The sequence below is a fragment of the Leptosomus discolor genome, chromosome 5 (assembly GCF_034619465.1).
Source record: "Leptosomus discolor isolate bLepDis1 chromosome 5, bLepDis1.hap2, whole genome shotgun sequence".
NCBI lineage: Eukaryota > Metazoa > Chordata > Aves > Leptosomiformes > Leptosomidae > Leptosomus > Leptosomus discolor.
This window is the reverse complement of record NC_141395.1, coordinates 21,009,872-21,298,229: the sequence shown is the minus strand read 5'-3', so window position 1 is coordinate 21,298,229 and position 288,358 is coordinate 21,009,872. Positions and strand designations below refer to the sequence as shown.

The 288,358-nt window shown below is 37.6% G+C and overlaps 4 protein-coding genes across 5 annotated transcripts; 3 read left to right on the top strand and 1 right to left on the bottom strand.

The window, feature by feature from the left end:
- The first annotated feature begins 45,318 nt into the window (after positions 1 to 45,318).
- Positions 45,319 to 115,766, top strand: LOC104350171 (sodium channel protein type 1 subunit alpha). The gene is made up of 26 exons (XM_086465647.1): positions 45,319 to 45,585; positions 53,640 to 53,758; positions 58,778 to 58,867; positions 59,659 to 59,787; positions 60,497 to 60,588; positions 61,511 to 61,783; positions 66,907 to 66,970; positions 67,577 to 67,718; positions 67,874 to 68,080; positions 68,582 to 68,887; positions 69,640 to 70,020; positions 71,197 to 71,329; positions 72,287 to 72,525; positions 74,853 to 75,026; positions 75,659 to 76,015; positions 76,732 to 77,214; positions 80,608 to 80,725; positions 82,218 to 82,372; positions 85,011 to 85,184; positions 87,731 to 87,853; positions 102,764 to 103,045; positions 111,433 to 111,486; positions 111,829 to 111,966; positions 113,507 to 113,611; positions 113,969 to 114,239; positions 114,598 to 115,766. The coding sequence occupies exons 1-26, from the start codon at positions 45,319 to 45,321 to the stop codon at positions 115,764 to 115,766; spliced, it is 6,045 nt and encodes a 2,014-aa protein (XP_086321773.1).
- Positions 115,767 to 121,034: 5,268 nt separating this feature from the next.
- On the top strand, positions 121,035 to 162,309 carry TTC21B (tetratricopeptide repeat domain 21B). Of its 2 annotated transcripts, none has more exons than XM_086465041.1 (29): positions 121,035 to 121,064; positions 121,269 to 121,398; positions 122,460 to 122,570; positions 123,843 to 124,009; positions 126,233 to 126,355; positions 127,096 to 127,253; positions 127,645 to 127,729; positions 129,247 to 129,345; positions 129,919 to 130,111; positions 131,131 to 131,228; positions 131,726 to 131,926; positions 133,628 to 133,757; positions 134,223 to 134,380; positions 135,752 to 135,976; positions 136,750 to 136,988; positions 137,308 to 137,380; positions 138,402 to 138,512; positions 141,685 to 141,823; positions 143,721 to 143,827; positions 146,316 to 146,504; positions 151,032 to 151,142; positions 151,738 to 151,819; positions 152,339 to 152,489; positions 152,972 to 153,133; positions 153,533 to 153,728; positions 155,517 to 155,741; positions 158,369 to 158,489; positions 160,787 to 160,854; positions 161,818 to 162,309. In XM_086465041.1, the coding sequence occupies exons 1-29, from the start codon at positions 121,044 to 121,046 to the stop codon at positions 161,893 to 161,895; spliced, it is 3,951 nt and encodes a 1,316-aa protein (XP_086321167.1). In that variant the 5' UTR covers positions 121,035 to 121,043; the 3' UTR covers positions 161,896 to 162,309. The 2 variants fall into 2 exon arrangements, with proteins under 2 accessions (XP_086321167.1, XP_086321166.1); XM_086465040.1 differs by having other exon boundaries at positions 121,044 to 121,064; positions 161,783 to 162,309.
- A 4,502-nt stretch (positions 162,310 to 166,811) lies between these two features.
- On the top strand, positions 166,812 to 187,464 carry GALNT3 (polypeptide N-acetylgalactosaminyltransferase 3). The gene is made up of 11 exons (XM_086465960.1): positions 166,812 to 166,827; positions 176,172 to 176,771; positions 178,122 to 178,294; positions 179,503 to 179,652; positions 179,910 to 180,144; positions 180,916 to 181,033; positions 181,466 to 181,666; positions 182,791 to 182,922; positions 183,892 to 183,993; positions 186,688 to 186,840; positions 187,342 to 187,464. Exons 2-11 carry the CDS (start codon positions 176,260 to 176,262, stop codon positions 187,462 to 187,464), a joined length of 1,899 nt encoding a protein of 632 aa, XP_086322086.1. The 5' UTR covers positions 166,812 to 166,827; positions 176,172 to 176,259.
- Positions 187,465 to 202,770: 15,306 nt separating this feature from the next.
- CSRNP3 (cysteine and serine rich nuclear protein 3) lies at positions 202,771 to 287,466 on the bottom strand. The gene is made up of 6 exons (XM_086465726.1): positions 287,391 to 287,466; positions 273,764 to 273,928; positions 227,972 to 228,142; positions 212,893 to 213,152; positions 205,347 to 205,643; positions 202,771 to 203,814 (listed from the first exon to the last, which is right to left on the bottom strand). The coding sequence occupies exons 1-6, from the start codon at positions 287,464 to 287,466 to the stop codon at positions 202,771 to 202,773; spliced, it is 2,013 nt and encodes a 670-aa protein (XP_086321852.1).
- Positions 287,467 to 288,358: the final 892 nt, after the last annotated feature.

Here is a 288,358-nt window from a genome sequence, read left to right as displayed (position 1 = left end):
AGAACTGTCAGAGCATACTTGGCTATGTGCAGTGTGACAGATTTAACTGTTCTGAACAATTGGTCCCAACTGCTCTTATCTCTTATTTGAGATTTCAAACCATTTTTGAAAGCTATCAAATTTCGTGTTAATCTCCTCAGGAGGAGACAGAATGAATCTCTGGATGGGAAGACAAGCCAGAGTTAATGTATACTGAATAGCAGGAGAGGCATATTACTTGGAAAGGCTTCTGACTAGTCTGTGTTACCTTCTCCATAAGGCAGAAAGTTTTATGATTTTGCTGGGGGGTGAGGGAAGGGGGAATTAATAGGTTAAGCAAAGGTGGCATTCTCTTCAGGAAAGAAAATATATACACTACCCTGCATATTATAAATAGAATGTATATGATTTTATTTCTATGTGTTTTCCTCTCAGGTGAGAATTAATACATGACACATTTGGGAATTTTATGTCCACAGTTATACTTGCTTCATCCCATTCATTCCAGAATCCCAAGGATAGTCACCAGTTTTTGGAAGGCTTCATAACTAGTAACAAAGTGCTAAATGTTAAGATGTGGGTGGATAAGGGGGAATTTTGTAACTAAAAAGAAAGTATAAATGGAAAAGAAAAAAAGAAAACGACTAGAGGAAGTGAGTGACCTGAAGCATGCAGAGAAAGAGAGAAATAAAAATATTCTGAAAAAAGTAGAGATAGAAGAAAAAAATGTGATCCAGTCATGACAAATACAAAGCATCTCTGCAACAGTTTCTGAATACTGTGTTTTATTTGTAGCAGACTGGTCTATGAATGATTCGGTTGTTTTAGTTGGATAGCAGATCATAATGGGAAAAAAAAAGGAGGGGTTGGAAGTGATCAGTCTGGAGGCTCCTAACTGGAGGGCAGTTGAGGTACCAGGTCAGAACAAATGAGCTGGAAGACTCCTGGCTTGGCTGCCTACCAGTCCCACCGAAGTTAACTCCATGAGCCAGTGCCTGGAGCTTGTCAGGACTATGGGAGCACTGGCTGCAAATAAGGGGGATTGTCTCCTAAGAGGGGTGGCAGGTGTTTACAGTTGCTCAACTTCCTCCTTTTCAGACTATAGGAACTTAGAGCATCTTGAGATAATAAGTTTTAGCCAAACAGATACTCTGTGTATACTGTTCTAAATCTTTTCCCTGTTGGTACCTTATTCCTTCCGTTAAGTCAGAGCTGCCTAGTCACCATCCACTCATCAAATTCCCAAATGGAAGACCTACGGATGCCAGACTCAGCTGGAATTGGGTGAGCACAATTCAGAAAAATTAAGTCACAGCCACTCAGCTCATTATGATTTCATTTTTCAGTTCAGGATACCAGATACTCCTCATTGACATTACAATCCTTACTGTAACATTCAGAACCTTTTACAGTGAGGTATTTGAGTCTATGTGTCAATAATCTATTCTAAATAATCTAAAAGCATCACAAATATCAACATATGCTTCACAATAAGTGTGGCCCAAAGGGATCTTGACAAATTCATATTTGTTTTAAGGAACAGGCCAGGAGGATTACCAAGCTGATCCAAGTATAGCTTCTTTCAAAATGTTGCTAATGGAAGGTGATCAACTGAAGAAAAAAACAACTGAACTCTGAGAGTGCATTAGAATAGGCCACAGAAGAAAATAAGAGGTCTAGGATCAATATTTCAGACACTTATCAGCAAATTTAAACAAAACTAGCTCAGATACCGAATACTAAAGACAACTTCAATGCAATGACGGAAACATAGATAATTGAAAGTATTCTCCATGTTTGAAGCTCTTGACTGTGTAATCAGTTTTAAAATTAAGTATTCTGGATACCATAAATGGAAAGTGAGTGGAATGAATCTTACCTGAGCTGTAACTATTTAGACAGAGCACTGAAAAGCAATCAACATCTACAGAGTGCTGGAAAAAAAAGAGTTTTGAATTCTTTAAAAGGTGGCAATTTGGAAAATTAGGCCTAAGCTTCATTCCAACACACAAGTATGTTTTTTTTAATTCCACTGATATTTATACATCAAAATAGTTAGAGAAAACTTTGGGCATGATGGTTTATCAACCCGATTACTTTATAGTTGCTGACTGAGATGTTGAAGAACAATAGGCTAAGATCTTCTGAAACTTCCTTTGCTTTGATTTTCAAAGTACTGGACTATATAATGCTTCAATCTTCTTGAAAATAGAAATACAGATAACAGGCACGCTTGAAAGATGAAGAGGTTATTATAGTAAATAACACAGCACGCATACACACTGTCCTCTAGAGACAACCCTATACAGAAGCACACACATATTATGCCTCTATAGCAGCTGCACAAAATTTGTGTTTCTGATTAGTTCTTATTTCTCAAGATCAAAAGAGTTCCCATTCCCAGTGTACCTCCTATGCTGTATTATCTGGATATGGCTTAGACAAGTTTATCTCCAAATCATTTGGGTACAGGCAGGAAAATACCAGGGGATAAGGTCGTAAAAATGCTTTTTCAGTTCTTGTGTTCCTATACTACAGCATCTGCAGGGAAATCAGGCTTTGTAATCCAGAAATGTAACATGCAAGCATAAAGCAACAGAGAAATACCTATGTAGATGTGAGTACCTATCACATGAAAAAAAAAAAAAAAAGCTGTGGGTGAGTGGGTGTGGAAAAGCTTATTATATGATAATGCCTTGTAAAAAAGGAATAATTTGCTCAGTTAGGAATGTCTGCTCCCAAACATAGCAGCCATACTGGTTAAAAAAATTTTAATGTAAGAGACTAAGCATATTTCATTCACTTTCATTACTGAAAATTATTAAGCTCTTTTCTACCAAATTGTAGGAAAAAAAATATTAAAAATCATGCTTGTCATGGTTTCAGATTTCAGCTAGCAAGTGCAATCCAGAAAGCTAAATACAGCAGTAAGAGTAGGCATCTTCACACAGGTGCACACCAGGAATACCTCAAGAAGCAGTTAACACTTCAGTAGCAAAACCTCCAAAACACAGATGAAAACTGAGCCACACCCATACAGAAAAAGTCATATATAGTTTTATGCAGTGGTATTTTTTTAATAATAAAGTCAGGAATTTTAATTTACTAAAAGCAATACAACTCTAAGGTTTAAATGGTGAAAGTTTCTACTATATGATATCTTACATTTTATTAATCTATCCTGTTTTTCAAAAAAACTGATTTATTTGGGGATTTTTTCCCCACTGGTGTTTCAACAGGCCCAATAATGTTTTAGACTAAAGTTTTTATTATCTTTCTAAAGATCATTATTTTGTTTCCTTTCACAAATTTAATAATTTGTTCTGCCCTTTGCTTGCAGGATTTGGGTTGAAAATTATTTAAACCATCTTTTGTAATTATTTTATAGTTATTATTACAAGCTTAAGATCCTTTGGGAGATTGTCACATTATATGTCTATGATTATTTCGACTACAGAAATACTGTTCAATAAAAAATTAAGATCAATAGCTCTTGACACACAATAGCTATGCAGAGCTCCTTGTCTCTGCAGGCAAGAAATCCTAACCTATATAAATGATGAATTCTCAGCACTACGAAAACCTGCATTAAGTTGTCTATTATCCATCTTTCATCTTGAAATTGTGAGAATTGTCTTTCTCTAATAATTATATATTTATATCAGAGAGACTGCAAAGATATTTGGGAATAGGAGGAGGCTATTCCCGGGAGCATGCTGAAGGAATCTTGGAAATGTTCCATATGCTTAATGTATTCTAGTGGCTATTCCTAGCCAAAGAAACCGGTGATTCTAAGACTTCAGGCTCCTGTTGAATATAAAGTATGCAAAGCAAGGTAGATAGGCATTTGAATCAAGGTGAACATTAGTGATGCATTCTAAATTATTAGAGGAACTGTGCCTTGTATTATGATGCCATTTAGGAAAGAAGAACACTTTCTTTACTGCTATGAGTAGTTTTACAACACATTTTTGGGTATTTTTGTAGTACCCTTTGGTTATGTGTGGGACTTGAGGAAATTTTAAAAAAAAAATCTTGCTGATTTTCAGCAACTCCTGGGATGTACCCAAAAAATGCTTCAGTTATAATTCAGTTGTATTGACAAATTTCACCATCTACTGCTTGTGGTGGCAACGTCCAAAACATTTAGTTTTCAAGCATTTGTAATATGGCCAAAACAATACCTTCAGATATTTTTTCTCCAAAGTTAGACAGATCAGAAAAGAACACTTCTGTTCAAAAATTATTTGTAATGAAAATTTTAAAAATTTGAAATTCTGATGAAATAGCAAGACAAATACATCTGGGAGAGTAGAGAATCATTTAACTCCAAATTATCAAGAGTCATGTCTTAGCCATGTTATGACTTGCTGCTCCTTATTTCCCATTTCAAATCTCAGTTAAAATATTGCTAAAAGTACAGAAAATACTTCCCTACTGTTGTCATCTTCAGAAACAGCCACATTTCACTTAAGGCAGTTATACCATTCCTAACGGGGTGGCATGCAGTGAGCACAAGAAGAGATGCGACCCCCAAAAGTTTATCTCTATAAAGATAAGTGCTCATATTGTATTAAAAAAAGAGGTTTGAGAGCCTCGAAGTATTTTGTGAGAATTTTCAGTATGGTCCAAAGGTAAGTGTGGAAATACACGCTCAGTATTCACAGTGCAAACAGTAGTCCTTGTGATGGTTAAGGGTAGATTGCATTTTACTGAAATAGCAGAAGAAAGACAGTTAAGCAACACATTGTCAGGACAAATGAGAAGAAAAGGAGAGAAAAAATACAACACAATATAATTTTATCTTTGATATCCTGAATGCTATCCATTAACATATGAGGCATGGACTCCATTTTATTACTGGGTATCAGAAGTTGAAATAAATGAGATTAATGAGTGAATGTTTGATGAACAATAGTAATATTTCTTATTGCTAGCACAACAGCATGCCTCAGAAAATATGACATTCAGAACACAGGAGAACTGCCAATCTTATGTCAGATTTATAAACACAAGAAATGACATTTTGAAGAACTGTTGCCTAGTTACATGGATGTCAATTCCAACTAAAATAGTGAAGGGTTTTGGACTTGAGCAACAAAAAAAATAGAGGCTAAAGTGGTAATTATGACAATCAGCACAAAGATAAATCTTGTCAAATTATTCCTTTTTTTACAAGATCATAGATCTATTTAAAAAGGCAAATGTAAAAGCATAGCTGGGTGGGTTTTTTAAGGCATTAAATATTATGCATTCGTTGAACGGTTTATTTGGAAGTAATAGAAAATATATTAGATGGTCTACAACCTGAGCTGATCGGTTTTAAAATATTACTAGTGCAGAGATTAACTGAGTGGTATTATTTCTAGGAAGGTGTAATTAGTATTTTTTGTCATTTATGCAAAATTACTGTAAGGATTTTGGCAGTAAAGTTTGCAGATGACATGAAAAAGAACAAGGTTACTATTTCAGGCCAAGCAGAGTAGTCTGGTTTAAAAATTTGAGTTGAAAACACTGTATTTGAAAATAGTCAAGTGCAAAGTACAGCAATTGGAACTTCAGAATATAGGATAAGAAAGTTCATTTTCAAATGAAACAAGAATGAATATTTAAAAGCCAAACCAACCTCAAAGTGAGTGGTTTGGGAAATAAGGCAAATGTGATCCTGTGATGACTGGAATGGGGAGCAGTGAGTAGAAGCAGGGACATGAATGTGGCATGCGTTGGGGCATGTTGCGCTGTTAAGGTTTCTTTAGGATATTCTGCCTTGAAGCTCTACTAATAGATTGTGGGAAAGCCACAAGAGTGTTTTAAGGAACTGGAAATGAGATTTAAACCAGGCTTAAAGAATTTGTCTTATGAACTTGTTGAAGAGAAAATTAAGAAGTACACATGACTGCTGGAGAAGATATTACACTGGGACTCCCCAGCATGTCTGACAATGGAATAATATTGCCTAACAACTAGTAGTTGGCAGTAGATGAGTTTACCTTGTAAAATGCAGTTTATTGTAACTAAGTGCTGGAACAGCTAATACAAAAGGCAGTGGATGTAGAACTGGTCTGTGCCTTTAACTCAGATTCAGACCAAATCAAATTTAAACTGTTCACTTCTATCTTGGATTTTGTTAACTTAGCCATTCCTTAGCAATTTCGCTTCATCTTTAAAGAATATTTTCCTATGACTAATAGGAACAGTTCTGTTTTAAGATTATTATAATTGAATTATGTTCTTTAGAGGTCATGAAACAACTTCTCCCTGATGCATAAATTAGTCAGCTGTATTCTGTTTATTCTTTGTTCTCTGAATTGCTTTAAGGCAGTATAAATTAGCCACTGGGGATTAGGTAGTTTTTGGAATATACCTGTAGTCTGAAGGACTAGTGGGAATGGGCCGACTGTATCTTCCTCATGAACTCAGCTTTAAAGTGGTTGTCGAGCTTGGGACTACAGTTCAGAACAGCAGAGAGATATTTTCAACGGCTCTACCTTTCCTCTCTTTCACAGTGCAGGACATCTTGATAAATTTCACCTAGCAATCATTTGCCTGTAGAGGCATTTGCAGCATTTCTTTCTCTTCATTCTGTGCCCTTTATCGCCCAATTATTTCATTTCATCCTGATTTCAGTCAAAATAAATAAATCACAGTTTCATTAGAGGAGTAATTGAGGTAAATCTAGTGGAAAAGAGCTCAGACTTAGCATTCTAGCTCATGAGACCCAAAGATCTATGAAACAATATTGCTTATATTTTCCAATGGTTTTTTTGCTTAAAACTGCTTCCCTACCTGAAAGTGGCTGCAACTGAGTGAATTCGTCAGGGATTAGCATTCATTTCTATATTGCTATTGAGAATGCTTAAGATTAGCTCTCAGCAATGGCAGATTGTAAGATACTTTTCCAATTCTAGACTGACATGACTACTCTATCGGACTCAGAGTAATAAAAAGAGAGGCAGAGGGTGTAGAAGGAAAATATCAATATAGACCTACAACCAATATCAGAGTAACCCTGCTTAGGCTTATGGTTAGGGGAGCAGCACCTATATAATTAGTGTCCTCACAGAAGTCCTATGTTAAAAAGAAAAAATAAAAAAATTACTTGATCATGCTCTCTTAGCCTTAAAGGAGTAGGTACGGAAAATTTGGTGGAAAACCCACTGTTTCCAGGAAGCCGGTGAATCAAAATAGAAATCCTGGAGGAAGGTTCGAGACTGTGGAGCTGTGGTTATAGGGAGAAAGTCCTATTAATGTTTCTATTTGGGTACCACATGAATCCTCACATGTCTTGTGAGAGAGAGCTCAATCTCTTTCCCAAAATGACCTGGAGCTTTCAGGTGGCTTCAGCCAGTTTTTCTTAGATAAGAGAACAGATAGATTTGCATTGCTTGATTTCCTTTGCAAATCCGCCTTTAGACTCAAGGAGACCAAAATCTGCATTTTGCAAGGCAATGATTCAAAGTTGACATAAATTGAGGTACTGGTTCTGAGAGGAACATGGTCTCTGACAGGACTGTGATAGGCATCCCAATACTGCATTGTAAGTGATTGAAGAAAGAAGAGTAGAGACGTGTCTTTCTCAAGGTCACATTGCCACAGCTTCCAATAAAAATGAAAAACTGTTGAAGAAGTAAATATGCTGAAGTAAAGAATTTTACTTCATTAAAATGCCATAAAGAATAGAATTTGCTGAATTCATCTGAGATGAACTGGAAAAAGTAGGAAAAGTATTTTCCCTCATTGACCTCTAAAAACTTAGTGATTTGAGCATAGCTATAGCTGAATCTTGAAGAATGACCCACTAGGAGTGATTAAGGAAAGGGGAACTTCTGCAGCAGATTTTTGGGAGATCTCGTTGTTTTAAACAGTGGAATAAGTCAAAAAGAGATTAATATAAAGAGCTAATTTCTTTAAAAGACAAGACATTTTATGCACTGCTTTGGTCAGTTTATGGTTAATTTTTTTTTTACTCTGCCTGACAGCAAGCCACAGTGGCTTACAAGGACATTCAGTATACTTTCTTGCATAAGGGAATGAAAAAGACACAGCTGCATCAAAAAGATAAGCAAGCTAAGCAAAAAATTTATCTTTTAGAAAACATCTCTTTGTCCTGTAAGCTTCAAAATACTATTGCTGATTGTACAGTTATTGTGTTAATTGTTTTTAGTTGAGAGTTTACTTAAAAGATCAATTAATAGTGGCCAAATAAATACTTATTTTGACAGGTAAAACAAATGTTTTAAAAAAAGGCACTCCAAGAGTTGCTGAATTTTCTTTAGATGAGAGAGTGTTCAAATCTTTTTTTAAGGCTTATATGTAGCACTTCTAAGCTCAACATTAGACATGGGAGCACTTAAACTGTAAGTGAAAAGTGTATGCAAACCTAAGTATATAGAGAGTGTTGTCAAGGACATATCTTGCTATATAAATACATAACACACCACATATCAGTCAGCCAAGGACTTAACTGGAGAACCTCAGAACCTGGGAGCTGCAGAACTGACAGCACCTTGGATTCTGCTCTGCAAGGGACTACCCTCAAATTACAAAGGTTTGGAAGATCATGGAATCATAGAATCATAGAATAGTCTGGGTTGGAAGGGACCCTTAAAGATCATCTATTTCACTCCACCACCCCACCACCCCACCACCCCCCTGCAGTAAGCAGGGACACCTTTAGCTGGATGAGGTTGCTCAGAGCCCCGTCCCCAGCTGACCTTGAATGTTTCCAGGCACGGGGCATCTACCACCTCTCTGGGCAACCTGTGCCAGTGTTTCACCACCCTCATTGTAAAAAATTTCTTCCTTATATCTAGCCTAAATCTACCCTCTTTCAGTTTAAAACCATTTCTCCTTGTCCTATCACAACCAGCCCTGCTAAAAAGATTGCCCCCATCTTTCTTACAGGCCTGTGGCATGTTGGACCACTGTGTCTCTCAGCACTGAATGCGGGTTCGATATTTAGGTCAAAGGTATTGATCTGAAAGACTTGTCTCATTCTTACTAGTCTGTATCTTTGGGTTGGTGGAGGAGAACTGAAGACAGAAGCATGCTCTGACCTAGACACCTGAGCATCACCCACATTTAACTCTCTGGATAGCATAGAGGCTGTACAGTCTTTTGCCTTTGAGTGGTTGTAGTGTGCAAGTTCAGAGTTTGGATATGGAGTACATAGCCTGAAGAGATTTGATTACTGCTCAGTAAGTCCTCTATGGAAAACAGCTACAGATGCTAGAGACCTGAAAAGTTGCCAGAGACACAGGCCTCTTTTTCAGGCAATTGTGAGCTCTTATATTGTAAGCTATGCCCAAGTGACTAAGAACTTCTTGGGAAGAAAAGCAAGAGACCAAAGAGAATCTGTGTTATTTCCTAGAAGCATTGAAATGATGGAAATAAGAGGAACAGAATCCAGGAGCTAGAACATTTTTCTTTGGCGGGAACAAAATAGATCTTTGAAAGCATTTAACAGGTCACCCACATCTTTGGTACCCTGCAGTTATTAAGTAAATTTCTAAAATTTCTGCCAAAACAGAACAAAAGAACCAAATCTGATTTATTTTTTTTTTCCTAGTGTAGACATTTTGAAGAATTGAAAAGAGATTAAAACCTGATGAAGGCTAAATATACCTTGCTTGACAGGTCCAGGTCTCATGTCAACTGAAGAAAGACAAAAATAAACTACTTGGATTCCGAATGAAATTGAAGTGATGAATTTATGCCTTTTAGATAGAAGGCAGTACTGATAGTATCTTCATGTGTTGCTAGAGGGGATGACCAGTCTTGTGAACTTGTTCATTGCAGTAGGTCTTTCAAGATTTTGTGTTGGACAGTTCTGTTTCTGTTGAATCAATACCAAAAATGATGCATGCTGTGGGTTATTTAGGGAGGTTTTGGGGAAAAAAGGAGGGGGGGGGGGGGGGGGGGGGGCGGGGAAAGGCACCTTATTGCTTTTAGTGCTAATGTACACTTATTATGCTGAAGCATAGATCTGTTTTGCAGATATGTTTTGAAGATATGTTTTGAAACATAGATCTGACATTGTTCTTAGGCATCAGTAACTCATGGCTTGGAGTTTAAGGTACTACCACTACAATATCTAGAAATGTTTTCATGGGTGACTTACAACTTAACTTAGTCTCCAAAACTAAGTGTGTATTTGTTCTTGCTCTTCAGCTTGTAAGAACTAGTTTAGGAAGATATTAAAAAAAAAAATAAATCTAAATTCAACTTCTTTGAATAGTTGACAGAAGAAAATTCAACAAAAGCCTGTCAGTACTGGTTATTTTCAGTTGATAAAGATAATTCATTTACTCAAAATAAATAGGCATACTTATCAAATGCTTAATTAACTGCTTTTTAATTTTAACTTCTTTCTTTCCTCCTATTTTTACCATTCTCCTTTAGCATTAATATGCAAAACAGCAGATGGGTTTTTTATAAGATAAGTACAAAAATAGTTGCTTGGGAAATCAGTTTATAGGCACTCTCAGAGGTATAATAGGCAGCCCTATAAATCTTACAAGATATCTGGGAAAGAAATTAAAAAGACTATCATAGCTAGTTTTATGGAAGAGGAAAAGATGTCAAAGAGCAGTCCATGAATACTAAGATTACTGTGACCTTGATCTACTCAATGTTCATAGTTTAATTGTAGAAAGTTTTTATGCTTATTTGGGTTATAATTTTTTCAGTTATTTTCTAGGGTAATGTATAATGTTAAATATCAGAAACTGCATGTGTGTACAAAATTACAAAGTCAGTGATACCTATCTGAGGAGTTTGCACTAAATTTGAGAATTCAGTGTTCACCTATCACTTCTGGAATACTTGATCGTTTGGAGCAAAGATGTACATATGTAGAATACTAAATATTGTAGAATACTAAGGAAAGGAGACTTGGGAAAATTGACACGTCTTACATCTAAAACGTGATTTAAGATGTTTGAAAATATTACTGCTTATTAAAATGTTCTTTAATGCAGTTGCAAGATTGGTAAGGTATCATCTAAGAATAAAAGAATATTTAGAGTTCTACTTCTGGCTATTTGAATATTGGCATCAGTCAGACACTCCAGGAAGTCTAATCAACTAAAGGACAAAAATCTTCCTCTTTGACTAGTCCTCCAATGATCCTCATTGTGATATGACTAGGTCAAATAAAAAAAAAAAAAAATACATGTAGAGTAAATTTAGGTTTTGAGCTGTTGGATAATACTCAAATAAACAAATCAAAAGATTTTTCTACCTGTTTCAAAAAGGAGATATGAGGTATGCTTTTCTTGGTTTTCCTAACAGAAGTATCACGTACATAGCAATGGCCAAAGTCTTCAGAGAGACAGGTAAAGGACTCGTATGTGGGAAAAAAAAACCACATTTGAAACGTATGTGATATCAGGTCTAAATACAGGATTCCATTTGATATCGAGTTTTATTTTTTTAAGACTTTGCCCACTGTTTACACATTTCAGCATGAATCACTTGTGCAAGTTGTTCAGGAACACAAGGGAGAAATTATTTTGAGAAAAGAAAGCAAGGTCAGAGAAGGATGGAAAAAACCCAAAACCTGCACCTCAAGATATTGTAGACATCTCTCCAGCCAGTGATACTAAAGCATTTTAATGTTTCATCAGATCCAAAATGGAATCTGTCTTGGTAGGAGCAAACCTCAAGTAATGATTTATTTATGTGCAAGGCTTCTTAAGAGCAAGGTGTCTAAAAAAATATCATCCTGTTTACTCAAGGTTGTTGGCAGGATTAATATCTACAAGATACTGCTTCCTTCATTTCAACATAGAATGGAAAGAACCTTGTGGACATAAACTTAGCCAGTAAGGATAATTTAGTGCTAAGCATTGTCAACTTCTACTGCCAAATTTTCTTTAAAAGAAAAATTCCAGAACTTGTTTCACAGGCTTATGGCCTTCTGTAAAACATCGATACCATTATCTTCATAAGACAGATATAGCATAAAAGATTGTTTTGCACTCTTCACCTTAAACACTCAAGCATTCTTATTTTCATCTCTGTCCTTATGTGAGGGGTAGTCTAGCCCATACTTCTTTTCCAAGCAGTAGCTTTGTTCTACAGTCATTTGCAAAAGAATACAATTTTGAAAAGATTTTTTTTTAAACTGCATTTACTTTGTTTACTTTGACATAAACCTTTCTAACTGCTGAGGGATGAGAATAATTAATTTGGTAGTTGAGAGTGATAGAAACTTGACTTATTTTCTTAGGGCTGTCAAGTCAATGTCACTCCCATTATCAGTGCAGCTGTCTCAGAAACAGTCTTTCACCATGTCCTGCATGTCAGCAGTTTCTCTATCAGTTTGTGTTAAGATAGTCTTGACTTACCAGCAGACCAGACCAAGATCATCTAGAGCAAAAATGCTTATAAGAACTATCATGAACCAAAAAGGTTTGTAGCTCAATGGAAGAACAATTTGGATAATTCCTGAGAGAAGTAAACGGTTTTTACACTGCAGACAAATACTATGGCTTGAAGGCATATACTTAATGACAATTACTTAATGTTTACAAATGATTACTTTGTGTTTACTTATGACAAAAGGGTATAATGAGACAGTCATTGTTCTGCAATCAGACATGTAGTTTATAGGCAGTATCATAGAGAAGGCTGGAAAAGCCTTGAAGGAATATCTAGTTAATAATTCTGCCCAAAGGTGGAATCAGCTGTATCAAACTTAGACAAGTTTGCCAGAACTGTAACATCAAGCAAACTGCATATTGCCTTTGAATGCTGACAGTCAAGTTTGCTTTTCTGTTCATTTAAGCAGCATTTTCTACTCGAGTACTGTGTATTGGATTGGTTTACCTATAGTTTAGCTATAAACTCTATTTATTTTTCTCCTTGCAATTGACTTTTGGTTATCTGTAGGCAGATTATCCTAGTGATGTATTTATTACCTGTGCAGGCATCTGAGCTGGCTTTAGACAAGTAGTTTGGCTGCTTTGCTGTTTTAAGTGCTATGATCAACAGAATCGCCAACCTTTTGCACATTAATTAAATTATCATTGTATGCTGCCATAACCTAATATTGGTCATGGTATTTTCAACTCTTGATTAACCAGGGTCCACTATGTAAATAGGTTTCTTGTAAGTACTCTTATTTAACACTTGAAATACCAAAAGTAGAGGTTGGTACATATAAATTATATAAAGTTTTAACAGAGACATCATACAATTGGTGTATTGGTCAACACTAATATGTGAAAGAATAAATGCACCAAGATATTTTTAGTATTATTTGCTGATATGATAGTAAATTGCACTGATAGGATAAAAAGTTACTGATTTCAAATACAGCAATAATTGTTTAAAAAAATGTTTCTCAAACGATATTTCCCTTGCACTTTTTTTTTTGGTTTTCACATTATGCTTTAGACCTACAGCTAGTATATCCTGAGTTATTAGTGATCTACCTTTTCTACCAAATGTTTTTTAGTTTTCTTTCTCAAGAAAGCAAAAAGACAATCATTCAACAACAGACTAGGAAAACATATATTTCAAACACCAGTGACACTCAAGCATGTTTTTTTAAACTTCTCAAGTTTGTAAGAAAAGTCATTGTATGCTTATTTATAAAAGAGAAATAGTAATTTAAATATATTTTGTAAACAAAAATTGGGTGATTTTTAGCCCTTTCATCTTCACATTGATTTTCCCATTTGAGATCAGAGCTCAAATCCTGTTTACTTTGCTAAGGGCATAACTAAGTATAACAGTTACTGTACCTAAGCTGACTTCTGTAGAAGCCAGCCAATGTTCCACATTGACACTAAAACTTTAAGTGAGTTTAGTGACCTGTCTTTTGATGTTGCCACAATGTTGTTGATGCTGAGTTCCTCTTTTCTCTTATATTTAATGCAGCCCAGGATTTTAACTTGGGAAGTTTCAGAGCTGTATTGAAAATTTTGTCCATTATTTCACTCACTCACCCAAACTCATTTAGTTTAAACAAGAAGGACCATCAAATATAGCACTACTTTTGTAAAACAGAGTTTTAAGTATTATTAAATGATACTTTTGATTTATCTCTCAGTTACTATATTCATTATCAAGTGATACTGATCTGTAACATTAGAAGTTTGTGTCCGGTTGCAATTATTCTTGATCTTGCCTAATCGAGCTGTCTCAAATATAACTAGAAAACTTAAGATGCCCCATCTTAGTGAAACTTTTGCCCTCTTTTCTATCACTCAAAATATTAATTTAAGAATAATTTGTATATGCAATGTATTTAAGGCTCTTTACTTATATTCATATTTTATTTTGTTTGAATATATGAAATAGAAGTTATATGCAGTGATTTTAATTAATATAAAGCTGCTGTTTGTTGTGTAGGTTTCTAATTGCTGGCTAAGTCTGAATACTTGTTTCTCTTCTTGTGTCCTCCACAGAGGAAGCGCTATGACCCAAGCAATAATAAACTAAGAAATACCCCAAAGCTTCTCTCCCAAAAAATAGAAAGAAATACCATAAATTACTGTAAATATCTCACAACCAGGAATGTATCTTACCCATCATTTTCTTGAAAATTTCAAAATCTCTGTAATACAAGCACAATACCTCTGTAAAACCAGGTAAAACAGGTAACAAATAGTTCCTTTTTTCCAGAAACTAACTTGCATGCACTAACATTTATTTAAGGGAGTATCACTTCCCTTTGGAAATTAATCCCAGTATTTATCTTATACCATTGCTTTTGTTCTACTCACCACAATGAGTAAGATACAGATAAATGTATGCAGCAGCAGTCTGTGTCTCTCCTTCCTTGCTTCACCTTGCTGTTGCTCTCCTATTAGCTGTAGCTATGCAGTCCTCTAGACGCACTGTGGCAGGAGCTCTGTTACCTTGATAGCAGGTACAGATGCAGCTTTAGCACTTGCTGTCTGCCTCACGTTTGTAACACCCTTGCTCCTTCCGGTCATTCGTTCCAGGGGAGGGATGACACCAGCATTTCTGAGCTGTTCTTGTGTTTTCTCCCAGAACACTCAGGGAAAGCAGACTTCGTGATCTCCATGCTAACTACCAGCCTGCCTGCTGCCAGTTCTCCCTACTTCTGCCAGTGATGACATTCAGCTTGCTCCTCCACACAGGATACAGCACTGATTCCTCATTATGTAAGGCAGTCTAGGTCAAGTGTAGGAGAGACACTGCTGGCCTGAGCAAGCTAGTGGATTGCTCCCTCAGCTTCATGCTTCATGGGGTCTGGAGGCTGGATCCTGATCTTTGCTGCATCTTCTCGGGTAAAGGTTTTTGCATGATTTAAATGGTTACTGTACTGTTTCTCTATGCAGATAGCTGTCAGCCATGCTGTGAATTGCAGAGAGAATTTGCTAGGTGAAACCAGTTCTGCCAGCATGATTGAATTAACAGAGTAGTAGTTCTTCTAGGCATCTCAGCTTTAAGACACTTTACAAATAAATAAATCATAAATTTGGCTTGTTTAATAAGCATCTTTTCTAACCATATGGGGATTATTGTTAATTTGGCTGATTAAGCAGTGAATGAAATCCATTTGCTTGAAGATAGTGTGGGAAAGCATTACTGAATATAGCTGTTAGCTCTGAGAGGTTTACTGCAGTTCCTGGCTGTTGCATTGTTTTATTTAGCCTTGCAAGTTACAAATATGCTTCTTTTATTAAACAAAATGAAAAAAAAAAATTTTATTTCATTTTCCTGCACTCTTTAGTTAATTTTTGAAGTGGCAATTAAATCCAGGATGCTGTTTGCTATTTACTGCATGAATGCATGAATCTGTACGGCTCTGAAATATGTAAGGTGAATACTGCAGATAAAATTACATTTAGTGACTGCTCTGCAGAATGCCAGAACAGTACATTTTAGCTAGATTTATATTAGAGAGTAGCCTTTTTTTCATGCACCATGTGGAATACAAAGATTTTTTTGTATTTACACCCTGATGAAAATCAAGCTATAACAAAACACAGAGCAGGTTTGTCCTTAAACAAATTATACATACTGAGTATTGTTAGGTGCTGGAATGTTTGATTATACTGGAATGCAGCAGAAGAGGCCCTGGAAAGTAACAGCATAACACTGATACTGCAGTATCATGTAGGGAATTTCAACAAGCCTGCTTTGCTTCCTAGGGTCAATTACTATATAATAAATTTGAAAATATTTTTAATGCATTTGAGAAATTAATTCAAAACCTCATATTTATGTAGAGTACTTTGGACAGCAACTCTTTTCATGGTCCTGTAGTGCCTACTTCATGGGAGTTAGCAACTTGTACAAATTAAATAAAACAAATTTCAGATATGTTAATGAATTCCAAAATATAGCAGGATTTATAGTAAAAATACCTGAGAGAAACTTTGGTCAGCGTTGTATCAATGAGTTATATTTCACAGCTTACTACCAAGATCTTATTTAATATATTAACTTTAAAATAGTGATGTTTGTATTGAATTATGTTAATGAGTGTCAAAACAGAAAATTAAAAATGCAAAATTTTTGTCTATTGACCGTATGGAGTTTACAGATTTCCATGTCTGATAGGTAACTGCTCACTCTAACAATAAATATGAACGTCCCTTTCTTAAATCAGAATAAGATTGAATATTAATATAAGATTATGTATTAGTATCAGATTAAAACAAATTTTGATAGGAAGAGTAGAAGTCCTTTAAATGTGTTCCTTCCCCACTAGAAACTAGTGGTTTGTCACACTGTTCTAGAAATAACTGATAGAATTTAATTTCAACACTTATTTGTAAGTGAGGTGAATTGTTTTACCATTTTTTAATCATCTTTAAAAGCTCTCTTTCTCTAGAAAAGACTGCCAAACAGTCAGTTGTCTCTTCATTATGGTTTGTCTTGCCAGTTACTAAATAACTTTTTTTTTTTTTTTTTAAAATCACAGTCATGTAGGTCTATGCTGTGATCTAGTGGAAATACCAGGCTGGTGCCTTCATCAATTACACTCTGAAGGAAGTTACGTTCAAGAAAATGTAACTCATTTTTGGTATCTTGAAAACACCTCTGTTGCAATGCAGTATATTACATTGTATAATATTTTATAGATATTATTTCATACTTCAAAATACTGAAATATATCTTGCAAACAAACTTAAAATAATTGCATAGTATAGGAATGTAGAACAAAACTGCTATGTGTCACGCATTATTGTTATGATGTACTTCAGATTCTTTGTTTCTTGCTTCCTGAAGTGTTCTAAAATAGTTATGCTATTATATGTGAGTACGCTGTGTTCTGTCCCATTTCAAGTGTGGGTGCTTGAGATATTTTCTTACGGACTTAAGGAGTATTAATAACCTATCTGTTCAATTAGAAGAAAAAAAAGAAAAGACTTATTGTCTTTGAATATATGGTGGTTTTCTGGAAGTGTTACTTTTTGCATCATGGTTCATAGCAGGGCATGCACAGTACTTCTCAGCATAGCAAGCTGCAGATGCTTCAGTAGGATACAAAATGTTAGAAAACGGTGTTTCCTATGCATATTTATTTATCCTATATTCTGTTATACCACTCTGGGTCTGAGAAATTGAATCTGAGCTGTAAGGTATGTTTTGAACCGACTATGATGCAGGATACGAATCATTAGTGGTCAGTGCCTCCTCCTGGTGTTTTCCTGTGGTTTACTGGAATTGTCCAATCTATCGCTACATCAGTATCTTCCTTTCAATATTCTGTACATTCCCTCACATCAGAATACGTAGCTCGAATTTCTGGCAATCTTTTCACTTTTCCTCACAGTACTAGAGTTTTCTATCCTGCACAGAGTTTCTGTGCTCTCTTCATAGGCATGGAAATGTCACTAAAACTGAGGAGCATGGAAACAACATGAAAGTGTGTGAATTAAATTATTTTAGAATAATGTGTTTAGCATAAACAATAGTGAGACCAGTTTTTGTAATCCACAACATAAGCAAAGTATAGGACTATATATTGGATTATTAGTTTCTATAAAGATATTTGTATTTCAGATTTTTTCTGCCCATTTTAATTGAGTAGTTGAGATATATATTGTGATTACAATGATATGCTAAGTTAGTGTTAAATTGAAAAAGAGACTACAAACATCTGTGGTTTAGTTTATCTCATGTAACATATAAATGTAAGACTGTAACAATATAATTCACAAACTTTCCAGGTAAGTTTGGGGTCACAGATGCAGATCTTCCAGTGTCCAGAACTGACAACTCTTATTTGCATGTAGTACACAAAAACATTCCAAATGTGACACAAATCTATTGCTGTAGAAATGGGCTGTATCTATTCTGAAGATACCTGTTTAGAAGCTGGCAGATGTGCTCTGTTCCTTCTGCAAAAAGCTACTATTCTTTTTATTCAGAGGTTTTCCTCACTTTTCCTTGAAACTGGTTGGATGCAATCTTCTGTCCGTGTCATTTTTCCATGTCCTAGTTCTCCATGATGATGATTTTTCTTCCTTAGCTGCTTGTATAGCTCTTTTGTGACTTCACTACTATTATCTCACAAGTTTAGAAAGAGAAAAAGCCCCCTGGATTATCATGTTCACCCTCTTGTCCATGGAGGATTTTGGATGGCTCCTTCCTTATGTATTAGATGAATTACTCTATTACCTGTTTTCCACACTGACTGCAATTCACAGAATTCATTCCTAGAAAAAGATACTGAAGAATCAAGGGAGATTTCTTAAAGTTTTGCTAAATAAAATGTACCTCAGACACTGTCATTAAATCTATCTATCTATCTATCTATCTATCTATCTATCTATCTTAACAGTCTATTCATTGTGTATGTAGAACACACTCTTGTGCATTGTTGCTTGCATGGTTTACAGCCATGGCTGAACATCTAAGCTTCTAAGGTTAATTTTAAAGGTTTCTCTAGGCTGTACAGAAGTATAATGTTTACAGCACACATACTGAAACAGGATAGTGACAAAAAGAACTAAATTCTCTTTTTCTTCAGCTGGAGTTCATTGTAGGTCCCTTTCAGAAAGGGAACAACTGTGCTGCAGAGGATCGCCAGAGGAGGACTTCCATATGAATCCTTTCACGTGCTGAAGAAAACCAGAATCTTCCAGTGCCTGGTGTTCACTAAGGGTGGGCAGTTTGTGGCACTTGAGCCAAAAACTTACTGGGCTGTTCTTCACTAGTGCTCTAAACATTTGCACAGTATTTCTGAGGCAGAGCCAAGTGCCAGAATGGTCAAAATTTGTATGACAGCAAGTAAACCACAAATCTCCATTAATGCAGTTACCAGGCCTGCAGAATCTCAAATCTGCAAGACTGCAAGCTCAAGGCTGCAATGTAAGTTTGCCTGGCAACTGTGTCCCTGCTGTGCAGGGCATGGAGGTGCTCTGCTTTGGGCCTCTTGCATGGTTGCTTCAGCCCATGCCCATTAAGATGATTGCACCTCAGGCACTCAGGATGGGAGTAGTTGTCACCATACCTGCAGGAAAAAGTAGTAAAAAATTGCCAAAGTAAATGTAACGAATATCCTAGACTTGCTTGTTTTCGAAAATTATTTTACTAGGTATTAGCAGTGTCCTATTTGTTTAGAGACAGTAAAAAAGGCAAGTTGAATTTTTTGGGGGGAGAGGGAAGGGACACCATGATTTATTTACTAACTTTGCATTTATCTTAGATTTAGAGCATCTGTGATTGAGAAATCTATACCTTTTTTTGTTTTCTGCAACTGTGGTGCAATGTGTAAGTTTAAAACATTAAAAATATAATAATTCGGGAGATTTAGCTCTTTAGCAGTTGGAAAGAAGTTGCTATTATATTGATAAAGTCTGCTCTCTCAAACCCTGTATCAGATGACAGTCTGGTTCAAGGAGCCACCAAAGGAGCTTGTTAAGGTAACCACAAACCCTACCTATTTTTCTGACACTGTAAGCTGGTGGAGCTGAACTTGAGCACCTGGTTATTGGTGTGACCAGTGAAATCTGAGCCATGAGAAATGCTGCTAAAAAAAGCTTTCAGTATTCTGTAATTGAGAAATTTTGGAGATTTCTTAAAGTTAGTGATCGTATTAAGCATCCTATCCTGAACCTCTATTGAGGCTTAAAGAAGGACATTTTTAGGACTATTGAAAACCGTATGCTTTTGTAATACATTAAAATTATGTTTAATATAGGGGGAAATTTTGTGTGTTCAGTGTTATGTTCAGGGCACCTGAGGTATCTCAAAGTTTTGTTTTTTTTTTTTTTTTACCTCCTAGTCTTTATTGTTTAAGCTATCCAGATTTCTAGTTTACTGTTTTCTTTTGTGGTGTTTATTTCATTTCAAAATGCAGCATTTTAAAGTAGCTATGCCTGTAAAATGTCAAACATGCCCAGACTGTAGCAAAGACTGAAGGAACTTACTTCAAGCTGAGTAAATATTCTGCCTTTTAACCTAGTGATAAATCTATATTTATAAACAACAGGTAATTCATCATTTCCAGAAACATCCCCCATGAACAGAAAGATTTCTGGGAATGATGGGTTGGCATCAGCAATAGTCTCTGAACATCTGTTTAGTATTTAAAATTTTAAGGATGATTCTGAGTCAGGGGTGTTACCAGCACTACAAAGTAATTTGTCACCTGCAAATGCTCTTTGTGACCCCGAAGAACTTTGCAAATGTATGAAAAAAAGATACCCCGGCTTTTACAATTAAACCTAAATAAGAATCAAACAGTTGAAATGCATGTTACCAGCTGATAAGAATAAGATAATGGTTTATAGATCTTTCTACCTCAAGGTTATAGAACTGAAGTGCATTTGGGTAGTGGGGACCTGCCTCAGCTATTTAGCAGCCTACCAGTAGTGCCAGCAGAAAAGCTAAATTCAAAACTGGTCATCATGGCAGCAGTGTGACATGAAAGGATGTGAAGTCTTTCTATATCAGTGGTCAGGCACATTCAAAGGAGACAGGTTGCATGGTTGTATCCAGCTTGGTCTTCCCCTTTGTATGTCAGCATTTGAGTATTAGTATTTGGATATATTGTGGTGTGTTTTAACCGAATATTTAGTGTCATAAGGTTGCTTGCTGTGTTCTTGTAATATTTGAAGAGAAAATATTTAAAAGTGTATGAGTTTATATTTCGTTGTTAGAACAGTTATTCATAACATTCTGTATTGATAAATGCTTGAAAATTAGATGTTGTACTGAAAGATTCCAGGTGCTATTTGTGAAAGGCCAAGTATGCAAGGCCACCAATAGGAGGTGGAGAAATTCAGCAAAACTTGAAGCAGTCAAAACCTCATCATGTAAAAATATTTCAAAAAACTATCAGAACAGTACTGGAATTGACCCTAGGGGATCTAATTCATTACAGCAGCCTGGTGTCACTGGATCACAGGTTAACATATTAAATATCTCTTGTATCACAGGTGACAGCCTTATTGCATACAGATACTAATTAGGTTTATTTTCTTCTGTCTTTACATGCCAAAATTGTATTACACAATGAAAGAAATGCCCTTCTGTGCACCTCTCGCCCTCCTAGTCACTGCCCCTTTCCTTTCTTACTGTGCTTCATCACCCCCCGCCCTGCCCCAGCGGTTTTTCAAAAGGGTTTGCTGATGGCCATCCCAGTTCCACTATTTTTTTTCTTTTTTTTTTTTTTCTGTCAAGAAAGCAAAATGAGAAATATATAATGCTGTCTCATTTAGCTCAAACTGAGACTGATCCAATGCAGCTGGAGTTCGTTGTATTAGTAGTTACTGTTACTTAGCAGTCTGAATTTTAAAAAGCAGCATTTTTTGTCTACGTTCCAGATTTGGCTGTGCAGCTGCCATCTGAATACACAGGAATGTATAGATCTGACGTGGCCATCGTGTACCAAGCTGCGTGATCAGCAATGCAGCCATTAATAGATGGACACGTCATATGACTTTGGCACAGGAACCTTTTTTTTTTTTTTTTTTTTTTGAGTTTGGATCCATGACTGAAGGTGTTGAATCTACCACCACACCGCAGTGGGGAGGTCTAAAACGAGACAGAGGACAGGTAGCATTTAGTTGTGGCAAGCCAGAAGCTGGCCTGCAAAGGTTTCTGGTGCTCTCATAACTGACCACCCTTACCCAAAATATTTCCTTTTCAGAGCCAAATAATTAACAGAAAAGAAACGAAAATTAATGAAAACTTGTTCTCATTTAACACTGGATCTGAAATCTACTTCTCAGCACAATCCCTGCCCTTTGTTCCTTGCTGAAGGAAAACGAGGATGTAGATTTTCAGACTCGTTTAAGTCAGAAAATCTTTTAAAAAGCAATCTTTTACAGCCGGTTCACTTCTTGTGCCGGTAGATGGGGCTGTCCTTTAAGGTGATGGCTTCATATCTTCTGCCCCACCCCTCCTTTTTTCTTATTTCACCCTCCTCTCAGTCTCTTTTTTATACTCCTCCCATTCCCCCTCGTTTTTCTTTTTTTTTTCTTCCCCTGCTATTTGCTGATTTGTATTAGGTACCATAGACTGAGCCTCCAAACAGGAAGCAGAGAGTGAAGCAGAGAGAATACTGCAGAGGTCTTTTTTTTTTTTTTTTTTTTTTTTTCCTTCTTCTCAGTGAGAATGCAGCAATTTATAAATATTTGGTAATCTTTTGGAACTGGGAATCTGAACAAGTTTATTAGAGAGCATTTCAAGCATTTCATCATCACTATCGGGGGTTTTTTTTTCCTCATAATGCCTTTGAAATTTGTGTTTATCAGGTAAGCCAGCGGGATGTTAAATCCTACACCTCAGTTCATTTATGTGAGCTGTCTGCATGGGGTCATCTGCCCTTTCTTTTTTTTCTTTTTCTAGCTTTTCTGAATGCCTGCTTTGTAACTATTGTTAAGCATATAAATAAGGAGAAAATCCAATTTAGGTGTTTTTAAAAATGTTTCAAAAGCTGCAGTCAGGTCTTTTTGGCAGCACAGTATTTTGTTAAAAGATGGAGTTCACTAGCCTTATATTTCTGGGTGTTTGCCAGTTTGTTTGGGGGGTGTTGTGTTTAAATTATTAATCAAGATTTTTCCACTGAACTGTTCAGAAGTTAACAGAGGTCATTTCTTTCTTTCACATGGAAAACATATTAAGAGCTAAAGCAAGAAACGGTGTAGTCAAAATCCTAGCATTGCAGGAGTGTACAGTTTTTCTTCCCATAGAGAAGCTCTGCTTTAAGCCTAAACGCTTCACAAAAATGTTTGAGATTTACAGAAGGAAGAAAGGGCTCCCTCATTCTCTCTCTCTCTCTCTCTCTCTCTCTCTGCCCTTAGTCTTTCTGATCAGGTACGCTGCTAGAAGCTCTTACTTTCATTTACATACTGAGCAGGACTGATTGTAATGCTGTAGATCTAACTCGGTTCATAATCTGAACCGTCTTGCTTTTTCAAACAGCACAAGAAATTTGCCAGGTGGACATCAAGTTCTTTCAGCGTCTTTTCTAAAATGGATTTCTCCTCTGCTGCTTGTCTGAGGTATGTGCTTAAAAGACTGTCACTGAACTAATTTACCTGGGATTGGGCTGTCTATTCAACTCACCTACCCTTCACCCCCACTTTGAAAAGTTATTTTTGCTCGTTTGAAAATAGATCGGTATTTTCTGTCACTGTTGAAAACCTGTTCAATTGTACTTCTTCTATAAATGCTTATTTTGTGGTTATAGTGTCAAACTCCTGAGCTATATTGGCTGATGTTAGTGTTGCATTCTTGAAGTGCACCTACTTTTCTATTGTGTTTTTCAGGATTGACTGATGTGTTAATATAAAGTACAAAGGAAAAATGTCTGTGCTAAAAATGGCTCTGAGAATCTAATGTGAAACAGTAACAGGATGAGTGCTGTCAAGACTGACACCCTTGTCAGTTTATTCTGTTGTGCCTGGTTTGTGCGATCTTGAATATTTGCTGAAGTATTTAAACACAAGAAAGCAAGTTAGAGACAGGCAGCCTTAAACTGATTGTCCTCAGGTGGTCACAGAAAGTGTTTGTTATTTTAAAGAAAGTGTCAATGGTGGGGGGCAAAGGGGGAAGTAAGAGCTTTAGCCTGCCTCAAAGGATGCCAAGTTTTTATTGCATAAGGCATAGTATAATCAGTACAATTCTAGGGAAATTCTAGGAAAACATCCATTTGCATAGTATCTTGTACAATAAATAAATAATTTTAATGACTTCCAGGAAAATTATATGGATGAACGTATGTCATGGGATCATATATCCTATCAGCTATTTGAAAGAATACTTTATATCCGGGGCAAGGGTAGTTTATTATTGATCACTGAAATCTACATTGAAATTGTCATAACTTAAAATTCCTTTGAAGTTTCAAAAGTTGTAATTGTCAACAACTGAGATAATTGGGAAGCTAAAATAAATGACATTATTTAATTCTTAAAATGAAGGTGGCCTTGAACTAGAAACCCTTCAGATTGTCTATGAACATGACTCTTCTCTTCAATGCACTATCCCATGCCAAGCGCTTTAAAGGACAGCTGGTCGTTGACTTTTAAAGATGGCATCAAAGCTACTATCCATATTACACTACATTCTTCCAACATATAAATTCCACTGTAAGAGTTTTGTACATTAATGACAGAAGTAGATATATTTAGGGGACAAAACCACAAAGCATTGGATTTTGTCCATTAAATAGTATTTTACTGATCATTTGCTATCATTTTTGGCTAACTTAAATTGAAGAACTGAGATTAAAGAAGTGTGAAGATGTTCCTGCTCTTGGTTATGAGAAATATTCTGTCAGAAATCAGGAGAAGCAGGTACTTCTTTGCAAATTTCTTTTGAAAAGGGGCAGAAAGCTTGCTCTAAGTTTTTTGTGTATGTATTTAGAACTGTGATACTGTTCTGGATGGATGTCTATTATTTCGTTTTATCAATTTTTTAAACTCCAGTACCAACTCACCTCTGGGAAAACATATCGGGTCTTTTGGGCTAAACATCATGAAAAGATTTGTTGATACTTTTCCAATAGCAGGAACATACTCTACATCCATTTTCTCCATTGAAGACAGCTGATCCATATATAGGAGGCAGTGGGATTCCACAAGAGATCTGTATTTGATGAATACAGCAGAAGAGAAACTAAACTAAAAATTGAATACTATATATTTACTCTTGCAAACTGAGAAAACAAATGTTAGCCATCAGTGAGACACAGTAGATAAGGAATACCATTAGGCTTTTTTTATCATAATGTTTTAGAGCACTTAAGAGATCAAATTGCTCAAAGAGAAAAAAATCATAAAGCTGAAATATTCTAAAACTGGAGAAAAGAACATTTGAGTAAATTTTAGCCATTAAAATCTGCAACTGATGTCTATGACTGAACCTAATTTTGAAGGGAGATGGGGTGTACCATGCCAGCTCCCCAAATGTTTCTCCCAAAGCCCAATAGTTCTGGCACATGTTACTTCCATTTTTCTAGTTGTAGGTTTACTCTTTGTAGATTCTTATCCATGAACACATATAAAAGTTATATGGAAACAACTGAAAATTTGGTATGGGTGAAGTAATCAGTTAAATGACAAATGACTTGGAAATCATCACTCTTTCCATAGTGGGGTTAGTCCAATTTCTGTAAAATGTACCGATCTCTTTTTATTTGATATTAGTAATATTTATTTAAAGAATCACTGTGATGTCCACATGGGTGAATTCACATGATGAATACGTGGGTGTTCACTGTTTCCAGGCTTCCTGTCTTTTACTGATTATTGTGTCATCATTTTAGTTTCTTCCATTTCCACCTGTGTGTGTGGTTCCAGGCCCCTTTTCACACTCTTCTAATGTGCTATTTAGCTCTTACAAAAATAATTTATTTTATCTTGCACTTCTTATGAAAATTCTGTGTAGCACCTGCCATTTTAAATACCACTTGAAAAAACGCATTTCTGATTCAGCCACTGTGCTCTTTATTGTTTGCATTTATCAGCCCCAGAAAGTCTCTCTTTCCTTTCTCTTTGTGCTAGGAAGTTCTCATTACGTTGCTTTTTCTGAATGCAAGTTTCCATCACTTCCTGTCTCAGCAGGATCCAGTGCATCTCTGACCATTTTTCCAGTGTTCTGTTTTAAAGTGTTTCCATCCTTTTTATTCATATTCTCTTTTTTCACAAGTCTCTGAGAAAAGAGTCTCTTTCAGTACCTTGCAAACATTCAGATCAATCTTTTTCATCTTTTTTTCTACTCCTTAAACAGATTCTCTAATTTGCTTCCAGCACAGGCTTTTAAAAATTATTTCATAATATGATTCAAAACATCGAAGGTCATCCTCCTGGTAAAACAAAACAATACCAAACAAAACCCTAAATCCTGTCAAGGTCAGAAAGAAAAATTTAGGAATGAATGTAGAGGCTTCTGTGACTCAACATGGTATTGGTCAGGGATGACAAAACTAAGCAGCAACTACAGTACTTTTTAACTGAAGTAACGTATCTGAAGGAAGCTTTCAAATGCTTGGGTATTTAAGTGCATTTTAAACCAGTGACTTGACTGTGTTCCAGATGTGTTTGCCTGCAATGCTTCCATCCTCTCATCCTTCCCTGGACTCCATTTTCTACTTAGTCTTTAATGATATTTCCTTCAGAGTAAGATCTTTCATTTTCTTTAATGATTTAAAGTGTTTAACCATTTTCAATTATTCTTGAATTTATTTGCCAAGAGGAAATCATGACTGAGATATTTCTGAGGTAGATGAGAATTGCTCTTCCTATGCACTTATAGGTGCTAATGTCTTAGCAGGGCTCTCTCAGTAGCTTTACAGGGTTCCTGGAGTAGGTCTAATGATCAAAAAGGAAGGGAAGAGGCTGGATCATTAGAACATTAGAAGCTGAAAGTGAATTCTGTTCTTTATGCCTGTAGCGAGTGGGATAGGAAGAAATGGGCTCATCCAGTTGAGATACGGGGAAGAACTTTCTAATAGAGAGGATAGTGAAGAGCTGCAATAGAGTGTCAGAGGAATCTGTGAACTTCCTACAGGCATGAAGGTCTGTAGGAAGAGGTCAGATGAAACATCTGTTGGGAAATACGTATAGCTATCCTACTCCGGGCAAGGAGATGAACTAGGTGGCCTCTGATCATTGTTTACAACCCAATTTTCCCGTGAGTCTACAAAAAGAAGCAGATATCTGAGGTACAACAAGCTTAAAGAAAATAACATCATAAATTATATAGGGTTCAAAATAGACCACCTAAAATCTATCTTTATTCGGATTTTCTTAAAGTATATAAGCATCCCCTCAAAACATTTATTCTATGGTATATGAACTCTGCCACCCTTCAAGGATCTCTAGAAAGAACACAAAATATGTCCTTAAAAGTTATTTAATTCCTTAGTGTTTCTTTAGATTAAGAGGCTTTAATGGTTAACCGTAGTGAATATGTGAATAAAAGGGGTAGAAAAAGGGTATTGGCAAACCTGATCAACTTTTCCTTACTGACAGGAGAATATATACATTTAATTAAAAAGATTTTAAAATTGATAATTTATCTTCAGTAGAGAGAACTAGGACACTTCAAAAGCTGACTAAATAAACTGAATGTACCAGAGCCATTTCAATGTTTTATGGTTTATGTTAATGCTCAGTATTTTTCACAGCTGAGAACCCCCATCTGATACATTTATTTTCTGAAATAAAAGCCTAAATAATGCCAAATATATCACCTTAAATGTGCAGTGATGGACAGAGAACTGAAAAAGAAGTTGTATTTTTTTCTTAAATATTAACTATGTGATCCAAATGTTATGTAGAAACCTCACATCTGAATATTTTTGCCTTCAGCTCAACTTACTTTCTCTTTACACACTGGGGGAGATAGACCAGAAAGGAAAACCATTTACCATGTTTTCAGGACTTCATACTGTCTCAAAATAAGATGTATTACAAATCTACTACTCTGAATTAATAAAATATTACTTCTGAAACAAAACTTTGTACTCCAAGGAAAATGATCTGTGTATTACAATAACATTTTTTTCTTAGTCATTTTGGTTCCATCTATGCCAAGACTAACTGGCATTGAAATACCCTGTGTCAGCAAAGGGCCTTGTCCTTAAAAACCTCGTGGCTGTATGCAGCCTGTCAACAGGGCATGCCTTCTGATGTGAGCTAACTCTTGAGTCTGGTTGCAAAACTCCTTGGGAAACTACTAAGTAAAACAAGTGAAAATTGTACCAGGGTCAGCTCTTTTTAACAGGAGAGGTGATTGTCCCTGGATCCAGGAGTATTTCTTACCATTGGTTAATGCACTGGTCTCTAATCTACAGAGTAAAAATAGATATTGTTCATATAATTATCTATAATGAAACTTGTATATATTTACCTAGAAAAAGATAATAACATTTTATTGTGCGGATATTTTTTTTTAAGAGTATGGCTTTAGAATAAGCTAAATAAATCACAAACTGGAATAACATGTTAATTGAGTAAATATAAAATACTTTAACTTCTGAATTAACAGTTGCAAAGGAAAGAGCACAATATTGTCTTGATGTCCTTTAGGAGCAGTTTGGTGTTGGAAAAAAATAAATTTGAAAAGTATAGCTTCTTTTTCTTCCATGAAAGTCAATGTTATGGAGGGACGCATCTTCAGATAGATTGTTTAATACTAATTTAAAAACCTAGATTGTAGTATAGAAGATTGTTAGCCAACACTTACAAGAAATGCAAGACCAATTTAAAAAGTATCTAGCTAAACTCGATGCCAAACTGGACTTAATTTGAACAAAAACTTTTTTTATTTCTTTTTTAGTAATTCTGAATACTTGCATGAAAACCAGCGTACATGAATCATTAAACATACATTCCTATTTAATGTCAGCCTAAATTGATATTTTTAATAACAAATGATAGGTAAGACACATAAAGGGTCTGAGAAAAGGAAGGTATATCAAATATACTTAAAATCTGCTGCGAAATATTATACTTTACTCCATAGCACTGTTTTCTGGGGCTGGCAAGCCTTGTAAAACTCTCACACACCTAGATGAGGGAGGCTTGCCAGATGTTATTTCAGGATGTTTCTGTTTGTTTGCTGTGTGCTGTTTGATGGACAAATATAGAACTGTCTGTAGCATACTTTGAGTACCTTTTAAGTATAATTCCAACTGGAGATTACTTTTATTCAAATAATAGTTTTAGGTTTTTATTTTGGAATTATTTTTTTAAAATATTTTTTTTGCAACACCAGTAGCAGTGGTACTGCCATTTTGTTTCACACACAAACTTCAACCCAACCTAGATATACTCATTGTCACCTTCACTTTACTAACAACCACATTTGCTTAGGTTATCACTGCAACGAGTTGAAAGTGAGCAACAGCTTAGGAGGACATACACACATTTTATTGTTTGCTTGTTTTTTTAAATCGATAATTGTTATATGTAATGCTGATCCCAAGGATTCTTACAGTTTATGTGAGTTCTAGAGCTGCAGCCTGGTAAAAGAAATTCTCTTATCTTTTAGACAGTATATCTGGTAGTTTTGACTCCAGGTCAAATGCTGCCTATCTGCTGCACAGGCTGGCTGTGAGTCTGTCACTTGTGGGCATTGACCTCAGACTTGCCCTCTACTTTTCCCTCAAGACAGGTTTCTATATATCTGTGAAGTCTAAATTCAGACTAATCCTGAACCAGGACTAAATAATATTTAATGGCTCTGCTGGGAGAAGCAATAACGCATACTGCTCAAGAGCAGAGAATGACAAATTAGGAGATGTGCTAACAAGAGAAAGCAAACTAGCTGATACAGTACCCCCTCTCTTATGTCTGCTTGCCTAATTCCTAGATAATAGTTAGCCTTGAGTTTCCTGGGGTAAAAGGAAAAATTAAAAAAAAAAAAAAACAAACAACAAACCCAAAACCAAACCAAAACAGTCGTGGAAATATGAATCAATTCATTTTAAAAAATGCAGGGGAGTAATAAACATTCAATTTTGGTTTTAAAAGCTATTTCTCTGTTCTAAAACAGATCTATCTTTAGTACATTAAGTACTATTTGACTGTCTAATAGTAATATCAGTGTTTTACTTAAAATTTTCTCTCTCTTTTTCTTTGACCTCTTTGCACATAATATTTCCATGAGTGTCTCAGCAGTGACATTTGTTTCTCAGGGTTACATGCTTTGTAGGATTCTGAAATGGAGGAAATTCGTTGGTTTTGGCTGTAGCTTTTTTCCTCCTGGGATTAAAGTAAGATTGACTATGATATAAGGCTTAAATTTAATAAGATAGGTCTAAATTTATGTATTTAAGCCTATATTTAGGTACTTAGGCAAAAATTACAATGTCTCAAAACAGCGTGATGGGAATTTCATATTGACTTTTGTGTGAATTCTTGATTGCTTAGCACTTTGGAAAAGGATGGCTTATGCATTTAGCTGTCTGTTCAGATAAATTCCAGATACAAGATATGAGCCATTTGCTCTCTTTCATGTGAGAAGAGATTGTGAAGATGGCTAAATAATGGCTGTGGGTAGTGAAACTGTGATTAGCATTATTCTGAAGTTCACAAAGTAAGCAATTTTCTCTTCCCTTTAGAGGTCTGCAGGTCTGTTTTTCTCACTGTAATGCTTCTAATTCAGGTGGCTTTCCTGAAGCAGTAATTAGTAACTACTTTGGGGAATTAAAACCAGAAAGATTTTTGGGGTTTTTTATTTGTTGGTGTTGTTGTTGTGGTTAGACATTGATGTGTTATCTCAGTTGAATTACAATATTGCAGTATTATAGGGCATATTTTTACTTCTGGAAGTTTCAGGATCTTTGTTCTTAAAAACCTCCTGCTTTCTAGCTCTGTCAGGCACTCATTTTGAATACATTCCTTCATATTACCCCTCTGAAGTACACAGTCTTGAACTTTAACATCTCTTAAATTCCAGATTCTTACCCACAAATTGTTTTATTTCAATTTGTGTCCAACATTACGTGTTGCCTTGCATACATTTGGATATTTTTATATGCCTATAATAACCAGGTGTTCATATATGGAACATGGGACCCCAATCTGTTATGTGCTATTCAAACACAGAGAGAAAGGGAATCAGTGCTCCAACCAGCATAAAATCTAAGTATAAGGAAAAATGCCTAGATGGCACAGAAAGAAGACCTTTAAGGTGAAGGAGTAGGTTTGGTAGCTGAGCAGCCTAACCACTGAAGAGTTTTGGAAGGTATCTTGAAAAAGAAGAAAAAGGAAGATAATGAGGGAGCTTTGCAGATATTTGTGTCTCCTAAATGCAACTGGGAATCTTCTTTGAAAGCGTGATGTTGATGTAAATTGAAAATTTGAACAATGGAGTTAACTTCTAAAAATGGAATTTGAGATAATGAAGAAAGGATGCAAAGATCCTCTGAGAGGAAACCAGTCATCTATTTTCTGAGAATTTATACAACAGGATAACACAGCCTAAGAAACTAGTTAGATAATCACCCTAGATACGGGCAGGTTTTGTTTGATAACTTTCTTGTTTCATTGTAAGCATGATGGAAAACAGACTGTTGGACAGTAATAACCTTGTAGATGGCTAAGAAAGACTGTATCTTAGATACCTCTGGGGAGGGGGGAAAAGTACAGTAAGATTTAGACACAGTCTAGCTCCAAAACTTAGCTGACATTTCCCACATATAAGAGTTGGATTTACCATGACTGCTAGTAGCACATACACCACTAACCTCAGCAGCCCTTAGGCTTGTTTGCTAGCCTTTCATGTGCCAAGCTGCTATGTTAAGCATTCATAGACTGTGTTGAATCACTGCACCTAGAAATTGAAAACACTTACACCCACAATGGCAGTGGAAGGAAGTCTGAAATAATTAAAACTTGGGTCAATTGGACAGCATATATGATTAATACGATGTTTCTGAAGGGACCTTGGAGACCAAAATAACTACAGCCACCCATTCTGCCTGCTTTCAGCAGGGCCCATGTGGTTTGAACAGCTCTGATACTATTCTGAAAATGTAATCTTCAAAGGTGGTAAACCCATTTACCTGCAGTGTGAACAATCTTGGCTGTCTGCTGTCAGGGCACAAGAACAAAAGTAACTCAAGAGAGACATCTTCCTAGAAAAGCTCAGATAACTGCTGCTGTACACTTTTAGACTGGCATGCAACCTGCCTCCCAAATCCAGAAGGACTTCCTATAAAAGGCAACATGGACAGGTTCATATTGCCTCAGGAGCAGCTTGTGACAGAATGCAGTTTTGGTAGCACACTCTCAAATATAGTACAGATGTAGCCTGAGAAAATAGGTAGTAAAATTAAAGAGAATCATAAATTTTCATATGGCGGCTGGTAAATCTCTGTGATCATATTTCAAAATAGGAATCTTAAGATTTGATGCTGTAATATATTGTACATTTTCACTGAGGTCCTTTCTTCTTAGGGGGCAAAGTCACTAAAAGGAAAGGCTGTGTAAGGTACCTATTCACTGTCTTATCTTTGGCCATCTGTTATGTATCAGATCATTGAGTTCGCAGTGAAAAAACGCCTCTTGCTCTACACTCTCATGTGGCTTTAACTGTCTTTGACAGTGCTAACAGTTTTGATCTTGACCATTTTTGGGTTTGGAATATGTTGGATACATTACCCCTCCCTGCTTGCTGGCTTGCTCCAAGCTTCTGCAGTCAACCTGTAGTTTACCCAAGAACTCCCTCATCACCAAGGCCAGCAGAAAGCCTAACTTCACAACCCAGCCCCGATCCTATAGGGCCCAAAACGCTCACCATGTAGCACTCGTCTTCCAGCAAGCCCAGCTGCCTGGAAGGCTGGAGCAGACATGGAAGAAGGAAGCACACTTGCATCTCGCTCCGTAGGACCTGTTTACCTATGGACAATCTTAAGTTCAATTCCCCCATGGGCTTGCCAGAAAAGTGAAAAGATTTCCTGCAGGAAAAAGAGAGCAAGAAAAGTAAGGAGAGAGGAAGGAAGAGCAAAAATTTTTCATACCTTTTTTAAATTAATGAATGAAGTCAATAGCATGTTTTGAGAACAGCTTCAACTGGATCGCGTTCATCTGTAACATTACAAACATCCTGAAGCAATTTTAAATCATAGAGAAAACCAAGATTTTTAAGAGTTATAAATACAGAAAACTGGAGAAATAGGCATAGCAAACCAATTCCTATTCCAAATTGCTAAGTCCTGAAAATTCTTGTGTATCTATACTTTTCATAGGCTTTTTCCTCAAAGATAAGTTAAGATCTGTTTGATGTCATTTCCACTAAACAATATTAAGTTGCCAATTTGTCCTTGCCTCATAATCAATGTAGTACAATCATTTCTAGGCTTCTGAATTATGCCCATTTCCCTCAGACTTAAATGTCCTTTGATTCCTCAGAGCCATGTCTTACACATCATTGATCTCTTCGCTGAAAATGTTCATTGTTCACATACTAAAGACTTGCTTTTCATATATTCTTGTCTTTATGTAGTACACTTATTTCCATTGCTGTGCCCTCTCTCAAGTGCATTGACAAATGGTTTAAAAAAAAATTACGTTTCCTACTTTGGATTCTCCCTGTAAGCTTCTTTATAAAATGCATCTTGTTTGTATGTATGACGCCTGCAGAAACATTATTCGGCTCTCAGAGTCTGGTAGGAAATGGTGTCCTGTCTTCAGATGCATTGATCAGACAAGAAGAGTGACATGCTGAGGAATGCCTCTCTACATAGTTTCTTAGCTTGGTGTAGTGTAAATTGATACCCGAGTCTGGGAGTTAGAGTGGCTGAAGCTTTCTCTCATCTAGTAGGGATAGAACTGGCTTTTACATTGGGTCTGCTATCAGTGGAGTAAAGATTTATGGGACAACAATGACTAATCTTAAAATTTATATTCAAACTATTTAAGATATTGCCCTGGACACCCAATGCCAAAATACCAGAAGACACTAATAACTCACTATTATAAACTAAAAATTGCTATTTAGAAAATGCATTCCAAAAGACTTTAACCTCTATTACAACATTACAAATGACAATTTAGAACAGCAATAAGCAGTTCCAATGAGAAACGCAAGAACACTTTTAGTCATTAAAAAAGACAAATGTGTGTTTTTGAATGAGAAGAATAGCTGAAATTATTTTAACCACCAATCACAAATCCTTTAAAATGGGTAAATTTTTATTTCCCCCTCAGAAAAGCTGAGGTTGAAAGAGATGTGGTTTGTTGTTACCCAGATCTGCCGTTATTTACTGTGTTCGTCACTATATCATGCTGCTTCTCCTTTTTGAGTTCTCATCTTACAGGTGCATCCACATGAAGAGATTCACATGATACAGACCTTGTAATCTATCAGTTTCCATTCAAGATAGAAACTTTTAAAATTATTAAATATTGTATTACCTTATTAGCTTCACTAGTATAGTTGAACAGCATGTTTGATTTGCATTGGATGATATTTATAGGAACCGTAGATCTCAAGCCTCTTTCCCACTATATTTCTGTACCTGTATTTGAGAATGGTTTCTTTGCAAAATAATCACTAAATATGCACTATAATTATATTTTTAACCACATAGCCCAGTACTATATATGATAATGTAAATGTCACTTGCTTTTTAGTACATGATCTAATCTTTAGAAAAGTACCAGAACTGGCTTAGAATTTGAATGACTGTGTTGCTGCAATACTTATCATTTATGCTATTTTTAAGTATACAGCTATATTTCAGAAATTTCTCATTAAAGATTTTCAGTTTTTAAATATCACATGGTATTGAGTGATGTTCCCTTAGTTCTGCCATTTTTTAACTTTTGTTGTCACCTACACTATACATTTTGTCTGTTTTCTCAGTACATGTTCTGGGCTGCTAAACATTTAAAGTCTCTGCTCATAATATAACCTTATTTATTTATTTTAAAGAAGCACATTTCTCTAATTTTTCTTCTTGACCAACTATAGGGTTAAAAAATCCAGAAAACTCCCAAATCCTAATAGCACTAGATTTCAGTCTATAATTTAATCACATCTAGCTTTTGATTGGATTATTTATTACATCTTTACATTCCTATATTTTCAAAAATCCAATTAACATCCTGAGCATTTATTGTAGGGTTAGAATATAAAATATTAAGTGACTGGAAACTCACGAGCACCGCAAAAGAAAAAAAAAAAAAAAGGTGAAATCTTGGCTTTTAAATAAAGGTCAGTGTGGCTAACGGTCTTCATTCAGTGGCTTTCAAACCACTGCTTCTGCAGAAATGTTACTTCCGGGCTCTGCATTTCTTTGCCAGTCTGAAGCTTTTTACAGTAAGGCATTGCTCAAAGGGTGTGGCAGAGGCAGCACATTCCCTTCCTGCTGCTTGTAGTTAACCATTTAATAGCAAAAACTATAGGAATTTTCAAGATATTTTTCCCCTTTATGCAACTGAAAATCCCATGAGTATCACATAGGACCTTTTAAATCTCAAACCAAGCTAAATACTGGAGGAAATAAATGACAATTAAAAATCCACTGAAATAAATCTTGAGAAATGAGTGGGGAATCTTAAATACACAAAGCCCAGTTCAGCTAGGTCTCTTAAATCCAGCTGTGATCATTTGAAATTATGCATGACAGTTTATGAGATACTTCCTTCTTTCTATGCCTAAACCCTTATAATTACCAGTATTATGTTTTAATTCATGCTTTCCAGGCTAAGATGCTCCATGTCTACATAAAATGCTCTGACTAGTTATGAAGTATCTATGTGAAACTCTAGGTGGATGCTAGTGTTCAACAAGATTATTGATCTGAATTCAGACTTCTTGCAAATCCCTAGATATCTTCTGGCAGTGAACGTAGGATCTTACGTCCCAACATCAGCTCTGTGAAATATCGCAAGGACAGATATGGATGGATGGATGGGGTGGATAAATATGCCTGTGACCCATCCACACAGGAAGTAAACATACCTTTTAATGTCATCTAGATTTAACTCATTTTTAGCAATTCTTTCTGTGGACTTACCAGCTGGGTCTCCCCACAGCCAGCTTCCAGGCTGCTCCACAGGGTGAGAATGCAAGCAGAAAGCAAATCTGACTTTTAGCCTTGGTCTTAGCATTGCTTCAGTGAAACAATTGAGATGCAATCACAGGATTACAGTTGGCATGTTTGTAAATGGGAGCTGACTGAGAAAACTGATTCTGGTAAGTGGGGTGATAACTAAAGAGCAAATTAGTGGATGGATTTTGATGAGCTGATGGGATGACCTGGTGGTTTCCTGATACAGGAGTTGGGAGTAGTAAAAGCAAGAGGTTCTCTTTGAACAGTTTGAGAAAAGCCTTGTGTGAGAGACAGCTTAAATGGCTCAGACCAAACCCCAAAGATTAAACACTTGATTCACCTGTAGCCCATATATTTGTTGCATCTCATAAAACCTAAGACAGGCTGATGGCTGCAAAGGGGGATGGTGAACATAGGAGCTATACAGAAGTCATGCAGTGGCAGTAGCGCTTCCTAGGCTGCAGAGCTGGTTTGTGGTTTGAGCATCTCCCATTCCTTGAGCACTCCCTCCTTTCAAAGATAATTTGTGAGATGGATCCCTCACTTTGGGTGCTGCATTGCATTGGCTTAGTATTTAAGACCCTGCTTCTAAAACAAAGCAGTGGGGCTGTTACTGCCTCCTCTCTGCACCATGCACAAGCATGTGCTCAAACATGCCTTGAGTGCACAGCGAGTGAAAGCATAGGGACAAAGTACCAACACTTGTTTCTATTATTTAATTGGAGAAAGATGAAAGTCAGCTCTTCTATATTTCATATGGTGTCTGGATTTCCTGTGCAGTACAAAAAGTATTTACAAGTTTCTACAGTTTGGGGGTTTTTATCACTTCATAGCAGTCCCATCATTTTGCTTGTAAAACAGCAATTGTTTTGGTTTCCTTAATTACAGTTTATTTCTTCTGATTATCTTGTGTGTTAAATATGTTCCTCTTGTCTCTACACCTACTTCCTTGACTCAAGGAAGCCTCAAGAGTGAAATCAATGCTTGCCATTCTGTTTGCAAGAAAAATACACACATCAATAAAACTGCTAGAAAGTTTTGAAAATGTAAATACTTTTGTCATTGTGTCTTTAAGGCTTCTGGTCCTTTTACTGACTGCATGAGATAGCAAGTATCAGAATGCTGTTAACAGAGTTAAGCAACCCATGAAGGTCATAATTTAGTAACTTTTTGAGTATGGAGATGTCTTTTGGTTAGTTAGCTCTGCAAATTTGACATCATTCCAGGGTATGGAGCAATCTGTTTTCCATCAGCTTTTATTTCTTTTTTTCCCAAGTGTGGTAATATGCCAAAATCAGAACTGAAATCTTGTCTTAAATTCAATTTTATCTTAATGTAAAATGAATCAGTAGCATTATGTAATTTATACTGCATAGCCTACATTGCTTTGTTTATTTTTTTAACCAAAGAAACATGCTATTATGTTTGCTAAGGTAAAGGGAAATAGATCTTTCAGACATTGCTTAAGAAAATTAATCTTGAATTAGTAATGTAGATTGCCAGTAGAAGGCGTCCCTGTTCTGATAAATGAGAGAAAGCAGAAAGATTGCTTTCTGTACTGCAGTCATTTGCTGCACAAGATACACTGCATGAACACAGTAAGCATGGAATTCATTCAGCTTGGTAGCAGTCCAGTAGTTCTAACCTATTAAATGTGTTTGCTCAGATGGAGTAGTAATACAGATGCATTGTGACTTGTTCCATTAAAATACTGTTTTCTTTCTATGGAACTGAATAAATAATTTGGGGTTTTTTTCAGCTTTCTAAAATAGAAATTACTTGATTGTGTTTAATGGAATTAAAGTAGCAAAGCAATAAGCAGAAGTGAGCTATTTATTTTTAATCTAAAGCAAAGCGTAGTAGCTATATTTTGGTTTAGTAATACATTAGTTAAATTTTAAAATGTCATGAGAATAGCAATCTCAACTATGCATACATATATATGTATAATAATATGCTGTGTCCACATCATAAGCTTTTCTGATTTCCTCTAATCAAGAAACAAGGATAGGACTGAGAACCTAGGTATTAGAGGGGAAAAAATGCTGCAGTTACACAGAATTCTGCTTTGACTGCAGTGGACAACAGTTCCTAGTACAGATAGCTCACAGGGAGCATTCTTGTTTTCCCAACATGAGGGGTTTACTTGCTTAGTTGTTTTCTTCTGGGAAGGCTGGCTTGCTTGTTTTATTTTGTTTTATTTTTCAAAACTGAGGCTTGTATTTTCTTCCTGAATTGAAGAAACTAATTGGGAGTGAAAAACTAGAACTAAACCCCCTTTTCCCATAGGTGTTCCTTAATTTTTTCTTCTCAGCTATGAATACACCTCTGGCAATTTTCAACTGACTCTTCTCAAGTGAATTTATTAGATATAATAAATAAATAGCTCTAAGAGCAGGGATCAGAAGCCATGATTGCCTTCCCAAATGAAAGCTTACCATTAAGATGCCAAGTTCATGTTTTCTTAAGATGCCAAGTTCATGTTTTCTTATGGACTTTCTTTCTATCCCGTTAATTTTTATTTCATTCCTGCATCGTGGTGGTAGAGTACTGCAAAGAGAGATCAGATGGTCTGCTGCCCGTGGTAGAGTAAGAGTTTTGCTTATTGACGGAAAACGTGGCTTTGAATCCCCTGAAGCTGATGAGGGACTTTAGCACAGATAGTCATGTAATGAGGTGTAAGCTAAGCAATTATACAAGAGTGTGGCTATCATAGACATTAGCTGTATTTCCTGTCTCTGTCTGTTCTGCTTTCTGACTGCTGGGCAGCCCAGATTGGGCACTGAACTGCCTTCCTAAATCACATAGCTACCCATGGCTGTCTGCAACTCTGGTAAACTAAACAAGCATCTTCTTCCCTCATCACTCCTGCTCTGTGACTCTTTCCCTGTGCCAATAACCTTGCTGTGTGCCAGGTTAGGTAAAAGAAATATCTGTCTGCAAAGCATAGACTTTCACTTGAGCTAGTATATATTTGATCACTTCCAATATTTCAGATAATTCATTTATAGATCAATGCATATGTATGTACCCCATTCTGATGTCTGCAGTATTAATGCACCTACCCTTTACTTAAAATTAATATGATAATATAGTTAGCCAAGTTCAAGTAATCTAATGCAAGCAAGTCCTTGTGCCCAGATCTGCATTTTCCGTGCTGAGAGGGAACATCAAGAAGATGGTGAAAAAAGATATGGGAGAATCCTATTATCAGTCTGGTAATATGCATGTTTCTCTTATAAAGCTGTCCATGAGAATTAAATTTAATTTTATGTCAGAGCAACAGGGAGTCATAAAAAGTTGCATAGTCCCAATATTCTAATCTCATTTCTGTCCTTTTGCCAAGCCTGTTGCTTTGGATATCCTACCTATCTTGCTACCTGTAGTAGCCCTAAAATAAACAGGCCAGATACAGGCTTAGTTCTGTGAAGAAAGGAACAGGGGTTTCTCCTTAGCTAAGGCCTCACATAGAAAACTACTGTAGCTGGCCATACTTTCCTCCTTCTCCTCTCACAAATCCACACTGCAAGGAAAGTAATTTAGATTTATTCTGTGTTCTGAAGACAGGAAGCATAATGAGTAGTTGATAAATCAAAAATCATGAGAAACTGTGCCAATAAATGCTGAGAAGAAATAGAACACAGAGATTTGGGCTCTCTGAGTTTACATGTAGACTCACTGATTTATCTTTATTTTGCAGTAGCTGTGGTCTTTTAGTTGTGCTGGTTGCTTACCTAGCAGAATTCTCTTGCCTGAGTTTTCCCTTAGCAATCAGTTTCACAGTGCTGGAAAGTGCAAGGAAACAGCAGCCTGCACAGGGTGCCTTCCTGAAATGCAAAAGGAGATCAACCAGGCAGTAAAAACAGTCCAGTTTCATTTGCTAATTTCTTAATATTTGACTTGATTCAGTGTAATTTTTATTTTCTATTAGTGGTGAGAGTGACTTATTTCTTACATCACCAAGTGTCACAAATCATATTTTGTGATGTATATAATGGACAGTCCTGCGAGACATTAATTCTGCAAGTAGCAGCGCAAAAGAATGTGCAATATATTTGTGGGAAGATTCATGTGCATTCCCTTTTGCACTCATCTTTCCACTTCATCTTGATGTACATTCATGTCCAGCAAACCAGAACTGCACAGGTTACACCATGTAGCAGTGTACAAATCTAGTCTCAATGGCACTCACCAAATTGAGAGATTGGAGAATATTAAAAAAAAAAAAAAAAAAAGTGAGGCAGGGGATTTTTAATTCACCACCACTTCCAATGGATGCAAAGTTTTATCTACAAAAGCAGAGGACTTAAATTATTCTCTAGTTATTCTCTAAAGCATATTCTCTAGTTTGTTCCTGTCACATGTTTATCTATATGTGACATGACTAGGCCAATAGAACAACAAAAACACCATTCTGGTCTATTCACTATGTCTGTACATTAGAAACGTGTTCACATCACTCAGCACCTGCAGTGTTAACCATAAAAGAAACTGAAATCTATGTAGTATGTTCTAGAAAACATAGCACATGGCACATTCCTATATGGTAAATCTGAGAAGCTATAGCTTTTTAAAATTAATCACATTGCTGTACTAATTGAGTAAAATTAAATACTGGCTGATATTAAAAGTTATATTACTGTGAATCTTGGCACCTGAGGATGGAGGGAGGCGCAGGAAAAAAATAGATTTTAGAGATCAGATTTGATTTCAGCATTCAAATATATAGGTGATCATGGAAAGCTTTATATAGGTGTTTATGTAGGTGAAAGTGTAAAGCCCAACCAGTCCTGTTGTACTACAAGTATTGTTGGAACTGGTCTGTTACAATCAAGTTACCACATTTCTAGCACATACGGTCCAATGAAACTTCAACATCTCCACATTCAGTATGTTCTGTGGCAAATCAAAGCTAAATTTTAATGCATGGATGTTGTCACAGAAAATCAAACATCGAAGCATGTTACAGTTTTAGATTTAAGTGTATGGATAATACAAATAAATTAGCTTGTTAGGTATTTGCTGTACTGTAGTTCTACATATATGCTAAGGTCCTCCTGACAAACACTCCAGAAACTCTTGTCACTATTTGTAATGAAGGCATGAAGAACATGAAACCTAACAGTAAACCAGATATGTATTAGGTTAGGAAATACTCTTCTTGTTCAAACCTGTCTCTTTTTCAGAGAGATGTATATCATCTAATTGACTTCTTCAAAGGCTAGTGTGCAACTGGTTTGGAATCATTGTAGGACAAGGCACCATCTCTCCATCTATTTGCTGACATGTTCCTTTATTTTGCCTAGAAAATTTTTTTTTGGTGAGATTTGAGGACTCTAGAAATTTGCAGAAACTCTGTGGATATTTGACAGCTTGAGTTATTCTCCAAGTATGTTTAGATCCACAGCTCCACAAGGTGTACAGTAGATCACAGCCAATTAGGGAAGTGCTGAACCAATTGCACGTATATTGCCCAGATGATCAGCGCGTGTGTAGCTAATCCACAGCTATGTCTAGCTGTAGTTCTGGATGCTGCTTGGGACTTAATATGTATGGGCAGATCAACCGTGCATTGTGCAATTACACAGATGCAGCTGAATAACTTCAGACTTATTCTGCATGTGATTTACAGGTGGTCCATGCACACAGAGTATATTGAGTGTGCTCTGGAATTATCTGGCTTACGATGTGTTCTGCAAAGTATATATGTATATTATAAAAACATATTTTGCCTGGAAAATTTCAGAAGAAACATAGTGATTCTATTCTCAAATGGTTCAAGTATATTATTTTCCAGAATTTGAAATGTTTTGCCTACTGATACATTACTTATAAGAAAGTCACTCAAACAGAATTGGAGATGAACAATGAAAAAAAAAACTCATTTGATCCAGAAGGAGAGTAAGAAAGAACTTAGTAAGAAATCTATATTTTGTGTATTCTTATATTCTTTCCTCTGTCAAATTACCAGCGCTATGCTAAAGAAAAAAAAAAAAAAAAAGTCCATTTGGATTTTGTAAGCAATCCGTAGTTATTAATTAATATTTAATAAATCACTTGGTAGAAAGGATATCAGTGGATTAACTGGCCTGGTATCAATTGTTATCCATCCCCTACACAGATAAGTAAGAATAAGTGAATAAATTCATCAACTATAATAAAGGAAATGCAAACCTTTCAGTTAACCACTGTGATATGACAGATGAAAGTGATTTGGGATTAAGACTGTAGTGAAGTCTGTATGTATTTAATATTGATGTTTAAATTTATAGAAGACTTCTATTTGCAATTCTGAAGAATTATAATCATGGAAATGCATGAAGAAAAGGAAAATGTATCTGGAATATCATCCTCTAATCTGCTCAGTAGAGGATAAAAAGTATTTAATCTTCATAAAGTCTCCCAAAACCTTTTAAGTACAGCCTACTTAGATTTAGATACATCTAAAGGTTATGTCTGGCTAGCTCCATTTGTACATTTGACAGACCTGAAATCATTCCCAGATTAATTATAGAAAAATAATGTGAAGTTCCTTTCTACAGAAAAAATACAGGTATTATTATAAAAGCCCACAGCATCTGCTGTTTTTAAACTCAGTAGCTGAATCAAATGTTTTCACAACATAACTGATGGCTTTGAAGTAGCTTACTTCTGTGCACCTGCAGGCAAATCAGGCAGGCTCACCTCCTTGTTCTGCATGCCAGCTGGAGACACTCAGCTGAACTGAAAGGTGATCCTGACAGAGCGTGATAGGGTTACAGAACTCATCTTTGCTGACTGCTTGCTGGCTGTCCATTTCCTTCCTCTTCAAAACACGAGATTGCCCTTGCTACTGTCCAGCACCTCCCTCGCACTGTGCCAGGACTCCTTTGGATTGCTGTGCCCTCACCTCCATGGCAGGGAACACAGAGTGCCATATACAGTGGAGATTTTGGACAATGAAGGAAACTTTCAAAGGAAAAATGGCAAAGGGGAAAACCAACCTTCTGGGTCTCACGAGGAGGAGGAGAGGGAAGCGCAGACATGACTGTGTAGCCTCATTGGCTGGTGCCCATGGGCATTATAGAGAGGAAGAGAGAAGAGGCCTTCATACCTTCCTTTCCAAATAAACTGAGTAGAGAAAAGAGCCTGACTTATCTCTCTTGAGTCTCTGTATCTCCCTGAAGGCCGAAGAGCAAGTACTATCCACCTACAGCTGTAGCGCCCATAATGTTTGAATAGTGGCTTAATATGAGATCTGTTTCCCAAATTATGGTGCCACTTATGGGGACCAGTGAGGTCAATGGTGTGGCTAGTAGGTTTTTCTTCTTCTTCTTTCCCAATACTCACAAGGAGTGATTGAGCATTAAGAAATAATGTCAGAGTGTACAAACTGTGAATTTATAACTGTACAGTAGTTAAGAGACTGAAGAGTCAATTCCCAGAAATAAACAGAACCATGAAATGGAGAGATGGGGGCTGTCTGGAGGATGCTCTCTATGTGGAGGAAAAGATTTTAAATTATTGTTGGTTGAGGTACCTTTTCTTATATCCTTTTTTGCCCTAATGGAGAGAGAACATGATGATTCCTGTTCCTTCTCCCTAGAAAGAAGGGAAAGCTTTAGAAGACTGTTTTCGGCATGAGTCTACACTCTGCATTGGTGAATACTTTGTGTTTTGGGAGAAGATTATCTCCCTTTAGTTTTTTTACAGTGAGAAGTCAGCAACCATGATTTTTTTAGAAGCCATTCATCTGATTGTTGGTGATGAGGCTATACATCGAAGTGAAATATGTTTTTTAAATTTTTATGAGAAATCAAGAAAATTTGGGTTATGGAGCCTATACGACTTTGACACCTCTTTCTTATTTTATCCATTATATTCCACTACTCAATACATATGTGTGATTAAGGTGTTTGTGGTCATGATGGCATTAATGATCTAGAGGATTTGGGGTTTATTACTTAATATATTTTAGTGACCTCCTTTTTCATTTTCCAGCTATGTTTTTCTTTCTTCTCCCTTCATCTCTTATCTAATTTCTTATTCTCATTGTTGACTTTCCTTAATAGAAGGTTTAACCCTATCTATATGTGCATCCCCTCCTGCTCCTTTCCTAGTATTCTATTCTTCCACCTACTTTTTTATTTTTCTTTGTTTTTATCTCTGCATTTTTATACTGCTAATCTTCCAATCTTCTTATTTTTTCCTTTTCACATTTTTTACTTTCTCCCCTAATTCTTTCTACATTCATTTACAATCTCCTCTTGTTTCCATTTTTTGTTCTGTTATTTTCCTCATCTTTTTCAGCTCCTTTCCATATTTCCTGGTTTTGTTTGTCACCTTTTCATCTGTTTTAAAATGTTTTCCCCCAACCATCACTTGTGTTCTTACTTCTCTGTCATTCCATATCTCTTGCTTATTTCAATGAGTACTGAACTGCATTGACCCAAAGTCTCCTGAAAGGCTGACTGATCATTTTGCAAGCACTCCAGCAATGAGTGGAGATCGCAAATATCTCTCTACATTCAGGCATGAGGGATATATGTGCCATTGTGTGCCCAAATATGCATTTCATCTGTATGCCTGATGTCATCAGAAAATTATTCATCAGCATGGAAGATGCCAGATCCATAGTTTTACCAGGACTTCCTTCCCCTTCCCCACCCCCCATCAGGTGTATTTTCTCAGTTGCAGTATATAAATAAATATGTATATTCGAATACTTCCAGAATTACCCAGTTACAGCTATTGAATAAAGAACCAGATATGTAGTTACAGTTAAATCGAAATAAAATAGGCAGATGTTCTTATTATCTAGAATAACTACTTATGCAAAAACTTGCTTGAACCCACTACTTTACTACTTCATAATATGCAGAGTTGATTTTTATTTGTTTAATAGAAATTCTGATTCTACAGCGCTTGTTTTCTGATACTGATACTCTTGCTGAACTGAGTGGAAATTTCTGCGTTAGCTCTGATGCTCTGTGCTATTTATAGTTATCAATATAATCCTGATTGATTCCAGAGTGTGAGGTGATTTTAAGATCATTACACTTATGAGGAAAGAATGTATCTGATTGTTCTTAAGTATTTGGAGTAAAAGACCATTATAGTTCTAGAGTTCAGAAATTGTTGCAGTTTATGTAGCTAGAATAAGAACCACACAAGTGCATCTTACAAAGGTCAAATCAGCAACCAAACTGCCTTTTTTATCTTTCTTTATGTAATTTTCAATATTGTGTATTTGAACATTCCAACATAACATAAACAAAAGCATTTAAAAATACATGGTTTATCTTTCTTTCTTTGTGATTTTAACATGTTTGTTTGAATTTTTTTTTAGTGTTTTCCTATGCAGAAGAATAAATGGTAATTAAAATGTGCAGGATGAAAAGATGGAGCAGTCAGTGCTTGTACCACCAGGACCAGACAGCTTCCAATACTTCACTAGAGAGTCTCTTGCAGCTATTGAACAACGCATTGCTGCAGAAAAAGCTAAGAATTCTAAACAAGATCGTAAAGACAATGACGATGAAAATGGCCCAAAGCCAAACAGTGACTTGGAGGCAGGAAAAACACTTCCATTTATATATGGCGACATACCTCCGGGAATGGTGTCTGAGCCCTTGGAAGACATGGACCCATATTACATCAATAAAAAAGTGAGTCTAATATCAATCCTGTTCATATGCCAGTGTTTGGGGTGCTTTATCATGTTCATTTCATTTTTGTGGAGTGGCTCATATAGGTTGTTACTTCTGTCTGTTAATTTGCAACCATGTAGGAAAATGCCATTCTAATAATGTAGAAACAGTTGAGCATTGCTAAAAGGATGAGGTGTACAACAAGAGCAGAAAACGTTTGATGCCAGCAATAGATATACATTCTGCCTTCCAGAAAGTAAACAAATATTTAATATTTTTTTAGTTATAAAAATTTGATTCAGCTAATGCATGTTTTTAGAACACATTTACCCTCACGTGCCCTTAGGCCCTGGTCCTCCTGCTTTACGTAAGGAGGAATTTTGCACTAATCTTATTTTTAGAATTAAATTAATAAAATTGTCAATAAATGTTACATTATGACTGATTGTATAATAAGGTTGTGCAATAGATGTAGTGAGGTGTAAACAAATAGTGTAAAAATCTAAGCTTCTATACATTGTGCTCTCAATCATTAGCAAAGTGCTCACTGTCCTCTACGGTATAGGTCAGAATCCATCATCCTTAATGGTTACTAACCTTTCATCCTTTTCTTTTAATTTACCTCAAAATATATCCCTTTGATGTAATTGAATTTATATCAAAGGAACATTTATATCAAAACTGAAACATATTATTTTGTATTTGATTATAAGTAATACACAATATGTATACACATGTGCATACATAATAGATGACATACTTTGAAGATTTTAAAAAATTGAATATATATTGAAACTGAGTTCACCAACACGCCACACTTCCTTTAAAACGGACAGCATGAACCAATACATAGCACATTTTGTTCCCAGAAATCTGCTTTGATAGCATATTCTTAGGAAATTTATAGAATCAATACAAAACCAACAGAAAATACCATAAAGAGAGTGTAAAACTGATTTTAATGTTTCTGGTGGAACTAGCCTTGAACAGCCCTGGAATCCTTTTGGATCATTCTGTTGCACAGCCTATATGCAGCAGAAAAGGTTCAGGGTTTATGGTGACAGCTAGCTTGAGTGATACTTTAGTTATTAGATACTGTGATTATGAAAACTCTATAAATATCAAGACAGGAGTTATTTTGATTTTCACAAAGTGCTGTGTTCTAAGTGTCTTAGCTTGCTAAATTTCATGTGATTTATGAGTCCTATTTTGACAAGAGAGAAAATACTATGTGGAAGAACAATATTTTTATCTTTATTATTTGATGCCTCTGAAAGAGCCTTTATCTGCCATTCACAGTGTACAAAGATTTATCTTTGTATCACAGTTCTACTTTTACAAAGATAAAAGATGCGTTTCTATAAAAGCAGGCCTTGTAGAGTTCTGTACTAGTTGTGTCTGTTTATGATACAAAATCACATATAATTATATCCCTACCTGCCCACAGCTGATCCTCGACCTTTATAGTCAAATCAGTCTGTCTTGTGTGTCTTACAGTGAAACCAGATACATGATAGGTATGACCTAAAGGTATGCTTCTAGAGCCTTTAGAAATGAAAGACGCTTTCAGTGCTTTCACAGATAGAGCTGAAAACTTACTACATCAGCCAGGTCTGATGATAGAGTTGCAAGAAATTGAGTGAAACCAGCTGAATACATTCAAACAAGCTTCTGTGCTATTTGAAAGGAAGAATCTTTTTATTTGCACACTAAATAACTTTTATGGGCAAGTCATGTAACTGCTGGCATTCTCTTCTTTGTGCTGGAGTCCACATATCCTCTCTATGCATGTGCTTTAATCTTCTACAGGACAGAAATAGAAACAGTCCTGTCAGTCAAAGACAAAGACAAAAATTTATCACACACTACGATTATCTTCATTTTTTCTTCCTTCAGTAGGATGAAAATAGACTTTCCTAACAACAGGACTGAGTGCACCCACAGCAAGTTTGCCATATCACGTTGTGTGATGTGGTCAACAAGCTGGAGGGAAAGGAGGTCATCCAGAGGGACCTGGACAGGCTGGAGAAGTGGGGCCATGCAAACCTCATGAAGTTCAACAAGGCCAAGTGCAAGGTCCTGCACCTGGGTCAGGGCAATCCCAAGCACAGATACAGGCTGGGCGATGAGTGGATCGAGAGCAGCCCTGCGGAGAAGGACTTGGGGGCGCTGGTGGATGAAAAACTGAGTATGAGCTGGCAACGTGTGCTTGCAGCCCAGAAAGCCAACCTCATCCTGGGCTGCATCAAAAGCGGCGTGGCCAGCAGGTCAAGAGAGGTGATTCTCCCCCTCTGTTCTATTCTGATGAGACACCACCTGCAGTGCTGTGTCCCGCTCTGGGGCCCCCACATAAGAAAGGCATGGATGTGTTGGAGACGGAGCAGAAGAGGGGCCACGAAAATGATCGGGGGGCTGGAGCACCTCCCCTGTGAGGACAGGCTGAGAGTTGGAGTTGTTCAGCCTGGAGAAGAGAAGGTTCTGGGAAGACCTTCTAGCGGCCTTCCAGTACCTAAAGAGGGGCTACAGGAAAGGTGGGGAGGGACTCCTGATCAGCGAGGGTAGTGATAGGACAAGGGGTAACAGTTTCGAACTGAAAGAGGGGAGATTTAGATTGGATACTAGGAAGAAATACTTCACTGTGAGGATGGTGAAGCACTGGAAGAGGTTTCCCAGAGAAGCTGTGGCTGCCCCCTCCCTGGCAGTGTTCAAGGCCAGGCTGGATGGGGCTTTGAGCAACCTGGTCTGGTGGAAGGTGTCCCTGCCCATGGCAGGGGAGTTAGAACTTGGTGATCTTTAAGAACCCTTCCAACCCAAACCTTTCTATGATTCTATCAGAAATCCAACATCTATTTAAATTTTATATCAGCAATTTGATTTTAAAATATCTAGTTCCTAGATTTTCTTATCTAGCTGTATGTGAATTCTGGAAAGTCTTTTATCTCGTTTCAATTGTCTTTTGAGAGTATTGGGAGCAGTTGTTGCTCCTGCAAGTCTCAGAAGGAGAAATAGTTTGAGAAAAGCCTGAAGCAAAAGTGAACACCTCCAGGAAGATGTGAAGACACTTAATGCTAAATGCATTTACCTCTGTACCACTTAACATTTCAGCTTTCTTTTTATTCCTCTCTGAATTACACCTTGTAAAGCCAAGAAGTCAGTCAGCACACCCTCACCTAATGTAACAGTCTAACAACTGCTGCATGATGATTAGAGATTTTATATTTCTGTCTAGGGAAGCATCTTTCTGAAGATCTATTTGCAAGAAAGGATTAGGACAAGTGTATGGATTAGCAGATGTTACTGTTGCTTCAGACCTATGTTAAGATCTCTGCATAAACTGTACCTGATTTATCCACAGAAACTATATCAGTTTGACTTCCAAACTTTCAAGTAGGGAATAGGGATGGTTACCTACAGCACTGACTAAATGATACTAATGAACACAGCCAGTGTTTATTCAGGAAACCTGTACAAGAATTTTAGGAATATCTTTTTTGTTCCAAATTTGGGTCATGAGTGAAATCATCCATCATTTGCCTCATACGCAAGTATTGCATCCCACTTGCTGAAGGTTTTTTCCTATTTTTGTAGCAAGATTGAACAAGTTCATTGTATTTTTCTGTGCATTGAATGCTGAAACATCATCTGGAGTGTTTTATATTTCATCCTTCATCCTTTTTTTCTAAGCAATAGTTTTGTGCATGCCATGATTTGATACAGTTTAATATGGAATAAGACAAGAATAAACAAAAGCATTGAGCTGGTGTGAGAGCCTTAATTTGTGAATAAGGTAGCCCTGAGATGAAAAGTTAAAAATGGGAAAACCTGTTTAGAGAAACAATAACAGATAGGTGTGCCACATTTATGGCTTTATAACTGTGCTTCTATGCAAAAGCTACAACCAAAGATGACATATTCATGCACAATATTAGTCTGAAATTGAAAAAAAAAAAAAGGAGAAAATTGACAACCACTGTTGACAACAGAACAGCCCATTATAGCAAATTTACATACCTGATAGTATTATTGATTTACGCTGTATCACAGATAGCCTGAATGCCTGCAACTGTACCCTTGGAATGTAATTATTATAATATAATACAATACAATACCTGTTCTTATATTCTTACTATTTTATTATAATGAAATCCTGCTGACTCTGGTAGTCAATAACACTAGTCTTTAGAACTGTGAAGTTTAGCATCCTAAATGATTGCAATGCTCTATATTTTTTAATCCAAATTTGAGTGAAAATTAACTTGGACTTTACCCGTTTTTTGTATTCCACTACTGTGTAAGTGCAGATTGGTGTGTTCCCAGTATAATAGTGACTGCCTGATCATGCTTAAGCACCCATCACGAAATATCAAGGAGGTTCACATCACTATTTATAGAGAAAGGATCAGCTGGAACCCCCTAAGATCCTGACTTGCAGGCATGCATCAAAATCTGGTCCACTTGGTTTCATACTTGGCTATTTTCTCTTGAACTCAGGCTGCTACATTAAAGAGGAGGGAAAGAATAGGTGGCACTAAATGGGTCTTAGTTCACTTTGCTCCTGCTATGATATAGATATAGCATTGTTGATTGCCTTGATTGCCACTCCATGCCCTGCCTCTTGCTGGAAGGATGTTGAACAATGTCTATCAGAAAAGGTGCCTCCTTTTGTCCTGGCACTTTGTCATATCGGTCCCTAATCTGACCAAACCAGTAGCTCCTGGGATTCCCAGACTTGTCTTGCATTGCAGAAACAAAAAAAATCTTTAAAATTGCTTTACTTAACTTCATTACATCAGAAAAGTTGAATACACTAGTGATTATAGATATTTTTGATAGTTGTGAAAAAAATTTGAAGTGAAAAGAAAAAATTAAGGTCTGGCTAGAAAACAGTTTCAAAATATGAAATTAAGAAACGCCAACTTCCAATATGCCATAAGTCTCTTGTTCTAGCTGTCCCTGGGGCTTTTCCCAAGAAGCTAAGGACCCAGCTCAACAATATGTCACATCTTGTGATTCAAAAGGTCCTATGATGTTTTAGATGGTGTTTATTTAACCCAAGGAAGTGGAAATGAAATGGAGTAGCAGTTAGCCTGCTAAATGTAGCCTTCCAGAAACTACATTTAAAGCTAACTAGGAGGAAGGAGAGGAGAAATAAGGTTTTGGGAACAATATGTCACAAGAGTTTCTCAGAGACTGTATCTTTGTTTAGTGTGGACTCTTCTTCCTTCTTAGCTCCATCTTCTCAAAATATGTTAGAAGTTACAGAACTGGGGTCCAGGTTACAGAGGCAAAAGTAGCAAACCAGGGACTTCTCCTTAGGGATTTCTTTGAATTTACATTCACACTTGAATACTTTGAGTGTGAGCATGTTGCCTGCCTTTATAAAATTATTAAAGCACTTTATAAAACCTAAGCCCTGAAAAGTATACATAATCCTACATATACGAACACTAATCTTACCATTTGTTTAGAATTTATTTAGCTTTTCTCAGTGTATATCTACTTTGTCCTGACAGCTTTGGGTACAATACTTCATGTTCATCCACACTACCTACACGTTGGCTTGCATTTGGGTTGAGACTGGAGTGAGACACAGCAGGCTTACCAGGGAGGGAAGCTTACAGAGGAGTTGGTTATCAGCTGTTATCAATATTTGTTTTGTGAAATTTCTTCTTCTAAAATAAGATATAATTTTAGTTCATGTTTAAGGCTAGAAGGCAGAGGACCAACAGTCATTCTGAAAGCTCCAGTCACAAAGATGCTTTGAGGGAAAAATTAAAACTGAGGTAGGGAATTTATGTCTTGTTGGTTCTGCTTACGCAGGGCATCAGAAAGTAGAACAGCTAAAATAGCAGCAGCTTCCAACTGTAACTGGAGCTGTGCCAGCATGCTGTTATTTTCCATAAGGCACATTAGAAAAGAGATGTATGTTTAATATGCTTGTGTTCAAAGATTTTTTTAAAAATGTAGGTTGACTAAACGTAGGTGGTGTAGTCTTAGATACAAAGTTAGTAGGGAGTGTGATTTTTAATGTATTTTGTCAACTACCTCATAGCTACAAAAATCAAGAGCGTGAGCTGGAGGCTTCTGAGCTGTGAGTCCTAGGGGCTGGGGACAGACCTGGGAGGGGAAACTCACCTTCCCCCTTTGGGTGTGGGGCTTTAAAACATTGTGCCAAAAATCATTCATCTGCTTGGTTGCTTCAGTATTTAAAATGAAAGCTTCATTTAAGGTCAGGTCATCTGCAGTTACACTTTGAAGGTTTTATTTTCTGTAATCCGTAACTGGAAGAAGTGGAATTTGGAAACATTAGCTCAGGCTTTATCCCACTGTCCTCATTTTCATATGCAGTTTCTCCATTTCTGTGCAGAAGCAGGAAAATCAAACGTATCTTAAACCATTTCTACATATCCTGAGTTTGTACTCAAGATGGTATTAATGTCTCCTTACTCTTAAGGGGTTTGGTCTGTATAGGAAGGTGTGCCATGTGGAGCTATGGTGGAGAGACAGCTCAGGGAAGAAGCTAGCAAGTTAGTTGGGACAGCTTTTCCTCAGGGCTTAATTCTTGCTTCTCCTCTGCCTTCGGTACTTGGTATCTGTCACAGGCTGGTGGAAACCCTCATCTCCATGTGTCTCTCCACCTCCTGGGTGCTCCTAGAGATTTATATCTGTACTTTATGATCCATACATACTAAGCTTCCCAAATGTTTCTTGAATCTCCTTGGCATATTTTCTCTGTCTGCTAGCCTTCTCAGAAATAGCCTTGTAGTTCACTTACTTACAATGTTGAAGCAATGCTCGATGTCACGGACACCAGAAGAAACCAACATATCCTTTCCCACACTTCCACTAGCATTCTAGTTTACAGCTCACTTCGTCAGCAATGTAATGAAAAATAAGGAGGCTTTATCATATTTACAAAATATACAACTGTGACAAAACAGAACAAAAAGCCGTTTTGGACATTTCTCTTGGGCAGATGCTTCAATACCTTTAATTCAGTTTGAATTTAGACTATAATCCCTGCATCATCCCTTCCACTGCATGCAGCTTTCTTATGAGTTACTGAGCCTTCCTCCTGCAGTGTTTTTCATTCTTTTCTGATTGATCTTGCAGTTGATAAGCACCTTAGTGCCACAAAGAAACCTGACAGTCCACATTTCCTGTGCTGTAGTGTCAATGCTGTTACAGCCATGATGGCCTACAGTGGAAACAAAACAATGTTTGTAGGGTTTGCTCTAGTATCATTTATATTTGGCTCATGGACTTATTTGAGAAAAATAGACAAGCTTTCAGCCTACATAGTCTTCTACAATTCTCTGAAGTAAGGCTTGCATGCCTTTAAATTTCTCTAAATCTGATAGGCTCTTTAGCTGTTAAAATTTAAATTTAACATGCAAGTTCTGGGAAAGTTTCACACCTGCAAACCACAATTACGCAGGGATGTCTTCTGGGATGTACATCTTCCTCTCCTCCAGTAAAATGTATTCAGATGCCCACAGTCCTCGGAGATCTACCTAATCATGGCTATGTGTGTTACTACTATTTCCCTCTCTCCTTTCCACAAAGACTGGAACAGGCTAGAATAAAAAATATGAAGAAATGTGGTAGTGTATTAAATCAGTTTCTATAAGGATTTTTCTTCCTAAGGCATCATTAACATCCACAGGTAAGATTTCCCTGCTTATGGTATTTCACACAGGATGACAGAGTATTCTATGAGAAAACATAAATAAAATTATAATTTTTAAAAATTTTAGAAATTTTATTTCTACACCTTTTTTTACAAGAAACACATAAGGTAAATGTATCCTATTACTATACTGAGGTTATTTAATTAAGAAGTATAAAAACATTAATGAATTGAATATTCTATATTTAAAATAATATTTTCATATGTCGGGTATATCAGGTAAGTACTGGAAATGAGTTTCATTTTAAAAATGAGTCATGGTTTTTGTGTATTAGCTGTTCAAAAAGTTACAATTTTGGTGAATGGTCACTAGGAATGGTTTTAAAATGAGCATCTACAGAGAATACACACTTATAAACTGTCTTTTCTTTCTCTTTTTCAGACCTTTATAGTATTGAATAAAGGGAAGGCAATCTTCCGATTCAGTGCCACCTCTGCCCTGTACATTTTAACTCCCTTCAATCCTCTTAGAAAAATAGCTATTAAAATTTTGGTACATTCATATCCTTTTTCTATGGTTGTTCAAAAATTTACACACTGAAATTAAGAAAACTCATAACTCCTTCCATTTCATTGTAAATAAAGGTTTTCATAGGTTGTTAATTTTATTTGTATGTTACAGTGGAAGACTTATGGTAAGGTTTTATAAATGCTAGAAAATACGTATGTATCATATAGATGCATTTTAGCCGTTCTATTGAATTTCAATACATCTGCTGTTCAAATCTGCAGATAGATTTCAGAATCCATCTTGATCAATTTTTCAGAAAAGTTTCTTCAGATTTATTTTAACATTGATTTTTTTTGCATCCCAGAATCTTTTTTGTGCTATGAAGCCTATTCATAAAATAATTACCTCAGAATCTTTTTTGTGCTATGAAGCCTATTCATAAAATAATTACCTCTTTTTCTTTTTTTTTTTTTTTTAAAATGCAATTTTTGCTCATAAGTTCCAGAAGAGCTCTGAGTTTTGCAAGCAATTAGGCAGACATGCAGCTGCTCAGTGATGATTATCTCAGAGGTATGTTTATGCTGCCTTTTAGGGGTCCCTCTGAGGCCATACTCAAGACCAGCTTTATAGTCTCTTGCAGCAGCATGCCTAGAAGCCTGATTCTTGCATGCTGAATCTCATATTCCCAAACCTGCCCAGCTGCACCATAAGCCTCTGCCAAATTTAACACATTGCCAGAAAGCATAGGCAGCAGTCCTGCAGGTGGTTTGCAAAGCATCTGTATGTGCAGATGGCGGACAGATTGGGGGACCACAATTGACGGAATGGTACACAAGATGAAGTTTTAGACCGGCATGTGGGATTTATGCCTGATATTCATAACAGGCTAATGGGAATTTCTAGCAGGTGAGGTTTTGGTGTATTTTCCTTGTAAAACCCCAGGACTGGGAAAAGTAATCACCAAATGAAAACTTCAGTGTGACAGTAAGACTTTTAACATTGAACAGTGAGTCAAAAGCAGAAACCTTGTTATTAGAGATTGCTGGCAGAATCTTCTAGGTCTTTGAAAAAAGGAAGAAACAAGGCTGATTGCTACTGACTCTGAAGACCTTTTCCTCTGAGATCCCTGTAATTTAAAGCAGTGAAAGAAGAGGAGAAATGTGTCCAAAGAGGAGTCAGGCAGCATTTGGGACAGGAGCTAAGGGCCCTGATAGAGACCTACAGACACAGTGGTGGTGATGATGAGAAAACGCAGCCAAACACTGTCAGATTGAAGCCTCTAATGAATGCTTATCCGTTCAAGTTATAGACTGATTTACATTAGCTTCCAACCCTGCATCTGTGCTAGTTGTAGGCAATGTTTTTTACTGGCATACTAATTAGTGAGTTTGGGTTTTTTTTTGTTTTAAGTTCCTCCTAACTGTGTTCAAAGAGTATCCAGCTGGTCTTGATGGCAGTCAGAACAAAAGCAATTCTAATAAATAACATGCAATTCCAATATTTTTCCTTCTATGTATTAACTGATTGTGTGATCATGTAATTGAGCTCTACTATAGGAGGAGATTTTCTTTCACTAAATGGACTGATTTCTTTGCGAACCAGCCAACTATGGGATGGGCTATTTTTATCTTAGATATAGATGTCGGGGTTGTGGGCTTTTTTATCTTAAACATAAGAATAGATGCATAGGTTTTTTGGGTGTGTTTTGTTTGTTGGTTTGTTGGGGTTTTTTTTTTTCATTCAGTATGGTATAAGCACTGCAAATATGAATGTGTTTAAGAACCATGTAATATGTTCCATAATGCAGTTTAGATTTCAGTTGCTTCTACAAGGTTAGACACCTATAAGGAAAAGATTAGTGGGTACTGTTGCTTATTACTTTTAATAATCTTCTGAGTTTTATCAATAAGCTCTACTGCCCACATGTTTTGAGGTGGATGTTTGCCATTTTGGCCTTTGTAACACCTGTGCCTTTCACTTTCAGTGTGAAAGGTGTGCTGAGCTCAATAAATTTGGTACATTGGTTGGAAAACCTTCATCCGTACATCCTCCAAATTCTCTTTATAGGGCGCTCTGATCACATGTGCCCAGCCATGTGGTCAGATGTTGCTCCCCCTGTAAAGAAACATAGTCTGTCTCTTCCCAGTGCCCAGAGACTTCCCTTGCAATTATTCTTCCTCACTGCCAGTACCTATTGTAATACCAGATACAGAAGCTGGTGACACCATGAATTTCTCTCTCATGCTCTGCTGACTCACCTCCTGGGTTTTTTGTTTGGTTTTTGGTTTCCTCCCCTTTTGCCTGCCTGACTTGAGTTAAGGTAGAGTGTGGAACCGAGGGGGCAATACAAGAGTGACAGGAGACAGCCAGACTTTGGCAATTAATAGGAAAGGATGAAAAGGTAAGAATAGGTGGAGGGTCGAGCAGACAAAAAAAGGGAGTGCAGTGGCTGGAGCTGCACAGTGTAAGGAGTGTTAGGAAGAGTGAGATGCTCTAGAGAAAAATGTGGTACTTGCTAAGTACTCCTGTGCTCAGCTTTGGAAGCTTAGATTACAGGGTTACTCAGTGTGGCCTGACTTCCAGCAGGTATCTGTGAAACCAATTGGCAATGTTTGTGTTTTCCAAACTTCATCTTCCACCAAGTCCACACAGGCAATGAGACTTCAGCTGCTCCAGTAATTGATTAGCTTAAGGTTGTAGAGTGCCTCTAACCCTACTGCTTGCCTATATGGGAAGAGCATGAAAAAGACAGTACATTTTCATGAAGAAGTCATCATGTAACAGAATTGTTTACCTATGTGTATAATTGAATTATTATAGAACATAGAGCAGTAAGTTAAAGGAACATTGAGATTGTAAATCAAACACTCAAAATGTGGAAGAAGAAGGAAGAGAGGCACAGACATTGAACGTGTCAGTTATGCTTGAGATTCCCATAAGGGAAAGCATGGCCAGAGTTTGTATTTCAAAGAATGTTAGCCATTATTGAGTGTCTGCTCCCTTGGAGAGTGAGCAGCACTTCAGCCATGCAGCTCACAGATGTGGCAAGTTATGTACAGAATGAGCAATGTGCAAGGATCTTCGTTGCGTTTGTATTGTGGCATTTGTTAAGAATGATACCTAGCTGGAAACACATAATACACTGCATAGGGATAAAACCTCAGCTCTCCTAAGAGGACATTCCTCTTCTTTAACTGTTTCATGAGACTATTGAAGCTGCAGCCAGGCATCTCCAAGTTTATCAACTACAAAAATGGATTCTCTTTATTTAAAAGAGTTTCCCAATTATCTTAAGTCAGACTCTTTAAGGCTGTCTGTGGACTGTGAGGAAAAGCATTGTAAGGCATTCTAATCACTTATTCTAAGCCACTGAACAACGACATTTACTGTACAGAGCTTGTGTGACAGCATGATCTTCAAAACAAATTAAGTCACTTAATGAAAGATACCACAATATCCACTGCTTGGTACAGTATTTAGACAAAGATCACCCACCTGTCTATAGGAATCAGGCAGCTAAATCCTTCCCTGCGATTTGAATGTTTACTTGAAAATATATGCTAAAGTTTGAATTGTTCAGGAGCTATAAGAAATGATCTTAATGTTTGCACCATTTTTCTGCAAAGTTTAGGCTGAGATGTTACTTCTTTTATTCCTCCTTCACTTAGAGTGAAGGATTGGGTTTTGAGGAGGCGTGTTTGTCCATTGCATAAAAATATACCCCAAATATATAAAAATATATATATATAAAAATATATATAAATATATATATATAAATATATAATATAAAAATATACCCCAAACAACAAAGTGCTATCTACTTGATTAAAGGGGGAAAAAAAAAATTAAAAATCCTGGTCTCCTATATACAAGTTTATCTGTAAAGGGTTTTCTTCAGTTTAAGCTAGCTTCTTTGCCAGTATGGTGATGCAACTGTTTTTAACGAACAAATCGTTTAGAGAGATGACTAGAGGAAAAATTTGAGTGAACTATGTGGCATAAAGGTGTAGAGGTTCTTATTTTTTGCTGCCATCATGTGGCCATTTCGGGTCAGATTTTGGTCTAGTTTGATTGCTTCAGTATTTCCAAACGTCTGAATAATCTAATTTACTTTATTGCCACGAAAAGGGAAGCACTGCATTGTTTGTAGAGCCAGTGATCTTGTAAACCAAACACATCGTATTGGGTGTAATGAAGTCTCAGTGAACTGTCCCACCTCCCTACCACAAGCCCCTTTGAGCTATTAGTCTCAGTTTCATAGTCTCAGAATGCCTAAGTGTTCCTTGCTGGAACTCTAAATAAAAATTAATTTTCATTCTAACCTTCACCAGCTTTCCATGCTTTTCAAGGAATTGACCACAAGGTACTATTGAACCTTTTTCAAATTACAGCATTGGTAGAATAAGAGATGTTTCTTTTGCTGCTAACATGTTTTGAGATTGCCCACAAATAATATTGGAAAATTATTCACCTTAATCTGTGAGCTCTCTGTGGACTTCAGTTTCACTGACTGAAGCACATGCCGTCAAGATAGTGGTAGGGAAACATGGAATACCATCACTTCAGCAATTAAAAACAGTATTCAGTGTTTTGTTCTGTTTTTGACAGACTGGCTGTGCTGGGTGCTGGGGTGGTATGTGCTTTCTCTAGAGTTCTCTGATTCATGGTAAATAGGATGAACTTTTTTTACCTTGCATATGCCAGCTGTTGAGTTCAGTACCAAAACTGTAGAAGTGAAAGATGAATGCTTATTCACCCACATCTGGTACTTAGGTAAAATAGTACTTTTCTGCAAGTTATTTTGGTTTTGGCTGTTACTCAGCTCTCAGTACCAGCTGAAAACAAAACATGAGAACATCAACAAATCAACATCAGGACACCAACAAATCAAGACCAATATTAAAGTTTAATGTGCTAAAGTGAAAACTACCTGGTTAAGCAAAATCGATATGCAATGTTTACCAAATTCTGAAAGATTTATGTAAGTGTCAATATTTTACTGTGCTTAAGCTATACGGCTGATGTGATTTTGTATGAATTACTATTGTTTTTTCCTTAACTATATCTACATTATTCAGCATGCTTATCATGTGCACTATTTTGACCAACTGTGTATTTATGACCATGAGTAACCCTCCAGACTGGACAAAGAATGTAGAGTAAGTTGTGTATGTTATTTAAAGATATCTTTGACTGTTCCTCTAGGAGTCAGCATGCCAGTAACTGCAGTCGTGTGTGTTGGCAGGAGGTATCATAAGACACTACTACTATTTCCTCCCTAAGCTATGTAGAAATGTTGAATAATTATTTAAATCTCCTTCTAGTAGAATGATTGGGTAGAAAAAATTAGAGTTGTTTAGAGATAGTGTTCTACCGAGATTCCACTAGTTTTCTCTCATCTTCATGGTTTATCATCTACCCAATGTTTTTACTACTCCTTTACACCACTGTGTTAATAGCAGAACCATGGCTATCTGTTTGTACATGCCAGTTAAAGACAGCATATAAGCAAAAGTATTCCTATCGTGAGAATTCAGTGTGTGCTTGCATTCTTCTCTTTTTAGAGGTAATTCCAGGTGGTTCAGGTGTCAGTGAGTCAGACTGTATCCAGTAACTTATGCTCACAACTTTCTTGTTTAACAGTAATAGATCTAGTGTTGTATACTTTTAAACTGTCATCAGTAATTTTTTAATATATGTAATTTATTTAATGGATTTATTTATTTTGATTTATCTATGAGATCAGGACTGTGACAGCGTGTCACAACTAATGTAGATACACAAGTATGTATGGTTAATATAATGCATTTAAGAAGAAATTGCTTATTTACTGTATTTCTTTTCCAGTTTTGAAATAAAAAACCTCTTTCATTTGATCATCAGGTTTCTATCAGAATACCAATGTAAAATGTTGCTACTTACTTTGATTAAATTCTCCTGTATTTTCCAGGTATACATTCACTGGAATTTATACGTTTGAGTCACTCATAAAAATCATTGCAAGGGGCTTTTGCTTAGAAGATTTTACTTTTCTTCGAGATCCATGGAACTGGCTTGATTTCACTGTCATTACCTTTGCGTAAGTTTTTGGTTTTTTGCTTTTTCTTTGCAAGTGAAGGGCAAAAAGGGCATGAAATTAGTATCAATATATATCAATTTCATTAAAAGGAAATTCTTGTATGGATTTACTTTTGTTTAAAACAGTTTTCACATTCCAATATGTGTATTTTGATGTAAAAATAAATACTGCAGAAGCCATTAGTAGAGCTAGTATTAGAGAGGCTAATTTCATGTCCTGCATTTTTTTTCTCTGAGCAGAAGAGGAGCATCCCTTTGACTTCATTCTCCAAACTTGCCAATCTAGTCTAGATAAATTTTAGGCTTTCAAAGTTAAATCACTGTGATTCACTTCAGAGACATTTAATTTAACTGAAGGCTCTGAAAGCATATTAATGCAAGGCACACTGCAGTGAAGGTAAACCTCTGACTGTTGCTATTTAATTTTTTGCTAAAAACACCGAAGTGGTCTTGATGAAAGACCCAAGTAAGTAGCATAAACTTTGCGTAAATTCTGAATAACTGTGATTTAATCCTACAGGTATGTAACAGAATTTGTAAACCTAGGCAATGTTTCAGCTCTTCGAACTTTCAGAGTATTGAGAGCTTTGAAAACTATTTCTGTAATTCCAGGTAAGAAGTAACTGGTGTAAGGCGTTAGGCCCCTTGTACCTCCCAACTGTTCCTTTTTATCCTGTCATTGTGTTTGTGTGTGAACTCCCCTATTACAGATATGTGACAGAGTTTGTGGACCTGGGCAATGTCTCAGCGTTGAGAACATTCAGAGTTCTCCGAGCTTTGAAAACAATATCAGTCATTCCAGGTGAGAGCTAGGTTAAACACTGAGGCTGACTTTAATTCACTAAAACAGAATTCATATTTTTTAAACATGTCTTATTTCTTTCCACAAAAAAAGCAGGAATCGGAAGATATTAGAATTCACTGAAATCTCTGATTCATTGCTTTTTAACATGAGCTCTTTCCTTTTGAAATCAGCCTTTGAGTTTAACAGATTCTTGCATGAGACATTGCAGTACACAGTGTGTGTGGTTTGCATCGTATGATGTCAAGCTTTCTTCTCCACATTCAACGAATATCAGTAACCCTGAAGTTTTCTTACCCATGTGTATCTTACCTACATGATGTTATGTGGTATTTGTTGTGAATATCTGTGTCTAAAAAACAGAACTGTTTGAAATGTTGACTTAGTAAGAAGATGAAGGAATAAGATAATAAAGTATAGCATGGGCATTGCATGGGGGATTTATTATCTTAAAATGCTATGATTTTTCCAAACCATCTCCAGTTTTATAGCATTAAATTTTAATCCTAGTTATTGTTGAACAGGCTTTTTACTACTGTCTTCTAAATCTAGTATGTTATAAAACTGATAGTAGCAAAGGTTTGGGGCAAGAGGTATTGACAAATAAAAGGAAAGAAGACTTTTATCTGAGATTCACGTACAGCATGAGTAAAAAAAAAAAGAAGTCACTTGTTTTAGCATTAAAACAAGTGTTTTAAAATATACGCAACTCATTCCATTCACGGTTTCAAACAGACATAAATTTCAGCTATTTATTCATTTTCACAAGTGAAAAAGCTCTTCACAAAGATGTTATTCACAGACATTACAATCATTTATTTGGGCTTCTGCATGACATTTATAACTTTACTGGGAGACACTGTCATTTTTATGCTTTAAAAAAGTTTTGAACATCAGAATAAAAATTCCTTTGCATTTGCAGGCTTGAAGACTATTGTGGGAGCCCTAATTCAGTCTGTGAAGAAGCTCTCGGATGTTATGATCCTCACTGTGTTTTGCCTGAGTGTATTTGCACTAATAGGGCTGCAGCTGTTCATGGGCAACTTGAGGAATAAATGCCTGCAGTGGCCTCCAGACAATTTTACTTTGGAAACAAATATTACTTCCCAGCTAAACAGCTCCATAGGTGAAAATGGTACATTGGTTAATTCAACAGTGACTCCATTTGACTGGAAGGGGTACATTGAAGATGAAAGTAAGTAGTGTCAGCAGAATTGTTATTGAAGTGATTTCTGGCTGACCCAGTTCTTAGAAATAAGGAGGGGAAGGGATGATGCACTTATTTAAGAGAGAGCAGAAGTGTTTTCACTCTCTCATAGATCTGCTCCAAAGGCTGGCATAGAAGAGGGAACAAGGAACATGGTCCCTCTGCTTGATACAAGTCCTTTTCTCAGCTCCCTCTGCCAAATCCACATCTCCCCTGAGACAGAAAGAGGTCCAAAGCAGTTCTTAAAACTACTTAATAGTCTTAAAGATTTTCCATTCCAATACTCCAAAGCAAGAGGCTTGCAGAGCAACAAACTGCTATGTCATTTTTGACAGATGTCAGAGACTTCTGACATTCAGGGACATTCAGTATTTTCACTATCTATCCATTCTTGTGCTTCACTACCCTTATTATTAGAAAGGGTGGGGTTTTAACATCTAACAAATTTTTCTGGTGCAATTTAAGCTCATTGTTCTTACCAACTTCACCACATGCATGAAAACCAAATGAGTCCCTATCATTGATCGCTGTCTCTGAAGTATTTAGAGATTATTCTTATGTTGCCATGCCTTGTCCTCTCCTCTTTCAGTCTTCTTTTTGTATGCAAAGCAACCCAGATCATTACCCTTTTTCTTCTACAATTTATTTTCTAGATCTTGATCTCTCATCTGGATCTTTTCTTGTTTGTAAACATCCTTCTTAAAGTGCTGTACCCACATCTAGGTATTTCTCCTCCACGTGAGGCATATTAAGTAGAGAAGAAGGATTATGGGGTAGCATAGTAACTTATACTTCTCTTTTGTATATCCTAGGCTAGGGCTTGCCATTGTTTACAACAGTAACATGGTTAAATCCTGTTCAGTTTGTGGTCTACCTGCTTCTGAATTTTACAGATTTTTACCTCATTGAGTTTACCTCATTTGCACAGTTCATAGCTCTGGACCAAACAGCACCCTATTTTTTCAGACCATCTCTTCAACTGCCCTGGATCTTTTAAATTGTAATTGTTTCCTCGAACTCAGCACCATCCTTACAATTTGCAAATTTTGATAAGCATTCTTCCATCATGCAGATTAGTTAAAACTTTAAATAGCAGCAATCTCAGACAAACCTCTTTAGAAGTTGTTTTGATGCATCTTTCCATTTTGATTAATTTCCCAAAGTATGATTTTCCAACTGCTTTTACTGATACAGAGCAGTCTGGCAAACTGAGAAAAAAGAAATGCATTTCAGTACAGTTAGATGTGAGGTTACAAACCTAAGCTCCCTATCCTAAAAATCAGCACTGCACAATTCATGTTGGAACAGGTTCATGTGCATAAAGGCTGTAGCTGATGGCATACATTCTCATTAACAGTGAAAGTTACATTTGGAGAAAAATAAGAACTAAAAGGAAGAGAGGGGAAAGAAAAGGGAAAGGGAAAACTGACTACAGTGACCATCTGTGAAGAAAAGTGGTGGGGTCCCCAGGTGAGTCTCCTCCCCTGGGTATCCTTTCCAGTGCAGTGGTGATCACTCTGCAATACTTTTCCCATAGCAACCATATGTTTTTCATTAGCATCTCCTCAAACTCCCTATGGGTTGTTCCTGCTTACAGTGCTATTAGCACTAATTGGAACACACTTTGATCAGTCTGGTTGGCTTTTAAGCTCACATATGTGTGTTATTAGGTCACCTAATACAAACTTAAAGCAAGGAGCAGGAAAAAGGGGGAAAAGAGGGATGACCAGAGACAACTGCTTCCCATGAGTACCTGCTGCAATGATAACACGTTTGCAGGAGTAACGTCATGAGAATAAAAGCAACACAAAAACCAGCATGAGAAAAAGGGAAAATAGTGGCAGAGGGTCTCTGGAAAACACTGGCACAGCAGCTTATGTGAAATGTTGCAGAGCTGCAACTGAAAGGTAGGATATAGAAATGCAATGGGAAAGCCCTTTGCAATAGAAAGGCCAAGGCACCTAAGGCTCTGTGGGGCAGCCAGGACTCTGACAAATTAAGGCTAAAACTCTGCAGCCAAAAAGCTAAATAGTATGCTGTTCACGCAAATAAATTATTGACCAGGAAGGCAGTATTACCCCTGTTTGCAGTACTGCAGTTGCTACTGGAATACTGTATAAAGTTCAGTTCAGATAGAATGTTGAAAAATTGGAGGATATTCAGAAAAGAATGATTAAAGTTTTGGAAAACATGCTTTATACCAAGATAGACCAGGAGCTCAAGCTACTTAGCATATCAAAGAGGAGGTTTAAGGGATGATTTGATCACAGTTGAGGAAAACCTCATGGGGAAGAGAAATTTCATCATAGACATATCTTTGATCTAGCACGAAATGATATAACAGGTTCAGTAGCTGCAAGTCAAAGCCAGACAAATTTCGAATAGAAGTAAGACAGCATCTAACTGATCACACAGCTGGTCAATGACTATGATGGATTTCCATCTGTACGTGTTAAATCCAGATACAATTTTTTATGAAGCTCACTTTACTTGAACATGTGATTTCATGGAGATCCCACGCCACAGGCTATAACAAAGTCTAAGCAAAGTCTCCTAATGAAGACCTAGACTTCAAGTCAAACATCATTTCCTGTCTCTTTAACAAAGAATCTATAAACTCCAGCTCTGATTTAATTTGATTTAAAGAAGACCTGAAGCCCCCTAAAAAACAAAGGTGAATTGAATTAGTCACAGAAAGTACTTTATAGAATGACTGCTTGAACCTTTGGTATATTTACACAGGATTTCATATGTATTATGACATTTATAATGAAATTATGAATCTTACGTGAAGTTAATAAGCTTGTCCTTGCTTACCAGCAGTTTTAAAGAGAAAAATTATCTTCTCACAGCTTCCTGCTCTCTTTTTACAGGTGGGCAGACAGGATACAGAAATGAATTCTTGAACCAGCTGTGTCACAGGGCAGTAAGAAGGGACTTAGGTGGAGATCAGAGCAGTGCAATGGCATTGTCTATAGTAGGAATTATAAAAGTTTTTATGCCAGTAGTTGTGTATACTATGCAAAAAAAAACATGTAAGCCCTAGTTTTGCCACTGAGCTCATTTTTGGAAACACTATTTAGAGACTTTATGTAAGCACTCCTGGCATTAGTGAGTCAAGCACTTTTTTTTTTTTTTTCTTTTGTCTTCTTCCAAGATAGCAAATTTGATAAACTTAATACTAGATAAGTCTAAGTTTATCTTGACAAGCTTGCCATAAGCAATTTTTTTGTGGGATATAACATCTCTCAATCTGTTTTGTAAAATAACAATTATTCTCAGTCATTACCCTAGGTTTACTCAAACTGTAAATTCCCTTGAAGTGTAGTGCTCACCTACCAGGGATTTTTTTCCTATTTCCCAATCAAATAAAGGGGAGCCAAACACGTACCTCTGATGTAGTGAGGGACTTTTCATGTTACTTTGGTAAAATACAATTCAGAATTTTGCATCTACTTAGGGACACATGCTTATACCACTCAGCTTGTGATGTTCCTATCGTGACAGTATTTTGAACATTTGTCACGGTTGTATCAGTGCTCTTAGAGAAAGCCTGCATGGCTGTTATTTCCTGTGGAGCTGGCAAGTATAGCATGCTTACAGGGCACATCTTGTCTGAACACATAACTTGAACAGAGACCCTATTTTAGCAGTTCAGCTCAGCTGATGCAGTACTGATCATGACTGACTGCTCCGTGTAAACTATATCAGATCAGGTTTGCGTTCTTCCCAAGCAGCTGTTATGTTCCAGCATGTTTTAATCATGATTAGCTGACATAATGCAGAATAAGATTTGCTTCATGAGGGTCAGCATCACATCAGCTAACTTTACAGCTGTGTTTCAGCACAGTGCAGTTCTGCAATGCATACCAGCCCAGAATGACAGCGGCCACACACAGGGTTGCGCTGTGCACTTTGCACAGTACAGAAGGCTGTGCACTGTAAGACACAAGTGTATCATCAGGCACTGAAACAGAGTCCTTCACAGCATGTCAGAACAAGATCTACACACAGCTTAAAACCAAACTTTTCCAAATGGTGAATTTCGGTCACAGGGTGGAGCAATGCAGCTGGCCAGGGTACCATGTCTCTCCTGCAGCAAATCAATGTGCTGAGCCAGTAGCTTGTGACACCTCCTCAGACTCAGAATTCATTAGCTTCTGCAGTAACCCTGCTTGGGCAGCACAGACACAGTCAAGTTTAAACGCAGCTGTTCCGGTAGCATTTCAAATGAGATCATTTTAAGTGAATCTAACAGGCCAGTTCAATGGAAAAGAAATCCAATGAGGGGTTTAAATCTTCTCGGGGAGCAAAAAAGGTACCACCTTAACCCAAAGCTTCTGTGCTTCAGAAGTACTGGAAGCTGGGGAGGCGCTCAGGGGAGTATCCCCATGTCCCTGCCCTGTCCTTACAGACATCCTGAGGCAATGCTTTGGTCTCCGTCAGAAATGGGATTCTGGGCTACGTGGTCTGGCGCTGCAGAAATTGTATCCTTAAGCCTGTGACCAAATGGGAGATTGTTACTACAGGAAGAAGATCCTCCTGTGGTAATTCTTCCAAAATTTAGGGCTTAGCAACTGTAGGCATCTGCTTTGAGGCAAAAAAGAAAAGCACTTCTCAAGGATATAGTCAAAGTGAGTCTTAATAAGCACAATGTTTTGCGCATCACCTCTTTATTCTTCTAATAATAGACTGGTCAATGTCTTTGTTGTTTAAACTATCTAAAATGTCCTCTAAAAACAGGTTTACTATACAGATTATGGGATGGTTTGCTACAGGGCAATTTCATGGAACTTACTTAATTTTTCTTTCCTAAGGTGATAAATAATTTCATTATATACTTCTAAAATCCTACCTACACAAGTCAGTGACTGTTGTAGTTATTCTGTCCAAGTTGAATTTAGATGTATACCAGGGCTTTCATACTAATACCAGGGTTAATTGCAGTGTGTAGGCACCCATAACATTGCTGAAAAAATAACACTGCTTTTAAAAAAATGCATCTGAGATCATCTTAGCACTTTTAGAACAGGACTATTTATTTCATAGAGCTGTAAGAAAACTTAGATATTCAGCATCTAATAATGTTCTAAAAATTATTTTCTAAACAGGTCACTTCTATTTTCTGGAAGGGCAAAATGATGCTCTACTTTGTGGAAATAGTTCTGATGCTGGGTAAGACCAAATTTCATCCTATTATTGCACTGTGTACAAATTAGATCCATGTTCTTTAGATGGGCAGTTGGAGGGGGTCTGTATTTTGAGTGACCACTTTCTTTCACATAAGAAATACTAGGATCTTACACTGGACTGACATTTTGGGATCCTGGTTAGAGCTCAGTGGGTTGGTTAGATGAGCTTAGTTTTTGCATGAATGTACCAGTAATTCGGTATTAGTGTAGCTCCTGCCTGGATGAGAAGCAACAGACACAGCAGCTGGAAAACATGTTATTTTGCGCTTCCAGCTGCTCATATGAGTACTAACAGGCTTAGACAGTAGAAAACACTGACATTGACATTAACATTACAACAGTAATAATTAAAGAAATTATTTGGAATATTATGTTTTAGAAGCTTAGATTAAACTTTTGATACTAATTTTTGATGCTTCATTTTTCTAGCATACTTTAAAATAATTTTCTTTCAAAAATCACAAGACCTATTTTTTCTAGTCTGATTAACTAAAGAAAAATCCTCTTTCTAATCCAAATCTTCTCCTGGACATTTCGGGTGATAATATTAAAATAACTCTGTAAGGTAACACCCTGTTTCTCTTTGTAGGCAGTGCCCAGAAGGATATACCTGCGTGAAAGCTGGTAGAAACCCCAATTATGGCTACACAAGTTTTGACACCTTCAGCTGGGCTTTTTTGTCACTATTTCGCTTGATGACTCAAGACTTCTGGGAAAACCTTTATCAATTGGTGAGAATTTTTTAATGCAAAATACACTAAATATGTTTGTACGAATATTGCAAGAGGCCTAAAATCAATTTTCTCATATTACCTTAATTTTAACAATATGAAAGACAGAACTTTTGTTAACCTGTTCTTGCTTACAAATATATTCTCATTTCCAGACACTGCGTGCTGCTGGGAAAACATACATGATATTTTTCGTTCTGGTGATTTTTCTGGGTTCTTTCTACCTGATCAACTTGATCCTGGCTGTGGTTGCTATGGCCTACGAAGAACAGAATCAAGCAACCATGGAAGAAGCAGAACAGAAAGAGGCAGAATTTCAACAGATGCTGGAACAACTGAAGAAGCAACAGGAAGCAGCTCAGGTATAATTTATAGTGTAATACTGCAGAAGTGTATGGAAGTAATTTTACTACAGATATTCATCTTCTGCTTTCTGAATTTGGAATTATAAAACACCCTGTTGGGCTTTCAAAAACAGATCTAGCTCAGAGATTTTCTATTCTGCATTAAAGATGTACAGTGAATGACCCAGCCATAATCAAGAAGGAATATTCAAAACTAGGTACATATTATTAATTATGTTTTTCTTAGTCTAATGTAATTAAACAGTCTGTTAAACTTGTACATGTTAGACTTTTACTCATGAAAGATGGAAGAAGGCTATGACCAATACGTATCTTGAGTCGACTGAGTAACAAAAATAGGAGAAAATTAGGGACAGAATATCCTTTGGAAAATGTTAAGATCCAGGGCATTTGGACTAGAAATTCTGTAGAAATAAATTTAAAAAAAAAAAAAAAAAAAAAAGAAAAAAAGATGTAATGGTTTACTCAGTGACACAAATTCATTTTGCAATATGGCAGGCAGCAGCGGTGGCAGCAGCAGCAGTAACAGCATCTGCGGAGTCCAGGGAGCCCAGTGCTGGTGGAGAAGGAGGAGGGGTCTCAGAAAGCTCCTCAGAGGCATCAAAATTGAGCTCAAAAAGTGCAAAGGAGAGGAGAAATAGAAGGAAAAAAAGAAAACAGAAAGAACAGTCTGGAGGAGAGGAAAAAGATGAAGATGAATTTCACAAGTCTGAATCAGAAGACAGCATCAGAAGGAAAGGTTTCAGATTATCTATTGAAGGCAATAGACTGACATATGAAAAGAAATATTCTTCTCCACATCAGGTATTGCATATAGTTATTTTTAGTAGAAGCATACATTTAAAGCATCATAGGCTGTTACAAAACTACTCTAGTCTTCCTGGTAATATGACCCTACTGCCTAAAGAGTGGAAACACTGAGAGTTTCATTAAAGTTTATTATTGTTGCTAGTGCTTGAGAGAAAGTACTGTAGCTCCTAGATTGTCTTGTAAAAAACCACAGAGAATTAAGTGTAACCTTATATCTCTATTTGTGTAATAGGATTGTTTAAAAATCGTATTAAAATATTCTCTGATTGATTATATGGGGTTTTTCTAGAGTGATTATATATTATCTAGACTTATTAAAATGCTACGTATTTTTCCATCGTGATAGCCTCATATTTTCCTCCCACACCAATGTTTGGAGGTTGGTTCAATATGTGCAGGATGCTGCATACATGAAAGAATATGCATGTATAGACTCCCTTTTTTTCATGATGGGCGTTGTGCAATGGTCTTGAAGGACTAGCTGTGCAACTAGTCTACTCAGCAACTCTGACATTAGGAGAAAGGAGTGTTTCTCAAAATTGGTTTTGTCTTAAGAATCCACAAACAGTGGTATTTCTATCTGCAAAATATATACATAATGAAATACACAGAAAAATTTCACAGCAGCATTTAGCTTCTGGGAAAAAATGTTGCTCTCATTTAAGAAGAAAAACCCCTATGCTAGCCTAATAGCAATGCTAAGTTTGAAGGTTTCAGCTAATAATCACAGTTTTATTCGCCTACAGTCTTTGCTGAGCATTCGCGGCTCCCTGTTTTCCCCACGGCGCAACAGCAGAACAAGTCTTTTCAGCTTCAGAGGTCGAGCAAAGGACATAGGATCAGAAAATGACTTTGCTGATGATGAGCACAGCACCTTTGAAGACAATGATAGCAGAAGAGATTCTCTCTTTGTGCCACGCAGACACGGTGAACGGCGCAACAGTAACATTAGTCAGGCCAGTAGGTCATCCAGGATGCTGGCAGTGTTTCCAGTGAATGGGAAGATGCACAGTACTGTGGATTGCAATGGGGTGGTTTCCCTGGTTGGTGGACCATCAGTTCCTACATCGCCTGTTGGACAGCTTCTGCCAGAGGTGATAATAGATAAACCAGCTACTGATGACAATGTAAGAAAGTTTTAAATAGCTTAGGCATCGTGGCCTTTTCTTACTGCACCAGCCAGTGTTTTCTACAGAATGGAACCCTTGGCAATGCTTCCTGGTTGGTGAAGCTGTGAATGCTCCTGCATCTTGTAAAATCTTTAATAAATAAAACAGCTAAGATGGGTTTGCAACCTAAGCATTTATCTACAAATATTCTCATAACTAACAAATGCAATTTGCGGTTTCCAAGTAATAAAATATTAACTTAACATTCATGAAAGCACTATGCTTTACTGTATTTCTGTGCTATACTTTTGCTGATCTAAAGGTCCATCTGGCTATGGTCTGCAAAATCATAGTTACTATACAATTGAAAATAGTATACACAAATGTTATCATATAACTTCAGTAAATATGATGCTGCTATTACCACTCTATCAAAATTAGCATCATTTGTTAATTTTGATAACATTCCTCCTTATCAGCCCTGTAAAAATGTAAGGGCGTTGTGAACTCTTTTTTGACAATTATTTCTCATTCTTACGTGTTTTCCATCCATTGCTAGTGGAGTTCTGTAGTATAGATAACAAATAGTTCATTGGAAGATCACATTTCAATACACACTTCCAAAAATACAAATGTCTGTGTGGACATTTGCACAGCAGATATTGCTGTCATTTTCTAACCATATATAAGGTAAGAGAAGATGTCTCAAAGAAATTTCTTGCTTAGTTCTAAGTTGCCTACTCACATTACTAAAAAATACTAGCATGAGGAAGCATGAGGAAGTCAGACTTTTCTTACTTTCTACAGTTTGCCTAAGGGAAAAAACCTATTATATTACAAAACCTAGACTATTCTGGCAGCAGGAGCAAAGAAAAAAATTACAGTTTGCAAAAATTTTATACAATATTTTTTAACTCAATGCTTTTCCATTTGTTTAAATAATTTTTCATAGCTTGAAGGAAAGAAATGCAAAAGTTAAGTAAACAAACTCTCTCTCAGTCTTGAAGAGTAACTATTGCCTCACCTTTTTTGAATTATTTAAAAGATACTAAAAAGTAATAAAAGGCTGACATGATAAAAACGGAAGTGCACGAAGCACGTATTCAAGCTAAGACATTAATAACAGGGTTCTATATAGTATTTGTTTATCTTATTTCTCCAACATGGTCTCACCTGTTATTGTTCTCTGTATAGGGCACCACTACAGAAACAGAAATGAGGAAGAGAATATCAAGCTCTTTTCACGTTTCTGTGGACTTCTTGGAAGATCCGGCTTTAAGGGAAAGAGCCATGAGTATTGCTAGCATCCTCACAAACACTGTGGAAGGTGTGTGCTATGCATAGCTTAATATTTAATACCTGTTTTTCAATGGACTTCTGAAAATTTGAGTTTAAACTTAAAAACCGATTTAAAATAGCTTCATTAATAGATACCATCTCACATACTGACACATGTTTATCAGTAAACTCAAAGCTCTTTATTCATTAAGGTTATTACATAAGTAAACATTAAAGTTATTACGTAAGTAAGCACTTCTATCTCATTGTTTTGCCACCATCTACCTCATGTGGCCATCAAAACTACAGAGTTATGTTTGATGGACATAATTGAGTGAATGCTTACATATATAATTAAAAATACATTATTGGACACAAAAATGCCACTGAACATTTTTCAAATATATGCAACCATTGTTAAAATAGATACATATTTTGAGAAGTTATATTTATTCAGTTAAAGAAGTACCACTTAAAGAGGTTCTAGGTGCTAAAAAAATTTTTTCCTTGAACAAGGAATGAAAATTGTACTGAAAATTTTTACCTAAACAGCACAAATTTCAAAATAAAAACATTTACATAACGGAACAGTAAGTGGGAGGAACAGGCTGAAGTGTAATCAAGGAACAATTAAATACATAATACAAGTCTGCATAAATCGATACTGATAGGCGTAGTGTTTGGAAAACAAAGACTTTGTGCTTGATAGATAAGCTCTGAACAAAATAATCACATTTGACAGCAATTTTTAAAGACCTTCTTGAAAAGTCCTTGTCAGTGGAGCATGGGACTCTTAATCCCAGGGTCGTGGGTTCATGCCCCACGTCAAGCAAGCAGCTGCTTAGTTGGTGGCAGGGGTTAAACTACAACAGTCCTGTAAAAAATGGCTTATAGGAGGTTAATTGGTACCAGTACAGATTGACAACTTGACTGGTACAATTCATATTGGATTAGGGAATGTTAGAGCAATCACGTAGTTACCTGTATGAACTCTTTTTTCCCACAGAACTTGAAGAATCAAGACAGAAATGCCCACCATGTTGGTATAAATTTGCAAATATTTTCTTGATCTGGGACTGCAGTCCGCATTGGTTAAAAGTAAAACATATTGTCAACTTAGTGGTAATGGACCCATTTGTTGACCTGGCTATTACAATTTGCATTGTTTTAAATACACTCTTTATGGCTATGGAACATTATCCAATGACTGATGAATTCAATAACGTACTGTCAGTTGGAAATCTGGTAAGTCTGTTAGTTTTACATGTTCATGACTTGCAAGGAACTATGTCTGAAATAACTGAAAGGAGTTTTAACAGGTTGTTGTGGGGTTTTTTATTCATTAGAAAGCAGATTTATTGGACATTTATTAGCCTCCAGATATGACTATCAGAACTTTTTTTTTTTCTTTGAAATTTCACTGTCAACCCTGGCTCATGTAACTTAGGATACTGTAAAATCAATATACTGCAGTGTTCTGCAAAGCCAAATTAAAAATTAAAAAAATGGCACCAATGCCATTAAGTAAAGTCCATCTTAAACAGAGGTTGATTTATCTTAACTACTAAACCAGGAAATGCATGACTTCCATGAAAAAGACACTATGCAAATAAACATTGTTACTTTTGCAATCAATACAATGCAAATCTTTAAATTATGAATGTGTTTTTACTTGCTGTGTTTCCTGAGCACAGGTTTACAATAGCTACAACAGCCACTCAAAAGCATTTCTAGAATTTTCTTCTGTAAAAGACTTTTTATGTGGATATGTGGATTGTTTTCTTTATATGTTTTATGTAAAACTATGAAAAATATCCTGCAGTACTTTTTCCTCTTGTAGCTTTTATATTTTTTATCATCAGATTATTAGTAAGATATCTTTTCCTCATATTGTCATCTATATTTTCTCCCTTCTACTTCAAAAAGATAAATTATTAAAAAATTCAGGAGTTAATTTTTTGTAGCTCCAGTGCTTTTGAACTGACAGGTTTGATCACGTAGAAGTATCTGTGGCTGCAGTCCTACTTTGTCTCTTATTTTAAGAATTCATTTTTTATAATTGGATTTTTAAGAATCCTTGTTTTATAATGAGGAAAAAATCTCAGATCATGTAATTAACTACAGGATTTAGAAGGGAGAACTAATAGATAAATGCACAGCTGGTTTTAATATACTTAAAATAAGGGAAACTCTGAATATGTTTCCTAGTAAAATGCAAAACCTTATACTGTAGCATTTTATAGGTTGTTTTCCAACCAAGAAAATGACATGTAAATCTGAGTGTACATCTGACTACAAAGACAGTGTGAAAGAACCTGGCTATAAGCACCACACTCTTCCAGTCTTAGGCTTCCTGACATAAACCCTTCCGCAATATAGAAGCTCTCAGGGTTTGCCTGCTCCAGTAGTCACACTTTAAAACTCCTTGAGAACTGCACCATCCTGATCATTAGGAACCTCAGTCAGCGTTTCAAACTGTATTTATTCATTCCTATCTCTTCCTCAGTGGTTCTAATCCTGTAGCTTAAAAAGCAGTAACTGTTCCCTCTCCTGTGTTTGTATCTGGAACGTATTTAAAGACTCTGATAAAATCTATCTTGAGCATTGGTGTTCCTAGGCAGAGCAAGTCAGACCCTTCTTGTTCATCTCCTGATTATCCTAGTTAGATTATTCTCTTTAGCTGTCCCATTTTCTGTTCAGTTTTCTTGAAAATGGGTTATCAAAAATAAAACAAACAAAAAAAAAACGACACAAAGTGTTTCAGATCAGGGCTCAGGAAGCCTTTAACAGTGGCTTTAGTACATTCCTATCCTACAGGAAATTCTTCTAAGACTTCTCTCAAAGTTACTCAGGGTCACTACCTTGGTGGCTCCTAAATATGATTCCTACCTCTTCCAGCGTAGTATCCCATGATGAGAAACCATCAATTACCAGCAATATCATGTTTAAAATGCATTCCTGACATCAAAGTGATTGAGCCAATCAACTTCACTGAACTTACTGACAAAACAGTTAGAAGATCCTCAGCTTTGGCAAATTGTTGTATCTCAGTTGATCTCCATCTGGTAGAAATAATTGTATCTCTGTTGAACTGAATGGGATTATGGCAGGTTATACCAGCAAAGGAGATGCCCCTCTGGAGTCTTAGATTTGGCCTCATTCATGCTGCTGTATACCATAATTACTATACCAAAAAAGATGTTATACCACGTAATTTCTTGGAAAGCATTCTGGTTTATGTTGAGAAAATCAAAATTAGGGTATTATTTGTACAGTACACGAGAAAGACTATATCCTGATAGAGCTGAAATTCGATTATAAATGTTATTATACAGTAGTTTATGTAATTTGTTTAGTATAAAATTTAATTAATGGAAAAAATTACTTGGTTTGTGCGACACTTGTTAAGCAAAGGTGGGCATAATAAATCACTGCAGTACACTGAACTTGTTTTAAATGTCAGTTTTGGATAAGACATTGCAGATACGTCTCTTGAATTAAAAACCTAGACAGCAGTTAAATCTGTAATATTATATTTCACAATGAAATAACAAACTACATTTTGATTTCAGGTCTTCACTGGAATCTTCACAGCAGAAATGTTTCTCAAGATAATTGCAATGGATCCTTACTATTATTTCCAGGAAGGCTGGAATATTTTTGATGGTTTTATTGTAACTCTTAGCTTGGTTGAGCTTGGTCTCGCAGATGTGGAAGGACTCTCAGTTCTTCGATCATTCAGATTGGTAAATATACATCAACCACACTGATTTTTCAATGGGGCTTCATTAAAATATTTTTTTTTTTTTTACCTTAAAAGTTTGCTTGCTGTTTGCCATGATACTGATCCTGATGTATCTTTCATTAGTACAAATCCTTATTACTTGTGGTATCTTACTGTCTTAAATGGGAATTAATAGAAATCCAGACAAATAGATAGCAATGGGTATTCTGGGCCTATTTCCAATGTATTTGTTGTATATACATATTCAAAACATCCTGCTACGCAGAAACAAAATGACTTACTAGATGTGTTATGCTCCGATTGACATCACAAGAATAGATCTGCTCTACAAATATCAGTAGAAAACTGGCCCAGATACTTTTAACAGATGAACCCTAAATTTTAAATTGCATCTGATGTGACCGGAAGCTTCTTTGGCCTTCAGTGAAAACTATGCTTTGAGGATATCAAGCTCTAACTTAATAAAGTTTCATTGAATGCACCTTCCATCCTCATGCTTTTAGACAAGAAAATACCCTCTGAACAGTCATACTCAAGGCATATCCTGCAGTAGCATCCTTCCAAAAAAAAAAATTAAAATATTTTTGCATCTTTCTTTCTGGTTGTCCTAACAATATTTTTCTTTTCTTCCAGTTACGAGTTTTCAAATTGGCAAAATCTTGGCCAACATTAAATATGCTGATTAAGATTATTGGTAACTCTGTGGGAGCTCTGGGGAATCTGACCCTGGTGCTGGCTATCATTGTGTTTATTTTCGCTGTGGTTGGGATGCAGCTGTTTGGGAAAAACTACAAGGAATGTGTCTGCAAAATCGCAAGTGACTGTGTGCTTCCACGCTGGCACATGCAAGATTTTTTTCACTCTTTTTTGATCGTATTTCGAGTGCTGTGTGGAGAATGGATAGAAACGATGTGGGACTGCATGGAGGTTGCTGGCCAAGCCATGTGCCTTACTGTCTTCATGATGGTCATGGTGATTGGAAACCTAGTGGTATGTAATTAAAGCGTCAGCAAAAAATTATTTGGCAATAGAGTGGGCTCAGTCCTGAAGTGAACTAAAAGTGCTCTGGCTCTACTTCAACAAAGCACTTTCCGCAGGTGGTTTCAAGCAATGATTAAAGTTAAGCTTAAGAGCTTTTTTGGATTGAGAAGAAAGTATTTTGCAACATTAAAAGCCTGAGAATGTTAGAGTGAGCACTTAGCCACATTCTTAATTTGTGTTTTAGCTCTTTGTAAATATTTTGTGCTTCAAATAATTTTAGTTTATGGGCTCTTTATAAACTATTTACTATAGATTTTTTTATTATTTATCCCATATGATTAGTCACTTAAATAATCTAAATTTTGCTCTGTGATGGGATAAATTAAACTTTTTAATGGTGTTGAATAGCAAATCCATTATCTCCATTTTTGGATTATAAGATTTAGCACCAAAATATTTGTATACTGTGGAGATTTAAAGACACATTTACAGATATTAGTCAGTTGCAGGAATATTTTTGAATAGTGAACAGGGCCTAGGCAAAATTTAAAAAGCTCATTTTTTTTTTCATGGACAAGAGAAAAAGTTTTGAGGGTGCTTTTCTTTGGTTATGGTGAATTATTGGGATTTCAGTCTTAGATGTCACTGATATAAAATTTTTTAATAAAATAAAAGTTCTTTGTTGGGATAAAGTCTAGAACATCCTTTTTTTTATCTTTCTGCAGGTACTGAACCTATTTTTGGCCTTGCTCTTGAGCTCATTTAGTGCAGACAACCTTGCTGTGACGGATGATGATAATGAAATGAATAATCTGCAAATTGCTGTAGCAAGAATGCAGAAGGGCATAGATTATGTGAAAAGAAAAGCACGCGAATTCATCCAAAAAGCTTTTGTCAAGAAACAAAAAGCTTTAGATGAAATCAAGCCACTTGAAGATTTGAACAACAAAAATAGCTGTATTTCTAATCATACAACTGTGGAACTAAGCAAGGACCATGACTATATTAAAGATGCAAATGGAACAACTAGTGGGATAGGCACAGGTAGCAGTGTGGAAAAATACATAATTGATGAAAGTGATTATATGTCATTCATAAACAACCCAAGCCTCACTGTGACAGTACCCATTGCTGTGGGTGAATCCGACTTTGAAAATCTAAACACAGAGGAATTTAGTAGTGAATCAGACCTGGAAGAAAGCAAAGAGGTATTTAAATATTTTGTGCATTTCTCTCTGATCTTTTGTGTATTTGTCTTTCTTTTCAGCTTAAAACAGTGTATTCAGTTCTTGATCATTTATTTTGACACTTTGTACATGGGCATAAATGAGTGTGTAAAGGATGGTTTAATTCTTCAGGAAGAAAAGTATGAGAAGGGGTTACAAATTACAGTCTCCAAGAGGAGATAAGAGGCCAGGCAATGGGAGATGAAACTAATCTATAAGAACTGTTTATGGTCCATATGGTAGCCGCAACAACTGGTAGAGCAGGGCAGTGCCCTAGCTTCAGCCTTATTCCACAAGAAACTTTTGTTTGCCTCCTGTAACAAGAGTCCCATGAGGAGTGTCAAACATCTTCTCTCTGCCACTGAAAAAATCCTCTATGTGATTTTTTTGAGAGCAGGTATAAACTAGAAAATATAGAGATAGTTTAGGTATTTCTTTTAGACACTAGAATTCTTTTAGATTTTAAAATTGTCTGCTCTTCTAGACCTAGATTACCATTAAAAGAAGTTTTAAACATTTAACACTTAGTTGTTAAAACTGAAAAATAGCATCAATAGATGAAAATATTTCATGTTGCTAAGGGAATGCCAAAGCAGGCTATAGATATAACTTGTTGAGAACTGTGTTTTTAAAAACTTATTAAGGTTATAATTGTTCCTTTACACGGCTTTTTTGTCTGAGGCTATTTTACAAAACATTTTAAATTGATTTGATAACATAATTTGCAGAACAGCTATACCCTCAGTGACTTAATTTGTTGACATTTTATTAAAATCAGAAAACTATCTTTCCAGACACTTAACAAAATTAATTTTCTGACTTGAGGAACCTCAACCTAAAACTAGCTAGTTTCCGTTCTGGTAGCAATCCAATTTCTTCGTGGGATAGCTGATCTTCCCCCACCACTGTTGTATTGCTAATGGTACTTCAGATACCTAATTTTAGGCTAGCTGAATTCTTTACTGCCATCACTTCAGTGTGCATAAGCCCTCTAGTGTTCTCTACAAAACCCAGTGCTAAGCTAAGCACAATCTTTGGATTTCCCCAAGAAAGGGTACCGGCACAAAAGAGCCTCTCCTCATGGCAACCTGTTTCAGAGACAATGGTGTTCCCATCAGTATCTGAAGCATTAGTATTTTTTTTCCTGTTAAATATTAGCCAAAATGTCTTATAATTTGGCTTTGACTCAAGCTTCTGAACTGCTGCTACAATAGAGGTTATAAAAATGTGTTTGACCACATTATGAACTTGGCCCTGCAGGAAGAATTTCTAAAGAAAACAACATTTAAACAAAGATCCATTGGAAAAAAACAACAACTGGTCAGCTATGCTCCCCACAACTACCTTAATGCTGGCCAGTCTGGTCCAGTCTTCCAACCCATCATAGAGCAGGGCAGTCAAACGGAGTGACACAAGCTGGTTCATGACTGACCAATGGGGAATAGATTCAATTTAGGAAAGCTTTCTGTAAATGTGCTGCTACTTTTAAGACCAGGGTTACCTTTTATCCCACTGAGAATCTACTATGATATTTCTGACTTCCTCCAGAAGCTTATGAAAGAGCAGCTCTGTTATATAGTTTCCTGTGGAAAATCCATCCAGCAGTGCTGTTTTGCATTTGAGTCCAACATCTTATTTTATATTGACTGGTAGTATAATGGGACTGCAGAAAAGAAATTATAAACACCAGAACAGCAGAGCCTTTGAATTAGCTAAGTTTTTGATGAGAACCCACTTAGAAATGACTGTATGGATTCTTTGCCTCTCAGGCCAGAGGGCACTAACAGGTGAGTTCCAGCTGTTTTCAGACTGTATTGAGTTTTTCAACATCATTCCTAGAGTTTTACAGTGCTGGCCAAGATCCTTTTTTGCTGATTGGGTCAGCTCTAAAAGTGGGGGTGTTTGAAGGGGGTGGAGTTATTAATTTGTTTGTTATGCTGTGGTTTGTTCTGTTTTTCAGCTGAGTAATCTTCTCCCTTAGCAAAGTAACAAATTAATCATCTTAAAATCATAAATTACACTATTAATTTCAAAAATCTTAATTTTAGTGTGCAAAAAGTAGCTGACAATGGTATTACAGAAAATTTACTTCTTAGAAGACAACTGAGAAATAAAATGAAAAGGGTTTTTTTCCCAAAAACGAAAAAGCTTGGGAAAAGTTTTGAAAAATACTTTCAGAAGTATTTTGAAAACTGTAAGTAATACTGCAAAAGACGATTTGTGAAAATTGGACTACTAGAAGTATACAATATTTTTTGTAAAAATATCAGAGAGGCAACTCTGTAACATAATTTGGAAAAAACCTGCTATAAATTGGTTCTTGTGACAAATAATGACAGAGCCTGAAACTGGATACATCAACCAGATTCCTGATAAAGTTGAAACATTGTTCTTCCAAACTCTATAGTCACCAGAAGATGAAATTAATAAAAAACTGGCTACAAATTTTTATTAGGTGCCATGCAACTCAATATCAGTGAGTGCTGGAATTGTTACCGAAAAACAGACTAGCTCCTGCTTTAGTAAAAGTTTTGTTGCTAGGGTTTCGGGATATTTTTGTCCTCAGTATCAAAAAGCCTGCTGCAACCTATCATTGATGAACATATATTGCATTTATTCCATTATTTTGTTTACCTCTACATCCTTAAATATGTATCCTTCACAATTTTTACCCAATCTTCAGCCACAATACCAACCAGGTAGATTGCAACCAGGTAGATTGCAACCAGGCCTCAGCTGCATGTTACAACCCTTTTAGAACTTTTAGCATGAGGATTAACTTAAGTGCATTCAGTTTTTTAAAATTTGGTTTCCACCTCCCACTTGTCTCTTTTTATGCTCATCATGTTATTGAATATTTGATTAAGTTATAAAACACAATCTGACTTTTTATGGGCCATCCTCAAGCTACCTCAGCTTTATTGCTGGCCTCGAACGTATGGCCTTCTCTGCTGATCAGTGCTTTTTTCCCTCATTCCTCTGAGCTCCCACCTCATTTATATAGTTATATTTAGGCTCCTACCTGCTTTTCAGTAGACACTACAGATTCCTGCATTATTTCTATGTAGGTCAAGGTATCATTGCCACTTATGGCTAGTTGTGGAAATAAATCTTTGCAGGCTTACTATTGTCATTCAGTTTTCAGTTTAAAGCGTAATTTTTTTAAAGCCTTATCTGTCACTGTTACACCTTCTATTTAATGGATCCATACAAAGCCAAAGATTGTACAAATTTCACGTTTATCAACAATTTTTTAATGTTGAATGCTAGAACATTCAAAAACATGGCAGTAATATTTACTTATTCTGATAACAACTAAAATTTGCCTTAAAAATATTTACTGTTCATTTGTGATGCTTTTTTTTTCCTTTACAGAAGTTAAATTTGTCTAGTTCATCTGAAGGTAGCACAGTTGATATCGGACTTCCTGCAGAAGAGCAACCAGAAGCTGAACCTGAAGAAGCCCAAGAGCCAGAGGCCTGCTTCACAGAAGGTGTTTGGAACAAAAATACTAATAATACTTATTCATGAAATATGGAATATTTATGTATTTAAACTAAGTATTAATATTTATGTATGGAATTACTCTTTTGTTAATGTTTAAACTAAGGTTACTAGTACTTTTAGACTATAATTTACCATATGGATACTGCCACCACAATTATACTATATATCAGATAAACAATTAAGAAAACATCTAATCAGAAATTTATCATTATTATTAAAATAAGAAAAATAGATTACTGAAAGTTTTATTTTAGTATGTACTACTGTATGTTCCGAGTTTAGTTACAGGCTCCCAGATAATAAAGTAACACCCTATTTTTATACCATTCTTTATAGATATTTATCAAAGTGCTTTCTAAAGTGTATGTTACTGGAACAGCTGTTGAGTGGCAAAAAAACCCTCCACCTGGATGGTTTTGTGCAAATGCTTAACAAACAATTCCACAAATTGTCAAAAAGAGAAGGAAGAGCCTTTGTGTGCCATGTGGGGCAAGAGCAGTCTCTGGTGGACTCATTCATCTTTCGTGCTTCCTTCTATTGGCCCTTTTACACAACTCAGTAAAACAAGAATCTGGTCATAGACTTTATTTGCAAAGGCATTTCTTGTGAGAAACCTTATGGATGTGTGCAAGTGAAGGAGGTGGGGAAAGGAATAGATTTAAACCAGCAATGTAAGGATACTAATGGTACTTTTGGTATCTGTAAGCAAAAGTTAGTTTTCGAGTTTGGAAAATAAATGCTATTGTCAGTGCTGGGTTGGGTTATTTCTGGACATGATAACAGATATTTCTTCAGAAATTTACACTAAACTAGTAAGAAGTAGTATTGCAATTGACTTGGATTTGGCAAAGAAAACATTTTTATTGGTTACTAGTATTTTTCTACCTAAATGAAAGAAGAAAAAAAATCAAACCAGCAGCTAAATCATAAAAGCTTAAATAAATTAAGGGCACAAGTTAGAGGAGTTAGCTGGTACTGAAAACCTCAGAACGTAGATAAGAGGCTTAGATTTTTTTCATGCAATAAACGCAACATTGTCTGAATTTACCCAAAGTACAATTTAATACCCCTTGCCCATATCTTATTACGTTAAACCTACTATACACTTGGATGAGTTTGTATATTTTTACTCGTATTTTGTGTTTTGTAATTTGTTTTCAAGTTCCATGGACTTTTATCTTTTTGTGTGCACTGTATTGAGCACTTAGCTCTTGATAAATGAGAAATACGTTCTTCTCGCTTGTTCATTTAATTGTGAATTTCAGTTGTCTCAGTGTTAAATGTTTTTGCTTTAGAGAAAAATAAGGTCACTAGGTGAAAATCTATTGGGTTTTTACTAAATAACCCAGCTTCAGGAAAGGTAGCATTGTATCAGTAACAGAATGCATAACCAAAATTAATGAAATTCAACAAAATCTCTTCCCTCCCCGCTCTCCCCTCCCCCCCCCCCCCCCCCCCATGCATACCCTCTTTTAAAGGCTGTGTACGAAGGTTTAAGTGCTGTCAAGTAAGTATAGAAGAAGGGAGAGGAAAGCAGTGGTGGAACCTTAGAAAAACGTGCTTCAAGATTGTTGAACACAACTGGTTTGAGACTTTCATTGTCTTTATGATTCTCCTCAGTAGTGGAGCTCTGGTAAGTAAAACATGAACAGAGCGTCACAATGTTGTCAGAAAACTTAATGTTGGCTCTTCAAACATTGTTTTAACTTTGTTTTCTCTGCCAGAAAGAACACACAATTTCATATCTTCAAATGACAGGACCAAATTTTAGTCAGGCCTTTCAGAGAATGGTAGAAAAAGTCTCTTCTCAACAATGTGTCAAAAAAAGAACAGACAAATTCATTACAGAGAGCTTAACTCCTTGCTTAAAGTGGTAATGATACGCCTGATCAGGGTGAGGGACAACATGTGAAGAAGAGATATTTATTTGAGTTTGCTCTGTAGTTTTACTTGTGTTTACTGATATAACTCAGGGAAAAGAACTGTCATTGATTAAAAAAGAAGAGTTTGGAAGTAAGTTTGATGGCATAAACAGCTCACAATACCTTGCAAGAGCCAGAGCTGGCTTATACAGCCTTATAAATATTATGTGCTAAAACAGCAAGAAAGATTAAGACTGTGTGTTTGTAATTATTCCCTTCTAAGAATAAGAATTTATTATTTATGCTTCCAATTCAGCTTCTACTGACTCATACTCATGTAGACTAAGCGGATATCTGTAAAAACATGAATTTGCTTTAAGTTTAATAAGTATGTGAGGGCAGAATAAAAAGAAGCTAACCATAATGTATATCTACAACAATAAAAGAAACAGAACATACCGATAATATGTTATTTCACAAATAAAAATAATGACAAAGACTAAAGATACTGGAGATGAACTCTTGAATAAGGGTGAACCTGCATACATACTGTGCTGAAGTTTCTAAGGCAAACTACTTGCTCTGAGATAACGCAGAGTATATCTAGCATCTACCCTGCTAGATGCAATTACCCTTTGTTAAATTACTTAAGTTCCTACATCATAAAAAAAATTGTGTTGTGAAATCGTATTATAAACTCTTTAGATCACTCTCAACCCTTCAAAGAACTGTTAATGGTTAGCAGTTTATCATTATACCTATCATTACTTTCGATTAAATCTTTAAGAATCATTCTGCTTTTGTTTGGTCTAATATTGACACAACCATCAGACAAGCAACTTTTACTCAACACTATGTGACTCCTTCTCCATGATTTAAAAACCTCAAAATAAGACTCACGTTTACGCTATTGAATTTTGATTCATGCTACCAAGTGGAGAAGTGACAAGAATTTAAATGAAAGTACTGGCAATAGATCTGATAAAGGTGAATTTCCATCACTGTATTTAGAGGAAGTTTGAGATGAGATCCCACAGTGTTAGCATCTCACGCTTGTGAACCAAAGGAGTGTGTCATCCACAGAACATTTATTTTGTGAAAACGCTTCAGAGACTGGGGATTAGCCCAAGCCTCTGGAGATGTGAGAACCTGCTCTGCCTTCAGCTTCCTTTGTGTCAGGGAAGAGGTCTCTTTGGACCTGCCAGTACTTTATCCCAATGTTCACACCCCAGGGTCACACTCCAGAGGGGTCTCACTGTCATTACAGCCAGGAAATTTGACAGGCACAGGCACACTACAGGCTGCCTGCAACACCCCACCCAGAGACATTCAGCCAGGGCACAGACACACTTCTAGCTGCCCAGAGCACTGCTAGCATAGCCTTCCACCTATAAGAAGGAAATGACACGTCTTGGCTCTTCACAGTTTTGTGAGATAAAGTTGTTAATGATTACATATGAGCATCAAGTACCATAGTGTCTGATCTAAAATTACTGATGCACAGATGTTAATTTGATGGCTGACAGACAAACAGTAATCATTTGAATTGACAGATCCAAAGTGATTCTAAAGCGGTGTGGGTAAAAATGAATGTTAGTATCAATAAATATCCAAATCTTTGCAAGATAGTAGCTCATTCCAGTTCTTTCAGTCTGATAAAATTTATTGTTCTCCATAAGAAATAACTGCATAATTAAAATCTAAAAGCAATTAAAGGGAAAATTTCTTGGAGGACAGGAAGAATTTCTGAAAAGCAGAAGTTACATGTTTTTTCAAATGTTTAAAAATGAAAACACACAAAAAGTGTAAATAACTGCTACAAGGATCTCAGAAATTTTATATATCTCATAAAATGTGAATATAGAGTAATGGAGTAAAGCAGATATTTGATTTAGATAAATTTTGGTTTTAAGTAAGAACTTTTTTATGATTTATAACTTAAAATTTTCAAAAAGGAACAGAACTTATCAAAACGTCGGTTGTATAGTCATTGTCCTGAAAATTTTAGTTATGTCCCTGGATTTTGAAAATGGATCTACCGACATACAAACCAAACAATCTCAGTAGAGTGCAGTTCAGGCACAGCACTCTGCAGAGCCAATGCTATTTGTGATTACTGAAAATTATCTGAGAACAATAATTCACCATCAGCACTGACCAGTGGAGTGGTTGCTGTGTAATATCTGTTTCTCCCTTTTGCAAGATGGAAAATACAGTTCCATAGGGGAAAACCAGGTATATCCTGCGGTAGCAGAGAAGGAAGCATTAGATAACATTGACACTCCCATGCCTTTTCTTGAAGAAAGACTGTTTATTTTTTTAGCTGCTTTTTTTTTTTGGTTACAACCTGAAGTATGTCCAGTAACAAAAGGGAATAACAAACATCTTTTTGAATGTTTTTAATCACAGGCTTTTGAAGATATATATATTGAACAGCGTAAAACTATCAAGACCATGCTGGAATATGCTGACAAGGTCTTCACTTACATTTTCATTCTGGAAATGCTGTTGAAGTGGGTGGCCTATGGCTATCAAACTTACTTTACTAATGCCTGGTGCTGGCTGGACTTCCTGATTGTCGATGTATGTAGTATATTTCCCAGGTGTTATTTTTATATTTATTTTATTTATTACTTGGTCTACAACCATAATATCTATGTATACTACCCAGTTTATTTTCATTTTAAAAAGGTAGATGGGAAAAATTCCATATTTCTCTGTCTTTCTCTTTATACATACCACACTGCCTTTCTATACCACAGAGTTAAGAAAGACTGGAAGTTCTCCTGCTAACACAAGAACCTCACATGGTAGCCCCACAACCAGTTAAAGGGTTTACCCCAACACTTGAAAAAGATCATGCTGTCCTCCATTCTGCCTTTGGCTGCTCATTCCCACCTTCAGACCCACCTGTTCTCCTGCTGTGATCTAAGTTGCATCCAGCATTTAGACAAGACATCAGACACACGTCTGAATTAAAACTCTTCTGGCAAGAAAATGAACATCATGTCCACAAATTTCAGCATATGGCTGAATTAGGGCTTTACAAGGAATGCAAGATGTATCTGTAGCATTGGTGGTGTGGCTTACCTACTATTAAAGTCCAATAAATATTACTGAACTCGCAGTCTTCACAGCTGTGTTTGAAATCAGGCTCAATAATCTTTCCCATGAGGGTTATCTCATAGTTATAACTCTACTGTGCTATGCTGTGAAATGGGGGAGACCATTTTTGGTGCATTGATACAATTATGCAGAAATTAAGAAATAATGTACTAAGTATACAACCTTGAGAAAACCTCCAAAGTGCAGAAACACATACTGTTTCTGCAGTCTATGAAGTTCTGTGTGTGAAACTAAAATACTATGTTTTACACAGTTATGAAATCACAACCAGTCACTACATTTTTGAGACAGACATTTCTGGTAAAACTAATTGAAAAAAACATACATTAAACAAGCCCAATTTTAAAATTAAGATGCTTTTTGTTCTTGTTTCAGTGACTTAGAAACAGGCACTGAATAGGCAAAGGGTGAACTTCATAATCAGTTATTGACCAAAAGAATTGCTAAAACTCCAACAAGAATGTGTTTCCAGCATACAACGGCTAATCAAAGTAGTTTATTTTCTTGAGCTTTGTTTTGTAATGGGTGCCTACAACTTTTTTGATTGGTGTACATTATGGATTAAATATATCTAGGATTCAACTTCACATATACAGCTACAGATAACAACATTCAAACATGGTAGTCATAGAAAGAAAATACCTTCTCTTTGGAAAACACTTTTGTTCTTTAGTATCTAAATTCTTCTCAAAATGGGTGCCTAAGTGGCACCTGTGACAAAAAATCTTGAAGAAGCATGCAAGCAGAAGCACCTGTTCCTTTTCTAAGCTCATTTTCACTAATATTTGACCTTATTTAAATCATAATATCCCAAACAGCCATCTTGTGAATGTGAAAATTTGACTTCTTTGTGTGAAGGTATAACACATATTCAAGTGTGTGAATAAGCTCATGATTAAATCCTGGATTTACACGCCTGGATATTTTCTTTTAATTTCACTTTAGATTATGGGAGCTTGAAAGCTTGAAAGCTTTCAGTAATATGATGAACATGCTTGAGAAAGAAATTGAGATTTCAGAAGAACCTAGTTTTGTGGGTTGCTAGAGCTCAGAATTGACAAGTGCAGAAAAGCTATTAACTTTCAAAAGCTAAAGATTTCACATGTAATACTTAGTTTTAAACATGGTTCATAAAGAGCACTGTCCTAGAGTTCTCTTTATCTGATTCATTGTTCTTTATAATGAAAGAGTACATGAGACCATCATGCTATTTTTTGCCCAATAAATAGTTAAGGAATTAGAACAGTATAATGAAGGAGCATTTAGGAGAAACAGGAAACAAACAGAAGGTATTATTTTGGCCAGGAGCCATAGTAAATGTAGAGAACAGTGCATTTCTCACTGAGGTATTATAGGGACACAGAATATATAAAGACCTGTAGAGTTCTGCCACCTATGGAACTGTTCTTACAAGGTCTTTAAGAAACAGCATAATCCAGGTTAATGTCAGCCTGTAGAGCACATAAATTCAACAGTCAGGCAAAATAATTAGTTGGTGTAACTGATAGAGAAAAATTAATCCTTTCTACCAAATTCCAGAGGAGCAATGTTGCTCTGTGACCCATCTGTTAATCCAATACGTGCTTCAATCATTTCCCTTTCAGTTGTGGGCAATCAAATGGGCATTTTCAACTACAATTTCTCATCCAAACAGCATTGTAAACCAAAGAAAAAGTGAGAGCAATACCTAAATTTGTAAGGAGGAAAGATTAATTTAATTTGCTTTTTGTGGTTTTAAAAGCCCTCAAATCACTTGCAAAATATGAAATTCAGAAGTATTAATGTTCCCAGATACTGTTACCTTATGACATTTTTGTTTGTTTATTTACCTATCCTACTCTTCTTTCATATTACTTTTTTTTTTTTTTTTATTTAAAAGACTTCCTATTCCTGAAGAAAGTGGTCCAAAATTAGATTCTTCTAAAGAAGTTTATATCTCTCATCTATGGTACGTAAAGTAGTATGTACAATATAATAATTTTTACTTTCCTGTTTTCATATAGGTCTCTTTGGTTAGCTTAACAGCAAATGCATTGGGTTACTCTGAACTTGGTGCCATTAAGTCCCTTAGGACACTAAGAGCTTTGAGACCTCTAAGAGCTTTGTCACGATTTGAAGGCATGAGGGTAAGACAACATGAAAGAATCTGAAACTATGCATGCATAGAAAGAATCCATGCATGCAGAATAAGGAATGACAAGTCCATGCAGAAAGGCTGCACTATCTTTTTATCTATTGCATATCTTTTACTAACAGATAAGCAAAAAGCTTCATCAATTCACCTAAATCCATATGCAGTATCACATAGAAGTTACATTCATTAAGGTTACTTTACTTTCTAGCCAATCTCAGGAGTTTTCCATATGAAGCTTTGAAATTACCAACTGTGAACTCTCTCAACAGACGCAACAATGAATTAAAATGTAACAAGATTTTATTAATTTTCTAGTGATAAACAAATCACAATATTACAGGAATCTAACCTAGCATTAGTTAATAAAGATATTTTGTGTTGACAGTTCAAATCCTTCATTTTTATTTATAATTGATAAACCACCTTTGGACTAAACCCACTGAATTTTACAAGATGGTACTAGAGATATATTCATATCTGATGATGGTTTAAATCTATTTCTGAGTTTGGCTGACTTTAAAAACAAATCAAGTTATTTGATTTCTCCATGAAATTGCTCTTTCTGTAAGGTAAATGCTTTTGTTATTTCAAAAACTCTCTATTCAATATTCAATACAACGTATACAAGGTTATTTCCTTCTTATTCAGAATAGTTTAGAGACCCTGCTTAGTATTCATCTCACTCAAGAAAGCATTTTAACTTATTTTTTCATTTGCTTATACCTTCTGTTCCTTAAAGCCACTGAATACAAACTAACTCTATATGCATGTCACTGAAATATGTTTTAAGAGAATGCTTTTTGCTACTTCATGAAAACATAAGACGAAACGATGTGCTAATTAATTTCAAGACAATTATAAGCCAGTGGAATAGCCTGGAATATACTGTCTGAACAACCTTTAGATACAAATCTAAGCTTAATCAAGTCAAATTGAGGCTTTGAATTCTGTTCCTTAAATTGTTTTCATCAGGCTACATATCTCTACTTCAGAATACATCAGGAAAAAACATTGCTAACCAATGATTACTAGATTAATAAACTTCGGTTTCATATAGCAAATTGACTTCTAACAGTTTTCTCATCATTTGAAATTCATGAATTGATATTTAGCAGGTTAAGAGCTGGTCAAGTACTACAGAACGTACAAATTTTCATTTAAGTTTGGAATGACTATTTGGTTTAGCCATTTTCTCTTTGTCTTTCGTTGTACTTACTGTTCATGAACATTCAGATAAATGTGGTTTTGTGCAGAGAAATGTTGGGAAAATGCTGTCAGCTTTACTTCTTTATTAATGTTCTGATCAGCTGCAGGTTGACTGGGAGACCAGTATAGAAGTTGCACAGGGACAACAAATGCAGCTCTTCAGATGACTTTGGAAAATACAGATAATTTCTAGAAAGATAATGTCAAAATTGATTGCCAAATGTTTTCTTCCATTTTTCTGTATCCTTACATGATTGCCTTAGTAAATTTTCCACTTAAAAGATTTAGGATATTCATGCTCAAAGAAAAGTACCTGTTATTTGAAATCTATTTACTGCTTTCCCTTATTTCTCATTGAATGAATCTATGCCCGAAGTCTAATCATACGACATAATTTCAGACACACAACATGAATAATTCACAAGCAACTTACTGTGTAGGAATCACAGACAAGCCTGGAAAAGCAAAAGAGGTTTCAGCTCTGTCCTCCAATATTGATGATAACCAATGAAGTACCTGATTCCAGTCACTTAGCAAATTTGACCGGCCAACTGTGTAGGCCTTGCCTTTACTATTAGTTACGTGCACGTCTGAAAATGTTTTTTCCAAAGCACTTGGCAAGTATTCACAACAGCTCATTGACAGATAGTAGCATTACTTTATGAATGACTCACGAACAGTAAAAATATTCAAATAATAAATAATTGACCAGCTCATGATAAGACTCTAGTCAAATTACAGTCTTCTCAGAAACTGAGTTCATTTCATAAAAATCCATAACAACAGATTCTTTTGTCTGCCAACAGAAAGTAAAAATAAATCAATCCTCTTTTTGCTTTCTTATATTGCCTATACCCACACTGAGGCTGTGACAAAACAAGCTGAGTTTTTATTCAGCATGTATTTATAATTCCAATGTTTACCTTCATGTTCAAAACTGTGCATATTTTGCCTTGAAAATGTAAGAGATCTTATGTATTCCACAGAAGTCCCTGTATGTAAAAAGCTCTGCATACTTTTGTAAATCTGCGAAATTCTCAACTACTTTACATCAAACTTTTTCTTCAGTAAGTTTACCATTCCGGTGAACTGGAAGAATACAGCATTTTACATAATCAGTAAAATCTGTTATCCCTAAATACAAAGCATACTTCACTTTTTAAGTTATATTCTTACAAGTCTACAGTTATACTCTGGAGTTACCTCATAATTTTGTAATTATGCTGTTTCATAAATGGGATAAATTCTCTTTCCAAAGTGAATATAACATAGATTAATCACTTGCACCAAAATAGGGTACAAGTGGTCCATAGCCTGTGCTTGCCTTGAAGCACAGAAGTGAATTTTGCCATATTAAAGGCATTTAAAATATCTGCTAGTACACTGAATTCTGAGAAATTTTAATACTTACTATAGTGAATCTCAAAACTAACTCCACCCAGATGCTGGAAGGCAAAGTAAAGAATTGCTTTAATTTAATTTAAATTTCTGTCTTAGGGTTTATATTCTCATCTCAGTGTATGTACTAAGCAGAAGTATCTGCAAACTGAGATCTGAATATACCCATGGCTTTTTGTTTAGCTTTTTAGTACTTGCAATATAATGCTTTTGCGCTAGTTCTGACCTGGTATGCTACTTGTAAATGTAGAAGACTGAGTATACATTGCTTTGCTGAGTTAGAGAATTAAGTGACAATAGAGCATGCATTTGTGTCTAATTTCACAAAATAAAGCATGTCATGCCGTGCTTGATTTATTTATTAGAGAAATAGTAGAAGGCAGCAAACAATCTGAAATCCACTTGCACTTTCAGTTTTGCATGCCTTATGCATATTTCTGGCTGATGGCTTTAAACATTTACTGTATTTCAAATTTCCAGTCCAATTTCATAATTTGTAAAATTAAATTCTAGTATTGGATGTCTTAAATATCCACTAAAATTCAATGGCTATTCCTTAGATTCCCTTACCAGGAAAGTGATAATGAGGCATTTTCAAGAGTACTCCAAACTTCATTAGTAAGAAAGAAACATTTCTCATATGATTGAGTTATAAAACATATCAAGTGTCTGTCATTACAGATTCACAACTAATAACAGGCTATATATTTCTCTTTCATATAGGATAACCTTTCTTCAATTTGGATGGGGTGGACCACTGGTTCCTCCCCTTATCTGTATTATGGGTACAGTATTTCCCCCTTTTCTACCCTTAATGGTTGCAGTGTGACTAACCACTACATTGTGTATTTAGGGTTAGGAGAGACAATCTCATTTGAGAACCCCATAGCAGCAAAACTAGATTATATATTCATCCTACACCCCCTTCTTAATTGCTTTAAATCTTTGGAGGTAATCAATTGAAATTTCTGGTGTTAGAGAAATAACATGAAAATTTTTGAGAAAATCAGTACTGTTATTTAGAGTTATCTGAGTTCTTTTTTGCACAAGAAAGTGACCTCAGCTATTTTTAGATGCCTTTTCAACTGAGATTAAAACATGGCTTTATTTAAAAATTTGAATCTGGCTTTTACATTGTTTTGGAAAGTGCTATGCTTTACTCTGCTACTCAATTTATAGCTACATACATTCAAAAACATCCTACAGAAAGTTTTGAAAATTACTTGTACTACTAAGCACAGAGCAAAATACTGTGATCAGAATAGTCACAACTACAGATATTTACATAATTGCAGTTTAAATTTTGCCTAATTTTTAAACCCCTATATGTTACATTAAGTAAATCAGTCTGAGTGTATATAGATAGCATAAGACATTGTATAACATATATAATCCTCTCTTGGAATCTAAATTCAGTCTTCTTTGGCCTGTGTTGGAAACTAGTTTTTCTAATTTTTATAAAATGCCAGTAACAGTATTATTTTTGTAGTATCTTTCTTGGAGTTTAGAAATGTCCTGCAGAAGACATGTTAGTGATATTAAAAAATTTACATTCACTATATCAGATCCTTAGACTGCAACCCTTTCTAGCACCGAGGGTATCATTAGTGCATGGGTTTTTTATAGCTTCAGTGTAAATGGCATATCAACATAAACAGCATTCACTGTACATTTAGCATCTTATTTCACCATTAAGAATTATGTATTCAGTCTCAAGAAAAAGTATTCACTATCTTCTGCAAGTTTCTCTTAAATATAGTAGAATGTATTTTGTTGATCAAAAAATTATGCACTTTGAAGGATTTTTTTAGGACTGTGCTCTTATTCATTACCTGTGAGTTTTAAGGAAAGTCTATTAGAAGTGTTATGTCTCCTGAAAGACAATTAAAAAAATTACAGACTTTCATGTAAGAAGACTCTCTGTATAGTTGTTCATAAATCATACAGGAAATATCTTAATATTCTCAGATTTTTGTTAGACTGTAGTTCTACAATTAGAAGAGAACTTTTAAAGGAGTTTCTTATATAATTGAAACTAATACGATTTTTGTCCGGATTTGTGTTTATTGTATCTTAAAGAAAATCGTTACTTTTAGGAATGAAATTTAATTAAATTTGAATGAGATACATAATATAGTTTACATTTCAATTAAGAATGTTAAAGAACACATAAAGTTCAATAACATTTCATTTATGCAACAGGAAGAGCGTAAAAGTTCTCTTTTTTTTCACCGCATCTGGTGAAATTTGGAGATATTGTTCCCATATCAAATAATTACTCTGTTCTCATGCTCGTGTGTATTTACAATATTTACCAGGTCTTCTCAAACAAATGCAGCCACGTGATTTATTGCTTGGCAGATTGTATTTCATCATACAGTATATTGAATTACGTCTTTTCTTCTATGTTGTCCTCAAAAGTATTTTGTCGTATACTTGATTTCTGGTGAGAAACAGAATCAAAGCTGCTCCAGGAACTCCACTATTTTGTTAAATCCAAGAGTGTAGCTTGCTTTTAACAGACTGTTACATGAATAAGAAATGCTTCTGTTGCTACTTTAATGAAGTTAAATTTTCTTATAAAAGCTAGGATGGAAATGCAGAATCATTGAGGTTAGAAGGGGCCTCCTGAGATCATCTAGCCAAACCTCCCTGCTAACAGTTCTAGCATTCTGAGGTATAAACTCACCACCCAACAGCATGAAATTTTGCCAGCACAAAGTGTTATAAAAATAGTTTGTGCATTAAGTGTTTGGGGAAGTATTTTGCTTTTTTTTTTGAAGATAAATTCCACTATCAGAAGCATTCTTCAGTCAGCTGCACTTGTACAGTAACAATTAAGGAAAAGTAGAAAAGACTGCAATTGGCTTGTTAAGGGAGTGATTTTCTTTTCCTCTGAGACGTTTTATCTCTTGCTTCAACTTTAATTGTTCATTACAGTTAAGATTAAGATTTAGTTGTACCTCCTTGTCAGGTCTGTCTGATTCTTTTCATCTGCCTCTCTTTTCTTTGCATACTCTCAGTTAAATTCAAATTTTTAAAATGCTGCTTTAAATGGTAGTTTTCTAATAATCTTCACCCTGTATTCCAAATACAGTCTTCACTCTACTCAAAAATTGAACACCTTGTCATAAATCTTGTCGTAAATACTCCACTTTTTTCAATTGTTTCACACATGAGGTGCTTCTCATGCCAGTTCTAACACTCTGACAAAATGCATTCATTTCTTTCATGAAACAAGCTTTTGTGCTTTTTTCTTAATTTAAATAATATTCTAGTCTCATTATCATAATTTACTTTTACACACTTTCTATTTGCTACTTTGTATTGATCCTGAATTTAGAATAAACGTTAGTTTGCTAGAATAATATTTGGTTTAGTTTTTCTTTTGCTTCTAAATTTTCTAAACATTTTTCTAAATGTTATTTAATTCTGGGCTTACATAATCATAGGTCATATAGTTAAGAATAAATTATATGTATGTACATGGCATTAAGGCAAACTGTGTAGCAAAGGTGGCAATGTTCTACTTCTTTTACTATGTACTTCTTAAAGGCAAAATTCAAAAGATACCTCTAATTTTGATTGGAGTATAGAGAAAAGACAAAGCCAGACTCTTCTCAGATGTACACAGTGATAACAAGAGGCAACAGACACCAGCTGGGTTATGGGAAATTCTTATTTGATACAAGGGGTTTGGGGGATGTTTGTGTTTTTTCTTTTTGAATTTGGGGGGGGGGGCAGGGGTATTTGATTTTGATTTGCGTTTTTTTGTTTTATTGGTTTGTGTTGGTTTTGGGGTTTTTTTACAGGAACATAATTAGTGGATTATAGATCACACATTCATACAAACATGCTGCACCACCCTGATTTCTGTTTGTGGGACAAAGTTATGAGAGTTTCTCACAAGAAATCCATTAAGATAAAATAGAGAGGAGTAATTAACTGAAAATGAGAATGTTTGAATATCTTGTAGGAAACTACATTTTCGGATTCACCATAATTCCTCCCTAGGATCATTATTTGGATCATGTCAAGTAGGTTGCACCTTCTCTCAGAGAAATATTTCATTATCATCCTCTGTTGTCTCTAAAGCCAGTTCATAGCTGATCACCAAGCATATAGAATCATAGGATCATAGAACAGTATCAGTTGGAAGAGACCTTCAAGATCATCAAGTCCAACCTTTGTCCTAGCTCTATCAACACCACTAAACCATATCCTTCTTCCCAGTGTACCCATTCCAAGCTGCTCAATGAGAAAATGTGTAGTTTTGAGGTGTCTTGTTAAAGTATGTATTAGCAAGTAAAAGAATTATTGCAGTCTCCCTCTCTTCCTCCTCTCTCTTTCTCCCTCCCCAGTTCTGTCCTCATCTGCTAGGCTGTATTGTGAAATTTTATTATCTTTGAATAAAAATTCCCACCTACAGTTCCCTACTGCTGTGGGAATGTACATATACTTTATCCCTTCAACATAAGGAACTTTTAATCCTTATATATCCATACATGACATCCCTTTTCCATCTAACTCCATGGATATACACAGATGAGACAGTGTATCTTGTGTGGGAATATTTTTCCTGCACTGAATCATCTGTTATCTTGCTTCATGGGTGCCTCCAAACCTCACAGTAAGAAACTGCAGCAAAGATCCCAAAGCCTCCACTGAGGATCAGTCTTAATCCTCTGCACTGGGCAGTGCTTGTATTCTGTCTGCTGGCCCGCGTTTCGGGTACTTCTATTGCCTTTGTGTGAACATTTCCAACTGACATAGCTTCTCCCAGTTTAAGCCCATACCCATTTCCTCCAATCCCGCTGACTTTCTGCTGTGCAACTTGCAGAAGTGGCTCCTCTAACTTCAGAGAAAGGCAGTTTCTGTCTGTTTTGTAGTACCAGGGAGAACAGGAAGCCACTATTAAAGCACTTTTGTTATTATTTGGTCAGAACAAAGAGACTGCCCCAAACACTTTTCTCACGCTGAGCCCTCTGCCACCTTACTCTCGCAGGTTGCATGTGGGAAGGGACAACAGGACTGAAGGCACTGCTTTCACACAAAATTGCAGAAACCAAATAGTCCCTGCTTCCCAGCAGGGATTGTAAACATGCAGAATATGTACTACACTACTGGTACAAGATGCTTACACTACATGTATACTATACCTTGAAAAAATCACTGATAAATTCTTCTTTTTTTTAATATTTTTTTTTAGTTTAGGAAAACAAGTTGGTCCCAAGTGTCGTGTTTACTGAGTAAGAAAACAGTACTTTGAATTTTCAGGCTCTGGGGAATCTTAAAACAGTAGAAATTCAGATGAAATCCCTGTTCTGTCATTCAAGTGCCAGTCTCTTCAGGTATACAACATGTTTTAAATTGTTTAGGGTGAAAAGGGATTACACAAGATTTTATTTTTAAATAGTAGATGTTAGATTTAAAAAGGAAAAAAATAATCTTCTTGTGCATGCATGTGTATACTTACATATAAATCATCATATTTGGAGTAAAATATCAGCAGAAATCTTGACTTGATTTTAACAGCTATAATTCAGTGTTTCACAAGTTCAAATCCATCTTCTACCCAGTTAAAAACCTCTACCTAAGAGGAAGAACTAGGCTTATTTTGTTACAGACTCTTTACACTTTACTTGGGGATAGTACATTACTTATCATGATCTCAGTGCTGTCTGTCACAAGATGCTCTCATGATGAGAATGAACTCCAATAGTTATCATCAACTGGGCATCTTCCACCTGAATTATTTTAAGGATTCCACAATTTTAATCTGAATTATTTAAATGTTTAAGCTCACTTTCACCCTTGTTAATCCTTGCACAAACCTGGATAGTAGCAAATTTCATCACTGCGCTGGTGGATAAACTCATAACTGATTAAAATTGTATTTGCTGAGATTTTTTTTTTCTGTTGATTTTGTTTGTTGATTAAGACTTTATCACCACTGATTACCCTGCAGGTCCACACATTTCCTGTTTTTACCTGACAAACCAAATGAGAAAATTGAATGAATTGGACATTTCTTAAGGTATTTCTCTTCCTGAAATCTAGTGCTGTATTTGACGTCACACTACATATCTACAAGGTTCCAGATTACCTTAATCTATACAATTTTTGTAGTGAAATGCCAGAAACTGTCATCTCCTAAATTCAAAGCCACATATTATCCCCAAAGTGTGAAAAGCTTACTAAGTGCAAGAATTTCCCCATTCTTCACAGACACAATTATGAGATTAATTTCATCCCTGGGGATGGAGGAGCCGTTCAAGTATTTTTTTGGGAAGTTACTTTAAAGAATTCTTGGGAACATTTTGTCCTATATTACCAACCTTTGAATTTCTAACTACCTTTCAAAAGAGTTTGTCAATAGGGCAATTGATATTTTGCATTTGGTTTTCCTGTGCAATTAGCAAAATCCAGGGTTTGGGTGGGGTTGGGTTTGGTTTCTTTTTTTATTTTTCTTTGAACTTCTTTGATGTAGGGGTCTTCCTTCCTATCACATGGACATAAAAGAGCAGAATGGGTGCATATCTCTTAAATTTGGTTTGCATAACAAATTTTTTGATTGCATGTCCCCTTATGAGCATCTGTCTACTTTTGTAAGCACTAGTCTTTGGAAAACACCATTATTTGCATACAGAGAAGTTCCTATTATAGATTTCTGACTTGTCTGATAGGAACATGTGCCCATGTTTCATGATGGGTAAACTAGAAAAATGCATACTATACATATGATAGAGAATCCAGTGATAGTGGAAAAGCTATCAGTTAAAAGTACATGAAGGAGAGCTATACATTGAATCCAAGCTGCTGGACAGCTGATCTCACTGTGTTGTTCCAGTGGCATGCTTATGCTGCTACAATACAAATAAATCAGCTGATGCACTGGTTCTCTTACAGCTGTCGATTCATGAATGCAAAGAGCAAAGGATGATAACTTTCAAGATGGAGGTTTGTTCTAATGATTCCTTGCCTTGGGCTATCTAGATACTGCTAATCTTTTTGATTCAGGTATGGGCTTTCTTGACGGTCTCCCTCAGATGCTCTTTTGATCCCCTGACTGGGAAAATTACTGTATTGCTTATGCCTTTTCTTCCCTTGCTTCAACTCCTCCACAGTTTAAGAGAGAATACACCTGTCTGTTACCTGATACCCACCACCTGGTCAAGCCAGTGCAGTTTTAGCACTTTCTAGCCTTCCTTGTGTGATGTCTTCAAAGTCCTTCACTATGACAACGTGCTAAACTCAGTTACATTTGTCACCTGAGCCTCCATTCCTGTCAACCCACAGCATACCTACCTGCTCCTTCCAGCAATCTTACCTCTTTAGCGGACCAACAGTTTAAAACAATGGCTACTTGCGCACTTCTTCATATTTCAGTGCTAATGCTCCCTCTGGCAGCTTTGTCTACATCTGAACTTTGGACAGTTGAGCAAGGGAGATTCATGATCTTATAGCAGATGTTCTCACCTCAAACTTATTCAAGACAAGGCAATACTCACAGCTTACTCTCAAATCCTGCCCACGGCAATGTCAGTGTTTCACTTGAGTCAGGAATGAATTTTCCTGTTTTGCTCTAATGTGACTTATGCTATGTATGTTATTGTCAGACTCCCTCTACATGCTGCTGTCTTTGAAAAACTGGATCTTCAATCTTTGTACTGCTAAGGGAGAGATGGATGGCTTTTTGTAAGCGCCTTCTGAAGTCTATGACTGTGTGACTATGCAGATGGTCACTTAAAGAAATCATTCATTTTTTTTAGACATACGTATTCAAGTCCACAATTTGTTCTTCTTCCTTGAAGTTCCTGAAGGATTTCTCAGGCTTTCCCAGCCATCAAGGAACTGAGTAAAGGAGGAACATGTGTTGTGCTTGTTAGGGCCATATAGCATGCAAAAAAGATAAGGTTTGATTTCATCCATAAAAGGTCCCATTGAAGTAAAAAAATCTTGGCTTTTCTGTGCTTGTGTACATGAATCTTATGTGAGAATGTACGTGCAGGAAAAAATATGAGGTAACAGTCAAATAACCTCTATAGCCTTTGGCGGACTCTTTCAAAGAACTCTGATATGAGATCTGGAACACTAAATCTTTGGGTAACTTTTCCCATTTAAGCCTAATATTATGAAGTTGACAACTTCCAAAGTGAAGGGAAATAAAGTACTTTGTCATGTTAAGTATGAAGAATGTTCCAGACATAATCCTATAACCTTCTTTTCCATCCCAAAGATGGTAACTTCCTCCTCATTTGCACCAGGGACAGAGTTTGGAACTTCTTCATAGAAGTTGCAAAAGTTACTGAAAAAATGGATAAGTACTACTGCAGATTGTTCCTGGTTTGTTTACAGATTTCAGAAGGCCCTGATATATCCATTAGTCGAGTCTAATGTAGGAATTCCTGGAAAGCCTGTGGCTGCTGAAGTGCCAGGATCTAGTAAAGCTATTTTGCTGTAGGAACTATAACACATTTATATCTCACTGTGTGTTTCAGATGTGTCCCACAGCAAGGCTGAAATCTAGTAAAGCTTCCTTATATTCTACTCATATAGCAGGGATAAGCTGGTATTTTGCACTATCCTCATCCTACACATATGCACAGATCTGATAGCAAAACCAATTTTTTTTTCAGTTCCACTTTGCTATCTTCTTTGGACAGTTGTCCAAAAAAAAAAAAAAAGATCCAAAGAGCAACAACAAAAAAACCCTGGGCTACTAATTTGTATGAAAATAATGTCATGTCAGCCTGAAGATAAAACAGACAATTAAGCATTGCAGGAATTCTTTTATCTTACACGTGTATATGATGTCAGAAGAAAATTGTCATGAAAATGTAAACATGAAAAAAATGTGTATATATATGAAATACTGATTTCTTCTAGAGGAGACATGGTTTCCCACAACATTTTTTTTTTTCCTGGGTGAATATCAACTGAGATGTAAAATAGTCTAGAGCCCATTTGTCTTTGTAGGTGTCAAGTGTTGCTTCTCACTTGCACTTACTGCTGTTTCACCCACCTGAAGCTATAGGAAGGTTAACAAGCAGAATCAGCTTGGGCTTTTGCAGCTTGCTCGCTAGAGCCAGCCTGACCAACAACATCCCAGCCTTGAAGAAATGCATAGGTAATTTAAAAACAAACAAACAAACAACTCTGCAAATTTCTTTTTCCAATTTATTTGCATTATTTTCTGTATCAAGGAATAACAGAAAATAGACCCAAAAGAACAGCCTCTTTTAAAATAAAAAAATACATTTAGAATCAGGAACATCTGATCCGGATTTAAAGAATGAGTAAAAATAAGAGCTACAGTTGACAACATTCTTTTAACCTCCTACAGACTCTTTTCAACAAGATGAGATTGACAACTTTTATTTGCTAAATTTTTAACTCATTAAGAAATGCTAATTGATCTTTTTTCTACATTCAGTTTACTCTTCAATTGGTTCTCACTTTTTTCTGTCCATTTGCTGTAACTTATGTGCATAGGTGTTATGTGTGTATGTATGGGTGTTATTTTGGATATATATTATGTAAGCTAATGTCCTGGTTATCCTGATATACCTCATCTAGTCTCAAAGCAAATACCAAAAAAACCTGATAAAGCAATTGCCTCCAACTGTATGTGTTGAAGAAATTAAAGACTTTGTCCTAAGGCAGACTTCACAGTCAGCTGAGAATCTGACCAGCATGTAAAAACACAGTTTTACCTAATAAATATGATAGGGCAGAGGTTCAACACTGGTGGGGAAAAAAAAATCAAACAAAAACAAAATGCAAACAGAAAACAACTTCTAAAAGTTTTAATTTTCTTTTCTTCTTTTCTTAAAAAACCTTCCAGGGGGACTGGATAGCTCAAGGGGTTGGTAATAGGATACAGAACCTTTCATCTCTAGGTCACCAGTTCGCATCCAGGCCAGGTCAGTAGTGACCAAAAATTGTTACCATTTGATGGGTTTTCAGTGACCTATATGAAATAAGTTGTCGGAAACATGGTTGGAACAGTTGCTGGAAGCTGTTCTCTTCTTATTCAAGAAGATGTGGCTGATCTTTTGGCAGTCTCAGTAGCGAGACTGCTTTACCTGTTCATCTAAAGATGTGAGATGCACTGATGGCATTCTGTGGAATTCTTTCTTTCTACGACTATTATCAATTCATAATTGTTGTCACAATTACTGTAGCTGCTAGTGTTCTGCTGCCTGTTCTGGATCTGTGCTGTGGTCCAGTGGATCTCAGGGTTGTTAAAAAGGTAACGGCTACAGGCACTCAATTCATACAAAGCCATTCTTCATGTGAGCACAGGTAACCTTAATTATCTAAGTTGCAGGACTAAATCCCCATCTTCCTTTCTTGACATCATTGTTTTCAGGTTTTTCACCAAGATTAAACAGAGGAATTCAATCAGTATAACACATCCAGAACATTTTTATGGCTTAAGGAAAAAAAAAATAGGAAATGAAAAGATAAGACAAGCACTGGCTTGCCTAGAATTTCAAAGCAGCAATAGCAAAAACCAGTGTCATAGATCAGGTCAGACTTGGAATAAACTCCAGAATCATTGCAGTCCTAATTTTTATGTTGTTCTCAGTTCCACCAAGCTAAGCAGCAACAGCCTTCTTCTCCCCACAGGACAGAAAAAAACCATTTCCCTCGCTCCTTTGAAAATGGTTTCTTATGTTCAGAATACTACTGGGACCTTTTTAGCCTTTTAGCCTTTTTAAAGGGTAACTTACGCATACATCACCTAGATACTTCACATTTTCTATAATACATATCTCCAGAAGCAAGCATGCTTCCTTTAAAGTTATCACCAAAAATAGAAACTGCCAAGAAAAGCTAAATTTAAAAAAATTCATTAAAAAATCAAGCATACTTCAGTTACAGAAAGGTCCCATTTCTACTGTCTGACAATGGAGGAGGCCCTTAAAGTGAGAAGAAAATATGCTGTGAAAATAACATTTCTACCAAAGATCTCTAAACAGGTCCTAATTCCTGGCCATAACATTTGGGAGGACAAGGGTGCTGAGTGACGAATAACACAACCACAATACTCCACTTCCAAAGGCCTTCAAGAGGCTGTGGAATACAGGTAGTAAGATCGAGCAGCTCTCAGCTTGCTCAGAATTATGTTGGTAGTGGGGAAGATCCCTCTATGTTGCAGAAAACAGGGAACAAAGATGGACTAAGACACCTTAATACACCCCAAGTATCCATGCCTATCCTTTCCTGGTTTACTGCAGGAATTGGATTAATGAGAGTCAGAGCCCTACTGTATATTTTATTTTACCTTCCTACAAGGTCCTAAAAGTTTTACAGAAAAAAACAGTAAAATTTAAAAGAAAATTTAACTTGTAAATGAGATCTGGTGTTGGATACTTAAGGAGAAATGATTGCTCAGCTATTAGTCAAACAAATATCACAAAAGTTTTGATAGCTCTGACAGACACACATGATTAATTACTATATATATCAGAAAAATACACCTTTTATCTACATGAGTAATTATTGGCATCTTGCCTGCAAGGAGCTGAGAAGGCAACTGGCCAAAAGTAATTTAAAATGAAAAATCAACCCCCCTAAATATGTCCTTGATATATGTCCTTCTTTAGATAAATGAAGGGTATTACTGACTTAAACTTAATACAAGAAACAATAAGACTGGAGCTTGAAATAAATTATGTTGATCCAAGTAGACATATTGCAAAACTGTCTTGCTTTTCTATACAAAGAAATTAATCTTTGTTATAATCTTGCATGGAACAATAAGGCAATAAAGATATGTATTTAATTCCTGCATAAACCTTTTAATGTAGAGCTTAGTTTCTAGATTCATGGCATTTCTGTTTTCAGCTTAAATTTCAAAGCTATGTTGATGAAATCTAGAGGTTGCCATTTTTCTTTAAACATTTTTAAGCTATAATTTGATGCATTTTTAGAATTTTATTACGTCTGTGTTTATATTTAACATGTTTGTCTTTTTTATATAGACATCAGTGTCTTTTTTTATATACACATCAGTGTCAGCCTTCATCTTACTACCACCAGGTCTTCTCTTTCATTTTTCTTTTAATTACTTTAATTTTCTCACTTATTTTCCTTTCATTACATGTACTGATGTTAAGTATTTAAAATAACAGTGCGATGCTACAGTAATTAATGTACTGCTTCAACATATATAGTACTAGTTTCTGAACAAGCACATATTAAGCATATTGGTAAAACAGTAAACAAAGCTTTATTGCTGTAAATATTCTTACACTCTTTTCTTTTTCCCCCTGTATTTGTGTACTAGGTGGTTGTGAATGCCCTTTTAGGAGCAATTCCATCCATCATGAACGTGCTTCTCGTTTGTCTTATATTCTGGCTAATTTTCAGCATCATGGGAGTAAATCTGTTTGCTGGGAAGTTCTACTACTGTGTTAACACCACAACTGATGAAAGGTTTGAAGTCGACCAAATCAACAATTTTAGTCAGTGCGAGGAACTCATAAAAAACAATCAAAGTGCCCGATGGAAAAACGTGAAAGTAAACTTTGATAATGTAGGATTTGGGTATCTTTCTTTACTTCAAGTAGTAAGTGATCACTCTTTATATACTTCTTACTGTTTATATGTCATAGTGAAAAGCAAGTCTAGCAACAAAGACAGAAAACCTATTTACCTGATGATTTTTATCTGTGACTTAGTAATACCACTGCACTGATAATTGATTATTTTGTCATAGTAAGCAGCAAGTAGAGCCTACTAAGACGAATACAGAATTTTCGGGACATCTGACAGAACAAGTACTATTCTTCCTATTTATAGCTCACTTAGTCCTCCAGCCATTCTAACTTTAAAATTTTCTAGAAGCACCTAGGAATGGTATTCAGCTATCTGAATACTTTAAGTTTTACTGTTGCTGAAAAACTAAATCTGCATAGGGGTGATTAAGTCACAGAGAATTCCAGGTAGGAAATCCCTTCTCAGTGATGTGGCTGCCACCAGTGCAGACTTATGTGATCTAAGAAGCAATTTCTCATTTGAAGAGAAGTAAGGACAGAAAAATACCATTAGATACTATAATCTATGAAATATATTCTCTGCTATTTCTGTGTATAAGCACCTAGTGGAGTTTATTTAGCAAAAACTGTGGGAAGAATAAAGAAGGAAAAAATACGCAGAAAGATACTATAAAGTTATGCCTTCACTATCAAAAATTGTGTCCTCACAATACTATCTTTGAATTTTGGAGGAGCTAAAGACAGAATGGATGGTAATAGAAAGACTTTAAATATTTTTTTTCTCTGTCTTATTTTTGAAATCCACTGGCCTAGAATCCTCCTCAGGGGGGCAGAATGCTTTATTACACATATTCAGGAAAAACAAGACATCAACAAAACTCTTCCCAAATGGTTTGTAACTCTTCTTCCAGTAGTAATCTAGTCTATTCTAGGACAGATATAACATCAGGTACATTTTTTCCTGGCTTTGTGGCCACAATCACCACCTATCAGCTACATGCAGTCATATATATTTCAGTGTCCCAGCTGTGCATAGCTTATTCCATCTTCTCTTCGTTGAAAAGCAACAAATATTTCTTACATAAAGACTTAGATTCTTAAATTATTGGATTGTTCTGGGAGGCAAATCGGGCCAAATTTGCCAATTGTTCCCATTCTTCCAAAGGAAAAATTAATCTAGACATACCACAGAGGGACGAGGAGGAAGTTGGCAAAAACACCAGGAGGCCTGTGTGGGTGAACAAGAAACTCCTGGACAAATGCAAATAAAACCAGGAAGCCTACAGAGGGTGGGAACAAGGACAGGTAGCCTGGGAAGAATCTAGAGAAATTGTCCAAGCAGCCAGGGATCAAGCTGGGAAAGCCAAAGCCCTGATAGAATTATATCTGGCCAGGGACATCAAGGACAACAAGAAAAACTTCTCTAGGTACGTTGGTGTTAAAAAGAAGACTAGAGGAAATGTGGGCCCTCTCCAGAAGGAAATGGCAGACATGGTTACCTGGGATACGGAGAAGGCTCAGGTACTCAGTGATGCTTTTGCCTCAGTCTTCACTGGCATGAGTTCCAGCCACACTGCCCAAGTCACAGAAGGCAAAGGCAGAGATTGAGAGAATGAAGAACTGTCCACTGTACGAGAAGATCAGGTTTGAGACCATCTAAGGAACCTGAAAGCCCACAAGTCCATGGGACCTGGTGAGATGCATCCGCAGGTCCTGAGGGAACTGGCAGATGAAGTGGCTAAGCCAGTATCCATCATATTTGAGAAGTCGTGGCAGTCTGGTGAAGTTCTCACTGACTGGAAAAGAGGAAATATAACCTCCATTTTTAAAAAGGGAAAAAAGGAAGACCCAGGGAACTACAGGCCAGTCAGTCTCACCTCTGTGCCCAGCAAGATCATGGAGTGAATCCTCCTAGGAAATATGTTAGGGCACACAGAAAATAAGGAGGTGATTGGTGGGAGCCAACATGGCTTCACTAAGGGCAAATCATGTCCGACAAATTTGGTGGCCTTCTATGATGGGATTACAGTGTTGATGGTTAAGGGAAGAACAAGTGATTTAATCTACCCGGACTTCTGCAAAGCATTTGACACTCCTGCACGACATCCTTGTCTCTAAATTAGAGAGACATAAATTTGACAGGTGGACCACTTGTGGATTAGGAATTGGCTGGATGGTTGCAGCCAGAGAGTCATAGTCAATGGCTTGATGTCCAAGTGGAAATCAGTGATGAGTAGCATTCCTCAAGGGTCAGTATTTGGACCAGTGTTTTTTAACATCTTTGTCGGCAACATGGACAGTGGGACTGAGTGCACCCTCAGCAAGTTTGCCAACAACACCAAGCTGTGCGGTCTACACGCTGGAGGGAAGGGAGGCCATGCAGAGGGACCTGGACAGGCTGGAGAGGTGGGCCCCTGCAAACTTCATGAAGTTCAACAAGGCCAAGTGCAAGGTCCTCCACCTGGGTCAGGGCAATCCTAAGCACAGATACAGGCTGGGCGATGAGTGGATCAAAAGCAGCCCTGCAGAGAAGGACTTGGGGGTGCTGGTGGATGAAAAGCTGAATATGAGCTGGCAATGTGCGCTTGCAGCCCAGAAAGCAAATTGCATCCTGGGCCGCATCAAAAGAAGCGTGGCCAGCAAGTCAAAGGAGGTGATTCTCCCCTTCTGTTCTGCTCTGCTGAGACCCCACCTGAAGTACTGTGTCCAGCTCCAGGGCCACCAGCATAAGAAATACATGGACCTGCTCGAGCAGGTCCAGAGGAGGGCCACCACAAAGATCATCAGGGGGCTGGAGCACCTCCTCTACGAGGACAGGCTGAGAGAGTTGGGGTTGTTCAGCCTGGAGAAGAGAAGGCTCTGGGGAGACCTTCTAGTGGCCTTCCAGTACTTAAAGGCCTACAGGAAAGGTGGGGAGGGACTCTTGATTGGGGAGGGTAGTGATAGGAAAAGAGGTAACAGTTTCAAACTGAAAGAGGGGAGATTTAGATTAGATAGTAGGAAGAAATACTTTACTGTGAGGGTGGTGAAACACTGGAACAGGTTGCCTGGAGAAGCTGTGGCTGCCCCCTCCCAAAAGAACCCCAAACCCTGGCACTGAGGGCCTTATTATTCTGGGAAAGACATAAATAAGTCCTGTGAACAGTTTTTGTTTCGAATCATTAAAAGCTTTTTCTGGTAGCATATGGGTCTGTTCATACAAAACCCACCTCTTTTTCAAGAGTAATATAGAAAGGAAACATAGATATTTCACATATAAATACTCAAAAGAAGTGGGATAATTTCAGAAAGAAATACTCTAGGCTCAAAAAATAGATTGGAAATGTGTGGCCGTGGCTTTTTAAGCAAAAAGAACTCTCTGACAAGCTCTTCCTTGAGTTTCCTTGGTGGAGATGGCAAATGAGTTTCTGGAATGAGGGAGCTAAGAAAAGAACATAAACTAATTTTTGGGTTCCATATTGTATTTTTTTTCTCTTGAGGGAGGGGTGTGTATGTAAAATCTTCAGTATTGATAGCAATGTTATAATTCTTTCTGACCCAAAATACAGGCTAACAATATGTGACATTGATATAACCAAGTTTTATAAACTTTGTTGATCAGAGACTATTTTCCAAAATTCTTACATAATTTGAAGTATAAATATTCATGCTGTGGGTCATATAGGTACACATTCTCTCTATAAGATTTTTTTTTCTTCTATGATACAGCATAGCTCTTGTTGGTCTATGTGGATCTGCAAACCTTTTTTCATTTCTTGGTCTGAATTCGTTTGAGTATTTCTCTGTCCCTAAAGAAAAGCATCAAAGCAGAGACAGATCTGCTGGAGAAATTCCTTTCACAATTTTCATGCATCAGTGAGTGAAGAGGAAGAGGCTGATGTACACAAAGAGATGTGGCATCATCCCTGATAATTTTACGGCCTTGTGCCTTTTTAACTTGAACCTAGTGTTTGGATTCTTTGGTAAGTAAATCTCCTGGAGGCCTGCTTTTATCCTGCTGCTAAGCGTATATCCTGCTTACCAGGACAAAATGTGGCAAACCAGTGGATCTCAAAGCCCAATGTTAAATTATGCTGCTGTTACTAATATAAAGAAAACACGTCTTGTGAAGTGTAGGGTAAAAAAAATCAGAAGCTGAATTCTAGGGCTATAAGATTACGATGGCTTCAGAGTTCCAGCAGGTTAGTATTTTAAAAGCAAGATGCTATTTTATCTCCAAAAGGGAATGTGAATCTTCCTGGTGGTTAATTCTGGTGAAGAAATGGAGTGGTGAAACTCCAGGATTACTTATAACTTCTTTAGAAATTACTTACCAGGGAAAAAAGTCTATGTACTTTCAATAATAGTAAAGTAGATTGGGGGATATTTGTTTCATTGATTTTTCTAACTACATTTGAATCTACATTTGACTATATGTCTTTCAAATATCCTCGGGGGAAAAAAAATTTGGAACAGATGCTGATTTCGGTTACACTGCTGTAATCTTTGAAATCAATGAATTACTCCTGATTGAGTGTCACTGAGAATATGCAATCTATTTTTATATTTGAATATATAAAAAGTAAACTAAGAACTTGATCTCTTAGTCATCTCTCTCTTATTTTCTATTCAATATGCACAAATGCCCAAATAATACCTTATTTCTGTCAAAGAAAATGCGTTGCAGATAAATTTAAGTCTAACATAAGCAGGGCTAAGCTTCTACTGAATGCAAGAGAAGTAACACTCTTTCACTGAATGTGATGCCTTGACACTGAACTTCCAGTTCCATTATTTGCTATTGTTCAGGTAACATATTTAAAATTTACAAGTTCTCCTGCTGAACTGACGCTTCTACTTTGGGAATTAATACATTTTCTCACAGCTAAGTTCTCAACTAGTGTAAATGGTTTTGCAAAATCATGATTATATTCACTGACTCCTACTGATTTTCAGGAGGGATTTAGAATAAAACAAGTAATATGATAAGGGAGTGTATTTTATTACTAAAATTACTTAATTTTAATTAGGTTTTAGGATTCATTTTTTTCTTCATTTCTTCAATAATGGCAATATCTTATGGTTTTGCAAAATTCATTGCAGAAAATACACATTTTACTTTAGATATTTTCAACTGCAAGATAGAATTATGTTATATTTATATTTTTCCACCCCCAACACTCTGTTCCAGTTGCCTTTTTAATTATAATAATAAGCATACAACAGCTCAGTTCTTCAGCTCTTTTTCTTAGCACTACTAAGGTACTGTCTGTTTATAATGGAGTACTTCACTGATAATGATGAAGCTTAACATTTTAAAGTTAGTCTATTTTTTCCCATGCATTTTACTTAGTCTAGGCTACATCAATAAATTTATAAAAACCCAATAATTCCACTTTGCCTGGAGAGATATGCAAGAATCATAATTTGTCTGAATCTGTGGCAACACCGCACACTTTGCAGAAAAGTCGCTCCATCATTTGCATCATCTTTCTATGTGCTAATTTCAACCTAAGTTATGACATTCCAGAAAACGCAAATAATGTACCAAGACAAAACCAAAAGCAGTGCCTGTCAGGTGTGAAGTAATCATCCTGCCCTATTTAGACCTTGTAAGACATCAGCTGAAATATGCAGTCCAGTTTTGGTTACCATTTCAAGAGATGAACTAGTGGAAGAGAGCTCAGAGGAAAATAATGAGAAAGATCAGAGTTCTAGAAAACAAGATCTACATGGAAAGATCGAAGGAACGGTGATTACAGCCTAAAGAAGAAAGGCAGCAACAATCAGTTTGCAAATAAGTAAAAGGTGCTGCACAAAGGATGACTAGTACACTGTTCTCCAGATAGGTAATGATTATGACAGGTAATAGTCTTAAATGGCCACAGAAGGATTTGGATGTGTAATGGGTCTGCGTGGTAGCGGGGGGGTTACAGGGGTGGCTTCTGTACGAAGTTACTAGAAGTTTCCCCTATGTCAGATATAGCCAATGCCAGCCGGCTTTAAGACGGACCCGCCGCTGGCCAAGGCCGAGCCCATCAGCGACAGCGTTTTTCGCCTCTGTGATCACGTATTTAAGAGAGTGAAAGAGTTGTTGTGCAGCAGGAATTGCAGCGAGTGAGAGGAGTGAGAATATGTGAGAGAAACATCCTGCAGACACCAAGGTCAGTGCAGAAGGAGGGGGAGGAGATGCTCCAGGCGCCGGAGCAGCGATTCCCCTGCGGCCTGTGGTGAAGACCATGGTGAGGCAGGCTGTCCCCCTGCAGCCCATGGGCGGTGGAGCAGATGACTGCCTACACCCCGGGGAGGGCCCCCACACCAGAGTAGGTGGATACCTGAAGGAAGCTGTGACCCCGTGGGAAGCCTGCACCGGAGCAGGCTCCTGGCAGGACCTGTGGCCCGTGGAGAGAGGGAAGCCCGCGCTGGAGCAGGTTTGCTGCCAGAGACCCTGTGAAAGGGCCCCACGCTGGAGCAGTTCATGAAGAACTATAGCCCGTGGGAAGACATGCTGGAGAAGTCATGGAGGACTTTCTCCCGTGAGGGGGACGCCACATTGGAGCAAGGGAATCGTGTGAGGAGTCCTCCCCCTGAGGAGGAAGAGGAGGCAGAAAACAACAGAGTGATGAACTGACCACAACCCCCGTTCCCTGTTTCCCCCCTTGCACTGCTGGGGGGTGGAGGGAGAGAAATCAGGATCAAAGTGAAGCCCGGGAAAGGAGGGAGGGGTGGGGGGAAGGTGTTTTAAGATTTGGTTTTATTTCTTATTACTCCTCTCTCAGTTAATTGGTAATAAATTACATTTTTCTGAAGTTGAGTCTGTTTTGCCCGTGATGGTAAACGCTGAGAGATCTCCCTGTCCTTATCTCAACCCCATAAGCCTGTTGTTGTATTTTTTTTTTCCTCTCCCCTGTCCAGTTGAGGAGGGGGAGTGATAAAGTGGCTTTGGTGGGCACCTGGCATCTGGCCAGGGTCAACCCACTACAAGATATTAGGAAACAAAAAAGATGGGTGCCAGAATAAACATTTTTTATAAGGTTGTAGAATGTCCATCATAAAAAGTCTTTCAGAATAGGTTAAACGTATGTTTGGAATTACATAAAGCTGATCCTACCTCTCCTAATCCCTTGCAGTCCAAATATTCCACAAGGACTTTAAACTCTTCAGCTGACACTTCTACTTGTTACAGATTTATTGCTGATTTATTGATCCTCTGACAGTACACTTTGATTTCACCATTGTACTGTAAGTTGCCTGAACTTTGTATTTTCTATGTTGGCCCCAGGATGTGAAAGTTGTCGCATATGGATTTGCATCTCAGGATAATCATGCTCTTTTTAGTATTCCACTGTTTCAAAAGTGTAAGGGACCTCTTTTCCTTTAAGAAAATAATTCCTTCTAATTTTAAGTTCACTTCAGGATGATGCCAGCTGTTTTGCATGCTGCATAAGCAAAGCCTTTTTGAAACCTCCACTAGAAATGAAACCTCAAGATGATGGAGATACATCAATAACCATGGATGAGGAGTGTTTCATTCTCAAGTTCTTTCTGCGACTGGTCTCTATGGCAAGAAACATGAAGGAACAAATTACATGCAGCCTTATTTAGCAAAATTATAATAGGGATTAAATGGCAGAGAACTATCACACTTTTACTCTGGGCACAACTGGATTAAAAACTAAAAACTCCATCTACTTGGAGATGTTGTCTAGTCAAAAGAGAACTAATTGCTATAGCTGAGAAAAATACTTCTGTTTTGAACACTAAGACGAAGCAATCTATAACTCACTGTCAAATATAAAAATTTACAGATTGTGGGCAGAGGAAATAATTATAAAAGTTCACTAAATGCTGCCACCTATGAGGCATAATAAGTCTTCAATGCACATAAAACACATCTTCTTCTTACTGGTTTATTTCATAACATACCTAAGGGATCTAGCCTCTGTAAAACACTATACAATACATTTAAAGTGGAAATAGAATTACTAAATCAGCTAAAGTCTTTCAAAGTAGAGAAAAAACAAAATTCTGATTGACAGGAAAATACCTTTTCTGAGCTGATCAAATTTTTGGTTCCCTTTGGTTGCCACCTTTCTGACCGATTTGAGAGGAAGGGACTACACATCAGTCTTCATTGGTGGCAATTTAGTTACATAAGGCTATTTCTCAGCAGTACACAGCCTTTGCAGCTGACATGATCTGATGAACATGTAGTCCACTAAAATGATACTGCATTCTATCACTTGTGACAATTAGAAATAAGTTAATTATGCTTACTGCTTAAAATGTTCATATAGAGACAAAATAGGTGGGTACATAGCAGTGTATCTGATGAGCAGCTCTGAAGAAAGCCAAGAGACAAAATTATCTAGAAATCTCATGTAATGCTAATAATTCCTGGTGCTGTACTCAGTTGCTGGAATTAATTATAAGAATTGTCTTCAAGCTCTATGCTTAAACAGGTGTGTACTGTTTACAGGCCACATTTAAAGGCTGGATGGATATTATGTATGCAGCTATTGACTCAAGAGATGTAAGTACTGCAAATATTTTAAATTATTTTTTTCTCGAAGTCTGTTTATCAACAAGTGTATGTTTATATATCTTCCAAAAGCAATTAATATCCATACAATAGAATGAAACAAAATTAAATTAACTAATATGAGATTCTGCTGTAACAAATCATGGAAAACTGAATGCAAACTGACAGATGCTGTCTGTAATAGATGGAATAGACAAAACACATCAATATTAGTGACAGCAGTATTGTCCAAAACCAAAATATTAAGGACATTTTACCCAAGGTTGCCTCTTGTTCAGCTGAAATTTTCACACGAAATCTTAGGAATGACATTTCACTTTTTTTTTTTCTTAGGTATTACAGCAACCCAAGTATGAAGACAACCTGTACATGTATTTGTATTTTGTCATCTTTATAATTTTTGGGTCTTTTTTCACACTGAACCTGTTCATTGGTGTCATTATTGATAACTTCAATCAGCAAAAAAAGAAGATAAGTATTGCTTCATTTCTCTTCTAAAGATATTCTAAAATACTGCATTTTTGCAAGTGCATGATATATCGAATTTACACCCAAGGTTTGTTCAAAACTGAAAAAGCTGAGGTATGTTAGGATATAAAATCTTACCAAGATGTAGTGTGCATTAACAACATATTACACTGTAGTGAATGGGATAGACCCTTCTGCTTTCAATGTCCAGTTTAGTCTTCCTCGACTCATTTCCTTTTCCATGTCTAAAATTCATGAAATCTCCTTACAACAATCCAACCCCTGATTTAGGCCTCTACATTAAATCACTCATAATTTCTTGATTTTTTTTCCTTCTTGATTTTTAGTCATTCTATCAGTACAAAAAAAAAAAAAAAAAAAAAAAAGCTACTTGGTTATGAAAAAGAAAGCATTATTTCATCACAATACTACAGATGCTGTTTTAATGATCCTAAGTATTCATGTTCTATTTTGTGGCATTTGAATGATCTGAAACTATACAGAATATGACTGGTTTGTAACTATCTCAGGGCCTATTTTTTATTGTGTCATAGTGCAGAAGTAGATAAACTCACTGGTATAGACAGTCTGAGTATCAGATGCTCATCTTTAAAATTATGTTCTGTAAATAGAAAAGGTAATGAAAGCCAAAGGACAAAAAGCAACTATGAATTACTAGTTCAATTTTACCTTACTGGACTTCATAATTTTCTCTGGGTTTATGTTACTAATCAGAGATGCTAAATAAGATTTTTGGAAGTTCTACATGTTAGAGGCCTAGAGGCATATGGTTAGGGAGCCTGTCCAGTGTAAGGTGCATGCATTCCCACGTCTTCAATCTTCCCAAACACTCATCCAGAAAAGGGCTGCATCCAGTCCTGTGTGTTCATATACATTCCTGGAATTAGATGTCTGCAAGTATCTTTTATCCAGGAAAAATTTACTTCAAGAAATATGTGGAGTCTAATAGGTTTTTGTTCAAGCTGACTCTACAAAAAAGTTACTGTGGGCAGAGGATTTTGGTTAGGTTGCCATGAAAGACCCATAATTCTCTGTCTTCACTGTCAGACTCCAAAGGCCAGTTCTGGCTTTTGCTGATCAGAACTTCATTGAACATGGAAGCTAATCAAGATAGAAGATGTGAAAGAGAGCATTTTGCTGTTAACAGTATCAAGAGTGTTTCCATCTTCAGCTCAGTTTCTCCAAAGTCTGATAATCCATCTGATAATCAGACACCTTTTGCTGTATCTCTTCCTATAAAAGAGGTAGTGAAAAGGATTTCTTGGAGTTCAAGGAAAATAACTCTAGAAAAATGCTGCATTACTGGTTTTTGTGAGATGAGTACTGGATGTCCAGACAACTTCTGGACTAAATGCTTAGATTGCAGACAGCTGCATTTGATAGCTAAGTGATTTTTCTCAATTCACTCTTCATGATTTTCATGAAAGAAATAAATAAATAAATCACATTTCTGATTAAGAGGGTTTTTTTTCAACATTGCATATAAATGTGATTATAACCAGTTTTGATTTCATGTTTTTACTTTGGAGGTCAAGACATATTTATGACAGAAGAGCAGAAGAAATACTACAATGCAATGAAAAAACTGGGATCCAAAAAACCACAAAAACCTATACCAAGACCAGGGGTAAATTATTTATATACACCAGACCAATAGCTATTTATGAACAGCTCAGTTTTTATTGATATATAAACAGCAGAAATACATCCATGTGAAAATTATCATTAACTCCTGTATCAGTCAGCAAAAATGGGAAATAGAAACACAGTAACCATTGGAATAATTTTATGTATGAATATACAAACAGAGGAGGCTGAACTAATCTGCTGTATCCAGTTTAATTTGACTACTCGAGATCACTAGTTACACTTTTATAGAAGTCTCATACACCTTACTGGATTTATTTTTCTACTTTTCTTCTAACAGGAAAAGAAAAACAATTGCAGTTTGTATTGGATGTTTCTTTTTTCCTTTTCCCCTCAGAACAAATTCCAAGGCATGGTCTTTGATTTTGTGACACAGCAAGTATTTGACATCAGCATCATGATTCTTATTTGTCTTAACATGGTTACCATGATGGTAGAAACTGATGACCAGAGCGAAGAGATGGAAAATATTTTATACTGGATAAATCTGGTGTTCATTGTCCTTTTCACTGGAGAATGTGTCCTGAAATTAATTTCACTTCGCCATTATTACTTCACCATAGGCTGGAACATTTTTGATTTTGTAGTTGTCATTCTCTCAATAGTAGGTAAGTCTTGTTTATTAAACTAAAATGAGAGTAAAATTAATATAAGGTGAACTTTTACTCAAATAGAGCTCTTGGCTTTTGCTGTTGCAAGGTTTACAACGAAATCATGTAACTTTTAATTTTATCTAATACTTTACCTAATTCAACCATCAAAACTGTTATAATCATTAAACATATATTGCACTTGCAAATATTAAGCATAAGTGGCATAACAGAAATTAAGCAAGTGGAATCTACAGAACATTTTTAATTGCTACATAGAATCACATATTTTAAAACTATTTTTCTATATTTCTACTATGAAATAGAGATTAAGTGGTAATGTATCTTCGTTTTTGTTTTTTTTTTTCTGTTTTAGGTATGTTCTTAGCTGAGATGATTGAGAAATATTTTGTATCCCCCACACTGTTCAGAGTCATCCGACTTGCCAGAATCGGTCGAATCCTGCGTCTCATTAAAGGCGCTAAGGGAATCCGCACTCTGCTTTTTGCTTTGATGATGTCCCTTCCTGCTTTGTTCAACATTGGTCTGCTGCTCTTCCTGGTCATGTTCATCTATGCGATATTTGGCATGTCCAACTTTGCCTATGTTAAGAGGGAAGCTGGTATAGATGACATGTTCAACTTTGAAACGTTTGGCAACAGCATGATCTGCCTGTTTCAAATTACCACATCGGCTGGCTGGGATGGTTTGCTAGCCCCAATTCTCAACAGTGGGGAGCCAGACTGTGACCCTAACAAAGCTCATCCAGGGAGCTCCGTGAAAGGCGACTGCGGCAACCCTTCCGTTGGGATTTTCTTCTTTGTCAGCTACATTATCATATCATTTCTGGTGGTGGTGAACATGTACATTGCTGTGATTTTGGAGAACTTTGGTGTTGCCACTGAAGAAAGCGCTGAACCCTTGAGTGAGGATGACTTTGAGATGTTCTATGAAGTCTGGGAGAAGTTTGATCCTGATGCAACGCAATTCATGGAATTTGAGAAATTGTCTGATTTTGCAGCAGCACTTGAGCCTCCTCTTCATCTACCCAAACCAAACAAAGTCCAGCTTATTGCAATGGATCTGCCCATGGTAAGCGGTGACAGAATTCACTGCCTTGACATCTTGTTTGCTTTCACAAAGCGTGTTTTGGGGGAAAGCGGGGAGATGGATGCCCTCAGAATACAGATGGAAGATCGGTTTATGGCATCCAATCCTTCAAAAGCTTCCTATGAACCAATTACAACCACATTAAAACGAAAACAGGAGGAAGTATCTGCTGTCATTATTCAACGGGCCTATAGACGTCACCTTTTAAAACGAACAGTAAAACAGGCTTCCTTTATCTATAACAAAAACAAAATGGAAGGAGGGGCTGGTCAGGGTGTGAAAGACGAAATCCTTGCCGACAAGTTAAATGAAAACTCATTTACAGAGAAAACCGATATAACCGCATCAACAGCAGTTTGTCCACCTTCTTATGATCGTGTAACAAGGCCAGTCAAAGAAAAGCATGAAAAGGAAGATAAAGACATTCAGAAATAAGAGCAAATAGCAAGCAAAATCATCTATGTGCAAAATAGTTCATAGTCTGTAAGGATCATGTGTTTGTGTCAACAGGACTCCTGCTGGAGGTCTATGCCAAACTGACAATTTTTAATACTGTACATTAAAGGTCAGTGCCTATTAAAAGACAGTGACCCCTTGTCAGTGACTGTGACTGTGATCTAGGGAAACAACCTTGACAGGAGGTTACTGTTCTCACTACCAGCTGTCACTGCTGAAGAGGAGAGAAAAAATGGCTACTCAGACTGTAGGGACCAGTTAAAGGGGTGCAAACCAAGTATTTGTGTGTTTAGCATAAACCAATATGGTAACTGTATCCACTGTTTGCATTTCAACTGCCACATATGTCATGTTTTTACAAAATATGTGTTGGTGGATTCATCTTATTTTTATTCATATGTTGTTTATTATATGTGACTATTTTTGTAAATGGGGCCTCTGTTGGGGAGGGGATTAAGTACACCTTTACAGGTACAAGGGCCAGGTGTTCTATTCTACAACTAATATACACACAAAAATGATTTGCATGAAGGCATGCTGCACCTATAGATCATGCATGAAAATAACATTAAGCCACAAAGAACAACAGATTTTTTTAGCACAGTGTTTCTGGAAAGGAATAACAGATTTTGAGGTGCTTAATTAATGTATTCATGTTGTATCATGTCCAAACAAGTCTTGGTATGCCTGTAAAGTCCCCTATAACTCACATGAACAGTAGAGACAGATTATTTTTTTGCACAGACCATTAAGTTTCAGAAAGTGAAAAATTCTTTCTAGGTCTGGAGTCACAGATTTCGTCTTTGTCAAACGTCTTTCTGCATACAAATACTAAATGAATCTGCCTCAGCCCTCCAAACTGATCAAAAAGAGCCCTTCATAAAGTTGTTCTGCTTTATCCTGCAGTATTGTTTAGCCATCTTCAGCTCTCAGTAAGGTTGATGGTGTACACGTTAATGAAAAGCCCTCTGCTATGTAAATAGTAATTTTTAACCTGTGGTGCATGTTTGAGCAAACAGATAACGACCTTAGCACATTTATTGCATCAAATATGTACCACAATAAGTGTAGCGTGCAAGCATTCAACAGGTAAAATTATGTATTATCTACCATTATAGATAGTTTGGATGCTATCAATGCATGTTTATATTGCCTATGCTGCTGTTCATTTGACTGTCCAGGATTCTTAAATATGGGAAGCCATACATCAGAGCTAAATGAAATAAACTACTCAAGACCTCGTTCCTCCATACCATTAAGCAATATTTTGCAGCTATTTAGGAGCTTCTTTGTTTTACATTTTTGAATTTTCAGTGAAAAGCATATAGTGTATATCCAAACTGTACAGACATGTTGAAAACTACTAAACCTGTTGAAAATAATATTAGAATTTTATAAGCAAATATAAATACTGTAAAAATCATTTTATTTTATTTTTCAGCATTATGTACATAAAACAAGAACTGAATTTTATCTTCAGGTTGATGTCACACCATTTTTGTTACTTTCTGTCCATAGCATTTTTTCACAAAAGAACTCCAGAGAACAAGATATAACTAAGAGAATGGATAGCTGTAGGTTCTTATTTTTTACAATATTTGCAAACATGTCAATACTTTCTGCAAAGTACATATTTTGCTTCTAAAAATCTGAGGGGTTTTTGCAGTTGGGAAATGGTAATAAAGTTCAAATTGAATGTCTAAGCAGTGCCTGCACCATAAGTTTTCAGATACAACCTTTCTTTCACAGAATCCTTAATCTTTTCTCATATTTACTCACAGATTTGTTTTGACTCACGCTGGACTAGATGTTCTAAATATTATCTTGGGTCCACAATATTTTTTCACAAAAAGAAAGTAGCAAAATTGTATAATCCAACACATCAGGACATTTTATGTTTCTTACACAGGAAAATTAAATATAGATTACTTTTATTAAAATTATTGACTAATACTGTATTAGTGAACTGCATGCAGGAAAATGCTACTATTACCTTAACTGATGCTAAAGAACATTATTAATGCGCCAAAATAATAAAGATTACATTTTTTATTGTATGTTCCTTTTGTCTTTTTTATCCGACATTAATAAAAAAAAGGTATGCTTCTAAACCCACAGAATGATAGGATACTGAAAACCCTTACAGCCAGTTATACTGTTCTTCAATGTAAGCAAATCCTTGGGACTTCCCTGCTAGTTACCAACTTGCAATTTCTAATTCAATGCATGTTTCACACTAAGCATGATGATTTTGCATGTATCATCAGTACTGCCCCGTGTCACTTCATGAGTTCATGCAGCAGCACCATGCAGTGGGGTACATCACCCATCAAATACAAGAGCTGTCCTGAGTGTGTCTGTCACAGTTTAAGCCCACCCAGCCAGCAACAAAGCACCCCGCAGCCACTCGCTCACCCCTACCCTGATCCTGAGGGATGGGGAGGAGAAAACACGGCTGCAAGACTCGAAGGTCAAGACAAAGGACAGGGATGGCTCACTCACCAGTTGTGGTCATGGGCAAAAGACAGACTCAACTTGGGGAAAAAAACATCAATTTAATTTAAACAGCCACCACCATCAAGGACAATGAGAAGTACAACCAGGTCATACGAATACCTTCCCCCCACCCCTCCAGTCTTCCCAGGCTCAGCTCTGCTCCCTTTTCCCCCTCAGCAGTACAGGGGACAGGGAATGGGGGTCACAGTCCGTCCGGCACAAGCCGTCTCTGCTGCTCCTTCCCCCTCAGGAGAGGGGCCCTCGCAGCCCTCCCCTGCCCCACCGCAGGGTCCCTCTGACGGCAGACATTCCTCCTCCCACTGCCCCAACAGGATTCCTTCCCGCGGGGCCGCAGCTCCCCAGAAACCCCCAGCGTGGGTCCCTCCTGGGGCTGCCGCCCTCCCACAGACGGGCGACTCCAGCACAGGCTGCCTCAGAGCCAGGGTCTGTTCCGGGCCCAGCCCCTGACCCTCCCTGGGGCCCTCCGCGGGCTTCAGGCCAACCTCTGGGCCACTGCTGGGCTCCAGGGGCTGCAGGGGCTCAGCTGCCATCTCACCGCAGGCCGAAGGGGGATCCCTGCTCCGGCACAGCTCCCCATCTCCTTCCTCACTGACCTGGGTGTCCGCAGGGCTGTTTCTCTCACCTCTCCCTCCTCTCCTTTGCTCACAAAGATTCACAAAGAACTCGCCCAAGACATTTTGCACTGTTAAATAAGGTTATTTGCAGAGGTGTCAGTTGGCCTGGCCTTGGCCAGAGGTGGGTCCAAATTTGAGCTGGGGGGATTTCTAGAAGCCTTTTACAGGAGCCACCCCCTGTAGCCCTCTCCTACAGTGTCCCAGAAGGCTCAGAGCGTTTGCAGGAATGAGAACTGAGTGTTCATGATTTTACAAAGAGAAAAGGATTGAAAATAGTACTAGATACATGACATCCCCCAACTTGGATTATGAGAACCAGTTTATTCTTGCTAGTTACTATTCACAAACAGGTTATAGAGCATCCCACATTCAAGTGCATTTCTTGAAAAATGTGAGTTGGCATCAGAGTGAATATCATTAGTCTTTTCCTCAGGAATTTTTAAGAACCTCTCTGGAAGCACCATGTTCCTAGAAGCTATCATTTGTGGACACGGGTACCGAAAAATGCAAATGCAGCTGGAAAGTGGGCCTGTTGGTTCCTCTTCATCAATTGCTTCAGTCAATTTCTGAAAATGTTCACTTTATATGATTACATAATTTTGTATAGCATTCCGCTGCAACTTACAATGAAAACACTCAGAGCTGAATACCAAATATAGTATAAAACCAGTTTATGAGCAATTGTATCCCATATGTTTACTCAGTTGCTAATGTAGAAATAAAATTTCGTAGTATCTTCCCTGAAATTCATCATAAACCATTTGAGAGAAGAAAATGTTTCTCCTTCAAATTGCATTGAGGTACATTATGAAAAAAAAGGTCTAAAACTTTGGTAGAAAGTATAAGTATCAAAATGAAAAGTGTTTTCAGATTAATATGTAGACAAAACATGTCTTAAAACTTATCTTAAAAAGTATGTAAATTATCCACAAACTACAGGAATAATAGACTGCTTCAAAAATAAGGTGGTAAACTGAATAATATTTTTTAATATTCTATACATAGCTTTTTAAACTTTGCTTTTCTCAAGTTTTGCTTTTAAGATAAATGAGAACTATGTCACTATCACTGCAGATCACAGGTCATGGCCACGCAAAAGTACTTGTTTCTCATACCTATTTTAGGTTTTTGATGTTACAGAAGCCAAAATGTTACTTCAGAACAAGTAGAGCATCACTTGAACATAACAGGAAATTTTGAAGATCATCTTGTCCGACAAGGAAAATCAGATATGCTTACGTATCACTTCTTTGGCACTGGAGATGACAAGTGTATAACGGAGCAGTGCCATGTGTAATGAATTTGTTATGAAAGCTTACTCTGAGCGCTCTCTCCTAGAAGAATTGTCTTCACCTACTAATTCAGTGCAGGGTGGGTTTGCCACCTTGTACCAAATGGCATTATTGGCAGTTTTCATGTTGGACAGACAGCACGGCCCTTCTAAAGGAACGCTATTTAGCAACAGTTGTTTGTTTCTGCTGTCTAGAAATGATGACTGAGGATGCTTTTGCCTCCAGGGGAAAACCTGAATTTTACTAGACTTTCCAACTCTGTAATTCCCTAGAAGGAAAGAAAGAGGAATGAAAAAAGGGAGAACTTTCTGTATTTGATTTTACCCCATGGCTATTTCATTTCTACAGAGAAGCTTCACATAACTTGAACTGCTCAGTACTGAGATACATGATGAAACATATGGAGTCTGGGCCACTTAGTCGTATGTCCAGCCAAAAAAAGCAAGCAAATAAACAAATTCTCAAACCTTTCCATTCACCATTCAGGCACCGACAGATTGACTACCGTGCGCCCCCCTGAGGCAGAGCCGGCGAGGCCGCCCGTTGCCGCCGACAGAGGGCGCTGCACCCCCACCAGCACCGCCCCCCTCCGCCTCCCAACCAACGGTACGGGACCTCCCGTTGGGTTGGTCCCGCCCCCATCTCCCAGGAGCCCAATAGACCGCCAGTCACGCTCCGGCGTTTTCCTCAAGTTTTTCTTCCCGTGTCTCTCCCGCCTCCTTTCCCTCTGAGCCAATGGCGGTGGGCGCTCCTGCTAGCCAGCCAATGGCAGCGTGCTGCCAGGCTCTCCCTCTCCCTTCCGGAGACCGCTTCGGCTGCGCTGGGTAGCAACGATGGACGCCGAGGTGCAACAGGTGGGCGCCGCCGCCGGGCGCGTCCCTCCGCCGGCCTCTCGGGGGCTGCGCATGGGCTGGGGCCGGCGAGCCGCAGGCAGGGGCGGTGGAGCCTGGGCAGGAGGGCGAGCGGCCGGACGGGGCTGGTCTGGGGCGGTCGGCGCGGTCTCCTGTTGTCCCGGGTGAAGCGTTTGCGCGAGTGAACCGAGGCCGCCTTTCCCGCAGGCCCTGCTCAATTATTACTGCCAAGAAGGCTACTTCCACCACGTCCAGGCGGCGGCGGATGAGGCGCTGGGGCGGCTGGGCAGCGATCCGGTGTTCCTTTTCTACCGGGCCTACGGCGCCCTGAGGGCAGGTAATGCGGGGCTGGGGAGCCGGTTGTGGTCTCCTGTCTCTCCGTCGCCCTTCCAAAACGGTGGTCTTCCTTGCGTTACGAAATTCACAGTGTTTAGTCTGCTACACAAAAAGCAGTATTACGGGGTCTGAATGTTTTCCGTGTCGAGAAGATTACTCATGTCAGTGTTTCATGATCTGTCACCTCTCCCACCCCAGTTTGAATGGAATTGATCTAAGTGGTATAGAGCTGACGTGAGGAATAATGAGTCTCCTTTTCTTTCTTTCTTTCTTTATTTTAAATGGTTACATTAACGTGGGTCAGGTAAACAGGTTCCTTGGAGGGAATTTGAGCCCTGACCAAATGTCTGTTGCATTGTGTCACAAAGATAAATTTGCTTGTTGCAACTAATTTCTCTTCAATACAGCTGTACCTAACTTTGTTGTATCCATCTGCCTCAGAGGAGCTGATGGCTAATAACTATTGGGAGGATCTTTGTGTACACTAAACTGTTTTGAGACGTTTATTTAGCTAAATCTGTATTTCAAGGATGTCACAGAATACTAACAAGTAACCCAAAGTGGGGGAGGGCTATGGCAGCCATGGCTGGGAAGGATTCAAAAAGTCTGAGGTGGTGTATCTTTTTCCAAACTCCCTGACTTGTTTTGTTTGTTTTACAGTCATATGTTCCTGTTTTTCAAGATAGTGTCTCTTTGGTTGATGTTCAAAAGGTTCACACAAACAAGGCAAAAATCCTGGCTATATAAAGAAACAGGAGCAAAAAGAGCTGCTCAGTGCCCTGTATAAAACAAATAATAAAGATGATTTTCATCTTTATGGCAGTTGTCAGAAATAGCACATAAGTCCTTTCAAGTTCTCAGCATTGAGATGCTTTTTTCTTTCTTGTGCCTGTTTGAAAGACTTGCACAAACAAGTGAAAATGGATGTGTGAATAATGAAGGAAGTTATGAAGAAAGTGTTATCAAAAACACAAAAGAAAAATTTGAGTCAGATTGAGGTTTGATGGTGATATTCTCTGTCTTGAAAAATGTTACAATCTATTCTGCACTTGTTTTTGCTAGGTGACATCCAAGAGAGTATTCGACAGTTGGAGTCTATTAAAAACAAACAGGAGGTGTCACTTTGTGCAATGATGGCTCTGATTTATGCCCATAAAAAAAGCCCTAATCCAGGTATGCTCATTAAGACGATACTGCTTCATGTTTCAAACAGCTGTGTGTGACGATCTGAATTTGAATTCAGCCTAATTTAAAAGGGTATACTCCAGCTTTGCATTTGATATAGTATCTAGTACTGAATTGAGTGATGCTTGTCAAAATTGTAAACAAAAATACCAAAACACAAAACTGTGAAGAGTAAGATTGAGTGTTAAAATAAAACACTAAAAAATAAAAAAAATTACATCTACCATGATGAAAAATATTTAATGGGAAAAAAAAATTTGAATCACGCTTGTGTGATTGTTGCACCGTCTTGTCTGATGTCAATTCTTTTGAGCAGAACTGCCATTTAAGTCATTAAAGCTACGCCATTTCTATCTTTCAAGTTACCCTGACCTTACAAATGGAGAAGAGAATTTTGTGAACATTGGTATTCCTTTCTCCAATCTAAAAACTGGTGTTATTTTGCAAAGAAGTACGTTCTCAAAACCACAGTTGGTTTATCAGGTGAACCTAGTTGTCATTAAACTATTGCCCTGGCATCTTCCTAACTGTGCAGATTTATAACTGTTACCAACAGTTTTGCTAAGCAGTATGATGTGAAACATCTCTGACTAATGACATTAGTCTTATTTGAGTCCCTGAGGGCTAACAGATGTAGGGCAGCGAAATTGTCTTGTATTTCAAGACTGTGGGAGAAAGTCATGGCAGTAAGAGTCATACATTTGGTTTTAATGGCTCCTAAGAAAGGACCAGAAATGAACGTGGGTGAAAGGAAATACTTGGCAGTGACTCCCACAAGCCAAATGAAGTTTCTGTGTGGGATTAACCTGATGAGAGCAACTGACAGTAACAACGAGGATGTAAGAAAATGAGCTTTAGTGTTAAGAAACACATCACACATTTTCCAGGGATTCTGGAGCTAAATTGTCTTGTGTTCATGATTTTAGGGCTGCTCTATAGTTAACTGTTTACTTATTTGGCAGTTGCTGGTATAAATGTGAACCTTATTGTCAAGTTTTCATTTATCTGGCTGAGGCCTCAGCTACAAATCTAAGGTTTAACAAATAGTGTGGTTTTGCACAAATGACCCTGTTGATGGGAAACCCTTTACTTCTTTTAAGTCTGTACCTGATTAATATTTTTAATTGGGAGGGATTGCCTCTGCGTTTGTCAGTATATAATACAGAAAACAGTGTTTGCTTTGCAAGCTCTTGACTTATGTGGTACTCTTGTAATATTTTGAGATGCTATCAACAAAAGCTTTGAACAAAACCTTTTCAGATAGAGATGCTATACTAGAATTGGACGCAAAAATGAAGGAGCAACGTAAAACAGCAGGACAGCAGGCTCTGTACTTTGCTGGCTTATTTTTGTGGCATCTTGGTCGTGAGGACAAAGCCCGTGAATATGTTGATAGAATGATCAAAGTTTCTGGTGGTGGTAAAGAGGTAACTTTATTTTTTTTCCTATGTGAAATAGTAATAGGACCATGTATACTGTGAGGCTAGACTTATTGCACCAATGTTATTTGGAGACTTACTGGTTTGTGTTCCAATACTTTCTTTCTTGATGTCATAAATTCGTTTTACAAGGCCAAGTAGAGTTCCCATAATGATGTTTTTGGCCGCTAAGTATTCATTTTCACTTAAATGAGGTCTGCATTGACCAGTGGAAATAATATGTCATTATGCCAATTATGCTGCTTGATACTGAGAATCCTAATTCCTAGCAAAAAACTAAGCGTGGTAGTCTCACTAGAGGGAGCCATCTGTTTTGAATCAAGACACAAAAATAACCAGAGGAACAGGGATTTAAATTTTCAACAGTTATTAAAGGCAAAATTCACCTAGGGTTTTACTGAACATGATTTATTTTGAAATCTGTGCAAGTGTTCTATGTAACAATGGCTTCTGCATTTATATGCAGACATCAAAATTCACTAGAATCTTTAAGGAGGTTTGTGAAAACTTACTGTGTGGTTTGTTGTTTGGTTTTGGTTTTTATTTTTAAAGGAGGTATTGGCTTCAATTCAAGGAGAGGAAAAACTTTTTTTGTGTAGTCACGTCTTCAAGGCAGAGCTGTTAAAATTGAATGCATAATTATTCTCTTATGATACTAATGTTAAACACAAATGTTTCTGAATTGTTCTGTGTGGTTTAGTACATTGCTCAATTTGTAATCTACAGTCTTATGGTTTATATGATATGCAAGTTAGAAATCTGCAACTATTCTAAACATTAATTTCTGAAATTGCATTATGAATTTAAGTAATGGCTTTTTTTTTGATTATTAATTAAAATTAATTACTGGCTAATTTTTACTAATGACAAAATAATTAAGGACATCACAAAGCATTAACACAGTTCTAAAAACACTAAGGATATACCATTTTCATAAAATAGCAATATTTATGACTTTGCTTGTTGAAAGATAGTAGTTGGTTTTGTTTGCTTGTTTTTGCTCTTAAGAGGCGCTATTGGGGAATATTGCTCAGCAGGAAATGTTTCCAGGTGAAATATTTATTGGATTTGAAATAATAAATACTTTTTTTTTTTTAGAAGGACATAAACATACATAATGTACATTAGCATTTAAATATGTAGGAAACAATTTTCCTTTTTTGTGAGTTCACTTATGCTTATCCCTTTTCCTAGTTTGACAACAGAAAGTTGTGTGTAGTTCAGATTTTTGGGGAGGTAGTTAGGGGTGCTTAAACTTAGTGAAATATTATTTACTTTGTATATACAGTTCATTTTGATAAGATACTTTATGTACTCCTTATGTAGAAGTAAAGTATCTCACATTTTTTTAATGAGTATATGAATTTCAGCCAGTTTCTGTTCCATAACAACGTCATGACCCTGATTCTTAACAATTAGAAAATATGGCTTTTTTGCTAGTCTTTGAGTTTTAAATACCTGACTCTCCTCTTTACTTTTGTGTTACAAAAGAGCAAGTGATATTTCATAGTTTAAATTTTTATTTTTATAGCAATTACAATAGGGTTAAATAATCCAGCACTTCAAAATAGGTTTGATTTACTTAAGCTATAATTAAATGTCTGCAACACATAAGAGAAATAAAATTCATTAATTACAAGTAGTAATTCCTTCAATGAAAAGATATTTCACCTTTTAAAAGTTTTTAAGTACTTTATTTTTTTCCAAATACTGTTGGGGATTTGGGAAATGGCAGCTCTTTGACCTTCACACACAGATTTTTCTTTTTAATCAGAGAGTAGGAAAAAACCCCCCATGTTTCTCTCCTTTTTCAGCACCCCTTATATTTCTCAGTGTCTCACATAAACAAAATCTTAAGAAAATATTCTGCAGAAATGTTTGCAGAAAATACTCTTACTGTCTGATGTGATCACTTGTCGTCACTTCTGCAAGGTTTTGTTCTGTCTAATAAGCATGTTAGACTAGTTCAATGCCATTTTTTTTTTTTTTTTTAATCTTGTAAGTAAATGTACTATTTAATTAATGCTGGAATGAACTACTAATATTTTAGGGTATGCTGTAGACTGGTTATAATTTCAAATACATATTTTAAATAGTTAAAAATAAATACTTTAAGCTCTATTTTTTTTTTCAGTTCTACTTACTACTGTGTCTAGTATACTTTTTTACTACCTAGTTATTGAAGAATTTGAATTTGTATTTTGTTTACAGGGGTTGATTTTGAAAGCATGGCTGGATCTCACCTGCGGGAAAGAAACTCACATTAAAAAAGCTGTGAAATACTTTGATGAAGCACTGCAGGAAGGCAATGATGTTTTTGCTCTGCTTGGTAAAGTAAGTTTACTTCATGATTTAGTTACTGCGATTAGATTTTAGACAGCCAGCTGTCTTGCTATGGCTTAAGAAATTAATGTTCAGAAACTAATGTGTTTGTACCATTTCTATCTCAAATATGAAATAAAATGGCAGCACACAGTCACCTGGAATATGGTAAGTAAATTTTAAGCATCAAAGCAAAACAGAAGATTTAAGCCCTAAATTGATTTCCACTTGAATTCATTTAAAACTATGATACTTCTGAAGTAGTTTTGTATTTGGACTACCCTGTAAATTGCTTTATAATTAAAAAATTGTTAATTCTGGCAGCAACAGAGACCTGCTGAGTGTGGGTTTTTGGATGGTATGTACTTCAGGGCTTGAAAAAATATTTAATCTGTGGATTGTGTTCAATATCCTAAAATTGTGAGATGCTTTATAGAAAGTTGTTTGGAACCCAATAAGAATTTTACTCTTCAGCTCCATTGCTCTGTCTTGCTCATAACTGACTAGTAGCTTGTAAATGCTGCAGTTACCTTTGTTATGGAGAGCTTGCCACGCACCTGGTTTTACGCATCATCTTTTGCTCTTTGACAGTTGCAGTATCTTTAGTTGTGATTGATGCTGAAGTAAAACTATTACTTAAAGATTTTTCTCTCACTAGCTCTTTTTCCTTGTTTCTGTGTGAAAGAACTTCTGAATCTTCTTACCTATGTGAGTGTACAGGCTCTTGATGTGACTTCTCTTCCTTCCATTAGGCACAGTATTTTGAGGTCCGACAAAATTATTCGGGAGCTCTGGAAACTGTGAACCAGATAATTGCAAACTTTCCAAACTTCATTCCTGCTTTTGTAAAGAAAATGAAGCTACAACTAGCCTTGCAGGACTGGGAGCAAGCAGTTGAAACAGCACATAGGTTGAGTATGAAGTAGCACACCGCTGGTTGCATTCTTGCCATGTTTACGCTAAGAATGCTTTGAAACAAAAGTAAATAGGTTTTCATGATTTTTTAATGAATTTGGATTCGTTAAATCAGTTTTCTAAAAAGAAAAATTGGAACTAAACTAAGTGTTATTAGAACCCAGGCTTGCAGTTCTGTGAGGGTACTACATCAATGTGTGAATCCATTTTGGATGGAAAATGACCTTTTTTGAGATAGGCATGAAGTAACAAAACTGTGCTTTCAGATGAGAGCTATGATTTAAAGTAACTGTGCAATACAAACTATTTTAGTCCCCTTTTAGGATAAAACAGATGATTGAGCAAAAGTTTTGTTTTCTTTACATTCACTTTTTGTTTGGCTTTAGACTATTGCAGAAAGATGCCCTCAATTTAGAAGCCATAAGAATGGAGGCTCTGCATTATCTGTGCAGGGAAGGAAATATATCTGAGGTGAGTCTTTTTATTAGCAGACTGTTGCGCGTAACACAGCCTTTGTAGGGACTAGCTGCCGTATGCACTACCTTCTTTATGTATTCTTGTCTTATACTTTGTCTGGTCCTGTGCTACACTCATTCTCTGCAGGAAGAGGTATGTTCACCTATTCTGACTCAAATGGCTGCTCTCGCTTACTGTTGGGGTGTTTTCTGGATGCCAAGGGAGACATAGTTTTTTTACCTCCATCTTTCCAGAGAACAGGAATCAAGCCAAACAGAAGTCTCCACTGGACAATTAATTTGAATGGTGTTGATTTGAATCATCAAAGCAATCTTTTATTGTTTATTTGCTCTTTTGATAAATTCATAAGTTATTGTAAACCTTCCCTTTATTTTTAGTATTTTATTAATTAAAGGAAATAATGAAGTGATGTAGTGATAAATTTTTTGAAAGGTGGTCACTTGCCATCGCTGACTGTTGTTAAGTTGTATAACCTGTGCTTTGTTCACCCTTTTTTGACAATTACTGGGGAATTTTTAGCTCTAAGAATTCTCTTTAACTTTTCCTTCTACTCCCAAGTCCTTTTCTGCACAGAGATATATGCATGTATTTTGTACGTATGGTGCTTGTGCCATTTTTCAGGAAATTCTAGAATACTTTATCTAAATTGTAACAAAAAACATTTTTTTTTTAAATGTCCTTTTCTCATTATGCAAAAATGCTGGGATAATTTAAGTGGAAATTTAACAAAAAAGGTGAGGTGTTTTCAGTGTTTTGTAGGTTTTTTTCAAGTTCTAGAGTAAAAGGTATTTTATTTTTAGTTACTGAAAGTACTCTTTACTCATTAGTGTATTTATAATCAAATTTAAGTCTTACTTATGCATAATCATAGGAAATATGGAGAAATAGTGACAGTTGCAGACTTCAATTCAATAAAGCCATCCATGAGTGAAACTTGCTGGACATGGTAGGATGTAAACAAAAGATTCTGGGGTAAAATGTCACATGTGACTGAGACCCGTATCTAGGGAAAGATTAAAAAACCTGATGAAATTTAAAAATGATCCAGGTGTCTTAAGTCTAAAATCATACTAAAGCCCCCCATGTATCTTATTATGGTAACCCCAGAAATGTCTACCTTAGGTGAGAAACTGTGATGTTAAAAGTCTGACCGTCTGGAAGAGCTTTGGTTTTGAGCACGTGTCTGTATCGCACCGAATCCCGAACAATATTCACAGATAGGATTCCTCAGAGTGGCTTGCTTTTTGGGACTTTCTGTTACACCAGATTCAGCTGAAGTCTTTCACTTTTTTTAGAGCATGTATAGAGGATACAATCTACTTTATTGTCACTTTACTATTCCAAAGTATTCCAAAATAAATTTTAACTCCCAGCCCTGAAAACTTCTGAGTTTAAATTTAAACATATTACAGCATAGTAAAATATATGACCACTTTTTAGTGAAAACTGTTTAATTGTCCTAATATGTTCATTCTTTCTATTACTTATTATGTTACTCCTTTTTCTCCAAGGCTTCAGCAAGACTGGGCGACCTAATTAAAGCACTGGACAGGTTAGAACCACATAATTCGCAGCTCTTCTGTAAAGTGGCCTTAGCTTTCAGTAGAACAGTGAGTATGCATTTTTTCTTAAACAGTATGCAGCTATCTATATATCCTGTTTTTTTGTTTTATTTTCTGGTAGACAAATGTTAAATGTCTTCTAAAAAGTAGAAGATTGTAGACAATTTAAATAGATTACCTTGCATAGCCTTTGGTAATTACTTTTAAAAAGTTTTACATTCAGTATGAATTACAGTATTTAAGCCACCTCATTCTAAAATGTTTTTACTGCTTACTTTTAAATGAGAAACAGATTTCCAATGTCCGCCGACCATATTCTTAATGTAGGGAAGTGACAAGGTTAATCACATGGCCTTGAAACTGAAGGTTTCTTTAATCTTTGTATTTATTAGAGTTGTTTTAAGAAAGCATTCAAAGCAACTATCAACTATTCCTTATTGAATGGTATTGTATATTTATGTTTGAATCGAGCACACTTTAAATGTCACAATTTTTGTAGAATTACTACAGATTATATGAGATGATGTCGTCTCAACTGCTACAGCAATATTCAGTATGTTTTTCTAAGTGAATCTGAAAAATAAGGAAAACTTAAGGTTTAAAGATTGTTCTTACCATTAGTGTGGCCGGAACCAGCTCATCCTTCAACATACACAAACCTTAGTTGAAAGAGCATCTGATTTGGATTCTGACAATGCAGAATTTGCTACTGAACTTGGCTACCAAATGATTTTACAAGGGAAAGTGAAAGAAGCTTTAAAATGGTACAAGACTGCTATGACACTTGATGACACAAGTGTTTCTGCGCTAACTGGTAAGGTCTTTCACTTTCTTTTGGTTTTACTGGTCTTAAGACGCAGACGATGCTTTTTTGATCAAATTTTCTTACTACTGCTACTAGGAAAATCTGTAAGCATTGGAACAGTAGTGTTGGGCAGCACTTCCTGATTCATGTTATGCTGTCTGTCTTGTAGCAAGTTTCTCCTCACTGGATGTGCCTTTTGGTCTTCCTTTTGAAAAGTGAAACTTTTCTCTTTTCAGTTAGAACTCTCAAAGTAATGGTAAGGACAGAGATATGGCTGTATAATTTCTTTTGTTTTATTTCTTTAGTGCCTAAGAACTAGAGAAATCTTAGGCACTACTAAAATAAAAAATTCAAGGGCAGTTGATAGAACAAGCTGTCCATGGCTACGTATGTGTCTGAATTAGATTTGAAAAACATAATCCAGTCAAAACATCTGATACTTTTGATTTACATGTTACGTTCTTTAAAAAAAAAAAAAATTACTTTTGATGAAGTCCAATTGCTGTCAAGAAAATGGAGTGTAAATAGGGCATACTTGCTTCACGGATTTTCTTCTGCATTTTTTTCTCCTTGACTATGCCGTTGCCTTCTAAACTGAAACTTCAAACAGAATGAAAAATTTAGAGGGTAGGAATGGTTTGTGTGTGTGTGTGGTTTTTTGGTTTTGTTTTTTTAAATTTCATTTTGTTTCTTATACTACTTCTGAATTAGAAGCCAAACTTTACGGTGCTTCTACTTAGCCTAGAACCAGTTGAAGCTCTACTGGTTTTGACTTTGTAATGTAAGGATGAGATCTTTCCATGAAACTGCTTTATAGCATTGCATATATTAGTATATCAATTGTGCATCATCGATCCTAGATATTTCTAAGTACATAAAATCTACATTAGCATAAGTCTTGATCTATTTTTTCTTCTCGTATCACCACTTTATGAAGAGGTTGAGGAGAGAAAAAGTTAATTCTGGAAAACCAAGCATGTGCTTGACTAGGAAGACAAATCTGCAATAAAAATGTTTAAATGTTACAGGAATTATCCGTTGTCAGCTAATACAAGGGCAATTAGAAGATGCAGAGCAACAGTTGGAGTTTCTTAATGGAATTCAACAGTGCATTGGGAAATCTGGGGTAGGAGACATCTTCCTTCCTTAAAATACTTTTGTATTAATCTGAATTATGGTCTACTGGTTACTTCATGTTCTGTATTTCAGTAACTTGAGCAGAGCATTCTTAATGGAGTACTATTAAATCTAAATTTTAATTTTTCTTATCAGTCTAAGTTAACGCATTGCCTAACTTTGCAACACAAGGCTATTTGCAGAGCAAAACTGTCATTGCTTTCCTGCAGTGCTTTGTCTCTGAAGATAAGTTTGAAAAGTCAGAAAGGGAGGGATATTGATTATTTTCAGGGTTTCACACTCAGAAAAATGTAAAGCTTCTTGCAAAAATTAAAGGAATGCATTGATATAATAATCATCGGTGCCATTTACAGTGAACATACTAAATGTCTTACAGTATCCCTAAATATAAAAAAGAAATGGTTAACAAGAATTGTACAGTATTGTATACGTAAGAGATGAGCGTATCTGGAAATATTGAGGACTTTTTTTTTTTTTTTTCTGTAGGAATTATCTTTCTTGCGTGCAGTCCTAGCTGTGAAAAAACAAAAGAGACAAGAAGAAGTTATTGCCTTGTTGAATGATGTTCTGGATACTCACTTTTCATCTTTGCATGGTTTTCCTCTTGGTGTGGAATATTTTGAAAAACTAAACCCTGATTTCTTGCTAGAAATCATTAGGGAATATCTTAATTTTTGCCCAGCACAGGTAAGCAGCTGGAGGTCATTTCTGTCTGAAAATGGAAGGTATTCTTGGATTTCATTTCTAAATTTTTGCTTCATGATTAACTGATCTCAAAAATTTTCCCTATTAAAATGTTTTATGTGCTCTGTGTGTGTACTCATACTTTTTTAGTATCTCTTTTGATCAAGAAACTGTAACACTACAGTGAATAGAGCTATCTCAATATGAAACTAGCATGATCCTATTCCTGAAATATTTTTGTCAGCTCAGGATATTTTTTCAATATATATACGTTCTTTCTTCATTTCAGTTTCTTCTGTGTGTTGGTAAAAATCATTGGAATACTATTTTTTTTTTTATATTATTATTACTAATTCCAAAGAAAAATCTCACTCAGATGTCTGATTTTCTGTGACTGAATTTGCTTGTGCTAGTTTTGGCTACAAAGGCGTGTAGAACTTAATAAATTGAATGGAGACCTGATGTCTAAAGCAGAAGAAACACATTTAAAGTTTCTTCCTTATTTTAATATTCAGATTATTCTTCTGAAATAGCTGGGAGCCAACTTTTCTTATCCTGTCATTAGCAGATTTCTAGTCTAATTATAGAACCTTCCCATAAATACTTGTTTATGTACAGTTTTCAAATCTAACAGGCAAATGAGTAGTTTTCCATTGTTATGATCTGTCCCACCATCTGTAATGAAATGGTAATGTTTAAAAGTCTAAAACATCTAAAACAATGACAATTTTGTGTCACAGAAGGAGATAAATAAGAAGTGTCATTCTATGAGGTGCTGTCTTCTCTGAAGATTTCCCTGGGGTATATTCCAGAAGTACTTAATGGCAATGATCGTTTTTAATTCAAAATGAAAATTGTTTTTCCTGAATTATTGTCCATAGAAAGATTTGTAAAAGAAAAGATAGGCTTTTCCTGAAGTTTCATTATCTCTTTATTGCAAAAAGCAGTTCGTGGTATTAGAAAGTGAGTTCAGCCAGGTGGTGGAGGCTTCAAGTTTGATAGTGGAGGGCTGCTGCTTCCGCAAGGCATAGGTCCTGTGGAAACATTAGCTGTGAACAGAAGGACCTTTAGGTTGCCTTTTCCTTTTTTTATATATAACAGTTAGCAACTAGCTAAAGTAATAGGGGGAAATGAACGTTTCTGATAATGAGCAACTAAAATGTGGTACATTTTACTAGCAGTTTAAATGCAAGTAGCTATTTCTCATCCGCTATGCTCTAGCAGTATGGATATGTTCCGTGGTATGGAATGAGAGTAGGAGGGACAGGACTAGAACTTTTCTTCTCATCCTTCTGGTCATTCATTCCAAATTCAGCTCTCTTGAAATTTAGTTCACGTTATCATTGTGTTGGATGAGTTGGCTTGGTAATTCAGAGTATGCTGCCAAATGTTTATGGACTGACTCTTCAGCTTATGTCAGGTCTGAAGTGTTTTATCATCCTTGAAGTCCATGAGGCTGTCGTGTTCCTGCTAATACCAAGAAGTTAACCCCTTAAGTTTAAAACATGTATTTTTGTATTTCTTCACAATGACAGCTTTCAGCTTTTTGGGTTGAAGAAAATAACAATGCTTTGCTCTAGCTTATTTGAGTTTAAAGTGAACTCAGACTTCAAATGAAATTTAAGTCCAAAACCTGTCAACTGAGGTCTTGTTTGGTGGTTTGTTCTATTTTTTTTTTTTTTTTTTTTTTTTTTTTACTTCTAGCCTGCAAGTCCTGGGCAGTCGCCTTCACCACTTCTCAAGCACTGTGCTTCTGTTCTTGAAACTGTGGTAAAAACTGTGCCTGGTCTTCAACAAGCTGTCTTTTTAGTTGCAAAAGTGAAATACTTGTCAGGTAATAGTTATATGAGTGGTTAGCTATCCGCCTCTTTAGTTGCTTTAATATAAAAAAATTAATTTCACACTTTTAAATCACAATGGATATTTTTCTTTCACGAAAAGAAATTAGAGCATTAGAGCTAGGTGAAGAACATTTGTACTGCCTTTTTTGTGATTTATATGAATGTATCTTAATTGTACAGACACATAAATATGGTATTTTTTTAATCTATTGCTTCAAAAAAAATAGTATTGAATGATTTACAGATGTAACAATGGGAAAGTATCTTACCTTTAACCTGGTTTTGACTTCATTTCATAGCCACATAATACTTTGTATATGACTTTATTCACTAAGTGCTCCCATTTATTTAAAACCCCAATAAATTATAAAATTAGTGAGTAATTAATAAGTGCTCTGTATTTAACCTCTGTATTTCATATCAACTACTTTCTTGTTTTCCCTTTTTTAACTTCCTAGGAGATACTGAAGCAGCCCGTACTAATTTACATTACTGTCTTGAAAGGAGTCCTTCTTATGCAGATGCACACTTACTGATGGCCCAGGTGTATTTGGCTCAAAACAATACGAAACTGTGTTCTCAATCCTTGGAACTTTGTCTGAGCTACAATTTTGAGGTGAGTTGGACAAAAGAATGGAACCATTTTATTTGGTCAATCATCTGCAGTTGTATGGTTTTGTATACAATAATTTTTAGACAGAACCTTTTATGACTCTTCCAATACACGTTTAATATCCAGATGTTTATGTGGACATGGTATGTGAATATTTATCAGAGAAATGACCATAAAGACAAAGCTAATATCTTATTACAACATACTGAAATTGTTTTGAAGTGTAAAAGAAAGAAGTGGTAGCTTTTTCTCCTTATGTAAATATTAAAAGTCCTTACTTAAATATTAAAAACGTTATATAAACAGAACATGTAATTCCAAACTAAGCTTGCAACAGTCTTTAAAAGCTGACATAGAAGGACTTGAAGAGTGATCCGATGTTTCTGGACTTTCTGCGCAGATGTACAGTTGCTAATGAAGATTTGCACAGATGCATGAGGGGATAAGGAGTCTGTAGTTACCTCTTGGCAATTCAGGCTGCTTTAAGCACTCTGAGTGTTAAGAGATTAGCCATAGGCTATGCTGTCTTCCATTTGTGTCTCATCTCTGTCCCTCTTCTGTCCCTTCAGTAGAAATTTTGGTAATTTAAGCATGGTATTAGAAAACTCAGTGTTTTGCAGTAGTCCTCACCAATTTTATTTCTTGAGACTAATACATTGCAGTATGGAACTTGATTTGTTGACATCGCTGGAACTTTATGTAGGTTTGACAGTGAGTTGGGAACACTCCACAGCACTCATTAGGTCAGAGTTGTGCAAAGTCTCTTGACAGAGCTTAGGTGAAGAGTGACAAACTACCGTTTCCTTGGAAGCATGCTCCCATCTTGGTTCCTTCCTCCAAGTGATGTAAGAAAGCTGAAGGTTAACTACCCAGTTAGGAGACACTGAGGTGCAACTTTGTACACAGTTACATTTCCATTATTGACATTTCCTCTTCGTGTGAAGTATATTTTAAGAAGGTGGAGAAATGGCAGGCAGGACTTGTGGTAAATAGTGATTGTATACTTCTTTTAATTAATAGCTTGATGAAGTGTGCATACGGCAGCATGGGAGATGCTCAAAACCCCTTAAAATTCAGTCTAGTTTCAAGTAACGCTGTAGTGAATGTTTCTCTATCCCAAAGTCTCATCTCATGTAATGCTTTTCCTTTTTTAATTGAAAACTTAATTACTAGTTTGCGTACTCTTTCAAAACTCTAATATTCTCATAAGTAAATTACTACAATTGAAATTGGATATATTTGGAAGAAGAAACAGAGTTCAATATTTAAAAAAAAATAATTTAGAAATCTTTTTTCAAAGGCTTTGAATACTGTGCAAAATTTTGAAACTCCTTATCTCTCTCTTTTTTTTTTTTTTTTTTTTTTTTTTTTTAGGTGCGAGAACATCCTGTTTATCACTTAATTAAGGCCCAAACTCAGAAGAAGATGGGAGAATTATCAGAAGCTATTAAGACCTTACAGATGGCAAAGAATTTGCCTGGAATGAGAAAACCTACAGCTTCCTCAAAAATGAAAGGAAAAATAATTGAAATTGATGCAAGTGATCGTGTGTCTGTCTTCCTAGAATTAGTAGAAGCTCATCGTTTGAATGGAGAACCGGTAAGATGGCAAACTTAGTAAGATGTAATACATACCTGAAAACAATTTCCACTTCCCATTAACAGAAGTGTCTGTCCTCATTAGTTTGGCATAGAAAACCATCACGTCTTTTACCAAGAGGATTTTGCTTGGTAAAATTTGCAGAATATCTGACTTGACAGCTTGTACGTTATATTGTATAGAGAAAAAAATCCTACTTGCAGTGCTCAGTTTTGAGTCTACAAAACCATTTTTAATTTTGAGGTGGAGATACTGTTGATGTTCATTTGCTGGCATGTAGATTCCTGTTTTGCTGTCAGAATGCTATTGGAATTATTTTTGGATTCTGTCCTTATCTTTGTGTAGCAGAATCCTTGCTATCAGCTGTATCTTACACATACGTAGTGTCCTACTGTCTACTAAGTATATAAGGTGGCATACAGTCGTATAGTTGGAAGTGACCTCTGGAGGTCGTCCTGCTTAAGGCAAGACCTGATAGAGCAAGGTGCTAAAGGCATTGTCCAATTGAATTTGAGCAATCTCCTTGTAGTGCAAGTGTTGTTTTCTCTACTAAAACTTCTTCTGGTAGTTCATATCACAAAATCTTATTTACAAAATCAACAGGAAAAAAAAACATTTTAAATGTTTTAGCAAAATGAATGGATAATATGGTTTGGGGTTTTTTTTTGTTGTTGGTTTGTGTAATGCCCTTGGACATTTGCTTTATGATCTCTTTATTTTTGGCTATTCAACAACAGGAAGTACATTAATTCTATTGGTTTTATTATTTGCAGCATGAAGCTGCTATAATACTGCAAGACGCCATTAATGAATTTTCTGGAACTCCTGAGGAACTAAGAGTTGTGATTGCAAATGCAGATCTGGCAATTGCTCAAGGAGATGTTGAACAAGCCTTAACTATGCTCCGAAATATTACACCTGAACAGTCTTACTTTGTACAAGCTAAAGAAAAAATGGCAGATATTTATCTTCAGTACAGGAAAGATAAAAAGTTATATGCTGGCTGCTATAGGTAAAAGTTTGTGGTGTGTGTATATCTTTTCCTAGATGTTTAATGGTAGCATGGGGAGCTAATTTTTTCCCTTTCTGCAACAAGTTGGAGATATTTAGTGACATGATTCATTTGAGTAAGTGTTGTAACTTTTAAAACAGTATTTGGAAGTCGTATTTTGGAAAGATATCTCTCTTTTTTTTGTTTGTTTGTTTGTTTTATTTTCAGAAATAAAAACTAAAATCTGTAGAGGATAAAACTGTTGTGCCCTATTTGTTGTTGTTTAGATAGCAGTATTGACATGGTAAATACTGAGCAAGGTTCTGTCTTCTGTTTCCAGAGACCTAGTAGAAAAACTGCCAAGTGCTCATACTTTTCTTCTTCTTGGTGATGCATACATGAATATTCAAGAGGTAAGTGCATTCTAGAGATGAATAGAATGATTGAGTCATTTGTTGACTTTGACAAGTTGAGAGAATGTAGCATATTGACTGTTATTGATTGGTAGTTGGCAAACAGAAACTGCTTTAGGATGTAAAAAAACGTAATTGCTGCCTATGAACATTAACTGTTCTGCGTTCAAAAAAGATGATGTTGAAAATGCATTTCTTCTAATAATTGACCAATTGAAAGCCAAGGAGAGAATTTTATCTAGAACACTGACCCATAAGACTAAGAACAATCTAAGGTGAGAGCTAAATTAAATTCAGAAGGAAGTTCAGATGTTTAGAAGAGTTCTGAAGCTTAAAATAATTCTAGGAACTTAGTTTGCATGTTGAGTTTTATTTTAAAAAATTTAAATTATTGGATTGCTATACATTTTTTACATCCTTAGCTTTCATGGTGAACTGGAAATGTTATTCAGTATTTGTACAAGACAGGGTGGTCAAGTGGACATAGGAATTTGAAGGATACACATTTAAATTCATATTTTGAAAGAATAAATTAGGTTAGGACACACAACTGATAGTTTAGCTTACTAGTTTGAGGATCTGTAGGTGATTAATGATTCTTTACTTATTCATGTTTCTGTGTAGTTTTCTCCTTCGTGAAGAATTATAAAGCAAAAGGAGATTTGTTTAGATCTGCTATAGCATGGCTAGAGGAGATACATCGATGATGGTCCAAGACAGTTTGCATAAGTTTGTTAACTAGTGAAAATAGTAGTAAAGAAATTTCACTGGAAAAAGAATCAGGGTAATACAAACTCATTTGTTTGCCAAGTTCTCTCCACGTTCTGTTTTAGCATGGAAATGTAAATTTACATTGGCTTTACACTTCCTGCAATTTCATATTGACCATTCTCTCAGAAGCATTGTAGTTTATGAACCAGTAGTACTTGGCAGTCATTCCTGGAGGTGTTAGCAGATTTTGTTTTCTTCATAAACTTATCTTAATCCTTGACTTCTGTGTTTTTATCTTTTACTGTTGAAGCCTACTGAAGCCATAGAAGTCTACGAGCAGGCCTTGAAGAACAATCCAAAAGACCCAGCTTTAGCAAGTAAAATTGGAAAAGCCCTAATCAAAACGCATAACTACTCAAAGGTATTCTATAAGTGCTGTATTAGGCTAATTAAGTATTGTGTCCATTGTTGTCAACATGTGGGCTTTGTCTGATTTTGTTTTCAAGTTGGGTAGAAGAAGCATTTCACCCTAAAGCGCTAAACTAACTTTCTGTAAATTTGTAGATCCTTTTCAAAGTATCTAGCCAGTCAGTTCTGTGGCCTCTGCACAGGACAGGGAGGGGAAGAAAGTATTTTGGGACAGCCTGGGAAGGAAGCAAGTGGTGCTGTAATGCTGGGGAAATGGTGTGGTTGTACACTTGGTGCTTACATGCAGGAATCTTGAACTTCAGTCTTTTGTGTTTTATTTCCGTCTCACTGAGCTTTTTAGTACAATGTTTTTGAATAGTCTCCATGTTGCCAAAAAGACTTGTTCTTACAGTATTCTTCTGTGTATGTGCTGTGAAAGAAGGTGAGAGTTTCTCATTTGGTTTTTGGAGCAAGCCAACATCTTCCCAAGGTGGCACATATAGAATATATGTGTGGCTTTGATGTGGATTGATAGACAAGTTTAAATTACAGGGGAGATGGTGCCAACTTCCTAACTTTCAGTATTTGCTCTTTTTTTCTAGTAACTTGTATTGAAATAACAAACAGTAAATGGGTACAGAAAGTACCTGGGAGACAAAGAGAAATGGCTCTGTGCTTTGTGTCAGCAGTGCCTCTTCCATAAATGCTTAGCACACTCTTCTTCTGTACTCATGGGAGTTATTTTAAATAATGGTCTCTATCTCTCTTGGACTTGGAAGAAGTTAGGAGGAGGGCCACAAAGATGATTAGTGGGCTGGACCACCTCCACTATGAGGACAGGCTGAGAGGGTTGGGGTTGTTCAGCCTGGAGAAGAGAAGGCTCTGGGGAGACCTTCTAGTGGCCTTCCAGTACTTAAAGGGGGCCTACAGGAAAGGTGGGGAGGGACCCTTGATCAGGGAGTGTGGTGATAGGACAAGGGGTAACGGTTTCACACTGAAAGAGAGGAGATTTAGATTAGAGTTTAGGAAGTTCTTTGCTGTGAGGGTGGTGAGGCCCTGGAACAGGTTTCCCAGAGAAGCTGTGGCTGCCACCTCCCTGGCAGTGTTTAAGGCCAGGTTGGATGGGGCTTTGAGCAACCTGGTCTGGTGGAAGGTGTCCCTGCCCATGGCAAGGGGGTTGGCACTAGATGATCTTCCAACCCAAACCGTTCTAAATTGTGTGGAATCTATCTTCTGCCTTGGTTTCATTCAGGGTAGGACTATTAGCTCCCATTATCAGTTCTTGTCAGGCTTAATACTGATTGAAGGTTCCAGTCTGAGTTTGTGTATTGTTAGCTTAGATAAGTGATACTGCATGGACTCTTTCAGGCAATGTACTAACGTACTATCATCTTACTTACCTGTTTAAAGTTACATGTTTATTACCATTGTGCCAGGAGGTTGCCGAAGGAGAAGCATGGTGTTAGCTCTGTGGAGTAAACCCAAAGGTTCTTCATCTTCTGGGAATGTCTATTTAATAATTTTTTGTGTGTGTGTGGTGGGGGGAAACAATTAATGGTGGGGGGACAAAGCAAATTACTAAACAGTGACTGGGGAGTTCTCTGGCATAGAAATCCCACTAAAGATTTCTTTCTTATCACATTGAATGTGAGATACTCAGTATGTTGTTCCAGGGAATATATTTGTGACATGAGCTAGTTCTTGCATATGTGCAATGTGATTAGTCAACTGCGCTTTTACTGTTTTCAGGTTGGGTAGAAAGAAGCCTTTCACTTTAAAGCACTAAACAGCTTTTTTGTCCTCCAAGTAAATTTGTAGATCTCCTTCAAAATATCTGGCCAGAGGCATAGTTACACATTGGTGGATACAAATCTGCTTTAATTCTGGTGACTTGCAGTTTATGTGGTTTTTGGGCCTGCACTCAAAACCATGTTTAACAGCTACTCCGTTGACCCAGTCTTGTTACATCTCCTAGCTTTAGCATTGGCTGGCAGAATGGTAATAGAGGCTTTAACCTCTTAGTGTAGGAGAAACAGAAGAAAATGTTTGGGGAAAACTTGCAGGAGCGAATTATTTTATTTGAGGAACCTCAGACTACTGGAGGGTGTGTGCAAATTATTTTTTATGTTTGCAGTGTTAGAGCATCTGTTTAGGTCAGTATTACGAGCAGCTCAGTATGATTCCTATCTTGCTCCATTATGCTTCAGAGCTCTTTTTTTGTCTCTGTAATAATCTAATGTACTCTGAGGTTTTCTAGAGTTGCTATAGAAAAACTTGTAATCCGTGTGTTGATAAATGTTTTCTGGACTTGAATTTTTTATTTTGAGTCTTCAGCTATATTATCCTTAGGATGCCTAAGCTTAAATAGGTAACCTGCCTGATAGATGCATTATTATGCATGTTTAAACATGTTCTACTTTAAAACTATAAAAGTTAATAAAACATTTCAAATTAATTTTGGAAATGCAACTTTTCAACATCATTTCAGTTCTCACTTTCCCGTTTACTTAGAGAAGTACCATCCTATTTCAAGACTATTTGAGTTGTTATTTTGAAGTGGGTTTTTTTTTAAAAAAAAAAAAAAAACAACTTATGGAATAGTAGTTTATTGATCCAGAACATTGCTCTTATTTTTGAGTAAATATTTGAATTTTTTAATTGCTATGATTGTCAGGTTTTATGTTTAAAAATGCAGAGAAGACTCCTTTCTATTAGATTATGCTTAGTTGGTATCTTTAAACTTTTCATTCCTTTTTATCTTCATGTTTTGCAGTCAACTTTTGGAAAATATTCGTCCTTTGTATACAGTGAAAGAGAACTTTATAACTCTAGTCTGACTGGAATTACACAACTTCGGCAGCTAATGAAAATGTGGTTTAATTGGCAGGGATCCTGTCAGAGATAGAACATGATAATGTGGTTAGGCTATGAAAATGCGTGTTTATCAAAAGGTGGACTCTAGTTACTCTATTTATCTCTAATTTGGCATTACATTTTTGGAAGCCTGAACTTGCAACTAGATAACATGTTTTTGATACAATACTTACTAGAAATGACTTGGTTACAGGAGAAGTGAAGAAAGTAGAGAAAACTCTAAGCAGCATGTCATTAAATACCTGTAGGAAGGTTGTTGTCTTTAAGATTTATCTTTAAATAATACTCAGATTTTTGTTTCTTCCTTTTAGGCAATCAGTTACTATGAGGCTGCATTGAGAAGTGGTCAACAGAATTTCCTTCGTTATGATTTGGCTGAGCTTTTAATGAAACTGAAGCATTATGAAAAGGCAGAAAAAGTACTTCAGCAAGCTTTAGATCACGAGCCTGGTAGGAATGTTACTAATTTACATTAAAACATACGATTTCTCCTGTTGTTTGTGTGTTCCGAATGATTCTAAAGAATAAACAAGTTCCATATAAACTTTTTTGAACTGTAAACCACAGGAAACTGTTAAGTGATAAGAGAAATGCACTCTAAAATAAACTTTGCTTACACTTAAAGATGGTTTTGGCAAGACTTTTAAACTTGGAACATCTGTGATAGGTGAAGCCAGTAAGTACAATAGTGGAGCTCCACACATGCAAGGTTCTTTCTCTTCTGTGCTAACAAATGTTCTGATTCTGAATTGGTCAAATAGAGATGAGTCATTCCTGCTGTTAGGGAATGATTGTTTAGGTGGTAAATGCTACCTAGGATCCTTCAGAGCAACCAGATTTGAACTCATTGAAGATATGTCTTAGGGCCCCCTTACATATTAAGAATATGCACTTACAAAGCCAAAACTTCTGGATTTCTTTCCTTGGTTTTGTTAAAAGGCAATTAAGTTTTAAGGTGTTTAGAGTGAACTATTGAGCTATACCTTTAAGGAAATCTTTTTTTCAGTGGTTTAATTATATTTGTTAACTTTTGTGACTGAATACGGAAACAGTATTATCATGTCTTATGACTATTCCCTTCTGTAAGTTTTCTTCTGTCACTATTTTACTGGTCTTTCACACTGTGCAGGGAAGTGTTGGTCTTCTGTCTTGTTTACTTCTTACTGAAAAAAAATCCTCTGATTTAACATCGTATTTCTGTCTTAGTTAAGCCTTTGAGGATCTGGCTAATTTAATAATCATTCTCAAGACAGCTTGTCTTCCCGTATGGAAAGATAAATTAGCAGCAAATACAGTTTGCACAATGTACTTTAAAATCTCTTCATCTCACAATGAAGCAAAAAGTACATAAGCCAATATCCTTTTTATGTCTTTGATATACACGCATTCTCTACATGAAAAAAAGTATATATCATTGGCTGATTGGGAAAATTATTGAGCAGTTTAGTATATATTTTTTAGAAATGCTAATATGTCCTTCGTTTGTGAAAGAAAAATGAAATACAGGAAAGGTACTGGAGGGAATGATCTTAAGTTGGCTACATAGTGTATCTCTGATTTGGAACAGGATGTCACAATTACAGCACTTTGAAGACAGTTTGCCAATAGAGTATAGGTCAATATACTTACTTTTATTTTTTTAGTTTTAAAAAAGATGTAACGTGCATTTTGGTGGCTTTTAAATTTTAATGTGGAACTGTGCTCGAGATACCACTTTGTCAATAGTTTAAAATAAGTCTAAGCCAGAGAGAGCTTGTGTTCTTCAAATATTATTTTATGCATATATGTTTTAAACATTATTCAAAAGTAGCTTGCTGCTTTTTTGAGTAGATACTGAAATACTTAGTTAAAATAACTGTTCATATTCATGTCAGTTCCAGACTGTAGCAAAAGAAAGGTAGTTTGAGGCCTGACTAGAAATTTCATGAAACGATCTTCTGCTTTTTGGGTGTACAGTAGCACTCATTGAATTACTTTGGACATTTTTCATTAAGTTTGAGGAGGATTTAGACAAGAAATGTCAGGGGTGGCTTTATTTCCTGTCCACTTAAATCAAATTTTCTGTCACATTTCTGAGAATGCAAATAGACTAGACAGTCAATTTTTTTTGTGTTCCTTTTGCATCTTTCAGTGTCTTTGATCTTAAATCTTGCTGTTCATAGGTTGTAATGTTTACCCTGCTCACTAACAATACACCAGATCAAATCACAGTCCTGAATACATAAGATCGAGCTGTGAACTTTTCATTTAGGCTCTTGCCTGGAATATATGGAAAGCTTCATCTTTCTCTGTCTTTACTAGGATCAGTTCTTCCAAGAATCATGTTTGTTTAATGTAATTCTTATAGTTAATGAATTGTCATCTCTGATGGAAGATGGACGTTACCAGGTGCTTCTGGCAAGAATTTACAGCAAAATGGAGAAGATTGACGAAGCTATTGTTTCATTACAACAGGTAAAGGGGAAAACAAACAAAAAAAACCCTCTGAAAGCTTACAATGTCTTCACTTTTATCCCTGGTTTCACTTTTATCCCAGATTCTAACCGTAATATTTTTGTTAATGAGGAAAGCACATACATGGTAGGGATAAAGTACCAGTGACTGGTGTGAAATGTAAAGAACATAAGTGGTAAGAAAGTCTAAGCTTTTTGTGAGCAACGTTATCTGAATTTTTGATCAGAATGCAGCAAAATTTGCTATGGGGACAGCTATGTTAGTTATCTTTAACTCAGCATTGACCACCACTCACAGAACAGTCTGCAACAGCTTTCAATGGCTACCTGTCATGTTGATGTATTGCTGTTTATTTTAATTAGCGGTAGTAACATCTGTTCATTCTGGAGTTGTATATTATCGCTCAGACTGAGGCTTGAAACACCAAAGTTGGAAGCTAGGGGTAATGTAATCCATTTAGAAGATGCTTTCTCAACACAAAGGTTGAGAAGGGTTTGGTCAGTGCCTTATCTTCCGTTATACCTCCACTCCGTTACAGAAACAGTAAGCCTTGGTAGCATCTTCTGACAGCAAAAAAAGTAAATTATGTAGATTAGTTACAAAGATAATTGTACATAAGCGTTAAAATCCTACTGATACTGCTATTTCATATGTTGTCTTTCTTTCTTAAGTACTTTTTTCTTTCTCAGAATTGACTTTTTTCCCTGTTTTCCTTTAGTAAAATTTTCCCAAAGCAGTCTACTTCTCTTATTCTTTTCTTTAGTTCTTTAGGTTTTTCACTACATCACACTTCCAAAACTTTGTGTTTGTGTCTCTCCCTTTTTAATTTTGTTGCTTTTTTGTTACTGCCCTCAAAGCTGTCCTTCCTTGTACCTGTTTGCTTTGGAATGTTTTCCTGCTCGTTTTCGTTTTGCTGCCACATTTGTTTACACAAAACTACCTGTATTTTGATTATTTCAGCAGAACTAACTGCTCAGTCATGTTATTGCTACTTCTTAAACTGGTTTCTTCCCTTGGTTTTCAGAGTGATAGAAAATCCCCCCAGATTTTACTTTGTGCTTTAATTCTCCTTCCCTCTAAGCAAAATGGTAAGGGGGTGAGAAGCAGCAAAGCAATAATTAATTCTTCCTTCTCTTCAACTTGTGAAGCAGGTTTCTGCCATTTCGTTTCAATGTTAAGATAGTTACAAAACTGCTTGAGCAGAAAGAGGGAAACTATTGTGTGTTTGCTAGAATTGCAGTTGAAATCAAAGAAAATGATCAGACATAGTCAGAATTGGGCATAGCTATTTCCTTATCTGCCCGCTATTGGGGCATCTGCTATTAATGAAGAGCTCTACCTCTGTACTTCAGCTAGACTCTTCTTAATCATTCCCTAAATGAAGGACCTCAGAAAATAGTTTGAAGTGGTTTTTGTGTCCCATGTCATGTCCGTCCCATCGTCCCCCCGCCCCCAGTTTTCTATGCTTAATAGAAGGGTTAAGTACATAAACCTTCTGGGTTTTTGCCTTTGAGGTTTTGTTTGTACATCTTATCAAAAGCTTCATTTTAAGGAAAAAAAAAAAAAAGGAACAAGGCGTGTAACATCTGTTGAATATTTTTGATATAAGAAGGTGGCTTGGAGACTAAGGAAGTTCTTAACAGGAACTCATGAAGTTGATGATAAAATTGGTCTAAGCAAAACTGTGGGGCTTGTGTGCAAAACTGTTGCTTTTCTCTTTAATAATGAGGCTTTATTCAGTGATGTCCTACAGCAGCATTTTTTGTGATTACAACTCTGCTAGTAGTTATAAAATGGAACATAACCATTTGAATTGGGAAAGAGGTTAGTTATAAATAATGCAAGGCACAGAAATATAGGAGAGACTTAGACCAATAAAAAAGTGTCATCTTTATTCAAATTAATGTATTTGACTTAAATATTCCTTAGATGGAGTATTAAATAAGCTTGTTCAGACCACCCTTTTCTTCAAGTACACAAAGGGTAAACTGGATCCCTCCCTGGCTTCTTGCTTTATTGTCCTGTTCCTTACGTTTCACAAAATACTGTATGTATGATTATCTCAAAATTGTGTTCTATAGAGTGTAGATTGTATATTATTGGATGGGCATGCAGTTGTCATGCAGTATTTTAGAAAAAGTGTATTTGGATTCCATCTTCTTGAAAGTGTTGAACACTGAGTTGCTTTTCAGTATGTTTTTAATGTGAATTTTGGGGAAACAAGGCAGTTTGAGACAGGTTGTTGAGGGAGATATTTTTTGTTTTGTTTTGCTTGTTTTCATTGACATTTTTTATAGTCATATAGAGATGGTTTTTTTATAGCAGAGTCTTTTTTACCTGCTTTTTTATGACTTGGGGGATTTCATTGATAAAATATATAGTGCGCTTATAGAACCTTTAAAAAGCTTAATTACATTATTTTGAAGTAGATAATGTACAACTCATTCCTTAAAAAAGTTTTCACTATTCACTCCTTTCCCCACACTAGGCACGGGAATTACAAGCCAGAGTGCTTAAACGGGCTCAGATAGAACAGCTGGATGCAGTTCCCGCACAGAAACAGTTAGCGGCTGAAATTTGTGCTGAGATTGCGAAACATTCTACAGCCCAGCGAAACTATGAAAAAGCAATTAAATTTTACAAAGAAGCTCTTGTTCACTGTGAAACTGATAACAAGGTCAGTTCTCTCCCCGACTATTTTGCATTGTTTTTCCACTCAGTTTTGATACCTAGCAGTACATTTTTCCAATTATTCACTGTGTAGAAGTATATATGCAATTATTTCTGCTTTATATACATCTAAACATATGATATACAGAGAGCCTTGAACTTTCTCCCCTTCATTACTTATCATGATAAGATCGTTGTATGTACTGCTTACTTCTGTTTCTTACTTAAACTCCTGATTCAAGTAGTGGTCTGCATGCACTCAGAGTTGTCCATTAGATCATATAGCGAGCCTGTCTTCATGTACCGGTTGTGGATATATTAGGTATGGCACGGTAATAATGGAGATTCTTTCAGTCTTGCTTGTTGCCTGTCCTCTGGAATAAAGTCCCAGTGATTTCAGTCAGTCTGGATAATTTCTGTCTCTCCTGTATCCATTTCAGTGACTTTTATCTGGACTTGATAGGATTTTGATTTTGATCATAAAATGTTTCTGTGGTTGAGCAGTGATTATTGCACTGCTTCTTTCTTCCCTGCTCTGTTTTCCACAAGTCTGCCTGTTGATAAATGCTGGTAAATTTGAGCTTGTTTCTATCCCACTCTTCATTCTTCTCTTTTTGAAGCCCTGGGTCTTAGAGGCAGAAGCAAAAGGCTAAGAAATTTATAATGAGCACCAAAATTAAGTGTCAACTTCAGTGGGTTCTTTAGATTGACAAAAAAGTATGTATATTTTTTTTTTAATTTCCACATTTTTCTAACATAAGTGGTGTATACTTAGGTATATGTGAAGAAGTCTTATTTTGCTGCTGCTTGTTGCACAGCTGTCATTCATCAGCTGCTAAATTATCAGCATATCACCTGGTTTTAATACTTGAACTCATGTGTTGTGGTTTCAAGAATCTAGGTCCTTCCTGAAGCTGCTACTTCAACATCTTTGAGACAGACTTTCCTCAAGGCATCTTGTAAGAATGATGGAGAGGAAAAATTAATTGGGAGAGGACTAAAAACATCATTAAAATCTTCAAAGGAGGGTCACTTTCCCCATTCTAACATTAAGACTGAGGAGACTGCCTCTCATAGTACAGGTACAGCTAGCACACAGAACCACAGAACGGCAGGGGTTGGAAGGGACCTCTAGAGATCATCTGGTCCAACCTCCCTGGGCAGCCTGTTCCAGTGCTCTGCCACCCTCAAAGTAAAGAAGTTTTTCCTCATGTTGAGGTGGAACTTCCTGTGCTCCAGTTTGTGCCCGTTGCCCCTTGTTCTGTTACTGTGCACCACCGAAAAGAGTCTGGCCCCACCTTCTTGACACCCACCCTTTAGATGTTTATAAGTGTTAAGGTCCCTTCTCAGCCTTCTCTTCTCCAGGCTAAAGAGCCCCAGATCTCTCAGTCTTTCCTTGTAGGAGAGATGCTCCAGTCCCCTCACCATCTTAGTAGCCCTCTTCTGCACTCTCTGCAGTAATTCTCTGTCTCTCTTGAACTGGGGGGCCCAGAACTGGACACAGTGCTCCAGATGTGGCCTCACCAGGACAGAGTGGAGGGGGAGGACAACCTCCCTCGACCTGCTGGCCACACTCTTCTTAATGCATCCCATGATACAATTGGCCTTGTTGGCCATGAGCCAGCAATGTGCCCTTGTGGCCAACTTGTCTACCAGAACTCCCAGGTCCTTCCCTGCAGACCTGCTCTCCAGCAGGTTGACCCCCAACCTGTACTGGTGCGTGGGGTTATTCCTGCCCAGGTGCAGGACTCTACACTTGCCCTTATTTGAACCTCATTAGGTTCCTCTCTGCCCAGCTCTCCAGCCTATCCAGGTCTCACTGAATGGCAACACAGCCTTCTGGTGTATCAGCCACTCCTCACAGTTCATTATCATCAGCAAACTTGCTGAGGGTGCACTCTGTCCCTTCTGGATATGTTGAATAGGACCGAACCTAATACTGACCCCTGGGGTGCACCACTAGTTACAGGCCTCCAACTGGACTCTGAACCACTGATCACAACCCTCTGAGCTCTGTTCTTCAGCCAGTTCTCAATCCGCCTCACTGTCCACTCATCTATCCCACACTTCCTAAACATACATGTGAGGGTGTGATGGGAGACAACATCAAAAGCTTTGCTAAAGTTGAGGTAGACAGCATCCACTGCTTTCCCCTCATCTACCCAGCCAGTCATGCTATCAGGTTGGTCAGTCATGATTTCCCCTTGGTGAATCCATGCTGACCGCTCCTGATAATCTTCTTTTCTTCCACCTCTTTAGACATGACAGCCAGGATGAGCTGTTCCATCACCTTTCCAGGGATGGAGGTGAGGCTGACTGGTCTGTAGTTGCCGAAATCTTCCTTTTTGCCCTTATTGAAGACTGGAGTGACGTTGGCTTTCTTCCAGTCCTCAGGCACCTCTTCTGTCCTCCATGACCTGTCAAAGATGATGGAGAGCAGCTTAGCAATAACATCTGCCAGCTCCTTCAGCACTCACGGGTGCATCCCGTCAGGGCCCCTGGATTTGTGAGTGTCCAGTCTGGCTAAGCAATCCCTAACCCAATCCTCCTTGACCAAGGGGCAGCCTTCCTTCCTCCAGACTTCCTCTCCTACCTCCAAGGTCTGGTATGTGGCTTTTGTGGTGTGCCATCCCAGTAATTCAGTATCAAAGCCTTTATTTATTGTTTTTTTTCTTTCGCACCAATACTGAAACACTAGCATGCATTTCCCTTCAATTCTTGCTACAATCATGCTATTAAGAGATTCCCATTGTTACAAGATACAGTGTGCACTGACATTTGTACTGAGTATCTGTTACATGCACTTACTGGAGATTTTTTGCTTTAGTCTGTTTTGCTAGCAACACAGAATACAGTGACATCTTGGAAAAATCTAAGACTGAATTTCTGATTAAGAATCTGCTTAGAGTAGTGAAAACAAGATACTTTTGTCTGCCCACAACTAGTATAAATGAGTCATTTCGCCCTCTTTCTATAGTTTCACAAGATTTGAACTTGTTTTCTTCCCTTCATTTTTAAAAACATTCCTAGTACAAAGTTAGAATTGAATTCTTTTAGATTACAAAATACGAATTTGAGCTGTTAAACACCCGCCTATTTCTTGATGTCTTCACAGAGTTTACTTTTCTTAAAATTATATATCGAAGTATTGGAAATTCCTTTGAAGCTATTTGTACTTGTTTCATCAGAACAATATCTCCTGTATTCTAGCCAAAGTAACCCAAACCAGATCTGAAGTGTTGCATTAAACAAATTACTCAGCTAAACGTGAAGAGAGTGCAGACCAAGTCATAAGGGGTTTGGGTTGTTGTTTCATTTAACATAGTTAAATCTGGTAGGTAAGGCAATGCAGTTTCTAGATGTAGACTTGAAGTAGGTCACAGACTGCATCAAGCACTTCATTTTACAATATCATTGCTTTTTGGCTTGGAGTTGAAAATTTAGAGACTACTTCCAGTCACTAGAAACTAGTATAGAAGTCCAGTTTAACTGGCATTCTTCTCTGACTTGCCCAAGGCAGAAAGTGTTCCTTGACTAGCAGACTGCTTTTTGGTCTTCCACTGTGTTAATGCACATAAGAACAGTGGCTTGAAGAAAGTTTTCCTAAGTAAAATTCTTATATACATGCTGTCTCCATATGCTTTCAATGCTTACCCACCTGCCATTCTGTTTCAGAATTATGTAGTATACGTTTGAATATATAAATAACAGGGTGTAGGAAGAAAACAGTTGTTAAATAGATTTGCAAGTAGCCTTTATATCCTGAACAGGATGTTCAAAACACTATTTTGATTCAGAAGTGCTCTTCACAAGTGTAACCAGAGAGGGAATTGCAATTGAATTATAAATGCCTCCTTTTTCAAAACAAAATCAAAACACCATGTAAAATTAAGCATCAAAACTCCAGTATGCTTCAATGGGAACTTGATTAAATCTGTGGTAACTCTTGTGTTTAGAAACTTTTCTGTGGCATTTTATTGAGAATAGTCTGTGATGGGACTTCAGCTTTAAGGGTGCATGCTTATGTACATATCAGTTTGTTAATATTTATTCTGCGATTGTGTGTGGATCCATTTCTGAGAAGCAGCCTTCATATGGTAGGTTTGGAAATGCAAATAAGGAAACTGTTTCTACTGGAATTTGCTTATACTCTGCAACTAATTGGTGAATGTTAATGAGGTATTTGCTTCTGTCAATTAATTTAAAACTACTTGCATCTACATTCTTTCCAAGAAAATTATTCTTACCAAAATACTGTAGTCTTCAGAGCAAGATTGTCTGAGCAGCTGTTTTTTTCAATGTACCTCCAGAATATCCCTCTGAAGAAGAAAAATTTTATCTGTTGTAAAGGTGAGAGAATAGAAATTAGTTAAAATACTTGACCAAAAGACCACAGGAAACAACACAGAAAGCTCTCTCTTTAGAAGAGAAATAAATTTTCCCTGAGGCTCTGATATATCAGGTTGATACTTGTAGAACTGAACCAGCTTTCTTCATCTTTGAATTACATATAGCTAAATATTTTAATCTACAGGCAATGCTGGAACTTGCACGTTTATATCTTGCACAAGATGATACTGATGCCTGCCAACATCAGTGTTCCTTACTACTGAAAAATGACCAAGATAATGAAGCAGCAACGATGGTATGTGCTATTGTACTAATCCCGTATCAGAAGTTTTTTGAGGTTCGTGTATCTGCAATGTGATGGATCCATAAAATACTACTTTTAAGAAAGCCTACGGCTTCTGGTTTCAAAGAACTTATGGAAAATACTTTGCCACAAAATGTTTTTCTGTTTCTACTGGATAATGATGCAATATGAAGTTTCTAGCAGTCACAGCCGGTCTTCAATCTCAGTGCAAAAGTGTGTCTTTAAAAGTACTACTAGAAGAAAAAGCAGTAGTTGTAAGATTGACTGAAGCATAGCTTAATGCATGGTCTATTAACAATTGACTAATGGTCAGGGAAGAAGTTATTTTTCCAGCACAGTGATACTAAAGCAAATATCTGAAAGAACTTCCAGAAAAGTACGGTGTGCATAAGGTAGATCTACATCCTTATCCTGTTTGTCTCTGTATAAACAGTAATGAAAAACCCAAGTCAGTTTACTATTTCTGCAATTCCTGCAGTGCTTTAAATCTATAGTTTCACTTCCCTACTTTAGTTCTCCAAAGTTCATTATAAATTACAACTTAAAATATTTTGTTTTATTTTCTCTGAATTGGTCAATATTGTAGATGATGGCTGATCTCATGTTCAGGAAGCAAGATTATGAACAAGCTGTCTTTCACTTCCAGCAGCTCCTAGAACGCAAGCCAGGTGAATATTTAGTGGTGATATTTTTATTTCTTTCTGATGCATAGTTCTAATGAGATAGGGCAATAAATACCTAAAAAATACTTGATATGATTAAAAAGAAATGTGCTATTTATAATGTAATGGATACTAAACCCAAAGACAATTACTGTATATAAAAACATAAAGCTATTGTAGGGGAAGATGTGAAAATTATTTCTCATAGATACAGTGATTTAATTTGCTGTGATGTAATGTGCATTGTTTACCTCAGGCCAAGTACAGCTAGGGTATTATTTACTTGTAACTGTAAAGCACTTACTCTTGTGTTTGTGTTCGTGCACTTGATAACTTAAAGCTAGCATTTTATTTCAAGATTAATACAGGAAGCTTGTCTCGGACAAGAACAATATGCCTTATGTATTACACCATTTATCATTTTTGAATGTGGAAAAAAAAAAAACCAAGCAGGCTCTATGTTTCTTAAACTATTTGTACAGCGAAGAACTAGACTTACAGTGTCCTAATTATTTGTATATTTAGATAACTATGCAACCCTCTCACGATTAATTGACCTGTTAAGAAGAGCTGGGAAACTAGAAGAAGTTCCAAGATTTCTTTTAATGGCTGAAAAACATTCTTCCAGAACAAAGCTTGAACCAGGATTTCACTACTGTAAAGGACTATATCTTTGGTACTTATGATTAAAATAAGGATTATTTTATTATGTAGTACACATTTAAATTAACTTTCATGTCATCTGTTATCATTCAAAGGTGCTGCTTATGGTGTGATAAGTAATATAGCACTGCTTTCCTAATTACTGAAGGTGCTAGGATATTAGGGGAGAGGTCTCCTTTTCTCTTCTGAAGTACTTTCCAATGAGCTTCTCTTTAAAATTAAGTTGTCTTATGTGTCTTACATCTTTTTTATTTCCTGCTTATTAAAAGGGATACTTTAGCTTCAGTAATATAACATCACTTATTTTCAAATTTTAGAATTTATCAGACTGGTTTTAGCCTGCAAAACCAATTTCCTTGCATTAGTATGCATCTGTTCAAACCTTGTGTTATGAGTGTGTGCAAGTGTCATCTGTTTAAACACCATGTTTATTCTTGGGATTTGGGACAATGAATTTTACTTGCCCAGCTTTAAATATTTTAATTATCTGTCTAGGTATACAGGTGAACCAAATGATGCACTCCGGCATTTTAATAAAGCTCGAAAGGACAGTGACTGGGGACAGAATGCAGTCTACAACATGATTGAAATTTGTTTGAACCCAGATAATGAAACTGTGGGTGGTGAAGTCTTCGAAAATCTAGATGCTGACATAGGGTAAGCAACTAAAATAAATATTGCTTGGGTTCTTCTGTCATCCCTTTCTCTGCTGCCCCTTAATAATGTACCTTAATTTAAATTGCTAGAACTTCATCTAATGCTTTGAATATTCTACTTACTATATTGTGAGAGAACATCCTAGACTGTAATAAGTCATCCTCAAGCAGAAAATAGAGAAGATTTTATCAGGAATCCTGGTCGCTTGCAGTGTTAAAACCAGCTTGTTAGGTTGGAACTGGTGTTGTTACAGAAGAGAATCAGTGTAGAATGCCTATGTAACAGAGCCATCTTGTACAAAATGGTATGCCTTTAGCATGGAATTGGTACTAACTTGTAATTGAATTAGTGTATATTAAAAAAAAGCTTTTACAAACACTTTCTTTCTGATGACAACAGTAATTCAACAGAGAAGCAGGAGTCTGTGCAGTTGGCTGTAAGAACAGCAGAAAATCTTCTGAAGGAACTCAAGCCTCAGACCATTCAGGGTCACATTCAACTGCGAATCATGGAAAATTATTGTCTCATGGCAACCAAACAAAAATCAGGTGTTGAACGAGCACTGAACGCTTTCACTGAAATAGTAGTGGCTGAGGTTAGTAACCTGTCTCACTTCCTCAGTCTTCTCTTTCACGTTTACTACTTTTTTTTAACTAGTCTCACAGTTTACATTCAGGAATAGTGGCATGTGTTAGTGCTGTTTGTTCTAAGGATTTTTTTTCCTATTAAAGAATATTTTATATGAAGTTTGAAAACAAAACACAAAACTCCCAAAAAAACAAAACCACAAAAACAACCCCAACAAAAACCCCATACCGAAATAACATCTTTTAGAATTTTTCAGCTGGATTGCAAATTGATCTCAACTAATGTTAATATTGCCAGTTACTGAAATGTGAATAGGCTGTTTGGTTTGAGTTTCTCTGTATGCTTTTTAATTCTCAGTCTTGCCACTAGGAGTGTGAAGTATATACAGTACCTTCATTCTGTAAGCAAAAATAATTAAATATAAGCTGCCTTCATGTACTTCATGGTAATTTGACAGAATTTAGATTCTAGGGCAAGATTATCCATCTGCTTAAAATTCATCCTTATGATGGAAATCTTCATTATTTTATAGCTACTTGTAGTGATTAGGTTTAGGATTAGTAACGGATACTCTTGTTTTCAGCACTTTTCAACAGATTTTATTTAAGCACACATAGACACATTTAGTCTGTCAGAATGTGAAGTAGTGCTTAAGTTATTACTACACGTTCACTGTGTGCGAAACTGCTCCTTGGCTGAGCTGAGTATTCTGATGCTTATCTTGTCTGTAAGGCAGTTCTGAGAATCAGAAACAAGGTGTCCCTCTGCCTCCAGCCCTGCTCGGGATTGATCTGAGGTCCTGTGAATATTGAATGTTTTTCACATGGTGACACAGTTCCAGCAGGAAGAATGCTCCAGTCTATTTAGTCTTCTCTCCAGGGTCACATAAAATACACAGACTTCAGAGGTTATTCAGCCATGCTAGGTGTGACTATTGAGGGAGAGGGGGGATGAGCTGATCATTATGTGGAAGAGGGGGTTTTGGTAGGGTCTTTTTTTATTATTTTTTTTTTTAAAAAACCCTATGGCAAGCCTATTTACAGCATAGCCCAACAAAGAGGCGTAGAGGCAGAATACCAATAGTGAGCCAGGAACACAGAGAGGGAGAAAGAAGCTTCTAAGTTAGCTGCTGATAGAGCTACTCTCTGCCTTTAGGAAGCAGTTTTGGGATGTGAGCCCCATTCTCACCTATACCCCATGCTAATAAAGGCAGGATTTCAAAAATCACACTTGCTCCTGTACATCTTACTGTTTTCCTGAGGCTCTTGCGTAGAATACTGGCTTTTAATAATCCTGTTTGTTAGACGTAGCTTTTGGATATAGGCAGTTTAGACTTACATTTTTAGGAGCTGTACACCTAATGTTAATGATAATTGGCACTTGACAGGATCTTCTAAAAGTAGAAAATACCCTTGTAACTTCAAGTGAGTTCAGTTTCTTTCTGAAGTATATATTTGTGTATCAAAAGGCTAGATCTCAGTGGTATTAGAATGTTTCTTGTTGAGATGAAATACCTGTGGATGCTTTCAGCATTTCCTGAGCCTGAAGATATTTTTGAGCCCAAACTTGTATTCAGGCTCTTAATTATTTAACGTGGTATTTATCATGATTAGTCTTACAGAAATAATCATAGCACTAGGTGGAAAACGTGTTTGTAAGATTGTTCTGTCTTCATTTCCTGAGATTCAGCTTCTTGGTTCACTGGTGAACTTTCACCTGGTGAAAGTCTTACTTTAAAAAACTATTAAAAGCAAAATAAAAGAGCACCAAGCAGTTGCTATGCTTTTTACTGCAGAAGGATCATATACCAGCACTTTTGGGAATGGCCACAGCCTACATGATCTTGAAACAGACTCCACGGGCCAGAAATCAGTTAAAACGGATTGCAAAAATGAGCTGGAATCCCATTGATGCAGAGGAATTTGAAAAGAGTTGGCTTCTGCTTGCAGATATATATATTCAATCTGCAAAATATGATATGGCAGGTGAATTGTTAAAACGATGCCTTCGTCATAACAGGGTAAGTGAATGTACATTAAAAGCAACCTTATTAACCTTATGGTTTAATTCATCTAAATGTTTAGTTTTAATCTGAAACATGATTTTGAAATGTATTTCTTTTTTGAGTTGCCTGGTATTTTGCTTATTAAGGAGAAGTAGAGCAAAACAAGCCAGGAAACTAGCAACTTTACACTGGAGGGTAGTAAACAAACCTGTGAATGCTGTCTTTTTCATTCATATTCTCTAATAACTTATGCAAGTTTTAGCTGTGGTGATACTAGAAGCTTAAGGTGTTTCTGGAATGTTAGAGAAGCATTTTACTGAGTCTTGCAAACCTGATGAAGAAAGATGTAGCTGTATAAATTTTGGAGACTTGATCCATTTATTAAGAGATGTTATTTTCATATCTTAAAACATGTTTTTAGACATTTATGTTTATAAACCTGCTACTATACAGGTTTTTCTTTTTTTTTAGTGCCAGTATTAATCCTCTGCTGTGAAGATACTGTCTGCTGGATTGTCTGGGGACAAGCTCTTAATGCTTTTTATCTCAGGGTTTCTGAGCAGACAAACTGCCCAATACTCTGCTTTGACTATAGGAACAAGTGGAAATCTTAGCTCTTGCGCTTATTTTTCTCTTTGTCCCTTTTTGCTGATGACAGTTTTCTATCTTTGCACTTCTCTTTTCTTCACGTGAGGCACATCCAATAGGCAAGTCTTTCATAAATAACTGTGCTGCAGATTCAGGATACTGTTTACAGTGCCCAGAGTTGGTTTGGAAAAGGACCTGATGCTGTATATCTCTTTTTCTGATTTTTTTCAGTATAGAAGGTAAGGTTTGTTATTCAGTCACACTTCTGCAACCTCCTTGAGAGGTACACTTTTTTGAACTTGTACGCTATCTAAATTTAAAACTAAGAGGCAGCTACAGCAGTTCTTGGTATAATGGTATCATGTGCTTCTGCAGAGATGCCTCATGAAATAGGATGTACTCATTTTCATTTTTACTGAAAATGAGTTTGAATTTAGTTAAGAAAAAAATCTACCTTACAGTTACACACTTGTCCAGATGGCCAAGGGAAGTGGCAAAATCCATGCCACTAGAGGATAAAAATGAATCATCTCCCAAAATAAGACATGTCCTCAAACAGGTGGTCTGTTGAACAGGTACATACCACAAATGACACTTTGCAGAAGTTCCCAAGCAGCTCTAAAAACATAGCCTGTCCAGTAATTTGTTCTCGTTAAAAATTTTGAGGCCCTTAAGGGCCTTAGATAAACAAGGTCTGCTTGATAGGAAGGAGGATGGCAAATTAGAAGTCTGCAACTCTGGTTCCTTAACAAAAACAGCGCAGTGAAGTTACTGACTTTTCTCCAACTTGCATGCAAAGCAGCTAAGCAGGAATTGTACTATACAAAGATATTGAATACTTTAGATCTTAAAATGTCTTGTTAATTCACAAGACAATAGTTTACATGGTATTCTCCAATTTGGAAGATTTGCTTAGCTTGAGAAAACACATTTATGTGATGAGTTTGTAGGATTGTTTTCGGAAGTCACAACTGAATGATGTGGGATCCTGATGAGCTGACTGTTTCAATGAAAATGGTTCCTTGCTGATGATTCTTCTTGAATTTGAATTTTGTTTCATTTATCACAAATGAGAGGGGGAGTATATTTTTATGCTCATCTTCCAGGCATTCCAATACTGCTTATCCCAGTATGCTGTGATTTGGAGGCTTTTCATCAGTACATTTTGGAAGTCTAATTGGAAATAGTGGAGTTAAAGATGGAATCTAATTTATATATCAGCATTTCTTTGCCTATGTTAAAAAAAAAAGGTGCATATTTTCATAAAAGCTTCAATTTTCTCTTGAAAATATTTGACCTATTGGCAGCATGAGAGTATAACCTGTTCACAGTAAGGGCTTATGGTAGTTAAGAATTTTGCTTATTTTTGTAATTCTTCTCCTGCTTTCTGTACTAGAAGATTTCTGTATGAATTACTGTATCTTTCCTACTAACTTTTATTATGGAGTTAAATTGATTTATATGTGTGTGTAGCATGAGCAAGACCAGTATTTTCATCTACTGCTTAATAGTTTTTGGAACCTGTTTTTCAAATGCTTGTAACTTGCCACTTGGAGTTATACAAAATGAAATATTTAATGGTTGATGTTCTCTTCAGGATATTTGTGTCTGTCTTTAGCTTTAAGTGGAAAATTATAATGTAAGACAGCTTCCAAAATAAGGCTATGAAAATACCTTGTTAAGAAAAAATGAAACATTTGTGGAAGATAGAATGCTTTCCGACTGGACTTGAAATGTGGTGACTGTAGGGTTATTAACTGAGAGAGGTGCCTACAGGGTTCCTGGAGGCTCTAAATAATTTTGAAGGAGTAGTTGCAGTGTCCACTGTGGTGAACCCTGTACTTGACTCAGAGTAACTTAGGAAGTTGCTGTGCAGAATTCCGTATGACTGATTTATATTACAGGTTTTTAGGTCAAGACTGTCTTGTCACCAAAGTTAGTACAGGTATCACTTGTGCTTTCCAGTTCTACAGATTTAGAGTATTTAAGCAGTTAAGCTGTTGAAATTGTTATATATAAGCTGACCTAAATGGATGGATACTTATATTTTGCAGTCGTGCTGCAAGGCTTATGAATACATGGGATACATAATGGAAAAGGAACAAGCATATAAGGATGCAGCAATAAATTACGAGATGGCCTGGAAATATGGAAACCAAACAAATCCAACAATAGGCATGTATATATAATCTGTCTGTATGATTTCAGGCACTACCGTAAGAACGAAACAGCCACTCTTTACTGGAAAGACTGCTTTTAACTTTCTGTTGAGATAGAGCATCACTGGTTTTTCCGCACATAAGAACCACAGATATTTAAAGGTGTACTTGACAGTCACTCAGCCCCCATGGCAAGAGCCTAGCAGCTTTATGGTGCTTCGGAAGTTTCATCTTACTGTTTTAGTACAAGATTTGGTCTGAAACAGTTTTAGTTTGCTCTCTGCGAACAGCTTTCTCTAGTACAGCATTAAATTTTGATACCATATTTATAGTAATGCAGTATGTACTGCCTATAGTAGAGAACCTTTTATAATACTCAGTATATATCTGATGGTGGCAGATCATTGATTTAATTATTTCATTTTGATAATCAGACAAATTATTTATATGGACAAGGTTTTGCATATGTGAGTAAGGATCTTGAAAATAAATTATTTAAATGTCTTTGTATCTGGTTTAAAAAAGACTGTTAACTGAAAACTTGGGATATTATTCAAGTTCCAATTTGGATGGTTAATTGAAGCATACACTAAACTGTTACACTTCTAGACTATTCTAATGTAGGGAAATCCTTTATGAAAAAGATACATGAGATAAAATGTCCTTTCTTACTCAACGCCTGGAGTCTGTCTTTACATCCCAAGGCTCGTAGTTTACACAAATTCTGTGCCAGGTTTTGGGCTGTGCTTATGGCCCCTCAAAAATACATACTACTTGCAGTCTTTAATCTGTGGTCTGGTTTTTGTGCCCTTTATTGTTAGGGTGAGAGAACCCTTGGCATCAACCAGAAAACAGTGGGTTTTTTAACAAGATTGTAACTGTTATCCATATGAACTGCCATACATTTTGTTTCTTTACCTGTGACTGCTGGATGCTGCCGTTGTTTGGTTAATGATTTTATTTAATACGATCTGTAGGTTAAAGTACTGTTTTATTAATGCAACTAAACATTTCTTGGTTTAGCTCCTGCTTTTATAACACATTTAAAGATATAAAAATGCACATACACAGATAGATTGCCAAAACTAGATGTTACCCTATGTACTGTGAGTCAAAAAATTAGAAGGGTCAAAGCAGAAGGAAGACTCTGATGTCAAAACAGAAATAAAAATGACTGATAGAAATCAGACTTAAGTTATATGGGAAAATCTCTAGATATCTAAGTATGAGTTTGGATGCAGTAATTTTACTAGTTGTTCTTGCTCCTGTAGACTGATCCATTAATGTCTTGGCTAAGATACTATAGTTGTTGATTAAATAAAATGTATTGCAAAGAAGATGTTTTAATAATAAAAAGGTGTGATTTCTTGAGTTTATAGAGAACATAGATCAAGACTTTTGCTATTTTGAAACCCTCTAGAGGGTAGGAATTGAACAAATTAGAAAATCATTTGGTGTCTAGACAGGAGAATGCCTTAGTGAAATGAAACTGTGGAATGGTCTTGCATGCAAAAAGTGAGAGTACAATATTGAAGGTACTATGTACACATTTTTCTAGTTTTGCGTACAGCTTTGTGAGAATTATGCACTAAAATTAAAATGGTTAAAGCAGCACAAACTGCATCTGGCAAGTAAAATGTATAAACTGGTATTGGATCCTTCATACTCATTTGCTAGGGGCAATAAGTTCATAAATGAAAGTAGTAAAATGCCAAATTTTGGAAATTGTATGCTTATAACCATTTTTTCCTCAGCCCTGATCTCTGTCCAGGCTGACACACTTGAGCTATACCTTTCATGTTGAAAGTATCATGACTGATTGTTGCTGTGCAACTTAGCTATTCCATTATGACTTTGTTTTTTTCAGTGGTCTGCTGACAGTGGAACAGAATAGCATTTAATTCTCTAGTTAGTGCTATCCTGGTCTTTTTTTTTTTCCTTCTTTTGTCCTTTAATAATAGAATTACCTTTACAGCAGGACACTGTACTGTAGGTCACAGTGAGAAACTCTGTGGGGTACCATAGTAATTGAAAGAGATAGTAATTATGTATTCTCTGCAGTAACACATGCTCTCCACAATAATGTCTTCTTTTGATTGAAACATAGCTATCAGTGTGTAAAGGACTTTCATTTACTACTTGAACTGACTTTCAGTAGAAATTTTGAACTCGACAGGCTTAGATGAGAGAATGCTAGAAAACAAACATACTAACTTTAGAAACCTACAGCGACGAAAATGAATTTGAATGTGCTGTTTTCATTATTCAATACAGAAACTGAAGTTGTTGCCTTTCCCTCCCTTTTACTTACAGGATACAAGCTGGCTTTCAATTACCTGAAAGGAAAGAGATACGTTGATGCAATCGATGTTTGTCATAAGGTAGAATTTGTATATGTACTTAAGACTCTGTCTACTGTAGCAACGTTCTTTTATGTGATGATCCTTTTTCTGTTGTTGTTGAGTTTAATTTTCTAAAATATATGACTTAATGTCAGAAAGATACCTTATTTAATAAGTTTGATTAAATTAAATATCTTCTACATAATCTGCTTTATCTGGAGCTCCCTGGCCACCAGGTAAATAAGAGATAATGTTGCTGGCTGTCATATGTGAGAGCATATTCAAATGGCAGCACCTTCTTTTGGCCCTGTGATTGCAATTGGTAAATCCATACAGAAGTACAGCTGAAGAAGGCAATCAAACGTTAATGTTGGAAGACACTGCTAGAAAGAAACTTCCAGTATTATCTTTGTATGGTCCAAATGTAAATAGAGTAGATGTAGAATAAGAGGAACAGCTACTATTACAGAAGCAGAGTGGTCATTATGAATTATTATTAGTATTAATAATGAAATAAATTATATTTGCTCTTTTGTGGAGAAATAAAGATAACTAGAAAGGACAAAATGAATGGAAGGATAAGGGAGAGGAGGGACGTGGGTAGAATATATTAAGGAAGAGTCTGAGGGAGTGAAAACGTAAGAGCAGTTTATCATTGCAGAGAAAGTGTACTTAAAATCTTGGAAATGTCTCCAGAGGTCACTATTTTGAATGCACACATTTCAAGACATCCAGAGGTTTTAGCCCTTGACCCCTGTGTGTTTTGCATCAAGGTGACAGGGCAGTGTGAAAGGGAAGTAAGGTGTCTTTGATAAAGCTGTTTGTGACCTCCATACATGGTAGTCTGTAGCCACAGTTAAATATTAATGCATACTTAAGCAAACTTGTCATGCTGTTACTTTAGTGTTATAATGTGTAAGCTCAATGATGAGGGGGAATAACCTAACACAGTATTCTTTCCTTTTAGACACAGAATTTTTGGGTTGTTTTGTCTTTTGACAGGTCCTTGAAGCACATCCAAACTATCCAAAGATCAGAAAGGAAATACTTGACAAGGCCCGTGCATCACTAAGAACGTGAATATTTTTTTGTGTGGCTCATGGACTTGTTTTAGTCTGACTTCGGAAACTATGACTGAAATACTGCAGTGACAGAGACCATATTGGCATAAAAGTACTGTGAATATGATTAACTTAATTATACTAGAGATCTGGATTATTTTCAAGAAAAATCTGCAGCCCTGAAACAAATTGTATTTATTCTTATTCGGGAGAGAATACTGCTTACATGTGTGCTATGTAAAGTGTCATCCGGCATCAAAAAAAAGTGTCATCAGCATTATAAAAATGTTTCAAAGCATGTAACTCAGTATTTTGTTTTGTCCATTTGAATTAGCACTCAAAACAACAGCCTATCCTGTCTGTTAGTGCATTATTAAAATGCTGGATCTCAGTTCGTGTAAACCATTTAGTCATAATTACACTGTAGTCTTTATTACCACAGGTGTATTTCTAAAGTATGTTTTTTGATTTTTACATATTCTAAGCATGCTTTATTTTTTTATCTTGAAGAATGAGCTATATACGTTGTGCTCAATTAAACTTTTTTAACATTTTTAATGAAAATCTATGTATTTAAAATTAAGACCATATGTAAATATTCAGTAAAGGCTTCTATAGATCGTGCGAGTCTTACACAGAATTTATTTTATACTCATGCTGTCTATTATCCACCTGTCAGATTTCCATGAAGAGAAATGTTTGATATTTTTAATTTGGAGTGTTTAGTCTTTCAACATTGTATGTGCAGACAGCACAGTTGTATGTGCAGACAGCACAGTTGTATGTGCAGACAGCACAGTTGTATGTGCAGACAGCACAGTTGTATGTGCAGACAGCACAGTTGTATGTGCAGACAGCACAGTTGTATGTGCAGACGTTAGCACTCATTTTGTTTAATCCATATAAAACACCTTTCCAGAGAAATTGTTTTGATTAGAGGGGATTATGATCTTCTCATGTACGGAATAAACATGTGGATCTTTAAGGAAGCAATAGCACATCATATATGAATGAGAGGAAGGAGAAGGATCAGGTTTTTTTCAGTGATGCAGAATTTTTCAGTGATGCCTAACAAAAAACACTCCTGTATTTGGTTTTCAAACAGCACTTGATGTTGTATATATTTGACTCAAAGTACTGTTTTTGGCATGAAAGGAGAATTCTTAATACTAGTTTCTTAAAATAACTGACTTCAGTTTTCTCCTCAAGCTAAAACTACCTTTTCATGTTGACATTGTGTAAAGTCACTGTCATTTGATTTTTCGGTATCTTTTTTTTGTGACAACTGAATGTTAGGGCTCCAAAAGAGAGGCTGTTTACAATCGTGTCAAATCTTGCATGTCAATAACTGGGTGCTGTATCCTGGGTAACTTTATAGCCTTGTTTCCTAATTGACATGCATCACTTTATGCAATGCCGCTACCTACTGGTGGTTTCCCGACTTTGCATTCCAGTAACTTTTGAGCTGTGATAAGTAGTATAGCACTACTTTCCTAATTACTTTAAGGGGCCAGGATTTTAGGAAAAGTCTCCTTTTCTCTTCTGAAATACTTTCCTATGAGCACCTCTTGAAAATGTGTCTCAGGACTGTAACACTTCTACAAGATTTGTGTGAATGTTAGAATTGAGAAAAGACCCAAATAAGTGGCCCTTCCTTCCCTAGGGAACCTTGAAACTTACACTGTAGCTGTGTCCCTTCTGTTCAAGCACTGGCTGTTGGTGTGTACAGAACTGCACTAGGAACAGTACAGGCTTCCTGGTTTTTTCCTGCAGGCTGTACAGCATGATAGAGCTCTGAGGAAGAAGATTTAGGAGGCTGGGGAAAAACTGATGATACAGAAGTGGTATGAGGAACATAGAAGGATCTGGAAGATGGTGAGGCTGGAGGGAACTGTAAGGGAATGGGCTGTGGGAATCAGTAGACTATGAATTCTTAAACTATGCTGTGTTGTTGGTTGGTTTGGGTTTTTTTCCCCCCCCAATGCTAAAAGAATAAGTACATAAGCCTTATTAAGGCAGTTTCTAGTAAAACAGCATTTCTTTGTATGCAGCTGTATTTATACAGGATCAATGTGGCTTTGCTGCCTCGATAGCATTGGAATAACATTTAGCCAAAGTTTAGAATAAAAATAGGTGGGTTTAAATCAATACATGCAAGATGCTTTCAGAAAAGGCAAGACTAATTTACTTTATTTTGGTTTATCATGAGTGTAAGATGGACATTTTCATAAGATGGGTAAAGATTAGGTCATGACAATGATAAGATACAGAAATTCATTGATAGAAATTGAACTGGGGCTTTGAGCTTTTCATGGCTGACTTGAAGAGCTATGTTCGTATACCATGCAGGTGAAAGATTTCTGAATTCCCATTAGCCATCTTGAGCATATCTAGCCACTAGTGTCTTGACAGCTATGAGGTCTTTAAAAGGAGAGTGCAGATGAGGCACATATTTGGATTTAAATTGGAAAAAAAAGAAACCAAACCAATGGTGGATATATGTAGTCCTTTGGAGGAAGTCTTGCTTTAATATAGTATTCCCAGAAGAAATAAATGGCCTTTCCATTTCCCTTTTGGTTTATATAAGCCCATTTGTTTTCCTTTCCTTACTGAATCTTCTTTTTACTTTCTCTGCAGAAGGAATGGCTTTGTTTCATTTCTCTGTAGTCCAACTAATTGAATGTGTTAATTTCAGCTTTCCTTCTGCTTTTACAGTCTCTCATTTTAAAAATGCATGTCCTGGTAGCTTGTTTTGTAGCCCCTTCTTAATAAATGGGTTTGAATGGAAGAGACTTTTGGGATGGAGGGGAGTCAGTAATGCTCGTTTCAAAGAGCTGCAGTCTTCAGTGTGGTGTTGCTTAGCAACCCATCTTCCACTTTTGCCTTTGGTGAATAAAAGAGGAGGGTGAAGCTGTGGTTTCTATTGATTCATTCACTGAAACTGGAACTGTAAGCATCTTGTGGCTATAGCAACATAAACCAAGGTGTGTTTTCCTCTCCTCCCTTGCCCACCTTTCCCCTGCAGGTACAGAATGCCTAGAAGGTCTTCTAGAGGATATGTAAACATTTTTTGTAACAGTGTACTAAATAATGCTTCTGTTTTAATTCCCTACTGTTTTTTTCAGATTTGTACCAATACTAGAAAGATCGTCTAGAAAGTATCATTAGGTAAAATAACTAGTATAATTAGCTAAAATAGCTAAACTAGCAAGACTGTTAAAGAAAAACAGAGTAGTAATTTGCAGGGTTTCCCCCTGGTTTTGGACTAGGTTTGACTATTGCGAGTCACTTCTCAAATGTGGCTACAGCAGTTTTTAGACAGGCTCGTAGATCAGGCAACTCTTGTTTAATAACCGAAACCTTAGTCTAGTTACTCGTTAGATGAGTGAGTAGCTTTATAAATTATGATAGTTTAGACAGAGTTTATAGAAAATTTGTTGAAAATTTTCTGAACAAATTGTCTTTGAAAGTGGTCCAGGAGACGTTTCAGGGAAGTCTCGATAGTGGGGGTAGATCCTGGCTCTTGAGAAGTTGATCATAAAGAACTCATTAGTGTGTTCCCTATACAATGCTGAACAGGAAAAAATAGGAAAAGGAATTAAGGGAAAATGTTATTAGCAACTATTTCTCCATCAGCTTGTGACTATGCCACTTTTTAAAGTAACATCACTATTTTGTTGGTTTAAGCTCCTTACAACTGTGACTTCTGATTTCTGGCTTCATCTACTTAGTGGTTTACTTCTTGCTTCATCTTGCAATTAAATCAAACCCTTTTTCTTTTTCTTTTTCTTTTTTTTTTTAAACATTGACCCGCCTTAAAATGTTTAGAATTGGACTGTTACTGCAAAATTATGTGACAGGTGCTTGCTAAGAGAGGAGCTGAGTGAATGCTCTAAATCTTGTTCTGAAGTACTAGTTTTAGGTTGGTTTTTTTTTAAGGTGTCGGTATGCCTGTTAATGCAGGCCTTACTCTGGAAAACAGCAGCTTTTTAAATGTTCATACTAGAAATCTGCCTTACTTGAATTTTGTGCTGTGAAAAGCTGGATGTTGGCCATGCATGTCTCAGGTGACGTACTTGCTATGGTTGAGGCCTTGACTTTCAAAGGCATCAGGAATGATTTTTAACATGCTAGGAATACCAGCACCTATTAATTGGGATTAATTCTGATCTAAATCTTCATCAGGTGTTCCTGGGGAAGATGAGTTCACTCATAAATAGTGGTATTAACATTTCTGTTGCTGCTATAGAATCAGTATAACTCCTGGCAAGATACCATGTTTAGCTCGTGGAAGAAGTCAGTGTTGAATGCTGGACTGGGGCTGTAATAGTGCTACTCTTAAGTAACAGAAGATAAAAGGGAGACTTCATGCTCTATTAAAATGAGAAGCAAACTTTCTGCCTTTTTTTTTTTTTTTTTCCCCAAAATTAAACCGTACTTTTATAGAAAAGGGATTTTTCTCTCTCTCCCTCTGGGAAACTTGGCCCTGCAAAGGAAGGGAGCTCAGTGGGATATCCTTTCCCTCAGACTCTGATCTCACCTCTCAGGGATTTTGTGTTCCGTGTCCCAGCAACGGGAGCTGGGAGTGCTGGGTCAACCCCGTCTTACGCGACGTAACACTAACGTGACTGAAGAGAAAACCGCAGCCCCCTGCCGCGGTGCTCAAAATGCACTCTGTAACGGGGAGGCTGAGGCGCGCGGCGCGGGCCGGCCCCTGCTGCGGCGGGCATTATGCCATTACCTAAAAAGCACGTTTTCCTTCGGGAACGGAAGGCGAAGAGGGCGAGCGCGGCGTCCCGCTCCTGGCTCCCCTCCGCCGCAGCCCGGGCCGAGGGCCCCGCTCCCCCCTTGCCCCCCGGCTCCCCCTGCCCCGGGCGGGCCCCCAGCCCGCGCGCCCACCCGCGCCGCGCGGGCCCGCCGGCGGCAGAAGCCTCGCGCACCTGGGCGCCAGGTGAGGGCGGGGCAGGGCGCAGGCGCAGGCCCGCGCGCACCTGGCGGCCGTTGAGCGGAAGCCGTAGCAGCCCGCCCGGCTTCAGCCTCCTGGCGCTGTGGGCGGCCTCCCGGCGGGGCGGGAGCGGCGGCGGGCGCCGGGTCCTCCCTTCGCCTCCGGCCGCTGCACGGGCAGCGTGTCCGTCTTCCTCCCGCCGGACGAGGTGAGTGGGGGAGTCGCGGGGCGCAGGGAGCCCGTCTCCCCGCGCGGCTCCGCTCCTCCTTGGAGAGGGCCCGCGGTCGGCAGCGGGGTAGCGCCCGGTGCCGCTTCTCCTCTGTTCAGCGCCAGCTGTCTGGGCGCGCGCGGCGCGGGGCACAACGGGCGGGCGGGAGCCGTGGCGGGAGGGAGAGGTCCTGGGGCAGCCGTGGGGCCGGGGCCTGCCCGGAGGATCCCCCGCAGACACCCCTCCACGCGCGCTGCCCGCCCGCCACACGCAGTCCCCTCCGATCCCACCGACGCGGCCAGCGCCAGGGGCCTTCCAGGGGGCTGGGGACGGCCGAGTCCTGCGTGCCCCGCTCTGGGCAATCGTGAAACGGGGCGAGGGGCTCCGGCTGCGGAGGAGGGCGCTGCTGCCGGGCAGCTGGGCAAACGGGTCTCCGGGAAGCGCTGGCCAACAGCCGGATGCGCTGTTCAGACCAAAAGTATTGACCGAGGGCGGTGTCTCTTGCACGTACTGATCCCGCCCAAGTATTTCTCCGCAGTACCGCATTGATTTGATAACAGCAGGGTGATGGTTTCATTGGGTACGTTGCCAGCTTCCTCTGGTATATTTCGTCCTATATGACGTACTTTTGAGTTACTAGATTGTCTCTTTTCTCCGGCGGTTTGTTAGTCTTTATGCAGCAGGTGACAGTACTTAGGAGCATTTTCTTGGTTCTGGAGAACTGACAGGAAAACTGACTTGGAGCATGGATAAACCTTAGTGTCGTGGATTTTTTTTTTAACTTAGCATAAAATATGCTTGTACAAAGAAGTATTTATTTAACCAACAAATACAGTTATTAATAAAAATATTGTGCTGGAAATACGAGTTCTATGCATGCATCTCAGTAGTGTTTTACATGTAAGTCTTGTGTTACAAAGCGTCTTTTAATTAAAAAATTACGAATTATATTGATCTATTCAGTCTTGACTAAAGCCAGTGTCATGCTACTGAGCTGAGTGACAGAGTTACAGACTGAGGCAGAACAGCCAATTTATGGATTTTGGTTTCTTTTTTTAGCTAGGTTTGCTTAGTGGCCTGGTCAGTTTGGCATCTGGTACTGTCATCTTCTCAATGACATAGCAAAGTAAGAATTAAGTTACGTTACAGAGAGCCCAAATTACTATTTTTGTTGCACTGTGGGAAGGAGCAGATGACCAGTTTTCCTCCTCCTCGTAACTGCTGTTGCCATTTAACTTTGCCGCCTTTTTTGGGTGGGGTAATACCAGTGGCAGCCTGAATATCTTGACTTCTATCAAAATATCAAACTGTGTGACATTTTCCCGAAGTCTGTGGTTCTAGGTGGTAAACTGTGTTGCTTTGAGACATTTGTTTTTGTTTTGCATAAATTTATTGCCTGGTCTGTCTGTTCCGAGAGCTGATCCCTACCTAGTTCGGGGCTTCCCCTTTCTCTGTAATCAGTGTAGACAATTGTGTTCATAATATGAGTTGCTGATCAGGTGCCTACTAGCTCTGATGAGTTTCTCCTTCTAATCTGCTCGTTTTTGTGCTTATCTTCTAGAAGATTTGAAAGTGCCTCAGGGTTCTAGACCATGAAGTGCCAGATTTTGTCCACTCATGTAAAGCATGACTTTATTCACATGCTGTCTCTCTTAGCATTGTCTGATTTTTTCCTAACATTTGCTGACATCATGTGCCATAGGAAAGTAGTTCTGCTTGCAAACAGAGAAATCATGTTGCAAAACTGCTGACAGTGACTTAGTAATTAAATTCTAAATGACTATTTGTTGTTAGGTAAGATTATTCAGCAGTGAAAAGTGGCTGGATAAGAACCAGTTAAGTGGGGAGAGGAGGAAGGTGATGACCAAGGTTAGTTTAGCAGTCACTGACCTAATAAACCTCAGTAAATCTCAAAAAAATGTATGAGGAGACTTGCTTTGACTTAACTTTTAGTTTAAACAAGTTTAAGACCAATTATGGTGTAAAACGGTGATTTCAAGCCCTACACTTAATACTCAGATGTTTTTGTTATCTTAGAAACATTGCTACAATAAGGAAAACAAACAAACAAAAAATTCCCTTGTTTATGATCCAGAGATTATTTTCTGATGCTTAAGTGAAAATCAGACACTAATCCTTCTAAGTTAAAACAGCACTTTACAGCTGCAATGGTGCTTGCTTGACATCATGGCATTTTTAGGGACAGTCTAAAATTATTTTAACAGAGGCCCAAACCAATCTGGCCAAGAAAAAAAAAGGAAGCCACAGAGTTGAGTGAAATTTAAATTTGAGTTCAGTGCATATTTACAGTCCCAGGACTGAAAAATAAGCCGTCAAGATTTTTTTATAATATATGGTTAATGTATACTTTTAATATGCTATTTGTTGTCACAGGGAACTGTCTATCTCTGCCTATCACGTACAGTGCTTAGCTGTAGAAAAATAGTACTAGTGCTCATTTTGAAAGTTTTTGGAAGCACTTCCATTAGAATACGTAGAAGGAGGGTGGGTGTTTTTTTGTATGTTTTTACATCTCGAAGAAACTGCTGAAAAAACATAGTTTACAAAGTTGTATTCCAGCTAGGTGTTTTGGGTTGCTGCTGCTCCAAATTTCTTCAGCCTATTGTGTTATCCTCCAGTTACAGCTTTTGATTTTTCTGTAATAATCACTGGGGCAGATTACAACCAGTCTGCTAGAGTAACCTGTGCCCTTAATGTTTCTAAAACTATGACTCAGGAACAGAGTAAGTTCAGTATTCCTCTTCCAATTACTTTTTTTCAGGAGTAGAACCACATTTCCACTGGCTGAGTTTCAACAAATGTACCCGGAGGAACGGTATCTGGGGTTTGTGAATGTCATCTGTATGCCCTATCTGGGAGTGTGTTCAGTAGCAATTCTTAGTGGAAGAAATAGGCAAGTGTCATCTGCTGCAAGTGTAGAGATGGGAACTGGCTGGCTGATTCTCCTTTTCATGTGAGGCCTCAAATTTCTGGGCGCTGCACTTAATACTTTGTTCCTTTATTTAAGCCGAGGGCTAATATTCTTGTGAATAGGAGCATAGCATGGTAAACTTAAGGAACTGTTCTCATTTTCCGCAAGTTCTGAAGTGCTTTTGAATGTTTTTGATTGTTTGGAGAGCGTTTGTATTCTGTATTCAGCTAAACCGGTATGAAAAATTCACTCCCAATTGGACATTTCTTAGGCTGTCACAAGAAGTGGTAATGTGAGCAGATGTTCTGCTGGGATGTACTCCTAGGAGTGGAAATGGTTTAGTTCAATGATTTATTTATTTATTTATTTATTTTGCTGGTAGAAAAAAACCTCAATTTCCATGGTGGCAGAAGATCAGAAGAAACCAATCATTTCAGTAGCTAATGTTCTAGTAGCATCTACATTGGTATTCATGCAAAGAAAACAAAAAAACCCATCTAGAATTTTAGATTCAGAAATACCAGTGGTGAAAGTAGCACTTCTTACAGGTGACATATCCCAGCGTATGTAATCATGTATCTTTGGCAGACTTTTACTAATTTGGTGAGAACAGTTGGTCATCAGTGTCAGGTCTTTTTTTTTTTTTTTTTTCCCAAACGACTTGGTCAGTATTTCTGTTCACACACGTGCTTTCTGATTAAGGGGACATTAAGGTCTTGATGAAAGGATTGTGTACTTAGACATTAAGAAAAAATAGACAAGCTTTTTAATGGTCCTGTGTTTCTGGAGTTACAGAAGAAATTATATTAGGGTGAAGCAAAGTAGTGTACTTGAATAGTCATGATTAGAATCATTCTGAAGGGGTTTTTGTCCTTTTTTTTTTTTTTTTTTTAGTTATTTTTTTCTTAAGTATTTATTTAATATTTTTTACTTAGTATTTTATCTTTTTAATTTTTTAATGTTCCATAAGTGACATTCTCGGGAAACATTAGAACCCTATTTAACATTCAGGTAAAAGAAAAGTAGACTTTAAAACAGTTTTTTGAAAAAAAGTGAGGTCAAGTATATTGTTGATACTAACCCCAACAAATTTGTCCTCATTGCCATGGTCTGAAAGAATTTCTGCTGATTTGAATTATCTTGCCTTTTTGATTTTTTTTTTTTTTTTTTAATGATTGTGTGCAGCGTTGCTCAGAACAAGCTAACAAAAAGTCAGAGTTGTCTACATGTTGCTACTGTAGTGAGGCTTTCTTGTAGGACAGAGTTTTTGCAGACAGTCTGACATCAGAGTTAGTGGGTGGCATAATGTAACATAGACTGTGTATTGAATTCACACACTACCCATGTGATGTGGTTTGAAGTAGAGTGGCAGCTGCTTTTTGGCACTTTTAGAAGACTTTTGTAGTACATATTAGTTTTCTGGTTATTTTCATCTTAAAAAAAACCCAAAAAACCAAAAAACAAAACAACCCCCCCCCCAACCCTAAAATCCAGCTTCTGATGTTTAGGGCTAATTATTTCAAAGTGCTGTAAGAATCCAGACTACTATTAGTGGAAATAACACTAATGAATAGAAGATTAAACACTTTGCCAAACAGACACCTCAGGGAGTTTAATCATGCTACATATTTCTTGAGTATGTCCTGGAGGATGGAACAGTAGCTTGGTCTGTGCTTTACAGACATTGCTATGCCATAAAAATGTGTGAGGCATTTGTGGGGCATAAAGATTGTATTTCTGACTACAGAATTTCCTGGTAAAAGCCCTAAGGAAGATACAGCTTTCATGGCAGTAGTTCTTTGGACAATGTAGTCTGTGTTCTGGAAACTGCTACTGTTTTATGCAACAAAGAGCTCTTCTCTCATTGCAAGCAATATCCCTGTCAGGTATTTTGTTAATAAAACTAGAGTCAGCATTTGTCTATATCAGAGTGTTTGCTGTACGTTTGTGGCAAACGAGCCCGTGTTTGTCCACTGCACCTCTGCTGAACATCCTACCCCAAGGCTATCCCTTGGTCCTTTCTTTAAAAAAGGAACATCATTGGCACTTGTCCCTGTGCAGAGCATGCTGCCCTGTATGCTACTGGAGCATGCTAATCAGCATTGAAAGAGTTAAGTCATGTTGCTCTGTTGCACAACCTGCTGAACTCAGGTGGTTGTCTTTTCATTTCTAGGGACAGACATGTTTCATCTGTGTGTTATGGCAGCCTGCTGTAGTTAGACCTGGGCAGCCCAGACAGATGTGTCCAATACAAGGAAATGTGTTGTCAAAGTGTATGCAGATAAAAGTGAATATAGTTACATGGGGAAACAAATGATTAATAAATTGCCCTGTGTTCTTGGTTGCTTATTAGGTCTGTTCATTATAGTCTTTAATGACTTATTTGTCTGAAGACAGATGTATGCAAAACACAGGTAGTACAAGAAATATTCTGGATGGATTTTAGGTTTTGGGTATTTTGATTTACAGATATCTTGACTATTGTGTTGATCATGAGTATTCTAAGGGCTTGTATATGCTCAGTTTTTGCAGAAAATAATCCCAAATAAAAATAACAGTAATTTAGTTTAAGCTTTTGGTAAAAGGTACATATGTATGTTTGATGTTTTCTGAAGAATAGGTTAGCGTGTCAGCATCAAAGCCACAGCAGCAAAAGTCTGATGTATGTGCTAAAAATCTATGGAAGAAATCTTTGGTATTTTCTAGTCCATTTTTCGTTTTTGTTACTCAGTACAATGAAGCCAAAGTTCACATAGTAAACATAAAACTATAAAAAAAAATTGTGATTTAGTGAGCATAGCATAAGTAAATATTGCTGCATTAATTGAGATGCTGAATATGTACAATGGAAATCTGACAACTGCAACTTTAACTCTCTAAAGTACTTCTTAAATTAGTTAAAAGGTTTCTCTGGTACTAAGGCAGATAACAGATATGTAGGCATATGATGTAATTTTTCTACCCTTTGAGTAGTCTCATGCCAGTTCATTAAGATGAAAAGAGACAGTCATAAATATTTGACTCAAATACTGCTTAAGTTCTGAAATTTAAGCATAATTTCAGTGTAAAACAGTCATCGTTGCTGCATAAAGTGAACTTTAACCTCTCTTCTCTTGACATATTTTATACCATCATATTCATTAAAGCTTAACTTTTCTCTTGTCATGAACAAATTTAAGTCTCTCTGCCAAGAGGAAGAGGCCTAGAGGACAGTGAAGAACGTTGTTGTATATTTAGTGATACAAAAGAAATTTGAGGGGAACAATGTTTGGAAACAAACCAACCAGCCAACCAATGCTGATGCCCCCCTCCCCAGGTGTTTGCCTGACTGACTATGCCTAGTGACAACTTATGAGATGAAGTTGCCAGACCTCTTAGAATATTAAGTACTTCAAGTATTAAAAAACCTGTGTTTTCTTTTTTTTCTATTTGAGGAAGATATGTTTATATTGCTTATTGTTTCCTAAGCTTTAAGATTTACTAATATCATATATGCTCTTGCATGGTGCCCTGAGAAACAGTAATGTGATTTTCTATTTTATGGTATTATGAAAACATTCCTGGTTAATAGGTTGCAGAGGCTGTAGACTCAGGCAGAGCCCTTGCAGATTTACCAATGGCAGTATTACAAGTTAGTCTTCTTGCTGGGCGCTGATCTGTATGTATGCTTAGGGTTTGACATCGTGTATTGCGTTTACATGGCAAGGTTGGGAGGCAGGGGCTGCCCCTGTGCTTGACACAGCTGGTTCTAGCCAGCTCTAAAATGGACCCACTGAGCCCAGGGTAGCAGGTCACACCTCTGTGATGAGGTATTTAAGAAAGGGTAAAGAATGCTGGACAGCAGCTGTGAGACAGAGGAGTGAGAAAAACATAAGAGAAACAACCCTGCAGACACCAAGGTCTGTGAAGAAGGAGGGGAGGAGGTGTTCTGGCAACCAGAGCAGATGTTTCCCCGCAGCCCATGGAGAGGACTATGAAATAGTTGTCCCACTGCAGCCCATGGAATAGACCATGGTGAAGAAGGTATTTCTCTGCAGCCCATGGAAGACCACGCTGGAGCAGGTATCCACACTGCAGCCCGTGCAGGAAACCGTGCTGGAGCAAGTGGATGTGCCCTGAAGGAGGCTGCAGCCCATGGAGAGCCCACACAGAAGCAAGATCCTGGCAAGAACTGTGACCTGTGGATGAGCCATGCTGGAGCAGTTTTTGCTGAAGTACTGTACCCTGCAGAGACAACCCATGTTGGAGCAGGAGAAAGGTGTGAAGAGGAAGGAGCAGCAGAGATGAAGCATTATGAGCTGACCACAACCCTCATTCTCCATCACCTGTACACCACTTGGGAGAAATGAGATAGAGGAATAGGGAATGAAGGAGTGACATTGAGCCTGGGGGTGTGGTTTTAGTTTTGTCTTTGTTTCTCACCATCCTACTCTCGTTTTAATTGGCAATAAATTAAATTCATCTTCCTTGAGTCTGTCTCTCTGTGACAGTAATTGGTAAGTGATCACACTGTCCTTATCTCGACCTGTGTGCTTTTCCATCTTATTTTCTCCCCACTGTCATGTTGAGGAGGGGGAGTGAAAGAGTGGCTGGGTGGGTGTCTTGACAGCTGGCCACGATCAACCCACCAGACATTGGGAGAAAACAAGGCATTTTTTAATCTGGCAGTTTGGTAAATTGGTCGCAATCCTTTCACCAGGAAAGAAAGGTTTTGTTCTTAGTCTTGCGTTGTATAGGTATCAGTACTGTAGCACAAATATTTCAGCACTAAAGAAAAATGGGAAAATAGTGTGTAAGACTGTATTGGACTGATTTTTTTTTTTAATGGGTTTTCTTAGAAATTTTGTGAGCCTTGTGAGGCACATTTTAGTATCTATATGACAATGATTTAATGAGCTTCCCCTCTGTGTTCTTATAACAGTAGGTTTACGGTAAAACTGCTGTGCTTTGAATGATGGGGTTATTAAAAAAGCTGACATAAGCTTTCAAATAAACTGTAATGTCAACAAATCCTGATGCTTATCCTGAAAATTCTTGAAGGAAACCAGGTGAGATTTTTCCTGTTTTCTATAAGTTATCTCTCTTCCTGAGTATATGTTTTTCCAGATAAGAAAGGCAGAATCTATTTGTATTTCAAAGGATGAAATAGAAAAGTAGTTTTTTGCAATTCTGTGTTCAGTAGTTAGCAAGCGGGAATTAACTGTGGCTTTTATCTAGATGCTTCTTATTTCTTTTCTCAGTTCACATACATGCAAACTTACACAAAAATAAAGCTGTGCTTTGAATTGAGGCTGGTTACTGTTTTTCCCCTTCTTGTAAACTGCCAATTTTGCAGAGAATTTAATTCAAATCACTTGGACTCTGGTAGTCTTCAAATGTTTTTCATAGTTCCCCATTTTTGAAAGCCACTGAATAATTGCTTGTCTGTGAAAAAAATAGTGGCAGAGTTCCTGAAAGAGGAGAGCTCTTTGACATGTTCTCTTGATGAGTTGCAGCAGCACATGCCAGAAAATGCAGTACAAGTGAATGATAAAAATATGCAGAATGATTACTTGATCCTTAGACTAAATTAATCTACTGCAAGTTACCTGTATTAAGTCTGCATTGAATATTGAACTAAATTAATCTAAAAATTTCCCACTTGAAGTCTGATTACTTAAGTCTGATCTTGAAATGGATTGGTTTTTTAATATTGGAAATTTCAAAATTGTTGAAATAAGTTGATTGAGAAGTCCTTTCTGTCTTTATAGTTCACTTTTTATGTAGATCTGTCTTACATGCAACTTGAACTTATATTGTTTCCATCTGTTTTCTTTCTATGCCATCCTTGACCTAAAATTCCCTGCTTCTAGAAGACCTAAAACAACACTGTCCTCTAATTTTAAGCAACTTAATTTTCAAGATTTGGAAGAAAATTCATGTGAAGTAGTGGCATTGTGTAGAAATGGTGTTCTCTTCTTAGTGGATTGCCTGCTTTCTGATTCTTCTACTTAAAGTGTAGTCAAAAAACCAAAAAATCAAACTCAAAAACTGGAAAGTGTATTTTGGGTGTCTTGTAGATAGGTTTGACGTATCTTGTGATTAAGTGATGGGCACACAATGTTTGAGAGTTGGGAGCTGTGAATTAATTCCTGCCCATTCATTTCTTGTGGTTTTACACTGTTGAATATACTAGATGTCTAAATTAATACTTTTTGGTTTAATTTACAGGTGTTATAATTTCAAGAAATGCTGTGACCTATTTGAAGAACGTCGTTCACAGGAACTTTCGTTTTGTGCTAATTTTTTTAAAACTAGAATGGCTTTGAAAAAAAAACTCAAACTATTCAAGAAATTATTTTTTCACTGCAAACTTTGGAAGTTTAGCGTTATTGTGTTTGTCTTTCTGGTGTTTTTATTTTTATTACAAAGAGAAGTGGGTGTTGAAGATTTTAGAGATGAAGCAGGGATTGAGCCAGCTGTTGGAAAGAAGAGTCAGGTATTAGGTCTTGTGTTAAATTCTATGAACAATATCAAAGGTGCAAAGCCAAAAATGCAGATAAAAGCACCTGTTCGGCAAACCAAGATTCCTGGAGAGAGACACTGTTTGCCAGGATACTATACTGCAGTGGAGCTAAAACCCTTTCTAGATCGACCCCTTCAAGATCCTAATGCTCCTGGAGCTTCTGGCAAAGCATTTAAAACCATCAACTTAAATTCAGAAGAAGAGAAAGAAAAACAGCGTGGAGAAGAAAAACACTGCTTTAATGCATTTGCAAGTGATAGGATTTCTTTACACCGAGATCTTGGACCAGACACTCGACCTCCTGAGTATGTTGAAATGTGTATATCCTGATAGTTGAAAAACTGGTCAGAAATGCAGCCCGCAAGATGATTGCAGTTCAGCGTTAGGTGATAGTTTAGGAAAGTCTCCTCACTGTACATAATGGTTGGCTGTACATAGTGATCCACAGTGCCAAAGCCAAGAGTGTTTAGAACGGCTCACTTCTTTTATGGTTTTGAATTCAAAGTAATCATATTTAAACAGGGCTTTCTGCTTTCGCTTTAAGCTACAATTTCTGAGTGACTTTCTGGAAGCCTGCTAAGTTTTACTTACAAGAAAACTAAAAATGTGATCTAAAGTTTTTCCCAATTTTAAAAAACATTCCCTCCCCTCCTTTTTTTTTTCTGTATTTTTTTTTTTTTAATAAAACCACCAGCATAGTTTAATAAATCAGGAATTGTAAACTGTTGAACAAGGCAATGGAACATCTCAGCAATCTCGTAGTACTGAAAAATTTTATTAAGACTGTAGGACTTGGGTGGAGTGGGTTTTGGTTATGAGCAGTCTCTGTCAGTGTCAGATTATGTGTTCTCAGCTATCTGTGTCAGAAGTGACTGACCTTGCTGAGCTGCCCATGGTAGTACGAATGTCGTATTACACATGAAGCGGCTTACAGTAACCTTTGCTAGAACGTAACTGGTGAGTTTTTCGCCTGTGTATTTTCTGAGACAGTGGCTGTGGTAGTTACCTTGGGGAGTCTTCCAGTCTCTAAAGCTGACAGGCAATAAACAGTTAAGTGTGCAGCTTGTGAATGCAAAAGTGTTGTCTTGACTTGCGCTTGGATTTAAAGTTATGTTCAGAATACGTCAGTCTTGAAAAACTGTGCGTTTAAAATAGTCTCCCTTGATTGGCATAAGCTGTCCTGAGGATTATATGGTTTTTCTACAAAATTTTGAAGTTCTGAATTAGATCTGTTTTTCCTTGCAAACTCTGCAGTCTTCTAATAAATGTTCTTTATATTTTTGGGTTTCAGCAGTAATGGGGACTTGAAAGTCTGATTTTTGCAGCTTAGTATCTGCTACTCAATAGAATAACCTGTTTTTTTCTGAAGACGACCAGGGTGAAACATACTCAAAAGTTTGTGAGACAGAAGCAGAACTGAGTCAGTTGTTCGAGTGGAATTCTTACTCACCACACTTTTTAAAAATATTTTCTACAGCTTCTCCAGTTGGGGCACCTGCCTTTGTGCTGCAAAACTGGGATAGAAAGTGGAGAAGCTGAAATATTTAATGTCCATACTTAGAAAGCATTGTACTAGAAACAGAAGGGTTTATTTTAAGAGTGTGAGTCAAAATTTTTTGTCCATTTTGTAACATTTGACACTTTCTAATCTGTAGATGCATTGAACAGAAGTTTAAGCGTTGCCCGCCATTGCCAACCACAAGTATTATAATAGTTTTTCATAATGAAGCATGGTCCACTCTGCTCAGAACTGTTCACAGCGTGATGTATACTTCTCCTGCCATACTGTTAAAGGAGATTATTTTGGTGGATGATGCCAGTGTAGATGGTAAGAAGTCTATTTTCTCTTGATTTTTTTTAAATATAAGGCATATTAGGATTGCAGATAAATTGGTTAAAAGAGGATATCTTTTTACCACCATTAACATGTATAATGGTGGTTTTCTAAGTGGTTTTGTTCTTTTCTTTTTCTGTAAAATATAAAATAGTTCTCCCCCATCTTTTTTTCATAAGATAGTCAAATATGAAATTCTTGTCCTCCGAAAGATTTTTAAACCCCATTTCTGATTATTTGAATTCTAAGGCTGCTTAAACTGCATAACTGGTTGCATGACAAGTAGCTCTGTAATTTGTACTTCAAACCAATTACAATTTTTAGAACAAAGTATCCAAGGATAAATCAGCCAATGCTTATAGCAATTTGCGTTTTATCATAGTGATTGTCTTTATGCAAATTAATTTCATTAATATGAAGGGTAACGTCTTTCCCAGAAAGTAAAATTATTTAATGGAAGAATAATCCTCAATACTCAAGCTGACTGCAAAAAATAATTGAATGTATACTCAGTGTGATCACAAACACAAGTTCAAAAACCTTTATATGGTTTAGATGAACATGTCTATACGTACATGCTTTTATTAACGTATTGACACTTTTTGCAAGTCTGTGTTCGGTATACTGGCACACTTGGATGTGACGTATGTTGAGTAGTACAGTTGAATGCTAAGGATGGGCAGAAGAAGGAAGATGATGTGGGATGTTTAATGAGGGATGGAGGGTTGTTTCTCAAATTTTGCACACTTAAAGATTTTTTTTTTAATATATCTTCTGTTGCTGTTGTAAATATGCTCTTGAAAACTGTAAAATGTGCCGTCATTAAGGAAAAAAATTGCATGTTCTGCAGATAACCTGAGTAAGTAGGTGTGTGATCTGTTTGCTCTGAAAATGGATTTTGAATTTATATTCAAACTGTTAATACTGCAGAAGAGATGTACTAGCACATGTCCTTTCTCTTTTAGAATATTTTTAGTGTTCCATCTCCTGTTCTCTGCCAGTCACCTCTTTCTATGCCCCCACCCCCAGCAAAACTCAGCCCCTCAAAATAATGTTCAACAGTCAGGAATTGTTTACTGTTTTGATGCTGAGGTCATTCCTGGGGTTAGTGTGAATTGTTTATCCTGTAGTTTAATAATGTAAAATCCTAGATAGTGATGTGTATATACACTGAACATACTGAAACTGATTTCTCTTTCTAGAATACTTGCATGATAAACTAGATGAATATGTGAAACAATTTCAAATAGTTAAAGTAGTCCGTCAAAAGGAAAGAAAAGGTCTAATCACTGCACGGTTGTTGGGAGCTTCAGTAGCAACAGGAGAGACCCTTACCTTTCTGGATGCTCATTGTAAGTGTAACCTGAAGCTGTGCCAGGGCTGGTTTATAACGCTGTTGTCCTTGATTTAATGTTGCAGATTTTTTGCAAATTATGAACATTAGCGATGTATCATCTTTCCTATTGCTGCTTTATATTCCTGAAAGTATAATTAGTGATGCTATTTAAAAGCAGTGCATATTGGCTTGCTGTGGGCATGTTAAAATATTCCCTGTGTGCTACTTTATAGGCAAGTAAAACTTCAGTGCTTGTTCCCCTTTTCTCCCTAGGTGAATGCTTTTATGGCTGGTTAGAGCCATTATTGGCAAGAATAGCTGAGAACCCTGTTGCTGTTGTAAGCCCTGATATTACTTCTATAGATCTCCATACTTTTGAATTCATTAAACCATCTCCTTACGGGCGTAGCCACAACAGAGGAAATTTTGATTGGAGTTTGTCATTTGGATGGGAATCTCTTCCTAAACATGAAAATAAAAGAAGAAAAGATGAAACCTATCCAATTAGGTAAACATAATTTGCATGATGTTTTAAATCCTTCAGTGTTTGTGTTTTTTGTTATGAACAGCAGTTTGTAAATGAACTAGTTCTTCAGATGAGTATGATCAGAAGTCTTACCATCTTAGGTGGTTTTTGTAATACTTTTAAGAACCACATTGTAAATTTTAAAGCTTTCATAAAAATGTAGCCTCCTTAAGACAGTAATTGCTCTGCATTACCTTTTTTTCTACATACACTAGGAACATAATCAGCAATTTCTTTATATTTTTTCATCAGGAGGAAGGGGGGAGAGAAGGATTATAAAAAGTTCTTTTCAGTGACAGTACCATGGATTCTGGCTCCTCATTCATCATCCTTGAAAGGATGACAGCAAAGGTTCAGAGCACCAAAATACCAGTGTTACAGTGGTGCCTTTGATGATGGTTTTGTGTGCTTTGGCCGTAGACAGGCTACTGTTCTGGAGGAGTAATAGCTTTGCTTGATATCCTCCATACAGGGAAAATGTGTTATTTTTCCTGATGCTGTCTTTTATATCAGCAGTCATTAGTCTAAACCAGTTGTCAATAAACGGACAATAAAACTGTCAAATGAGACTCGATGTGGGCAGATTTAATTGCCTGAAGTATTGTCTATGCTAGGAGAATGTGTCAATGTAGTGAAACACCGGCACATGCATGGAGACTTCCTAGAACAGTTATACCATGATTTTACACCTATATTTTAAAAATCCCTACCTATTTGAATCCTGTCTTCCTCAGTAAATTTCTCTTTTTGCAGAACACCTACTTTTGCTGGAGGTCTCTTTTCAATATCAAAAGACTACTTTGAACACATTGGAAGCTATGATGAAGAAATGGAAATATGGGGAGGTGAAAATATAGAAATGTCTTTCAGAGTAAGTTTAGCTACTTAATTAGCAGTGGTCTCTGTACTGACAGGGTACAGGATTTTTGAGGACAAGTTAGTGATCTAGATCTTGACTTCTCTGCTGAGTCAGCCAGCTAGGACGTGGAAAATGACTTACTAGTGACCTAGGAAATAAAATGCAAACATGATCACTGAACTTTTTTTTTTTTTTTTTTAAGAGTGTTTAGGGTTGATAGTTGAAGTGTACATTTCCAGGGTTTACCTGATTAGGAAATTCACTTAAGGTATGCCTGATACGTGCGCTTTTGATAGTGGTTTAGGGTTTTTTCTGGTGAACGATAACATTGCTGAATTTTTTTCCACTCCCTTAGTTCTAATTGCAGTGCACTTATGTAATTTTATAATATATATAATAAATAACCCTTATATAATAAATAACGCAAAAAAATGTTATTATTAGGTATGGCAATGTGGTGGACAGTTGGAGATCATGCCTTGCTCTGTTGTTGGCCATGTCTTTCGCAGCAAGAGTCCCCATACTTTCCCAAAAGGTACTCAAGTGATCACACGTAATCAAGTCCGCCTTGCAGAAGTCTGGATGGATGAATATAAAGAAATATTTTACCGAAGAAACACAGAGGCAGCAAAAATTGTGAAACAAGTAGGTGGTGGTGGTGGTATTAGAAATCACACTTGCTGCGTTGAAAGTTTTGGTGAGCAAAAGTTATTTATTGACCAAGTATGTAAGGATTCTAGATACTTTAATGAAAAGACAGAGTTTGCTTAACACTGTAGCCCTAACAAACATGAAAAAACTCAGATGTTCGGGTGGTGATAGTGGTGTTTTGTGTGGTGGGGCTTTTTGATTGGTAAGGTTTTTTTCATACATTCTCTAAAATCCTGGGTTGTTTGCATTGAGCAGCTACTGGAACTACCAGAGCAGCATGAGAAAAGCTACTGAGCATAGAAATGCAAACTAATGTATTTTTCGGAGTGAGAAACATAATGTTTCATGATAGTCTCAAGTTGCTTCGTATTTTTACTTAAAAAGCAGTTTTTGTTGTCTTTAGCTGCAGAATAAAGCTTACTCAATGAGATACCCATCCTGTCTCTATCTGCTTAAAAACTTAAGTTAAATTCAGGGGGTTTGGGTGTTGGTTTGTTTATTTTGGAAGTGTTCTGGAACTTCGGTCTTTCACCAGCTGGAATCCAGAGTTTTCTTCAAGAAGCTGGTTTTTTCTCCCTTTGTATGATAGATTTTTGTGACTATTGTATCACTAATAGCACTAGATTTCCTAAGTATGTTTAGCAGTTAGACAACTGAATTTTGTCTGGGACATTCTGCATTGTACTGACTGTTATGCTAATGATTTAATTAAATAAATTAAATTAATTAAAATTCCTCATTTCAGCTCACACTTTTTAGTGAGATCAGTTAGCTTTATAGCTGTCATCAGTATGGTCTTGCTTGTACTTTCCCACTTCATGGCACTGTGTTAAAGCTGTCTTGGGACTAAGGATTTTTCTGTCGTTTCGAAGTTGTGATGTATTTTTCTTGCATGTTCTTTGAAATGCTGCAGGCAGGATGTCAGTGGTGTTATGATACTGAAAACAAACAGCAGTAACCAGAGTAGTACAGTATTTAAAAAAAATAATCAATAAATGAAGCTTAAAACTTCTTTAACGCTACAATACAGAATATCATAGGTTTGTATGTAGAAAATTGATATTAGTAACGTTAGTATATTTCTCTTCCATCCTGCCTTACTTCCCTTCCTCTAACAGAAAACTTTCGGAGACATCTCAAAAAGACTTGATTTAAGGCAGCGTCTGCAGTGTAAAAATTTTACCTGGTATCTCAGTAATGTTTATCCAGAAGCATATGTGCCGGACCTGAATCCTTTGTTTTCTGGCTATGTAAGTTTGATGTTAATTATTTTTTATAGTCTTCCATAATCCAGGAAGCTTGCTAACCTTTTATGCTACCTTAACCATAGCATTTACATTTTAGCTGTCCTTAACTGCTCTAGGGTTTTCTGTCACTACTCTGGACAAAGAATATCTTCTGCACACCTTGCTGTTTGAATATCTTACAGCTTTGCCAATGGTGATAGGAAATTTAAGAAAAGCTTCTTAATAACTAACAGTAGCCTTGCTTAACAGGATCTTACAAACTGCTAAGATAAGCAACACTCTGCCTATCACTAACAGTTAAAATGACACCGAAGTACTAAGCCAGTAGTGAGACATTTCTTGAATTATCAAGGTAAATTTAGCTTTATATAGTAAGAAGTCTGAGAGAATTTTTAGTTCACATTAATAAGTAAAACTGGACAGCCGTTCGCTTCCCAGAACTAGGTTTATGACGAGGAAAATATGTGTTTATAGTTACACGTATTTTATTTTTATAAAGACCATTGCATTTCTTCTGCCAAATAACTTCTTAGACATTGTGTTGCTAAGACCAAAAAAATATTAAGTTTCTAATAAATCTTAGTTTGAGGTGAATGTGAATGTTTACCCTGTATTTACAAATAAAATTTCCCATTCCTTCGGTTTTGATCATTTTATGTGTATCTGTTCAAATTGCAATTTCGATACCAGTAACCTTGTACACCAGTAGCCTAATAATTCACAGCGTGTGGCTGCAGACAACCATAACATAGTTAGTAGGCTTTTGGTTAGAAAGGACTAACTGAGAGACTAGGGTTTTTATATTTGAGTGTAGCAGAAAGTAAAAATGAAGTAACAGCTGTAATTGTTGTTAAGCCAGAGGTTAGTTTTGTATACAAGTGAGATGGTTTAATTTTTTGTCATCCCCACTAAGATTCTCTCTTTTTTTCTTTTTTCTTTTTTTTTTTTTTTCTGATAACGCTCTTTCTTTAGTTAAAAAATACAGGCAACCACATGTGTCTGGATGTTGGTGAAAGTAACCATGGTGGCAAACCATTGATTATGTATTCTTGTCATGGACTTGGAGGAAATCAGGTAAGATATTTGATACCTGATTTTTATGATCTATTCAGCTGTAACTTTACCATATTAAAGCTTTTTATTTATTTTATAGTAATTGACTGATTTTTTAGTATGCAATTTCTCTCTCTCTCTTTTTTCCCCGTGTTTCTTTAAGAGTCAATTCCTATACGTATTGTTAAAGGAAAATTTCATACTGCTCGTCATGTTGTATCCTGCTTCTAACAATTTGTGTTCAGCATACAGATTCAGGTTTTTAACACAATTGCACTGCTTCACTTGATTTCTCCTTTCTGTGCAAAACTTTTTCATCTTACCCTTACTACTTTTTTTGTAAATGTTGTCTTCTTAATTCCTCCTTTCCTTATGCTTCCTCCTGTTGCTTCTTTCTCTGCCACCAGGACTCGCAGTGTCAAGGAAGATGTCGGTGGGAATCCGGCCAGTGGGAGACCAAGTGGCCAGGCCTCAGCCACCTTCCCTGTCATGCTTGCAGCCTCATAGTGTGAGGTCAAAGTGGTCTGTCCTGTATTGGCTCATGCAAGTGAATAATATGATTGAATTTGTCCAAGAGCTCGCTTTGATGCATAGCTCTTGGAGGCAGTGATGGTGCTCTTTCTTCTACAGTATGACTTGCAATAGATGTCAGATACTGAATCCTTCAGGCACTACTGTAATACCAATAAAAGCTACATCTCCTTCCCTGCCCAGAAATAGCCACTTCTCTGTTGCCCTAAAGAGTTATTTGGTGAATAAAATTTATTAACTGTAGATCGTTAGTAACTAAAGATCAACAAAAGTTTAAAAGTTTTTATTAGAATATAGTTGTAATTTCTCTTTTTTTTTAATAAAATCTTCAGTCTTAAAAACCATCCATTGATGGCACTGTGAAAACGCAGACACATGAACCTAGTTAGCTGATGCTTTCCTAATCAGTTTTTGCAGGATATGAAATACTGTCTAGATTAACAACTACCCTGTTATGTGAGCTTCTCACGGTATTGAACTTTTTTTTATTATTTTATTCTTTTGTGGATTAATACTATATTCACCTTTTCACATTTTCACAGTCATTAACACAGGAACACTGTACCAAGACATTGTATTAAGAGATCTGCTGTATGCTGCTATTGTCATCTCTCTCTCTAAGTTACCTTGGACTGCACTAAACCTCTACGCTTCCAAGCGTTGTGTTTTTTGTTTTTCCTCCTAACATTACAGTGACAGTCTGAATCCCTTTAAATGCCAACCTTTAGAGAGCTTTAATACACGTTTTGCTGGTAATGCTCGAGAGATGTGCGTATTTGCTTACTTAACCCTTCTCATTACAATACTCTGTTTTCAGTTGGTTTATGTTCTTTACCAGACTTTGGCAGTGTAGGCTGAAATGTTCAATGCTACCTGTTGTCTTTGTCTATCTGTTTGAGATGGGAGAAGGGAGTGGAAGGCAGAACCTAATTTTCAGAATTGTACATCAATTGATTATCATTTTTCCTTCTTAGAATATTCTGGGGCTGGGAACACGTCCATCTCAACAGCATCTCAATATCCAAAACAGATGAAGTTTTAAACCTAGCTTTCAAGTCATATTTTCAGGGCTTGCAGAGATTTTGGAGTTCAAAAGATAAATTAGAACAGGTTAAGTCAGATTAACAGATTTAGAGTAAATTACTATGTCTGAGAGCTGAATGACTAAGCAGATCACTCCTGTCAGTACCTGTTCGGGGAACAATGTTGGGCACTCAAGAGACTCAAGAGCGAGATGCCTGTTTGTTCCTCAGTGCTATTCCCATTGATGCCAAGGCAGTGAGGAGGCAGGAGCTGACCAATTGGACAGATAGTTGAAAGCCCCAGGGAGCTACCTGGGCCTGCTCTTAATAGTCAAAGGAAAGATGCGGTGGTGAAGGCTGACAGAGAGAGCCGATAAACAGTTGTAGTGGGATATAATGATAGGAGCTCTGCTGTTTAAATGAGGAAGAAAAGGAAGAGACGAGGATGGTTGGGTAGGACTGGAGGTATAAAAGGACAGCTGTGTCTCTAACTGCTGGGATTAAATCCCTGGTAAGACTAGAATTATAGCCTGGGCTTCCTGAGCCTCAAATGTACTCTCCTGTCAGGAAATAATGGTAAAATTCACTCACAAAATACATACCTATGTTACTTTTATAATGGCTCGCTCCCAAGCGAACATAACAGCATCCTATTGTTAGCATTTATTGTTTAGATCAAGCAGCAAAAATTGATGTGAAGCATTCAGTTTTGTTCCATGTGACAAATTAGTTTTTGGTTGCTCTAAGAAAAAACAAAATCCAGCAACAAAAATTGCATAAAGATTTTTAAAGTTAAGAAATGCCAAAATGTAAGTTATCCATGCAACTATCTCCTCTCTTCAGTTTGTCTCCTGGGATTGTATATGATTCCTGGGGGAGGTAGCAATGAGATTTTGCATCATAATGTGTATGCACCAAGTGTCATTTGCAATTTATACATTTAAGTACTTCTAAATATATTCCATTGCATTGTATTAAAAAATTCTTTTAGTTTTGTAAACACTTTCAAAGCGTGTATGCTAAAAATCAGAGAAAAGATTTTGTAATCTCAAGTTGTTGAATAACAAATCTACTACATTGTATATTCGAATTTCAAAGGGTTAATTTAGTTCAACACTCTTGTTTGTTTATTTACTGAAATTTTAAAAAATTATTTAAATAGTACTTTGAATATTCTGCACACCATGAAATTCGACATAACATTCAGAAGGAGCTTTGTCTGCATGCTGCTAAAGGACCTGTGCAGCTTCGTGAATGTAACTACAAAGGCCAGAAAACCTTTGCCGCTGGAGAAGAGCAGTGGCTGCATCAAAAGGTACTTAGACTGTGCAGTGAATTGGCATTTTTATCACTGATCTTTTGTATGAGTTAATTTTCGATTTCCAGTAAAAGAGAAACCCCAACAAAACAAAGCTCTGAAGCCAAAAAGGAGTAAGGTTATTTATGGGAGGAAAATGTAGGTAATTTCAGCTTTTCAGTTACCAGATCAAAACTTGACGATTTCACTATTTTAAATGTAAAGTAGAAATGTCACTTAAAAAAACAGTTGATATCCTTTAGTGTGTGTGCCTGGGCATCCACCTGGAAGTCAATCCAAATGTTCTGTATCTTTTAAAATATTCTAAAAAAATTTTCCTCCCAAACCAAGTTGGCACTTGCACACTACTCATATTTGTGTGCTAGCCCCCTTCTGCTCTGTCTGTATGGCTTTACTCTTTAACAGCAATGAGCTTGGGAAAAGGAGGAGTGGGGGGAAATAGTATGTGCATTGTTTGTTCACTTTCTTTTTTTTCCCTTCCTTTTTTACTCACTTTAGGATCAAACTCTGTACAATGCAGCACTACATATGTGCCTTACAGGAAATGGAGAGCATCCGAGTTTGGCGTCCTGTAATCCATCAGACCCCTTCCAGAAGTGGATCTTTGGCCAGAACATTTAAGATTTAGTATTTATAGGCCAGGAGCATTTTAATAAAAGAAAAGATCCATTCTAAACTGTGACTTGTATATACACATATACTGCATTTTTAAGTGATGCGTACTTTAAATGCAAAATGTTTAAACCATTTCTTGTCCCTGTTATTTAAGTTGGATATAAATGTGTCATCAGAGATTCCCTAGGAGTCTGTTACACCAAAGATGACTGAGATCCTCTTAAGAGAAATGTTTACAATATTTCTGTGATAAGACTTCACATGTTGACCACTGATTCATGGATCGTATAGTCCTCTTTCACCTCGGTGACCATATGTATATTGTTCTTCCACATATTGTAAGTACTTCGGAAGAAGACTATTTTTCTCTGTAGAGTTACGAGAAATTCTTATATACTGTCTGAAACCCAAGACACTTTCTGTGTATATTTTTATGCTCCACTGGTTGACTTCATTTATTTTTTTTGAATCATTTACTTTACTCAGTGAATGATCCTCAATATTTTTTAAGATCCTTCACTTGAAAAATGAAATATTTGACCTTCTGGTTAAAGCCAACTAGGCTACTACACCGTGCTCAGCTTCCAGCAAGGCAGTTTTTCTTTTGTAGAAGACAATAATCATTCTCACTGAAATATGTATGTATGATTATTTTAATGGAAAATCTGCTTATTCTGATATGAATCTGCTTTTGTTTAGCCAAAACTTTTTGTATGGGTTTTTTATATTTCATGTACTTTAAAGTTCATGACAAAGTTATATTGTAATAGATTTCCAAGCTGCTTAACACATTTTTTGAGCATTTTGATCATTATTGCTTTTAAATTGCATATTATCTACTAAGCCCGCTTTTTTTCTTACCTTTTAGTGATTTATGCAATGTGTACCTAACAGATTTCTAATGTTATCTGTACATAACTTCTTGTGCAAACACTTGCATGTTGATTTTGTTGTTGTTGTTGTCTCCCCTTATAAAAGGCCCTCGGTTTTATCAGTCCGAGTGAGACCTTGGCCTTCCTAACTATTCTTCTAGCTCTTTTCATGAAATACTGTATTCTGGTAAGTCCACATGTATACTTCAATAGATCATGTAGAGCTATGACTCCATAAATAGCCTTCCTTTGATTAAATATTTAAATACATATATATATATATATATATATATATATATATATATATATATATATTCCTTTGGTTATTTTGCTGGAGGCATAGTTGCTAAACACCCTTCAGTTAGTCTTCCATTGCAATCACCAATCTCTGACTGTGGTTATCTCAGGCCTTTTTTAATGAAGGCAACTCTTCTGCACAAGCAATGTGCTCTGTAGAACAGAGTTGTGTGCCTACATGAAAGTGTCTGCTTCAGGGTATAAATGTGAGATGAATGACCATCCCACCCATAAAGCATCTGAAGTCACATAAATTGCAATTTAATAAGGTAAACTATTTCATAATAAAATTTTGTATTCTGATTTGGAGAAGACTTAATTGTTTATACAAATTATGGAGGCTTAAAAATAACCTTAAATTTGCATGTGTTATGATATGGGAGGAAAATGGCTATGAAATTAAAGTAATAAGCTTCTAGGAAGGGAAGGGAACAGCTGAATAAAGACAAGGAAAAGACTGTTGTTTAGAAATGCCAGTGTTGTTATTAAGTAGGGATGGGAAACACCAAAGGTAAAACAGTACTTGGACTTTGCAGCTTGTTGAAAAAATTGCATTGAACATCTGTAGTACCTATTCAAACGGAAGAAAATAGGAGGTGTAATAGCAACCAGCTTAATAATGGAGTCTTCAATGATCCGAATCTCAAAAAAGGTGCACGTAGCAGTGGAAAGTTGAGCAATTAGGTCAGGCCTAGTTAGATGCAGCTCGTAACAGTATTTTGGGAAATGCTTGTTATTTCCTTTAAGTATTGTACTTGTAAGAGGAGGGAGGTTAAGGAAAAAGTCATGGCTGCCAAAAGGAAAGAAAAGTCACATTTTTGAAGTGAAGACAAAGGAAAATATTTGGCTGCATGATCAAATATAAAGCTGAGAATAAATTTGAAGGGGTGGGTTTTAAAGATTGAATAGGACATTAATATTAGATTTGTTCTTTTGTCCTGGTAAATAAATAATATCATTACAGATAAATGTTAATTTATCTCTAGAGTCTGGTGAATGAATGAATGGATGGATGGATGATGTTGTGGGTTTTTTTTTTTTATTTCTGATGGCGGGAGGAAGCCTATCCTTGGTTAATTTAACAGTATCTGACTGACTACTACAGCTTCTGAAGAAAAGCGAGAAGAAATACTTTCAGTAGTTCCAAGTCATCTAAAAAAGTGAATAAGCAAGGACCAGCAAGAATTTGTCAGAAACATTAACTTAAGCCGATTTCTTTTTCTGGCTTGATAATCATGTCTGATTTATGTTTTAGCTTCTGTAAGGCGTTTGGTGACCCCTGTGAGAATATCCTATGAAGTTAAAGCTGTAGGACTTAAAATAACATGCTACAGTGCCGACATAAATTGTTGGAAAGACTGTACTGGGGAAGGGTTATTTCACACCATTCTGAAACTGGGAGGCTGGATTGAACAGCATTGCACCAAGATCTGCCTGTGTCCTCTGATAAATATTTCCATAATTCTGTGATGGAATACAAAATATCCTTATTACTTTTGCAGATCAAACCAATATTGAAAGAGCAACAAATGCTCTTGACAAACTGGAGAAAGAGTTGAGGAAAAATAGGATGCAGGTCAGTGAGACAGTTGTTCCAACAGCTGTTAACAGAGGACAGGAGAGGACGTAGATAGCAGCTGTGCTGTTGACCCTCAGGTATGAAATGGAAACTGAGCGTTCAAGGAACCTCCTCTAGAAGACCAGGTATTTACATAACTGTTTAAACGGACTTCAGTTCTTTTAGTTCCTAGCTGGTGTTATACGGCAAATGCATTATATTATTTTTAATGCTACTAAAGGGTAATTTCTTCATGCAACCTGTTTGTTTCTCTTACAGACTTGTCAGATTGGCATTTGCATATATGAAACATTATTTATCTACTCATTACCAGTCTTTCTTTTTAGGAGTAACATTCCAAACCAGGACAGAATTTAAATTGCAAGGGAACAAGTGTTCTGTTGCACTTGGAGGTAGGGCTCTCTTAATGAGCAGTGCTAGCGGAGGTCCACTTGGTCTTTTTTGGTTTTCTAGTTGGTAATCGAAGACCATATTACATCAGATAGAGCAATATATGTACTTGTCACTGTTTTCTACAAAGATTAGGTATAGCAGGTCACCCAGTTATTATATTTTGTGTTCAGTTCTAGCTCTGTCAGGGGAAAATGTGTTCTGAGATTTAAAATTAAATTTTCCTTTCATTTTTTGAGACTTCTTTTCTGGCCTAAGACAGATGACAATACAAAATTCATAATAACACTTTACCACAGTTGTTTTTTAACCATCACTACTACTGCAAACACTCATTTTTTTTAATATGTGTTTACTATCTGCTCTTTAAACTACGAGTGACGTTTTAGTCTGTATTTTTGCAGTACTTGGACTGAATTGCTGCTGTGCTTATTTGGACTCCCTACTACCTGCCAGAAAAGAGGGAAGCAGATCTATAAACAGAGAAAGACATTAAGTGACTTTTTTTGTTCTGTTCTGTTTGAAGATCTGAAATTTACTTCTGTGTCTACATTGAGTATTGCACTTCCAAATGTGTGTGTGTGTCTGTGTGTATAGAGAGAGAGTTATCATACAATTTTAGAAGAGCAGTAGGAGATCTGTAAATATGACTAGAGGTTTAGAAAATACTTTTCTAAAAGTTAATTACATTTTTAAAAAATTACATATTCAAAAGTAATAACAAAGTAGCAGTTAGAAAAATTGCAAGCACTTTTAAGTGTTCGTTATTGCATATCTTCTTTGTGCTTTTCTAGTGGCGGTCTTCAGTCCTTCCTTAAAAGTAAACTATTTCACAGGGTTTTTTGAGGGCAGAAGCAGATGTTCTCCTTGGCGTCATTTATTCCTCCAGCATGATTCTCTTGAGTAATTACAGTACATTCTACGATGCAGTGCTAGCTTTTGTGCACTTTATGTTTTTCTGTATACATTTCTTTAAAGATGTTGAACTGCTCTGAGAAATACATGAAACTGAAAGAACTTGTGGACACAACTTCCTTTTAAAGAATACTCTCCCACATTTTGGGAGTTTGCCTTATATAATCTTATGCCTCTGATCAAGTTTATAATATTAGATTGACATGTAGGGGGCTGGATTTCAGTGGCTGAGTTGTCAGCTATAGCCAGTCCTTCAAACTTCTTGTGCACAGATCGCCTTTAGGGTTGTACCTTCTATCCAACATTCCAAGGAAGGGACACGTCATCTTTTCTGTATTTTAATGTATCTTGTGAATTCTTCAAGCAGGGATTTCATTCCTAAAACGTTCTGTCCAAAACTGCACTTGTGTCAACAGCACAATAATATTTCAAGTAGCAGTTCAATATTATGATGGTAAAAAAAACAAATGTGGCTTTTTATTAAAAAGCTTTGCTGCGTTGTAAACATTAAACCCTTGGTTGAGGTTACCTTCTTTAAAAGGTTTTGAAAAGTGTATTTTTTTAAAGTTAAATCTGCAATATCTGACTCTGTCCTTTATAATGTAAACGTTAGATTGACTTCATATTTTGTAAGGGGTAGCAATAACAACTTCAGCATGTCTTGTTCAGTTTCTCCCCAGTCTGAGGGAGAAATTAATCCAAGGTTACCATTTTTTAAAGGAAGAAAAAAACCTTTCAAATGTAATAAAAGTATTTTATCAAAGGGTTGGAAACCAGAAGAGGAAAAGAAAATCAGAATAGGAAGGAGCTAGATGGATGGGGAAAGAGCTGTATTGGAAATATTACTGTCTAGACTAAGTGCCCTTTGTTTTTTTGGAGGGAATAGATACAATGATTTAAAACTGTACAGTGTTCCATACACACACTAATATTACACAGTGATGTTCCCAGGCTCAGCAAACAAAAGTAAAGTCACCGAAAAAGTGAGTGTCATATTTCTGCCCCAACTCTCTTCCTCATGAAATAGCTTTACAGGACAGAGGTTCTGGTTGATTGGTTTTATGATGGGAAATTGCATTTAAAAGTTGTTTAGAATCAGATCAGTATTATATTCATACACAGAAAAGCTAGGAAATTACAGCTCAGCTCTTTGTGCAAAATAAAAAAAATAGAAACGCTGTTTTTTCTGACAAGTACTGCATCTGTTACACAGGGTAGAGGAGTTTCTGGAATAAAAAAGCTTGTGGGTAAGGAATAAGAATTGTTTAATGAATAGTGTTTACCTTGCTAAAGTGTCATTTATTACTAAAGCCAGCAACCCTACTAGAAAATAATCTCAAAGATGGACATTTCAAATGTCAAAAGTTCAAAGGAAGCCGCTGCTATAATCAGGATGGTTTTCATGCTTGCTTATGTCAGTTAAATGCAAAGATTGTAATCTAGAGAACACGTGATCTTTATCAGGTTTTGTACATAAAAATGATTTAGCCATATGTATTTGTCATTAATGCACGCTTAAGGACAACTTACCTCTTACAAATGTACAGCTCAATTTTAATAAATATCAGAACAAAAAGATAGCAGAGACCTGTGATTGTTAATTACATTTGTAGTGAAGCAATGATGATCAGCAGTTTTCAAAATCATTAAGCAGTTGTCCTGAAGTAATTTTAACAGTATGCTTGGTATGCCATTGTAGCCATGGAAATGATGTGCTGCATAAAATTACAGTGAATTGTCCACCAGAGAGAGCTGTTGCAAAAAATTTTCCAACCGCTGTTAAAAACGATTCTTTCATTAACTTATGACCAAAATTACTAAATTCACCATGATAGGTGCAGATGAATCATGTAGTTTATGCCACTGACCAAAGAAAAGTGTAGGCAGTAGTGTCACTAAAGGGCAAGCGGATATACTGAACAGGGCATTTCTGTTCATTTCTTAAATACTTATATACTGATTAAATCAAAACAAAACCAAACCGTTTCTCCTTACACTTATCAGACTGTGAGGAATGGGAGAAATGCTTTAGATTTCACAGAGCATCTTTAGAGGCTCTGCAGGTCTCAGGAGGAGGTGCAGTACGAATTCTGGCTGTTAGATGAGCGAGGAACATCTAGTGACTGCATAGCGGAAATAAGATGCACAAGGCACTGGCAGCCATGATGTAACGTAGAAACCTGTTTTACTTCATTGCAAACAAATGGACAATATATATTGTACAATATATAATAAAAATACAGCTGATACAAGTGCCACTAATTAACAAAAACCCCTAATGTTAAGACTTAAAAATGCTCATTTTTGTAATATATACACTGCAGTAATAAGCCACAATAAATACATCAAATTTCATATCATTCATAATAAATACTGAAAATATAAATACAGAAGAATACAGTTAGTTTGAATAAATTATTACAACATAAGGTCTAGGTTAAGTTCTGTTGATTATTGTAGCTTATATTACCCTTTGGCATCTTTGATGTTACACCTTTTAAAAAAAAGAAAGGAAACTAAGGAAATGTGTAGTTCATGAAGTTTAAAATGATTTCCACGTACAGATTTTATGATGAACTTTCTCTCCCTTTGCTTCTTCAAACAGTTTAAAAGCAGCAGTCCAATTAAATATGTTGCTTTACTGTTGAGATCTCCGTAATTTTAGTATGCAAGATCATCTGTAATGGAAAATGTTAAGTACTTAACATAATTATTTTTCTCAAAAATTAGTGAAGTTAGAAGTAATGTACACATTTTAAACAAACGGCTGCAATTACACCACAATTTTGCTAGTCCCATTTGAATGGATTACATGTCTGAAAGACCACCGACTTAAAAGTGCTTTTGAATCCATGCCGGGGAGTATTATTTACCACTTGCCAACAAAAACTTCAAAAGCAACTTTATATTCTTATGGGGAAGTATCTCTCTCTCTTCCCCCTCCCCCCCCCCCCCCCCGCCCCCAGAGAAAGATGAACCTTCTAAAAGACATGGCTGGACTAGACAGTGTAACTGTTATGGAGTTGGTATTGATTAAACCAAAACAGTTTAAACATTAAAAAATGTAGTAAGTATTGGTTTTCTTTGCATTTTTTACAAAATTGCCATCTATTACCTGTAGATGGAAACAAATCAAAATAACCAATTGCCATGTTTCATGGTAACTGGTATTAACCAGTACATTTGTATTAATACTTCTATTTGTAAAAAAATGTCATTACACCAGAATGCAATTTAACTTAAAAGATTGACGTTACTAAGACAATAGTACAGGCTGAGGCTCTTAGGAATGGATTTGTAAGTTACAGATTATGACTATCTCTGCACTGTTAAATGTCTAGCGCTTATTTTACATCAAACACTTTTTTACCATGTTTCACAAACTACGCTTCAGATGTATTTCCATAGAAATGCCTACAATCAGTCAATTAAAAGAAGGGCCCAGTTGTTAAGCACTGTTCACATGGGCATCGTTATGTGAAAGCTGAAGTGGTGGTGTCTGTGTGAAATGGGTTGAAAAAGCAGTATGACTGCTGCTGGTTTTGTGTTACGAGAACCAGCTGCTGGTGTGCACAATGACATGATCGTCTCAAGAAGCTGAAACCTCTCGCTCAATCTGTGTATCAGAGACTCACAAATGGATGGCTGGTTCTTTTACAGTGATCCCCCACCACTCCACCCATCATCCAACCCAAAATTTCATTCTTAAGAACATCTTTTAAAAGGTTCAGCTGGAGAGACCTAAAAGAATGTACTAAGTCTCATTTGAAAATCCGAAGCTGAAATGCTAATAAAAAGGACACCTATTTTTCTGCTTTTAGTGTCTTCTTATCTGAGAAACATGTTATATCAGAACACGTGCCTGGGAGCAGAGTTAACTAAAGTGATGCTGAAGGTGACTTTGCAGGTGACATAGGCAAAGAGAAGACAGAGCAGCAATCCTCCAGTGTTGCTCTGCTTTGTAGTTTTTACCCCATGCTTTTGGGTCAGTCTTTCATTCAATGTCTGGCTGTAGACAACGGGTATGGGAAAATGACATTTCCTGTTTGCACTAAGTTCATGACCGTTTTAAAATATATTAAATAACAGAATTAATATTACGATCTATCATGGCCAAGCTTGTAGTGAACATGCATATACTTTTCCACCCTTGCTCTGGGGATAGCTTATTTCCTCTTTTCCTTCCCTTTCTTTTTTTTTTTTTACATATAATGTTTTCTTTTGCCCTTTAGAAGAAAAAAATTGTCTTCATCAATCTACCTCTTGCTTTCATCCCTCTTTTCCTCTAAATAGCCCTTTCTATCCTCCCCTCACTCACTCCACAGGTGTACCACCCGTGCCTCAAGACAAAGGATTATCTTGATCCTGCTGCTGTTACAACGGCAGTGTTCATTTGTATCTGCCACCATTTTTCCTATCCCTTGAGAAAAGCTAATCCCGTCTTTGGGCTTGTTGGAAAAGCGCACAGTTAGAGAAGAACATACATAGGAGGCAAACTTCCTTTGACTTGGTTCTATTTGACATTCATTCATAAAATACTGAGGTAAAACAAAAGTGTCATTGCTAAGATCCAAATTAAGATAATTGAATAAATAAATGAAGTTTGCCTTCTGACTTTTTTTCCTTTTTTTGTCTGTCCCATCATGTCCACCCCGACCCCGCCCTTGAAGGACTGTCATCTAGCAGCAATACCGAGCATCACGAACACAGTTCTCCAGTCAAAGGGACCTTCTGTGTAGCAGGTATCCTCCTAACCATAAAGAAAGCCTATACAGCAGTAAAGCAATATACACATTTTAACTTTTTAAGATCCAATTCACTTCTGTTTTTTAAAAGGCTGATTTAATTTATTATTTATTACTTACTTAGAAAAAAAGGAAAAATAGTAACAGTAGTTTGAAGGAAACTTTTTGTTCCCCTACATGATGGCTTTCTGCTTTCCATAATCTGGGATTTTCACCCTGTACCGGGATGTGCTGTAGCAAGAATGACCCTCCTCTGGATCTACGAGCCTTAGGAGACCCCGAGGATCCCTGCCCCATCCCCTCCACCTCTGCAGCCTGGGGGGGTAGGCTGCCCTCCTCTTTGGGGGCGTGTACGGAAAGGGAGAGCCTACAGCCCCCCACTGGGATGGCTTCCTCATGACCCTCCTACTTGGAGCTCACGGGGACTATTTTTCACCACATCTATCTGCGTGGTACTGTTCAGTAAAAATGAAATGAACCCTTTTAGCAAAATAAAGGACAGCTAGCGCAGCAGACACGGGGGTTGCCCTTGTGCTCGATTTTAAGGAAAAGCCTTTTGTACCACAGACCCTTCCCAGACACTAAGATGAAGGGAGGAAGGAATTAAAAAAGAAAAGACTAAGGCTGCAAAACAGATGTTTCATGAATTGGATGATCTTTTGAAAAGTAAAATTCCTGGTATTGGCCATTAGGATGTTGTAACTTTCCTCCTTCAGTGAAAACAATACTCAGGCACATTTATTAATTAACAACAAAATTAAAAGCTGCCTCTGGTTTAGGAGTGGGAAGAGACAGTGAGCAGGAAGCACTTATGAAGGACTCAAGTGTGCGTTCACTCAGACGTCTTGACAACTAAACCACCCTTGTTCATCACTTCACAATGTTCGTGCTTTGGCTTTCACACTTCTTGGTGAAAATGGACGATTAATAATTTGCACATGGACAGCGATTACAGAGAACAGCAAAATTAAGAAATATTTTTTTAAAAAATTTGGAAACATTGAAAAGGCAAATGTCGAGATTTCTCATACCAAGGAACACAATAATGAACTAGACTCTGTTTCGAAAATAACAGTAGCTTTCTACCACTTTAAGAAAATAGTAATCAGATTTAATATTTTAGTAATAAATTCTATAGAATATATTCTCTGAGTTAATTCTAGTATTTTACATCAGATGTTCGGCAACCATGATAAAAGCAGATGACAGAATTACTCTTTAGCCTCAGTGGCAAAGTGTAACACCCCTAAACACTTAAGGATTTCCCCCATCATCCTCTTCTGTCCCTGTTCCTGACTGCTTCAGGAAATGAAACACCTGGCACAACGCACACAAGTTTATACAACTCACGAGCTGTAACACAGGAGTTTCTTATTTAGCAACTGCCTTTTAAAACAGTATCATGGGTCTCTCTTGCTTTAGCTCTGAGTAAGGGCACCTGCTTCGTTACAGGAGCAGCCCAGACACGGCGTTTCAACTGACAGAATTCAGCTGGCAAAAGAGGAGAACACGCAGGGGAGTAAGGCTGCCTGTGCCAAGTGTGGTGTGGCAGGCAAACTGCAGTCTTGCTGCTCAGCTGTTAAGCGCTCAACAGCTAAATGTTGTATATTCAACACAGCTTTTATTCTAATTTTCACTGTGAAAGCTATCGCTAAACTTCTGCTCACTAATCTGGTCTGTGGAAAGGAGAGCTTGCTCTTGCTGTGTTTCACACCAGTGACACAATTTCTATTCGCTTCTGAGCTGGATTGGGCTTTATTGGGAAAGTGACTTAGTTTGTGGCACAAAAATGTAGTTATGGTGCCAAAAAAGAAAGAGGAAAAAAAAAAAATGGCATTTTGCATGTTCTATAGAATTATTTTGTAATCGCAATACATCCAAGTACCTTACAAACCAGAGCACAGAGAACTGAAGTGACAGCAGGACAAAGACAAAGCCAACAGAACCCTGGTCTCCTCTCTCTGAGCCCAGTACTCTCTATCCAGTGTATCACATTTCTATCAAAGAGTCAGGAACATCTGAAATGTTAAAAAACCATAAATACATGTTCTGTTTTGCATAAAAATGTCTGTATACAATCTTTAACAAACTAGCTGTGTTTTGTGAAGATACCCTCTCGATCGAGAGGCAGGGAGCGCTACGCGATCAGTTAGCACGTTTAGCAAAATACAACACTCAGGTAAGAGTAGAAACTGGCTCTGCATCGTTGGCAACCCAGCGAGTCACGGCCCTGCGAGTATCCCATGCAATTCCTGCAGAACGGAGGCAAGGCGAATGGCATTGCTCACGGACTCGGTTAAGGGATCGGTGAGCAGGCTGAACCATGCCTATAGCAAGTGATCGTTACTATGATAATGTCATCAATAGCCTCAAAATAAATAAATGTCAACTCAAATCATGATTCACTAGCAGGAACTTATGGAAATGAAAAATAGTAACACTTCACAACTCTAGAACTTTTTGATCTAAATGGCATCCAGCTCATCAAGGACTTACTGAAAAAAAAAAAAAGGAAAGGAAAGAAATATTAGAAACTTTTACTGACCAGCTTTTTTTTTAAAGATATTCCAGTGGGCATGAGTTATAGCTCTTAGGAAACAATTGCAATTGCTGCAATTTTGCCAGAAAAGTCCTAATTTTATCTCTAACGTCAGTTAGAGCCTTATATATAAACTTTAACTATGCATTTTTTCCAAGAGAGGCGAAGTTCACATTATAGGCAAAAAGTCTTCCAGTTTTAGGTGCTGCTCCAGTGATGATCTGTGTGAAAATTCTCTTTTATTTTAACAGAGGGAAATGCCTCAGAACTCATTTTTCTGAACTGCATAGTGTAAACTACCTACCAATTTATTACCTGGCTTCTTAGGCGTGATTATCAGTAGCCAGATATCACATCGTGGGAAGTAAAGCCGATACAACTATCAGTAAAGTAAACATTTCCACAAATTATATATACTCTGTCGATACAGAAGCAAATATTGCTGTTTATCATTTAGTAGCGTAATACTTTTATCACCCAAAAAGAAGCTTACCGAAAATGAAAGGACTGGTTATCAACATGAATATTAACCACCTGGGAAATGGGTGGTTATATGCATATATTATTATATACTAGTCCAGAAAATAACATTAAAACATTTTCCGTTCCATGACTTAAGTTTATTTTTCCATCTATGAAGAGTACTTTTTTCTTCTAACAAAACGTCAAAGTCTAATCAAGGGGTGGGAATCTTGACTCTCACCCGATTTCTACAGCCGGCTCTAGATTTCACAGTTAAATTCGGCTGTTTTGGTCAGGGCTCTGACTATTTCTTTTTTTCTTTCACTCTAGTCACCTGATACATGTCAGAAAAGGCCTTAGCTTTGTTATTTGGCGGTATGGAACTGTTTGGGGAACAGGTTTAGCCTGCATCGAAAAAAGAGGTTTCTGGGGTTTTTTCCTCAGTATGAGTTTACCTCGGTTAGGCGGCTCGTGGGTACTATTAGTATAGCCAGCAGGGAATCGCCGTGAATGATGAACAGACTTGCTTTTGTAATTTGTTGCAAGAACTAAACAAGATTTGTTTACTCTGTATCCTGAGCTCAGATCTGGATCACAAAACATCCGATCAGATCAAAAGAAAGGTATTACTAGCTGCATTATCATCTGGTAGTTAAGAATAATTTTTCAACGTAAACCTTTATTCTGCACATTTTACTTTGTAACTCCCAGGAATTAGCTGCTTTCAACAAGGGAAAACAGCATAGCCCAAGTTCTTCCTAGTCACTGCCTTCTCTGCCCACCCTGGTACAAGCTGCTGCTCATTACCCATGCAGCGAGCCTAGAGAATGTAGCCGTGCTCACCCCGCTGCCCCAATGGCAGGGAACACACCCCTCTAAGTACTCAGAAGTTTATACAGATGCTAAGGAGGCTGGGGGTCTGAAGCCTGTGCCAATGGAAATATTAAATAACTATCATCTCAGTATTTTAAAGCTAGCCAAAATGTATTTTATAAAGTTAGTCACTTACTGTGCTGGCTAATATTATTAAAGATATTTTTCACGTGAAAGTACAGGGGCCAAGAAAATAATTCCTTATTGCTCAGTAAGGGGGTGAATAATGAAACATAATATTTCATTTAAATTTCCCCTGAGAGAAATACCCTGGAAAAGTGTGCACGATCCTCCAACACACTCCGAGGTTAAAAAGCTGCTACTGATTCACAGCTACTGTCCCAGCTCAAGTAGAAGGGTTTTGTGCTTTTGCTGCTGGTGCCGAGTGAGACTGCCAGATTTAAGCCAGATAACACCTGCTGTTAATGCAGGATGCCTACAGACACAGCGGCTTGTCACATTTGCCTACAGAATATCTGGAACAGAGTAATATTATTCTTATCCTTAGATGAAGAACTTTATGAACCAACAAGTTTCTCTTTAAAAAGAAAGATGGGTGTTTGCTGTACGGAACTAGAGAATACAGGTGCTTACCTGGCGGCTCAGCCTTTAGAGAAAGAGACCAGAGTGTTCTGTGACTAAGAGGAAGAGAGGCCAAGGAACTGCCGAGCCAGACAGCCAACGTGACTGCACTTTCCCAGGAGACGGAATACGCTGCAAGTGTGGAATCCAGTCCCTAGAGAACTAGGACTTCTCAATACAGTTCATACAAAACATGTAGGGCTTCTTGCGGAAACAAGTAAATAAAAAACCTTTCCAGCTATTACATGGAGTAAAAATATTTTGCTAATTTAGCATAAAAATGACAAATCACGTTGCCCAGATTTCATATAAAAACAATTATGTCAGCTGATTTTTTTAAAAGCATATTTTAAATCTGGCAGTTTTTCTACTGGAGTACTGTACACGATGGTTTAGAGAGCTTCTAACCAGAAGAGTCACTGTTACAGAGATAAAATTTACACTGTGTATACATGCATGCTGTTAACCATCTAGGTCTGACACAGATAAAAAGTAAGATGCTGATCCTTATTTTGACAAACAAGACAGGTCTACATGTCAAACCACTTGATGTATAACAAATAAAACTTCAGTATTAGAACAAAAATGTTAAAATAGATTTTGAAATCAAAGTAAGGCAGTGTATAATTATCAGTGTAGAGAAAAGCAGGTTCTTACACCTCCTCTTCTAGAAGAAAGCAAGGTTGGCCAGTGAATTAAAGGCTGAGATACAGCAGGTATTTTAATTCCCATTTCATCTGAAAACAAATGGAGTACAAGGTAATGGATATCCATACGCTGCACGTGCTATTTTGCTTGCAAACTTCAACAGATACAACATTTCTGAAGCTATGTTTCCTCACCGAATCTACTGGTTCCTAATTAGACCAAATGACTCTGTAAATTTGAGATACGATCAGAAGTCCCCAACAGCCAATCTCACATTTCATAAAAACTGCTAAATATTTAGGAAATCTAGACAATTCCACATATCTTTCCATGCTTCATTTAAACTTTGATCAGCAAGACTCTGCTTTTTTACATGACCTACTGACATATTCATTAACTGGCTTGGGAAAAAAGTACAGGTTTCGTTACAAGGACTTTTAAGATCTTACACACATCTCAGAGTCTGGAGCTATGGCATTTCTCCACAACAGTTCACAGTTCCCGCAGTTAATACAGTACTGCAAAATGGCACTAAAGTGCATCAGTATCTGAACGTTTGTTGGGCGAAAAGGTGCTGTGCAAGCTTAAGCTACTACTTTGCCATTATATACAAGATCATTTTTCTTTGGGGAGGGGGTACAAGTTCTGGAATGCCACTGATTTTGATTTTAATGGAGGATTGTCTACTTTTCACCTTTCTACAAGATGTAAATGCCCCCTTTCTGACTCTTCTGTTTGCCAAGAACAGGAAAAGACAGGACACTCTCAAAATGCCTTTCAAGATAATTTACCAGAAATAGTATTTAAAAAAAAAAAAAAGGAAGAAAATAAAGTACTCCAGATGGAAAGTGGACATGCTCTTTGTAACTACCTATGGGTCTCCTGCTCCAATGAACATGCTGTTCATTTTTATCGAAACATGAGGAGTACTAAACTACCATAAATAAAATACATACAGTACAGAACAATTAAATTTTGTACAGTAGTTACTTTTACATTAAGCTTACCATCTTTTCAGATATGTTGAAAATTAGGACTCTAACATGATTATTTCAAACAACCATTTTTAACAATCTTGCACAGGCCCGACAATCAAAAACACGAAGCTTTGATTCAGATAGCTTGGCAGGTTTCACATACTTTGATAGGTAGGCTATTCTGCAGTATGTTGGGTGTGTTTTATCTTACGCATTTTATGTTTATCAAAAGACAGTTTGATTATTTTTATTTAAATCTTTACATGAACTGGTTTTGTGCAATACCACTGCCAGTGTCGCTTGAGAAAACAAAATGTGTCTGGAATATCGACTACAGTCCAAGTGTTGTCTACCTCTTAAAAAAGTAAGATTCTAGGGAATCCAGTGTGAGTGCATTTTAATACAGGAAGTCAGTCCTAGAATAATTTTAATATTAAACAGGTACCGTCTCTACCACTGGTGATTTGATGCACTCTTCGTGCAGTCTGCTCTTTTCTGGGAGGTTTAGTGAATTCTCAGCAGGGTGCTCTTGTACACAACTGTCACCATTCAAAGCTGAAACAAAGCCGTCTTGAGAAGGACCTTTCAAGTACGAGTGAAATTCCACTTGAGGGTGACTTGGCCTGTGCTCAGTGTATAAACTGTTACATGGAGCACTGCTATCACCCTCAGAAGACGAACAGCAAACAATCACTGAGGGGTTTGCAGAAGGGTAATGAGGGCTGCTAAAAGTTTCCTCTGATTGCCGTGCGTAGTCAACAAACTGTTCTGAAGTCATGTTGTAAGGCACCAGAGAAAGACTGCCGTTCTTGACAGCATCCCTTTCTGAGTAAGTCTCACCGATCTGGTTAGCAGTGCCAGCAACGTGGTTCTCTATTTGGTAATACAGATTTGAAGAGTTAGTATAATATGAGGCATTTTTAGAGTGGTTTTCATGCACAGCAGTTCCATCAGAGTAGCAAAGGACAGAAGGAAGAGGCACCATATCAGCATGGGAGCCCATGCTTTCTACAAAATCATCTGCTTTTTCTTCCTCATCATCTTCCTCCTCATCTTCCTCTTCCTCTTCATCATCATCTGATTCACTAGGGGCTAAACTCTGTGTGCTAGAATCTGTAACTCCGCTACAAAAACTACTCCCATCTTCCTCCTCCTCCTCCTCCCCTGGGCAGTCCAAGTCCTCAGCTGACTGAGAATGTATAACTGCAGCCGGAGGTTCGGTTTCAATCTCGAAACTTTCTGCAATTGAATATTCAACCGGATGGGGTCCTGGGCTCATAGAACTAGTGTGTGCACTTAGCTCACTGTGGCAGCCATTTAGTGCCGGAACTTGCTGCTCTCTGTTTTTCTCCAATTCAAGTTTCATTATTGTGTGCAAAAAGTGAGTCCGTACACGGATAGGGTTAAATTCAATTCTACCTGCTGTATTGCTACACCCTTCTTTAGTGCAACCGCATGGGAAAGACATACGATCCACCTTTTAAAAAAAAGAATACAGATTAGCAATATGTAGCATAAGCCTGGTGATACGACAGAACCTAGGCAGCCTAGAGAAATTCAGTAGTGAAGCAGGAGTCACCTTGAGAAGTGTTTGTGAGAACAGTCGAAGCTAACAGTAATTCAGAGTTAGCCCTGGCAGTCAGCACTACTGACAGCAACAGTAAGGGACCCACGCATGCAGCAATGTTGCTGGGTAGGAAAAATAAGTTTCTGTTCCATAGCTGACAGCATTACACTGTGGAGCAAAAAAATAGGTAGTTTTGGTATTTATGGACCTGCTACAGCTTTACTTCGTGTTGTGCTCAAATCCAGGCAAAAGCATTACCAGAAAGAGCCTTAAAATTTGGTGAACACCATGGAAACTAGAAACCTACTGGTACAAAATGAATTATATATAAAAACCTTTCTGAAGTTGCCAATGGGAACACCTGACCACAGAAAGGAGGAATAAAAACTCAAGTACGTTTTAAAAGATATTCCAGTCAATTGTAGATGCAATGTTGTAAGCTCAACACTGTGAGCAGAACTTACATATCTAATAATCACAGCCATCTTCAGTTCCTAAAACTGTGACTGAATCCACATGCCAGGCAGTTCAATTAGATAGCTCAAGGTCTATGGGTTTCATCTACACTATAATAATACCTAAACATCAAATATGACGCAGAGGAGAGCCATATGACACAATCTAGTACATCTTCCCCACATGTGAAGATGAAGACAGGAACAGCAAAGAGAATATACTATTTTAAAATAGCAGAGAAAGTTTAGCTTGGATTTAAGAAATTATAAAAAATGCATTCAGGAAGAAATCAACTCAGCTGCATAACAGCGACTCTGGAGAATTAGCAGAAACATCTTTTAGGGAGCATTTTGGGACACTGACAGCTATACACAGGCCACTATGTAAATGTACAACATGAAATACCTTCTCAGCCTGCGGAGGAGAACCTCCCTGCTATGTTAGCAGATGTCTTTTTTGTTGCCTACATGCAAATTTATCATGCATGGATTTTAAGTGTCATGCATGTTAAATAAAGGATGGTACCACAGAGTTTCATTTATTGTTTCTCATCTAGTTCGGACTATAATTCACATTTGGATAATATGTGAATTGTCTCTAAAATGAAAGGTAGTATCCCTCCTGAAATCTGCAGGCTACTGATTCTTCTGCTGCCTGCATCTGTATGTTTACATAAAGGCCAAAGAGGAATACGAGGAGCAGAATATTTGTATAAGAACAAAAAAAACCCCTAAACAATGTCTGTGCCTAAATCAATTATAAAATAAAGAAAGATGTTTAAGGAGATTGTTTGTACTGCACCCTACATACTCTTAAATCTGCACCTTAAAAAAAATAGTTTGAGATCCACAAGTGTTATTGTCTAATAATCAATTAATTGCTAGTTATAACTATAACAACAAAAAGTACACGAGTGTGCATGCACACACACACCCCTCTCCCCCTCACCTCGACAGTTAACTAAAGACAATAATATAGACATTTACCTGGCATTTTATGCCTGCAAGACTGCAAGTGCAAGTTTCTGGATCACAGAACACACGGCAGTCACAGCCGCAATCCTCTCTGGACAGGCGGATGGCCCGCAGCTCGTGTTTTTCTTCCACATCAATCTTCTTCACTCCAGAAGCTCGCAGTAAGGCCCTTCGCTTTTTTGTTGGCAGGGGTTGTAGAAAGAAGTACTCATCTACTTCAGTGTTGTCTAGATCAATATCATCATCAGAAATGTCATCCAGTGTCAGCGTATTGGCTTCTTCAGATTCCACTGTGCCATTCTTTGTCATCTGTTGCACAGAACGATTAACAAAGTCCTTAAACTGCACTCACACGTGTATGTCGTAGCTGCAAGTATGTCCAGTGCATTACGAATGTGGAAAGACGTATGTAGGAATGCTGCATGCCTGCCAGTAAGTTCCAGACTATGCAGTTCTTTCACATTTAACATGTGAATTAAATACACATTTTTAGTTTCATGTTTGTCATGAAGCTATTTTTTTTCCAAGTTTCTAATTTCTATTCTGGTTTTTATGTCCTTCTCGTTTGTCATTGTTTGCCAGATCTCATGCCTTTCTAAAATTCTAGTCTATTTTTAAGCCCTTAATTGATTCTATTTCCTGTCTGTGGGCTCTTTGAAATTCTTCAATCTATCTTTTGAGACAGTACTTATACTACCAACACTGTTTCAGATAACAATGCATCACAGATTTGTAAAATGGTGTCATTTATGTACCATTCACTAGCCTGTTCCTCTTTAGCCTGACAAGTTTGATGTTTGTACAACTGAGGTCACAAAGCGGTATTTCCACTGAATCATTTGGGCAGATGCCTATATTTGCTTCCTGAGTTGACCATTTTAAGCCTGGAAGTGACTTAATTTTGTCCCTTTCTACCTACATTATTTCTTCTTTATTTGCAAGGTATTTCATAGTGCTGATGCATACTGCTCTTCTGAAGTTCTTTCTAGTCCTCTTTGGTCCTGAAATAACCCATTTAGCTTTGTATTGTCATAGATTTCAGTACTTCACTAACCAGTCCAGATTATTCTCTAGGTAGTTAATGAATGAATAAACCTAGAAAAAAGAAAGTCAGTTGTTAACTTCTTGTGGAGGATCTTGAGAAAAGTTTTTAGAGGATTTGTGCTCCTTTCCTAGGGATATGAATTTTGGAGCCTCTGTAGATAAAAGTATCCTGGCACTATATTATTACCTATGTATAGTCTAGTTCTCAAACCTTTCAAAAATTGTTTCGAAATTAAATAGCCATAAGCATCAAGCACAAACATCCAGTGCCACTTTCATAAGAGAAAACACTTCTGCACCACTGTAACGGGTCTGCGTGGCAAGGTTTTGGTAGCGGGGGGGTTACAGGGGTGGCTTCTGTACGAAGTTGCTAGAAGTTTCCCCTATGTCAGACATGGCCAATGCCAGCCGGCTTTAAGACGGACCCACCGCTGGCCAAGGCCGAGCCAATCAGCGACAGCGTTTTTCGCCTCTGTGATAACGTATTTAAGAGAGTGAAAGAGTTGTTGTGCAGCAGGAATTGCAGCGAGTGAGAGGAGTGAGAATATGTGAGAGAAACATCCTGCAGACACCAAGGTCAGTGCAGAAGGAGGGGGAGGAGATGCTCCAGGCGCCGGAGCAGCGATTCCCCTGCGGCCTGTGGTGAAGACCATGGTGAGGCAGGCTGTCCCCCTGCAGCCCATGGACGGTGGAGCAGATGACTGCCTACATCCCCGGGAGGGCCCCCACGCTGGAGTAGGTGGATACCTGAAGGAAGCTGTGACCCCGTGGGAAGCCTGCACCGGAGCAGGCTCCTGGCAGGACCTGTGGCCCGTGGAGAGAGAGAAGCCCACACTGGAGCAGGTTTGCTGCCAGAGACCCTGTGAGGGGGCCCCACGCTGGAGCAGTCGGTTCCTGAAGGACTGCACACCATGAAGGAGACCCACGCTGGAGCAGTTCATGAAGAACTGAACCCGTGGGAAGACTCACACTGGAGAAGCCATGGAGGACTTTCTCCTGTGAGGGGGACCCCACATTGGAGCAGGGGAAACGTGTGAGGAGTCCTCCCCCTGAGGAGGAAGGAACAGCAGAAAACAACAGTGTGATGAACTGACCCCAACCCCCATTCCCTGTTTTCCCCCCTGTGCCGCTGGGGGGGAGGAGGGAGGAAAATCGGGATCAAAGTTACGCCCGGAAAAGGAGGGAGGGGTGGGGGGAAGGTGTTTTAAGATTTGGTTTTATTTCTCATTACTCCTCTCTGAGTTAATTGGTAATAAATCACATTTCCTTTCAGTTGAGTCTGTTTTGCCCGTGACAGTAAATGCTGAGTGATCTCCCTGTCCTTATCTCAACCCCACAAGCCTGTTGTTATTTTTTTTTCCCTCCTCTCTCCTGTCCAGTTAAGGAGGGGGAGTGATAGAGCGGCTTTGGTGGGCACATGGCATTTTGGCCAGGGCCAAACCACCACAACCACACTGCTGTAACTAGTCTTATCTAGAAAGGGGTGTATGTATTCAAGGAGAAAAGAAAAAAAAATGACTGCACTGAAGGAAGGTTAATGTTCCTATCTGTGGTAGAGCTCACTGGTTACACCTGCCAGATACCACAACTACCACGTTTATAAAAGTTCTTCTACAGAGAAAATTGCTTGAGAATAAAAAGAAAATCAAACATTAAAACAAAGTTCAGAGAGATGATGACATTCACTACAAAAAGATGTTTTCTCAATCTCAAGTTACTCAGATTGAGCATCCTACTACGTAGCAGACTTGGAGCAAGTGCAGTTATATGATGTATTTTGTCATATAATAACCCCTTTTTCTTTCATTATTGTTCTATGAAATAATTTTGCTTACAATGGAAAAACAAACAAACAAAAAACACATTCCAAATGTTCACCCTGCTCTGTGTAATGTTCTCAATTGATGAAGCTGCTAATTTACACTAGCCAAGCTCCTGGTCTCACACTCTTTGGAAAAAAAAAAAAATAATGGCGCAACTATGTGATAATTATACACTGGTGAAGTCTCAAGTGTCATTTGCATTAGCAGTTTCATCACGGGCATCACCATGACCTCAGAAAAAATGGCCCCCAGTGAATATAATTTGAATGTTTCTTTCCTACAGAAAAACAGCCATTCAATTTCAGCTTGGCCTGTTATCTCAAATGAATTTTTAGACACCAGTTTTAAATACTTCAGATAAAATACTGAAGTCACAGAATCACAGCCCTAACTACCACTGCCTGTTTCTCATGCATTTCAGTGCTCAGACATTTAACAATTATCACAGTGAAGGTAACTCCTCGTTTTCCTGCTACTAAATCCTGTCATCTCCATCCAGCTATGCTTCTTACATGTTAAGAAAGCAGTCTCGAATCTTACCCATTCCACTATTGCTGCTTTTATTATATTCCCAGCTGTTTCACTTTCCCATTTATATTAACAGCTTGTCCTTTCCACAATCTTTTGGACTGTAACTGTCATTTATGGCATTATTGAATTGCTCAGCAGTGAACTCCTACTGACTGCTTACTCTTTTTTGTAATTGCAGTTTTGTGTTTATAGCAACTGTGTAAGACAATCACAGAAAAAAAAAAAAACAAACTAATTATTCCTGGCTTGTAAAGTCAAGTTAAAAGCAATACTCCTCCCTTTGAAGCAGAAGAGTCTCAGTGTCACGACTGGCAGTCCTCACACACAGTGCACGCATTACACTGCACAAAGGGAAACTCTCCTGAGATCAGTAATCATCCCTTCTTAGCCATTCAGCACTGTATTTAGTTCATGCAGAGGTGTTCTGCCACTGCCACAACTCTACTTTACAGGCATTATTGTTTCCTTCTCTTTTCAACATATTCTCAATCCTTCTGCATAACTGCAGCCTTCAGAGGAGCTTAGTGCCTTCATTTTATTTCACGTTTCAGTTTATTTGCCGTGTCTGTTATTCCTATAATATTCAAATCCCTTCATGTGCATATACTTCCAGCTCTTTCTTCATCTTAACTGTAGGCATTTTCAAAATGTCCTCTCAAACTTCCTTCAGATTGCTTCCTTACTCTCTTTTCTATTATTAATTTCGCTTCACAGTGGCTAGAAAATGGGGGCAACAGCTCCCTCATCAGTTCTGCCTGGCCCTGGGACAATGGAGAGTTTATTTACACCAGATATTCCAAAATACTCGTTCAGTAAGGTAGGAAAGACAACATTAGAAGCGACCCTGTTTCTGTATAATCTACAGTGAGAGGAGAGAGGTAAATGCATCTTGAATTAGCTGCCTGAAGCTAGTGGGAGGGAATACTCCACTGTACATGCAACTCTGCCTGAATGTACAAATCCAGAATGGCATCCTTGAATTTTTTTATACTTTTTTTATTAGCTAGGTACAACTAAGTACAGTGTATTTATGTTTCTTTGCTTTCCTTTTTTTTTAATATAATAGGAGAATGACCTACCTAAGAGTTCTGATTTCTCTAGTTTTAAATACACAAGGCTCAAATCACTCCTTAAGCAGATCACCACTATTTAATTGCCTATCAGAATTTAAGTCTGAAACTGGGGAAGGGGAAGAATTCTAACCCCTGCTTCTGTAATTATTTTAGTATTTTATTCAATTACTATTTAATAAAATTTAAGTTTCAGGGCTGTTACCCATGAGATGAATGCTGTAACTGCTCCACTTACAAAGGCACCTATAGAACCATACCAAACCCTCCTCCTCCTGCTTTGCTACACAGCGGTAGAGCATTAGGGAGTGGACTCCAGTCACGTGTGGAATACTGTGTGCATCCAGCAGGCTGTAAAGTCAAACACCTGGGCATCAGGTGGGATTAGACAGCAGTCTGCCATTTCAAAGCACCTTAGCTCCTGCCCCTTTGCTGGATGACTTCTTTGTTGTCGCCTCTGTTTGGGGTTTTTTTTTCCCCTCAATTTTGCCACATGAATGAATTAATGACTCGAATATTTCTCAAACAAGTAACTGGGTAACTACAGAGGGTGCTGATTATCAAGAACCATCAAATACATTTTCCAATACTGAACTTCAGGGGAACATTAAGTTCTCCTGATTGTCAAAACGTTGCTCATCTGAATTAAACTTGCTATGTAGATGGGTAAAATTTCTCTCATAAAGCTAAAGGTTAATGGCATAACAACAGAAAAAGGCAAGGGCCAAAGAATATGTGAAGCCTTTGGGTGAAATTCACTTCAACTCTGTAAAATGTGAAAAATGTAAGTTAGACACCTTTCCCTAGCTGGAAATTATTCCTTACAATTTCCCACACAGGAAACCAACTGTGTCCACAGACCCTTAACATCACTAGGTCATGCTAATCATTCTAACAGATCTTAATTTGAAAAGACATTATGAGTAAGCAATAAAGAGTATTCCAGCTAATTTATGGTGCTTACTCATAATGTTTTCTTAAATGACAATGTATTAAAGCCTACCTTGTACCTTTCATTTTGACAAGATGGCTTTTATGTCCAGATTGCCATTAGAATTTTCACACTCTGCTGCTAACAAGTGTTTATGCCACTATCAGCAGTGTTTACACTGAAGTGCTGGTGCTCAATGGTTAATTTGAAGTCCTTCTCTGCTTTTAATTAAGGAAAGTATCTTATTTGGCTCTTCACTTCTAGCAAGTAAAATAATAAACACTACCTAATATTACGGAGACCAAATTTCAATATATTCCTGTATTTCTATTTATTTTTAACAAACTCTATAAGAGAGAACAATTTCTACCTACAGACCTGCATATTTTAATCCAATACTGAATATTTATGAAGAAATTTTTCAGGAACTGAATAGTCACAGTAAAGATTATCATCCACGCAAACAAGTGACTGGGAAGATGGAAGAACAAATTGTATTTGGAAGAGGAGCAGAAAGTAGAGTCTATGTCCCAAAAGGCTGGAGTTAAGTAAGTTAATGAAGAAAGGAGATCCAGCCAAGAGGAGAATTACGAAAGCAAAAAGAGCCAACCTCTGCTCCATACAGATGAAGGCTAAAAGGCATCATCCAATTTTTAGAAGTAAATAGGATCTGTGATTTTTCTTGATTTACTTTCTAGCTATAACAAGAAAAGGAAAACTGAAATATTTGCATGCCTTACTATTCTTTACTCACTCCACTGGGGATTCCTCTCTTTAAGCTGATTCCTGGAAGTCAGCCAAGGGATCTACACATTCATTGGTAACACTGACACAGCTCAATTCACACTCGATGGTCTGAAGATCCTGTGATGCGAGATGTTTGGAGGTATAATCTCTGTCGAGTGATACGTCACTCACACTCTAGCCTTTGGTTTCCAACCCGTCCAAACACTCGTCTTTAATTTGCCTTTGTCCCAAGTGGGTTTATGTTTGTTTGTTTCCGTTATGACAGTTCAAATGTTACGAAGTATTTCAGAACCTCTTCAGTTATTCAAATAAAAAACCATTAGGAGACTGAAAAAATAATTACAATCGTAAGGGTCATACACACTTCTTGAGGAGTTCAGACACAGAACTCATAGACACAGTTCCTTCTATGGGAAAAATGCTGAAAGGCATTTCTTAAACTTGGAGGGTGCTAGTTTGCTCTGGACAGCTATAGCAGTATCTGAAACAGAGGCAGAGTATCACAAAAGAAGGGGCTATGGAGCACAGCAGTTTGGTTACAATTCTAAACATCATTCACTTCATTACAAGATTCATCTGAAAAAGAGACCAAAAAAATACATATAACACAAGCCATCACACAGGAAGCGTTTCATCCACTACAAAAACATAGGAAAACCAGAAGTTTTGCCACGAGTTTTAAAGAGGCAGAAGTGACACTTCCAAGAACACAATCCCCTTCTCTGTTTGTCTCTACTCGGATGTACAGGTTCTTTCCTCTCCTATGCTGTATTTAAAAAGACAGCTTCAAAACTGTAGCCAAGATTTGTTCTAAGTAGCTAAACTGATATAGCCGGTTATTTTGTCTGACACATTTCTTCTTTGACACAGACATCCTTTGGTGAAATACTAAAGAAACATGATCATATAAATGGGTACACTGAGAAAAAAAAACCACCTTTAGTATTACTGTTTCTTACGTTTTGCCAACTTCGCTCAAGTTGGACAAGAAAATAAGCTGTTTCACTTTCCATACTGGGATGTTACCATCCCCTTGTCTAACAGGGCACTGTGCAGGAGCTCAGAAGACTCACTCTCTTCCTGGCACTTCCAGACTTCTGCCGCACACCCTGCTCAAGGCTAACCTCCACCACTCCCTGCCTTTGTCTTCCTCTCTGTAGAAAACAGGGAGTAAACAGCCACCTCCCTGTAAAGCACTTTGAGGTACGCATGAATAAGAGATACAACAGTACTTGATAATATCGAACAAAAATATGTCTTCAGTAAAAAAAGAAAAATGCCATTGTTTTGACTGAAAATGGAATTGGAAGAAAGGAAACGAGTTTGTTTAACACATGCATTGGGCCCATCTATAGCTCTGACACCGCTCATTTAAATAACTCAGGCAGGGATCAAAACTGAACAATTTTTACCTTTAATTTTAGAGAATTTAGTTTTTCCTCCCTTAGATGCTCTCTTAACATCTCTCGGTGAAGCCTCTCCTGTTCCATCGCAAACTCTCCAAGGGTGTATTGGCGCACGCTGTTGTGGCGAGTAGACATTCCCAGCGTGCTTCCCCCTTGGCTGGGAACACTGGTGAAGCCTTGCCTTCTCGTGAAGTAATACACAGTAACACAGTTAAAATGGACATTTTTTGCTCTCTTCCGCTTCTCTCTCTTCAGGATTGAAGAAGCTAGAAGAGATGCAGATTACAGTATGAATGATAACTCGCAGTCATGTGGCAAATTCGTCACTTGTGTAGTTCCAATCCCTTAACAACACCTGACTACGTTCACGCTAAAGTTTCAAGGTGCACAGTCTAAATGAGGAGATAACATCAGGAATAGTTACTGAATATGCAAACCTAGAAGCCATTACAAACTGCTACAATCATGAACACGATTGTCTACTTTATGAACAGAAATTCTTGGCCAGGACAGTTGTGTTTTCCCACACATTATAAAAATGTTTTATCCTTTTACCAAGGAAGCAAATAAATCCCAGCAAATGGAACTTCTTTCACAGTGTCACCTCAAAGACAGTGATCCACTGGCTTGCTCCTCTTCAAACCCCTGCAAACAAACCAACGGTGCACGTGACAGCAGCGAGAAGAACAGCAGACCCAGCCCCTCACAGCTCTACATACGCTGTTACTACTCTGTCAGCAGGCTTAGCTGTAGAGATCTGTAACTACGCCTTTAAAGCACTGGATCACATTGTATCACTGGCAGAAAAGATCCTCATCTTTTATAATCGATATTGTGAGAAATTAAGTGTTAGGAACACTACGAAGACAATATGCTTAGTGTTTCAGACTGTCTCAGAAATTCATACCATTATCATCATAATCACAGAATAATATAAGAATGATGCTGATTAACAATCACATTCACTTCCTTTTTCTTTACCTTCATCCCTTCTGCTGCCATCCACTGAAGACCCATGTGTGTATATATATTCTAATATGTAGAATTTTGACAAAAAAAATAAATCTAGTCTTTTCTAATTCTCTTCTGATTCCTCTCACACTCATGCTCAGTTTTTATTATGCACATATGCAGTATCATATGAAATGGATTTGATTAAAAACACATGCCAAATTTTAACTGTTAAATAGCGTTCTTTTTTCTATGAGCATTTAGTAACTCCTTCCAACGATACTGTTCTACTGTTTCTCTGTTTTCTAGAGGAAAAAAAAGATGTAACCATTAAAGAAAGATAAGAGACTCTCCTTGAATTTTAAGATGAGCAGCCTGATTGATTTGATTTATTGCAAAATGGCAATAGGATGTTGAGAATGTAGACAGTAAGTCATTGCTTTGCAGTTCACAGGTAGCAATTGGGCAGATGTGAATGAGGGACCTAACTGCCAGAATTCAGGCAGTAAAATGATTTAAAAGGCGCCTGACTGCTCTTGAAAGACTTGGGAGCCACTCTATAAAAGCAGTAAGAGCAACATGATGTGCACTGCTGACCTAAAACTGCACTGCCTCTAGAGACTGGAAGCACTTGGCCTTCAGCCTTGGTTTCCTAACAGGTCTGGTTTATTGTCACAGTTAAAACATAGTTTATCCTCTAGTATTATGATGTAGTGAAATGTTAATCACCACAAACATAACCCCCCCCAAACTTTGACATGAAGTAGTTCAGTCCAAAAACCAGCATAATCTACCAGCTATATGGAAAACAAGTAGAATAGAAATTACAGTCCTGCAACCAATCACAGACAGCATGCCCTACTGACATAATCACAAAACTGTTTGGGGCTCAGTAAAACACTGAAATAGTATTACTTTTCCTAAATACTGATAAGCAGCTAAAAGTATGGTTTATTATATAAATAACATTCACTTCTTCAGATACACTGCAGGTGTGTTAAGATTATAAATATGAACCAGATAAATTAGCTCAGGTCTTATATTCACTTGCATGCTCCCATTGAAGGGTGTTCCAAGAAAGGTACAGGATGTACAAAGAGGAATCAAAACACAAATTCTGTTACTTAGGCATGTTTAAACTTACATCCAAGTTTTAAACAAATCTCATATCAACACAGCCTGCCAAAAATATTTATAGGAAGCTTTTAGTAGGGGAAGAGGGTTATTGTTAGAAAAAACTAGTTGATAGGGGGTGTCGATTTTGCATGATATTAAGTATTGTTTCAATGTACCATTCTTTTTCACACGTGCCACAGTTCCAAAACAAAACTATCTTTAATAAATCAAATTTTTAGAGTTTGGAAGACAGGGTAATTTTGATATTGTGACATTCTCTCTCAATTTAGTATGAAAGAAAATACTCGAGTCAGAACATTCACTGCCTATGTGCTCTTACACACAGGAAAGTGCATACTAAAAAATCCTGCTTCTGCTGAAGGAGGTAGCTGAACCATTCTGGGATGTATCCAATTTCTGATATAACAGCATTGATTTTTTTTGATCCCAGCTGGATCTTGCCTCTATTTTGGAAGAAATATTGACAGCTACTGAAGGGCAAGCAGCTTTTTTACCAAGTAAAAGAATCAGCCACAAATGGAATGGGAGATAAAGCTATAGTAAAATATTAAAGGAAAGAAAAGATAGAAGGTTAATCTTAAAAAAAATTACATATATATATATATAAGTGCTTCATGAGGAAATAGAAGGTAATAGTGCCTGTGAATCGCACAAGCTAGTGAATGTGTTTGGATCTTCATCTGTAAACTTCAGTCTCTACCACATAAGGTCTGTATTTATAGCGATTTGTTTTAGACCTCAGCTATGGAACTCCTGACATGGCTGCCTACTGGCAGGAATACCAAATGCTGCAATAAAAGCGCTTCCATTTTTTTTTTAAGTCTGTCAATCTCTTTACAGAAGAGATACTACTTTCATACTACTTTCTAGACATAAAGAGTCAGACTACTTTCTAGACATAAATAAATCAACCTTAAGTTTGGTTCGCACCCTACGCACTAATAGTTAAATGAAGCTAGGCAGAAGACTGCAATCTAAAGACTTCCCACTGAAAAAAAGAATGTCATCCATGCTAAAAACTAGATTACATGAACGAGCTTTTCCACTCTGTGGATGTTTGGGGAGGAGCGTGGGTGCCCATGTGCGTGCTGTCAAAATTTAGAACATGAATTTCATACATTGCCCTACATTTATGCCTAAAAGTTTGGTCAGCAGTCTCTCTCAGTAAGACTGTAGTTGTCATGAGCTGTCTTAAAGAACTGATTAACACATTTCTTCATTTTTTTGGTAGTTCTTATCACTTTCAGTAATTAAATTATCAACGTCCCACCATCAAAGTTTGTTTCTTTTAATATATCACTGACAAAAACTGTTAAAATAGAATTAAGCTGAACTTCAAGAAAATGCTGGCACACTGTAACTGCACCATCACCAGCATGAAGCCAGCATGAGAGCTGACATGTATTTGTTGTAAATGTCATTACAGTTCATGGGTTTATTTATTAACGTTATAGTTCGGAGTCAGACAAATTATATGATAATCTGTATAAGTAAACAAGCATGTAAACTTTCAGAGCTCTCAGATTACACGTGATTATTTTTTTCTGAAACACATCCTATCTTTTGAGTTTGCTTCTGTCTCACCCAAGAGCTCATTAAAGGGAAGAGCTAAGGTTCTGTGAATAACTCTATAGTCATCTCTTCTGTGTTACAGCTAGGAAGCAGTCAGAATATATTCCTATTTCTGAGAATGTTGTTTACAAGAACAGCTCAGGCAGGAACTGCAAAAGATTAAAGGATTTTATTTGATTACCCAAAAGCATAGATTAGAGATGTCAGTGAGGAGACTGGAGAATTGCGACCACCACGGTAACCAAGGACACGGAAGGAAGCACAGTCAGCACTGCAAAGGCACTATGTTCTCGCTCTACTGTACTTCCTAAAACCTCTGAGCAGAGGGCTGCCTTAATGTGACCTCAAAAAAAAAAAAATTATTAGATATTGAATGGAAATGTTGATCATTTTCCAATATTAGGGTCAAAGTGCTCTGTAACTCATTCGGTCCTTTTGCTTCAAGCCAACCAGAACCCAGATTCGCAGATGATCCTACCAAGAGTCAGGGGTGAATGTTATTTTGCACGCGTCGTACCTTAAATAGTACATTTGAATCAATTGTAATTACTGCTAAGGACACTGCTTAAGTCAAGACAGAGCAGAAGGACATAGAAAATACAGATTTTCTCATATATCAGAAAGTATGAACATATGCCCAGACGTTAATCAGTTAGTAAGATCCTTTCAGAATTGTTCAGCAGTCATTCCAGAAATTGAGATTTCAGTGATTTACTCACAAGGCTGCACACCGACATAAGAAAAGTTGTATCTAATTCAAGACAACCTTTTTCTACACATTGCCACCTCCCACAACATCCCCCCACCAAATTTCACAGATTAAGGCCTCACTCTAAAGCTGTCTTACCCAACCTGTGCTTTACTAGACACAGGCAAATAACTGTCAAAAGACAGAATAAACACACAAACATCATTATGGTTGTTCCCACAGGTTGTAAATTACACAGATAGTTGAGGACCATCTCCTACACTGGGACATTAAGTCATAACTTTTATTACCATCATTTTTACTAAAATGGTTGCAATTTTAAAAGGCAACATTTTATCTATCAAAACAAAAAGTACAATTTTTATTGCCCAGTGGCTAACAGTAATGGCGTACAAGATGGTTTACCAGAAAGACTAAGTGTTCTTCAGATTATTTTTTAAGCTTATAGGTACTTGATCAAGTGCATTAAACAGATTTTTCCAGATACAGTGTGTCCCCTGTGTCTGTATGAAACAGGAGGCCCCACTAATTCATTTTTCAAAGATATTCTAAAAATAGAACTTTGAAGTCAAAACTGAAGAAAGTATCAATGTAAAAAAAAATACCAAAAAAAAAGAAAATAACAACAGCCTTTAAAAATAAAACTGTTCTGTAAAGTAGCATCCATGGCTGCTATTCTTTCTCGCTTAGGCTGCTGCATCGCATAAATCTCTGTCACAATGACGACTAACGGGAGAAGGGCAAATATTATGAACAGCGTTTGACAATAAAACTTCCCTGTCAGACTCATCCTGGCTAAAGCACGTTGTACAAAGCATTGATCTGTGCTGGAATTCTGTCATTAAACAGACATAGCAAGTGAGGAAATACTTCCTGGGTTTGGAAAAAGATCCCCCAAGAAAGGCAGTAAGAAAAATGAAGGCCATTCGAGTCACATGAGGTTAGAGAATAAAAAAAGGCCTTTTTTCATCAACATTACTGAAAATGAATGAAGCAATTTATACGGCAGAAAAGTTTAAACATATGTCTAGAGGAATATGTAAATAGACAAGGGTGAAGGAAGGTATAGCAATACACAGATTTCTAACAAATCAGTGTCAAGATTTTCATAATTATTTTCATGTAACCAGAACATTATGGTTAGAGGCTGTCTCCTTAATGTTGTAGTTCCATGGAAGAAACCACTGAGTCCTGCTGCTAAGTTAGTTTCAAGTAATACTTGCCATCACTTTACTCCTACCAACAGGCTCATGATTATAAGACTTTTTGCACTAACCTTCTGTATTGCAAATAAAATTTATTTTTCATTTTATGTATTGTTGGGAGACTGAAGAATTTTATTACTGGCTCATTTCCCACAGCTTATTCAAAGGTATGTATCAGCAGCTCTCTCACTTCTGAAATTGGGGCCGCTCTTCTCCTCCCACTACCCCACATCAAGGTATTTCCAAAGCACGGAGTGCAAAGCCAGAAGCAGGCGAGATTCTGATGACCTCTGCACGTGGGGGTGAGCTGTTTATCTGCCTGCCCTTCCCACCCACGGGGACCAACCAAGCTAGCAAGTCCCCAGCCCAGAGAGGTGCAGGGGGAAGATGCTGGAGGGTGCCACCAGCACCCAACATCCCCAGCCACTGCCTCCTCCCACAGCTGCTAGAAAGCTCTGAAGCTGCTCCTGGTGCCCCTTCCTTCTCCACCTCGAGCTGTATTTCCTGCTCTCTCCCCTGAGAATAACCATTATTTACCTATTTGTGAATTTGTGAAAAATGAAAGACCAAAGCCCCCAACTCTTTCTACATTTGAAAAATTCAGGTTTTATCGTATTTATTCATAATGTATTTCTTATGTCTTGGTAACAGATGTCATCATGGGCCCATCCAACTCCCAAATCCCCAAAAAAAGTAATTTTCCAAAGGGGAAAATCAATATTTATACTAGCAGTCCGCTGTATCCTTATGAGAATCATCCAAGTCTCACTTGTGTACAAATAAATTAGAACTGATGAAATAGGTAAGCAACAGTAATAATGTGCTGGCACGCCAAAACAAAGGTTCCCTGAATTGCTCTCACACACATTTGAAGCACTATACAGCTGTGCTTTTCGTTCGCCTTTGAACATCCTCATTTTGGGCTCTGAGACGAGGAGCTACAGCAGCGTGAAACCTGTGAAAGACGGAGCATTTCCTTCTGCATGTTTAGTGGCCAACAGAGAAGCCAAACCCCCCACCTGGGAAGAGATCCTGCTGCAGCTGTATTCGTCTATGAAATGCAAAGTCTGCTTCCTAATTTTACAAATCCTGACAGGAATGACATTTTAAGCCCATCATGTTTTTCAAACATTTTTTACTGAGAAAACTGCTAGTTCTTTGATTACGAAACAAAAATGATCGCAGTTCTGGCTGAACTCCAAGACATAAGCACTTTCTTCTGCTGTCTCAGCTATTCTCCTGATGTCAAATACACATTAAAATAAATGTGAACCATATGGCTACCCGGCAGATTACTAGCACTCTTGCATCAATGAGGGCCAAGCAATTCTTTGTCACCAGCACAGAAATATCTTAGGCACATGAAAATTTCAAAAGGCTGAAAAAAACATGTATGAAGCAGCCTTTTGGATTAAAGCTCTATCTTAGACCAGAGGAAATACTGCTTTTCTTATATTCTACTACCCATTTGTCTGCTTTTTACACACTTTTAGTGCCATATAAACCACTATGGCAAGAAGGATTAACAGCATTCTCCAGCTGCTCCACGACTTTCCCACGCAGTGTTTCATCAAGTCTAACACCACAGAACAGCAAAGATTAATCCATCACGGTAATCCAGGTCAGAACATCGCTTATAAAACCCAGCGTGCTTCGGAATCTTCACAGAAAACAAAAACTTCAGAAAAAGTCATATTCCAGATATTGCTTCTACCTCTGTCTCCTACCTCTCCTTCTACCCCATTGCCTCCCAAAAGCTACATTTCTAAGAGTATCCGTGCACTAAATTTACAAATTTGAAACCCGTAATGATGAAACACTTTTCCTACATGCTGGAAATCCACATTGAGAGGAAATGCTGTGACACAAAATACAACCTCTCAAAGAAACATGTGGACTTGAGCACAGGGAGATATTTTCTGAAATAAATTAGAACCTGGAAGTCTTGAAGGGAACTGCATACTTAGAAAGGCATAAACTGAGTAGTGGAAATTGGACAGGACAGGGACAATACTGTGCAACAGCAACACCCACCCTAGTAGCATTTCACTGCTCCATCCTTCTGGTACCTTCCTCTTGGGTAAAGGCAAAGCTAAATTCACCTCAGAGGAGGGTCTCAATGGGAATGCTTGCCTAATGCTAGATTTATTTATGTCACATTTGAAAAGGTTCTTGAAAAACAGTAGCTCACAGGCAAGTTTGACATGAATAGGAGAGGTTTTTTCATTTGTACTTCAGTCACTGTCAGAGTTTTGTCTAAAATCTCACAGAAATCTTAAATCCTTGGGATGCATGCTAAAAGCTGGAATTTTACTGCTAAAATTACAGTGAGAGTGTTAAGTTTACTTCCTCAGCACCTCTACCTCCAGAACACTTTTCTGTGACATTCATCATACTAGTCCAGTTTTGCCATTCGGCAATATAATCGGCCTGCTGGGAGAAGTGGAGACAGTTAACTGCTCTCTGCCTCCCTACTTACTCTAAATGCCAGCTGCTGTTTCGTAGATGATGATTTCTGACCTTGGCCCCAGCTTCAAACAGTGTGAGGAGGAAAGCCTGTACCACAGATCCTTGCAGGAACACCCATGCATAACAATTGTATTTGCTGAACCTCCTAAGACGCTACAGGCAATCCTTTGTCCCATCTTAGGGGGGCTTCTGTGAATAGCCATTAGACACAAATACAGCTACCCATTCAGCTGTCCATGACTTTGCATTTGCAAACATATTTTGCATATCTGTCATGAACATCTTCCACTAAAAAATTCTGTTTGTACGTTATATAGGCCAACAAAAACACCATGTAAGGAAAAAGCCGTCCCTCTGTTTGTACAGTACATGAAATGCACTAATTCATAGGAGAGACCTTTTTGAAAATACAGAAATAGAATTAGTTGCACAAATCCTTCTAAAAACCAGTGGGAGCCTGCCTCCTAACCCCTCTTTACTTTCTTTAATAACTCCCTCTACAATAGCCCTTATACCACACCAAAGACAGGCAAGATCCCATCACGGCAAGCCCTGCCCTGTCATTCTGTATGAGTATTTGAGCAAAGACATTGCACTGGATTTCTTTGCATTTCTTGGTTTTTACTGCCCAGATGAGCTGACTTATTTTAAAATCAAAACCCAGAATCTCTCAACCTGTTAGCATTTCATAATGTGAGTCAACAAATAACGATAAGAGCATATTCCTCATTAACAAGGAAATTCCAAGCCTGGTTGCAGGCAATATAAATAATTGCAAGATGCCATGAAAAAAGAATGCCTGCATTTAGCTACACCTTCTAAGTGTTTTCCCATAATAAGCCAGCATCACTACTTCTAACTCACTTAGATTTCTATCATTAACCAGCAACTAAGCATACAGCTTAAGCTCAAAGCTCAGGTAATGCCTTGTGCTATTGCCCTCACATCAAATAAAACTTTATTCTTCATAGAAAGATAATTCAAGAGAAGTCAGACCTTCTTAAGGATTTCAAAGGATTTGATACCTTCTTCCACATTCTGCATGGCCACACAGATGAGGCAATCTCAACATGTCAGCGACCCTAAGAATATTCAAACACTACTTTTAAAGTGTCTTGGTTTGGGCTAAATCAGAACTTATTCTGTTTTAGTGCTTTAACTTTTCAGTTAAGTCTCCTCTAACTAATGGCATTTTCTGAAACAGTAGCATGTTTTTCCAGACAGTGACTGCCTCTAGCAGTGATAAGGCCTGATGTTTATAGTTCGTACCAAGGAACGGGATGCAGAGAGGCCCTTGTTTATACTTGTTCTTACAGCGACCAAGGTCACTGCTAGATCTCGTACTCCATGTTGGGTTGCCGGGAGTGAAAAGGGTCACAAGCACAAAAAAGGGTTGCACCTGCAGGGAGGAGCGAACTGGACAGGTGACCCAAACCTGACCAACAGAGTATTCCATCCCATATACATCATATTCAGTATAAAGCTGAGAGATCATGAGAGTCTCTCTCTCTTTTTCAATGGCCGACATCTGAGGAGGACTCTGTCTGTTCTTCTGTTGTCGATCCCGATCTGTGCGCCCCTGAATCCAGTGCCCGAGTCCAGCTCCTGCATCCCGTCCCTGCCTGCTGCCGAGTCCAGCCTGGGACTGCCCCAGTGCCAGCCCTGCAGTGTGGTGGTGAAGTATTGTCATCAGGGTGGGGGGAGTTGGGTTCAGTATTGGTGTTGTATATAATTGTACATATTGTATATATTTCATTATTTCCTTATTCTTATTATTATCTTTTCTTTTATTGTTATTGTTTCATTAAAGCTGTTTTAGTTTTCTTTTCCAAACCGTAAAGTTTCTCTCCCTTGTTCTCCTTCCTTTTCCCTTTCGAGAGGGGAGAGGGGTTAGTAAAGAGCGTCTTCATTTGTTAGTGGCCGGCCCAGCCTCAAACCGTGACATAAGGGCAGATGGAAAGAAGTGCAATGGGGATGTATTTCTATTTTAAAATTCCTCATTATCTTTAACAGTAAAATCAAACGATGGCAAGAGCATTTAGAGACTGAAGGGTTTTCTCAGAAACCTTACTGCCCAGCCACACTCATACAAACCTAAGGCATCCAATACTCTTAAAGACAGTACCCAAACTAGCTGCACGACAGGACTTATGATTCCAGCTGGTTGCAGGATAATCTTGCTCATGACGGTGATAATGTTAATGACAAGATACAGATAACCGATGGAGGATAGTCACTAGACTCCGTAATGGTTGTACCTCCTGCTAGTGAAGATCACCTTATGAGATGAGCTGGTGCTGGAGATTTCACCTGCCTCTGCAGGTGAAGAAGAGAAGCCTCTGCAGTAAAGGCATTACTCTGAAAGTTTCAGCTACACTACACTGAAGTGGAAACGGCAGAGGAAAGCAGCAGCTTCTCAAGGTATGTTTCTTAAGAGATGTACTTCTGATTACTGTGGTATGGCATTTTTACCAGCACCAAAGCACAAAAGACAGGACTTGAGGTCTTCTCAGGCCTTTCAATTGCATGCAATTCTGCAACTTAAATTTGGGTCTTTTTCTTTAACAGAGAAATAGACCAAGCATTTAGGGGCAGGTACCTCCACAAGGCAGGAAGAATCCCCCATGCCTGAGCTGGAGCACGGAATCCAGTGTCCCTCAGAGCACAGAATCACAGGAACTGAAGGGTATTGTACTGACATCCCAAACAGCAATTCCAAAGACAACTTGCTGTAGATCCAATGAAACACAGCAGTGGGGGCAATTTAAAGGAGCTGAAATTGCACTGGGTATGCTCCTGCCCTGTATTCCATGTACCTCTAAGGAAAAAGGGAACAAATACTCTTAATCCAGACTAAGACTGTACATGCATGCTTGGACTGATAGCTGCAGATGAACATCCCTCCTTCTGATATGGAGGAGGGGCTGTGAAATTGGACAGGTACATGGACTGGTTGGTAACATCCTCTGGCACCCATTAAGGTAAATCTGCGGTGTGACTAACGGCCTGCTGAATCAAACTGAAATGACCTCAATAGGCTGAGAACAGTACATAAAAACGACAGTAGGGATTATATTTGCCAGTGGTAATGAAGGCACTCCATCATCATTTGATGAGAGATTTAAAAATGTGCAGATGTATATACACACATACCTGACCAAGAAAATACTATATTTATTTATTTTTTGGTTATGAACCTGGTAGCAATTGTCTATGCTTTATGGACTGTAATTTCATTTCCTGACCTAGAAAAAGATTCCTGTAACTTAGACTAGGAATTTTTTTTTTTTTTGCTGTCTTTATTTGTTTAAATGGATATATTGTTACAGAAACTCTGTACTTATCCCTGTGTAGCAGTCACAACGGACAACACTTAGGGACATCTCAGTCATGTATTTTCTGCCATCCCACTACAGGTTAATTACTGAGATCAAAGCTATCTTCTGGCGGTTCTGCCCCACCTGAATGATCCACAGCAGCTGTGTGCCTCATTTAGCTGGCAGGTTAAACTGACCTTAAGGCTAACGGAGCAGGACAGCTGAAAGGTTCTCATGTATCTGACCCAACACATATTGTTTCACGGGTTGTGTAAATACCGAGATGCATCAGCTATTCTAGATAGATTTACACGCAAACTGCCTGCTTGCTGAAGCATTGAAAGAGCTGTAGCTACAAGTGATTTAAAAATTACCTCTTTGTCAGGTCAATTAGAAAGAAAAATAACACTTAGAGGGCCGCACTAGGCTTTTTTCTAAAAAAGCTCAGTTAAAGAATTAACACATAGGTCTTGGTGTTGACTACAGGTCACCCACAACTCCCACATTTCCAGTCAGTAAAAGGGAGTTTATATCGAACTTCAGATTCACTTATATAAAAATGGACCAGAAGGAATACGTACAGTATGCAGGATCTGACAGTGCCTCACAAAAGAGAAAGAAAATAGTACAAAGTGTCAGGAAATGGCTTAGAAAGATAACCTCCATCATGGAGGTACTCAGGCATGTAACAGAGGCAAGGAATCTGGCCAGCCTTTCTTCTTCACTGGCTCTTTTCAGTCTGTTTACTGAAAAAGTCTCACAGAACTCTTCCTTTCCATATGCCCTTAAAAGTACTGACTCAAATATTCAACATAGGAAAGCTCTTATTTTTTATTCTAGGAGATGAACATGTTCAAAGAGTGAACAAACACCTTTCAATGTACACTGTTAACAGTTTCATCGCTGTACAACACATCTCCATGTAGTTTTCAAGTGAGCATCACTTAGTAGCTCTGTGAGACACCTGTATTCATGAGATAGGTACACTGACAATTTCCACGTATTCTGCTTTGACAAGGCCAAGTAATTCTGTAGCATGAGTTCATTTTTTATCAATTCCTAGAACTCAAAATATGCTTTTTCAAATAATCCAGTTTAAAAAAATCTAGAAGTTAAAAAAAAAAAATCTAAGGACATACAAAGAAAAGTGCTCCTGCCCTGAAGAGCATCCAACATCACACACACAATTATGTCAATCAACTGATACAAACCAAAATGAAAACAAACCCTGTGCATATAAAAATTTCACCAATTGTACAATTAAAACATTCTTTCCAGAATCAAAGCACATAAAGACTTAAGAAAACGTGAGAATAAAAAAAAAAAAAAAATCTAATCTCAACAAACCCCCTGTTTATTCTAGAGGTAGTCAGTTGTCAAGTTAAAAACATCTTTCAGCATTTGTCAATGATCTTATTCCTTTTATGATAAATTTATTATAAATATTAACATGATTAATTTTTATTGCAAACTAACTTTTACTATCATACATCATCACTAAGACTCATCTTTTTAGGGCAGAGCTGCTCTTACATATAGCAGTTGTGTCTAAGGCTAGCTAAGTGATTTTTTTAACACTGTTCAACTGGCAGATGTTGACTGTGTAAACATGTAAGTAACTGATATGCTTTAATATTAAGAAAGAAGAAGAAAGTTAAAAATCTCACTTGCAGCATTTTAACAATAAATTAACAAAATCTGACTTCCCCATCAGATGGAAGTGTCCTCGGTACAGTTAAAAAATAACAATGCACACTTCAAGAGAGTTTGGATGGAAGTACTTAGGTAGGGATAAAACCACCTTTCCATTCTATACTTCATCTGAGCATCAACATTGTCTATTTTCTTACCAATAAAAAGTTATCACCATTATCACGCTCCTGCAAGTACGCTGCATTACAGTAAGAGCAAAGCAGAATGTTAGACACTGAAAGATGCCATGTTCCAGTGGCACAGAAACTAGTCTCCAAAAGTCTGTTCCTTGAGGACCCTGAGATTTGCCTATCCAAATGTAGTACCAAGGCCACCTGTTCAATTCTTTTCTTCCCAAACCAGCCCTATATAACACTGGGATCATTCTCTATTGATTTCTTGGCATTTAGGCTGCTGTACCTATATTAAAGACATTACTTTTTAAAAAGTAGTATCAATGCACATGCAAACAATTTACTCTATTTCTGCACCACCAACTGATATAACTATGTATTTAAAAAACGTAGTATGTACAATTCTACATATGTGTGTGTGTGAGTGAGCACACAGATAAACATTTATTACTCTCGCCACAAATATCTCAGTCATATGGATCATTAACCACAACACCAAAATGCTATAGTTTCCCTTACAGATTTTATTCAAGAAGTAAATTATTTATTGTGTCAACTACAATCAAGTAGCTTACTGTTACATGCATGTATTACAACTTCCAAGTTTCTCCCCTGAATGATAAGCCTTCTTTGTATTATCTGTGTACTCACAATAAAATTGCTGTCATGTGGGTGGCAATGACTGTCTGATGTAAAAGGACTGCTTTGAGTCTATGATGAATAATCATCTAAGTCTTTAAACAGACAAAAAAGTCAAAAGATCAGCATGCAGATAATATTGTCACCAAGCTATTTCTTAATACTCCCAAAGAGATTTACGGGTCACTTACTCCTTTGTGGCATATCAATAAAATAGGTCCCTTACTAGTACTGCATCTTGAATATAATAGACCACATCAAGTTGGTCACATGTAAATGCATTAGAAAAGTTGTGCCTGTGTAACCCTTTGCACAGGAGTGTTCAATACAAGAGCAAAGAGGATTTGGACCCCACATCCAAACCCTAGCTCACACTACACGGCAGCATTTGATAGACAAATCAGTTACAAGAACATTCATTTCGCCTGCTACAGGCACAATCTAAATCACATAGTTATAAGGATCACATTGTATATGGGCAGTGATGAGGAGTCTCACCTACTCCTTGGCCCACAGTCTTAAGAAAACAGTTGTACAGCCATTAACTCCAGTGGGGAGATCTATATGCAACAGAGTTGAAGGAGGGAAACCCCTGCTTTTTAAAACACGCAGTTCACTATTAAACCACCTAAAACAAATATCTAAACTACAAATATAAACCATAAATTCCTTCTTCCTAGATATACAGGCTGCACACATAGCTTTGCTAACTTAAAACCAAAGTCTTATCTGTACACCAAACCATTGCCTAGCACAGAGACACCCTCCCCTCCATAAACAGGAACATGCAATAACGTGCCCCATACACATATGTTCCTCCATTCCAAATAAAAGAAAGCTTATTATTTTCTTTGGAGAAGCACTCTCACCAAAATAATACTGCAGATAGCTGACAGCTGCACTACACTTATCTAAGGAAAATAAACCACCTTACCTAAAGCACCTTCCCTACAGTACCAGTTTGACATACCTTAAGCACAACTCCTAACGTTAACTACAAACAGCTACCTAATTCAAGTAGAAAATAAACAGGGGCTTCCAAGGACTTCAAACTTTTAAAATGACAGTCCTATACAGTTAACAAGAAGGCAAAAGCATGCAAGTTTGCTAAGTCATTTTGAGCAAGTCACAAACTGAACATCACAGACAGTCCATTTCACCATCTGTTCAATTTAAAATCATCTTGTTTATCTAACCATAAAATTTATTTTATTTTGAGGAACAGGAAGAATTCTTCAGATACATCACTTTAGTACTTACGGGTAAAATGATTAGAAGTGGATGGATTGACACTATCACCACTGTCAGCACTTTCACTGCTAGAAATGTCATCATCTGATTCCCGCACAGAGGAACAAGGTGAGGAGCCATCAACTTCTTCAAACTTTCTCTTTAAAATTCCACTCATCGCTGCAATGCTGTCACATGCACCTGTAACAGGAACAGAGGCAATGAGGCACTGAAAGATCCAACTGCAGAACATGCTGTCATAACTTCTAAAGTCATTTGTATAAGTTGCCACTTGTAGTCTTGAATAACCATTTAGTATGAAACTAGATATAATTAATTAGGAGACAGTGAAACCATAGGAAAGAAAAAAAACATTGTAAGTCATACTCTAACTTGGCATGTATGGCAATGGCTATTTCACTAGAATAATGTATTACAGATTGCTTTCGGGGAGTATTTTTCCCATTTTGATGTCAACAGCATCCCTGATTTCTAGATTATGTCGTGAAACTTCAAACAAGGAAAAAATGGGAGTTTCTCTTCAAACACCCTCCCTTGGTCCCTTCCTTGGCTGCCACAGGAGGAAGGAAAGTTCACAATCAGGGATGAAATTAAATAAGAAGGAATCATCCTGAACACTACAGTTCCCACTGCCAAATATATGCGGATCTAATCAATGTTCACATCACCCCTATATGAAATCCACCTGACTAATTCCAGTATTACAGACAGATAAAAGACAACGAAGTCACAAAGACCAGATATCAATTTAATGCTCAATAAATGCTTGGAATCCATAAATTTCCCATTCCAGTCAGAGACATCAATTGCCTCCCAAACTCTCTCCTTCCCTCATTAAGAAATGAGATGCCTAATAGATTCCTGAGGTTGAGCAGAAGATTATAAAGCAAAGTATTCAAGCAGAAATTTAGCAGCAGAGGTAGAAATATAACATGAATTGCACACAATTAAGGAGAAAGTGTACCCTTAACTAACTGAGATCAAGAACAGCTGGAGCTTGCTTAGAGGACACGCAGGTGCCATCATGCTGCCCACAGCACTGCAGAGGCAAGCAATGCTGATACTCATCCAGGCAAAAAGTCTGTCTAGGATGGATGACACACGAGACTTGCTGAGGAGGGCACACAACCTAGCACTACAGACTTACCATGGGGTTCTGCCAAATCCCACTGAAAGCAAGGGAAAAAAAAAAAAAAAAAAGGAAATTTACATTCCTCACTGAAACGGAACTTTTTACATCCCTGCAGTTACCTTTGAGACTCATTAATTCTGGGCCAGCTGCATTCTGCTCCATTCAGGAAGCTGGACTAGAAAAGCTCCAGAGTCTCCTTCCACCTAACATTTCTATGGTAATATGTTTAAAACCACAGTAAATCTTTCAGGAAGCTAACATATGCTGGGCTAAATGACTACTAGTAAAGACAAGGTTAAGGCAGGGACTCCAGCACTGGCCATACTGTTTAACAATTAGCACATTTCAGAGTTTTGGCCAAGGCCACCTTGCACTCTCCTGGATAATGCAGGATGAAGCAGGTGCCAGAACCATTCCCAGCAGGCAGGCTGGATGAGGGCACCCCGGTTTTGGCAGAAGGCTGACAGCTTAGCCACTGCAGACAAGAACCGTACCCTGCCACTTGGCAGCGGAAGCCAGAGAATGCTGATCTTTTTTTATCTTTTTAATTAATATAGAAGTAGTCTCAGTGATGCAGCTGCTATGTTCTGACCCTGTAAGCACAGCACTTTAGTACATCCTCTGGTATCTGCTCACATTTGGTCTAGTACCAAGTAGTTTCAATCTCTCCTATGCATCCTATAGCTCCCTTCAAGCCTCAACACCAGTTTGCTTCCTGGAAAAAACAAAGTGACAGTGTGAGGAGGTTTGCAACAAACTTTTGACCTGATATGAAGCTAGAACAGGGTATTGGTGGGTATATGAAGCTGAGAGCTACAAAAAAAATTTAAAAAATTGATGGGCTCACCAGGTTACAGAGTCTGTAGGACTAATTCAAAATCGTAATTCAGCAAACGAATCTGTCTATGGGAGATCCTGGGACTGAGGTGGCAAGAATATCATGGTTTCTTCCCAGTGCAACAGAGAGTTAGTTCTAATTACTTGTTTTGCTTTGCTGACAAAGCACTTTACATTGTCTGCCAGCTCCTAAGCACAGCAGGAGGGAGTCATGGGCAGGTTTAAACTTGCCTTTGTAAGTCAAAACTAGAAATTACGGATACATTATACAACATTTTTATGATATTATTTAATTACAAGGACTAGAACCCAGGTTTTATAATAAGGGAGTTCATTCACCTCTTAAGAAGCAAAAGCTCTGAGAAGCACATACGTGACTGCACCAAGTTTAATATCCTGTCTCCAGCAGTAGTCAGTATTTAACGCTTCAGTGGAAAGCAATGGGATGAGAAATCCAGCCACAACTACTGCAGATACACAGCTCTGCTTCCTCATCCTTGCAGTCAATCTCCCCTAAGCATAAGGCTGAAATGTCACTATACGACACTGCACAGACTCTTATAAATTCATTTGACTTGCTCTCCTGAGGCAACAAGTTTCCTATTAGTTTACTGGGGAAAAAAACCCACAACAAAACACATGTCCTGAAACTATAGCCACAGACACTTCAAAATCACAGCAGTTTCAGTCTTTATGATATTTTGGACAGCAAACAGAAACAGAAACGCGCCAGTGTCTAGCAGCATGCTGTACTAGATAGAACTCCACACACACAGGTACTCCCCTCAAAGTGGAAACAGGTGAAGCCACCAAGGTGCCTTCCCAATTCTGAGTTAATGATTCCCAGAACAAGACACGGATTCCCATTGGAAGGTATCCAACTCTTTCGATAGTAATGTACAGGGAGCACTGGTCCCTGACACAGTCATCTTGAGTCCGCTCTGGCAACTGGTGTGATGAGCAATCTCAACAGGTACACATTGCCACCTTGCAGTTACACCCGCTCCACTGACCTCCAGCAAGGGCACAGAGGCATACAAATGGTTGATTACTGCCTGTTGACTGAGAAACAGCTGCTTTCAATTGAAAAAAAACAGTAACTTTTAAATTACTCCAATGCCCTTGTCTTTGACCAGTCCTCAGATGAAAACCCCTTTCTCAGAAGGCTCTGCCCATCTGTCATAAAATCATCTTCTTCAAAGGCATGTGAGCTTTTTTAGAGTCTCACTTTCTCACTTTGAAGTTTCCCTAGCATAAAGGCCACTTCTGCACATACCCAGAAGTTACAGAGATTTGAGATGCCTGAGTAACTTCATGTCCAGGTCTCCCTGGGAGCCTGAAACTTGGTGTTCTTCCAAGGAAGGTGTCTAAGAACAAAAGCAAAATGGAGTATGAGTGCAGAGCATGCTGAGGAGGAAAAGGGACGGAAAGGTTGGCCCAGGCCCAAACCCACGAGTGACTATTTATGTACCTGAAGGCTGGTAAACACAGTACAGCACTTGGCATGCTACCTGCGCACGCTCTCTTTGGACTATGAATCTTCACATTATTTTCCGTACAGCGAAACGGTCTCCACCTAAGCAAAGGACTAAGGTGCTCTCCACTAAGCTATAGCTTAGAGGCAGCAATTATTGAACAACAGATTCAGATCTCCAGCATCCTGGTGAGTTCCTTAGCTGTTAAACTACTGTGTAAATTACAGGAAACCCATTCAGCAGCAGATCTTTACAAGAAAGATGTTTTAAGAGGAAGAGTGACCTATGCTCTAGTCTTGAAAGGGAAGGTTTATGTGCCTGCCTTCAGGAGCAGGCACTGGACTGTGACTGTGGAGCACAGGGAGCTTCGATAGCAAACAGCTGAGCTGTGGTTCCACGCTGAAGGGTAACCACCCGGACACCGGGGATTAAAACATTTAACTCTCAAGTATCTAACCTCTAACTGCTTTGCTTCTTATTTCATTAAGGCGACAGGACTTAGGGACTAATACTGGAAAAAAACCTTACTCAGAAGAAAAAGAACTATGGTCCTCAATGACCACAGTCTATCATTCCTACAAGAAAAACAGTGTTTCTGCTAAAAGAGGTTCATTTGGAGGACAGTGTATTTTACAGACACCCCGACACTGCTCCTCCCTACAGTATGTTACCGGACCTCTGCATCAGTAAAGGAGCTCTGCTGGCACTGTAATTTTGCCTTGTCTTCAAACACAATGGGATTCTGATCAATTCTAACACATTTAAAAAGGAAACGTCTGAAAAGCAAAGTATTAAATAACAGGATCTCTGGGGGAATGATAGCTCAGCCTGTTCATTTTCAAAATTCTTTTTCTGAACATTAATCCCTTTCCCCTTCAAAAAAAGGCAATTGGATTCCTTTAATTTATCTTCTGGCCACCTTAAAATCAACTCGGCTCTCTTAACACCCTTAATTATATTGTTAAAACATTAAGTTTGCATATCACAGCTAACAAGACTACAATTTAAATATTTAGTCAGAACTTCCCTATGAGGAAATACACCTTATACCACACAATGCTTGCTTTAACTGAGAAAGCATTAACACTTGGAATTAGAGTGACACGGTATTTAGGTGTAGCCTACACACTTTCTTTCAAAAATATTTCCAGCCATTATGATTTCCAATGTGGGGGAAGTGAAGTGAAAGTGTCAACAATGAGATTGCCAAGAGGATGGTCAAAAGAAATAGCTACAGCAATTTAAATGGCTAAATAAATATAGGCTAAAAGTCAAGTCAAGGGTAAAGATATAAATTCATACTGCCTCTGGCAGGAATCAATTATGCTGGCTATTCTGACCTCTAAACACATTCCTCTGGAAAGCAGAACATGAGCTCTTACTCTCACTTTTTGCCCATTTTCTCTCATCTCCTTTGCAAGCTTCATACGTCCCTTCACATATATTTAAATTTGGCAAAAATATTTAAAAAGTGAAAGGCCATAAACTGTGTTAAAAAATAATTATAATTTAAAAAAAAAATCTTGCAGCTACAGTGGTTGAAAAGCACTCTCACTCCCAAGAACTTCAAGGAAAAGACTTGAAATTTTTAGTGGAGACATCTGTCAAATGTCAAAGATGTGCCTAAACACATGAAAATTTGACTAAATTAGTCAGGTTTTGAGAATGACAATGCGGCCTGAATAACAGCACAACAGAAGAGGTAAAACTGGAGAGAGAAAAAAAGATGTGAGGGGATTGAAGTAAAAGGTTATAAATACATTCCTTTCCTCCAGAAGCTGGACTCTAAGCCAAAAATACTGAGTTTCAAGTTTCTTGCTACGTTTAAGAGAAATAGAAATGAAACAGCAAAGCCATGCACTGTCATGGTCACTGGAGGTCAGTTATAAAGAAGATAAACAAAGCAGATATAAAAAAATATGTGTGTACTCAAAGTTGAGTGTTACCATGCAGCAGGTATTAATCTGTGCTAAGTATCTGAACATATAGCTAAGGATTTGCATTAGCTCACTCACTTTGAACAAGCCAGCACAATCAGCAGAAGCAGATCAGTTGTACTAACATACCCAGCTTCTCAGCAGAACTAATCTGTGAAGCAGAATGCTGCCCCAATACAGCTAGGCCATTTGCAGTACCCGTTTGAAATACATTCTCAGCTTCAACAGGCATCTCTGAAGTGTAAATACACATTGCTTTGGATATCAAAATAAATATGCAGTAAAGGGTCATATGACAGCAAAAATTATGCTATTTGCCAATTATTCATGGCTTAGCTTTGCAAATTTTGTTGCTCTTCTAACATAGGTTTTCTTTTGTCATACACTGGTAACATTTAATTACATATACATGTTGAATGTAATGTTTTATATACCTTAACAAATATTCTTAATAAGAATTCATCGCATACATACCATAAAAACTAGTCTTAGCTTATTATGCACCAAATCCTGAGATATTAAAGAACTGCCTGTGCACAGCCAGCAGCCATTTGCGTTTTAGAATTGCTGCAGCATTATACAATAGGCATGCTCAGCACGTTCCCTAATGGAGACTATTTCAACCTTCCTCTCCTTCAGCATTCATATTCCAGCTTAGCAGATGATTTTGTCCAACCCAATCCCTGTGTCTTGTCACATCCACCCAAGAAAAGGCACGGCTGCAGGAATACCTTCTCTTATGCCTATGCAAGCACTGACACAGATCTGGGAGCTCCAGGAGCCTCCAGGTTTCAGTGAGGCAGAACACTGAAACTGGTGTGGAGCCCCTGATACTACAATAGTCAGATCATGTTCTTCCAACTTCAATAACAAGTCCTTTAAAATTTATGGTATGAGCTTGGTTCTTTGCATTGGACAATGTACAAGCAACCAATCAAAAGATTTTGCGTTGATGAGCTTTTTATTTTTTCCTTTATCTTTTCCATTTTTCTAAACACCAAAAGCATAAAAATCTCCCATAACATCTTGGTTTTATCTTTGTAATAAATGTTAAAATTAGGAAGAACATCATTAATCCAATTCTCTAATACCCTCACAGGGCTGTGGGCATCTTTAAGACATCAAATAAAGATTTGGCACAGCTATTAGTAGCAACTTTGTGATAGACTGGCATCTCTGGTAGCCTAGAACACTTCTTGAAGAGGTTACTCTGTAGCTTTTTTCTACTGGGAAGCTGAAAAAAAAAATGGTACAAACTAAACAGAAGCGCAAAAATACCAGAAAACATATTATTTTCTTTAGCAGAAATACTTGAGGAAGAGTATATGAAAACAAAAAGGCCCCTATAAACAAAACCAACTTTGGTCAGCAGGAGCCAACCTTCAATTGCCACCAATTAAATGAATATAGCTCCATAGCACCAGAGGAAAATCATGACTTCACTCAGGGCTTGGCCTCCAGTGAAGCCAAAACCAGTAAAAAGATGTTTAAGTGCATCTTTCTCCCTGGAGAACAGAGTCAATAAAACTATTCGTACTGGAAAATATAAATTATTAATATCTACTGGAATGCTGCAATGTTTTGAAACTACTGTCTTCAAAAATATCTTTATGGCTATAATAAATCAAGCTTTCTATCTAAATCAAGGTCAATGCACAACCAACATATAATGTTACAATCTGCAGGTCTAATGCACACCCAAGACAGTCCTAAGCAGGCGTTCACGCTCACAAAAAATTACACTTAGAAAGAAAAGACGTAAAATTAATATTTGTTCCTATTATTTGCTTTTTGACTTCTTACCATACATGGTGTATCTATTCAATCAGGAAAACTGGTATGTTTATTTAAAAAAACCCTGGAGATTTTTAGTAATAGTATTATTTCAACAATAAACAACTATGGGGGAAATTCACCAAAAAAAGCCCCGTAACACGCACAACAAATTACTGAATGCAGGAAATAGTGAATTTAGACAATACAACTGGTAAGATTTCTCCTGCCACTGACACATAAGTAGAGTGCTGACAATTCATATTCTCCTCTAAGAACAGCACAAGGTCAAAATAAGCTACTTAGCTAGAAAATACAAGTAGAATTTAATTTCAAGTTTACCAAAAAAAAAAAAATATTCTGAGAAACCAGTGGAACTGGATTCTTTACAGATTTGCCTCTTCTGGATGGATTACCTGAGGCACAGCAGGGAGTTTAGTTCACTGATGCTCTTCCCCAGGGTCACAGTGTTTAAGTATTCCTCTATCTGGTTAATTTGATAATCAGGGATTTAGTCATAGTGCAAATTTTTTTTCACTGAACTGAACTAACAGTCTCTCACTTTTCCACCTCACCACCCATCTGCACAGTACTTGCAGAGCTACTATTTCTCCCTCAAGCTCAGCTGAAATAAGGTAACGTGTTAAAAAAAATGAGAATATGATAGACATACCAAACAATATGATAGGCATAGAGAAAGCATAACTGCGTAAACCTAATTTCCTTAAGAAATCAGTCAAAAAGAACAGCTACACTAAGATTTCAAACTCCCAAATTTAGTGACCACAGCATTACAGAATGAGATAGTTGATTTTTATGGAGAGAGAAAACATGCGTAATCAATAAACTAAAACATTTCTCTATAAGCCAGTAGTCTTCTCAGTAATTTCAGTAACTGACAGCCTCAAAAAGGTAGGATTTGTAAAGCATATATTCAATTACAGACAATCTTTCCAATAGGAACTTTATACTTTTGGCCAGCAAAAATTACACATAGGTCCTTCTCACATGTGCACATGTACCTTTGTATGCTTGACACAAAGGCAAACGAAGGAAGGGTATATCATAACAGACCACAGCAAGACTGACCTAAAATTAGATGCTGATTGTGTTAAAATTGAACGTTGCCTCTCTTCACTTTTTTGTAATACTAAAGAAAATACAATATAAATACAAGAGTTTATGGCTGTAGTGACTTAGCATCATAACAAACATGTCTAAAAATCCCTTTCAGTTCACTTTATAATTCAAAGCTGAAAACTCTTCCACAAGGCTGACAGAAGAGCTGCAGGTCTAATAATAAGCATGTACCCATCCAATTCCCAAGGCACTCTTGTCACCAACACAGTGATGAACAGAAACTAAGCAGCTAGCCAATTCCCATAGCATTGCCTGACTTGTAAGCACCTTATGACCATTCAATGACATCTCAGCCAGAGGACTCTGCTGGGACAAAATTAATTATCTGCCTTACGCTCTCCTGAAAAGCACTGCTGTGAAGGTATGTGGCTTACACTGTAGTAGGTTTTTTTTTTATTTGATATATTTTATAGTATTTTGCTTTATCAAATCTCTGATTATTCTGTCTTTTCCAGGGGACCTGAGACGAGAAGGTTAATACTCTGCAATTTTTACTTTTCCATTTTATTGTTAAAAGATGCTTAGTTAGAAGTAAGAGAGGGTGAAGAGGGCACAATGGTAAACAACTGAATGACTTAACTGAAAGCTACAAAGTTAAACCTCGAGCTACTCTGAAAGTGAATGGTTCAATAAAGACTCTGGTACTATAAGACAGCAAAACAATGGCAGTTCTGCAAGCACTCCATGTCCCCCCAGAGTCATGGGGTTTCCCTCCCCCTATAACAAAATACTTGAAGACAAAAAATGTTTGCTTGAGAATAGCCTGCTCAGCTGTCACAGTTCATGTTGGAAGTAAGCAGTTCTATCATTTGTTGTCTACACTAAAAAAACAATTAATAAATACATTTTGTGGCTTTCAACATTTTTTGGGGTTACCCTTTCACCTCCATGCAAATGGCATTTACTAGAGACTGCTATCACTTAGAAGTACAACTGAAAACATATGCAATCCAGCTCACTTTTTTAACATATTCATGCTACATTAAAAGGAGACTTTGTTCAATTATAATAAAGAACAAATTTTAAATCATTAAGAAGTTAATTATCAAATTTGGATCCCTATTCAAAAAAACCCAACCTCCTCCTGAAGCCATTGCAATGTCAGCCTATTTCACCCCCGCCCAGAAATAGCAGCCAGTTGCTCCTCAGGTGGGAGATACCCACAGGCACTTGAGGAGCCCTGGCCCCCATTCACAGGCAGCCCAGGGAGACGGCTTTGAAAAAGCTGCCCTCTTCCTCCAGCTGCGACCCCCAGCAGGGAAATGTAAGCTCCCATTCTGGTCTGTCAGCCTTTCCTTCCACAGCTTGCATGGCTGGGTAACAGCGGTGGCAGCAACACCACAGCAGTTCCTGCTCCTTTAAGCAGACAGCACTTTCATTGCAGGGTGCTACAGATCCCCAGGCCAGCTTTGGACCACCTCGCTAAGGTACTGACACCAGAACAGCTGCAACAGCATCAAGTTCAACACAGACCAATTTATCCTGATTTGTAGCACCAATGAAAAACATAGCTTATTTATAGTCATTAACAAAAATGATTTACCAGTACAAAATTAATAAATGTAACAAGACCCCAAATTCCCCTCACTAACCTCAAAAAGGCAACATGCTAATGAAAGCTGCCATTACCATGGAGGCTTATTTACTCTGCAGCCTTACCCAACATAACAGTATCACTTGAGCGCATTTCCTCATCAAATCCAAAGACTACACGGGATGATGAAGTTACAATCTGTATATCATAGAACCATAAAAGGTTTGGACCTTAAAGATTATCTAGTGCCAACCCCCCTGCCATGGGCAGGGACACCTTCCACCAAACCAGGCTGCTCAAAGCCCCATCCAGCCTGGCCTTGGACACTGCCAGGGAGGGGACAGCCACAGCCTCTTCCAGGGCCTCACTACCCTCACAGGAAAGAACTTCTTCCTAAGATCTAATCTAAATCTCCCCTCTTTCAGTTTGAAACTGTTACCCCTTGTCCTATCACCACACTCCCTGATCAAGAGCCCCTCCTCACCTTTCCTGTAGGCCCCCTTTAAGCACCGGAAGGCCGCTGTAAGGTCCCCCTCAGAGCCTTCTCTTCTCCAGGCTGAACAACCCCAACTCTCTCAGCCTGTCCTCACAGGGGAGGTGCTCCAGACCCCTGATCATCTTTGCTTGAGCAGTTCTGTGTCTTTCTTACACTGGGGGCCCCAAAGCTGAACGCAGCATTCCACGTACTGATGTTCTAATGCCTGCCCACATCCCTCAGAAAGACTGATGAGGGTCAGGCTCCATACCGTGTAGCCCATACTTCCTACTTCACATTAGATAATAAAATAAATATGTAAATCCCTATTGTTTATGAAAGAGCAGGATACTAACCAGCTCCAAATTGAATCAGGACATCAAGTTAAATATTTAAAAAAATTACCTACAAAGTAGTAACAAAAGCCATCTATCTTTTCATCAGAAAGCCTAAATGCAAGTGGTCCAATCCATTTTGATGTTAAGCTTTAAGAAGTATCCTTGCTTTTATTTTTGCATATAAACATACAAAAACCTGAAAAACTCAAGCAGCTCCTCTTCCTTTTATCCCTAATTTCACTTTTAGACAACTTAGATATTAAGCAGATTTTCCACCAACTTTTTGTGGTGATACATATCTATGCTCTTTTCCCATTTTCCCTATTTCATTGCTGGAAAAAAAGATATGAAGTGATGGAGAACTGAAGCAGAGGTCCTAGAAATGCAAACTTTTTTGGAGGGTGGGGGATAAGACTAGAGGAAGGCGAGTTGTTGGGAGAGAATTATACGTAAGTCTGAAAGAGGAAGAAACAGCTCACAATTTTCCAGATTTTTTTTTTGTTAGCAATTATTCACAACTCCCATTTATCACAGGTTTCATTAGAATACCGTATCCATATTTATGGAGAGATGGAGAAATTAAAGCCATGTTATATATGCCAGAGCTGTTTTACTGTGTACATTTGTAAATGGGTCATATCTGTCTTTCACTCAATCCCTTTTTTAGGGTAAAAAAACCCCACAAAAGAGCAATGAAGCAACAGTGATCAAAACTCACTGGCAGGGCTTCAAATGGCATGAACGTTTAAAAAACGTGATGGTGTTTGGTGATGCTTTACTGAGGGAATAGCATGTTTATGATGCTGAGAAAAACTGGATTATAACTGGTTCAGAGCAAGGACAAAGACAGATACTTCCAGACTAAATGTAAATTTATCTTTCAGACAGCTTTACCAATCTTGCAATAGATTATACTTGCTTCACTTCACCCTGACCTTCCATCTGCTTGTTCAGGGGGAAAAAAGCCCTGAACTTCAAGGTCCTGTTACTAGAAATACTTTCTATGAACAAGGAAGAGCTTTAGATGGCAGAATCAGCTGTTGCTATTTCAGGGAAAATATTTAAGCTTTGGCATAAATTTCCAAACGTTTGCCATTAGGTACCCTAAACCATGACTTACATGTCTTCAATTAAACTCAAACTTTATTATTCAACTGCTGCATCTGTCAAAATCAATGTTTTTCCACTAAAACTAATTCCTCTTTCCAATAAACAAATAAGATCAAATATCTAAGATACACACTAAACATTGTACATGCTCAAACCAAAACATTATACTCCAGACTTGGACTTCTCAGATCTAGAAGTAAATTAAGACTAGTAGAATGAACAATGAACTTCAGTAATCCAGATCAGAATCATGCCTCTGTCTCCAAAATGTCTGATGCATGCAGAAAGATTTGGTTCTATTTATTATGCTTGAAGGAGCTCAACATCCAGCATTCAAATTGCAGCACAAAATGTTTATATTAACCATAGTTTCAACAGAGTCTAGATGGGGGAAAAAAGGTGTATTTCAGAATTACCACAACTTGGCAGAAATGCAGAGCACCTGTTTGCTTCAGGAATTCTTTGGATTGTTTTCTTTAAATTTCTTTAAACGACTCAATACTGGGAGTGCTTTAGAACACAAAGTACCTCATCCACAGGAAAAACATTTGGGTTTTTGTTCCCTGCATGCATATATGGAAAAGGCAGGTGTATTTCAAAGTGGTGATTCCATTATAACAGTGGGAATGATGTTCTGTAGGGATGTTCCTATTGTTATTTTAGTGCGCACTGTTAATTTTATCTATGTACATACTTACTCTAAGTACCTAACTGCCTCATAAATTTAAACTTAAAATCCACTGTGCCCATTTTAGACAAATATGGTAATTATATGATAATTGCATGACTATATGCTGCTTTATTTCCTCCATTTGAATTAGACTGCCACATTCAGTGTATCTCATCCAATCTGATGGTAAATACTGCAGGTGTTACTACCATCTTACCAGTGTTCTCCGTTAAACAAACTGCTGGCTGCATCAGAAGTAACACTTTAACACATCCTTTCAGATCTATTGTCTAAAACAGGAACAAGCCTGCTTCTAGAGAGACACCAAGCTATGCCTGGTTTTTGATGCAGAATTACTTTTTACAGGAGAAATGTCTTAATACAGCGAGCACAAAGCACCTTCACTACAGCTTCGGTAGTATTTGTAACTAGAACACTTTGCACTCAAAGACACCAAATTCCCGAATCTAGAGGAGCGTGGGCTACGCAGCCCCCGCCCACCAACAGCCACGCACGGCTATTTGCGAGGGCCGCTCTCATTCCGCCCAGCAGCCGGCCCGGCCCGGCCTGGCCCGGCGCGGCCCGCCCCGCCCCGCGCCCCGGCAGAGCCCGGGAAGCGCGAGCCCGGCGCTCCGCAGCCGCGCCTCGCGTGCGACGCGGGACAACCGGGCAGGGGGCTCTCCGCCGGGGCACCGCACACACCCCGCGCTCCCGCCGCCGCGCGCCCCCCGCCGCCTCGCCCCCGTGCCTACAGGCAACGCCGGCCGCGGGGCAGCCCCGCCGCGCCCGCCCCGCCCCCTCATTTCCATGGGCCCGCCCCCGCCGCAGGGCATGCCGGACACAGCCCCCCGGGACGGCGGCCCGCAGGGGCGGTCGCGGCCCCTTCCCTCTGCTCCCCGCCCCGCAGCGCGGCCGGGCCGCAGGCCCCGCCGGAGCCCGGCTGCGGCGCCCGTCTGTACCGCCGCCGCCCCCCGAAGACGGGCGAGAGCCAGCCCGCCCGCCGCGGCCGTTTCCACGAAGACCCGCGCCCCCCCGGCTCCGCAGCCAGAGCCCGGGCTTCCTTTTCCCCGCTTCCCGATGACGGAGGGCCGGGCGCTCGGAGCGGGAAGCGGTGGGGCCGATCCACGCACAGCTGTTGCGGCTCCCCCACGTGAACCAGCTCCACGCACGGCACCACCGCAGAACCGCGCGAGCGCGTCTGCCCGGTCAGCGCTCGCCGGTGCCCCCCCCGCCGCCCGCGGCCATGCCGGGATTTACCGCCCGTGCGCACACGGGAACAAAATAAACCTTCTCAGACTATGCGAACTGGTGTTGATAAAGCACGTTTCTCAGCCGAAATCGTAAGTCCACACGAAAATGACATCCTGTTCTCGATGCTTTATGTTTTGTTTCTCTGTTTCCCCAATCGCTTCCCAAGGGCTCACTCTCCCTACCGCTGAAATATTATCCAAAAATCAACAGATTATTTCTTTGAGGCATCGCCAGCATATCTAGTTCACGACTTCCGAGTGCTGGAGAAGAAAGAAAAGCACTACCATAAAGAGATTTATAGATAAAAACTTTTACACAGTTAATTTCTATGTGATGTGACAGGACGGAGAAATAAAATGTCTATCCTCTGTAAGACAAACACAGGCCCCTAAAATCTTGGGGCGCAGTTTTCAAAAAATAAAATATAATGTACAATTAACTTAAGTACTATGAGAAATAAATACTTGCTTGAAAAATAATAACATATTTTGCATCAATGTTAGCGTGAAATAAATGCAAAGGGTTATAATGTATCATTCCTGTGTGTATTCAATTGCATTAAAAATAACACAAAACACCACTTTCAAAATTATCCAAGAAAAATGTGGACGAAAAAACAAATGGAAGCGCACTGTTAGATATGCTCCAATGTTCTATTATTTTTAACCAAACACAGACATGACAAATTTCCTACCGAGAAAGAATTAGTCTTGAATACATAGCAGAATAATAGATTGTTGTTACTAAATATTTTATGATATTGGTAAATGATCCATCCAGCATAAATTTAATTTTACTTGCTATCCAGTTTTTCATGCACAATTGAGGTCTGAATTGCATAGGAATAATAGTAAAAACATTTTTACAATGAAACTGATCACAGAACTTAGACAATTTATTTAGCCTGGTATCACACTGATGTGCATCTTTCCAATCCCACCTCACAAAATGCAGAAAACCCTGGCTTTACTAATAATAAGGAAATAGCAAACCCCACGCTTATATTTAAAATACTGAAGTGTGTGAAGAATCTATAAAACAACTGACCTGTTCAAATTGTTGTTATTCCAATCCATGCACTGTTTTTATTAATTAGGAACCAAACCAGATTGATCATCATTTTATAACGTTTGACATATTCACTGTCTTCCTAGTTCCAGCAGAATCTTCTTAAATTTCCCAGCACCGTGTTTTATTGCTGGTACCATATGCTTTATTGTTCAGCCCTAAGAGCTTCGCTCCGCACAAAGACTCATTACCTACTGCTTGCTGAGCAGCTTCAGGCTCACTGAGGCTGCCTGTGTGATCACATGGGAGTTTTGTCTGAGAAAGCCAGGCATGCCACTGATTTCACCGGCTGTGGATATTTTTATCAGCTGAGGTCTACTATGAGGAAGGAATAACAAATTCTAAGGCTTCTTTAGCTCATTAAGACAGCAGTTGTTATGGAAATCCCCTCAATTTTATTTTTTTTTAATTATTATTACTCCCTTTGTAACAGGTTCAAGTGCAAATCCAAGAGACTTGTTAAAAGTAATTTTTTCTTGCGGGGAGTGGCAAAACCCATGCATTGTCTGCATCGCTCCACACACAGCACACACTGAAATTAATATTCTGAAGAAGTAATATTTTGCCAACACTTAATCTGCCACTGTTTATCCTTTACGTAGAGGATGAGTTTCTGAATGAAAAATTGTTCCTAAAAAGCAGCCCCTTGATTTAAATTTGCCTCATCAGTCAAGGGCATTATCCTGTAATCTTTGGTCATAAAATTAGTTTTGCTGGTTTCAGTGAGACTACTCAGGTGAATAAGAATTGGCCATTCAAGCAAGGATTAGTCTCAAATCCAAATGACAAATTATACAGCACAATGAAGTCTAATCTCTTCTTGGTAATAGTTGGTGATACTCGGGGGTTTTGTGCGTGTGTGTGTTTGTTTAATTTGGGGTTTGGTTTTGTTGGGTTTTTTTAAACACAAAATTATAAATTTAAGTAACATTTTATATTTTTTAAAAACTTAATATTTACCTAAGCATTTTCTATTGGAATAAGTGAATATCTACATTGAAAATTACAAACGCACTTACATAAAAAGATAAATATTTAATAATTTTTTTCACTGATACATTATCAGTATCAGGAATCTATTTTGGAATATTTGGAGATAGCTTAACTCCTACTGCAGAGTGAATTCCCAGAATATTCTAATTTAAAACTTTTAACATGCAGCTAGTCATGATAAAGGAACATCTCTTCTCCACCCTGAAAACTGGTACTGAACATGTAATTAACCATAATATTAGCATTGCAAAGATGCAGCTATTCTATGAAATAGTCAATTATCTCTGGAATAATTCATAGCATTTTGAAAACATAAGATGGCAAAAAGAAACAGTTTTCTCATTAACATACCACAAATTAAATACCTACTTATTCTATTTAAGATCTCCTTCGTTAGAATAAATGACAGCTTGTTGCTCATTGTTGGCATTATTCTGGTCCTACAGAAGTCTGTGGAAGTTTTGCCACCGATTTGCATGGAAGAAGGGACAAGCGTGACAAACAGAGATTCATGTGCTTTACTGTGTCGTCATGCAAATCGGTGACAAAACTCCCCGTTTCTTTATTGTTCTCAGCATCTTGCTCATTGTGTATTACTAAGGTTTTCTAACAGTTCATATACAGTCCCTATGATTACCACGAATTATAAAAAATGGGTAGTAAAGGATTCAGAGTTACCCACAACTAAATCCAGTGACAAATCTCTTCTAGACTCTCACATTAATTTTGATTAATAAAAAATTCCATTATCAAGAATGAGTGTATTTTAAAGTGCCACCATTTTTACCTACCCAAATACATGGACTGAGCAGATGGTTCGTGGCTGAGAACCTTCCGCATCTCCTAAGCAGGAAACACTAGGCATACGCATTAATGAGAAGAAACGAAAGCAGACTAGATGGGTTGCTAACGAACAGCTGGTTTAGCTACAGCTATGCATATTTTTTTCCCCTGGCAATATCATTGATGATGTCACGATGGTAGTGTAGGAACACACAAACAAAAGGCAGGCATTTTCGCTGCAGTAGCACTAGGGGAAAAAAGAAAACCCAAATGTTTGACAGATGGAAAGAACAAAAACTGATCAGGAAAAGAGTACTATTGTCACATTTTCTGGGTGTTGTTATATACGCTATGGAGCACTTCTCAAATCCTAAAAGGAGGTTAGAGGAAAACATGTTCAAGGACACGACACAGTTAAACTGGTTAGCAGGAAAGTGTTGTTTCTGCAGGAGACAATAGCAGCAAGCAGTCTTCATGCTGTATGAAAGGCAGTTAATCAGTTCTTCAAGGTTGGGGGGGCAGGGGGGTAGGGGTAGCGAAGCTTCAATCCTCCACAGTGGAATTTGGAGTTTCCTAATTCTTACTTGACATTTTTAGGTAGTTAAAATTATATTCCAACCAATACTCTCTTCTTACTGGTTTACTAAACAGAAGGAAATCTTTGTCAGAGCCATTTTGTTGAATTTCTGCCCAAACATACTATTGAGGGAGTGCCTTTTTGCCACCTTTTTGCCATGAAAGGAGTTAAAGATCACCCAAGAATTTCACAGTAGCCAGAACCCAGACCTCCCTTGTCTCTCCATAGTAGGAAGAGCTCCAAATGAGACAACACTTTGTGGTACCCTTCCTGTAACAGAGACGACTTCTTCAGGAGAATCTAAACTCACTTCTCTTTGAAACAACAGTGGGAGAATGACATGCAAATGCTTAGCAGTCTCTTCCACCTAAGGTCTCCCATGGGGGTCGAGGTAAGCAAGGGCTCTCTTCTCTAATAAAAGGTTCCTTGTGAACCCAAATGAAAACAGAATCAAGAACCTGCTGACAAATTGTAAATAAGGGTAAACAGTCAGATCCCACATCTGCTTTGTAGGAAAAGCAATTCACAGGAACATTCTTATGCTTCCCCATCGCACAGAAGATACAGCAAAAGGGAACTGCTAAGGAAATTCAGACTCTGTATCATCTCCATCATCAGTAAGGAATAATTATGTAAAACCTGGTTTATTCTACCCTATATGCATTTAAACTTGAGTACTTTTACACAGGTTATATGCACTGAAATACAGATCTTGCACAGAATTTAAAACAAAACAAAACAATCAAACAAAAAACCCAAAACCCCACAAAAAATCCCCCTGCAAAATCAACCATATATCACAAACAAACTAAGCCTATGATTTGAACTTCAAATCATTCCCACCTTATACAACTAAATTATTTTGTTAGGTATTGAGCTTGATCTGCTGTTCAGTATCCTGTATCACATTTGGATGAACCAGATATGAATCAAAGCAATTATTGGGACAGCACTATTCAATGTAATGAAACAAAATGGGGCAACTTGCACTCAATGCCTTGTTATCCTAAAAGGTTGAATCCTGTATCTTGCAATAAAATGCCAGAGCTCTTTCTCCAAGTACACCAGAAATGCAACAACTTCCACACCAGCTGAGAAAAAGAGGGTTTCGCTGAAACTCTGTTCCAGTCCAGTGCCAAACAAAGATCTGAAGTCCAGGATTTATGAAACATTTTCAGTGGACCATTCATGCTCTACTCCAGCTCTTACAAACAGCATGGTTCACATGCCATGGTTTGCATTTTATGAGCTACAGCAGCAGCAATTCCAAATGCCACAGCATTGGCTTTCAGGTTTCTAAGCAGATGGTTTGTGATCACTCCTTTGGCAAGATCTATAAACCTTTTCCCATGCAAACTCCTGTAATTTGAGCTCAGGATGAGGCATAGCTGCAAACTTCCCATGGAACTCTGCCATTTCAGAAGTTCTAAGAATTAAATATGCACATCTGTGAGAGAAAATGGTGTAATATTCATCAGAGCTCTCCATCTGAAGTTACTGTCAGTAACACTGGGGTAGGATAATCTTAAATATAAATTCTACATATTTCTTCCCAGACCAAATACAATTTAATCAAATAAATTTCCTCACCCTGGCCCCAAATGTCTTGCTTTCTCTGGATACATCACAGTCCCAGCTATACTACGTTCAAGTAGTGCCACATTAACTACTCAGTTCCAAATACTGGGGCTTGATGGATTTCAGTAGCCTGCCAGAAAGAATAATTTACTTTCGGTTCCTGAATTACACAAATACGAAAAACTTACTCATTCCTAAATGACATCTACAGCAAAGAAGTACAACCGTATTTTGAAAAAAAGAGTCTAGTCAGTGAAATGCAGGAAAACAGATGAAATCTATTTGAAAGGTAATAACACATCCTTAGCTCAACAGGTGAACAGAGAAAGCAGCTTATAACTGAAGGACAGGCCCTCTTCAGCCAGTGAGAAGCTGTTCTGATTTCTGGCACCTCATCTCCAAACTTCATACAGTGACCTCTAGCATGTCAACATAAAGCTGCCAGTGCCACTCTTCACTCCTACTTCTGCCTCATTTGCCCTGTCTTGTCAATTTGAAGGACACCATGTATAGTTTCCTTTCTTTCTCTTAGAAAGTATCTCCTTGACCAGGAGCAACTTCCTAAATCATGTGGTGCAATGCAGGCACAGAGTAACTGAGTTCTCTTTACGCACACTATGAGGTATACAACAGCATACCGCTTCCTAATGATGTTTAGTACAACAGCTCTTGAAAACAACCTCATTTTTAATGACACATTCTTACTACATCTTACAATACCTGTGGTTTTCTAACATAAAACAAACCTTCTCACCAGGCTGGTATCTCACAGGAAAGTGCACTTCCTTTCAGAAAACACCACAGAATGGTATTATGCATTAGAAGAGCTTCTGTACACGAAACCAAAAACGCTCCTCTGTAGTAAACATACAGGGTTTCTTTCTCACTTCACAACCTTTCTCAAAACTACTGATTAACTACCAAAATCAACGAATGCATTAACTTTGGCAGGCAAATTAATATACTGAGAGGTGTACAGCCAAGTAGCAAAAGAATCTCTTGACTGCTGTTGCATTAGATGTGAATAATCAAAGCAATTAATTTTGTGTTTCTGTAATGCTTGATACAGTCATTGTCCAAAACACCAGCAGAGCATGGAGTTTTTCAAATAAAACAGTTATATTTTAAAGAGCAAACTCCTTGTTATCTTGTTAGAAAAAAATAAAAGAAAAAAAAATAAAGACTTAGAAGGCAGCAGATACTTTAAGTGAGATTGCCTGTGCTGTCTTGTGTGCGCTTCATAAACCAGCTTTGCTCCAGCCAGTTTCCATGACAGCTCAGACATAGCAACACGATCCATGCCTGGGAGTAACGCAGAACTACACAGAGCTACGCTTGGTGTGGTTAGAAATTGCAAGACATAAAGAGAATAAGCAACGGTGCTTTTTTGTTTTTAATTAACTGACATACTCCCTGCTCCATCCCTTTTCTCTTGCTTGGTTACCAAGCACACCGTTTCTCATAGTATCATTTTCCACCTTAGAAACTTCACTTGGCCACTGACCAGCAAAATGTTTAAAACCAAATAAAATTAAGAGCTATTTGAGGCATGATAGCTAGTATTTTCTGTTTTTCTCCAACTATTTGGATCTTCTAGTCCCCCTTATACCACAGTAAACCAAAAAGAAGTTAGTAACCGAGTCAACGCAGTTGAAACGGCAGTAAAATCCAGTCAGAAGGAAGCAGACCATCCTTCCTTACTGGGCTTGTCATCAACAGAACTTTCTAAAGTACCACTGTTGCTAAACCAGCAACATTGCCTCATTTCTCACTTCACAATTTCCATAGCTGAGCAGACAAGCTCTTTGGTTTTATCTTCCTTGGAAGATGAATTCAAGCAAAGACAGAAATAAAACTGTAACAGACCCACAGACTGATCTAAGCAGCAACGTAAATGATTTTTTACATTTTATACCAGTTAGTAGTTTATGAAGCATCCCAACTTACAACACAAGACATTTTCAATCCACTAAGAATAAAATACATAGTGGACTTCTTATCTTATAGACAAGAAGACACCTAAATTCTAAAATAAGGTGTCTGCCTTGAATTGCTAAACATCAGTTTAGGATCTCATTCCACAGGAAGTGGATTCACTGAAACACTTCTTCCCACCTTTGTACATCCCACATACCACCTTAGATCTCTCATTTAAAGCTTAAAAGGTCACTGAACTCTAAGTTGCAGGGTAACTTTTCACTGTTTCAAATAACCTTTAGAGCCTGGAAACCAATTGTCCTTTAATAATTCTATCCATTTCCATTTGGCCAGCATTGACTTCTTTCCCTTATGTGTATCCAGCAGAGCTTCAAAATAACTTTTATGTACTACTTTGTTTGTGTACCAGCATCACTGATAATGTCAGCACAGCACTGGGAATTCTATTGCTTATGTTGAGTCTTCTCTACCAGCAGAACACACCACTTCCCCTGATACCAGTGTTAAAGAAATTAAATGAAAAATCTTACACATTTTCGCATGCAAAATAAATTTCATCGCATATACACAAGATTTTCATCAAGTTAAAACCTGAACCACTATACTCTTAGAGCAAACTTTTTACTATGTCTTTCTAATGTTCTACAGCTTCAGAAAGTAAGCCCCTCCAATTCAGAAATAAGCTTTCTAAGTAACACTGACTGCAATTTCTTTCATATAGGAAGAGTATCAATTAGCAATATTTAAACAACAACATTCATATTAGCAAATCAGTGGACAGTTCTAGGATGCACTGGTACTAAATCCATGACTTCAACAATCAAAAAGGTCTGCTGATTGACAATTTGATTACAGTTTTCAACTGGTATTCAAAGACATGCTGTGTTTTTGTTCTAACCTTCTGAGAGTACAAAGGGTAACTACAGTAGTCACATGCCCTGAAACTGTGCAAGGATCGACATTTCTGCAACATGCTCAAGTTTGGAAGTTCTTTTGTAGAAGTGGTTATCAAGTGACTGTTTTATCCATGAGTCCTACCTAAAAGGCATCAAGACTAGATAAAGATTTTTATTAGTGCATTTGTATAGCCCAAATGTCTTTCAAGATTTCAGCATTTCAGAAACCTTCATGATTTATTTTTTTAATTAAACTGACTGATACCTACCAGCTGCAGGACCTAATGTTCCAGTTCCAGTTCTAGTTCATTAAGTAGATATACTTATCACCCAGACAGAAGTACAATAGCCACAGGTTGAGTATGTCAGGCCACAGTTCCTAAAGACTGTGGGTTTTTTCAGCCTCTTGTGTTGGTGCACTTTCAGTGGAGGAAAGTCCTTTTTTTTTTAATTTTTTTAAAATTTTTTGTATCATTATTCAACATCTTTTCCAGTTAATAGATTAAAAAAAATAAGACTTCCAATGACGATTATAGTCAAATACTCTGAATAAGGCTCACCAATTTATGGCACAGACAAAACTTGGACTGTAGGGACCACTGGTACCACCTGATAGGAAGTTGCATCATCCGACAGTTTCCTATGTTGCAGAAAAGAAGGGATTACTACCTCAGTGTGATTTTTGGCATCCCTGCAATGAATGTGGTTTCTCAACCAGGTTTACCCCTTTGGCCTGGCATCTTTAAGCACTGAGAATAATATTGTCTCTGTCACAATATTTTTCCTTTTAGGAACATAAAGACCCTCTTTATTTCTGCTATAAGAAATGGAGATAATACTAGTCTTGCAGATATTTGGGGGTTGGACTAGATGACCTTTAAAGCTCCCTTCCAACCCAAACTATTCTATGATTCTATGATATTTAGAAAAAGCGTTAGTCAACCTGTCTGTTTTGACAGCAAAGGTGCAACCTGACTGCACAAGCTGTCGTTTGCTGTTAACAAACTTTTACCAGATCGACAGCTCCAAGCTCATAAAGGAACTCACCAGTTTTGTGACTGAAGAGCAGGAAGTCACGGTCCTTGCCTGTCTCGTTCCACCTTCTGGGGTGGGCAGATTTCAGTGACCCTACCAGTGCTCTAGCTGCCTACCTGGAATTGCTCTCCTTCTGCCCTAAGTCCACTGTCAGTAATGGTTATGTAAGTCTCCAGGATACAGGATCGTAAATGCAGATTTCAGCCATTCATGACTGCAAGAAGTATAAAGATTTGCAAGGGCCAACTGTTCTACTTTTCCAGAAAAAAAGACATTCTCACTGCCGTAGATATCTTGGATTGAGAGACAGGAGTGGCACCATTCACATGCAGAAGACATATTTCACATCATTTACAAAGGCAATGAGTGCGTAACTGTCCATTGTGTATCCTGCAGTTTTCTTAGTATCTACAGTACTGTGAGAATTCCTGAAAAGTTGTCATATTTAGCATGTAACATACTTAGAACAGCAAATTAGTACATACTCTGTGCTGATCGTCTTACTCTTTTCCTGAAGTTAGAAGCAACTCTCTGAAAAATCACATTCACCATCATGCTGGAACAGACCCGGATCAACAATTGCTAGCCTTGTTGTGACATTCAGTATGTCAAGCAATGACATAGGCAGAGTCTGCGGAGAAAAGCATTATCTTTCAGCAGAAAAGCTGAGATGACTAGGAAAACTGAACCCTTTGAGAACATGAGAAAGGGGTCATACACACAAAAGCCTGACTATTTTTCTAACTGTAGAAATTAATCTAATAAAAAAATCATTTCCCCACAAACCTCACCTGGTTTTACCACAATAATGACAGCATTAACAGCATTAAAAGCTATATATAACCTGATATATAGCCTTAAAAGGTTCTCTGATATATAGCTTAGAAGCTAAATATCTTAAATATCAAGCAGGAAACAAAGGTGGATTCAAAGACCTTGGATTGCAGAGAAAATAAAGAGATACCACTTGTCATCTCATTACAGTTATTTTTACATGCCACCTGAAAGTTTTATAGGTATGACAAAGGTGATTTTCAGAAAATAATTTAAAAACCAATGAAATACATTTGCAGGAATTCTCCAAAACATTAGAAACAGTATGGGAGTTGAAAATCTTAAAAGTTACCAGTACTAACGAACCCTGACAGGTAAGTGGAGAGGAAAAGACCAAGAAGAACTTGCCTCTATTTCAAGATGCAGAGGCAAATACGTATTTATGACAGTAGAAAAAGTGTGATGCTAAAGGAGATACAAAGAGATGCATCAGCAGGTCAAAGTAACATCACTTTTGAAGCAGCGTTAGACATACATGAGAACACAGTAAGAATGCATTTTTTAAGGCCAGGATTTTGTGATACTTGAGATGGAAAATGCTAAAGAGTGTGCGTAAGATTTTTTTTGCTTCACAGCTGAGTTTAGTTAACTATCTTGGAGGAGAGACAAACTGCTTCTGGAAAACAACCTTACAGTAAAAGCCTGAGAGGGATACATCTATTGTTAGCATAGACATCATAAATGAGCTGGGTTTTTTTTCCAGATTAGCCAGAAAAACTACAGATAGAAATTAAAAAGCCACTAAAAATATAACTGTATAGAAAGTTGCGGGATATGAAATGAAAAAAAAACGAAGCGCCTTTTCAGAAATAAACTGAGTAGCAATTAGAGGAACAGAAGAACCAAGAGTGGAAAAAAGCACAGGCAAGCCAACATTTCAGAAGATGAAATACAGTGAAGCCTTGAAGATGAGCTGTGGAAGATGAAGCTGAAATTTATTTTAAGATCTAGGAAACACATTTGTATCTAGTGTCTATATGCAGAAAATAAGGCACGTGGGTCCTGAAGTAACTGAATTATAAAGTAAATGAATGAGAATACCAGAAATACCATACTGTGACACTGACTACCAACTTATGCTAGAATGTAATTCTATCCATTAAAAAAGAAAAAGTAATAAAAAGCATTTCCCTTGCATCCAAACCCTCTCAAAAAAAATGAGAGGCAAAATTTATAAAGTGTAACGTACTCTGAGCAAAAAGCAGAAGATACGAAAGGTATCACTTTGCTATACAAAAGTCAGAGAATTTGGTGGAAATACACCAATGACCTCAGACTACTATGGATGAGGGTGGAGAAAGCCAAAACCCAAAATACTAGACAGGCTGATAGCTGAGTCAAATCTAGCCTGAACCAGAACTGAAGTGAAAATTCCTGCCTGTCCACACATCCAGTGTTTTGTTCAATCTAAGCACACAAACAAGGTGACTATGCTAGCGGCAGGGGCACTGCAACACTCCGTCCAACACCCAGTCATCAGCCAAAGCCAGATCTTCAGAAAACAAAGCCAAAAATTCAGAGGCCCACATATACATTAAATGTCAAATACAATGCAGGGGAATTTTTACTAGACAGTGGGTAACAGGATTCTTAAGCCATAGCTCGATTGCATACAACAGCAGGAACAAAAACTAGCAACAAATAGCATGTGTTCTTATTAAGATATATTACAAAGAAACTACCAGGCACTTAATTGCTACACAACTGTTACTTTCACTATACAGGTGTTTATTAATGCTTTAACTAATGACTGTATTTCAAAATTTTTCTCTGGATTGTCAAATGGAGACCCTGTCTAACTGCTAGCATTGGACTAGCAGCAGAGATCCGAAATCAGTTTCCATAGTTAAAACCCTGAAAACCATTTTTAATGAGTAATTTTGTGAGACCTTGAACAGTTTTAACTTTTCCATGCCTAGCTTCTCTATATTTAAAAAAAATAAAATCAAACAACATCTTATTGTTACTTATCCCACAATTGCACTCTTAGTGATTAAAAGTAAAAGGTATGCTTCAAGACTACCAGTTAGAGAGAGTCTGTGTCAATGAACAAGTTAAAATAATTAGTGGAAGAAAATAAATCAGGAGTTATGTTGCACTTCCGACAATAACAAAGTAAAAAAAAAAAAAATAAAAGCAAAATTATAGTGGCAAGTCTGAAAATTTAAGCCCGGTATGAACTTGACAATTCTATTTCTAAATAACAGCAGTAAGTAGTTGGGAAAGTACTGTTTCTTCTGATACAGGGTGATACCGTGTCACCTGAATTTACAAAAAAAAAATTCTTCAGCTAGGAAAAATTTAAACCATCTAGCATTATCCTAGTACACACAAAGCGGTTAAAAGCCATTTATTTCTCTTCTCAAAGATAATCCCTACTAATTGCTCTAGTTGTGGAAATACATTCTGTGGGAAAGGATAATGAAGATTACTTGTCAAGTTGGTCATGTCATTATTTCTCTGCACAGTCCAAACAGGATAGCCTGATCCATTCCCAGCATGCTTTATATCAGCCTACAGAAAAGGACCCATGTCTAAGCCATTCTGACCTTTCTTGCTAGTTTCTTCTGACCTTTCTGACCTCATTAGACTGCTAAAAAGAAAAATAGGAGCTGGTGGGTACTCTTGATGGATTAGAAACAACAAGAATGTATCTAGGACTTACTTCAGTACTAAACTGCACCACTGAATTATAATGCTTTTCAAACAGTCAAAAACAATAATAGGGATGATGATGAAGAAACAGAGGTGGGGAGAAACAGATTGTTAAAACATGTAAGTGTGAATAATATGCTTTTTTGAGGTTGTTCATCAGCATCCTGAATCACTTATTCTGCTGTAATTTAGGATGGTTGGATTTTTAAGGTCCCATTTGAGTGAGAACAGATATTAAAAAACAGTGGTCCCAGCACAGTTATTCTCATTAAGCACCTTGCTGAATGAGGGCTTTAATCTCCCCTGGCCAGATTTATTTAATGAATTCTTCAAATTCCCAAAGGAAGGAAACGCTAGAGCCTACAATAAAAGTCTCTGAAGTCTCTGTATCACATTTCAAACACTACATCATATTATCAACAAAATCTATATCTTTACAGACCAAAGGGTAGAGACACTATGAAAGTTCTTATTCTTTACATAATGCACACCTCCTCCAGTGGAACTACTTAAGATTTTTAAACTGCCTCCCAGTCCTGAAATGGACAACTCATGCATTTTTATAGCTTACATAATACAAAATGTATAAATTAATTTTGCTCTCTAAATATCCGGTTTTGCCATCCCAGGCAAATAATTATTTTTTTTTGCCAATGCTGGGATCAGCAAAACTCTCCGAAAGAAAACCACAGCCCCAGAACTTAACAATACAAGCCCCTAGTACTACAAAAGAAATTCTACAGCAGTTGTTCTCGAGTTAGAACATAGGACACATGCCATCTTACTTTTTTATTCTATATTTCTGATTTCCAGGGAGAAAAGTGCTATAAGGGAATGTATAGTCACATCAATCTTCCAAGTTCCCACATATTGTGATTTCTGATTAAAAACTCTTGTACTGAGCCACTGGAAAATGTTTAAGAGAAAAGAAGAATTTTTCTTTTATGCTTAACTACTCCTAAAAGGAGACACTAGTAGATAGGTTGACCTCAGCCAAAGGGTTCAGGCTTTATTATGGTATGCATTAAAATGCAGGCACCATCACATAAAATTAAATTATGTCCTTTTAAAAAATAAGACTATGCCATTTGTTCCTGAAATATCCTCTGTTCAGTTGTCCTGCAGTTTTATAGATCCTGGCATGGGAAAACTTGCATTTGTGATAGCAGGGATCATCCCCTTCAGAAATTTATAGCCTTTGGTAAATCTCTGCACGTCACATGTCTCCCTGTGCTAAGTGAATACACACGCTCACACCAAGCCAGCACCACTGAAGAGGATGTATATACTGCATTCGTGCAGTAACTCTCACTGGGGTTTATCCCCATCAGCTAAAATGTCTTAAAGCAGCCACTGGATCCAGATACTGTGACACAGCACATAGGGCTAACTTAGATGACACGACGGTTAAAAAACCAGCTTAATCAGGTTTCTACTGCAGTTTCATAGTTGCTCTATCTGGGCAGCTGTTCCAGCACAATTAGATCAGTGATTTATTCTGTGTCTCTGCTCCTCCCATTTAGGTCAATGGATTGAGATTTGAATATGTACTTTTTTCATCCCGAACACCATTCAGACCTTGTAAACACAGAATCATTTCAAGAGTTGTAGATGGTTTTTGTTTTGTTATGGGTTTGGTTTTTTTCCTTTGTTATTAGCTGGAGACTGGTGTGTGGAGATATGGTGGACAGAAACCCAGTGTTTGGGCATGAAAAAAAAATTTTAAAAGTCAAAAGCAGAATTGTTATCAGATAGCAATTCCTCCCTCCTATGAACGGTAGAAAGAAAACTTGTTTCATCAAAATTGTATTTGTCATCTTACAGGTATGCAGAAATTTCTATCATCTGTCTGTCTTGTAACTGAAAGAGAAATTCAAATCCAGTAAGATACAGAGAGGGGAAACCACTCTAAAAATAGAAAAGCGGCTTTGCTTGATGTATCAAAACGTATACCTTAACACACTTGCTCTTTTGAGGCTGTGATGACTGTGGATAATTCTGAGGAAGGCTGAATCACAGGAAGAAATTAAGTGGAAGCTGTTATGACACTGTATGGGAAGGGAGGTGTAGAGAGGGTGTCCACAAAGCATGGAAAAGATAGGTTACTGCCTGAGGAAGAAGGCACAGAAGGGACAAGACACTTGAACTGGCAGACTGTAGTCTGTCACAAAACAACTGCAGAATAAGCACTTCTAAAGATACTTTAAACTGTTTAACACAAAAGCCTTTGCGAAAACTTTTCATTGTAATTCTGTGCAGATCCCACCTATCTGAGCTTAAATTGATAATTTTCCCAGCTTGTCCTTGTTCTGAAATGTTCTTACATACACCTATGAATTAACTACAGCAGTTAACCTGCCATTTAAAAAGCAGGTAGAATGAAATTCCCCTTCACAAAAGGAAGGGCAAAGAGAAAAAACCCAGATAACACTTCTGTTATCATGTTATTTATTTATGCTATAATCTCATTTATTAGATGGGTTACTTTTTTACTAAATAAAGCCTGGAAAAGGAAACTCCTTTCAACTGATCTCTTACATAGTCCAAAAGCCTAATACCAAGTATCAGAGGGAGAAGCAGGGAGGGGGTGGGAACTCTTATCCTTCCTCCACATCTCAAATAAGAACGATATGACAAAAGCTTGGCTTCGCACTGCAGGATTATCACAGCAGCTATAACCAGGAATTAGCAGTAGGCAGTAAAGGTCTCCTAGTGTCTGATGATGCCCCAGAATTTTATGTACAATTGTATCAACAAGTTTTGCAAGTTTGGTAACATTTAGGCATCCGAGAAGTTAATTCCAGAAGTCCGATGCATGTTTTCATGTTTACTGAAAAAAAATGAAGCATTTTGTCTATTAAAAAGGCAATTTTTAAACAAGTCTAACATTCTTATCAAATCACATGGTAAGTCAATAATCACATGCTCTCACCTTATATGCATTATTGTGAGAATTAGAAAAACAGGAGGGAGAAAGCTGTCTTCTTACCTAAATGTATTCATGGCAATGAATGAGAACACAAACTCCTACACCCAGTGGCTGTACATTACTAGCAGGCAGGAGGACTACAAGTCCAGACTGCTACAAGAATAGGGGTCTCTGCTATGGGGGCTGCTTAAGGTCCTTTTCTTTATCCACAGTTTTGGTAGTGAGGGAAAGGCTCTCCTGGATATCACCTGTACAAAAGCAGATAACAATCTTTCTTCTTTGTGAACGTTTAGCAAGTGACTCCAAAAGTTCAATTCACCAAGTCTGCAACACAGATTTTCCACATAAAATGGTAGCATGGGGCACACCTATCATGAGCAACTGCATTCCACAAACAAGTCCACTGTTTGCATTTAGTCTAGGTTACTTTGCAGGATTTTTTTTTTCTTATTTCCATTTCCAACAAAACAATAAATGCTAAAATATGATAAACAAGATTAGGGCAAATATTATGTAGTAAACAGGTTATGTTAGACACTGGTTCCTCTGCAGTACCTTTGAACTCTAAAATACCGCTCTTAGCAAAAATAGGTTGAACAACATGACACAAGCTATTTTACAGAAACTTGACAGAAGTACACAACTGAATGATAAGCCTTTATTCTATTAAAAATGAGGCTTAGATGCCCAAATCATGCCATCCAAATACATTTTTCCTTTTATGTAAATATTAAAGATTTGAATTACAATGAATTTTAACATAAAATTATGTTACAGTTTGTTGACAGAGCAGAACTTAGGAATGATGTGAAGGATTCTATATGTTTGCACATTATTAATTGCCAAAACTCTTCACAGACGTGTTGCTGCTAGTGAGTCCTGGCCAAGGCTCCTCTGATCTCTAAAACTCATTAGGAGTTAATGAAGTTAAGTGCAGGGAAAAAAAGAAAAAGAAAAAAGGGAGGGGAGGGGGGAAAAAAAAACCCAGAACCCTTAAAAGAAAGTTACACACTCAGCATTATCAAGTAGATACTAAGCCTTATTTTCAAAAGTTTTTCTTCAATAATGACTGTATGATTAAGCCTTATGTTGCAAGATCTACGTTGCAAGAAAACAGTTCTAAGTTATTATACTGCAAAACAGACACAACATGCTTCTGAAGGTTTTCCCAAAACTTTACATATATATCCTATCTATTTAGAGAAGGCACAAATTAACAGTAAGCTATTCAGTTTGCCTTAATGTAAATTACTTGGAACTTGTAAATTCCCCCACAAGCTCCCTCTGTCTCTGATGCAGCCACTGAAGGAATATTGGTCTATTATCATTCTAAATCACATTTTTAATTGCACCCAGCAGTGGAACAGCAGTAACACCAAGGATCATTTGGAAAGTCTTCCTGCAGCATTTACCAGTCTAACTTAATGGGGCACCTCTTAAGACACCAGTACTGACTGCTTTCGGGGAGGGGGGGGGGGGGGAGGCGGGGGTGTTCATTATAGTTCCACCTTACTGCATGCTAAACACACAAACAAGAGAACCACACTTCACATCACAAATACTTCAACATTGAAAGTGTTATTTTTTCTTAAATGATTATTATGCAAAAATTCTAATAAATTCATCTTCGTTTATGCGCTAAAGTTGGGTCAAGTGAATCTTTATTAAGCAGGGTGTGTCCTCCTCTTCACTGTAGAAACTCATCAGATAATCAAAATCAGACACAACATAATACATGGCTTAAGCTACTGAAAGAGAATCGATTGCCAACTGCCTTCAGTAATGTGCAATAAGGATAATCCAGGTAAGGTAAAAAGAAATAATATAAAAAGTTAATTTGTGTCAGGCTACAGAAATACTCAACAAGGAAAACAGGAAGAGGAGATCAGTGACTCTATGGTCATGGACATGTGCATGTCCATATGATGCTGTACATAAGCAGCATGCTACTACATTTAGACCCACAGTCACTCATGAAAAGCCAGGTTTAATGTCTGCTTTCATATCATGGTTAACTCATAATCCAAACAGACCCTTCAGGATAAGAGTTACACTCGTGCTTTCTGATTTTTCCTTCATCACTACATGTAGCATTTAAAAATAACAATCTAACAACAAACAACTAAAAAGATAACAATTACACACATTTTCCAGTATCCAAGCAATGCTTACAACAAATTATGAACACGTTATCCAAGAGAAGATCCTATCATCATTTTCTTGCTATTTATCAAGCATTTTAAATTACTTTGTGACATTATTAAAATATTATGCTGATTACACACAGTTCTATGAACACATTTAGTACTTGAGATGTGTTGGCTAGCTCTTTGTGGCTGAATAAATCACATCCATTACTTCCAGTCTTCGGAAAAAATAAATCACATCATGATATGACAAATTAAAATACAAGCTTTGAAAGTACCTTGTAAGATAACTTTATGTTTCCTTTTCCAAAATATTAAACTGCTTATACTTTTGCAAGCAAGTGAAGAAAGATGTAAACACGCAATAATTAATTCATTTACAAACACAGGCAACAAGTTAGGAACATTTTTCCTGTATAAATCTAATTACGTTGGAAGCTGCTGATGTATGCTAATCCAATAGCTTTTAGCATGAATTTTAAGCATTTTTAAACATAAAGTTGCAGCTGGAAACTGGAATTTTTTATTAATGTTGTTCCAAAACTCCTAATAAATCTCTGCAGAGATCTAAAATTAACATCATGTTTTGCACCCATCAGATGGTACAAAATTGAAATTGGGCCTGCGTAATCGTCTAGATATACGCATGTGAATAACTGCTACTGTACTACTGACCTTGTGATCTCAAAGAACGCCAGTGTCTCTCAGGAGATTTTTAGACCTCTGAAATCATGTTTTCGGTCTGTAGACATTTCCTTAATCATTCCTTAAAAAAATGAAATTCATGTCTCATTACTGTTAAAATTATACCAGCAAACTTTTAGAATTTCTGTCAAAGTATCAGTGATGCTTTACGCACACTCAGAATAAGCAGAAAATTCAGTTTGTTTGCAATGAAACCAGTTACCATATTGGGGGGGGGGGGAAGTCAGAACAGCATGTGAGTCACATGTGTGAGTAAGTCACAGAAGTTATTTTACCAAAATATTTAATTATTGCAAACAATTATTGACTAACTTAAAAATATTTTATATTTCAGAAGAGCAGACCTGACTTTTGACAGACAAATGATCATATTTTGAGTACACAGCCAGTATGCACATTTGGTTTCTGGTACACATGAGCTACTTCTGCTCTGACACAACAGGGAGTTTGAAAACCTCCCTGTATTTCACCTAACAGAACAAAATTCAGTAACTGCAAGGACAATTAAACATTAATCCCGCTTACCAAGACAGGTGACAGACTTGCCATCTGTTGAAGTCCTTTAAAGGTTTGCTATCTTTCTAAAAGATGTTTTTGGATATAACATTTCTGAAAAAAATATTTGATCCATACTGGACACTTGTGGACATGGCTGTGGTAAAGGGAGAAGGGACTGGTGGCACAAGCCAGTGACAGTTCTTGCTTGCCGTTACAGATGCCTGTTTGTATCACTTTCCATTCCAGACCCGACCATTTGTGATCCTGCTTTAAAACAACACCAGAACCTTATCTCGGTTCAGTATTTCAGCTCAACTTGCAGAAGATCAGAAAGGAATATTCATTTCAACATTTCTGAATGTAGAACCTAGTTTCTACTGTTTGACTGATCATTTTTCACTGTCTTCTGTGGCACTGAACATTCAGCTCAGCTGGATGCAGGCTTATGGCCAGAAGCAGTAGAGAGACACTTCAAATGTGCCTGGAAGGTATTTTGTGCTCACAGCTAGTTCATAATGACATGATTACGAAGAAGCTTTGGTACAGACTCCAGTTAGACCTCTGGCGATCTTCACATCCTCCTTCAGCACAGGCCATGACTCTCTGGGAATACAACTCCTACATGCTGTCTTTGCTATGATCTTGAGCATCAGTGGTGCAACGCTTGGTACTGCATCATTCTCCATTTAAGGCATTCTCTATTTTAGGATCAAAATAATTTGGGAAAACAAAGTTTTTGATCATGATACAGGAAGTTTAGGTGATAATTAAAGTCTGAATCATAGAGGCAAACTAGATCAACTCCCAAAAGCATTTAGCACTGGCTCTTTTACACAAGTAATTACTATTTCTTGCCAATACTACTGCTGCTGTTTGCCTGTACCACAGTGTAGGCAGATGGACACAGTGCACACAACTCGAGCTTTCTGGACCAAGAAAGAAGGTAACAAACAAAAAATGTTTTAATTTTTGAGGTATGCAAACAAATGAGTTGGTAGCTAATCTAGTAACACACAACTGAAGTGACGGAGCATAGCATGCCATGCAATATAGATCAAACTGAGGAGGCTGTATGAACTTCAGAGCAATACACAAGGCTACAAAAGACGCATGGGCAGAAAAGAGAAAGTGGAAAATACAGTAGGTAGTTCCATTATCAGCTGCAGGATGCAGCTTTGTCTGCAAAATATGGGCAGTCATGGATCTGTGTAGTCCCACCTCAGCCTCTAGTAGTCTCACCAAATGCCATGATAGATTCTGATGGCTATGAGAGACTGTTTTGGTCATTAGCAGGTGGTCCATAAAGTAATGATGGAAAATATATTTGGTCCCAAACAAGTCTATATTTTAGCTTTTCTCTGTCCTTAATGTCTCTGAAACTAAAGAATACCTCACACTACAAAGCACAATAAACAATTCAAAGTAGAACAGGGTTTTTATCTTAATACCAACAAAGCCACCAAAACAAAAAACACTAAATGTAAATCCTTTCTCCGAGAACCTGTTTTAACAAAATTTTCTGAAAATCCAGGCCTGGCTCATCTGCAAGCCAAAGTTCTAGACAAATCACAACATTTAATGACTTCATTAGCATGTGCTCTAGCCCAACACTTACTCTTCTGTGTTAATCCCATTGTGAGAAATGTGTATTTAAAATGCCAACTCAAGCTTTATTTCAAATGTCACGCATTGTCCTCTCTTCTTGCTGCTCTCTTCTCTAACAATGTTTGCAGTATATTCTCAATTTTTGAGAAAATTCTCACTTCCTTAAAGGCAACGACAAGCTCAATTTACTAAAGCTAAAAGCATTTCTGATGCTTACTCAAAGTCCAATAGTTTGAGCTACTTTATTCACACAGTAGCCTACTGACTTGTAATGAGCCTTTCCACTGCAATACTAGACCATACACTGGTAGCTATATAAATAATACGTTATTATAATACACAATGTAATTAATTAAATTGTGTTACCTTCTCCCTAAGAACATAATTAGACATGACAGCAAAGGTAACAATTGCTACTAATTTTAAATGGTAGTGTAACAGTGAAATGGTATCTCTGCTCCAAGATTTTTGTGTCCATTCCATATTAATCACTCAAAACTAAGAATACTACTTGAGTAAAACAATGTGTAAAAGATGAAAAACAGTAGAAGAAATCCATAGACGTGCTTCATTTAAAAAAAAATAAAATCACAGAAACTTTATCACTTTTGGTAAAATGTAGGTCACCTACAGTTTCCATAGTAACCACTGCTGAACTATAGCTCTGGAAATGACCACTGCCTATGGCTGCTTTCTTTGCTAGCGGGGGTGATGTACAAATACAGCCATGCCTCAGTTAAAATAAGAAAGCACTAAAGAAGTGCTTGGAATTGCCATTAATTTACTTTCAAACATAACTCCTGCTTTAACATTTTCGAAAGTATCCCCTAATATCCTTCTGTAAATAAACTACTTGGCTAACCAGCTGGAAACACACAAAAACTAATTGTCAGCACTAAAAATCTACACTTTGCATCTCAAGCCTGGAGTCTCTCAAATGGAGACGATCAACTTTACAAGAAGTTGCAAATAAGAAAAATATTTATGCAGAGCAATCCACTTAACATCAGTAATGCAGAAGTTCAGAAAGCACTCGCATTAGGTTAAGCTGTCTGATAAGCACACAGTGAGTTCTGTGATGGTGTATTCAGTACATTCATTGGAAGTGGGAATTAATGGGCTGGCATATTATTATTATTTTGCACACAAGCACATGGTGAAACCCAGCCACGTTACAAGGCTGGAGCCATGGATAATAACAGTGAAAGCCTCATTTGGGAGGAACTGGTATAGTCTTTAGTCAGTCTGATGGTGAAAATCCCTTTCTCACCACTATTACTCTGGGGCATACGTAGTTGATGATGAATTAATTAAAATACAGATGACTACACATTACAAAAAGACTCTACTTGGATTTAATAGTGAACTGGGAATAACAGGACAAGTCAATGTCCTTGACAACTGCTAACTGGTTTTAACCTTTAGAACTGAGTCATTTCACTATTACGTTAGCTCAGACTAAACCAGCTACTTAGCCTTTTTTTTTTTTTTCTTTTTACAGGTATTATGAGAACTCTGAAATACAAGCTTCAAGGTCTGGATGCTACCCACATGCCTTAATGCTATTAGTGCTACAAGTACATTGCAGTAGAGTAGCATCAGTATGCACACACACAATCAAAACACCAAAAATGCCACATATTTAGTGAACAGAAGAATGATAACAGTGTTGAATAGCATCGATGAAGAATCATGTCCCCTCACTTGCTTTAAACTCTTGCAAGTTCAAAACCACTGGCAGATAAACACAAGACACCGCAGCAAGACTGCTGGGAAGCCAAACAGACAAGCTGCCATGGAACAGAGGAAGTTCAAGAAAGCTGTCTGGTTTCCATCAGAGCTTTAGCAAAAATCAAAGAATCTGTGTAACTGCTTTTACTTCACTGAATTGGCAAATTCCAAAGAAGTAATAGTTTGTATATATTCTCCTAACAGGAGGTGCTGAAAATGTCACTATGGTATTTGGGGGACACACACACATACACACTGATACTTGGTTTCTTTATATTCCTGTAGGGATCAGGATCTTCAATACACTTCGTGCTTGGTGCACATCAGTGGATTGCCAAGAGCATCACGATGTCTCAGCAAACAGCAAGACTCTAATACATGTGGGAGATGAAGCTGGTCTACATAGGAAGAAGAAACCAAGAAGCCAATACAGCCTCCAGCAGGCAGAATACTTTTATTTTTCCCTAATGTTTCAATCAAAGTTCTTTAATTTTTTGCTCACAGGTCAGTAATTTCCATGGATCCATTCCTCCTTACAGTTCCACATTCACTCTGTATGTTTGCTGTCTCTAAGACTGTAATTATCTGAAGAAGTCTGTCTGTGTTTTCTATATGCAGATACAGGCCAACAGGCCCAGAAAGCCCTAGACAATACAAATGACATAATAAAAAACAGAATACAAAACTCTTGATCACTGAAGGATGATAATACTGAAAACACAGATATCTTTCTTGTAAGCATTAAAACAGTTCATCATGAAGCACCGAGAAAAGATAAAACTCCTAAGTTCATCTGCTTGTTAATTCTGCTTTCCAAGCACAACTGCTAGTCTATTAAAAAAACAAACCCAAACAACAACCACCAACCAAAACAAAAAAAAACAAAAGCCACACAGAAGGCTGTTCCCAGCTCACTGCTACAGACTTAAGATCTCTTACAGCATGGCCACACAACAGATTTAGAAGCTGTATCAACTGATAGGGAAAAAAACCTTTGAGCAGGAACAAGCCACTGGATGGAAGGAACCTCTAAAAGAACATTCACTACCAGGAGACACTGCGCCTTTATGTCCTTCAGTCGTGCCCACTCCTAATTGATTGCTTCTGTGAGCAAAGAAGAGCAGAGCAGCATTCAGCACAGAGAAAACAGTAATCCAATGGCTCACGTATTGAGGATAGTATGTACTCAGTTATACAGTTTACAGTAAGGACAATAATATAATCTGTTGAAAGTGCTAACTCTAATTTGGCTTTAAATTTGAAAGCATCTTTAGAGACCAGTAGTAAAAGCTGTAAACCAGTATAAAATGCAGAATATGTACTAAACGTAAGAAACGAAACACGTCACTAAATAAGGAGAAAGGACATTGTAATAGCCTTTCTGAAGCTTCATTTGCTTTGGAAGAGAACATAAAGCAAATTCAAAGAAAGCTGCTGAAGGGCCATTGGGACTCTCACTAGGAATAAAAGCTAGTTAGGACAGAGCAGTCTTGAGAAAGCAAGCATGAAGAAAATTTTTCAAAAATGAAGCTATTAGAAGTTACAAACCGGTAACAGAAAAATCCACTTTTCCCTCCTTTGTGATTTGATTCATCAATGATTTCCCTACAGAAGCTAATGTAATGGTTTCAGGCCACCCACAGCTTTCACTGGTATCCAGATTGTCATAATGCTTCTTCATGTCTGAAGAGCTACTTCTAGTACCCAAGACATCTTAATGTTTTTACCCTTAGAAACGCATTTTAAAATTCTGATATTATTTGCCAAAGACCATAGAGGAAGTCTTCACTAAAATAAAGCCCATCTGCATCCCAGTCTTATGATTTCTCCAGAAAAGGATGTTGGGTAAGACTAGTTTAAATCTAAGCTAGAATTTAGCTGAAAACAACTTCTGAAAGGATCTGTACGGGATTAAGTACATTCCTCTTTGTCAAGAGAGCCATGGTCATCATGATTCTGTTTCTAAAATCGTATGCACATGTCACAGGTGAGAAAAAAGAAACTTCACATTCTAGGTCTATAAATTAGACTGTAAAGTTATTAACATAATTTTGCATATTGTAACAGCATCTAGAGACATCAACTGCCATCAGAAGTCTAAAACTAGTGGCTAAGGCTCAGTATGACATACTACTCCAATTGTGAATCTGACATTTTTATTCTGCATCACAAATCAAGGACAAAATCCAACCATCACGTTTAATCTTTCACAAGTCTCACAAGAGCCAACCAGCAACAGGCTGGTTTTGTGTCTGGCAGGGTTTTGGTAGCAGGGGAGGAGGCTACAGGGGTGGCTCCTGTAAGAAGCCTCTAGACGCTCCCCCAGCTCCAAGTCGGACTCGCTTCTGGACAAGGCTGAGCCAATCAGCGCCTCTGCGATAACGTATTTAAGAGGGGAAAAACCTGTTGGGCAAGTGTCCTTGTTTTGGAGCAGACAAGAGGAGGGAGATGTGAGAGAAACAACTATGTGGACATAAGGTCAGTGAAGAAGGAGATGGGGAGATACGCAGAAGCAGAGATTCCCCTGCGGCTTGCAGTGAGATGGTGGGCTGAGGCCCTGCAGCCTGTGAAGGGCAATGGTGGAGCAGATGCCCACCTGCATCCTGTTGAGGATCCCACGGCAGAGCAGGTGACTGTGCCCAAAGAAGGCCACAACTCCAAGGGAAGTGTGCACTCGAGCAGTCCATCACTGGGAGGACTGAACCCCACAGAAGGGACCCACGCTGGAGCAGTCTGTGAACAGCTGCAGGCCCATGGGAAGGACTCACGTTGGAGAACTTCATGGGGGATTGTCTCGCACAGGAGGAACCCCACGCTGGAGCAGGGGGAGACTGCAAGGAGTCCTCCCCCTGAGGAGGAACGAGTGGCAGAAAAGACACATGACAAACTGACTTCAAACCTCCATTCCCTGGCCCCCTGTGCCGCTGAGGGCGAGGAGGTAGAGAAACTGGGAGTAGAGCTGAGCCTGGGAAGAAGGGAGGGGGTGCAGGGAAGGGGTTTTTAAGATGCGGTTGTTTTCCTTATTATCCTACTCTGATCTGACAGGTAAAGTGGTGGTGGTGTTTAAATTAAATTGATGCTGCTTCCCCAAGTCAAGTCAGCTTTTTGCCGGTGACCATAACCGGTGAGTGAGCCCTTCCTGTCCTTGACTCAACCCTCAAACCTTTTGTTATATTCCCCCCCCTGCCCCCAATCCCCCTGGGTGGAGGGAGGGGCAGGCAGGTAGGAGTGAGGGAGCAGCTGCATGGTGCTTAGTTACCAGCAGACACCACGACAAGTAAGTATAATTTCTTACATCGCGTTAGCATCATTCTGAACTAGGGATCCCAGATTTGCCTGCAAAAGATGGTTGCAGGCCCACTGACAGTGTACACTTCTGAGTATGGACCAGGATTTATACATACATTCTTAGTGTAAGGTGCTCTTCTCTAACTAATAAATGCAGAACAGATGTGGAAATGCTACAGAATCCCAATCAACATTTCCCAGTAATTTTCTAATGTGTTTTTGAAATATGTTCCGCACACATCAATGTAGTGAAAGAGGATGAGTCACTTTCACTGACTAAGAATTTGCAAACTGCTGCAGCATTAGATTCCTTTGATCTTGATAAGCTGGCTCATTCTCATTCTGTTCGTTAGCCCTCCCTCTTTTCCCAGTTATGAGCCAGCCAATCTGTAGCCCTTTCTGCAAACTGACATATTTACCAAGTAAAAAATCTGTTACCACTGCTTTCTTGCTCTTACTGAAAAACACCCTGTTGCTTGTCAAACCCTTTTTGTCTCAGGGAACCTCCTTCTCTCTTTTCCTTCATATGTGACATAGTCAACAAGCTGTTTTCCAACCCTGATCAACTCTTTATTAGCTCCTCTCTGTATTTCCCCAGTAACCACTAATTGTTCACCTTTGCATTCTGACACCTCTGTTTTCTTATAATCCAGCAAGTCATGTTCTTGTTCCTCTCTCTCTCCTTTTTTTTTTTTTAACTCCCACCTGATAAAATTCCATCATTAGTTCCCAAGTACAATTCTGCTGATGACTTGCAAAACTTGCCAAAGGATCTCAGAAAACAACCCGGTGTGCTGTTTTGAGCCATGACTTGATAAGTACATTTATTTAAGGGTTAACATGGGAATGTAAATATCTACATGGCTTGAAAAACAAGAATGTCTTAAATCATAAGTATAAATTATCATTAATTTTCCAGAAAGTTATTTGGCAACTCTAATAGTGTTATTTTCTCACCAGTTCTACCTGAAAAATTAATGTGGAGTCTGACACAAACAGGTATCCACACTTGGGCAGCAATTCAACTACAATACTGACTAGCAAAAAGCATCTTGATGTTTTCACTCTACTCCTTTGATGGAAAAATACTGTGCAGTCCAAAAAAAAAAACTCTTTTAGCACTTTATTCTTTACCAATAAAAAATCAGGGTTGTCATAGAAACTGTAAAAACTGAAGTCAGTCATGACATAACAACAGGATAATGGAGAATGTCTGCTGGCTCAGGTTTTCATGCTGGAAAGGCTTCAGTGAATTTAACTAGGGAGTCAAGGAGTTCCCCAAATCTAACAAATAATCTTATAACAACAGGTATGATTATTGTTTTTAATAATCTGGTCAGAGTGCAGGGAGTAATAGTATTTATTACTCCTGCTCTACATATTGGCTACATCAACAGCAGACAGACCCTTCCCAGAATATTCAGTACAAGCCTTCACTTAAGGGGACTGAATTTCTTTGATCACACATCTGAGATACCCTGGAGGGACTTTTGGTCAGTGTTCTCAGCACTCCCAAGATCCCACTTCTGGCATTTTAAACTGAGGCAAATCACTTTAAATGTCTATATTGCTGCTAGTTTGTGCATCTTACATATGCTGTTCAGACTCTAATCTGCAGGCCTCTGCCCCAACCCAAGGTGGTCCAGCTCCACACCAAACATTATTTTGAGTTCTTTCCCTACAACATGAAACTCAGTAAAATAAAACTCTTGACAAACAAAGGCTACAAGAGCCTTTCACTCTCCACCTTGCAGAGCCAAATCACAGACCAACTCCACACACCAGAGTCCTTCCTGCCTCTTACTGGAACCACTTGACACTTCATAATTACTGACAGGTCTGGCTTACTGCAACCATTTGCCCTTTAAGCAGAGACCATCCTGCTGAAACGAAAATAATCATAATACACAGGAATACTGTTGGGCTGGCCTCACTGTGGGTGAGCAAATTGAGTAGCTTAACCATGAATAATATGAAAAGAAGCAACGTGAATGTGTAGGTATTCAGATCTTTAAAAAAAAAAAATCTCAGAAGCTTTCAATTGAGTTTTACGGAGAATTTTAATTAACTTTTTTTTGGTTTTCAGCTCGTTTCCTTAAGACATATTTTCACTCTGTAGCTTTAATTTATTCTTTCATATTACTAGGTACAGATATTTCAAACCAGGTACTGGTGTTCCCTGTACTTTCCCAGAATTACCTTGAACATAAAACTTTGTTCTGTAACATGCTTCAGCAATCCACAGAAGATTAACTGACATAAATTAGAGAAACTTTCCAGTTGCACCTTAGATAAAGGCTGGGCCAGAACAAATTCACCTGTCACCTCCCTAATCATGAGTTTTAAAAAAGTTCTGATTTAAAACAAAGTGCATTCCTGACTCCCATAAAATGACTAGCAAACAATCCATGAGTGAAATAGTTAACTTTCTTCAAGGAACACAGAAACAACCATAAATCAGATCTCCTTAACAAGACTGGCATGAATTAACTTGTTTCCTGTATATATCTTGCAGGCCTCTTACTAGAAAACAAGTGCCTGATTCACACAAATCCCTAAACCTTAGGGGGAGAGAGACAGATACATTTCTTCAGTTACCATGATCGGGACCCTAGTCAACAATAGGTATAAAACGCTGTACCTTCTCACTCTTCAGGTCTGTGGCATTCTTTCACAAGCTTTACATTTAAAATATCACCCAACACTTCTGTATGCCATTGCCACGTTTACTGCACTTGTACATATATATGTACACAAACACACATACATGCTTTTTCAAATTACATCTACACACACATACAGTCAATTTTTTTCAAGCTATAAAGATATGCACACATGTGTACACACACACACAGACCTGTATAATTATTGAAAAAGGCACATTCACTTCCATGGATGTCATTGAGGAAATGAAAAGCAATATAATGCTACTGTAATCATTTAACTGATTTGGATACGCCCAACATTTATTTTTTAATAAAACATGCTACCACAGGAAAAGAAATACAAAGATTAATGTAAAATGTTGAGTATTAATTATTAACAAGTCTTAATCTACATGCAGCTTATAAAATATTGTTATAATATTACATTCCACCATAACAAAGAATTACTGTGTACTGACAAGGATTACTGGAGCTCATGGTATAATAGCGGATTTTTTAGATTGCTGTTGTGTGTCTCAGCCTTCCCTTGGAGAAGCAATGAATCTGCACATGTATTGATAAAAAAGAGTGAGAAGAATTTATATGAAACTTTAGATTTTTCTGAACAGCAGAGTGGCTTTGTGCATACTGTAGGAGTCCAGACTTTGGGGAACATGTGTACAGAATAACCACATTACTGCAGAAGTGGGCTCAGGAGGAAAGAATTTTACAGCAATCACAGATGAGGCTAGAGCAAGCATGTCGTAATATTCTAAAAGCCTCCTGTTACGCATATAACATATGCTAGTGAGGATAGAGTTGTGGGCAACAGCAAGGTGAGTTTTCTTGTTTTGCCCTGTATTCAAATTTTACACAACACAACCCTGCAACTTTCTCACACAAATAATCTTTGGTTGTAAATACTCTTATTGATTTCCATTTTACATCTAGAGATTTGGGACCGTTAATAAATTTGTCATTTGGGTTTTGCAGAAGCTGATGACTAATAGAAGATAACAACAACAACAACAACAGAGGACAGGAATCTGAAAGCCACTACTATCAGAATCTGACTGAAAAGAAATGAGTTCTGATACAAAATACACAACTCCAGATCCTTTGAAAAACCTTTAGTAAGTAGTAATCTGTTGCAGTAATCACCCCAATAAACCCATTCTCCCAGAAAAACATGAAAGTATACTTTCAAAAAACAACGGATGCTAGTAAAAATGGGGAAATAAAACTGTTATACAGGAATTTCCAAATTTTCACTGAGGTAACAAACAGGAAAATACCCAGAAGTTCCTCAGCTAATTTACATGAACTATTACGTTTTCTTGAGCTACAGGTCTGATTCTTCACCACCCTACATAAGCATCACTGTAAAAAGAAGATGTGGCTTCTATTTTGACGCCACTAAATTGTACAAGATTCAAATACAGAGAGCCAAGCTCCTTAAATTCAATCTTTGTTGTTTATTTCTGCTTTACAAAAACACTTGAACTAGTTTATTTTCTCTGTGATTTATAAAGTCTGCTGTCACAACTGTCAGGGATGTTTTGGGTTTTTTCCTCCACAAAAGTATTACAAAGTACTTACCTAGACAACTGCATTAGAAAAGTACTGCCATTGCCTACAGAAACACGAGCAAACAGGTTGTGGCTTTCTCAAGAATGAAACAATGAAAATGAAAAAAAAAATCCCCACAACTAAAAAACACACAGAAATGAAAAACAAGTGAAAGCTAAAATAAATGTATCTGCATCATGCCCTGAAGCCTATTCAGTAGACAAAAGCACTGGCAGGCTGCCAAATAGAAGAAATTCCAGGTGAAAATCCCATCACTAAATTTGGAGAGTTCAAGCTCCAAGAGCCAACAGCAAGAGCCTCAAACACAATCAAAGCAGGGTAATAAGTTGGGGAGGGGGAGGGAGTGGGATATCTCACATCTACCTATGTCTCAAATCATCCCAGTCTTTGTTCTCCTTGCTAGCACTCTGAATTCAGCAAGAAGCTCACAGAAAACCTGGGCTTTTCAAAACCCTCAGTACTGGCTGCCATCTGCACTCACCAGAGGTGAGGCAGCAAAACGGAAAGTATCAAATCAGAATACGGGATGTACGCACACATTTGGCAGTGGAAAGTAGCAAACAGATCCCAGAGCTAGCAGAGACTTGAGCTAGTAAATTGATGAAGCAAAACACAGTTCCCTACAGACTCAGAATAGGCCCAGAAGTAGCCCAGTCGAGCTTTCACAGCACTGTACAAAGTGCGCCTGAACACATGCTTGCTGCTACCACTCTCCACTTACCAGTGAACTCAGTTCTAGAACAAGAACAAGCAGTGCTACTTCAGCTCTCTCTGAATCTCTGATGCACAAAAGCCATAAACCCACATATTAATTAAATAATTCCGACTGGAAAGGACTTCAGCAGGTCTCTAGTCCAACCTTCTGCTTAAAGCAAGGTCAGCCAAGATATAAGACCAGGCTGCTCACAGCTTTAGCCAGTCAGGTCTTGAGCACCTGCAAGGGCAGACACTACACAGCCTCTCTAGGCAATCTGTTCCAGTGCCTGGCTGTCCTCACGGTGAAAAGCTTCTCCTCAGGTTCAGTTGGAACATCTCTCCTTTCACCTACATCCATTGTCTCCCACCCTCCCATCGCAGGGAAGAGCTCACCTACATTCTGCATAAGCTTCTCATAGGTGCTGCACAGTTCTACGGGGTGCCCCCACAGCCTCCGCTCCTCCAGGCTGAGCAAGCCCAGGTGCCCTGGGTTCGGCTACAACAGGGTTAGCTTTCACAAGAAGCTGGGAGGGGGCACAGCCAGGACAGCCGAGCCCAACTAGGCAAGGAGATATCTGCCACCACAGCGACGTCATGGGGGGGCGGGGGGGTGCATGCAGCCGTTCCTCAGCCAGTCGGCTCCAGCCCATATCATTGCAAGGGGCTCTTCCTTCCCCAGTACACAACTCTGCAGTTGTCTTTGCCGAATTTTATGCGTCACCTGTCAGCCCATTCCTCCAGCCTGCCCAGGTCCCTCTGAATGGGGGCTTTTCCCTTAAGGGCATCAGCTACTCTCCGCAGTGTGGTTGTCTGCAGACTTAATGCAAGCCACTCTGCCACCTCCTTCAGGTGATCGATAAAGATGTTAGGCAGGACAGGTTTCAGGACAGACTCCTGCGGTGCCCCCTCGAGGTAGAGGACAACCCCTTCACCACCACCCTCAGCTGAACATCCAAGTCCTCAGTGTGCTTTAGCAAAGTCCACTCAAAGAGAAGGCGGTACAAAACCATCCTTCACCCAGAGAAGCTTTTTTTTCCTTTTCAGATTAGGAACTACTCTAACCTTGTCACCAGCTGTAATTCACAAACAGCTCTAGCCTAGCTTTATTAGACGGACAATAATAAAAAAATGGAGACACCCTTCAAGCTGCTACATATGAATCGTCCAAAAAAGTCCAGATCAGTTACTGCCACTCATTTACACACATGGTTTACTGCAGATATAAGGCTTTATGTAGATTCCACAAACTATGCAGGTTTAGTAACGGGTAACCTTAACCTGAGAAGTCAAATACAAATACGCTGTAAATTATCTACTCATGTTCAGCTCGTTGAGTAGGAACAAGAAAAGGGTTTCTGTTCTTCAAGTGTCTCATGGAGACATCAAATATGAATCTTAACATTTTCTCAGGAAGAATTACACATTTCTTTCTCCGTTTACTCCTGTAATAAGTGGAAGAAAAGGAGTAAGGGCTATGTCTTGCATTGGCTCAGGTGGCAGCATGATTGATCAGAGGGATCAGCTATTGTGTCATGGATCATGCACACTACTCTCAAATCTGAACAGACCAGATCAAGCAGAAGCACTGGCCTTCAAGCTTTGTTACTGCCAATTTTCCCTCTTCCCCCATATCATCATCCAAAACGAAAGACGTTCTCCTATATACTTAAAACATTTATACATCTAGACAGTGTGAAAAGTGAAGCTTCCTCTGAAACTCAGGCATACAAATTTTTTACATAAACAACAACTACCAGAGCAAATAGTCCTTTTTCAAAAAAGTACTTCCTCACAGTGTCAACATTTACATGTACTAAAACAAAAAATGCTTCAAAATAAAAGCAGACAGCCTACACTGTATTTCTTCCATGTAAGATGAACATTTCTTAGCTTGTATAAACAGGACTATCATGCCTTACACACCACTTTAGTACTTACGAGTAAAATGATTAGAAGTGGATGGATGGACATTACTTCCACTGTCAGCACTTTCACTGCTAGAAATGTCATCATCTGATTCCCACACACAGGAACAAGATGAGGAGCCATCAACTTCTTCAAACTTCCTCTTTAAAATTCCACTCATCACTGCAATGCTGTCACATGCACCTGTAACAGGAACAGAGGCAATGAGGCACTGAAACACCTGCCTGCTGTCCAGGTCTTCATTTATCATGGAGCGGTTCATCTATCAATCAGATATTACTACCTGTAGCTAAAAGGCTCCTCACCGAGAGTTTTAAACAACTTTTCCAGGAAGAAGTCAAAAACACTTAGCATCTTCTCACTGACTTTCTCACAGTCTTTTCTTCTTAAGACTAAAGATAAAAGCTACCAGTATTCTACCAATCTCATGCACAAATAAATATTTCAGTTATGCAACAAATGCGGGCCAAGCATAAAGTGTATTTAAAGCAATATAATTCAGCAGAAATGAGCCTTTATACAACACGTAAAAATTTACTTAACACCAAGAAACTTTACGTGACAAAAATCAGTGTTCACTAATAAATATAGTTCAGAAAGAAAATGTTCTCTCTTTTTGATTTTTTTTAAAGGTCTGATTTCTGTAATGCTTAGTACTATGCCCACATTCTGAGTTAAATTTGAGAGCATGAAAGACTTAGTATCTTTTCAGGCCAGGCCCTGCAAACACAGTTCTGGCTCATTTTGTCATTTTAATTTATGCAGAAGTTTCTTGCAGAGTTTTTGTGAAATTCAGATATGAGGACGGGCACACATGTAGATTATTTCCATTCACACAAGTAAAAGTATCAAGTGACTGAATCTACCCCTATGAACTTGGCTTCCTAACAACACTGCCCAAAAGAGCCAGAGTCATGTTGAACATCCCTTATTGTTTCCCTTTCATATGTCACAGTTGATCTCCTTATCTCCATTTATGGAATACCAAGCAGAAAAAGACTAAAATATTTTTAAAGCAATTCCTAGACCATTTTAATGCATCTGATAGGTTGAAATATTTTTTCTCTATCTTTAATTAAAAAAAGATCTTAAAGTTTACTGTCACCATCGTTACTGATTACACCCTACTGAAGACTGAAAATTAATTTTAAGATCTTAATTTAAAAGTTCCAGATAATATCTGCTCTCTGACTACACTAATCAGTGGAACGTTGCTGTAAATAGCTGGGGAAAAAAGGCTGCTGTTTGATGCTTTCAAGCGTGCAGTGTCAAAAATTCTCATTCCTCTGAATGCCACTTGCCTTCAGCTTGTTAAGCTGCCAATTCAGTTCATTTTATAAAAAAGTTGATTTCCTCCAGTAAGTTTCATTCTACCTTTATGTGACTAATTTAGAAAAAAAGATTTCAGTATAGATGTGGAATCATGACACAATACTAAGAACAGATGCTGCACAAGATTATCTTCAGCACCAAACTTGTTTGTATGCAGAGCACACAAAAAATTAAACAATATACTGGGTTTTAATACTGTCAGTCACACAGATAGCTTTAAATGCATATGCCTGTCATGATGTTCTCAGCTTGTTTTAGTATTTACGAAAAAAAATTTTCCTGAAAGGGCTTTCTTCAGGCTAAAGACATGACTTAAACAGAACCTGCTTAGATCTCAACCTTTGCCCTTTTGTCCAAAAGTGAATTACTATAAACTGCAAAGAAAGCATTGTATTTTTATTCTGAGGACAAGGAAAGGAGCATTTAGCATCACTCTGTAATAGCCTTTGCAAAAAATGTAAGAATATACGAAATTTTTAAATATCAACCTTTAAAAAAATCACATTTACCAAAAAAAAAGAGACAGAAAGAGAGAGAGAAAAAGAACAAAACCACACACACACATACACACACTGAAACCCACAATAAATAGAGAGGGGGCAGAACCCCCCTCAAAAAACAGGTTCAGAAACAACTCCTCTGAACTGTCCCCCACGTTCTCACTGTATCTCTTGCCAATCACCTTTTCCATTGCCTCCTGCAGTGCTGACAGCACTGAAATTGTGAAATCACCATTATTTCCATGGCAACAGCCTGCAGTATCAAAACCACAGGATTATAGCTTGACTGCAGAAGAGGGTAAAGAAGCAGCTGGAGTGTGAGAAAGAAAATGCTTACACTCAAACATCTCAGTGAAGGCAGTTACAAATGGGCTGACAAAGAGTTTATCGTACAAGTGAGACCTAGGTCAAATCCACATCCAAGCCCATTGAAATTGTGGCTACAGGAGTCGTGAAGTTCCAGGTCCAAAGAACCTCAGTCATAACTGCACTGCAAGGGAAAACTAATAGCTGCAATCATCACTGGTTTGCAGACTGTCAGAGACCAAGAACTAATTTCATACACTGAGATGATTTCCAGACAAAAGCCCTTTTGTCAAACATTGTCTTCTTCTGCAAGTATACCACACAGTGACTGGATGACTAACATGCATCTTGCACAACAGTGAAGTCGTTGCAGATAGTGAGAGTCTCAATAGCCAGAACTGTTTACAGCTAGTAGCAGAAACAATTTTTTTTTCACACCAAAGGGTTTTAAATTTAGCACAGCCTACTTTTGCACGAAGTGTCACAACCTGGTAGCAGCAAAGCCATTTCATTAATAAGATGTATGTAATGAACCATAACAAATGATTTCCAGGATCCCTGGAAGTGGCATACAGGTTAGCTCTACACCCAGCTAGCCAATCAAGATAAGCCAGGAGGTATGGGAATACTGCAGAACCTGAGTACCACCACAACACAAAAAGAAGGCATAGCTATCCATTACATAGATACTTAGTATCACTGTTGCCCATTTTTTGTTCTGAATCTCTTCCAGCAAGATTATCAAGAAGGTTGTTTGACAAAGTAGTCATGATAAAATTTAGGCATTGCCATTTGCCTGAGATTTGTTGATTCCAGTCTCTCTGCTATCAAGAATCCCCAGGAAAATGCTACACAGGGGAAAGGAGACACTTGCATTACTCAAGAGCTTGCCTATCACAGAGATAGATTAAAGAGTATCTAAAGCTGTTTGTACACACTATGTACCAGCAGGAGATCCTTTTAGAATAACATCTGTATAAACAGCTGCCGCTCTATAAGCCAATATTATTCTGAAGGAGGCACATCTGCACAGTAGCGCATGAGGCATGTTCTATCTGATACGATTAACCCACGCCTTGTTTACATAAGCATCCTGTAGTACCTGAGTGAGCTCCACCTCTCCAGTACCTAGGAGATAATAAGCACGGTGACAGACAAACCAATACTGTCTATGAAAGCATTATTTTGAACTCTCTGTTGATGATGAGACACACCAGTGGAAGACAGCGAACAACAGGAATAAGTAACCATCAAACTTGTTACAACAATGAGGCCACAAAGTTTGTGGTACCTCTAAAGGTTCCCTAAGTCCAGAATCAGGGAACCTGGACAGTGAACTCAAATGGAATTGTTCTTTTTCCTGGACCATAGCTATGACTGAATCAGTAATTTCAGCTTTTGGGGAATCAAACTGAAGCAAATGCAGTCACAAAGAAATCCAAATCCAATCTTATCTGAACTGAAGACTCTACAGGTTTAGGGGATAAGGCACCAAAGACTAACACAAGTAAAATTTTCAATACATGAATGGAAAGTAAAACTATTAAATAAACCCTGTATCTGGTAACAGGAATCACAAGGGTAATATAACTACACAGTGGTACAATTTTGCTAACACAAAAGTCACTTATGGCATGCAAGACAGTACATCATGTAGGATGGCAGTGATCTCAAACACACAGAAGTAGTATAGTAATATGTATATTGTGAAGAAAAATGAGCAAATGTGCATATTTCTGCATAGAAGCCCGTACACAAAAGTCCATGACTGACTATAGGAACCAAACAACATCACATGACTAAGAAAAACAAATGCACAGAGTCGTAAGTCAGTATTCTTGAACTTCCAGTAAGACACCTGTGAGGTCCAGCCTTCAGAGGCAAACACTGAAAGGCACCCAACTACCAGCTACAGCTAGAGATCTGCTACATTAAACTTGTCAGTTTAGGTGAAAAAGGGAGAAAGTTAGCTTGAAAACTTCAATTAGAAACAGTCCTTTCTGGATAATTACTAAATAGCTGTCTAGTAGCTAAGATTGATCTGGAGCAGCATCCTGCTGATTCACACAACGGAGTAACAAGCAGGCACTGGAAGCTTTCCTGTTTGTTGATGTATCTTTCACAACAAAATATCCTCGCACAGCGATGTGATACATCATCCTCTGCCATGCTCCTCTCCATGCTAATGTGGCATTAATCCACCGCAAAGCAAACCAAAGTTGAAACACAGGGAACAGTATTAAAGCACAGAAAATCAGCTACACACATTGTTGTGAGCTCGAGGTCAAACACCAACTGCCTGACACAGTTAAGGATTCTTTAAGGAAGTGGCAGCTTGACAGTGCAGAAGCATATGATGGATGTGGGCCACGAGAAGGATGTATCTTTCTTAAACACCCCCCATCCATTTTTTCCTCCTTTCTTTCCTATTTTTCTCCACCCTGAAGAAATACTCCTACAAAGAGATCATTTAACCAGTTCTGTAGCTGCAGGTTCGCTGACTGCTGAAGCAAGTCCTCAAAGCTCCATGGCAACAGGCTTTGCCTTGCTATGATGCCAGCTAATTGGCAGACACCATACATTTAAAAAGTTCAGAGGCAACATGTTATTACTAGGAGACAAAAATCCCATGCAAATGTGGGGGATATATTTACAGCAGTCAGAATAGTACCTGGAACCTACAAAGTAAAATAATGTAAAAGCCTGGCTGGATTGATTTTCTCGTGTACCTGGAAAGGCTGGAAATTTTAGAAAACCACAGTAACAATCTCATTGCAGTAGTCCTTTAGAAAGCAGGTATCTACTGCAAACCCCAGTGAAATCTCAGCAAATAGCCCAAAAAGAGTGGTGGCAGAATTACTGATAGAGGGGAGGGGTGACAGTGCATTCATTACCTGTGCTCCCAGGAGAAGCTGCCTCTTACAATGTTATGCCGAAAACATACACTGACAAACTGGCTCTACAATACCTAACTTTAAGTTGCTATACCCTCAGCATTTCACTGACACCCATGTACAGAAAAAAATAAAACAAAAAAAAATCCACAAAAAAAAAAAGTGCCAGCACCACACTGGATAGGCACTATAGGGAGAGGTGAAAGCATTTCTCCTAAGTTGCACTTCAGCCATTGCTTTGAAACCTGCTAAAAGATACTAATAGAATACGAGCTGCAATATGGACATAGGGAATTGACAAAATTTTTGTGCATTGATGAAGGCAAATCTAAAGACATTTTCATCCTACCCAAAATCTTCAAATAAATTACTGTTTTGCAAAATTCAGCACTATAGTATACAGCTCATACAACAGCACATGCGAAACTGAACAACTATGGATGGAACATATATGTGACGACAACATCAAATATGCACGACATGCAGTAAGCATAACAAAACAGATATGAAATAATAAAACAGGACCCTGTCTCAGATTATATATCCTCATGATTTAGAGGAATGCCTCACTATAGAAATCAGTTATTGACTAAAGCTCAGGAAAAACAAGAGAAAAAGTCCAAGAACACACTGGCATGGGGGGGGGGGGGGGGGGGGGGGGGGCGGGGAATCCAAATAATTGCTTCCTTTCATTCATTTCTGATGAATTCATTTTGTACTAATTCCTTCCTGAGAGCTGTTCACATACCATAATAAAATCTACCTGAATAAAACTTCTTATCTGAAAATAAAAACAAAAATAAAAATAAAAGGTAGGCATCAAACGAAGACTTGACCTATAAGTCACACTGCATTTTCCCTGGTCTCAAATGTTACCGGCTTGAAAGTACAGAAAGCTTTAGACAACGTCTGTAGGAGCAATCAAGATTTGCTTCCGAACAAAACACACTCCTATGCAAATGACTGCGAACTGAACAGGAGGATGCAGAAAACAGACGTTACACATAAAACATTACCGCAAAGTACTCATCACAAACAGCTCCCACCCACTGGCCAGTCAGCATGTACTATAACATGCTAGGGAGACTTGGCAAATAATTTCACAGTTAAATTGTGAATATTGATGATCACAAGCAGAGATGCTTGGGTTATTTGTTGTGATTAATATTCTTTTTGAATTTAGGCCTTTTTCTTAGCTTGCAAACAAAGCTCAATTTCTTGAAAGACATTTTTCTTACCTACCAAATAAAAGTCAGCAGCAGAGATGGTCATGAACTAATCAAGGTATTTGCTTGGTTCCACATATTGCATTTAATTATTTTGCTCTTTGTGTAACTGACAGTTTTAAATGGGAGTAGGGGGGGGTGGGAACAGTCAAAACCAGAAGCATCTATAGTGACAGTATCACACTAAGAATATTATTTGCTTGTGAAAATGACTATTCATGTAAAGGACTGTATTAATGCAGACAAAAATCAATTTGCATGAATGCTTGCAAACAGTGAACAACAGAGGTGCACGAACATGAATCAAACAGCTGTTCAGAATTCAAATTAATGTTTGCAATACATGTTTTGCTGTATTTGGCAGCTCCAATCACAAGCACCAGTTGCCAGAGGTAGGCTCTGATAGTTTCACTACTACAATCTGTAAAAATTAAACACACACAGCAAACTAATTCCACTTAAGAGACTACTCGGTATAGGCATACCATTAGGATAATCTTACTCATAAATTTGTGCTTACAGCAGTGGTCAAGTTACACAGACATAAACTATGAAAAGTCTTTCTCTGCTTGTTTGCTTCCGTCTAGTTAAATCCGTAGCACTAAGCAAATCCTGCAGGATAAGGCTGCGCAATTCAACCTGGGGAATTGTTCTGGCATTGCAAGCCAAATCCTGCCAAGTCTGCTCTTTGCAGGGTTTCTATACCATCACTTTACAGCACTCCCGATTTCACACTTGAGTACTAATCCACTAATCTTCTAGACTGCCTACACATTGTTGTACACTCTAACACATGCCAACTAGCTCCACTGGCAATGAATTTAGAATGCAGAAAGGATGTCGGCATATGGTCACCTCCTGTCTCCACACTTCTCTTCTAGGTTTTAAGCTTTGATAATGAAATTTCATCAATTAAAATCTCTTCACTCAAGATCTCTGTAAGACTTTCTCTTGCTTCTGTTTCATAGAATCACAGAAGAGTTTGGGCTGGAAGGGACCTTTTAAGCACCATCTAGTCCAACCCCTCTGCAGTAAGCAGGGACAACTTTAGATGGATCACGTTGCTCAGAGCAACGTCCAGCCTGACCTTGAATGTTTCCAGGGATGGGGCTTCTACCATCTCTCTGGGCAACCTGTTCCACTGTTTCACCACCTTCACAGTAAAGAATTTCTTCCTTATATCTACTCTAAATCAATCTTCTTTTAGTTTAAAACCATCACTCCTTGCCCTATCACAATAGGCCCTGCTAAAAAGATTGCCGCCATCTTTCTTATAGACCTCCTTTAAGTACCAGAAGGCCGCCATAAGGTCTCCCCACAGCCTTCTCTTCTCCAGGCTGAACAATCCCAACTCTCTCAGCCTGTCCTCATAGGGGAGGTGCTCCAGTCCCTTAATCATTTTTGTGGCCCTTCTCCAGACGTGCTTGAACAGGTCAATGTCTTTCTTACATTGGGGGACCCAGAGCTGGACACAGCACTCCAGCTGGGGTCTCACCAGAGCAGAACAGAGGGGGAAAAATCACCTCCCTCGACCTGCTGGCCATGCTGCTTTTGATGCAGCCCAGGATACAGTTGGCCTTTTTGGCAGTGAACACACATTGCCAGCTCACGTCCAGCTTTTTGTCCACCAGTACCCCCAAGCCCTTCTCGGCAGGGCTGCTCTCAATCCCTTCATACCCCAGCCTGTATTGATACTGGGGATTGCCCTAACCCTGGTGCAGGACCTTGCACTTGGCCTTGTTGAACCTCATGAGGTTCACACACGCTGCTTCTCCAGCTTGTCCAGGTCCTCCTGGATGGCATCCCGTCCCTCAGGTGTGTCAACCACACCACTCAGCTTGGTGTTGTCTGCAAACTTGCTGAGGGTGCACTTGATTCTACCATCTATATCATTGCTGAAGATATTAAACAGCACTGGTCTCAATATGGACCCCTGAGGACATCACCTGTCACCAATCTCCATCTGGACATCGAGTCGTTGACCACTACCCTCTGGATGCGACCACCCAACCAGTTCCTCATCCACTGAACAGTCCACCCATCATCAAATCCATCTCTCCCTGTTTAGAGAGAAGTATTTTGGGGGGGACCGTGTCAAAGGCCTTACAGAAGTCCAGACAGACGACAATCGTAGCTCTTCCCTTATCCACTGCTGTAGTCACTCCATCACAGAAGGCCACTAGATTGGTCAGGCAGGACTTGCTCTTGGTGAAGCCATGCTGGCTGCCTCGAATCACCTCCCTATTCTCCATGCACATAGCTTCTAGGACAATCTGTTCCATGATCTTCCCAGGCACAGAGGTGAGGCTGACAAGGTCAGTAGTTCCCAAGGTCCTCCTTTCTACCCTTTTTAAAAATGAGTGCAATGTTTCCCTTTTTCCAGTCGCCAGGGACTTCACCTGACTGCCACGACTTTTCAAATATCACAGAGAGTGGCTTGGCAACTACTTCTTTTTCTTTCCCTTCAAACTACTGTTTGAAGAAAAAAAATACAGTGCAATGTATCTGACCTCCACTACAGAAGTACCTGTATTCCAAAAGAAATTTTTAAATTTGTATGTGGGCTCTCAGAAAAAAAAAAAAAAAAAAAAAAAAGACTATACTGCAGGACTGCGTGCAGCAGAGCTCTGGCTAGGACATGTCACACACAACTCTTCATGAAATTGAAATGTGAAAAAAGAAAAATGCTGTCACCAGTCCTACTGACTTCTATAGATACACAGCCTTTTAGAGAAGAGTGAGCATGCAGGTGTTGAGAACTGGTCCATCTGCTATATGGGAGACAGCATAATAACATGACATCTTTATTGCACCTCTTTGCAAAAGTATAGACAACAATTGGCTTGCTTAGCCCTCCCCAGCTACTGGAGTGAGGTTCTGAGACTGGCAGTAGCATTTTCAGCATGTTTTTGGCACAACAGCTTTGCATTACACTGCTCCCAGCTACAAGAATGGGTCCAGCTCTATAGAGGAGATTGGAAATGCCACCAACTTAAAATGCTGGAAATAAGTGGTGTTTAATATAAATTTTGCTCAGATTAGCACAGGTAGTAATACTAATTGTCACACTGAGTCATGTCTTCATACTATTTCAGTACTGATCTTCCACACTGTCCTTTCATGAACATCAATCTTGTGCACTGCCTGCAGAGGAACTGCACAACATGGTAGGGTATCTTGTATATCTCGGTACGCTCCTGCCAAAGTACAGCATGATCAAGATTGGCACATGCCAAAAGGGCCTTCACACCTCTACAGCCCTGATACATGCTACATAGCTCCTTGTTGCATGCTATTTAACACACAGCCTGGCTGTTCATTCACCATTGCCATCAAAGCCAGCCAAGAGTATGAATTGACAGCTCTTCCCTTCTGCCCCATGATCTCTGCATCTTGACACAGGGTTAGCCATTCTCTCCTCTGAGATTTGGAGTGTTTAACAGAGTTTCAAAAAAACAACAAACAAAATAACCCACCAAAAAAAAAAAAAAAAATCACAATTCCCCCAAACAAGAACATCTGAACCCCAAAAAGTGCAGTATGAACTTGTGACACAAAAGCATACTGGAGCATAATTGTAAAAGTAACTCTGAGCTAGGTTTTCCTCTTTTATCTGAAAAGACAGGAGCAAACTCTTCCAGCTTAACAGTTTATGTATGGAGGGGGGTGTGTGTGTGTCTGAGAGGGGACAGAGGAGTTTAGATGCAAATTTCAGTTAACAAAAGACTAAATCATTCATACCTTGCTCTTGCCATAATTATTGACAATAATGATACTACTTATATCTGACAAGATCAAAAATTCCTAATTTTAGGAGATTAGAGTTTAGAAACAAGACGAATGGATAGCTTGGGTTTGTTTTTTTCTTGAAGAGTGACTAATGTGGTAAGATAAGTCTGTCTTCACCTGCGTGGTCTGGTATTAGCTGTATAGTGCAGAACTCTCTTTCGTCAGGCATGAATAAATAATGCTGAAAATCACTGGAAAAACTTAGCCTGGCAGAAACCTCCATTCATCTGCCTGCAACTTGTTATTAAAAAACCAAACCAAACCAAAAAAGTAGTACTTTCTCCAAGTTATCATCACAATCTTCCACAACCTAGACATAATGACAGGCAATATGCAACAAACTCTCATTACTATCTTCAGCAGATGAGAAGGTCTGCTTCCATATCCAGAAATCAAAGGATTCAGGTCAAATTAGCACAACTTGACTATCGCTGTAAAACACACAGATGCTACTTCTAGCAACTTATCACACCTTTATTTCCTCAAATAACGTTTAGATTTACTTATTATTTCCATGGAATCTTATAAATTACATACTATAGGAAAGAGGTTTTTAAAATTAAAGCAACCTGGGTTTGCCCATCTTAACACAAAACAAATTATTCTCAATAAGAAGGTCTGCTATGATTAAATTTTATTGTCCTCATAGAGGTTTCTATAAACCATTTAATAATCTCCCTTATTAATATGTTAATAGTCTCTTATAGAATGAAAGATACCAGCTCCTTTCCTCATACTCATTTCAATTAATCAAAACCAAGTTTTCAACTTTTACTTTCAATGACCTTTGGTACTCATGTTGCCAGCTAAAAATGGATTTTAGTATTAATTTGCAGACGATTAATCATTTATATGTGTAACAATACCTTGTAATATTTTAATGTTGTCTTTAAGACATTGCAGAACATGAAAAACATCTCATTCAATAATGGAATATTCACCAGCAACTTTGATCTATGCTACAACAAATTATATATATACACTAACAAAATGAAAGAATAAAAAAGGCATGTTTAGCCCACCATGCAGCACTGAGGAAATGTTCATAACTTGTTCTGTTTTCTGGGCACAAGCAGGAAGCCATGCAGTGGAAATGAAGTAGAGAGCAAAAAACCAGAAGTGATATTTTTCATATATACTGAATACTAGCTAACGACGAAAGAAGTTGTGATAAATGGAGGGAATAAATAATAAAGAAAGGGATTTTTAAAAAAGTAGTGGCTACACTTTCTTAATTGAAAATAATTAATTCTTTAAAGGATGAAATTTCTTAGTAATTCTAAGTAATGTAATGCTATTTCTTGCTTACAAGTTCTTTCGTAATTTAGGTTTTGGCTTTTGTTTAAGGTAATTTAGTATTTGAATTAAAATGGCTTGTGTGATATTTCAATCACCTACACATACAACTGATAAGACAGCATTCACTGAAGATTCTGCAATAAATGAAAGAAAAATACATTCTTTTATTTACAGATTGTTAACCTATGAAGGCTGGCCTTAAGCATACTCTTCCTACCATAGACTTCCCTGAGAATAAGCCTGTATCCTCAAATATTACACAATACATAACTGTACCACCATGAACTTCCCCCCCACCCCCCAACTTTCTACCTGCTTTCAAACTCCTCGTCTAGCCTACCTCCCACTCACATGCGGGGGTCTCCAACCACGGCTAATGAGCTTATCTCATTTCAACCAAGCTGGTGAGTGCTGGCAGCAGCTGATAGGGAATACTGAACAGGTAATGCAAATCTGTAGTTCATGTAGAATACCTGAATCATTAGGGACTTTTAAAACTAGTGACAACACAGTAGTTTTATTCAGTATCTTTCATGCTGTCGTTATTAAGCGGTAGATATTTTTAGCCACCAAAAGCCAAATCCATCTGCAGCAGCAGCGTTTCCAAGGAGACAGAATAATTTAAATACATGTGGAACTAGATCTCTGTTTTCATCAACTCCTCTGTTACTGGAGCTGCTTTGAGTCAGATTTCTCATTTGGGGGGGGTGGGGGGGAAGTGTTTGGAATACATAGATTTGAGATTGTAATTTAACAGTTGTATTTACGCTTTCAGATACACACCCATTCCCTACAAATAAGGATGCAACTCATCTATTTTTCAGTCAGTATTATTTACCAGTGTTCACATTCCAGCATAAAAAAAAAATACAGTTCATCAGTCTTTTAGAATAAATTTGTGAATAGGTGACATTTGCTATAAGTTATTAATTTTTTGATTGATTGGTTGTTTAGCAAACACATCAGGCTCCATTGTCTGAAGACACAGCTAGAGTGAAGGACACCATTCCAGATGCTTGCAGCTGGTAAGGTGTGTAAACAATTGGACAGAGGACAAAGCTTCTTCCAGTCCTCTTTAGTACTCAGCAAGAGTTCTATTGACTTTGTCCAGCTTTAATAACATCGTTTTTTAACAATTTGGGGTCTGCTCTAAGGAAATTCACTCAGTGAATGCAACAAAAATGTACACATGCATTTACGGATTTTAATCTCTGAAATCTATTAAAACTAAATTCCAGCATTTTAGCTTTATAAATGTATTTTATGACTATATAGTCTCTCATAAACTAACGATAATCACAATTCATTTATTTCAATTAAGATTTCTGCTTCAAACCAGCAAAACAGGGTCCTGTAGTATAACAATTATTTGCTACATTTAAAATGTAGAAGTCAGTCAATACAGAGCTGATGTGTGGAAATCCTTGTCTCAGTGAGGCCAGCCTCAAAATCTCCAATTCTTTCAGTGGGGCTAGAACTTCTGCCTGTAGTCCTATATCCTCAAATAATGCGGCTTGATAAACAAATCTATTTTCTGTACCAAGTTAGCTGTTTGCTGCTTGCCATCTTCAAGGTCTGTGAACTAAGAGCCGCTGATAACATGCACACTTGGCAGAACAGGTTTCACACAAGCTATTTCAACAGTTTATTAAAACTGGTACGTAACTGCTGTAGGTGCTACAAGATTTATTGGTCTTGTACACCTAATTAAATTATATGCATTATGTTTTTTCTTTATGACAAAGGTAGTTTTATGACTGAACTGTAAACCACACAGATTCCAAACCTAAAAATAATGCAAAAATCCACAAAAGCCCTTTAAGAGTTGCTCTGAAGAGCCATTCTTACTGTATATTCAACACTAAATAAAACACAGTTTTAGAAGCAGTTCATTTGTAAGTCCTTTTCCTATCCAAACTCAAAGAAAACATTTTTAGATCTTCAGCACTATTTTCCTGCTAGTAGCATATACTATGCTCAACAGCAAGTATTTCCATCACACAAAATACCTCTCTTCCTACAGCTTACTGAACAGCTTCAGCATCAATGAGATGCAAAGCCTATACTGTCACAGGAGAAAGTTGTCAGATAGCATCAGGCATGCCTATGATTTCACTGTCTATGGATCTCACATTGGTTGAAACCTCATAGTCAGGAGAAATAATAATTGGGAAAGCTGCTTCAAACTCATTAATGAGGAACAAACAAGACGCTCGCTCATGCGGTTTTTTATAGCCAAGAAATGTTGTGGCAAGGATCAAGAATAGCTATTCAGAACAGGAATTTTTTTTCACCCTTACCTGTAAATCGGGTTTCTGTGTTTCAGCTCTGTCAGTGCAGACTGAAAGGTTTACTCCTCCTTTTTCCATCCATCAGACAGCAGTCATCCAATAACTGAAGTCATCCTGGCATCCTCTGGAACATGCTCTCTCCCTAATTTCCCACTCCCCACCCCCATCTGCATGCTAGCAAAATGGGAAAACAGCAAGAAGAAAACAAAACAAAAAAGCACATCTAAAAACCAGCTTTAATGAGCTACTTAGTAATCAGTGAGGACGCTCTGTACTGGAAGGTAATGACAAAATTTAAAGACAAGAAAAAAATAAGTGTCTCTATTAATAACCTTCAGCTCCACTAGTGAATAGAAATTCTCCCTTTCAGCTCCGTTTTGTAAGGAAAAAAACAAGCGAACAGCTGTAGGAACACAGTTATTGCCTGTATACATTCTTTGAGACAGACTCAGCTATTGAGATCTTCAGTGTAGAGTGCTGCCGTATATTTAGGAAATTTCGTGAGTATCAAAACAACAGCGGTGCCTTTATACAAAGCAAGAATCTGAAATCTCAGTTCAGAGATGGATGCCAGTAACTTCCTACTAAATCCATGTTCTTTCTGAGGCAGTATTTCTAAAATACCTGAAAGTCAATTATTACTAGATATTTTTTATTTAAATTCTACCTATAGCTCTACCTGCATAATTGGTGCATGTGCATTCATTTTACTGTATTTATAATACAGTAGCCAAAACCCAATGTGCTGCATGAACTTTGTCCACACAAAACTGTCTACCCAAATAAGAATTCAAATGCAAAAAGTGACTGGGTGAACAATTTCCAGTCCATGTGCCTCAAATATACTATTAAATCTATTTGTAGCCCCTTAAATCTAGTTGAAAAAGAAATTATTTTCTAGTTATTTAATATAAATTAGGTATCAGCTAAGCTGAAGACAACAGCATCAGATTTATCATATGACGGTTTA

What these genes read in the sequence shown, in the direction of transcription:
- LOC104350171 (XM_086465647.1), top strand. Translation starts at nt 45,319, where the DNA reads ATGGAGCAGTCAGTGCTTGTACCACCAGGACCAGACAGCTTCCAATAC. An exon ending in CATATTACATCAATAAAAAA is followed by an intron (nt 45,586 to 53,639) that starts GTGAGTCTAATA and finishes TCTCTTTTTCAG; the next exon opens with ACCTTTATAGTATTGAATAA. An exon ending in AGAGGCCTGCTTCACAGAAG is followed by an intron (nt 80,726 to 82,217) that starts GTGTTTGGAACA and finishes CCTCTTTTAAAG; the next exon opens with GCTGTGTACGAAGGTTTAAG.
- TTC21B (XM_086465040.1), top strand. Translation starts at nt 121,044, where the DNA reads ATGGACGCCGAGGTGCAACAG. An exon ending in AAACGCATAACTACTCAAAG is followed by an intron (nt 138,513 to 141,684) that starts GTATTCTATAAG and finishes TCTTCCTTTTAG; the next exon opens with GCAATCAGTTACTATGAGGC. An exon ending in AGCTTTAGATCACGAGCCTG is followed by an intron (nt 141,824 to 143,720) that starts GTAGGAATGTTA and finishes TAATTCTTATAG; the next exon opens with TTAATGAATTGTCATCTCTG.
- GALNT3 (XM_086465960.1), top strand. Translation starts at nt 176,260, where the DNA reads ATGGCTTTGAAAAAAAAACTCAAACTATTCAAGAAATTATTTTTTCAC. An exon ending in GATGAAACCTATCCAATTAG is followed by an intron (nt 180,145 to 180,915) that starts GTAAACATAATT and finishes CTCTTTTTGCAG; the next exon opens with AACACCTACTTTTGCTGGAG. An exon ending in ATGGACTTGGAGGAAATCAG is followed by an intron (nt 183,994 to 186,687) that starts GTAAGATATTTG and finishes TTATTTAAATAG; the next exon opens with TACTTTGAATATTCTGCACA.
- CSRNP3 (XM_086465726.1), bottom strand. Translation starts at nt 287,466, where the DNA reads ATGGAAAAAGGAGGAGTAAACCTTTCAGTCTGCACTGACAGAGCTGAA. An exon ending in CACTTCTAATCATTTTACTC is followed by an intron (nt 228,143 to 273,763) that starts GTAAGTACTAAA and finishes TTCCTGTTACAG; the next exon opens with GTGCATGTGACAGCATTGCA. An exon ending in TAAATTCTCTAAAATTAAAG is followed by an intron (nt 205,644 to 212,892) that starts GTAAAAATTGTT and finishes TCTGTGCAACAG; the next exon opens with ATGACAAAGAATGGCACAGT.